We start from the raw sequence: 282,024 nt of genomic DNA, 5'->3' as shown, positions 1-282,024 counted from the left end.
GCTTCTGATTATAGCTAAAAACTATTTGAGAAGATAAAAGGCTGAAGAGAGCCTATTTCAGTTTAATTTCAGCAGACTGACTCACTGGGAGCCGAACGCGATCCTGCGCTCTCCGAGCCGCCCGGCTCCCTTACACCCTTCGAGGAGGCAGCCGGGAGCTTCCCCAGGGGCTGCCCTTGGGATTTATGGAGTATGCTGCAACACCCCGCTGCTCCGCCTCCATTCCATGGAGAAATAGAGTGCCTTTTACCCTCTGCCACTTTAACTGCAGTCGATCGTTCAATCAGATGTAATAAATCCGGACGGAGCAGCAATGGAGCAAATTGCAAGCGACTGTGACTGCCCTCCCTGGCAGCGTCCCCCGGTGAGAGCGGGCACGGGGCGAGCAGTCCCGCTCTCCCTCCTGCGCTGCTCAGCAAACGGATCAAAAATCGGCAAGGCGGCAGGTTTGGGGTGTGACGGTCGCTCTGCCATCCGCTTGTCTGCGGGGGCTGGAGCTGGAGCTGATCTCCCAGCGCATCGGCGGACAATCCGGGGGGCAGGCAGTGACCCACAGTCACGTCGGTCATTGCGTGAGCTGGCTCAGACCGCACGGCAGCGCCCGTCCCCAGCTCTGCTAACGGCACCGGGTTTCTACCCAGCGTGATAAATCCACGGGGAGGCCGTTCCCCTCCGGTTCCCCCGTGTGCTGGGGAAGCTTTGCCATCGGGTCTGAGAAACACAGAGGAACCAGATGCTTCTTCCCCGGGAAAAACACCTGCAACGGTCTGCTCCCTGCTCCCGGGACGGGAGAAGGCGTCAAAACCCGGGGCTCTCCCGCCAGCTGGAGATGAAACGTGTTTGTGCTCCCTGCCAGGACAGGGCAGACACGGGGGAACACAGGGACACCAATTCCTGATGCACTGGACGTTGAGATTTCTCTTTAAAACCTGCAGTACACAAATCTATCTAACTCCTGGTTATGCCTGATACACAGCGATTTTCACCCCTTTCCCCCCAAAACGCTGTTCCTCTCGCCGTGCCCAGGCGCGGTGCCTGTCCAACGCCCATCGCGGGCAAAAGGCTGGAGGGGGAGCGTGTGCCGTGGGGAAAGCAACGCTCCTGGCTCGTCAATGCATTTGACGTTGCTGTTGGGCTCTGTTCCCCGCAGCCAGGAGGGTCTCAAACCCCTGTGCTGCTTATTTAGGGTTTGGGGGTTTTCTGGGGGGTTGCCCTGCAGAGGAGGATGACCTGCAGAGCCGGCACGCCTGGGGAATGAGAGTGCCAAGGGGGAGCCAAGGAATAGTTTTTAAAATTAAATGCAACCTGATGCAGATACACAGTGGGTTTTAAACGTCGTTTTGAACCTGCTCTTTGTCTCCCAGGTGGTGCCTGCTTGCTGTGGGTAGAGGAACGAAGGGAGGGCGGGCTGCTCCTCCGTCCCGTGAGGGCTGCGGGGTGCCGGCTCCCTTTCTGGCTTATTCCAAGGAAACGAAAACAGCAGGGAATGCCTGACCTGCCGTACGGAGTTTTTCAGAGAGCTTGCCTATCTGTGGAAGCACACTGAAACGGCCCGTTTGGGACCCCTCCCCTGGCGCTCGGAGATGCCAATATTTGCCGCGGCACGCTTCCGGCGGTTGAGGATCGTGAGGACGGATCAGGAGAGCAGCTCGGGGGTCCCTTGGGCTTTCTTCGCGGGTGCTGCGGGGAAGCAGGTTTGCTGAGGATGCCCGTGCGTCTCCTGCCCAGCCCTGCCTGCACTGCCTCCTGCCCGGAGCAGGCAGCAGGTGCTGCCTACGGGCTTCTGCGCCCGGAGCCGGGCAGAAAGCGGGCAGCGGTCCAGGGCGTGAGGCCGGTGGCTGCTGGTCGGCCGAGCAGCACAGGAGGGAGCGAAGGCTCTCCCCTCATCCCACTGTGCATAAGTCACTACATCTAAATGCTGTCAGAGCAGGGTGAACCACTTAAAAGCAATTAAGTACCTTAATGAATCTTTCCCTGATGGGGTTTCAATTACCTTAAGTAGAAGACGGTATGGAGCAGGAGTGCCGATAGCCTGAAGGCTATCGCTTAGACTCTCGCTAATTGGATCGCGCGTTTAAAAATTACTGCGCTCCTATGGGATGAAATCTATATGTTTACTTAGATATCAGTTACAGATATTTTCCAACTCAGTCTGTACCTGTGGAAGGCTCGCGGTTTTCTGCTTAAAAACCTCTAAATAGGACCTGCCAGGTTTTTAACTGCTGCTGATTTATCCTGCTTGAGATGAGCTGTATCTGTGTACGCAAAGAGATTTTAAATCTGTGTATCTACAGCTGAAAAGATTTGGGGAACACTTCCTAAGAGGCTAGCGTGGAATCTGAAAAGCTAGGGTGGATTTTAAGATCATTTTAAAAGAGGATGAATTTTAAATGAGTTTTAGTAGAATTGCTGGATGAGAATTTGCATCCTGCGTTCCTTTAGCTTGGAATGAGGCAAAGTAAATTTATCGTGAAGGACAGGATTTCCTCGTGTAAAGTTGTGAGGCAGCTGTTGACCAGCACACAGATTAACTGAAATGCACATCCTGATCGAAAAGTGCTTACGAGATTTTTAAAAAAAACTTTAAAAATGCAAACTGTGTGAAGTTTACTAATTCATCATGGGAACCTAATGCTTTTCTGAGCAGAAAACATCTACTGGAGGTTTTTGGAAATGTTTCTCTTATTCACATCTGAAGAATACAAGGTTTGAGTGTCTGAGCCAGAGGAAAATGGATTAAACCCACGTTCCGATCCTGGAGGTGGCGAGGCTGGGTATTACGGGAACGTTCTGCTTGAGAACTGGTGTCACGAACAGCATCGTCTGGGTTTTTTAACGGTCCTTCTGTCCCTCTGCACCTCTTGCTGTTGCTGTAACCTCCCTTCGTTCCAGGCAGCTCGGGATTGTGCATTTAATACAGATAAGTGCAGGGCATTACGCCCGGCAGCGGAGAGATTAAAACCCACCCGCGTGGGCTGGGGCGGCCAGGGACCCGGTGGGTCACTGCAGGGAGGGAGGGGGGGCTGGTTGGGGATCATCACTGCCCCTCGCCTGGGAATTAACATGGGGCTGGCTGGTCTTGCTCTAACAGTACTGACGAGCGGGACGATGGGCTGTTGGTGCCCAAGCGGGAGAAGGTTCCCGGTGCTGCGGAGGGCTGGGTGATGCTCGTGGAGCAGAGGGCTCGTCCCCGCGGGGAGCCGGGCTGGACGCCCGTGCTGCTCCGGCACGGCGTGGGGTCACCCTCGCCCGACGAGCTGCCGAGGGAGCCGAGCGGTTCAGTACGGCCGCAGAAACGCGGTATCAATATTTAAAGCCAGCTGGCTAGCTTTGCTTTCAGGAAAGCAATCTTTCTGCATTTTTTATAAGGTGAGCCAGGGTCTCCTTACCTGCCGGAATATATAATCATCCAAGAAACCACATCTGATAGCGTCGCCTACCTAAACGAGACATCGCGGGAACATCTCCCCTCACAATAGCCTGCCGTACCGCCAACAATGCTCCATTGAGAGAGGAACAAATTGTCAGCGTCTGCTTTTAGTTTAGTTTAGGTTTAAGGTGACTGATACCTTCTGAGGTCTTTGGGAACAAGCGGGTGTTTCTGTGGTGAAGGAAACGATAAACGCGGAAGGCTGAGGAAGCACAATGTGCCTTTTACGCAACTTTATTTTGCTTTTGTTAGCCAACTCCCAAGCGAAAGAACTTGAAGAATCTTATAAGCCTTGAAACTTATGTGTCTGTGCAATAAGTATGTCTTAGTTCAGCTGCTCAGGGTTGATTTAAAGGCTCCCGGAGCTGCTGGAAACCTTTTCCTTTTCGGGAAGTGCTAGAAAGCTTAATGACAAATGAGGTAACGTTTTAGAACAGGCACAGAACTAGAATTTGTTACCAGCTCAAATTTTGAGTCATTCTTCTAGAGCTTTGCAGAACTTGCAGAGAACGTTTTAGTGCCATCTCTGCTAAACAGGTCAGACAACACCAGTTCCTGTGGAAGGTAAATTTTATCAGACTCCTTCCAGAAGGGAATGGAACTGCTTTCTTAAAAAGCACCTAAAAAGGGCACTTTAAATTTATTTTTTTTTTTTTTTATTGTGGGCACATCCCGAAACACGGTGAGCCAGCAGAGTGCCGGCGCTGGGAGCAGGACGATCCCCACGCCAGGCTCCTCGGGGCGAGCATGGCCAGCGGACCTGACCCAGGACCGTGTCTGGCTCGGGGGGGGGACCCGGCGGAGCGGGGCCGGAGGTGGCCAGGGGCCGGAGGTGGCCAGGGTGCAGGAGGGGTGGCGAGAGCCAGGCTGGTCCCGGGTTGCCGAGAGGGGACCCAGCAGCAGTCGGGAAGTGCCTGGAGGAGGCAGAGGAAGGTGATGGATCCAACCGCTCCTGGGGAGTGGGGGGGTAAGGCGGGGGGTAAGGCAGCTTTTGGAGCCTGGGAGCTTCAGGAGGGACCTGGGGAAAAGCTTTTTCAGGCCCAGAGGGCTGGGGGAGTCTCGAGCCTTGGGGTCTGCAAGGCTCGGGTGGGAAAACTTATCTAGGGCTGGTGACAGACCCGCTGGGAGTGGGAGATGGGGCTAGAGACCTCCAGCTCCTGGGCCAGCCCCGCCAGCCCTCTGCGGCTGCCGGTCGCCTTTCGCTGCGAGACGCACGCATCCCCCGCGCAGGGCTCGGCTGGGCGATTACTCTTCAGTGCAACGGCTTTAAAATCCCACTTATCTTTAGAGGGCTTTTTTTCCTCTTTGCCTGCCTCCCTTTCAAAACAAGGGTACGTTTGTGCTCCTAAAGTGGCTGCTGCGATTAGTGCTGTAATCTCTGTATCAGCTTTTGCATTTCAAACCAGAGAGGGGAAATTAATTCAGTTCTAGTATCTGTTCCTTCCATATATTTTCCCAAAGCACCGTTTGCTCAGCAAGCAAACGAATCAGGAAAAATCATAACTTTGTTCTTATCTTAAGGGTGATCAAATCCCGGAATTTGTACGGATCCTTTGGAGAAAGGAAGTTCCTGCTGGATGGGGCGATGCGCGGAGCTGGAGCACTGCCCGTGGGGGGAGGAGGAGGAGGAGGGATGGAGCGGCCGGCTCAGCTCTAACACAGCCGGGTCGGTGAAGACACCGATGCTCCGAGGCCGCATCCAGCAGGAACCACGCTGCGATTTGCCCGGGCGAGCCCACGTGGCTGCGGGTTTGCCGTGGAGGCGAGCACACGCGTGATTTCACCTACACCGGCCGGAGCCCTGCGACGTTTACAGCTTTAGTGAGCTGCACCTCTTTTCTCTGCTACTACCCACTACTTGCTTTGTACAAGTCCGGTTTAGGTGCGCTGCTTTGCGCATGGTTGTACGCTGATTTTTAAGCCCTGTCCTTAGCTGTTGCCAAACGAAGCCCGCTGGCAAGCGGGAAGCTGCTACTGATGTTTCCATGAGAAGGTCGCAGCTCTTCTTTCTGGTTAAGCTCCGCAGACACATATCTAATTACAGCTCTGCGGCCGGCATACGGTTATAGAGGGAGGAAAGCGCGTGCTGAAAATCAGTTTAAATGATTTGAGGGCAGCGACTTAGCGCCGGGGGTGCTGCCTTCGTGCCGAGGCGGGACGCAAAATGCTGGCAGCACGCACGGGGACCGTGGGGAATAAAAATGCCGAGGAAGCCCTGAAGCTGAGGAAGCAGTCGGTGCTTTCCCTGGGGAGCAGGGACAGAGCCCTGAAGAACTCCTCGGAAAGCGGGAAGGAGGGCCGGGCGCGGGCCAGCCAGCCGCAGCAACGTGCCCGGCGCCTGGCTCTGCTGCGGGAGCTGGAGATGAACTGGTACCTGCGGGTCTGCGAGCTCTCCCATGAGTACACCATCGCCTACACCACCGGGATGCCCCACAGGTACGTGCCACGCTTGCTCTTCAGGTGGTAGCAACTCACGCTCCAGTAACAATAATAATAATAAGAAGAATAGTAATAGTAATAATAATAATCATCATCATCATCATCATCATCTATTTGGCTTTATAAGTCTGACTTCTCTGATTATTTGGGGTTTTTCCCTGCATTGTGGTGGATGCACATTACAGAGCTGAAGATTCTGCAAACTTGCTTCTTAGTTCCCCTAACTTCTTCGGCACAAACTGCACATGCCTATTCAGCCTTATTTCTCACGAGCTGTTTTGTCCAAGTGACCGTAGTTTCGTTTGAGTTTAGTTGAAAAGTTGCTGCTGTTGCGCAGGGCAGGAGGAGATGGCAGGAAATGGCAGAAAGCGGCAGAAAATGGCAGAAAGCGGCAGCAAGTGGCAGCCTTTGCCGGGGGTCTCCCCTTTCCCTCCCCGGCAGCGGCGGGGGGTCACCCTGGGAACGAGCCGCTCGGGAGGGGAAACCTGCGGCTGCTGCATTTCTCATTCCATCAACCTTAAACGTTGCAGCCTCCAGATTCTGATCTTGCTGCTTTAAAAAAATATAAGGGGATCTTGGTATCACTGGAAATTAGACGTGCGACTCTCTAATCCCCTGGGCTGAGTAAAACCCCTAATGAAACAGGAACCCAAATACGAGCTGCCTGGCGTCGCTGGCTCAGTCCCACCGGCCCCGACAGCAGCATCGCGGCCGCGGCGGCTCAGGGCGGTTTCGGGGACTGGCGGAGGGAGGACGGGGGCTTCGTTCACCTCGAGGGACGGGGCTGCTGCCAAAGGGGCTTCCCAGCGGTTCGCCCAGCGGTGCACCGCGGCACCGGTACCAGCGGGGCTTTCGGCTGAGAACTCGGGTGCAATCTTCCCTAATCCTGGAGGGAAGGGGGATGCCTGAAGTGCCTGGCACAAACGGAGATCTTGCAGACACGCTGGGATTAGAAATTAATAAAAATGTCATTGGAGTAAAAACTAGAAACAGGATAACTGAAAGGAAAACAGGATAAAACCGTGCGAGGTGGAGCAAGTAGTGACTGAATGCAGAAATGTCTAACGAGCCCAGCGAAGGGCGGACGAGTGGGTGTGCAGGCTGAGCCTGAGCGGTTTCTCGGGCACCTGTGGTGCAAGCAAGGCACCGGGGAATAACTTTTGGGAAAACTAGGTTTCTAACGATGCTGATCTAGACAAGCCCCTAAAACTCCAAGCCAGTGAAACTCATATCTAAAAAAATTCAGAAGAGCTTGTGGAAACATTTCTTTGCCATTGGTTCACCTTGTATTATAGATGAGGAGAGAGCTGGATCTGACAGGAGGTAACGCAAAAGGGGGATTTATTTTAGTGAATAAAGGGAGAAGTTGAGTCCCAGCCGGACAAGCTGTGCTCACATAAAGCCGCAGACAGACCGGTCCGTGTTGCCGCAGACCGGTCCGTGTTGCTGCAAGGCAGCTGCAGGAGAGGTGACAGCTACAGCCTTGGGTGGTGGTGCACCGCTGGGAGGAAAACACGCGGCTCCTACGGGCAGGCATGGCTGCAGTCACAGCACGTTTCCCACCGTCGAGTGTACCCGTGTTGCAAAGAGCAGAGCTTGAAAGCATCGCCTGCGTCCCACCGTTGATGGTTCGACTCGGTCAGCGCCGTGAGAACAGGGCCCCCCATCTTCGGGCAGCAGCGTGTCGGGGTACCACGGGGCTGGGGGCGGCGGGGCAGGACCCCTCCCACCGCCCCAGCCTGGGAGATGGGGGCATTGAGGTCCATTAGTGCCCTCAGGGCCCTGACACGACAGTTGCAGAGAAAGAATAACCGGGTAATCCAAATGTCCATGCCAAACTCCCCTCTGTGACATTGAATTATAATCTTTTAAAATATGTTCTGGGTTTGGGATCAGTCTTTGTTTATCTGCTTGGAAAGATTTACGGATTAGTTGAGTTCATGATACATCCATCACTTGATTATTTAACTTATTTTTCCAATGTATTTGGGATTGAAATGACAGTCAGAAAATGGGTCGAGATTTTAAAATAGAAGAGCCTCAGAAATCTGCCTCCACGGTGTGTATCGGGCACTGCCATGATTTGTTCGCTGTGGGCTGGTGCTGGCCAGAAAAGGTTACTGGATGTTATCTTGACCCACGAAACCAGTGTTGCTTCTCCCATCACCCCTCGGGGATGAAGACCCCGAGAACCAGAGGCATCTCGTTTGCTGTTTAGCAGTGGTGCAATACCTGCACGCTGGTTTGGAACACTGATTATTAGGCAAAGAGCTCAAACGTGTGCCTGCTGCCCCACGCCGAGAGGGGGGCATTCTGAGGAGCTGGAGGTTTTGCAGTGGCTGGTGGCATCTCAGGGGCTTTGTCAGCTCCTGTTCCGCAGCCCCTCTCCATCCACACACAGGCTCCTGCAGGGACACGCAGCCTCCCGAAAGCTGGTGCTTGTTCCCTGCCCTGGCTCCGATGCCCGTAGCTCGTTGCTTTCTCAAGTATCTCCCTTGTCTGGTTGGTCTTAGGTTATTTTTTCTTCTTGGTGTTTGACTGCTCCGTAGCTTTTGTTTACTTATTAACTGCCAAAGCCCCAGGAGGCTGCAGATGCTGGGGAAGTTTACAGACTGTGTAGCCTGAGCTGTGAGAGTTCACAATGGACTATGAGGAAACAAAGTGGTTTAAAGCCTTGCATAGGAGATGCTTGCAGCATTCATCTGTCCAGCCCGAGGCCTGAAATCAACCCTGTGAGAATATTTGGTTTACATTTATCGGCCTTGGATTCAATCCCAAACAAATATTTCTCATTATCTAAATATAAGACCTGGGAAACAGGGTTGGTGCTCTATTCCCACTGGCAGTCCTTATCCCTTGGACAACTTGACCATTCTAGGTTTCAGCAGATGAACAAGATTGCTGATCCTGGCCAGAATCCATCCTGGGCATCAGTTAAAACGAGCCAGTTGCAATATAAAGAATGGCTGGGAGAAAATACCGCTCCGTAGTCCCGTGGTCGTCTTGGGCAGCACAACCCAGCTCATCCCCTCTCGAACTGGCGGGAGGGTGATGGCACTGGGCTCTCCTCTCAGCAGACCGTAGGGTGGAAGCCCCCCAGGACCCCACACTCCAGCATCTGCTGGGCATTGCGGGTATCTCTTTGCAGCTCCACGCGTGGACCATGCATTTGTACAAGCCCCCCTGCGCGGATATCCCACCCCACAAGCCAAGCCTGCAGAAGCCGAGCGAAGCGCTCCTGAAAGGCAAAAGGCAAAGCGCGGTGCCCAGAGCCTGCCCTCCTGCCGCGGGCTGGCCGGGGAAGCTGAGCCGGGCCGCCGAGCTGAAGCAGCTGGAGAAGTTCCTGCACCTGCACGGGCTGTCGCTGCAAGAGACCGTGCGAGCCGAGACGGGAATGAAGTACAGGTACTTCTGCATGGTCCTTGCTGGGGGACGTGGTGGCTGGCTGTTTGGCGGCAAACAGCTTAGAACAAGGGGAAACTCGACCGAGCAACCGTCTGACGCTGTGGTCGGTCTGTGCCCGTCGGTCTGTGCACGCCTTCAGGCAGGCTTACAAAATCTGCAGACGTTCTCTGGTTTAGTAGCTTTTCTTCTCTAAGCTTTCTGAGCGCTGTAAGAATTAGCACGACTTTGAGCAATGGTAGATGCGTGTGACCAAGTCTCTTAAAACTTTGATTTTTCTCTTCTAACATTAGTTGTTTGTGTCCGTCTACTGAACTGCCTCTTTCAAACTGGGCTAGAAGTATTTACTCTTTCTGATGTTTTAATGAAAACTCATTTATATGCATTAAAAGGATAACGGCTGAACAGCAAAACAGAGAACACGGAGAACAGAGGTGTTCTGACTGCGGCTGGTGCTTCCATGTAACGTCTGTCCCCGCTCTGCCGTAAAACTGGAGCAATGGGACCGAAAGCCCGAGAACCGCGGCGTGGCTGGGCTCAGGCTGTGAAATACGTGGCTCGGGTGTTAGAGCACCTAAGGGACAGTGCCGCCTCCGTGCAGGGAGCTGGGACAGCAAAGAGGGGGACGACGGGGTAAGATGACATCCGTGTGCTTTGTCTGTTGGTTGTCATTTTGTTTTGTTTCAAAAGTGATTCATTTAAAAGGATGTCATCCAGGATGGAAAGTAGATACTTTCTCTGTGCTTCTAATAACAGAAAATTTTCTTCAACACGTTTGCTCTCCCCAGAGATTGACTTTTGCCCACGGCAGGTCTGAGCTTAAAATTGAAATAAGACAACACGTTTAGTATTTTTATGGAAAGAGCACAGTTGTGTCACAGCTTTAGCTGCCGGCCAGGGAAATTTGTTGTTGTTTGGAGACACTGTGCAGGGAGGACCGGGTGTGCGAAAGAATTGCTCTGGAGCCAGCGTGAGAAGGAACGGCAAAGGGCTTTGTGCTTCTGCTCTGCCCACGCCGACTGGGAATCCTCGGAGCAAACTGGGGTTACGCAGCCTTGAAAGCCGATGTAAATAAGTAGAGAACTGAGCCCGCGGTGTTCGAGTGGTGAGAAGGGAAAATGTCCGAAGGCAGTGGAACGGCATCCCAGGGCTGCCGTGCTCCGAGTGCAGCTATGAGAGAAGGCATCCCTGGCGTCACTCGGGGTTAGCAGGAGCGACGCTGTCCCCGAGCGAGGGACGATGATTAACTGGGGGGCTGGATCTGGAAGCTTGCCTCCCTTCTAATGAGAAATTCTTTTGCTCCCCTTCTGATGATGCTAATTCCATGTGGCAGTTGTGTTTGAAGCGGTTGGCGTTAGTACACACGCAAAAATTCCCATTTATCTTATTTCTCTGCTAATCCTGCGCTTTCTGTTGGTCAACTCCAGACACAGTTTAACACTTACCGTGCCCTCACCAAGAAGCACAGGTAATGTCGTAGTCCTGTCCCACAGTGATCCCATAAAGCAGTTACCATCCGGTGTATTAAGTTTCCTCCGCAGGAGATCATCCTGCAAACCTCCCAGGTACTGAACCTGGCTGCTACCGAGTCACAAACGCATTGGGCAAACCTGGACGGCAACGGGCATCTCTACGTGCTGCTGCACATGAAACCTGCCCAGCCCGGAGGAGAAAACCTGCAAGGAGGTTGGGGGGGGGGAATTTGTGTAGGGATGGATACCCAATCCCCCAAACCGCTGGAGACTGAGGATTTAAGTCACAGAAAAACGTAATTAATGGGATATTCTGGGACCACCTTTGCTCCAGGGGTAGTTGGTGTTGGCCTGGAGGCTTTACCCCGTGCCAAGGGCTGTGGCTGCACACTCAGCGCTAGCACGGGCGCCGTGCAAACAGCTTCATACACCTCTCTGTTTCTCGGCGTATAAAAATGGAGCGGTCTTCATTCATCAGCGCCTTAATTCATGGTAAAATAAAGCATACGCTTAATTTCTGTTGAAGCTGAAGGATTCAAGCATACTCTTAACGTTAAGTACACGCGTTTTTCATAGTTGACAGAAACAGCTATAACGCATTGCGCTTCACATAGATCACATCCAGGAGAAAGACGACGTCTGCAGGAGAGGGGGCTGTGCAGAGGGCTCTGCCGCGGGGCGAGGGGTTTTCCAGCACTCATCGCTGGCTGCTCTCTGTAGGTTTTGTGCTCCTCCAGCTTTGGAAGTGCAGCGGCTCTTCTAGTCTTACTGTGAGCTGGAACGTTTTCTTTCCCAGCATGGCTTGGTTTGCCTTCCAGACATTTCTTCAGATATCCATACGTCTAGTCGAAAGACAGCACAATAAAAACCCCTTTTTTATTAGGAGCTATTTAATTATGTGTGGAAAGCAATTAATTATTAACAAGAAACATTTACTAAATACTCATAAGCTGCTTTATCTATAGGCTGATTAGTTCTTTTTCCTTTCATTGCTTTAGCAAACGCAGCTCAGTTCAGCCTATTACTGAATAACCAAAGTGCGCGCGCTTAGTTTGTTTCTGACGACAACGGTATTTCTCTCAGATGAAAAGCCATTTCCAGACCCAATTTGGTGCCTTGGTACCCAATGGGGTGTTCATCGCACGGCTTCCTTCCACGCACGCGTTGCTGGGGTCTGAGCTCTTAAAGGCCGAACTGTGTGGGCTGGGTCTGTCCTCCCGCCTGGGAAGCTGCGACTGTAAAACTTCTCCACGTTCTGCTCTTGTATGGTTAAAATAGCATCTCTGCGCTTGGGCAGCTGCAGTTTGCGGGCCCGGAGGTGAAATGTTATATGTGTATGTCTGCAAAAGCACCCAGGCAACTTTTTCAAAACACGCTGCTGGCAAATGTTATACGTGGAAAGTATTTATGGAGGTCGTGGACTCCCGAGGCGCTGCTGGATTAACCCACGCAGCAGCCTTCGGAGCTGGGGACGTAGGTTTCTATTTGTATTTTATCTATTTTATATTTAGTTGAGGTTTTGTTCAGGGAGGGTGAATTCTTCCCGCAGCACGCAAGGCCCGGGGAAACTCGCTTCGTTTGGAGTGACCCCCCCGGGCTGTCCTGCACGAAACCCTCAGGAGTTCCCGCACCCTGAGAAAGCGCCTGGATGCTCTGCCCAGCTTACGTTGCTTTTCCTGGTTAAGCTAATTAAAAACTTGAAATTTAGGATTGTCCTGCTGAAGGTGGTGTACGAAGAGTGGCCGGCAGGCAGCCCTTTGCAGGGCGTTGCCTTTTTCTCTTCTGATTGCAAGGGATAACGTCACCGTCGCAGCCGGTGCAGCAAGGAGCCGGGCACGGTGACCGCGGGGAGGAGAAGGCACCTGCAAATCATCAGAGACGAACTGACCGTAAAACTCACCCTCACGCGGGTCTTTTTCTTCTACCTGAGTCGCTTGCGGTCTCGTTTGATACGTGAGGAGGAGGCTCATGCTGGTGATAAAAATAGTGCCGTGACCGGGTAGCCGATATCTCTTAATTCTGAAAAATGGAAGTACTTAACTGGGGCTAAATACAGCCAAGGGCAATACCAGAGAGCTCTAGGGACAGACTGATGGCAAAAGGGCTGCGATCTGCACGTCTGGTTTGGTGTGCGCCTTGCGCTGGTACAAGTCTGTGCCAGGAGAAGCGGTAAGGGGTGAAACACGCGGGCTGCAGCGCCGGAGGGAATGCCGTTTGTCAACTGCGTCGTCACTTACTTTCCGAGTATTGCTAGGGGTCAAACGCGCCAAACTCGCTGGAGAGGCTCTCCCGTCTGGTAACCTCAGCAAGACAATTACGGCACTTGGGTAACGCCATCAAATCCCGGAACAGCAAAAGGCTTTTGGGGAGTACCAGGATTTTGGGGTGACCACCGAAGGCAATGACCAGCATGGGCAAAAAGATAAAACACTCCTCCAGAAGAGCTATTGCTGAGAAGTTCCCCCCGTCCCTGAGTCATGTAGACAAAAAGGCAAACACCATTTTAGAAAAATATAACATGCAGAGCAGTAAAATAGTGTTTGCTTTTATACATTTCTGGGAGCTGACACTGGAAATCCTGCCGCCGGTGCTGGCCATCCCATTCCAGACGGATACGGTACGCTGGGCTATAGAAAGCAGAGGGCTCTGAGTGATGGGATTTCCCTGCACCGGGTGATTAAACAGGCTTTTAGCTTAGGAAGAAGATGATTGACAGGGATTACAGCAGATGTGTTTAAAATCAGGAACAGCCCGTAGCAAGTAACTCCCTGTGTCCCGTAAGGCAGGAGCCGGGGGGGGACGCAGATGAAATTTCTGCACAACGGGTTTAAAACACGGGGAACCGTGCGGCTGCTCCCCAGGGATGCTTCGCTCCGCGCCGGTACGGCTGGGCTCACGCTGTGCAATAGGAGACTCGTCCCCTCTTCTGGGGCTGTGTTTGTACCGCCCAGGGCTTCTGCAGAGAGGGGAATTTGGGAACGATGGCTTTGCCATAGCTGCTTTTCCAGGCTCCCTTCGTCAGGCTCGTTTCATGCATCCAAGTTTTAAAATATCTAATCTTTAGATGGCAAAATATATGAGAGTGCTGGATGTGGTCCTATAATCCCGCACTGTAATCCTGTCCTAATCTGCTCAGTTCAGAGCACAGTTGCATTATATTTATTGGGATATAGCTTACCGCGTTAACACTTTCCCCGTTTCCTGCGCAGACTGATCTGTAGAGCTGCCTCCAGCTCCGCCCTTTTTCCAACAGCCAGCGTAAATTTTCATAAGTTTGGTGGGTTTTTTCCAGTCTATTCAAGCTATAGCACCTGCTATCTAGTGCAGTGGTGGCGGCAGATATTCCCATGTCTATCCTTTTCCCGAACGATTTCAGTTTCCCCTTGCTCCTTGGTTTTTGTGTTATTTTTGCAGGGTTCCTGCCCATACCATGCACTAACGGGGGAGGAGGGAATGAAAGCGGGGGAGCGGGTCAGGGTGCGAAGAGGCTATCCTCACGTGCGTACGGTGTTTGTAGCGTGGTTGTTTCCTCCTTGCAGTAAGAAATCCCATCGTACTCCTTCGGCAGAGCGGTGCACGCGGGCTGAGCCCCATCTCCCCGCCCGGGTTTCAGCAGGAGGAGCTCTTTAGCTGCTCCCACCACGCTGGCTCCCTGATCCCGCTGCTTTCTGGATGCTGTCATCGCCAGCGATAAACACATGTGTGCGTGCCTGCACGCACGTGTACGCACGCACACGTGCACACATGCTTCCTTTTGCAGTATAGAAGAGCAGTGACAAAGCCGGGTAAAAGCTCAGGTCCACGCCGCCGGCACTTCCAGGGTTACTCACACCTTTCGGTAGGAAGCTCCCCGCGCTGTAGGTGGAAGACAAAGCAAATTTTGTTCTCCCGGTTCACCGCCCCGGCAATAAATCCCAGCTAACCCTTAGCTGCGTGCAGAGCAGCAGCTCCTGCCGGTGCCGAGCAGGGATTTGCACGCTCGCTGCTGCTTTTCATGCACCTTCTGCTCCTGTCAAACTGCAGCCTGAAAGCCTGCGCTGGCAGCTGCTGAATAAATCACGGGCTCCGTGGGCAGGGTGCTGCCTGCTGAGCCTGCTCTCCGCTCCCTGCCGCGGCATCGGCGGTGCAGAGCGTAGCCAGCATCTCTCCGGGGGGCTGACTCGAAAGTTTGGGCTATTTATGGGTATATTTATAGACAGGTTTGAAGTCTGCGGTGTGCGTGCCTGCCCTGGGATGAAACTCAGTCCATGCGGTTTTGGTTAAAACAGGTTTTATCCGGGAGTCTCTGGGCTGACTTTGGGACCTGCTGAGATTGGGATCTCGCCGCGTGTCGCGCTGACACAGGCTGCTGAACGGTGGATCGCTGCGGGGCTGGGTTTAGGAAAATCCCGGCTAAACCTCCTCTAGCAGCTGTCGGGTTGCTGGCTGGTTTCAGGGCTCCATCCTTTAGGAAACGATGGTGAACCCAGGCTCTGGCACGGCTGTGAAGAGGTTAGCGTCGCTGCCAGGCTGAGCGCCGGTCTCTGTATCGCTGACCGCAGCGTGTGCTCCAGCAGTGCTGACTCTGCGCTTCTCATCGCAGATGGCCGCGGTTCAGGTGGAGGAAAAAAAAAAAATGGATTTTGGTCTTCAATACAAAGCCAATGCTGATGCAATCACAGCTCTTTTGCTTTGCTTAATTGACATAAATAACCAAATGCGATGGCAGGTGCTCTTCCAGCATCCTCCTCCCTCCCTGCAGTTGCTGCTCCTGCCCCATTGCCATCCCTCCCACGGCAGGTCCCCCCGTACGAGCAGAAAATGCCCCTCTTCAGCCCTGGCAGCCCAGCTCTATGGCCCAGCCTGTGCTTAGAGACTCCCCTTGCTTTTTCTCTCTTGGTTATTAATCCTAGTTTGTACACTAGTGATTACTAATAGTGAGTTTTCATTGCATGCAGGATCCGCAGGTCATGCAAGCCTGGGGTAACGTAAAGAGGAAACTCGAATGGAAGTGTGATACGTTCTCCAGCCCAGCAGATTCCAAAGGCAAAACGTTCAGGGTAAAAAGTGCCCTTCTGAGACCTGGGGATATCGGGAAGAATTTGGCAGAAGCAAAGAGGAAGTTTCTGAGAGGAGGCGAAGCCGCAAAGTGATTCCAATCAAGCTTAATTTTGAGAGCGAGCTGTCGGGCACAGGGACTCCTCATCCCCAGGTTGCAGTTCTCTCCTCTTCCTCAGGGTTACTCCAGCGCGGGGAAACAGCTGCCAGGTCAGGGAAGTGGATGGGGATTTAGGGTATTTAGGGTGCGTTTGAGGCCAGCCCTGCAGGAGGGGTGCCAGCTCCCGGGGAGCCGCTGTGGGGCTGCCCCACGGCACGGCCCCAGCCCCAGCCCGCGGCCGCTTCCCGTAACCTGGGAGTAACAAATCTAACGGGGACAGAGCTGGAGCACGTGCCCCGCCGTGCTGCTGGGATGGGCGGTCTCCGGGGGATTCTGCTCTTGGTACGTCTAGACACACTTTCCAGCGCTGTCTGCTGTGAAACACTAGGTGTAACTACAGTGTTTCAGGATGCTCCTTCGATCTACGACTCTCCCTGCTCTGGGCAGTCTGTCCCGCTGGTGCAAGAACAAATGGGTTACGTGTGCTCCGGGAGTACCGGCATCACGATGGAGCTCAGTGGGGCGATTCTTTGCACCGGTCTTTGAACCAGAACTTGCTTTTTTTACCGTTTAAGCAAGCCAACATGATCAGCTGAAATGTATTTTAATTATTTTGTGTTTTTTCCCCATGCTGAGGTGACCGCCTTTCTATTTGTGCGTCTCCCCGTCGGGCGGAGGCTCCGGTGGGTGCGCTGGTGGGTCTGAGCCAGCCGGGCTCCCCCGTGTGCTGCCGCCCAGGGAGGCTGATGTGAAAGGCAGCTCTGGCCCTGGCTGCCCTGCCTGCCGCTGCCTGATAAGCTGCCGCTGCGTCTTGGTGGTGGTGTTTTCAGCGCGTATCCTCATGGCTGCTTGGCTTCATCCCCATGCCGGAAAGACTTCCGAGGACAGCACAGCATTTCTGTAACTGCAGCAGCACGGTGGCTGGTTCTCCCTGGGGTGTTTGTGACGTACACGGGGGTCCTTACTGTGTCCAGATGGGGATGGAGGGGGGTCAGGGGGGGCTGCTCCCCCCCCAGCTGTGCAGCCGCAGGCTGGGTGAGCAGCTCCCCCCCGCCCCTCCCCGAGCCCTGGGGTGCCCGTCCCAGCCGGGTGAGGAAATGGGTGTTTTTCACTGCACAAAAAGCCACCCCATAGATTGCAAGAGTCATTCTTCTTTTCCCCTGAGGACCTAATGAGCGGTTATGTATTTGGCAATAAGCAATGACCCTCTTGCAAATGCTTTTGTTAATTAAATGGGCGCCATTCCAGTATGAAAGTGGTTGTTCCATACCCTTTGGGATGCGCTCGGAGATCAGGGACTACTTGCCTGGCCGGCACCGGCCCTGGGAAGGACAGCGAATCCTTGGCTTGGAAGTGCTTGGCAGTGCTTGGAGATCATCTGAAGACTTGAGAGCGCCTTGCGTTTAATTTACTAAAATGACATCGTGCTGCTCTGACGTACGTTGTGCTCCTGCCTTGGGGTTAAAAAAAAAAAAAAAAGTTAAAAAATCTTTGCAGAGGGCTCTGGAGGTGAAAAGAGCAATATTTTTCCCCTTGGTCCAAAGGGAGTGGAGGGAAAATTAGGGACCCAAAGAGTTTCCACAGTCCCTGGCTTTTGCCCGGCAGCAGAGCGCTCTGCCTGCGCCCCTGGGCAAACACAGAACAGTCCCAACGCCTGCTCCGGCAAGACCTCCCGACGGGAGAAGTCATCCTGTTCAGGTAAAAAGCAGCTTCCAGAAGTCCTGAAGTGATGGTTTTTAGCTAGTGCTGTAGGCTAGCAGCTAAGTGGCAGAGGAAGCGCCGACGCAACGGCCTTTGCTGTGTCCCGCTCCCCGAAGAGGCGCCTGCCAATGTGAAAAGGCAACGATAAAATTAATTGGGCTGAAGATCATTTCTTAGTAATCTGCTGCGTTTCAGCAAATGACATTGTTCTGGGTGATGTGATAATTCTCCTCAATGACTAATTCCAACAGATGCCTCTCATTATTTTGGGAGCGCTGGTCAACGTGAAGGGGTTTCTCTCGGATGCAGGGAGGTCTTGGGCCGGTTTTGCTGGTGGGATTCTTACCCTGTGCCACTCACTTTAATAATCAGAAATGTTGTTGCAGCTGAAAGAGAGAATCTCAGGAGGAGAATTAAAATTCTTTTTTAAAATAATACTATTTTGGAAGGTGATATTTTAATACTGCTTATTATTCAGTATTGCTTTATATAAGATAATCACTGGTGGAGACACTCGGCTTTCATGTAGTTTGCTCACAAAAGGGTGCAGGTCCCTGCGCCGGCCGGAGAAGGATGCAGCTCAAGAGAAAGCCGAGGGTTCCGGTGGGGGGTGGGCCATTTGCCCACGGGGGTATCCGCTGGAAGAAAATTTTGCAAACGGCGCCGTCTCCTGCAGCTTGTCGTTATTCTGACCCTCTGCCAGCTCATCTCAAAGAATCAGAAGTTATTGCATGCTAATTAGTCATCCATCTGGTATAGCGCATCCCGGAAAAGGGCAGAATGGAGTTGTGTATTATTCAGCATCCAAGACCGAGACATATTTCTGCATATAAGTTAATTTAGAGTTTTAAGCGGTTACAAGTAATGCTTGCGTGATATTTGACGTGTATGGATAAGAGAGATAAATATATACAGGTATACATAATCGCCTAAAATCTACTGTTCACTAAGCACAGACAAGTTGGAGGAGCATAGCTTGGGCTGAGTTTTATTTGGAATGCATTTATCAATCGAGTTTTGCACAGCACCTGGGAAAAAATCTTCATTTTCTGTATGCACGGTCTAGAATATGAGTACGGCAAAATGGAAACCCACTTGTTTGCCATAAGCTGCCAACCTCAGGGCATTTCTCTACCTCTTCGCCTTCCTTTAGCTATTTTATATAGTTATCTACCCACTAGGAAACCCAGTCGCGATCGAACGTGTGTCGCTGCTGTTTCGCACCCCCTGCAGCCGTTAGGGCCGCCATCCGACGTCGTTCCTTCGGTGCCGCGGGAGCAGGCTGCGCCCCGCCGTGCTGCGCGGGCGGAGGATGGGGGGGGCCTGACGCTGCTGCCCTCGACACCCCCTGAATTACAACAGAGGTGAGAGAAGCGTTGAGCAACCTGCAGCCACGTGCTGTCTGGCGACCCGCAGCCTGGCACAGCAACCCAAACGCCCAGGGACGTCGCTGGGCTCCCCGGGACCCCGCCGCTGCCGCCGGGGATGCTCCTCTCCTCTGCGCCCGGGGTGGATTGCTCAATAGCTGGGATACCCGTGCCAGGGCCTCCAGCCTTGCCTGGGGCAGGGGGAAAAACCCAAAAAACCCCCTCTTGTCCTGTGCAAGGGAGCTTCGCGCAGCTCTAAGTGTTTTAATCGTGTTTAATCACGATCGGTGTATTACAATACGCCAATATAACGGTCATTTCTCGAAGCCGTCTGGTCAGCCACTGGCTTTCAGTCATCTGAGACATGAAGTAGCTAACACGGAGAAATGAAATTACCTGCTCGGGCGTGGGGGTGGTGCCGCTGACAGGGCACGGGCATGCTGGTGGATGTTTTCTACCCGCAGGGATGGGGCATTGATTAATTGAATTGGGGGACCGATTAATTGGATTGGGGGACTGATTAATTGAGTTGGGCGCCCGGTAGGTCACATCCTCTTTGCAAGGCACAGAAAGCTCTGGCTCTCAGTTTCGGTGTCAATTCTTTCATATTATATTAAGCAATGATTTATTTAGCAGTGCGTAGAGCTGGCTAACTATTGCAAAGCTCTTGGGTAGCAGGCGGCTCCCTGGGTGCCGGGGGGGCTGTCGGCTCTTGGTGGGTGCTCCCGGTGCCCAGCGCGGGGCTGGTGAGCGGGTGCCTTGGGCACCCGGGGGGATTGAAAATTAGATGGGAGTTTGTTCATGAATTCCTCATGAGTGGATCTCTATATGATGTATGGATTGTAAAGAAAAATAAAAGAAAAGAAAAAGTGGGGGGAGTGAGCTCTGAAACTGGGTGGGTTTAGGAAGTTGTTTGGAAAAGGTGAATTTGCTCCTTTGGTGCTGTTTACTTAAACCCCCCATTTCTGCAGGGCGACCTGGCGCAGCCGTGGCACGGCCGCAGCTGGGGGTGTCTGTTCTGGGGGCTCCGCTCCCCCCGGGCAGTCCTGGGGGACTATCCCCGGGGACGGGCAGGGCAGCACCCACAGTTTTGCACAGCGTGCCCCCCCCGGGGCCGGGGCGGTGCTGCCGTATTGATACCCTGGCCGTAACTCGTGCGCCCGCGTTGCCCCGTGCCGTTACGCTCCCGGTTGCGGTCCCTCCTGGGAGGCTGGAGCCCTCGGAGCCCGGCTGTCGAGCACACGCTGGAGCTGATAACAGATCTTGTGTGCTATCAGAGGCAGCCCGAGCTGGAAACCTGCCCGAATGACGCATTTTAACTAAAAGAACCATTTAATGGGAATTTTGATCAGTCTTCCTCAAGCACAATTACAAATGCAAATTAAGTTTTTCATGTGAAACCAGTGAAAATATGACTGTTTGCTAGATAAGCGCAGTGCTTTTGTTCCGCAGCGCGTTTCCTTGCCAAGTTTCCAGCGCCGTTACGAAAAATAAACGTTCCTCGCGGGTTTAGATACGCCCTGAAAGAGCTACAAATTGCTGCGGGGTTCGTTGCCGCTGCTTCAGACGGGACCGCTCCTCAGCTGACGGGGTGAGCATCCCGCTGCAGCGGGGCCTCGGCTGGTAATTGAAATTAATACCAGGGAAGCCCGTTTGGGAGATGCAGCCTGATGCCAGCTCCCCCCCCCGGGCTCTTCTCCCCGCTCTCCTGGGTGGCCGTGCTCGTTATCTCGCCAGGGTCCATATCAGCCTGATTTACGGAGATGTAACGGAGCTGCTGCAATCGTTAAGTAATTAGCCCAGCAGAAAACCTGTTTCCAAACAGCTATTGAGATGGAGTGAAACGGCTGCGAGATGGGCACCGTATTTCTAATTGGAGCTTTTATGGCCTGGTGAAACTTTTATTGGGACGTAACACAGAATTTCCCTGAGTGCGTCCTGCTGTGCTGCAGAAGAATTATCATCTGGAAGTCTGAAAATCAAGGATTTGTGACAGCGTATTAGGATCATTCTCGTGAAGGCCAGTCTTGGAGGCTGCTGCCTACAACGTCTGCGCTGGATTTTGGAAAGGCAGCAGTGGACAGACTGCGGTGGCTGTAGCGAGCTCTGGTCGGTTAGATAAAATAAAGGAGGACATTTTTCAGGTGGAAAAGCTTCAAGGGCAGAACTCTGCACTCCCCAGGCCCCGTTTCTGGAGCAGGATCCTGCCGTCACAGCGCTGCCAGCTGCATTTTTAGTGCTTCCATGCAGCTTTCTGAAGTTTGGCTGATCCAGTTACATTGCATGCAAAGTCCCGCTGAGCACCTGTCAAAATGTCCAGCGCGGTTAAAACTCTATCATGAACACTGAAATCATATTTTTAATGTGCCTCTAGCCTGGAAGCGGTGACTTTTTCCATCCTACTGCATCTCACCGGTCCCCGGTGCTGCTCTGGCCACGGGTGCGGAGGGCTGGGACGTAAGGGCTGTGCTGCGTTCCGCACCCGAGAGCCGGGGCGGTGCTGGGTTTGCCGGTGTGCAGGGTGCTGGTGGGGTGTCCTCTGCAGACACCCGGCTCTTGTTCCGTCAGGCAGCGCAGAGAGCTGCTGGCAGCCTGGCCCGGGCGGCCGCTGGCGAGGAGATGCTGCTTCTGCAGCAGCGGGAAACTGGTTCAGACTTTGCATTTAATAATGCATGTAAAAAAAAAAATAAATAAAATCATTTGCACTGCCATAGTGAGCAAGGGTAACCGTCACCTTCTGCTTGTGCGTAGCGTTGCGGTGGTATTGGCAACAAAAGCGGTTTGAGCTGTGTCCCCCTCCAAGAGGTTCACGTGCCGAGCACCTCGCTCTGTGGCGCCCGCTGTGCCCAGCTCGCAGAGGTCCCCAACACCCATCGGGGACACCAGCCCACCCACGGGGCTCGGCAAAGCCCCCCCACGAGCCCTGGGAGAGGCTTGCGGCTGCACAACTGTAACCCGGTGTGAGCACCGGTGTGCTCAGCGCAGCCCCCGAGTGCACTGGAAAGCACTGTTATCCGTGCCCCCACCATGGGATGCACTTGCAGATGCAACTTAAACAAAAAATAGCTGAAAATACTTTTCTGCATTGCTAAAAAGGAAGCCTTCTAGCAAAGAAACGTCGCCGAGGGGTTCGTCTGACATTGGCGCTGACGGGTGCTGCGTTTGCTGCTGTATTAACTCTTCTCTCGATGTTGAAGAATTTCAGTTAAAGAGCTCGAACCGGCTGAGATGACATCAGTACCGGTGCCCTGGATCGCTGGTCAGCGCGCAGGGCCGGGGGTTTACGTAACCGGCTGCGCGTGCTTGGCATCCAGCTCTGCTCCGTATCGCAACCTGCCGCTGAACGCCACGGCACGTCTTCCCCCTCGGACTCAAACGAGGTGAAAACGTACCCTAGTTACATTGGGATTCACCGAGGTCCCTGGGTCGCTGCCCGGCTCGCAGATGCACCAATCCCGCCTCCCTTACCAAGGGGAAAAGGGGTGATTTGGATTAAACGGGAGCTGGTGCGAGGTCCCTGCAGCGGTCGGGGTGGTGCAGCCTTCTGGGCACCCACCCGCTCGGGCACGGAGCCGCCGCACCTCGTCCCGGGGACGTAGCTGGGGTGGATTTGTTTTATCGGCTCTCCAGGTTCATTTTAGCAGCGCTCAAGATGTAAAAGACGATTTTGTGAGAAATTAAGGTTAAGACTCAGAAATACTCAGCTTATCTGTGTAAAAGATGACATCTTGTATAGACCGATGAAGGTTTCTGCTTTATGTTCTTAGGCAGAAACATGAACTTTGTAGCCCGGTGGTGAAAAAAGGCATTTTCTTTTATAAAAGAAAAACTAGGAAGCACTGAAGGGTTTTACTTGGTAAAGGAAGGACGGCACAGGGAGGGAGGCAGAGGCGATCTGCTCTACCTTTGCCCCCTGCTCACCAGCCGGCTTGGCCTCGTTGCCTGGGCGGCGCGTGTTGTTTAATTAACGTAGGTGGCTACACAAGCACGGCCCACTGCCGAGCTCTGAGCACAAGAAGGGCGTGAAATTCAGACCTGCCGTCTTAAAGGATTGACAGAGCCTGACAAAATTCATATACGGCATATTGGTATTACCGCAAATACAGGTTTAGCTGGCAATCAGCCTAAATTTAATGAAATGAATCGGATGCTAATTGGTATTTGTCCAGTGAGATGCTCTGCTTTGGTAGAACGGCACGGCAGAGTAATTAGTGTAAATAGCCTACGACTGCAGCCGCCAAGAAGCAAAGTCTCAAGCCAGATTTGGCATAATGTCTCAAAGTTGCTTCACTAGAAGGTGAAATTAAAAAACCAAAAAGCAGCAAGCAGTGCATTCAGCTTGCGCCGTGCCAGGGTGTGCACAGCTCGAAATGTTTCATCCAACCCGGGCCGAAGGTCCTCATTTCGTTTTTACACTTTGGGCTGCACAAGCATCTTTCTCCCCGCTCGTTACAGCAAGAGCCGCGCGGCTCCACGGCCCCTCGGTGCCTCTGCAGGGACCAGACCCGCTCTGAATAAAGTATTTTTTTTCTTTTTTTCTTGGAGGTTTCCATTCTGTTCACCGCTGCGATGCTTGTCATCCCACCCCTGCAAGGTCCTGGGCAAAGAAACACGCTGTCCGGGGCACTGAAACGTGTATTCCTGTAGCGGCAAAACATCTCCCGGCTTCTGTGCTCACCCGGAGCATCCTGCTTGTCTGTGCTTGGCTCTTGCCTTGATTTTGAACCCTGGGATGGATGGCCCGGCCCCTGGGTCGGGGGATAGCGGGGATCACGGGAAAGGCAAAGCCAGCGTGGTCATGAGCATCTGTGTTAACACAGATTTGCTTGATGAAGCATTTTGAGCAAGTCGTTTAACGAGCAATTGTCGTCTTCCTCAGGGGGGAAATGCATACGTAGGTCTTGGCAGATAGCCGCATCTGTAGCGGTTTGGTGGCGCTGGAGCAGCACGGAGAGCCTGGCCGGAGGCTGGTGGCTGAGCCTGGGCTGCCACCGCACCCCAGCACCGTCCCCTGCCGAGGCTGTCACGTCCCTCTTGTTTTATAAGCTCAGGATTTTCATGATACAAAATTATGTTACTCTAACGTTTTAGTCTAGAAGTGATTATCTTGTTCAGGGAAATGAAATAAATCCTGTACTTAAATACATATTTCTTTGGCAGAGCCTGCAACCCCTCCAAAGCTAAGCGGCTTGAGTTAATATGCTCTGCGGGATGGGCCGGTGCAGAATGTGACCGTCCCTTTCCGTCCCCTCCCTGGCACCCGAGGGCACGGGCAGTGGTGGCAGTGGGGCCGGTGACCGGGACCTGGTGATGGTGCCCGGGCACGTCCCCAGGACCAAGTCCCACCGCTCGGCAGCGCCGGCAGAGCCAGCCACTGACTGCAACAGGAACTCTCCAGACGTGTATGGAGCAAGATGCGAAAATACGTCTTATTTCTTGAAATATCCACGCTCAGCATGAGCCTGGTGTACGTCCATCAGAGAGAGATGTAATCCCGGGTTTGTCGATCTGGCTTATGTCTCTGAAAGGCAAAGCCGGGCTCCGAAAGCCGAGCGGGTGCTTAGCGTGCGTTGGGCTGCCAGGGCAGAGCCCCGTGGGTGCCACCACCAACGCTCCCGCCACATCCCTGTCCCGTGGAGACGTGGAGTGTGTCCTGGATGAGGTCCTGCCACGGGGCACCCCGGTGCCAGCGGCCCCATGGCTTGTGCCCCCAGACGACACACTTTCCTGGGCATTTAACAGCATTTATTTGTGATCTGCAATACAGGGCGGGGAGTTTGTGAGCCTGCTGTACGACTCCCTGGTCATCATCTTCTGGAAAACGTCATGCAGTGACTTTCTTCACTCTGATGTAATGCTTTCCGCCCTCAGAGAACTGTGCTGTGTAAATGATAACGAGCCATTAGATAAACGAACCACAGAGAGATCTTTGGAAGCTCTTCACCCTGTCACCTTGGGCGGCGGGTGGCCTCGGCCACGGCTGCCCACCCAGCCGCTCTCGCACTCCTCCTCCTCAGCAGGACGGCTGAAGTGGGGGGGACCGTGGTGTGCCCCCGCCGCGGGGGAGGAAACCAAAGGTTTGCCATCCGGAGTTCAAAGCGAGTCCTCGTCGCCACGCCAGCACCTCCAGCTTCTCCTTGCCACCGCTCCTGCTCCACCTGCCCGTGGGAGAGCCTGGCAGGTCAGCGGAGGGGCTGGGGGATCCCAACTCGGGGATACTCGTGCCCCGACGGGACGGGGTCCTGCGGGGCTCCGGCCCTCCTGGCAGCCTGAGGGCAGCGTTAGGAGTGGGGTGCGGGGAGCCCCCACGGACCGTTGCCCGCCGGCCTGTGCGGGGCTGGGGAGGGGACGGCGGGTGGCCGCAGCTCCAGCCCTCGCCCGCCCTCCTGCTCCGTGCTGCCACCCGTGCACACCCCATGGGCACCCTCTCCAGTGGGCCTGCACCCGGGGGGTGCCCAAACCGCTGCTCACCGCCCATCCTCGCCCGGGGGCTGGGTGGCAGCGACGGGCAGGGGTCTGGGGGTGACTCCAAACCGCCCCCCCCACCGCTCCGGTGAGCAGCTCAGCAGCCCCGAGGTCCCCGGGCCGCCCCTTCCCTCAGCACCCAAAGCCAGCGCCCCGGGAGAGGCGGCACACGGCGGTGGGCACGGGCGAGCTGCCGGCTTGGAGCCGGGCTCCCTGCTTCGACTGCAGCCCCGACTGCAGCAAGGGACGGGGATGGTTTGCTTCAAAGTCTTTGCGCTGCGGCTGATTCGGCTGGCGACGCTGGGGGAGAAGGGATTAACCCCGGCACTGCTGCGAGCACGGGTCTGCAGGCGGCGGCTCCGGGTGCCAGAAACGCGGGATTAACGTGTTAACTCCCTGGCACGCTGTAGCAGAGCGGTTTTTCTCCCCCTCCCCCTTTTTTCTTTTTTTTTTTTTTTTTTTTTTTTTCCCTTCCCACAATTAACCCATTTTAACATCGAATTGTTCCCCGCTGCAAGAGGTCCTCTCCTTGCCTAGCGATGCCGGCAGCTATTTTTACGGGAGGCATCTGCCTGGCGTGCCTGCCTTCCCCCTGAGCACAAAGGAGGCCCGTCCCCATGCTCCCCGCAGGCTCCTGACGGGGCCACCCCAGGAACCACTGCAGAGCCCGGCCGGGCTGCGACGGGTGGGATGTAGCGGACTGCTGCGCCCGGGTGAGGGAGAGCCGATGGATGGTGCTGGTCCTTAGAGGCTGGCTGGCGAGCCGAAGGTCTTTCAGCCGGCGAGGCTGCCTGTTCAGCAGTTCGTGGTCCAGCGGGCGCCGGAGCCAGCGCTTGCAGCATGCCTGCATCGATTTAAAACCGGCAACCAGGAGCAAGCCTGCATCAAGACAGAGCGGCGGCTGCTGCTGACGGCTCATCATGAAGGAACAGCTTTATGTTTCTGAAAGCACCTGACTGGATGGATGCTTTTGTCTAAGCAGCAGCAGATATTGCGAGGAGAGAGCTGAGAGCGAGCTGAAATCCGCTCTTGCGATTGCTTTGTCAAGTTCGGGGCATCTCTCCTCCTGGCGTCGCAGGGACGCAGCCCGGCTCTCCCGGAGACCCCTGCTGCCTCGGCCAGTCCTGCGAGTTCAAGGTCGGCGGGTTTCCTGGGCAGCGTTTGGGACCGAGCCCCGCGCTGCTGGGCAGCCTGCAGCCCGCGTCGGGGCGGCTGGGGGCTCTGGCTGCGACCTGGACGGTGACTAACGGCGTACCGAGGGCGCGATGCAAGTGTCCATCGCCTGCACAGAGCACAACTTGAAGAGTCGAAATGGTGAAGACAGACTCATCAGCAAGCAGAACACCACTACCCCAAACGTAGTGAATGCAGCCCGGGCAAAATTTCGGACAGTGGCTATTATTGCTCGCAGTTTGGGGACATTTACCCCTCAGCACCACATTTCATTAAAAGAATCCACCGCAAAGCAAACGGGCATGAAATATAGGTATGGTCGTGGTCTCGTTCTTTGTTACGTTGCAGTGTAATAGCTCTTTACTTTGCCTCTAAAGAATTGCCTGCCTGGATGCGTGTGGGTTTGCAGAGGAGCTCGCTATTGAGGTTATTAATAGGTTTTTGAACTTGGGCATGACTGGATAGCGTTCGGGTATTGATGTTTCTGCAGGCATATGTATTTGTGATTTTATACAAAAGCCACTTGCCTGGTTGAATTGTAGGAAACGTTGCGAATTTACAACAGTGGCGTTAAGATGGTTTCTGCTAAGTGCTTGATATAACTTATATTGGTACTAATTAGCAGGAGAATCAATTAGCAAGGCATTTTCGAGGCTGGCCACTGAAAGTTTATTTGCAGCATGTTGTATGGAGCAAAAAGAAGCGTCTGTCTTGGGTACCATTTCATCGCGGTGATTGCTTGCTGACTTTTCACCTGGTTCACTTAGTGCAAGATGAGATCAAAGCCAATTTTAAGCGAAATGCAGAACTAGCCTTATAAAATGCCTCATGCATCTTACAGATCTGTATTCCTAGGCAGGAAAAACGATGAACGGCTGCGACTTCAGCCTGAAGTGCTCAGTGCGGGAAGCCGATAAGCTTCTCCGTCATGCCTCCAGCTGAAAACGAGGAGGGTTTCTGTGCCTTTGGCGGTCGGCTTTCGCTTGTTCAGGATGCCTCTTTTAGCCGCTGACGGGTGACGTTATCGGGAGCGGGAGAGGGGAGCAGCCTGGGGATGCTCTGCCCACCTTGCCCGCCCCCGGGAGCGGTCCTGTGCAGCGCAGCGCAGCAGCCGGCGCGAGGGGGGTCTCCACGGGAAGGGCGTGGGGAGGGCGGCAAGGGGCGCGGGGCTCTGGGCAACTTTAGCCGTGCTTGTTCCCAACCCGCCAAATAACGGCCGAGGCTCCTGCGTAGCCAGCCGTACCCGCTCTGGGGTGAGGATGCGGATTTGCGGTTACGCTGGTTTTACGGTCATTGGGACTGACGCGAAGCCAAGGTGGCTTCGGCACCGCTACGTGAAATTCAGGCGTGCCTGCGGCTCAGCACAGGGCTTGGCTTGGGCAGTTCTGGAGTTCCGACAATGCCCATCTTAACTCTCCGCGAACCGCACGGACAGGGCGTGTGGAAGCGGAGTGAATTGGATGCTCGGATGTAATTTGCTGTGAGTTGTTTGAAGGGCTGATAAACCACACGGAGGCTTTGCCCGAGGGGAAGCCTGGCCTTTCCCACTGCTTGTTCCCGTCCTTCGGCCATGACCAACTTTTCGCAGGAGCGTTGGGCACTCCCGCCACTTGCTCCCCGGCGTGGAGTCGGCGGCACAAGCGGTCCGGGCGGTGGTCCCATAGCGAGCCCATGGCGAGAGCAGAGATGCTGATGAATATCTCCCGGAGCCAGCTCCCAGCCAGCCAGGGGGCTGGGGGGTGGCGTGGCGGGGCAGGCTGGGGGCTCCAGGGGGGTCTGGGGGGGCGGTGGCGGCAACCCCGGCTCCTGGGTGCTGCTGCTGGCCCCTGCTGCGGGGAGGGCAGCATTTGGGGGATGGCGGTGGGTCCTGCCCGAAGAGAGGCACCTCTCAAAATCCATAGAACTTGTCCTTTAGTCAGATGCCCGCAGCCTCCCAGCGCAGGGGGGGCCGGCGGAGCGGTGCCAGCCGGGAGGTCCCTGTGACACCTTTCCCCTCCTGCAGCCCTGCGCGAGCCGTTGCGCCTCCCTGCCTCAGTTTCCCCTGTAAGCACATCTGTGGGAGACGTGTCTTTGATCATGTCATTCAGAGACACGCTCTGTTACCAAGCCGTGGCTTCTGCTCGTTAGGCTTACGGACACCGTGTACTAATTGTCAGCAGTTATCTCTGCTGACTTCCCACAGGCTCCCGGCGCTATCAGTGCGCCGACACGCCGGGTAATTGCAATTCTTTGCTGCCCACATGACACGAACGCTCCGGCAGCCTCCTCCAAAGTTGGGCCTTTGGAAACCCTCCCTGGCCGGGTTCTCGATGAGGTTCCAGGTCGGAGGGCCGAGCTCCCCCGCTGGTGTTCAGCACAGCCCTGCCGGCCCCCCCGACTTTGGCTGCCCGAGGCCCGGGGAGTTGCACCAGGAATAGCATCTCGTCAGTGACAAGGCTGATGTTTTATCTTTATGACTAATCCCTGTTTCTGCTCCCAGATCTCTCCGTATCTGGAGCTGATTTCTCCCCCGAGAGAAGCAGCGAAGGGGAATTTGGAGGAAGAGCTGACTCAACCTCCAGGCTCAGCCGCAAAGCTGCTGAATTCAGATAACCTTTAGTTAGGGAAGACGTCTACCAACGGTGATGGAGCTGATATTTCATGTTCATCCCTAGGCCTGGTTCCTCAGTCTGAGGGAAATCCAGCACCTGGAGAAGCCAAAGGCTTTTCCCAATGGCTGCAACAACAATCCCGTATAGTCCTCAGCTCCATTGCTTTTGAAGCTGAAGTCATTCCCGATTCGTTTTCTGCTTGAATTACGCCCCTGATGCTAAGCTATACAGTGTGTGGTGCTTAAAATGACATGCTAGCTAAGCTGCCCCTTGCTTCACACTAAAAATACCGATAGCCGCTCCCCCCCGTAGACCCAGAGCAACGCTGCCGCCCCCCTGGCAGGGCTGCCCCGCGGCTCCCGCACCGCTCCCGGGATGCTTCCCGACCCCGGCTCTGCCTCCCCCAGCTGCCAGGCGCTCCTGATGCCAGTGGGATTATGTAAAAGGGAGAGACAGCGACTCCGCCTGCGACAGGGGTGGGGGCGGGAGAGGAGCCAGCTCGGGGGCTTTTCATCAAACGACATGTTTCTGAACCCGTTCCAGCTCACAGACCGAACTGGAATACAAAAGGCAAAGTTTACGGGAATAAATACGTTCATCGGGGAACGTCTGCAAATATTAGGACTCAGGTGCGTTCCCGCAGCGTTCGCCTGAGCAAAACTCTGCTTTGCATTCTCTAAATCGCATTTCGCTGCCTCCCCGTCGGATTGTGGCATCAGCTGGACGGGACCTCCCTAGACATCACCTCTGCTGTCACCGTCAGGGACGGCCTCAGCTGCCTCCTGCGTGCAAAAGGCGAACGGGCAGCGGGGCTCTTCCCTTTCATCTTTTTTAATGCTCCAGTTCAGTCCCACTGGTGAGCTTGTCCAGATGCTTGGGGAGAATATTTGGGATCAAGTCTTTCCTTGAAAATAGTGTAGTTGCAGTGCTTGGCTTGGAGAATTGCAACCTGCCGCACCGCTGCTGAAAACAAAGGATGTATTTTTGCATCCTTCCGATGCGCGGCATGGGAGGAGGGCTGGCAGGCTGGGTCTTCACCTGCTTTGGACCATCAGAAGGTCACAGCCCGGGTTCTTCTCCCTCCTAGTTTGCCATATTTTTTTTAAATTTATTGTCAGCCCAGTTGAAGCTGCCAGTAAAGGGAATCCAGCCCTGATCCCGGTGTGCCGGGCTGTTTGGGATGTGCCCTGGCTACCACAGAGAACAACTTCTCAACCTGTGACTTGTACCAGGCTTGCCGTGCCCATACCGGCAGCCTTGCCACCACGCACGCAGCAGGGCGAAGCCTTGCCCCGGAGCATCCCGGCTCCCACGAGCCCGGTCCCTGCCCACGACACGGCAGGGAGCTCAGCAGCACGGGGCTGGGGGCTCAGCTCCGGCTCCGTCCGTTGTGCTGCAGATTTGGGGCCGTCAGCAGTTCAAAAATAGCCCTTTGTGCGAGCTCTGCCTGCGTGTGGGGACCCAATTTACGGAGCTCAACTATCTATTTGTGTTCATAAATAATTGACGGCGGCAGCTTCGACCATTAACTCCAGCGTGAGCCTAAACGAAAGGTTTTTAACTGCAAAGGCAAGCTGGGGGAGTCGATAGCCCGTGCTCACCCTGCCGCCAGCGCAGAGCCTGGGGCGAGGCGCGGAGACACCGGGCACAATCCCCGGAGGGGAAACCCATCCCCATCCCTCCCGCCCGCGGTGGGCTGCCCAGCCCCATCACGAGCCACTCACGGCCACCGTGCCCGTGCCACCGCAGCGCTGGGGGTCCTGCCCGTGCCGCGGGGGGTCTCAGGACGGGCGTTAGTAATGGCCGGCAGAGCCGTAAGGAGGCAGAGGTGATCGCAGCCCGTGCGGGAAACCCAGCCTGGGAACCTCGTCCCGGCTTGGTCGGGTCTGCCCGGGGACCTGCCCTGCTGCTGCCGGCGCCGCAGGGGCAACGGTGGTTGAACGCTGGTCGGGCAAGCATTGCGCGTTGCATTTTGCAAGGTCTGGAGCAGTTTTAGCAACCAAAGACCTTTCCCGGCCACCCAGGAGGTGCCGAGCTCTCCCCAGTGCCGGTGCCACGGTGCTCAGCTACCTGCTCAGCACCGGCCGCAGCTTGGGAGGGCAAAGCACCGGTGGGAACTGAATGCGCACGGAGGGTCTGGAGGAGAGCAGGCTGGCAGGACGCACGGGAGCCTGTCCGCTCCCTTCTGCTGGAGCAAGGCTCTCCAACGCCTGGGTGCCTGCCCTCGTGCTCATGCCCAGTGCAGGGTGGCCTGGCCGATCCTTTTCTTACTTGGCATTTTTTCTGGCTCGCTGCCTGGGCGCTGCTGCTTGCCGGGCTGCGGGCTGGGGCACCTTCCAGCATCGCCGGCGGCACGGAGGCAGCGCCCTGGCCGCTTTCCAGCGGAGGTCATCACATCCTGCCGGCTAAAAATTCCTCTGCAGTTTGAAGGCATTTTTCTTCCCTGAGTGCCTGAAATTGTGGGTTATTGTTGAAGCGCATTAATAAAGAGTTGCTAATGCATTGCATCGCAGCGGTGGGTGCGTTTCGCCGGTGGCTCCAGTGGGATGTCTCCCTTCCCCTTCCCGGAAAGGCGGTCGCAGGTTTGACTTAGCCAGGGTCAGAGCAGCGCTCCATTGGCTCTGCACACCAATTACGGACATTAAAAGGCACGATAAAAATACTCCTTTGAACATACCCGGGGTGACCCGTGGGCAAAAAAATTGCAATGCTTTTATTAAAGTGCAAATCCCCTGTGTAGAAGCGTGGTATTATGAACGTAGAGTTGCATGGTAATGCATGCTTTGTGTGCGGATGCGGTGCGGCACGCCTGGCCGTACAGCCGGTGTCAGCGTGGGCTTAGAGGAGCCACAGGCAACCTTCCAGCCTGCCAGGTTTGCAAAAACACACCGGTCGGTTTGGGCTGCAAAAGTAGTTTGGAAATGAAAGATAAAGCCCTTGTGCTTTTTGAGGGGTGGAAGTCAGAGCAGGTATTTCTTAGCAGCGTTTCAGGACTTCAGTCTTCTTTTCCCTTGAATCGTACTACAAGCATTAACCATAGTAACTACCTCATATCTTTAGGAATTCATGGTTTATTTAAGTTTTTGCTGCGATTACAAGTAGTTTTAAGCACTCACGTGCAAATGGCGCAATTGTTTTGATATAAAATTAAGTATTATTTCAGTAGCTCTCCATGTCAGGTTGATTTTTATGGGTTATCATCTGATCTTCATACTATTGCTGTAAATTAAGACCAATCCAGTGAACAGAATGGATTTACACCCAATTCACAATGCATTTCCCCCAGGACTGTAGCTTATAATGGCTACGAAGAAGGGAGGAATAACTCAAAGAAGGAGAAAAAGGAACCGGTTGAGTAAACAAAATCTGTGCTGCTCTCAAATTCCTAATGGCTCTCCAGGAGTTTGGAGCATCTAAGAAAGGCTGTGGGCTCGGTGCGGTCTGGATTTTTCTCATCTCATTACGTGGATGCAAAAGCCACGTTTAACACTGCAATGTTAAAGCCAGCGTAGGCAAAGCAAGCTTCAGATTTGAATACGCATCTACTCACCGCGTAAACTCCCAAGATATGGCAGTGCACGGAGTTAGTCAACGGGGCAGTCGCTCCCTGGCTTTCACGTCTTCGGTAAATGAAGACTTTGCAGATGTCTCGCTGAGGATGTATCTATCTCCTCTTCCAGATTTCAGATAGAGCAAAGTCAGCTGTTTTCTTTAAAGCAGCCTGCCCGAGCGGTGCCCGCCTGGCCGAGCACGGCTGCTTCCCAGCTCCCCGCGCACGGCTTTGCTGTCGGAGGAGCGATGCCCGGCGCTGCCGTGCCTGCAGGCTCAGCACCACTCTCCGCTTCCCTGGATGCAGCAAAGGGATTTCTTCTGCTCAGGGTTTCTCCTTCCTTCTCCCCTCTGTCCCCTGGAGACCCAGCCAGGCCAGGAACCTCCGACATCAACGTTAGGTAATTGAAAAATGGATTTTAGTGTTATTTCAAAGTGTTGTAATATTCTTCATTAAACCGTTTCTAACTTCTCAGGCACTTTGGAAACGTCTGTCCCCCGGGTGAATTACCCATCTCCTCGGGTGAGGTTTAGCTCAGGGAGAAACACACACTCGGTCGGGGCAGCGCTGGCTCGGGACGTTAGCGCAGAGCGGGGACTGTTGCACAGGGGACGGGTGTCACCATCTGACGTCATCTCTGCCCAGCTATGTCATGATAGTCCCCACTTCCCCGGCGAGGGTGGCGTGCAAGCTGTTTCTCATCCCCCCGGCATGGTGTCCTCTGCTCCCCATGGAGCAAGGTCCGGGGACATCGGATCGCCTGTCCTGGTGTCTGTGTCCTGCTGGGGACAGGAACGCTGTCCTGTGGTGCTGGGGGCACTGGGGGCACTGGGGGGGGCACAGCACAAGCCAGGGCTTGGTCTGCCGTCAATTCCCCCCCCCCGTGTTAATCCCGACAGAGAACAATGAGCTAAGAAGAACAAGATTGAATTCAAGGACAAATGGTGTGTTAAAGAGCATGCCTTTCAGGTTGGGTTTTGTTAAGCAGAAGAAAAATGATGATAGTTTAAGGAAGCTTTTCAATGATGCAATCGTATTCTGGCGATGAGCCGTGCAGCCTCTTGGAGCTTGGCAGCGGCCGTGGGGCGATGCTGGGCACGGGGTGGTGGTGCAAGGACGCAGGAGCAGCCTGGGCGGCTGTCCCTGTCACCGGTGGGTGGCTGTCACGGCACTGCTGCTCCCTGTGCCACCCGGACCTGGGGTCCTCTCTCACGGGGCGGCGGTGGCCGTGACCGTCCCCCTGGCAGGAGGCAGCTCCCCGGCTCGCGGCGGTGGCTGAAGCAGGTTCCTGACCGACCGGCTGCTCAAACTCACCCTGCTCCGCTCTGCTTGTCCCGAACCGCTCCCCACAGCGTGATACTTTCCATTTAAAATCTGCATGACAACGTTAATCTAATGCTTAAATGGATGGAAGGAAAGATGTAATGCAGAAACACTGCTAATTTAATTACTTGTGAAGTGCACAGTTTAATATATTTAAAATGTATTATTTTAGCATGGCTGCTTTGGCAAAATCCAATTTGAATTTTGAGCACGCTTATTTTTATTTTAGACTAACGTTATAAAATGCCATCTGTAGAACATGTTGTTGAGAAATTAATTCTCAGTAAGGAAAAGAAAACGCTCCATATGAGACTCGGTGCGAGGCCAGGGGTTAAAGCTGGGGTGACGTTCTCCCTCCTACAAGTCAGCGGACATCTCCCCTTTGCCTGGGGTTCAGCGCGGCTGACACCGTGGCGGGAGAAGGACGGCTCCGTGGAGCTGCTTCTACAGGAAATGTTCCACGTGTCTCAGCAGTTGGAAAATTTCCATCAAACCAAGGTCTGGTGGTGCGTGGTGGTGGGTAGATACCTGATGTAGAGTCAGTGGATGGATCTTGCTACTGCAAAGAGGGATTTGGCTACCGTGTCCCTTATCCCACCCCTGTTCTTCGGGGTGGTCCAGGTGATGCTTCCCATCACTCTGCAGGAGTGAGAGCAGCGGTTGGTGGGAGCCTCTGCGGGGGTTCCATGGTGTTTGCTCCTGAGCAAGCCCGCTGTAGAAGTTGATCAGAAGCAGCTCTCTGTCCGTGTCCCCTGCTGTTGTGCTCACTGTGGACCCCTCCGGAGGAAGGAATAGAGCAGCCCCTGCGAGACCGTGGTGGCCCTGGGCGTGTAGGAGGGATCGCAGCCTTTTTGGGGGCAGGCTGTGCCCTGTCTGTCACCTCCTGGGCCACTCGGGGTGGCTGGTGGGACACACAGCGCCGCAGTCCCCCAGCGATGCCCTCCCACTACTCCCCAGCACGTTGCGGCCACAGCAGCATCCCCCGTGGGAGATGCAGCATCGTCCCCTCCGCAAACCGAGACTTGCTCCTCGTGGTAGCCGAATGTATTAGAAATGTTCCTCAAGGTATTTTTGTAGCACTATAAAACCTCCTGGCAGGCAGGTGGGAGTGGGGAGCAGCAGCCGGTGCCCGAGATGCCTTGCCCGGGGTGGCCGGGCGCTTGGTCAGGGCTCTGCAGGCACCACGTAAAAGAGTTTTGGGAGCTCTTGTCTGGCCCAGCTCTGCTGGGAGAACAAACAGAAATAACCGGTGGGACATAGGCTTTGAGAAGCAGAAGCAGCATGTTAAAAATAAGGTCCTGAAGCTCCTGGAAGCCCTCTGAGCGTGGCACTCCAACAAGGTCCTGGAGCCTTGCCTCTAGCACAGAGGAAAGCTCGTGCGTGTTTGGTGCCTGGTTGTTGCTTAGAGCGTGCAACAGCAGGGTGGGAGTCCCTTGCAGGGCCGCCGGCAGCTTAAATTCACCTGGATGCAATGCATCCGGAGAACCTCAGAATCCATAAATGAGATGGCCTCCTTGCACAGAAAGGGCACGAGAGGGGCGAGAGCTGGCCCGAGGCTGCTAGGATTGCCTGCGCGTGCGCCCAGCTTGCACGCTGCTTGTGGAGGCGGTGTGGAAGCCAGCATAAGAAGCGTGCCCCGTATGTTAACCAGCTGCTTTAGAAATACTTTGGACATGAAGTGATACAACTTTTACGGCCTACCCGTATTGTCCCGTTGGCATTAGGTTTGCCAGAAAACCCCAGCACTGCCTGGCCAGCCGCCGCAGCTCTGAAACTGCCGCGACCGATTCCAGAAGTACTTAAAACCTGTCAAAAATGCCCTTCGTCTCTGAAGGAGTGAAAGTCCCTCACGGCAATTAAAACAAAAATCCAGATATTTTTCACAGTGCTCGCCCTGCCTCAGCCTGCTTATTTTTAGAATAGCTCATGCAAACAGCTTTTACCTAAATATTTATGCAAGAATGGATTGCCCCTCCAGAGCAAAGGGCTCCCTTCCCGGGCCGACCCCGCTGCGGATGCTCAGACCTGCTTACGGCGGTGCTCAGCGCCCGCCGTTTGTCCAGGGCCGCTCAGATTCCTTCCCGTCCGTCAGTCTTGTGATTTGGTCAGAATTAGCCTCTCCTGCCTGGGGAGAAAATACGTGTTTTCCAGTGTCAGCTTATTCAATCACTTCAGCTTAGTGACTAATACGTTCCAAGGCGGGTCAATGGATGGGAAAGGAAATATCAGCGACGGGGTTTTAAATTTATCGGTTTGCCTCTTTCAGTCTGAAGTAGTACCGAAATGAGAGAGAATGGCATCTATTATTTACGACCCTATGATGGGATGCGTTGACTCACGACGGCACAGGCAGCACCCTACGCATAGGTATGATTTGCTTCCCAATTCCCTACAGGAATAAAGCGGAATCGGGCTGGGCGTTGCAGCAGGGTTGGGCACGTGTGCCAGGGCAGCCGGCTCTTGGCCGGGTCGGAGATTTGCAGCACCACGGGGTCAGGTACCCCTGAAGGGTGATGGGGAAGCTGTGGATTAACCCATCACCGGTGTGATGGAGATCTCCCTGATCCTCTCTTATTTCTGGAAATAACTTGATTCATTCAAATCCTTTAAGAACCACAAGATTATTATTTTTTTTAACAAGGATAATGTAACTCCCTCAGACATTTGAAATTCTGCACTTTAAAGCATCACTGTAGGATGACAAGTACTTTTTCTTTTCCTCTCTTTCATCCTTGGGTCCCACAGCTGACGAAACGCGGTGGGGGCAGGAGAGCCGTGGGCTGTGCACCGTTCCAGGATGCGGTTGCTGGAATCGGGGCCCTTCTCCCCCCCCAGCAGAGCTATTCCCATGGGAATGCCAGTGCCAGCGCTGCCCCCGCTCCAGCATCCCCACCCCGCGCTCCTCACCGCGGCAGCTCTGGGAATAGAGATGCACAGCCGCCGCTGTCGCAGCAAACTCTCCGCAACCATTTCTGTCGCGGCTGCGGGCACGAGGCCGCCCAGGCAACGTGTGTCCCTGGGGACCAAATGCAGCCCGGGGTGGCGACGGCTCCGCTCCGGTGCCAGCACCCAGCAGATTGCCGCTTGTCCGGGCTGGCCGGGAGCTTGGGCAGGAGGGAAGGAGTGGGCAGGGGAGTCGCATGCGGGAGCCTCATTCATGGCACGGATCCCGTGCGGGGAGGCTGAGCACGCCGGCACGTCTGCCAGAGCCATGCGCGGCAGCCCCTGCGCTTGGCTACGGCCCATCTATTTTGCCTTATCTACATTTTAATGCGTCATCTGCAACTTTTCAGAGGATGCAGCCAAAAAAATTTCTGGGGAATTTCAGCTGAAGCAACCACCTACGCACCCGGTGGCCCTACGAGTACGGGAGATGAGTTGGAAAGTGTGAAGAGAGCCGAGAAACGGGGGCCAGATGCCATTTAGGCACCTGCTTGTCCCCTCGCACCGTCTGCCCCTGGGCTGGCTGCCCCTCGTGCCGCCGAGCCGGGGTTCCCGTTGCCCACGACCCACCTCCTGGCTTCGCTGCGATGGCTTTTCACCTGATCAATACTGTTCTGTTTTGCCTCTGCAGCTATTCCACTAGTAACGGGGTTTTTTTTTTTTCCCCATTTTGTATCGTTAACCTCACTGCTGCAACGGTGGGGACAGTGACCAAGTCCCCCAAACCCCATTTTGCTGCAGCGGTGACCACAGGGCAGCCACCGCCTGCCACAGCGCTGCAGAAACCCTGACGGGAAGGAAGATGCTCAGAAGAGCATCTGGGACTGTGTCATCCATCCAGTTCCATGCTGAAATAGCTTAGAAACGCAGCGTTGCTCCAGGTGCACCTTCACCACGCTACTGCGGATGCACATGATTAAAACCAAATTCTATTTTATTTCTATAACATCTTAGGTAGAAGAGATTACAAAGCAGTTTGCAAAGCAGCAAACATAAGCACAGTCAAACACTGCAAGCGTAGGACTGAATGTTAGAGCAAATTGAAGAATGCACGTGCTCAACCGAGGCAATAAATCTGTGTTTTCAGCTTGCTCATGTATCTGTTGGGCCATCTACGCCAGTCCAGCTTCTTCTACAGCTTTGCATCTTCATCCATGCTTCCTGTCATTTGAAATTAGAGTTAAAAATTCCCGGAGATTTGATGCTTTGCATACATGTCAGCACTTCAGCAGAGCCAGGATTATCTCCATCTTTGACGCAGCTTTACGGCGTGAAGCTGTCTCTGACCTCTGCCCGCAGATGGAGCCTCTGCTCGGATGCAGTGCCTTAGTCTGAGCAGCCCAAGGTCCCACGGGCACGGCCGGGTGCAGGCACTGCGGGTCCATCCTGCCGGGTGCTGGGCGAAAGCACCCGTGTCTGGCCTGCCCCGGCTGCGGGGCTCAGCTGGCCCCAGCCTGCCTGGCGCTGCACAAGGTGGTTGTTTTCCCAGAGGAACCCCCAAATCCAGCCCTGACGCTGCACAAGGTGGTTGTTTTCCCAGAGGAACCCCCAAATCCAGCCCTGGCACTGCAAAAGGTGGTTGTTTTCCCAGAGGAACCCCCAAGTCCAACCTGGTCCCCCTTGGCCGCCGTCGGGATGCACAAGTGCTGCCAGGAGCCTCCGTGCTGCTCCGACGTGCTCCGTGGGGTGGCTGGGGTGGGCTTGCTGCTCGTATTAGGCTGCGACAATTTCCGTTCAGAAGCGAGGAATATTTCCGAGGGACAAAGAGGAAGGCAGTTTGTATCAGAGTAAGGACGGATCCCGGGCAGGACTCCGGTTAAAACCCACCGTCCCTGCTTTCCAGGGACTAAGGTTTTAAACCCCATCCTGCAATAAACCACTGTCTGGGTAGAATGGGATGCTGACTTGGAAGGTGGTTGAAAGCATCGACAGAAAGCAGCGACCGCAGCTGGTGAGGCGCTGCGCCCATTTTTGTAGCATCGCCCCGAAGGAAGGGGGGTACAGTGACCCGTGTGCCGAGGGGGTGCGGGTGTCCCAGCGGCACACAGACCTTCTTCGCTTCCTTAGCTCTGCACAAGTAAACGGGTTTAAAATACATAAAACCAGTGGAAAGCTGCGGTCCTGCATCACCGCAATTACTGCGGTAATTACGGGCGGTAATTTAGTGGAAACCGCTGTGCGTGTTGTGAAGCGTTTTGTTCGCAAAATGGGAGACAGAAACCATTATTTTTCTCCCTTCCCACCCACACCACTTAGAGACAACCTCTTGCCACCGCGGCTCGCTAGAGGGGCAGCTCCTCATTGTCTAAAATCTGCAGGTCTTTCTGAGCTGATGAGGCAGAATGAAATCCAGCCTTAAAAGCGGGAAACCACCCAAGTTAATTAAAGAAGGGAATTAACACCTCCATGGTGCCTCACCCTCGGTTCCCAGCAAGACTAAGCGGCGCTGGGGGCTGTTGGAGCCCGACGAATCGTGACAAACAGCACTTGCGTGGCTCTGAGACGTTGGGAGGAGCCGAGCACCCTTCGGTGAAGCAGTTTGTGGGGAGGCAGGGAGCTCCGGAGCCCGAGCAGACGCTGACAGGTCACCCGCGAAACTCGTGAGGAGGCCAGGAGGTCATGCGTCTTCCCAGAGCGCCCCGAAATACAGACCCGGTTTGGCATCGCCAGGCTGAGGAGATGCCCGCGCGGGTGTCTCGGGAGAAGTTCGGAGGAGCAAAAGCCCTGCAGATGTGGGCGGTGCGGGACGTGCAGGTCTCTCTGTCGTCACAGCCCTGGGAGGGCCCGGGAGAGGTGTCACCCCAAACTTCCGACGGTTTTGTACTGGGAAGGCTGGGGAAAGGCTCAGTGACGGAGAGGGGTGGGAGGGGGACGGCCCCTTCCCCTCCCCGCCACCTCGCACTGCTTTGCACGGGGCACCCCGTGTCCTGGGGACCCCGCAGATGTTCTCCATGGGGCAGGGGTGGGGGGTCCCACTGGGGGTCCCACCCCCCCCTCGCTGGGTACCGCCGGCGGCTGCCCCTCCTTGCCCATCGTGATGCAGGGGATGGGGGCTGCGGGCGCCAGTGGCTCCCTTTGCTCGGGGGGTGCAGGGCAGCTCGCTCCGGCGTTTGAAGGTGCGGAGAAGCGGGGTGTGATAACGAGGGTTCATTAACGTGGGAAACGGCTGAACCGGTGAGGGGGTTGCGTGGTACGAAGCAAGCAGAAGCGCTGAGGCCAAGCGCAGCTCCGAAGCCCGGGATTGTATTGTGGTGTTCCCCGCTCCGCAGGTCACAGGCGAAGGACGGCGGATGTGCTGCAGCGGGAGGGGGCAAGTGGAAAGGGTCTCTACTTTCGTCAGGTTTTTGTTGTTATTTGAAACAGCTTCCTTTTTTCAGGGAACAAATTACATATTTTATTCATTTTCTGTGCAGAAAGGAACAGTTCTGGAGCACTAATGGGGATGTTTCTAAGCAACGTTGTTTTCCCACCGCTGGCTTTGGGAACAGTGACTTTTTTTTTTTTTTTTTACATTTTTTTGTAGCAATAAGTCAAACTGTCTGCAGTTTATATGCAGAAAAAGCTTCTCATGGTTTCCCTAGTTTTGTGTAACCGGAGGGATGGGGGGCTGTATCACCCCACGCCCGTGAGGGTGCGTGCAGGCGTGCGAGGAGGGCTGCGGCGTGCTCAGCGTGCCCCAACCCCTCCTGTCTGGTGGCGGAAGTGGAGGACGTCCATGAAGACGCCCGCGTGCAGGTCTCTGCACCTGAAGATGCTGATGCCTCTCCCAGGGGCTGGCTTTGTGCCCGTCCCAATTCCCTCTGCTCTGCTCAAAGCCCCTCTCTCCTCCCGCCTCCTTCCCCCATCTATTGCTCTCTGCGTGTTTTTTTTGCACGCTGGAATACTTAGAAGTGCCCGGAGGGGGCTGGGGTTTGCCTCCTCTGCACGCCTCCCTCGCGCCGAGGCCGTCAGCGTGGCCGTGGGCACCGTGGCGTGGGTGGCAGGAGCCGGCGGTGCCCCGCACGGGGGCGAGCGACGCCACGGACCCGGGACCCCCACCCACCATCCCTCCCTGGCACCCCCCGGGGGCTTGTGAAATGGGGTCCTGGGGGTCACCTGTCGCCGGGGCTCCTTCATTAGGACCGACCCGCGTAGGATCCGTCTCCTCGGGTTTGTATTTCTGGTAGAAGTTGGCTTCTGTGGGCAAAAACACCGACACAGAGCGATGAAACTGGGGTTGGAACAAGCAAAAACCAGCATTATCTGATTTCTGTTGAGCTCTTCTAAGCCTGATGATTCTTCTGTGGGTGTGGAGTCGAAAATGTTTTAGTCATTGTATGTGTTATTGCAGAGATTTTATTTAAAACTTATGTTTTTCCTTAGGAAAACCTCTCACTCTCCCATTCCTGATGGATAGGTAGCTGGATGGGTAGCTGGATGGACAGACAGGCAGATGGGTGGATAGATAGATGGATGGATAAACGGGCAGATAGGTAGATGGACAGGGAGATGGAAGGGTGGATAGACAGGCAGGTGGGATGGTTATCCTGATCCCGTTGTACAGATGGGAATTCTGGAAGTGGACAAGCTTAAAGCAGGGTTTGCTTAGCACACCTCAGACTGAAGCAAAGATGCCCACCAGCTTTGTCTTCCAAGCAGCCCATCCGTCACTTACTGCTTTAAAATCGTAAACTCTTTGTCTTTAGCCTCCACCAAACCCGAGGCTGCTCTGGAGATATTTCCAGGCTGGCTGGATGCAGGATGGGGGGAACTGTCAGCACCCAGCGCTGATCCCTGCTGGGATCCCGGCTGGGACCAGCTTTGGTTTCGCTAAAGCTCGATGCAGCAGGTAAGCTCAGCCTGGTGTCAGATGCTGCGCAAAGCTTACCCCCTCTGTGGAGGCAGAAGGTTTGGGATTGAAGAGGAGCCACGTCCCCTCAGCGGGGACTCGGTGGGGTTAGAGAAGCAGAGGCCGGTGCCGGGTCAGACCCCTGACGGTGCGGCAGCCCTGCCTGGCACCGGGAAGGGAGACAGGCTGATTTGGGGGTGCGTTAATGGAAACGACCCGACCCAACCTCCCCTCTGTCCGAATAACGAAGGGCAGCAGTGAAGCAAATCTCCCACCTGGGTAACCAGGATGTATTTTCTTATGATTGCTTTGTCCCTTCACAACAGGAGGAACGACTTGTAGGTTAACGAGTTCATTAAGCAGCACAGGTGGCTCAGACCATAAATCCCTGCCGGGAGGGTGCTGGGTGCTGGCTGTGCTCCCTTGCAGGGGGGCTGTGGTGGGTCTCAAGCTCTTCTAGCCGTGTGTGATGGGAAGCGTCTGGTACCCAGGTGATGCTGTGTGTGCTGTGGTGGGGCTGGAAGGTTGATGGTGAAGGTTGTCTTAAAGGAGGGAGTTGCTCTTCCCTGCTGCTTGTTGCAGTAGAAGGGGAAATGGGTTTGCTCTGCAGCAGGGCTGGGTGCTGGGGTAGGTGCTTGCTCCTGTCAGGGTACCTGGGTCTGTGTGGTTTTGGGCCCCCCCCTTGCTGGATGTGGCTCTGGAGGGATGGGGAAAGCACCTGCCAGTGGTGACTGAGGGGTGCTGAGTGCCGCCTGGGTGTGGGGACTGAGCTCGGTGGCTGCTTGTGGTTCCTGCAGCCCAGTGCTACGGCTGTCCCCAGTGCTGAAGTGTTTGCTGCCACCGATGGGCTCTCTTACTGATTCCCCTACATTAGAATTAATTAAAAGCGAATAATTACAATTGCTTTCTGCCCTGTGCCACAGGAGACAAATACCATCCCTGCCATATGGCACGGGCTGCTTTGTAGATGTGTTTTCTCCCCCGCCTTCTCCCCCTTTTCCTTTAATTAAAGAGACTGTCAGCTCTGAAAGTCCCCCAGACCCGACTGGGTGCCGGTGTGCCATGCCGCTGCCCGCACGGTGCCGGCGGCAGACCTGCCTGCGGCGATGCTTTGCCGCTGGGGACGGGAGCCCTGCCAGCGCGGTGGGAGGACGTGGGGGGTGTCTCTGCATGGTTTTGGGAGGCCCCAAAGCCTGTGGGAGGTACGCAGCACCCAGGCGAATGTGGGGCTTCCAGTGCAGGAGCTGAGGAGACACTTAATTAAAGCCCTGTCCTGCAGCCGCCCGGGTGCATGGAGCTGGGGTGCTCGGCCATAAATTGGGGACCTTCCCCCCTTCCTGAAGGGGCGTGAGGTCTGGGGGTGCCGTGAGGGGCGCAGGGCTGCGTTGTGATGGTTTGCTGTGTCAGTGGCTAGTTAGAAAAACGTCACCGTGGTGTTTTTTCCCAAATCCTACCCCGGATGCCTTTGGCCAGAGCCAAGCCTTGTCCCCCGGCGCAGGAAAGCAGGCAGGAAGGTGCGGGCAGGGCTGCGCGGCTGCTCGGGCTCTCACAGGCTTGCTCGGGTCTTGCTGCCCGTGAGGTATAGCCATAAAAATTATATATTCCTTTTGGTCTTGTTCAGCTGACTGCGCTGTCAGCGCTTTCTCTTCCGAGAAAATAATTGAACTAAAAGTTACCATAAAAGCGGTTAAGGAGGCACTGGGTGAGCGCAAGAGGCAAAACGTGGACCTGGGAGTTTTTTAGGTCTTTAGCGATCCTCGCCGCTGTACCCGGGCTAACTGGGGTTTAGGCGGGGGCTAGGCAGCACCGCTGGCTTAAGGCAAGGGCTGTGAGCTTCTCACCTCCGCGCAATCTCACCCGAAAAGGTTTTTCTCAGCTTGGGTGAGGTGAGCCCTTAAGGACCATGGGATTAGAATTGGCCACCCCCAAGTACCCCGCGAGTTAATTGGGGCAGCAGCGTCACAGGGAAAGACCGTTTTTTCAGCAAGAAATGGTTTAGTGTTGCTTAAAAAGCTGGCTTAAGCAGAGATCCTCTGGAAGAGGCTTGCAAATAGCTGTCGCAGTGAAAAAGCTTTCCTAGTGGTGTAACGGAGTGGAATTGGGGAAATAAAAAGCTTTGGTTCAATGCTGCAGGAACTTCCGAACAGGGAGAAACAGCGGAGCGTGTCCCAAGGGAGGAGCTGGCGGCTCCGGTGAGCGGGGATCGCTGCAGGCAGCCGGAGAGGGCTGTCCCGGCGGCACCCAAACCTCTGCCGGCTTGGGCTGTGCGAGATTGGTGATGGTGAAGTGACAGCCACGCGTGCTCTGGGGTGCTGCCGCCGCATGGGGCGGTCAGCGAGGTTGCGGGGTCGATTGAATAAAGCTTTTAAAAGCCAAACTGGCAACGAGGGGAAAACTTTCCAACCCATTTGTGAGTCGTCTTTCTTTGTCATCTGAAGAGTGATTTCAGACCCGCAGGTAGCCGGCAATGCTCGAGGATGTTATTCCCATCAAACGTCCTTCCTGAGAAGGAGCTAAATGGGTTTAGAATTGCTGCACAGTCCAATTATTCTCACTTCTCATTGCCAAACATTTGTCTCCGTCTTAAACCTTGGGTTCTTGTCTTTTTAACTAAAATTAATGTTTCAGACACAATCTAATCTCCTACATGGCCACGTTCCCCTGGGAATGGATTTCTCCCTCCTTTGCTCCTGAGACTCTTGAAAAACTGTAATTTTTTCCCCTGCCTTTTTACCGTCAGGCTTTATCCCAGACGCCTCTCGTTGTTCTCATCACCCTTCTCTGGTTCTGCCAGACGCAGTAGTCCCCTCTCTTCCCTTTGTGCTGCCTTTTGGCTTCCTGATGCTGAGCCAAAGAGCTCTTGGAAGCCAAAAGTTGCTCCTTGGCCTTTCTCGTGCACGTCAGACCCTGGCCCCTCAGACAGGTAACGAGCTCTTCTTGCCCATCATTCAAAATTAATTCATCTCTCTAGTGTTTTCCTTGGGTTTGCTCGTAACTTTGCTCACAGCAAAATGGCTAACAAGCAAAATGCTTCATTTTTTTCTCCCCCGCCCCGGCTTTGGGGAGCCGCAGGGCTCTGCGGCCCCGTGCGCAGGGCTGGGTGCAGGCTGTGCTCGTGGCGGCCGGTCCGCGCAGCCCTGCGTCACTGGTGTCAGCCCGTAAGCACCGTCTCGTTTAACCGCTTCTTTCTGGCAAAATGATTAATTTATTCAGCGTTAGGTCCAGAACCAAAGTATCTTTTCTGAGTAGAGTTTCTCTCATGCTTAAAAACTGAGGTGTGTGGTGGGGTTTGGTTGTGGGGTTTTTTCTCTTCGTTTACAAATGAGCAGCTGTGATGGGACACGGGGAGCCAGGCTTGGTCCGGGGCTGGAGCTGCAGATAAGGAGTGGTGCAGCTGCTGGAAACGAGGGAGATGGGAATTGCTCACCAAAGCAAATCTGCGAGTGCTCCGTGCCCTCGGGTCACAGGGACCCCGTAATCGCTGCCCAGGCAGAGGCTCCGCTCTCTGCTGCGGGCTGGGAAGGGGCGCGAGCAGTTGAGCACAAATTTTCCAGGTCTCTGTGCAGCTGCAATAACCCCTTCACCTGCGGACCTGACGCCCGCTCAGCTGGGCGCTGCCTGCCAGACCACCGGGCAAAAAACCCGAGCTCATCCCGGGCAAAATCCCTGCGGTGCTGGGGACCGGCTCTGAACCGGAGGCTGATGATGATGATGATGGAGGAGGCTGATGATGATGATGGAGGAGGCACGGTGTATGTGCAACCCTTTCCACTAGCAAGAGCCCTCGGCAGGCCCTCAGCAAGCAGGGTGAGGCGGCAGAGGGACTGGTAACCAGCCCTGCGGCTGTGCTGCCCGCTTGGCTCCCGCTGCTCGAGTCACTCCTTGCCGGCGGGAAGGTGCCGATCCCTACCGGCCGTGGGCTCCCGGCCCCGGGGCAGCGCTGGGCTAACGCCTCCTTCCAGCCTTTTCCCCGCCGGGGCCGTTAGCACGCGCTGCCCGGTTGTTTGCGCGGAGCTGGCTGGCGTTCAGCAGCAGCTGCCGGTACGCGGATGCTGCCACGGATGCCGGCGTCTCGGGGCATCTCCCCCATCGCTGCCCGCCAAACCCGGCCAAGGACCCGCGCTTCCCCGGGGGTGGATGTGCCCTCTGCTTGGAACAGCCTAGTCGAGGGAGACGTCGTCCCTCCCTGCATGCTGTTTTGGTACCTCGGTGTATTTTTAACAGCATCCCTGAGTGGCAAGCTGTGTTTTCAATGAATCAGGCGTTCATCTCCCGTGCTCGTTAACCCAGTGCAATCTGGCAAAGCCGCCGGTGCTGCGGGGACGGGTGTGTTAGCTCAAACTCCTGGCTGCGCGGGCAGGGAAAATGTCACCCCTGGCTTGTGCCAGGAAAGACGAGCGATGTTAAACAGCGTGTGAGGCTGGGCTCTCGGGGGCTTGGTGCCCCCTCTCCCTGCCCCATCCCATGCCCCGGGAGATTTCTCCAGCGGCCAGGCTTGCCTGCCTCGGGCTCTGCCGTAGCCTAGGCTGGGGCAGCATGCCGGCACGGGAGCATTCGGCTTCGGGCTTTGGTTCTAAAAGAATTCAGGGGCGAGGTGTCAAATACCTTCTGGTCTTGCTCGTGGTGCAAGTTTGGGATAAAGAAAACGAAGCTGGTTTCAGATTGGCAACAAGAAGCAGTTTGGAAGGTGCCACAGCAGGCTGCAGCCAGAGGGATGGGGTCCTGGATCGGGACGGGGTCCTGGATCAGGCCATGCCGAGCGGTGCAGCAGGATGCCCAGGCAGCCGGGTACGGCAGCAGATAAAACTCTTGGTGCTTCCCTGTGCACGGCGGGGTTGGGCAGTGATTTGGGGGGAGCGGTGCAATTGCTCCAGTTCTGCAAAGTGCAAGGGAAGCTGAATATCGGTGAGAGGAGAAGCAAGATAGCTGTGCTAATGAAAAAAAAAAAAAAACATGTATAAGAGAGCTGATTTTTAATCAGCTGCTTCTAGGTTAGGCAAAGCGATCCTGAGAGACTGGAGGCTCCTGCAATCCTCCTTCAGCCCTCAGCAGCGCTGACTTCCAATTTGAAAAGAGCTTTTTTTTTTTTTTTTCCTCCTGAAAGAGCGATTAAATCGCGGCAGCGCGAGCCCCCAGGAGCGGCGGCAGTGCCCGGTATCTGGGAGGTGGGCTGGGCCGGCTGCCTGCTCGGGGCTCAGATGGGATGGCACGCTCAGGACTCGAACAGCAGCAAATAGCGGTGTGGCAGGTACCCCCACTCGCGGCTGTCCGCGGGGGGACCCATCTCGCCCCCCCCCGGCATTAGCAAGTGCCCAACGGAGACAGTTGGCCAGGGCAATAACGCCGATGCACTGACCCATAATTACTAAGGAAAAGCTGCATGAGAACATCATCTTCCCCCCTCCTCCTGGAGCCAGGCGCTGCCGGTGGGACGTGGCTTTGCCCAGCCACCGCGTCCCGTGCGGTGAAGCCCATGGTGCGTGCAGAGAGCATCGCTGGATCCGGCCCGGGCCGTGGGTTGCGGGGCAGTGGCTGCTGTGCAGCAGGGGCCGGGTGCTCCAGCGCCGCAGGGAAAGCATGCAATGTCAGCTTGGCAACCACCGAGTGCCGACCCATGCGATTCCTTCGTGTAAAAAGATCATTTCTGGCGTTGAAAATACTGCTGAGACCTCCCACCGCTGGCCCAGAGAAACCCAAGCTGTCCACAACCCCTTGGGAGGGCAAGGGCAGAACCCCCCACGCTCTCCGGACTGATCCCCCCACCCCACGCCGGAGCCCCCACACCCTGCACGGTGGGAGGGAACCACGGCCGTTCGGCAGAGCCCTGTTCGGCAGCACGGGCGCTCCCCGTGCCCAGGGACGGTGCTCAGCCCGTGCACGGCCAGAGCTGCCGATGCCGACTGGGCTTCCTCAGCGTCGGGGTTTGCTCGTCTTGCCATCCCGGTCGCTACCCCAGCCACCGCTCCCACGGAGCCGTCCTCGGTGGTGTGCGCGGGCTGCTGCCGGTTCAGCTCCGGGCACGGAGCTGGTTCGTTGTGTCAGGCTTGGGAAACAGCGCAACGGAAGCACAAAGGGCTTTTACTGTCCGGTTACGTCAAAAACGACCATTGATTTTCCTTGGCAATTTTGCAGCTTTGGGGCACGTGTGTCTGTGTGTGTGTATATACATACACGTGTGTGTAATGGGAGCTGCAAACCAGATGTAAATGTATACATAAGTATATTTTTGCTTGGTGTTTTTAGGGGAGGTTTTGGGGGGGGTTTTAGGGGGGTAGAGGAGAACCAGGTCTCAAGAACTGCTGCTCTTTCAGACAAATCACTGCTCTGCTGTGGGACCAGTAACCAAACCAGCGGCTGCGCGCTTTCCCGCAGCACCAGGTCGGCACTGGGAGGCGAGCCACCCCGAGCGGGCTGAGTTTTTAGCGGGTTTTGTGGCTCCGTGTGTTGGTGTGGCCGCTTTGCTTTCAGGCTGCTCGCCCGTTAATTAGAGCGTGCAGTTGAGCGAAGCGCTCGCAGGCAGAGGAGGGCTGGAAACAACGGGAGTCGCTGGGGGCTGCAGCCTGGCGATGTTCCCCAGGCTGGACCACGGGCTCAGGAAACCTCTTCCCAAGCTGCCGAGCGGCTTCTGAGCTCGTTTTGCGCGAGGGATCTTGCACTGCAAAGACTTGACATTTTCAGTGTCTGCTTTTGACTATAGACATAAAATTTCCCAAGTACCCGGGTCACGTGCGCTAAGTAAATGGCAGAGACGGCTTTGGAAATTCAAACGCAGTATTTCTGTCCAGAAATGTTAGTGGACCAGACTCTACAAAGAGCTGGTTGTGGCTTTCCGGAGCAAAGCCCGGCTCACGCGTGTGCGTGCTGTACCCCCAGGCGCCCGGCGTGCGGGGGGACGAGCCCCGGTGTGGCTTCGCGGCACTGGGGGGATGGAGCACAGGACCGCCAGCCCGTGCCTGGGCTGAGACCCTGAGACAGACCCCGCTGCTGGGGGGGTGCTCTACCCTGTAAATGCATGCAAGCACCACGCTCTACGTGGATATAGGTATGCATATATACATGCCTACATATATAAAGGGTATATGTGGGTGTATATATTTATATCTACGTAGAGAGAGGGGTGCAGCTCCCTGCCCTCGCAGCCCTGTGCCTGTGCAGAGCCCCGGCCAGATTTGGGAAGGCAACAAATAGCTCGGTGAGAAATAGGACTCCACAAAAACTCTCCTGCAAAATAGATGTAAACCGTCTGGAAATGCACGGTAGCGCTTGACTTCTCCAAAGAGCATTATGCAGCGGGTGGGCTGTCTCCAGAAGTAACGCAGAGATCCCCATCCCGTGAGCCCAGGCTCCTCTTTCCTGCCAGAGGTGTTGCAGCTCTGTCTGGAGCGTGCAGGCGGCGCCGGGCGTTTTGCCTTTTAACTCTGAGGGTTATGCTTTGTGCTGGTGAGCAGGGGAAGTTTGGCATCGTTTGCGCTATTCTGTGCACGGATGGGTTTTGTTATGGAGGGGTCCGGCTGTGCTTTCACTCAAAAAATAATAAAAAAGAAGAAAAAAATCAAAAAGGGGGAAAAAAAAAATCAGGTCAGCGCCTGACCCAAGCGTGCTGTGAGCCTGCGCGCTTGTGGTGCTGGAAATGCAGCTGCAGCATTTCAAATAGCTGCTCGAGGACAAATCCCTGTCTCTCCCAAAATTTTAAATACCCATCAGCAGCGCTAAATTTTGGGCGCAGCAGCGGCGTTAGGGGTCCCTGGGACGGGGCGGGAGGGTGGGCACCCCTGCCCCAAGGGCTGCCTGCCGCGGTCGGGCTGGCTCCCCTGCCTTCCCCAGGGATGCCTCTGGTCGCTCTCCCGTGCGGGAAATTGTGCCATATGAGCAAATACCTGAAATGGCCACAAAATCAAGCGTGTAAAAAGAGAAAGAGCTGAAATAGCAGGGCACGACCTCTGTTTTGTCCAACCCCTTTCAGTGTGGGTGAACAAGGCCCTTTTTTTTAATTATTACTATTTGGCTTTAAATAATTCATTAGGAATAGAAAAAAGTGCAGTGATTGTTCACAGCACTCTGCAGTGGAAGGTACATAGATGGTCCCCAAATTATACCTTGATCAAAAAAATAGCACAGGAGCGGCTGTAACGTAAAGGTTAGAGCAGGAGGGTATAATTAAAAGGGGATTTTGTACCGCAGCAGTAGGTTTAAGTTAGGGTAGGGTTCAATGCATGGCACATCTCATGCTCTCAGGGGTGATTATCTTGTCTCCGGGGAGCTGGGGAGGAGGGTAATAACTTTATCTCACTTATGTTGAAAAGCCGCTTCCTCCCCTCGGGCGGGGAAATTGCGGGGGGAATCCACGAATTGGGGAGCCCCAGTGGTAACCAGAGCGGGGGTCTTCTGCGATGGATGCTGTTGCATCTGACAAGCCTGAGGGTGAATAAAAACACATGAAGCTGAATAAGGCAAATGCTTACGTATGATGTTGCGGTGTTACTACGACGAATGCTAACCGACGTCGATAGGCCAAGGAAATTCTTCACGGGACCCCAAGCCCCCGTGAGTTACGTCTGAGTGATTTGGGTTTACTCCCAGTTACGTCCCTGCCCGCATCCCACCTCTCCCCACGACCCTCAGAGCTTTTCCCGCGGCGAGGCAAAGGCTGGGTGCCGTGCGGTCGCCCTTCCCCGAACCGGGCAGCCCACGTCCCGCCTGGGGGGCTGCCCCGCCGGAGGAAAACGGACGATTTGGGCAAAAGCAGGGGCTCGCCTCCGGCTGCCGACTTCCTGTGGGGTTATTGAAGTTGTGTGTCCCTTCAGGGCTTAACGATATTTTTCTAATTATTTTTTTTCTTTCTAGAAACCTTGGAAAATCCGGACTGAGAGTCTCGTGCCTTGGGCTGGGTGAGTACCCTCCGCGTTGGCTGCAGCCGCAGGCCGCCCCGGCGTGACGGTGGCCGCTCTGGTAGCGCGGTAGAAGCAGCGTGCTCTCGGGGCCAGCCCGCGGATCGCTCGCGGGAGAAGCCCTCGCGTGTGTTAATGACGGCGCTGGGCATCAGCCGAGGCGCTCGCCCACGGCGCGAGGCGATGCTTTCCATCCGCGGCACCCGAGTGGAACCGTACGGAGGTTTATGGCACAAAATCCTTCTAACGCACCCCGATCCCCGCGAGGGACAGCCCGCAGAGACCACTTTGGAGATGTCTCCGAATGCCCCCGAGAGCTTTAAGTGTCAGAGCTCCAGTCTCGGGGGACAGCAATCTGCCTGGGCTGTGGGCAGATCTTTATTTTATTTTATCCAGTGCGTCTACCTTGTTATTTCTGTTCCGTGCTGACTTGAAAACTAAAGAATCTCTTATCAATATTTTATCAAGAAGGGCATCTATAAGCACTGCGGCACCTACGTGCTGGCCCTGCAGGTCCTGGAGCGATGCTGCGGTTCCTGCAGCCTTGAGTAAGAGTGTGTGCGATGCTCTGGCTGGCTCCTGATGGCTTTACTCATGCGAATAATTTCTTTGATGGCAGCTGACCGCTCACATGAAGAATTCTGAAAAGTGTGTGTGTGTATATATATATATAAACCCCCTCCAAACCCTGTAGAAAGGAGGAGGCTGTTTTTCTCACTGCAAGCACATTCTCACGGCGCAAGGCTGGGGCATCAGGAGTGAGACCCCCCCCCCCAGGGATGCTCAGAGACCCCCCCCAGGGATGGCCGCTCAGCCCTGCGTTCAAGGGTGGTCCTTGCTCCCCGGGGTCAGAAGTGCCGGCGTGCCTTTAGGAAAGCGGTTGGGTGTGCTGCATCCCGTGCTGCTGCCTCGGGGCGATGGGTGAAGGCAGGAGCAGGCAAGGACCCGGACCCTGCCTGCACTTGGTGCCTGCTGTGGCTATGGGCTCCCCTGCTCCGGCCCCAGCTGGTGCCGGCTGCGCGCGTGGGGCGGGTGCCCGAGGGGTTAGCTCATTTTTTCCAACATCCTTTGAGGTTCGATTTTAAAATAGAGCAAAATGTGAAATTCACCCCGTATCCCAAGTCGTATCAATAGGGCCTATTCTGCCAAGAGCTCTTCTGTTTAAAATAGATCCAGGCTTTGAAAGGAGTTGTCGTCTTATCTGCCGCAGAGATTTTATTTATCCTTAGAGTTCACCACGAGCTAATGTTGTAGCGGTGGAGAAAAGCGATGGGAAGGAAGTAGCAGCAGGAAAAAACATTTTGCAGAGCTTTTCTTTGATTTCAAGCATGTGGAACTGCAGCAGCATCTAAATATATTGAGCCTTTGTGAGCGCAGCTGCACGGGACAAGAGGGGGCTGAGGATGGAGCAAGCGGCTGCCGCGCTGCTCTGGGCAAGGGCAGGGCTGGGGAGATCTGGGAGCCGGGCGTCTCAGCCAGGAGCAGTGACCCCCCCCCCCCCAGCCCTTGGGGTGTGAGCAGGACCTGGGGAGAGGAGAGCTGGAAAGCCTGAAATGCCGTTGTCCTCCTCTCCTGAGCGCACGGGTATCGCTTCTGCAGCGCAGCTCGTCCTCCCCTCCCACCGCAGATCCGTCAGGTGTCTGCTGTGAGGGCTGGCTCGTATGGCCGTTCTAAATAGCTTCTCTTTTTGCAGCTCCCTGAAGGATAAATGTCTTTTTTTCTAACCTTTCTGCGGCATGAAAATCTAATTTAAGGTTTACTAAAGTTTCTGAAGACTCAGCAATCTTCCTTAAAAGCCTTCCGAAATCTTAGCAAGGTGGGAGTGTGCTTCGTCCTGTAGTACGAAAAAAGTAAGTGGAGAAGAAAGTGAAGCGGGACAGAAATCAAAGGCAGGCAGTGCTAAGGGAACGCGTACCCCTTAATTACGTCCTGCTTCTCCCAGCTCACCCTCTAATTAATGCATTTGCTGGGCGCAGCTCGCAGCGTGAGAAGTGTCGAGTGAGCGCGTGAGGTCAGAGGTGTCAGCAGCGTGTTTCACAAGCAAAGACGTTTGGGAAGGGCTGAGCATCGCTCCTGGGTTGCTGAATCTCCCCCCTGTCCCGCTGGGCTGAGCATCGCGGTGCTGAGCCCTGTGCCCGGCTGGGCTCTCGCCCCTCCTCGGTGAGCCCGGGCGGACGCGTGGGCTGGCGTGAAGCCTTTTCTGTGACGCTGGCTCCGAAACGCGATTGCGATGCGGGGGAAAAATAAGGTCACGTTTTTCTTGTGGTTAATTCAGAGCCGATTCTGCCTGTAGAGGCTGCCTGTTGATTTTTAGCAAATGTTGAGACAGCCTCCAACAAGGCGATGAGCCCTGACTCCAAGGAAACCAGCAGCAGGGTGAGAGCAGCCAGCCCAAACCCCAAAATCCAATTCAACGTACAAAAGCACAGAAGAATCCTTCCAAAACGAGCGGCTCCTGCAGCCACCAGCGGGATACCCCGCGCTCACGATCGGCTACAAAAATAGACATTTTCTGCCGTTGCCTCTCGGTCCCTTTGTTCTGGGGAAAAGCTTTTGCAAACCCGGCGTGGAAGAGAAGCCCAACCCCAAAGGTCTGCTGGCCCGGGACCGTGCCGGAGGGTCCGACGTGCGCCCCGGTACGCACAGCGCGCAGGGCTGAGCATTTGCCGGTGGCTGGAGTGCCAGACCAGACCCACGTGCCAGATCTCCACGTGGCATCGCCCTCGCCGGGAGCAAGCCAGGGATAAAATTGTACTGGCAGGAGGCGAAGCGCTGGCTTCCAGCCAGGAACTTTTTTTTCCTTTTTTTTCTTTCTTTCTTTCTTTCTTTCCCCCCGCAGAGGTGACACATCTGCTGGCAATGACATTATCGAGTGGTGAATTTTGCATCAGCAAATAACCCGCTAATAATCACACCTTGCTAGGCTCTGGGATGCGAGGGAAATGGAGCCAAATCCAGTTTTAATACAGAAATTCCTCCATCAAAGGTGAGGATATCCAGCTGGGAAACTGCTTTCCAAGGTGAGGGAGCAATGGGATGGGCAAGGGGCAGGAGCGGGAGCTCTGTCTGCCACCGCCAGGCTGAGTTGGGGCGGGGGCGAGTTTATAGACAGCGAATTGGGATAGACAGGAGAAAGATGATGGCTTGGTAAGGGGAAAAGTAATAATTAAAAAAAAAAATAATAATTCTTTCTCTAGTACATCTTTCTTCCAAAACTGTCCCCTTGGCTGAGATTGTGAATTATCCTCCGTCGTTGTTTGAAATGCCAAGCGCACCTTGTGCTTTCTGGAGCATTTTGGGGTTTTTTGCTGTTTGTCTGGTTTTTCTAATCGGAGTTGAGCATCTCGCTTTCCTGACTGCATCTGACAACTTGGAGATCACTTTGCTGGGCAAAACCTCACCTCCCTGCTTGCTTTTTTTGCAATTACCAAGAAAAACCCCTCCATTCCCCAAGGCCTCCCCACCCATGTGATCCCAAGGATGGTCGCGGTCCTGGGCCCCTCGGGTCCCCCCCACCGGGGTCTGGGAGCACGGAGTGGGGCACAGGCAGATCCAGGGCAGGTACGCCCGTATTCCATCGATTTACTACTTATATTTAATAAGAGCTAAAGTGCTCGTTATTCTACGCGGGCCGTCGCCAGCTCTCGTGCTGCTCCCCACATGCCCAGGCGCGGGAGCGGTTTACCCCTCCGTTCCGCTTTGCCGCTCGGCGGGGCACGGGTCGCGTTGGGGGTTTGTAGCCGCGTAAGGTCGAGAGGGAGGATGTGCAAGCCACGAGGTCTATAAACAATTCCTTTTCTTCTCACCTGCGCTGGGACCGTATGCGTATTTAAACAAAAAAACCCGTGTTGGCATAAACAGGCTCAGCACTTCTTTTCCGTAGAAATGCATTTTAATAAATTCCTATGAAAATAACGCTTTGGAAGCTTTAGCATGGAAATCGGGCTTCGTTTGGATTTTTTTCATCTGCATAAAGCAGCTTAATGATAAACTGAAACCTGTGTTTGTTTTTATCTTTACTGTGCAGGAGCAGAGCATTTTACTCCAACGATAAGAGAACGTACCTTCCCTGAGGTCTACAACCAGCAAGGCGTAGCAGGAGGGGGGGAAAAAAATCCCATTTTCCTTAAATTTGGTGCAGGGGGGGGGAGGATCTAAAGAATGGAGAACGCAGCACAGGGGTGCAGAGGCTGGCTAAGCCCAACCTGGGTGCTCAGCCCTGGCCCCCCCAAGCCCAGCCCAACACGTAGGAAAAAGAAGGTGGTTGCACCGGGCGAGGGCTGGGGGGGCTGCCCGCTGCGGGGGCTTTGGGCTCGGCCGCTGCTGCTGTCGCTGGATTGTTGCCCTTGGAGCAAAGGAAATGCAAATTTAGTTAGGAATATGTGTGCTCTTTGCTCTTTTTTTCTTTTTCCTTTTTTTTTTTTTAATTTCCGTAGCATTAGCTGTGTTTAGGCATTTCTGAATGTGAAACTTTTGCTTTTCCAGTGCTCCGGCTTTTCTGCAGGAAATCAAGTGTTTCAGTTTAAATACACAGCAAGCACGCATCTTTAAAAATAACTTTCTTTATACATCAGGGTTTTCTGAGTGCAAAAAAAAAAAAAAAAAATTCAGATTGACCCTTTTTTGAGGGGGAGAGAGCAAGATCCTGCTATGGGAGGTGACTCTTGTTGCGTTTGTAAGCAGGGACTGATCAAAGCAGCCCGAGCGCTCGCAGCAGGCACGCTTTTTGCTTTCTGACTCCTGCTCAAGGTTCATCTTCCACGCTCGCGGTGAGCAATGAGCTAACGATACATTTTTTATGAAGATGTGGGAGCGCTTACGTATCTATTGCACCAGGCTCTCAAGCAGGCAGCATTGAATTTTTTTTTTTCCCCCCCTTTAGCAGCATCAGAGCCCGCCACCTCCCCGGCATGGCGATCTTTCCTCCGTCTTACCCAAATCGCATCGAATTTTCCAGCTCCGCGCCTCAACCCCTCTGGCCTCCTTATGGAGGGACAACATAAGGCAGAATTTTAAATTCTGGAGGGTTTTGCGTGAGCCACGCGGGCTTTGACCCATCCATTAAATGAGTAACGCGTAATTTTATACGTAGCTGGCGTGTAGGTCTCCAAGTTGCGCTGTAGATCGCAGCGACGTCGTGACGAGCTGGCGAAAGGCGCGGGTCGTGTCGCGGCCTCTCGTGTCTCGGCGTCGCTTTCCGTGGGGCGCGTTGTAAGGTCGGGGAAGTAGGGGAGAAGCGATGTCTGTTGGGTGAGCACGTGCTGTCTGACCCGTGTCCCGTATGGACCTGGCACTTCCCCACCTCGCTGCCTTCTCTTGCTTCCGGGAGCTTAGGAATTATGTATTCCCAATAGATTGAATGTGTATATAGGAAATAATATCCCCATAGCTGACGAATATCCAGTTCAATCCACACGCTGTTTCCACCATAGGAATTTTTTTTTTTGAAGCAGTGGTGATAAAGAAATAACGCCCCAAGTTTTTTCCTAATAATAAACCCGAGTCTGCTGCTGAGTCTAAACTGCAGCTGCTTTGTGAGCCAGCTAGCGAGAGTGCCGCTCATCAGCTGCGCTGGTGTTGGACACGGGCTTTACGGAAACGTTCTTGGGGAAAAGTCACCTTGGGTTTTAAATACCTCACGTCAATAGAAATACTTCTAGTTGTGGTTTGAGTTTGTTTTTTGTTGGGTGGTTTTTGGGTGTTTCCCCCCCCCCCCTCTAATTTTGACGTGTATGATGCTAAATGCTGAAGCACAAATTTAGGAAGAGTTTCATTCCCCAAATGACACGTTTCAGCAGCATCATAAATTTTTTCCAATTTGTCAAATTGAAGCTTTGGAAAACGAACTCAGTTTCGTGAAGAGCTTCAGATTTCAATAAAACTGTGTATTTTGGCAGCACAGGCTCTGACCGGCTCTTCCCTGAGCGGGTTCGTGTGCTGGTCCCGGGTCTGCCCGCCCCAGCCCCGCTGTTGTCCCCCCCCCCCGGAGAGGGGGCTCCGGCGCCTGCCCTGTCCTGCGCACCTGGGGCCACAGCAGCCTCTGAGCTGCTTAAACCCCATTTTAAACCCGTTTAATCCCAAGGAGCCTGAATTTTGGTAGAGCAAATTAGTGTTGGCAAAATCCTCTCGTAGTAACGGATTATTTTGTCCTTTCTAGGGACGTGGGTCACTTTTGGAGGTCAGATCTCAGACGAGGTAAGTAATGCTCGGTGTAAGTATGATGCATGAAGTAAAAACCGATCCGAGATATTTTTGAATGAAACCATGGCTACCGAAATCAGAGGAGCCCGTTTCTGCACGAGGGGATGGCAGAGGGTTACTCCGCAAAGCAATGCGAAGCTTGCGCTTCGGCTACAGAAAACCTTAACCAATCTGACATTTCCAGAGATCAACTGCAATAAACCCCCCCATCCATCCCTTAACGTGGTCCTCTCTTCCACGCCGTTTGGAGCGATGTTTCCTCCATATTGGCAGCGGCGCCGTTCCTGGAGCAGAAATTGAAAACTATTTTTGCATCACGTATGTAATCAGCAACAGTCATAAATACAGGCAGGGGCTCGGCTTCCAAGGAGCTGCCTGATGATTTATTTTTTACATAATAAGATGAAACAAATGAAAACGAGCTTGGGTTTCCTACACACTCTTGTCCGTACCAGATGGCTCTTAATCTCGGTTAATAATCCTCCCGCGTGCTGGGTAGCACGTGGGTTTTCCCCTGTCTCAGGTACGCTGCAGATGCTGGCCATGAAAAGGAGAGCAACCCCCGGCTGCCTTCCCTCTAGGACATGGCAGAAACCCCAAAATAATGTGGGCAGAAGGAAAACAGCCCAGGAGTCTGAACTCAAAGGGGTGTGGGTTGTTTGTTTTTTTTTTTTCTTTTTAATTCACTTGATCTTTGGTGGTATTTCTTCTGCTGACGGCGGATCGCTGAGGTCGTTCCTGTTCCTCGGTGCCGCAGGCTGAAGCGAGACGACTCGTTTCAATTATAAATTTGCTGCCTGGCCCTCCTGCCCTCCTTGCTTAGAATAAGTCAATGCAAAGTGTTTGTGCATGGAAAAAGGACTGAAACGCAGCCCCGTCCCTGCGGGACGCCCACCCTAAGGACGTTGGCCATGCGTGGGTGCTCTGGCCGGGCACCCACCCCCCCGGAGCTGCCAGCCCCCTCTGGGTGCAGGATCCCCCCAGGGAGCAGCGGGATTCCCAGGGCTTTAACAGGGATCACACAAAATGACCTTCAACCGTTTAAATACCGCATAAAGTCTGCTGGAGAGCTGCAGGACAGCCTGTCAGGTAGCCAAAAAAAAAAAATTAAACTCTTACCATGGAAATCTCCTTTCTGTATTAAACTCCACAGATTTGCAGAGTATCTTCTACAACCCCATTAAATTCTTGGCCGCTTTCCCATTAGAAAGCCCAAGGCTCTCCTATGAGAAGAGATTAATAATTCCTCCCAGGATGAGTCAAAGGGAAGTTGATGTAAATCCATGTTTTGGTGCTTCTTGGGCCAGCGCAGGAACCCCTGGGTGCCCTGCCGAGGGGTCTCACACCCCCCCCCCCCCCGAGCAGGGGATGCTAACAGCCCTCCTGGCCCCGCTGAAACCCCTTTGCTGCATCCTCAGGGGCTTCTTGCGCGTGGGATGCGGTCTGCCACCCCTCACCTCTCTGTCTCTGCTTCCCCGAGGTGGCCGAGCAGCTGATGACCATCGCCTACGAGAGCGGCGTCAACCTGTTCGACACGGCCGAGGTGTATGCGGCCGGCAAGTGAGTGCCCGGTGTCCCGCTCCGCTTCCCTGGGGTCCCTCCGCCCGGCTCCACTCCTCCCTTTGTCACGGTCGCTCCTGATGGACGGGGCTCTGGTGGTGCTTGGAAAGCCCCCTTCTCCCTGAGGAGGGGACAGAAAAAGCTCTATATTTGGAACACTCTTTAAAACAAACAAACAAAAAAACCAAACCCACAAAACAAACCAAAAAGACCCCCCCAAAACCCCCAAAAAACCAACCAAACAACGAAAACCCCAGCAAAAAAATTAACCTGGAGTCTCTTGTACCCAGCTGAAGCTGAAATGTATCGCTCGTGCCACTGGCTCTTGGCACAGGGAGAAAAATGTCCTGAATAAATGAAAAGTCGGTGCGCATCTTAATGGGGATGCACGGCCCGTGACAGCTCCTGCTGCGGGGAACCGCTCTGGCTGCAGCAGAGCTAATGCTCTTAGTGTCACCCCGGGACTGGGGAAAAAAAATATCTGTCCATAATATATTTGGCTTTGGCTGATTTATACGGCTTTGCATTTAGCGTAAAAGGTGGCCTGGGACATCGTGCCCCTGGTGCGGGGACGAAGCGGCTCTGCCTTCCCAGGCATAGGGCAAGGGGGTGCGGGTCTGTCCCTGCGGGAACGGGTGACGGAGATGCTCCGTACCCGTGGGGGGACCTGTCCCCATCCCAGCCGGTGCTGGGTCGCCGTCACACATGGAGGGGAGGGAAGGGGAGAGCTGCGCAGCCGAGAGCCGTGCCTCAGGCTGGTGTCTGGGTGGCACCGCGCGGGGAGCTGGGGGAGGGGGTTTCCTGGCGCTGAGCATCCTCCTGTCTCCCCTCACCGGGGCTCGCTCTCTCTCTCGCGCAGGGCTGAGGTCATCCTGGGGAACATCCTGAAGAAGAAGGGCTGGAGGTACTGTACCGAGCGGCACCCCGGGCACCTGAGAATCCTTCCGGGTTTTAAACACGCTGTGCGTTAGGTGATGCACAAGGGCCGTGCACGGAGCGGCCGGCCGGGGCTCCCGCGGCAGCCGGACCTTCCCGGTGCCAGATAAAACCCCTCTCCTCGTCCTTCGGGACTGCGCACCGGCTTCACGAGGCTGCGATCGTCAGCCCGCGGTGCTGCCCCGACTCTTGCACGAGACCGCTGTCTCTGCACGCAGCGCAGCCGACTTCTGCGCGTATCCGTCGTCTTTTCCGCGCACGGTGCATCGAGACGGATGATTTGTGCATCGGCATCCTTATCGGCGTACGTAAGACTGCGCATTAGGAATGCAAAGCTGTGATGGGCCTTCATCCTGAGTAGCCTGGTAGGAGATGATACCTAATTTAAATGATGCACATTAGCATATGTTGTGTAGTTTTGAGAGCATTTACGTAATCTCTAAAGACCTCCCGTGTGTGTCGTGTTCAGCCTTCAACTGAAAAATGGGTGCTAGCGGTGCTCTCTCCAAAATCAGTATCCCCTGCGTTAGGGGGATGGTTATTCAGTAAGAAATATTCTGGATGCTGTGGAAGAAAAAAAAGTTAAGTCTAGCCAAGGCTGGGGAAGTTACGTGTTTTACACGTACGGTTATGCAGCAGGGCGGTTTGTGAATGATGAATCTTTGATTTAATATCACATGGCAATTTATAGATTAATTCAGTGAATGTATCACTCCTGGAGTTTTAATAACTCTGGGAATACCGCACGGTAATGCAAAGCCCTGGACTCGGGTGCCAGGAGGGAACGGTGCTGCAGCTCTAGGTTAAGGGCTCCGGAGATTGCTTGCTCCATAATTAAAAATGGAGTAAGTACCTTTTTTTTTTTTTTTGGTCATTTGAATCGGCTTTGGTTTCCGGACACCAGCCTATGGTGACTCCCCGGACCCGAGCGCGGGAGGAGAAGTGGTGTGTTGTAAAAGGATTACAGGGATGTGCAAACAGCCACTCCGAGCCCAGGGCTGTGACGCCAGGAAAGCGGGAAGCCGGAGCGCCGCCGCTTGTCGACGGGCAGCATCCTGCTCCCTTGCTTAGACTAGAAACATTTCAACAATACTATTTTTTCTGTTCTGTTTGCAGGAGATCCAGTCTGGTCATAACGACAAAACTCTACTGGGGTGGAAAGTAAGTGTCGCAGTTACTCGTAGCGGCGTTTGCCGCGGCGTGCTTTTCCCTTGTACGGCCGGGTGGAGATGATGGCACCTGGGGAGGGTGGTTTGGTGCTGCCCCTTTCTTTCCCCTCATTTTGCCAAGTCTTTTAAGGCATCGGAGCCTGGCCGAGCAGCAGCCCCAGCAGAGGCCAGCGTGCCGTGCGTGCCCCAGCACCCCAGCAGGATGAGTGCCGCCTTGCTCCCAGACTGCAGCCGATGTCTGCGAAGCCTCAGCGGTGCGCAGCCCCCTCCCGCACCCCCCGCTGCCCTGCCAGCACCCTTACCCCCCCTTAGACGCATCAGGCAGCAGCGTTACAGTCAGGCACCGTTGCTCCTCCCGGGTGCCGTTGTCTTTGGAACCCCCGTGAGGTTCGGGCTCTCTCTGTGGTGTGAGTTGCAGCTCTGTTTTGGGGAAGTTTAAGCCAGAGTACCAAATTAGCGCTCCCCGGTCGTTAGCACCTCGGATCTCTAACAGCTCCATACCTGGTTTTGCTTTGCAGAGCTGAAACGGAGAGAGGGCTTTCGAGAAAGCACATCATTGAAGGTACGTGTTGCGCGGGGCGGGGGTCTGGGTGGGCACGGAGGGGTGCAGCCAGCCGGACCCCGGGGCGAATGCCCCCCCAGGAGCCAGGTCTGCCCGGCCCGGCCCCGGGCTGCACGGGGAGGTTCCCAGGCGTCGCTGGGAAGGGCCCGAAACGCACTGAAGGATTATCCTGTTTTTTCTCAACGAGTGTGAGCAAACGCATTGCACACAAAGAGTCTTCTCTACCGCGCCTCTGTGCAGCAAAAAACCAAAACCACCTTTGGGGGTTTTGCTGTAATAAGGAAGGGCCTTGTCCTTGGCCGCTGCGTGCGCAGCGCTTGCAGATTTATCGCTGATCTGCGGCAACCGGGGTTTGCCACGCCGGGGTTTCATCGCCCGCCGCCTTGCACCGCTGTCCTCAAGATCGGCCCCCGTCCTGACTGTCGCGAGGCGACGGGGCGCAGGAAGGCTGGGTGGCTGCTCTGCTGACCCCTCCTCGGCTCGTTCCCCGAGGGGCCGGGGCGGTCGGCGGCAGCACGTGGTCAGCGGCCGTGGCCACGTGGGCTCCCTTGGTGGAGCAGGGAGCGGTGATGACACGGGGCATGATGTCAGTCGACAGAAATAGCCTCTGGAGAGGTGCCGGGGGCCCGTGTGCCGAGCAGCCGGCTGGGGAGGGCTGTGGTTTGCTCTCCGTGCGGTTTCTCCTGAGGCGCTCGGTTTTCCTGCACGTTCCCTTGCCCAGCCCTTGCGCCCAGTCCCGCATCCCGCTGAGCGATGCCGTGTGCCACCTCGCTCATCCGTCGGGATTTGTTCACCCAGGTCTCCGCTGGGTCTAAGGTGCGCTCCCCATCTGCCCTTGCGTTGCTTTTCGCGTCCTCTCGGATACGTTCCTGTGGCAGAGTCAGTGAGAGCACGCGCGTTTTTCTGTACGGACGAGCGTGTTTCGGCCAGCCTGGCCCTTCCTGGAGGGCTGTCGGGTGTCGCGTCAGGCGCCCAGGCGCAGTGACCACAGGCGCGGTTATAGCTGGAACGGGGCTTTACGTGCAGCACCCATAAAAAGACACATTTCTGTCGTATGAAGGATCAGCCATAACCTCGTCGCAGCAAGAGGTCCCTGCCTGGGCTGGCTCCCGACGGGGGCTGGAGCAGACCCCGGGGCCGAATAACCCCGTGCGGGTCCCACACCCAAAAAGGCGGCCAGCAGCGTGGGGGCCTGGCTCTGTCTTCCACGTAAATCCCAGGTAAAAATAGCGTGGGTTTGGAGAAAAGCTGCGTAAAGCCGTGGAGGGGAGCATCAGGCTGGGTACCTGCGCGTCAGAGCTCCGAGGGGCATCCGCGCCGTCTGACCCGGTTCTGGCTGCCGCCGCGGAGGGACGGGCAAAGCGTGTTCTTTGGGCTCCTGGGAAATGAGATGCTCTGTGCCCAGGGGGAGCTGCTCCTCCTCGCCGGGCGATGCTGACGCCAGCCGGGGTGTCCCGGGGCTGAAGTCCCAGGGGAGCAGCACCCTCCGTAAAGCGACACGCCGCGACGGCCGCAGCACCGAGAAGTGATTCTCTTTATTGCGCTGCCTATTGCTGGAGTAATTAGCCACCTCTTTGATTGATGAGATAAAGCCTAATTGTTTACAGTGGTGGTTGGTTAAGCTAATGTTTGCTGCCACGGCAAATTAGAAAAGAAAAATTCAGGCTCATTTATATTACTAGTGTGCCGCGGTGTCGGTAGTCGGATGGCGCGGGGGGAAGCAGCCTGCTCACGGTTCACACTGCAGGGCAGGCAGAGGTACGCTTTGATCTCTGCTTATCAGCAGATAGCATCCGTCTGCAAAAAATGGGGTTTGCCCGCCAGAAACGGCGGCTTTAACTTACGTTTGGCCATTTGCATGTTTTATCACCAGAATCTGCAACGGCCCATTTGTCACGGCTTTCAACAGCCAGGACTTGTTCTGCGTACGTTATAATGTGAGATTATAGGGAAAATGTTACGACTACGCTCACATTATCTACCCCTCGCCTGGGATGTCGCTGCCACCCGTGTCACACCCCGTCCAACGCGGGCATCGGCGAACGGGGCGAGCAGAGCAGCCTCCTCCCCGGGGCGCGGGTTCCGGCATCTTCCATCTGAAAGGGGCCGTTTCCCAGCGATACGGAGCATCACCCGAGCACGCTCGGTTTTGCCTCGTAGTAACCAGTTTGTATGTCTGGGATTGTCCTGGAAAGTTTTTCATTATTTAGTATTTGCAGAACTCAGCTACGTTAGGATGTGGCTTTCATATTTTTGCTGGAGAAAGGTGTGGTTTTTTTTTTTTTTTTAGCAACATTTTATTGAACTTTCATTTGAATACCCCCTCCCTGTGAGGTGGTGTCCCGGCTGCCGGTGGCACCGGACCCGGAGGTGCTCGGTCAGGGAGGTTGCAGCCATGGCACAGGCGGGCTAAACCCATCTGTTTGCCACTTCTTGTGGAGCTACTTCATTAAATGATAGAAAAATACTGGCAGCACTTGAAATAACTTCACAGAAAATATAGCAAATAACGTTAAGGTCAACGTTAGCTATTTTCTATAAATACATTTGGCAAAACTGGCCGTTTTTTCATCTCAAAATTCAGAGAACACTTTCAAATTGCTCTATTTTGGCTCATTCTTCATGAACATTCATAAAAACATTTTGTTCCTGGGAAGATTCATAGAAAATAAGTGTTAGAAATGCTCTTCTCTCTCTCTCTCACGTACATATATATATATACGTAGGCTTTTGATGCCATTTCCCGTCAGATCCTCACCGAGAAGCTGTCGAAGCCTGGGCAGTCCTGAACCGGAGCTGCAATACGGTGCTCGGTCTTGCTCTGCAGCCCTGCACGACGCATCGACGGGCACAGCGTGCTTACCCTGCAGAGCGGGGAAAGCCCTCCGGGGTGCTTTAGCCGCTCGTCACAGCGCACCTAAGCGAGTGCCACCAGCCTCCCATCCGGGCGGGTGTTCCTGGCAGGTCCCCCTGGGGCAGGACAGGACCCAGGCGACGTGCCCTGGGCTCGCACGGAAAGGCTCCGCGCTATGGTGTGGATTAAATTCACTCCGAACGGGAGCGGAGCGCCGGAGTCGGACCCTGGCAGCTGCCATGGCTGGCCATGGACACGCTGGTGACCGGTGTCTGTTCCGCTCCACATCTCAGCCTGATTAAAAGATAAAACAAATTCTTGTTGAAGGGAGGGAACTCTGCGTGCGGCCAGACTGGTGTTTTCATAATCTGGCTGCACAGATGTGGGGCAACATCCTGTCTGGTTGTGTGGGGAGTATATACGTATAGAAATCCAACGAGCTCTGTTTTTCCCCGTACGGTTTCGTACCGGTCAGCTCTGCGCCGCCGCACGCCTGCCTTGCTCTGACCCTGCAGGTTTAGTCTCTGCTTTGCCGTTCCAGGGCTAAAGGCTTCTCTCCAGAGGCTGCAGCTGGAGTACGTGGACGTCGTCTTCGCCAACCGGCCAGACAATAATACCCCCATGGAAGGTTAGTGGAAGCTTGACTTAAAGGTTTTAACGTGACTGAGCCAGGCTTACAGGCTTAGATCTATGATGGTAGGAAATGAAAAACGATTTTTTTATTAAATATGAAATACGCCATTCGTGATATCCTGGAGCCCTATATATTTACACTCCAATGAAATGAATTTGTACCTTTTGGAAGGAAATTCAAGTTTCCTTTATGTCCCAGTAGTGCCTTTAACATTGTTTGGGGTTTTTATTTCCTTTCCCTGATTCTTTCAGATAAAGTGAATTTGTGTCTGCATTTGAGGCAGGTCTCTGTCAGACGAAACCCGTGTATCCCCACCCCGGTGCAGGCAGCCGCTGTCCCCGTGCTTGTGCACGTCCCCTGGGCTGCGCAGAGAGCACGTGCCTCGCAGCGCTGAACCCGGGGCCGCGATCCACCGCGTGGGCAGAAACAAGGAATAATTGGCAAACTCAGGGCGCGCTGCCCCAAGTGCATGAGCTGTGCAAGCTGAGATGTAGCGTCTCCGGTGGGCTCAGCTGAGGGGCCGCACGAGGACGCAACCCCCCAGGCACAGCGGGGTCCCCCCCGAGTGTGGAGACCAGCGATGCTCTGCCCAGGGCTGGGCTCAGCCTCGGTGCCGCAGCCGCCCACCCGTCGGGGATGGTCCCGGTCAGATGCAGCGAGGGGGCAACAGATTTAGGGACGTGCAAGACCCGGGAATATCTGTGCGCTTTAATTCTGTTTTGTTGCTGATGAAGCCGTTCCTGTTTGGTACCTGGCCCTGTAGCCCAGTTACCCAGGAACCCTCATCAATACGTTTCGGGGTCAGCGCCCTGTTTAATGGGCACCGGTTCCCATCCCTTCCCTTTTCCCATCGGAGTTAACACGACCATTCACACTGCAGCAGCAGATTAGCTTCACAGCTAAATAAAAAATAGCAAGAAGAAAGATTTGCGGGCTGCAGAAGCTGTGATGGGTGAGTACCTGGAAATCAAACAAACCTGGAGCCTGGCTGGCCCCTCGGAAGCTCGTGGCTCGTGACTTCCAGCGGTCACGACACCTATTTTCTGAACGACTGCGGGGCTGGATGGCAGCGCTGCTGCCCCAGCCGACCAGCGCTCTGGGAACTGGCCTGGGATTTCAGGACCAGCGCAGATTGTGTCGTAGCTGATGAGGTCAGGGAACATGACGTGTTGTATCTTGGGGGGAGAAACGACCTCTCTGCTCAGTCAGTTGTCATCTCACGAGGCACTGCAGAATATATTCCCCATGGCTGCGCGGCGCAGCTGATCTCAGGCGTTTACGGCTTTTAAGATGCTACAGATACTGCCAGCGGCGCTGGGGCTTGGCAGTAAGATATAAACCGTGGTGCTTGGTGAGATTTTGAGCAGGGTGAAAAAAGGGACATTTTTATTATGAATGGTGTGGTGTTGATTCTTCCTATGTACTTCATGCTTTTTTTATGGTTCACCCACTAAGCCACTTCTATCCCAGAGCATCTGTTGAACCATCTGTCAGTTCTGCACTATCTGGCACGCACAATAAGTGCTGAGCTACCTCCACAAGCCGTACGATCCCCGCTCCGTCTCCTAACGTGCCTGTGCTTTTCCCAGGAGCAAGTAGCCGCTTCCAATGGAGAGCGATTTGTAGGTAACCTTAAAACGTTCCCCGCTTGTGCGACTCGTGCCGACACGCGAGGGTCCCGCTCCAGCAAATAAAGCGGTTGTGTGCGGTAAGGTACAACCGAATAAATCAAAGGACGAGCTCTGGATGTTCATTTGGTTTTCTCACTTGCTGCCTGCAGGCAGGGGAGGTTTCTCTGTTGGCACTCGGGGTCCTCCGTCTGCCGTGACGTGTCTGTGGGCATCAGCAGGCGAGGCATCAGCAAGTTAGGAATGCTCAGCCGGTCTGCCCCAGCCAGAGCAGAATTGCTTCCCACTCCCCCAGGCTGGCGCTGGCCCGGCTCAGGCTGCCCGAGGAGGCGTGCGTAACGGAGAGCTAATAAGATGAAACGAGTTTAATGCAGATTGCTTTATTGTAGGTGACCCTGGTCCCCAAAGTGGCAGGCAAAGCTTGCTTAATCTAAAAATCTGAAACGTATTTACCTTTCTCAAAGGTCTCAGAGCAAATTAAAAAAGCTTTTCATCATACAAGCCGTGCAACGTTCGCTTCGGGGAACACCTGGAGACGAGTACCCCGCACAAAGCTCTTCACGTAACCCCGCCGTCGGGTCCGGCAGGTCCCTGGCCAGGACAGCCGCATCCCTCCTCGCCCCTGCCCGGTCTCGGCTCTGCCAGAGCAGGCAGGATGAGGCCATCCGTGGGGCCGTCCTGCCCCCGGGCCGCTCTGCCGTGGCACGGTCCCCCCCGAGCGGGGACCTCGGGAGCTGGGGGATGGGAAGGATCCCTGTTGCTCTCCCGGATTCCTGCGAGTTTCACGTCTCACGAGGCGGGCTGGAGGGCCGATCCCCCACCCGCACTAGCAGATGCTTTTTTCATCCCGAGTGGCTTTTCCAGCAGACGAGCTCCAGCTGCGGGGAAGGAGGGTCCCCAGGCGAGACCCCCGCTGTCACTGTGTGGGGGACCGGCCACCGCTGCACCGGCAGGCCCCAGCCCTGGCAAGCAGGTGGGGAAGGTGACACGGTTCCTATCGGGGAACTTTAAGCTACTTCAAAATTATTATTTTTATGCTGCTGGAGGCTGTTTTCCGGGTTTTGAAACATTCATTTCTATTTTAAAAAAATCTGCCCTTCTTAAGTGATGCCATTTGTGCCATCCAGCTGGCAGCCCAGGCGTGTGCTCTTCACAAACCACCCCATCGCCATGCCCATGGGAGCAGTCTCTGGTAAACAAGAAGATAGAGAGAGAGAGAGAGATATATTTTCTGAGTTGACTTCAGTTTTTCTTGAAAGGAGTAGAGGTGGGAGAAATGAAAACAACCACGGACCAAAATGTGTAAGAGGCGCATGATGAAATGCTTATCAAAGTTCCTCAGCGGTAGTGCGGCAAGAATAGAAAACTAAAGCGAGTGAGAAGCCGGCGCTGCCGGGGAGGGAGGGATTGCCGTACAGCACCCCGTCGCACCCAGCACGCCTGCGGGTACCAGGGTGGCTGCTTGATAACGGGGCATTTTGTTGGACTAGTACCTGCCCGAGAATAAATTGCTTAGACATAGAGAAAAGTATGGCTTTGGCCAAAACAAAGAAAAAAACCCAACCCCAAACAAGCCAATATCTGGCATTTGAACTCTTCATCGGGGAAAAGGCTCCTCAAGGCGACGTTTCCCTGGCGAGGAAATCTCCCTTTTCGGGGGGAAGGCAGGAGCCTGGCGCCAGAGGCACGGCGCCTCTTGTACAGCCCCGCGAGGTTCTAAATGGAGCCTTCATCATCTTGAGCTCCTTGTCGCTGCCTGCAGAAGAGATCTCACAATAATGGCAAGATTGGCAGTGTAATCTCCCCTCTGCCAAGCTCTTTTTTTTTTTTTTTTTTTCCTTTCCGTAAATAGGATGAGGATCCTCATGATATAACAGGCAGCTCAGCTCGATCTCGAGACAGCGATGCCCGGAGTCAGTGTCCAAGCGACAGCAGACACGCCAAGGGATGCAATGAACACACAGGGCTTCTCCGCGCAGCCCTGCGGCCCACCAGAGTCCTTTCGCCGTAGTTTGACGGGTCAGAAATTCGAGGTGTAGACGTAGAGTGTCGGCGCTTGCTGCTTTCCCACGGGAAGAGCACAGGGAGATCCAGCAGCACGGCGAGGTGCCTCCTGCGGCGCTGGGAGCGGTCACTAAGGACCGTTCTCTCTCGCTTCTCGGAGTGCGTTTAGCCCGGTTTTGCCCGTTTCGGTGACGAGCTGTTAGCGGGCAGGGTAGTGCCAGCGCCCTGGCCACTGCTGCTTGGCTCCGGAGGGCAGGGGGTGCTGAAGCTCAGCGAGAAAAGGGGATGTATTGCTGCGGCTGGTGCAGTCGTTTCTGCTCTCACGGCTGCTGCAGACCCCGCCGGTGCCCAGACCCTCCCACCCTGGGGACCCCGCTCGGTCCCGGGGACCCCGCTCTGCCCCCGGCTCCTCTGCAGCAACGATGCGACGGGCCCCCGCAACGCCAGTACCCAGCAGGCTGCTCCCAGGGAGAAATCAGGCTTAAAAATGAGTTGCAAACAGTAAGCAGGAGCTATTTTCTTCATACCGGTAGAGAGGTGTCGTGCCAGGCTCTGCAACCTCCTGGCAACCGTGAGGGACAGACGATTCTTTCTCCTTTTCTTGCAAACTAAAGTTTACGACGGGTTGTTCCCCCCACAAGTAGGCAGCGCTGCTCAGCAGAGGCCTGAGGGATGGAAATGAAAGATCCCGTCCCGGCACGCGTGGCCTTGCAGGCTTCCCTCGTCCCCAAGGAAAGCGAGGGCGCTGGCACCGCTGCGCTCAGGAGCTGCGCCCGGTTTGGCAGAGGCGCTGCCCGCTCCTCCCGCGGGCGGCAGGGCGCCCGGCCGAGCGGGGTGCAGTCGTCCGGGTTTGTAACTTTATCACTACCACCCTAACGTTGCTAGCAAAAAGAAGCAGGACCAAATGTATGCTTTTAGTAAACGAATTTAAAAATAAATGTAATCTATCTTTTAGTTTATTTTTCGACTGTGCTGCCCTCTTGTGTTAAATTTTAGAAGAAATATTGTCATAAGGCGGTGGTAGGCAATAGCCAGTTGGTAAAAGCAGTATTTCAACAACTGCGGGTCAGGAGTCTTTACATTCGCACCGTCAATGCTTTTCTCATCCGTGCTGGAGCAAGAGAACGCAGCGGCAGGCGCGTTTGATGCAAAGCTGCTCAGGCTTGTCGGCGTACTTGGTGTTTATCAGTGTCTTTGGGAGGATTTGGTGCTGGAAAATTGACCTCTGTGCAGTTCTCATATTTTATTTTTTTTTTCCCTCCCCTCCTTTAGAAATTGTCCGAGCGATGACACACGTAATAAATCAAGGCATGGCGATGTACTGGGGAACGTCGCGCTGGAGCGCTATGGAGATCATGGTAAAGTCGAATTTTAGGAAAGCGTTGACACTTGGTCATTCTGCTTCCAGGCTGCAAAGTCTGCTGAAAGCCACGCCGGGGGCTGAACCGCACGCCTGGGCCCGGGCTGGGGATGTTTGTGGTTTACTCCATCCGGCATCTTTTCACCTACAATAACTTTAAAACCTGTTCCAGAGTAAGCCCAATGTTAATTAGGAGAAGATGGGCTGATCTAGTGGGTTTGGGTGTCTCGGCTCGTTTAATTGGGGGTTGTTTCATTTTGGTTTTATTTGGCTAGATTCGAGACTTTTGGTAAAGCGCCGGTTTGATGTCCATGCCCATGGCATGTTTAAGACGTGGCTCCTGGCAGCAGCTCCGTGACCCACGGGGCCATCAGAGCTGCTGCTGCGGTGGGAACAGTCCCCGCACGGGGGAGAAGCCCCCGCGGGCAGCACTGCTCTGTCCGTGTCGCGTCCGGAGGTGCAGATGGGAAATCTCCCTGCTTGGCCGCAGAGACCTCCTAATTGGCTTTACCTGAAAGACGCTAGACATGGGGAACCCGTGTCCTGGTCGTCCCTAATGCTTTGTCAGAAGCATTTGCTGTTGCCCAGAGAAGGTGGTAGATGCCCCATCCCTGGAAACATTCAAGATCAGGTTGGACGGGGCTCTGAGCGACCTGATCTCGTTGGAGATGTCCCTGCTCATTGCAGGGGGGTTGGACTAGATGACCTTGAAAGGTCCCTTCCAACCCAAACCCTTCTGGGATTCTAAGAGACGCCAGGATGGTCCTGCTGGTCCCTGCTTTTTGCAGTGGGGTCAAAACACAATAAACAAGCTCAGCACCATCACCATCCATCCCAGCTGGGAAGTTTGGCTTGCCACCGCGCTGGTGCCGAAGCAGCTTTGGGCTGGAGGAGGCAGAAGGTGGGCACCTTGCTGAGGGACAGTGACGCTTGAGTTCCTTGGCTCCTGTGCGCTCGAGGAGCATTGGCCGGTAGGTTACGTTTTACTCCATGAAGTACTTTATCTACTGATTTCTTTTCTCCAGGAAGCCTACTCCGTAGCCAGGCAGTTTAACATGATACCACCCGTGTGTGAACAAGCTGAATACCATCTTTTCCAAAGAGAGAAAGTGGAGGTTCAGCTGCCAGAATTATATCACAAAATTGGTGAGTCTGAGGCTGCTGAGCCTTTCGGCTATTTCATTTGCAAAAAGAAATACAGAGCAGGCTGACCCACAGCTCCAGATGGGATCAGCGCTCTCCTCCCCTGGATCGGAAGGGGACAGACAAATATCTATCTAACAACCTCAAAGAAAAACCGGCTTACCATGCCGGTGTTAATTGCCACGGCTGCTTCTTACTCTTTGAGACTAAAGGCAGCGTGGATGTAGGAGATACCCGGGCTGAGAAGTAGGAGTTTCAGGTACTTTGCTGCAGCAGGAGCCAGGATGGGGCTGGAGGCTCTTGCAGTAAGGTTTTGGATGAATAACCCAGTCGGTGTCTCCCAGGAAGAAGCCGCTGATGCCCTTGAGGGGCATCAGCGGCTTCTTCCTGGGAGACACCGACTAAAAATCACTGCCAGCGGCAATAGAAACAAGCAACAATTGTTTTGCTTTTATTTTTTGAACCGAAAGTCCTATTTTTCTGATTTCTCCCGGTCCCCTAAAATCTCCTTCTATGTTTTTTCTGCAGGGGTCGGGGCAATGACGTGGTCTCCACTAGCCTGTGGGATCATCTCAGGGAAATACGGCAACGGGGTCCCTGAAAGCTCAAGGGCTGCACTAAAGGTATTTGTTGTTGTTGTTGTTGCATATTTGAGCAAAGTAGGCGTGCTGGTTTTGTGAGGGCAGGGAAATAACAAAGGGAAAACAGATCCCTCATGAGAAGGCTGGCCTGTATTGATAGATCAGCTCGGTTTCTCTGGCAACCACGCTCCAAAGTGCAGGAGAATCTGGGTTATAAAGATGCTGCAGGTTCCCCACCGCAGCGAGACGATGGCTGCGAGCTGGTTGTGGGGCAGCACACGACTGGATGGGGAGCTGCAGAAGGATGCTGCCACCACCCTTACCTTGACCGGACATCGTCAAGGAGAAGGCGCAAGCCCAGGGTTTCTGTCGTGCTTGATGGTCCCGATGTTGTTAATCGATACAGCTGTGACTTCAGAACCTCTTAACCACCCGCAGCGGGTAAAACAGACTCGGGCTGTGGGTCCTGGGTGGTCCTGCCCTTTGCTGGGCAAGGCAGCAGCATCTCCAACAGGTTTAGCATTGCAGTGTCACCACAGTGCTCGGCTTCTCCCATGATTTTCCTGATTTTATTCTTCTTGGGGGTTATGAGATCTCCTTCCATATTGTGCCTGTGGCAGGCATGTTATTTAATGGCTTGAAAAACGGCAGAGCATTAAAATGTCATGGATTTGGGAAAAAACCCAACCAAAATGGTACTTGAGGCTGTGTATCAACTGATGGGCAAAAGCCAACGCCGCCTGACGCGTGCCAGCATACTGATGTACATCCCCGTGCTGGTTTTTGCTCAGCTTGGTGCTTTTTAAGGGAAGATGCGGTCTACACTGACTTGCTTACAAAGGGCAGCATTTTCAAATGTGGCATTTCATTGCATTTGGGATTCCTTTCCAAAATAAAATATATTCTTAACATTTGGTAAAAGCTAGCTAAGAAGGCAGCATTGCAGAAAGGATCCAAGTTAAATTGATGAGAGTGAAGCAGAATCAAGTTTCAAGTCTGCGGCTGGGAGAACCAAAATCTCAGCTCTGTTTAATTAATTTTTTAATCTTGAACAGTCATAGTAAAGCTTGAACAATATCAGGTGTTCTCAATTTTTTTTGGGGGGGCAGTGGGGTTTCAAAATCTTTTCAAGTGGACTAGTAATATGAAGTTCAGCAAGGCCAAGTGCAAGGTCCTGCACGTGGGTCGGGGCAATCCCAAGCGCAACTACAGGCTGGGTGGAGAATGGATGGAGAGCAGCCCTGAGGAGAAGGACTTGGGGTGTTGGGGGATGAGAAGCTCAACATGAGCTGGCAGTGTGCGCTGGCAGCCCAGAAAGCCACCTGTGTCCTGGGCTGCATCAAAAGAGGTGTGACCAGCAGGCAGTGTTCACAAGGGGAATGGCCTGAAGCTGCAGGAGGGGAGATGGAGATGGGATGTGAGGCAGAAATCCTTCCCTGTGAGGGTACTGAGGCCCTGGCACAGGGTGCCCAGAGAAGCTGTGGCTGCCCCTGGCTCCCTGGCAGTGTTCAAGGCCAGGTTGGATGGGGCTTTGGGCAAGCTGGGCTAGTGGAGGGTGTCCCTGCCCATGGCAGGGGTGGCACTGGGTGGGCTGTGGGGTCCCTGCCCACCCAAACCAGGCTGGGGTTCTATGAATATTTCACTTTTTTCCACTCTGTGATGGGATTCAGTGGTCCAAAAATAAAACTGAGAAGGTTCCAGACTGAGTCCATCAGTTGCATAAAGCCAGAGAGACACAGACGTAGGCTCTCACAGGAGACATCCTGATCCTGCCGTAATTGCTTTGGGCAGCAAAGCATCCTGCTATGCAGCCTCAATTACCTCCTGGGTTGGATATGGCTTTTTAAGAGCTGTTAATAATTGCCTTAAGGTTTCCATTGTAGAAGATTAAAGCTAACGGTCGATTGCAATGTAATTCATCTCCAGTGCTACCAGTGGCTGAAAGAGAAAATCATAAGCGAGGAAGGCAGAAAGCAGCAGGTGAAGCTGAAAGACCTGTCGCCCATCGCCGAGCGCCTGGGCTGCACGCTGCCTCAGCTGGCCGTCGGTAGGTGACGGGACGGGGACGGACGTCACTGCGCCTTCGCCTGTTGCTGTTGTCACAAATGCATCACCTAGCGCGCATCCTCGTAGCGCAAAGGGCGACGCTCTGAGGTGCAGACAGAAAGTTTGTGCCTTGTGGGTTGTTAAGAGACGAGCGCAGGAGAAACCTTGTACAAACCCCGAAAGCTGCAGGTACTCTGTCAGCGCTCCCATCGTTTCACCATCAGAGACAGTTAGGTAAATGGTAACACAGAAAAAGACGTGTTGGCTTTCAAATAGGACAAAGGATGGCTTTGTCTTTGCAGTAGCTGTAGATCTAGTTTTTATTTAAAATATTTAAATGAGTATTTACTACCAGGAGTTATGGAACAAAATGCCAGAAACACGGTAAGACTGGAGATGAGCAATGCAATGCCTCCTTAGGAGAAGGCTAACGCATTTCAAGGAACACAGTAAAAGACCAAAACAAAACTCGCTGTAGGATATTAAAATGCCATGTATTGCTGCTGACCTAACCCCTGGTCCCTCAGCCTCACACAAAATAACTTTTTTTTTTTTTGACCAGTACAGTTAAAAATTACTTAAAATAAGATTGTTTCCAGCATCATCATCAGGCTTTGACTGACAAGAGGGCTGGTGTATCCTGGGGCATCCATGCGGGTCCAAGCCTGACCTACCCGTTTCTCTGAACGGTCCTTTCCTGGGTGGAAGCCATCAGTTGTTCAGCACGCTGGGCTGAGGGACACCAGAGAATGCTACTTTTTAAGAACAGAGGGTTCAGGGCTCGTTTGTTGTTTTTTTTAAAGAATTATCTTTGCACGGCTGAGAGCCAACGCTAAAAAAATACCACACGCCTATTAGAAAAATGATCCCCGGTTCAAAAGCCAAGAGGTGAATCCCTGTGATTCATGATAGGGAAAAACCAAACCCCACAACTAAGACAACTGCTGGGATATCTGCTGTATGGTTTGTTATCTGACCTGCGCATCTTCTTCCTGGCAGTGCCAGAGGAGTAAAGCGAAGGTTGAGACAAAGAATGTTGTCGTTACTTTTCTACTATAAAAGCTCTGACAAACACTAGGATCTGGAGTAATGCCGTGTCACGAAGCCTATGTTCCTGACCATCTTGTGACTTTATTCCCAGCATGGTGTCTGAGAAACGAGGGGGTGAGCTCTGTTCTTCTAGGATCTTCCAACCCAGAGCAGCTGATAGAGAACCTCGGAGCCATACAGGCAAGTGCAGGTGGTGGTGGCATCTCAAGAGGCGTGGGGTTAGCTGCTGCCCGGCTTCCTTTGGGGGTAACACCAGCACATCTCGAGGCTAGCACCCACCTTCTCTTAATATAGTGTTAATACTTTGTATTTTGTTTCAAGCATCTTCCAGTTCTAGTTATGCACGTTAATTAAGCAAAGCTATAGTGCGTCACCATAACTTACAACCGTTTGTGGTAGCGAGAGCTGGATCCAGCAACAAGAGGGTGGCATCAGCAGGTTCAGGGTACCTGAAAAAGCAGGTGACCTGATTCCAGGACACACTGATATATTCTGCGCTAAGGCTCCCGCAGGGCACGTGCCGCTTGCACCCACCTTAATTATTCTCTGTCGCTTTTCACAAGAGCGGCTTCCTCTGATGTTCTTGCCACCAGCTCACTCTCCACTGCGGCTGAGCAATATCGCACATATGAAGTTCAGGAGCACTTCTATGATGCTCTCACAGGATAAAGCTACTACAGTAGTTTTTCCTTTAGGGGTGAAAGGTATTAGATGACTGTTTAAGTATCTGTCACACAAAAAGCCAGAGGAAACCTTATTTGATAAAATCTAGATTAAAACTTGGGAAAACCTTTAATAGAAGCCTGATTAAACATCAGTTTTCTTCTACCCCTAGGTCCTTCCAAAGATGACATCTCATATTGTAAATGAAATAGATAATATTCTGGGAAATAAGCCCTACAGCAAGAAGGACTACAGATCATAATGCAATGCATGAATTCCCTGGACTGCATGGTTTAACAAAGTGCTCTGTACAGAAGTACAGCCCCGAATTAATATCCGGTCATGAGAATCATTCAGCAGCTTGCTGCTCGGTGTCTACTGTCACGGGATCCTTCGAGATGTGTGCTGTTGCTACTAATCTGCAGTGAAATTTAAAAGCACAGTTGATCTCTCTTCTAACCAGGAATAATCTTATTTTCTTACTTTTGACTGAATTCATTAATTTTTACTTTACTCTTAGCACCTCATGCTTGTGCTGTGAAAAACACTTGTAAAGCAAAAAATAATTTATAACCTTCAGGTACTTGGTAATTAAAGAAGGATGTACAGATCTATTTTTTCAATGAAGAAAAGCCAGCTACAACTTAAGGTTTTAATAAAATCACATTTGGGAAATCTCAACTATAAAGTTTCTTCAGGTTAACAGATAGAAGGGGCAAGCTCAAATTTTCCGTTTCCTTTTTTTATGCTGAATATACGCTTTAGATTTCGTTTGTAGTTGAATAAAGAATGTAAGACAGAGAATTAGTTAGAAATTAGATAGCTCAACTCCTAACTATACAACTATTTCAGCTGTGGAGTGCTCCTGGGAAGTATTTCTGAACACAAGCCAGAAGAGCACAGTTAGGAAACCCAAACACGCATGTCGGGTTAATAAAAACAACGGCTGTTTGTAAAATTCCAATTCTACATAAACCTGAAACCAAGAAAGCCATGATAAAATATTGGGGTTTGCATCTATAGAAACCTGCCTCTACTTCTGCCTGCTTGTAGACATAGCTACTGCAAATTTCAATATTCATGAGCTTTTAAGGATATAGATACTTATATATAATATATAGCTGCTGAAAAATACCAGAAAAAATCAGGTACGTACTTTGGGGGAAGGTCACATTTGCTTTAACTTGTTCTGGAATCGGGCATAAGTAATTGCATAGTATTTTTAAGACACATTTTAAACAGGTGGGGTTTTTCGTGAGCATTTCATCCCTCTACAGGAGTTGATCGTAAGCACTTAGATATTAATTTGCCCATCTCAAGAAACACATGATGTTTTATCATGAGTTTGCTTTGTGAAATGCACCTATGATTTCAGTACATACTCCTCACTCGTATTGAATCGCGTACTTTGGGCACATACTTCCTAGGGGTACAGCTATGTACAGTATTTGTAGGACCCTTGTATTCTAGTCCCTTAACTCCAGGTTATCTGCAGAGCGTGTGCAGCGTTCGGTGGGCCACGTGAACAGATACCGACGATACCCGAGTTGTCTTCTCCTGTATTTAATCCATGAGCTGTGGTATGTGTAAATGAACTTAGCTGCTGTATAGCCAGAAATGCAATCTGACTTTGACTTCTGCTTGGACACAATAAAAGCATTTTGTGCATCTAATTCTATATGTAGAGACCTGTTACTAACAGCGAGACTGGTTTTGATCCCGCAATGGTTTACGTTGGAAACAGGTATGTATGGTTCCACAGGGAACCACTGCTCTTGTACCTCGGTCTCCAAGGACAATGACCTCAGGCCGGAGGAGCGGGTAAGGCTGGGGAGCGAAGGGCTGCTCTGGCTGCGCATCTCAGAGTTGGTCTCCTACGGCAGAACGCAGTCGTATACAACATTTTGGCCTGAAAAAAACCACAATGTGAATGTCCTCCCAACACTTCACTGAAATCCTGCTGCGGTTCAGTCACTGGGCTCTCCAAAATGACGCTCTCACTCACAGCTGACCCAGGTGGAGACCACTGCCCTGGTATTACCCCACTGCTCTGGGCCATGTCCCCCAGCTTTGCGGTATTAGCTGTGAAAATTAACTGTTTAAGTACTTTAAAATCTGTGTCAGGGCAGCACAAAGGCTTCGGCTATTACACAGTTAACAGCTTTATTATTTTAACAGTATAATTATTTTCCTGGTAGCAGACTAGCTCCTTTTCTTACCTCTGGAGGTACAATTTAATGTTCACTCTTCCTCTTCTCAGATACATGGGAATCCAACAATGTATTAAAAATATATTAATTCCCAACTTTTTTTTTTTCCAATTGAAAACAAGATGGCATTATCCCTTACTTAAGAGTAAAAGCTTAAAAGTCGGCTTGCCTAATACTGAGGGCAATGGGATGCCAAGCAGTAGCCTAGCTTTAGGCTAACCTTTGGCATTTCCCTTGTAGTGGGGATTGCAACGGAAAAAAAAAAAACCAAAACCCAAAAACCCCAACCAACAAAATTGAAAACCAAACAAAAATCCAAACAGCAACAACCACCCCCCCCCCCCCAGTACTGTGAAGGAGGCCACAGAAAAAGATTCAGCTTTCTGTAGAAAACCAGCCCACCCACCCACCCGCTCTTTTCGGGTTGTCAGTGCTGCAAAGTTCTCTCTCCAGAAAAATTCTGACACATACTAAGCTCCAAGCCAAGAAACTAAGGTAAGATAAAAAGCTGTTAATAAAAGACTGAGCAAACTGACAGTAATAGCAGCAGAAAGCACCACTTCCAATCTCTTTTCTCTAGACAGCAGACTTTGTGGGAAATACAGCCGCCACCCTCTAAAATGCCGACAGGGCAGTCTTACCTCTATCAACGCCGACAGGTAAAATCACGTAAGTACGGTACTGCGTACTTTTGGTGGGAGCCGCGCATATCACCAGTGACCAGCAAAACAGCAACATTCAATCCCCGCTGCTTACAGAGTGCTTGACTCAGCCTCATGTTTGATTCTGACCATTTACAAAAGCTTGCTAGAATTTTGCTAAAATGCTAAATACTTAGACAAAAATACATATAAATTATATCCTTGATAATAAGTGATAGGCCGAGGAAAGTAAAATTATGCAAGGCAGGCACTGGCAATATGGACAGTCCCTTTTCAGTAGCCAATAAACAGGTAGAAGCAATAAAGATCCACCTATTTTGAGGGAAAACAATCACATTAATGTGAAGAATATTAAATGACCAACCAGAAAAGTAACTTCAGTGGGAGTGCTAAAGTGCACCAAAACCACTGGAATTTTCATGATGTAGCACGAGTAGTACTATCTTTACTGGGAAGCAAAGTAAATTACACAGTAGAGAGCTGAGACTGAAGACCTCATCCAACCCCTGATCCCAAAAGATGCTGAGAAGTATTAGAACCGTCAGCAGGCACAGGGTAATTAGGTCATCGTTTGTGAGACTGTCCTGGCTGCATCTGTCAGAAACAGAGACATTCCAAGCTCAGCATACTCCAAGGCAAGCCAGATACACTGTCTCCTGCACTTCAGAATCTTCATTTTACATAAATACAAATTGTATTGAAGTAAAGATTAGCAATGTAATTGTTATGTTAAATCTGATTATAAGCTTTCTCCCCCATTTCAGATTCCAAGTCTGTAACAGCAGTGTCTGTAACTTTCACAACAGAATTCCATTAATAGTAGTAGAGTTTAGCATTTAACATAACAGCTGCTTTACTGAGAGCATGAAAAAAAGGGAAAGGATTGTCTGATAAACCCATTATAAACAGCCAGCTAAAGCATTTTTGTTAAGCTGTGCCAGGAAAACTGGCAGGTTTTTTATTTATTTACGACTTTAGAGCTGAATGAATAATTTAAAAAAAGTAGATTCAAACCACTTCAAAAGCATTTTTCTTGGAGGTTTAGGTTTTGTCCTGACTCCAAGTAACTTAAAAATGAGGAGTATTTCCAATGAAAACAGTACATATGTTAACTTGCAGAAGACCCCTCTCTTCCAGAAGCAGAAAGAGTTGACAAACCTACACATGCTGCTTGCCCATGAAAATAGCCATTTGGAAAAAAAAAAAAAATTAAGAATGGAAATACAAGGAATTAAATGACAAAAAAGCTTCCTTTTTATTAAAACTTTTCAAGTTACAACAATAAATGGTGGATTGTCACTTTTTATCATTAGTGAGTTTGGACTCTCATACCAGTCACCAAACTTCCATGGGGATTCTGTTACAGGTTGTAAGTACAACCGTTTGTGCCGCTGTGTAGCGGTCCACGCAGTATACTTGTCTAACAGTCTGCAGTACCATCACACCCACGCAGTGCTGCACAAGGTTATGTTTGGCAACTGCTCACACACCCATTTCTTTGCATCACTAAGTAAAAAACCTGATGAATTCAGTTATTGAATAATACATTTACTTCTGGTATCTTCACATGGTAATTCACTTGTTTTGGATTCAAACCCTCCCCCCCATACCCTCAAGCAGTCACACTATAAAAAAAAATTTATTCCTACACCAGCTTTATACTTTTGTATGGCAGCTGAACCCTCTCACAGAAATAAATTGGTGTGGGTTGTTGGGTTTTTTTGTCTACTTGGATCCTGTAGATAGCAGAGCAATCAGTCCAGATGAGGCACTTATAGAGAGAATATAGTTTCTGTATGGAAAAGGTTAAGGACATATACTTGTCAAGGTACTGCTTCTTTTGTACAGAACATTTAGTAGAAATTTTATGAAAAACAAGGGATTTAAATGGTCTTTCCCTGTAGGAGCTTTAGAATTGCGACATGGTAAGCTGAAGTGCAGCTTACAATCAAGGCTGTTAGCAGGATGCTGAAATGTACTTAACTTCAAAATTAAGACACCGATACTGATACATACTGCAGATCTTTAATGAACACATGTGGCCCTGATCTGCAGTACTTATTTACTCAAGTAACAAAAAATTTTACTTGTGAAGTTACTGAAACTGAACAATCCTGTAGCATAAGAGCACCTGGCAACTAACACCAACGCGGTGTTTCTGTAAGAATATGAGCTGCCTCCTCATTCCACAATGACAATTGAAACGGCAAAGCCCTAAGAATTTCTGTATGTTGTCCAAGTGACACCCTTAAAACCTCTCACTTCAGATGTTAAACTTTTATGTGATTGGGACTTTTTTTGTGGTATTCTCTATTTTTATGTTCCAGTGTTTCTAAGCTGAGGTACTACAATGAACTGCACATATCAACAGAGTAATCTCACTGCCCACATGACAAACAGAGCTACTAACTACAACACATAGGACAGGACTCTGGTTGTTTCACGCATGGTAATAAAGGATACACAGTGGGGTTGAAGTTCTTCAGCACAAAAAACGAAGCAATGATGACCAAGACCAGAAAGAGAGTATTGTTGTAGAAGATGGAAAAAGTTGTTGCTTCGTAGTCTGCCACTTCATTTTTCTTCCACAGAATTCTAGGAACAAGTAGAGACATTATTCATATCCTGGCACACCACCATTATGAACCCTGCATACGTATGTACTTGTACCCTTCAGTGACTTGTTTGTTTTCCTACCAGGCACATCAAACCTCACCCTTCATAAATAACATTTTTTGTGAATTTGTAGCTGTTAGATGCTACCAGTGTGCCCAGCAATTAGAAGGGAAGATACCGCTTTTTTCCAGTGATTAGCAGTGCAGTCCAGCAGTGTACAGAAACGCGACTCTGACGGAACTTGCATGCCACTCTGCAGAATACGTCCCACTAGCCTGTCCTTAAGAAAAGGAGCTTTTTCTTATTCCTGAAGACAGCCGTGATGCTTACTCCTCAGAGAGTTATTAGAAGGCCTGTACAATAAGTTGTTTTGCTTCACAGCTCAAGGGATGAGAGGTTGCCTTATAGGACCTTATTGATAAAGGTTGCAACGTTTGAGACCCTTCATCGGTAACTCACCTCAAAAAGTCTTTACAGATGAACAAAGAGCTGACAGTACAGCTTCTACTTACCAGAACACATAAAAAAACAATGGCCAAGCAACAGTCTCTGATATCCTACCCAGAGCCTTCAAGATACCAGGCAGCAGAGAATGAAGAGAACAAAGAGGATTACCTTTCATCCTTCTCCTTACGAGACATCTTCCTATTGTCTGCCTCGGACAGCTTGCGAGTAACTTCTTTGGAAACGGCGTCTTCTCTTTTCTGTGCTACTCTGTAAGAAACACCATTGAAGTTGAAAAATGAGAATAAAAACCCCCAGGGTTATAGGAAGTTGTATTTATAGCAAAGAAAAATACCTCACCAAGACACTGAACAGTTTTGTCAAGTTGAAGGGACAAGTAATAATCAAATTAGTAAAAGCATCAGTCAAATATAGTTTGTGGCAATAAGCACCGAGAATGAAGGTAGGTTTGCTGTTTCATTGTACGCTTACCCGACAAGGCTAGTCTATTCCATAATTACAAGAGAGATGACAGAAACCAATTAGGTGACAATTCTGTGTAAAATAGTTTTTGGAGTAACATTTAAGACATTCTTATTCATAAAAAAATGCTGTAAATGCTGGTTTTGTTAAATTATTTAATAATAAGTTCTACTTCAAATAGCCACCAAACTCACTTGTGTTTGAGAACAAATTTGACGTTCTTGTACGCAAAAGCTACCAGGTAGGTACTGATGAGGGTCATTACACTATACAGGACTGCGGACTGAACGAGATCCATATGCCATATCCTCCAATAAAGCCCTTAAAAGAAAGAAAAACAGACTTTTTGAGTGGTTTCTCTCTCCAAGAAAAATGCCCCCACGGGAGCCCTACGCAGCTTACTAGCTCTGCAATTCGGCGCTAGCTCTGCCAGACCAAAGCCAGTACCTGCAAAATCACTTGGGGGATCTTTGAACCGTGTTGAAAAAATACTTTTGAACAGAGAAATCCGCTGTGCTTTTGGCTGAAAGGGGCCTTATAAGAGCACGTCAAACCCGGCTGAGAAGCAGCCCAGTGCAGCCAGCCTGCCAGCTCCAGGCAGCGCCGATGCTGACACGTCAGTGTTCCATCACCGCCTCGTCCATCTTTACACACCACAGAACCACCACCCTGCCCGCTGTTCCAAGCGGGACCGGCTTCGAAGCTGGCTCTAACGGGCCACGGAGACAGCCAAGACAGCTCCGCCTGGGGTCGGGCTCAAAGCCAGCCAGGCCCGGGGCAAGGCGAGCCCCAGCAGCCCGGAGACCCGCACTCGGCGGCGGGCCAGGAGCCCGAGGCGGGCTGTGGGGAGTCCCTGCTCCCCATCGGGGCCTACCGCCCGCCCGCCCTCAGGGCCTGCCGTGCCCCCCCCACCCGCCCCAGGGCCTGCGGCCGTCCCCCTCCCCCAGGGTCTGCCGCCGCCCACCCGCCGCCCCCGGGGCCTCCCCGTGGCTCACAGATGGGGATGGCGGAGACGATAAAGGCGTTGCCGAAGAAGAGCGCGGAGGACTTGGCGGAGAGGTTACGGCTGAAGTCCTGCAGCAGCAGGTCCTCCTCCGACTGCTGCCGCCCGCCGGGGCCGCCCTTGGGAGCCATGACGGGACGCGGGCCCTGCCACACTCACTCACCGCCCCACGGCCGCTTCCGGGTCAGGCCGCCAGCGGGGCGGGGGTGGGCCCTGCTCACAGCCCTTCCGGGGGACTGCGGCGGGAAGGCGCCGCCTCTCTCGGGCCCGAGGCCGTTGCGGCCGTCACCCCCCTCACCCCCCTCACCCCCCTCACCCCACCGGTCTCTCCGGTCCCTCGCCCGCCCCGATGCGGCTCCGCGCAGCCCGCCCGCAGCCCGCCCCGGGGGTATCCCGGGAGGCCGGCCGCCGGGCTGCGGGAGCGCGGGCCCCGGTGGTTGAGGCAAGTGAGTAGCTGTGGGGACGCCGGAGGACGCGCTCCCTGCTGGGGCTGCCGGTGGCGGCCGAAGCTGTAGCGGTTTAAGCGGGGGAAGGAGTGAGGCGCCGCAGGGAATCAGTCGGCGTGTTTCCCCTTCGGTCCTTCTCCCCTGGAAACCCCCAACCTCCAGCTCCCACAGAAGGGGTGCGATTGTTGGCACGTGCTTCTCTTGTTCTGTGAAACAATCAGGCCTAGTTATGCTTTTAAAAAGCATTTCCGTGTTGTTTTAACTTGTAGAAGTGTTCCTGAACCTCCCTGACGCACACCAGCTGGGGAAGCCCTGTGCAGGGGCCCGCACAGCGTTTTTTAAGGGTCCCTCTGCAGTTTGTGGTAACAGCGTGGGGGGGCCCACGGAAGTTTGGGGCATCAACAGCCGTGTCTCGCTCGGAAGCGCGGAGGGCTTGCCGATGCGGTAACACCTTTAGGGATGTTCTCCTGGTGGCCTGGGGTGACTGTAGTGCTCCTTGTCTCTTGGGACAGCACTTTTTCCTTAACATTTGTAGCCATTTTAAGGAAACTTTATTTAACAAAGTGTGTGCCATTTAAAAATTTAATTAAAGTCATCCTTCTTGTGTATTTCCCCCAGTTACTAATATTCTTTGCAAGAAAAGTTACGAGGTGCACGCAACGAGGAAATGCTAGCTGGAAATGAAGTTTAACTGATGCGATCAAAAATCATAATTCATTAGGATAGAGATTGATGAAACATTTAGGTGCAGTAGGACTCTGCTGTTTGACCTTGTAATAAATTTTCAAGACCAAACTGAGAGTGGATTTTCATGATTCAAAGCGTATTGAACGTAGCGTGCTAACAATGATATCGCTGCTGTTGTATCATCCACAGGCAACTATGGGAGCTATGCTTCTGCTAGCGAGACCTTCCTGGGCTCGGACATACGCCTGCAGCCTGGATTCCCAGGCTGGGTTAGCCGACACATCAGATGGAGCGCGGGAGCTCTGAGTACCAGCAGAAAGGCCCGTGAGTACCAATGGCAGCCGTGCCTGTGCGCGGGAAGTGGGGCTGCAGCTCCCTGCCTGCTGCAGCCGGGGATCCAGCCTTCCCCCCGTGCCCACCCCCCGTCCTCGTCTCGTGGGCAGCCGTACCTGCCCCTGGTCAGGGGTAATGCCGCAGGTCGGGACCAGTTGTGGGTGTTCCATTGCTGGGAAACGAGGGGCCTGTGGGATTCGTAATCGGCAGGTGGTGTGTGTTTCTCTGTAGCTCCAGTTAACTGGCATATGTGGCTTTCCTCTGCCTACGTGCTAACTTTAGAGATCCTTCGTAGATGCTTCTAATGCCATTGAGCGGGTGGTGATGGCTCCCACACCTAATTGGATTATAATATTATTGAGCTGTGTATTCTTCATTTCTAAATATTTCTGTGGCTGCCTTAAAATGGAAAAGTTATGATTTCTTTTATTTAACCATGAATTCTGAATTTTAAATCAAAACTTATTTTCTCTGTGAAAATTGTTGAAGTAGTCAGCAATGTTTTAGTGAATTGTTACTTCAAGGTCTTTAAGCACCGAAAGATGCATGTGTGTGTTTCACTGGACTTGCAAACGTTGACCTTCACTGATTTATTTCTTTTTGATGAGTATCTGTTACATGAAACATGTGGATACCTGTTCCTTCTGATGTCTCTGTTCCTTACACCCTGCATCTCTGGGTGTTATGAACCTGTTCTGAAATGGCTTCAGCTGTTTCTGGCTTTCACTGGCGGGAAATGCTGTTTGCCCATCAGATGGCATTCTAAAATCTGTACTGAGGATGGTGCTCCCAGGAGAGTGGGGATCAGTCTGGGTTTCTTTGTAAAACACGTTAAAACTAAATGTGGAGTAGGTAACATCACTATTTGATCCATGTTACCAGTCATAAGAATTTTCTTATTAAAGAACATTGTTAGAGTTGTATAAAATAGTTGGAAATCATGGGAAAGATTAAGTTTAAGACTGTTTCAAGATTCAGATGTAATCATTGACTCTGTTCTTGCACAGATTTCTTCCTTCCACTCATCTGGGTAAACTTGTTTTGTGTTGTGGTGGAATGAAATTAAGTCTAACTTTTTATTCTTGGTTTGGGTTTACATGGGAAGGATTTGGAACAAAATCTGCCTGGTGACCATCTGTCTCTCCATTGAGATGAAGTATGAGATTGTTTTAGGCAGTGAAATGATGAAAGATTTTCTTGAAAAAATAAATGAGCACTTTGCTTTTTTAAAAATCCTGGCACTGGCAAACTGTAGCTTTAAGCAGAACACTGCATACAACAAAACTGTTGCTGAAGTTTCATACTCACTTTAAGTATGTCATAGTTGCTTCCCCAAGAGTAAATGGGCCCCCCAATTTCTGTCAAAACAATTCAAGTTTTTGTTTAAGTGCCTAAATCTGCATTGTGCTGGCTGCATCTTGTCTGAGTCCTCATTCAGAAGCCATGGGGAACATAAGGCATCAAAATCAGAGGAACAACGGCTCTGTGACCCAAAAGCAAAAGTGCTCCTGATAATAGAAATATTAATGCTGTTATTTTGTAATTATGCAGTATGTTTCTTACCAAATTTCTTTCTAAAACACAGACACTGTCATAAACATTCTAGAAATACAAGGATTACCTTTACTGCTCTCGCTTTTTCTCTAAATCTCTAAGCTGGACCAAACTTAAAGTTTTAAATGAGGACAGTGGTATTTCCCAGCAGGATTTGTTTTGTCTGTTTTATTGTTGCCATTTATCTGTGTGAAGTATAGACTCCAAAACACAGTTGTGTCAGATTGAAAAACAGAATCCCCAAAGTAGGTGATTAACAGTAAATTTTTGCTCTTCAGCAAAGTTTTATTTGTCATCTTCTGTGCTAATATGAATCTTAGTGTGCCAGGGTCTAAGAATGGTTTTCATTAATATGACTATCTTACAAACAAAAAACACCTCTAATGATTCCAAAACTTATTACTAAGGTTTTTTCAGTTGGTTAATTTGTGCCATCTCTTCCTTTAGGTGTCGAAATCCTAAAAGAATCCCTAATGTGCAGAAGGGGAAATTCCTGTAAGACAGCAGAGACAGGGAGCAACCTCAGATGGGTTGAGAACAGAACCATAAAGCTGTTGTGGTGGCTGTTTCTGTCACCATAACAGTGCCAGGAGTAGGTGCCTGAGGACTGAAGCCTTTGTAGCTCTGGTAGCAAACAGCAGTACAGTGATGCGGAGTTGTTCTGACCAGATCACGGTTCCTTTTCTCCTATGTGTCTGCATCCAGCAGGTCAGTGCAGGAATACCTGGATGTAACTGATGTCGGGACTGCGTGTGGTGGGAGGAGTTGGGCATTCCGAAGGCAGATGCCAGCGATTATGTAGCTGTACTTACGTAGCCAACAGTCTTCAACATCTTGATTGTTATTGGCCATTGATCAGTAACTTTCTGAACATCTGTTTATTTCTCTCTCTCCCTCTTTTTATTTACACATTCCAGCGAATTAATACATTACAGAATCTTGCATAGCAGCTCTTTCAAACTACATTTGCTGTGTAAAGTGACCTTTCTGTCAGACTCTGATTAGACTTGCCCAGCTATGCCTACCTAAACCCTTGGGAACACACAGAGATCGTTTCTGTGAGGAAGACTTCTCAACTGTATTGAAAATTCTATATCACTTTGAGCTGCGGTTCTTTCTTGGCATAGCTTTGCTGAAAAGATTGCAAGGTCTTAGAGCTTGATGGTTTATATCGTCCTTCTAATATTGATAACTGTTTTTTAGCTTGCAAAACCTATGGAAAAAACTCCCCTGAGATTAATATATTATTTGTGAACAGACCAGATAGGACCATTTTTGCTGTTACCCGGTGTTAATATTAGGACATCCCAGTATTTCTTACGGCTAAGTGAATTGCTCTGTCGTTAGTTACCGTGGTAGCTGGCATCTTGTTTAACAGAAGAATTCTTAAACACTTTCAGACAGAAAGTGTCTCTTTCAGGATAGTGATCGTTATCACATTCCAACAGTAACAGCTGTATCAAAAAGAAATACTGACTGGCAAGAATCCTTTCTCAATCCCACAGAAAATAATATTTGTGATTAAAATACATGTCACCCCAGTGGTGATTGTAGCTGATCTTTGTGGTGGTGTACAATTCGTGTTCATAAAAGTAACCCAGAACATTGTGTGCTGTGTGGAATTACAGTGCACACCCTTAATCTCTCTATAGCAAAACAAATGTTCTCAACATGGACTTTGATACACCCTCTCCGTTGTTTGCTTTTATAACATTAGTTTGTCAGAGTAAATCTTCAGAGATACGTTTAAGAGATACCTGATATTTTAAAGTTGTTTTTTTCAGCCAGTTATAGAATGTAAGACAGCAGTGAGTCCAGCTGTCCTTCAGTAAAGGAGAATCTCGTTCCTTTGATGTTGTCTCCAGATGCTTGCACATGTTTTTCTTCAATAGTACCAGTGGTGTATATTCTGTTATACTTGGGGGGTGTGTTTTCCTCTTTTTAAGTTAGTCTAAAAACGATATTGTGCCTTCGGCCTTGAGTCAGTGTTTACTCGGGATTTGATGTTCTGCTGTGGAGTTGAAGCATCTGTGTAGTCTCTTGCATCTTTTTCAGTTCATTTTCTATATGCTAGGACTATATAGATTTTAGTTTAAATCATAGCACAGCCAGAGGAATGATCCCACTCATATGAAAATATCTTTGTATTTTCCATATGCAACTACATTGTGAACCTACATCCAAAGTTAACGCATAAACATATCTGACCTTGGAGCCATTCATTTTGCTGTCTGCTTACCAACCAATCTGGTTTTGTTTGCTTCTCTAAGAGGGGTTTTGTTAAGCACAGAAGCAATATCCATTATTTGCTTTCAGTAACTTTCACTTCCAAGTCCTCCGGGGGTGACCGCTTCCTTTTGCATTTGTTTAATTGTTCTAGCTGAACCATTTCACTTCACATTTCTGGAACACCTCTGTCTACTCTGTTGTCTTAGCTCAGTAATTCACTGAAATGGAGAACATTTTCAAGCAGTGTAGATACAGCCTAAAAAGTTTGTGACTAAGACTTAATCTTGCAGCTGTCTATTGCAGTTCTCGGGTAAAATTGTCTATTCTCCTCATTCTGGCTAGAAGAAATCTAGGCAGATTTCTTTCCATGTTTCCTCTTACTCCCCTCCCCTCAACACTTAGTTGGGAAATAAATTCCATAGTCTTGAAAAATGCTAGGTTTTCACATTCACATCTAAATCTAAATTCAAACTCACTTTCTCAATGGCATTTGTTCCAGAGTCAGTGGACTAAACTATGTCCAAGAACTAAATTACAGCAGAGCAAAAGCTTCACTACAGTTAAGATTGAAAAACCCCTCTTTGTTCAAAATTGGCATCTTCTAATATTCTGAAATCCCTGTGTTTACTTGGATGTATTGAAATTTGTCATGCAGCAAGGGATTAGTGTTCTGAGTTTTGGGTCAGCTGATTGGGGATTGTTGCAATACAAAAGAAAAACCTCCTTTGAATAAACATGCATGACGCTCATAAACTGAGTGACTTCTACTATCTTTGTGTGAACTAGGTGGATGAGCAGCTTTCCAATTCTTCTCTGTGTGCTGTGCTTTTTTTGAAGCCTTCTGTGGTGTCTGAGGTTTAAAATTGGAGATGTGATCTGGCTGTATTTTTCAGCCAAATCAGTTCCTCAATGTGATTTAGAATGTAGTCCTCAAAAGAGCACAGCTGGCACAGCTGGAGGGGCAGTCTGGGGGTTGGTAAGGAATGGCACTGTCTTGAACCAGCGTTGTTTCCAGCCAGTTTTGAGAGGATAGCTTTCTTATCTGGACATGAATTAGGGAAGAATCTGTGACTCTAAGGGGAAGAGAATGTCCCTGGGTTAGGAAAAAGGAAGATAGTTGCAATAACAATTGATGTGAACAAAGTACATTATCCGGCTCTGTTGCTTCATGAGCTGTTCTGTTTTACCTTCTGAGAACACTGCATTGAAATAATGGATTGCTACGCTCACCTTTAATTTCTAAAAGCTGAGGCTTGCTGGATTTCTGTGACACTTGCCATATCTGAAAGGAGCTCAGTGTAGCATATGTGACCCATTTTGGTGCCTTGAAATGGTCTCATCTGCTCCAGTTTCCTCCTTTAGCATTTTTTAAGCTTTGGTTGTTAGGTTCTTCCGTGTATAGACCAAATGAATGAAATAATGTCTGTAAATAGATTCTCAGGGGGCTGGCTTGCTCAGCATTTATCCCAGATAGAGCATGGAACTGACCATGCTTTTTAAAAGCAATATCAAATGCAATAGTTGGAAAATAACTAAACTCTACAGGTAGGTATGAACCTAATATTCAATATTTGGGACATCTGTTTGTCAAACATCAAGGTCTGGTTCCCATGTGGTTTTGAGATCTGCAGGTGCATCCCACAGATAATCCAAATAAAAGCTTCTGAAAGCAGGAAATGCAAAATTTCGGTGCTTTATTTCATCCTTTTGCATCTCTTTCACTTTTTATTCTGGTCAAGCACAAAATCCTCTGGTTTGGGTCCTGTGGAGGTTTGTGCAGACTGACACTGCAGCCAGATGTGATCCGAGGATGGCCGTCAAGCCGTTTGTTGTGTGGAGGCCACAGGGGAACTGTAACTTTCGCCTGCTCAGGAGGACTCTTCTAGACACGCAGCTTTGGGTGTGCCACCTAACCTGGAGGTGCTGTAAGCTTTCTTACAGGTTGCACTGGCCTTTTGTGACGTGGTGGAGAAATACAGGGTGAAAGTAAGCCTGGGAGCTGCCTCATTAATGCTTCAGCACAAGGAGACTGAGGAAGTTGAATGAACAAGCCTTTAATGTAAGCAGACCTACCAAATTGTGTTTTGTGGGTGGAAGACATTTGGTAGGCAGTGGGATGGCAAAAGGAGCTGAGGGTGTGACTTGGGGCAGTGAAGCACTGGTCTAGGGCCCAGGTTTGTTGCTGCCTGTTGGGCCCATCTATTTAGTTGCTGCCTGTGATTATATATTCAGGCACAAAGGATGCCAGGCAATCAGAAATGATCATTGAAATGTGGGATAGTCAGCTTGTGGCTCTTTAACAGCAAGCAGATTATAAGCAGTTCCCATGTGGTCCCCTCACCAGGGATATGTCAGGTGATCTGCAGTGGGATTATGCCAGTCCAGTTCAGCAGTCTGAATCCCTGTTAGCGGGAGGAAGTCAGCCAGATGGGATTTCTGAATCTGAAATGTGTCATTCTGGCACCCACCCACCCGCTACTGCTCCATCCTTTAGCAGGGTAGGAGGATCTCACGGTAGTTGGGGTCGCTTTCCACCTGTGAATTATCTCTGGGGTTTCCCATTCCTGCAGCCTTGAGTTTGGCAAAAGTCTTCTGGTTCTTAGCCATAGGAAAATTTTAGCCTATAATGCATAGTCCGAAGAGTTGGCCCTCTGTGTGCTGATGGTTCCTAAAATGCTAAAGTAAGAAGGATGAACTAGAAACTGAAGTATCATGTGAAGAATGTTTGGATGAGTGAATAAAAGGGGGTATTTCTGACTGCTTTATCTTTTGAATGGTTATTTGTAATCATATGTAACACAGACTAACCTTGCACATCACAAACATTTGAACTCATCGTGGTAATACCCATTTCACTGTGACGGTCTGTACAAAATGAAGTAGACAGGAATCCTATCCAGCCAGCTTTGGAACTGTAGGTAATGGTTGAGCTCAGGTATAGTTAATAAAAAGCCTGGAGATAAGAAGAAATCCAATTAATACTAATAGTGAGGATTCTGTAAGACTCAGGCTGGGTGTAGCAGTGCTAGCACTGAGAAGGGCATTGCTTCCTAGCTGGGACAGAAAGCTCTCACAGGATACCTGTTGCAAGGAAGCAAGGTCCAGGTATGCGCAGGTGTACTCTGCAGTGGCAGTGCTGGATCCAGGGAGTCTGCTGTGGACCTGGACCTCACAAGTAGGACATGAGCCAGGCTAACTATGGACAGCCACTCTGGTGTCGCAGTGGTCTAGTTCTTCTCCAGGTTGTATCTACTGAGCTTAATGTAAAGCCTGTGTTAAGGGAAAGCAGTTCCAAACTTCTGTGGCACAGCTGTACAGAAGCGGTAGAGCTACACACCTGTGGTGATCTTGAGCATGGTGCAGATTTGACGTAGCTCTGGATGAAATTGATTCAGGTTCATTTATTTCATGCCATATTGGTTTAGATTGGAGATTAATCCATCCACAGAAAACAGAATTAGCTTTGCGTGTTCTAGCTTGCCATCATGGCTAGACTCAACCCGGACCTATACGTTAGAGGAAATTCTTCCAAGTTATGTTTTTTTCCTAATTTAAAAAATCTTAGGAAATATAAAAGAAAAAAATCTTCATGAACAATATTAATATAGCAAGGCAGTATCTGGAATGCTGAATTTGGCGACACATAGTTTGCTCAATTCTGGTAATAAAGCATTTAGAGTGTATTCCCACACAATAATTCTTCTGTAAAGAAGTAAACTTTCAAATTCTAAAACGTAGAGCAGAGCATCTCTCCTGCTTGGTCACTTAAGGCTATTTCAGACAAAGAACATCTGCTGAATATAGCAATCATTTTGCTGTTTTCTGCATGATATTATCTAATGCTGTGGCTTTATTTATTTATGTGTTCTGCAGACGGTATCCATCACAGCAGGGAGGCTTTGGGAGTCAAACTGGAGACAAACTGTATGCCCTGCAGTGCTGAAGGAAGACACGCAGGATTTCTAAAGCAATGTGTGTGTTTCTTCGAGTTGGTTGCTTACATATGTATTAGGCAAAATGAAGGACTCACCCCATTTTCTTCCAGATGGTTTTGTATCATTATTCGGGGTTAGAATTTTACTGTGTTGCTTGCTACAGCTGATCTGGAACTATGCCTAGCCCATCGGGTGCATGTGATATGTTTGTGAATATTTTCCATTATTATTGCCATTTTCAGGAGGCACGGTTAAGTTTGAGGATTTGAACATTAACAGTATTTTCTGAGCTTCAGATTTTTGTTCTTCATCTTGTGCATCTGAGAAGAAAAATGTTTTGTTGAATTTAGTGTTAATTTCTTCCATTCACTTATTTTATTTTTAATTTAAGATGTGAATGCTGCTGTTTTCCTCCTTGCTGTTTGAATCATGCAGAGCTTGGGAGAAAGGGCAGTCAGATTTATAATACCTCTCCTTTTTTTGTTGTAAGGATTGACCTTTTCAAGGGATGTCTACAGGGATCTTCATTCACACCTTCAACTTTCCAAGGGTATTGCAGGTCTTTGTAGAATTAGTGTTTTACTGGGTAGCTAAAGCCCTAATGAAGTTTTGCTATAGTGAGCAGCTCTTTGCTGTTCTGTCAGATCTAAAATACTATGGTACCATAACCTTCCAGGTGTCCCTTTATAATTTGTTGGGATTTTTGGTTGAGGAATGGACATTGCACGTAGATAGTAAACTACCTGTCTGTTAGATAGAACTAGCTGTTAATTTTACAGCTGTTTAAATTTTAGTTGGCCAACACTGCATTATAAAGGAACATTCCCATTCTGTTCAGTTTAAATAGGATTCATCCTAAAGAAGGAACAAAGCACTGCCATCCACACATGACTACTTACTTGTGGCAGGATCCACGTGTTCCACAATCATCAGCATTTTAGAATTAACCTTCAAAAAACCTCAGAAGTTACATGGTATTATATGAATCAGTTTGTATTGCTCGTGTTAGGGATGCATGGTAAGTGTTGCCTTGGCCTTAACTAAATCCACATGGCTTACGCTCACCTAAGAGACTTCCACAAGAGGGTGCACCAGTTCAACAAAAATCCCATGTAAACCAAACGTGTCTCCTTTGTGGGCATATTTTCTGTCATTTTGTGTATTAACTCAGGTACCTAAATCAACCTCAAAATTGGATGGATGCTTGAATTGGTGTAATGTCACAGAGCCTCTCTCTGGTCTGTGACATACACGAATGGATACATGGTACTTTGCAGGGAAGCAAGTCAGGAAATTTAATTTTGAAGAAGAGGCACTGTTTCCAGGAATCCTGTTCACACTGATGAAAGGCTGTCTTCAGACTCCAGTCACAAAATGGTGTTTAGACTTTTGGGGTTTTTTAGTGTATTGAAACATGTTACCTGTTCCTAATTTACGCCTGATGCCCTGCAAGTGCTCACAACATGCATTTTAAGAATAAGATCTTGGGATATTTATTTATTTATTTATAAGCATCATTAATTTCTCTCTCAAACTGGTACAACACTGGATAGTACAGTTGCAGAAGAAAACATGTAGAAAGATGACTTCTTGAGAGAATGCTGACTTGAGCATGATACATTTTTTTTCTGTTTCTATTTTGTGATAAAATTATTTCTTGTTTCATAAGATAGACAGGAACTGTTAGTAACGCTTCAGCGTAAGTTGCATAATGTTACTGTACTGATATGCTAAAAGCATTGAAGTGTTCGGCTGCACGTGTAGGCCAAAGTTCTAGGTTCATTCCTCTAAGACTGCAGTCCTAGGGCAGTAAGCTATCTCTGGAGAAATGATTAACTCTAACAAATTTTCCAGGAAAAGGGCCTGCTTCTGGATCATGAATTCCCTGTCCAAATACATGATTCATAAATCACTTACAGAGATAAGATTATCTGATAGTCAGCAATATAACTAGAAGTGTGGTGATATTCATATGTGTAATATATCTGGGGTTTTTTTCCTGTGAAATGCTGTTTTCACCAAACTTTCAGGTTTTATTTAGTAAGAGAAACAGAATGGTATGCTTTTAAAATTTTTAATTACTAGTACAAGATATTAAAAGAAAGTGAATTTGAGGCCAAGGAAATTACTGGTTTTTTTGTTACTGCTAGCTCCAAATGTAAGAATTGGGTCTGGATTCAAAAGGTTTAATTTACTAATGTTGATGAATTGGAACTACTCTAGTTTTGATACTTTTCTTTTGAGTAGTGTAAAAGAGAAGAATATGAGGCTTTACTAAAAACTCACCACCACACAGTATGTCATTTAACTAGGAAGAACATTTTTATTTTAAAGACTAAACTAGCTACCTTCTTGCATTTACACCAGTTCTAGATTATCATGCGTAAGCAGATGAGGTTTGGATTTTTACTTGCTTGTGGATAGTACCAGAAGAATAATCTGTATTTAATTTTTTCTTAAAAACACTGTGGTTTTAGCTCATTGCTGTCCAAAGAGCCAAATGCATTTACCAGTCAGATACGCAACACTGCTCAGTTATCTAAGATTCCTGGCTGTATCTGATAGCAATAGAGCACAAGAAGGAATAGTAATTACTATAGTTGTTTACTTACTGATCATCTTGCTCTGAATCTAATGACATTTTCAGAAGCTGTTCTTCCTTCTGGCAGTGTCTAGAAGTCAGCCACTTTTAAAAACACAGATAGACAGCACACGTCCCCCAGCAAAGTAGGGGCCCAGCTTCTTTTCTAGGCTATGGCATGAAGCGTTCGCTGCTCCCTGGAGGTTCTCCTGACCCGAAGTTACATCTACCAGCCTGGACTAAATGTGGTCAATGTTGAGCATTTCCATTGGAGGAAGACTTTAATTAAATAAAAAATTTCATCCGGCATGTTTGGACCTTGAAATTTCTGTCCTCCTAATCTTCAGGATGGACCAAAGCGAGATGTAGCCCACTAGGTGTCACTCCCGAAAAGGCTACCGGAATACAGGTGTTGAGGAAACCTCTGCTGCCCTCCTCTCTCTTCATTAGTGAAAACTGGCTTGCATTATTTCACCTTCATATAAACACAGCAAGTGCTTTTTTAACTTCTTAAAGAAAAAAAAAAAAGAAGCAATTACCTGTCTCAATATTAAGAGGGAAGGTAAAAATATGCATGGAGAATAAAAATTATAAATATTTTATTTATGCAACTTGTAAGAGAGAAAAAAAATACCTATAATAGGCTGAGTCTGTTGACATATCATATGATGAAAAATGGACTATTGCAAAAGTCCAATAGGTATGGAAGAGTTAGCACATCTTGATAACAGAGTGCACTGACCAGAGATTCTCTTTTCCCATCTGTTAACTTTTAAAAAAATGTCTGCACCATTGACATTTCTTTTCCCTTGGGACTTACATAATCTGACTTGCTGGCGTGTGGCCATGTCAGAACAAGGGTAGGGATGGAACTTTATTTGAAGGTGATTAGCATTTATCATCAAGCATTGGTATGGAAAAGAACCATATATTTGGTTAATGTTAAAGGGTTACAGTAAAAATTAGCTACCTAGATGAATTCCTGGGTTTCATATTGATTTCCTTAATATACATCTTTTGTTCAGTACTGTAAAACATTAATAGATTGCTTGTTTTTCCACTGTGAAATCAAAGTCAGAAGTTTAGTATTTTAACTGAAGGTGGTATGACTTTGTAGTCTGTTTCCTACTGCAAATAATGATAATGGTTCAACTTTTCTTTCCTTTTTGTTATTTTCAGTGTTCATATCTGCTGCTACATAGCAAAGAAAGAGACATGTATATTTGTATCTTCCCTTTGAAGAGAGAGTCAAGGCACCTGTGTCCTCTTTTAGTTACCACTGACTTGTTGCTTAACCTTGGATGTATATCATTTTGTATTTTTGCTTAATTGTTATAGCAGACAAGATGAAGAAAATATTAATTACATAATATTAAGAGAAGAAAAAAGCCTGGACCTGTAGATGTAAGTATTTTATGTAGTAATAGTATGTACTGATTTCTTTATTTGTACATGGTGGAAAATCCAGTGCTGTACAGTGATTAAAAAAAAAAAAAAAGTAAAATGTCTAGTGATTGACTAAATTGGAGAAATGATAGAGAAGTTCTTGAAGGAGACTGATACCACTGAAGTCAACTTCATCCTCTTGATTTACTGTGTAAAGTGAGGTGCATTGCTTATACTCTCTAAAATACACTGGGGACACTAGCACTGAGATTCCTCACGAGGAATTTTTTTGACGCCTGGAAATTAGTGACGACCACCTAAGCACAGTATTGTAAGTTACCTTCCAACTTACGTAACTGCCTGTAAGCAGGACTTTCAGTCATGCAACTTCTGTGTTGAGTAGCAAGATCTTGGAATGATAGCAGTGGTTTTGTGATTATCATACTATCAAGTAAATGAATTATGGTACTATCAATGAGAAGTAGTCTTGCAGTACTGATGGTTTTGCACGATGACTTTGAATCACTTTTTCTGGAAAGGCTGCCTTAGATACTAAGGTGTGTGCCACATAATACCACGTAACATCCTGCCTTTTCTTTGCACGAGTTTCAATGTTCACCTGCTCCATAATTGAGAAGATGAAAATGTAAGCATAAGTTTTGAGACGGTTGACTGAACTAGATAATGTGGTTTAGAAAGACATCCTGAAGGCAGGGAAGTATTTTTAGCTTCATGAACGTCTCTTCCTGTTTACAAAGAATCTGGAGGGAAAAGGTTTTAAAACATGTTGGTCTTAATATGGCATTGTTTTTCCTCCCCAAAATGTCAACCCACAACATCCCCAAAACTGCACCTGCAGGGATTCTTAATCTTTAATGAGAGGGCTCCCCCACACCACTGCTAGCCACTGCCAACAGGTTTTTCCCTCTGCTTTGATGGCAGAAGATCAGTTAACATAGCTCAGGTTTACCTTTCTGTGAGAGCCATAGCTTTTTCCCTACATGTTACTGCAAGTGGGCACATGTAGCATCACCATGGCCCGCTGTTTTAACTTTCCTTCAGGAATCTTTACTTTCCACTTGGAAAGGAAGTTGACAGTTTTCTATTGTTTCTTCCACAATGTGTACCTTAAAGGGAGTGGTCCATTAGAGCAGCCTGACAAAGGTGGTGAAGAGGCAGTTTGCAAGGTAAAGGCATCCTGAGAACATGTGAAATACAACTACGGAAAAGGTTAGACTTTGATTTCTGGGTCTCTATATTAATTGGGTTATCCTGGAACCTTCTTACCATTGGTCATATACCACTCTTAAACAAGAAGTTGTGGGAGACAGAGAATGTGGAGTCTGACAGCTCTCTTTGCTGCTGCATTATCTGGCAAAAATACACCAAGCTAAAATAAGAGCTTGTGGCAGTGACTGTTCCTCTCCCTTCTGCTGAAAATGCAGAGAGCAAGAGTCTGTGCAGGATGGACTTGGGATGTAATGGCTTCAGAGGAACGGGGAAGATGCAGCACACCTTTTGTGTGCCCCCTTGGTCTGCAGCATCTTCCCGTTCCCGCCAGCATTTCTTGATGTCACTCCATATAAAACATCAGAAAAGGACGGTTAACCTCCCTATGCTGGGATGTATTTTAAGAAGTTAGGAATGTTCATTGTGCAAGAATTGAGGTAGAAAAGGAGGTCTCGTTTCTGAGAGAAAATGTGTTGGAGCCTGAGAACACTTTTTTTTTTAGCATGGACATTTAAGTCTAAGACATTTCCCTTCTTTCATCAGCATGTGAAGTGTGCAAGCTGATTATTCCATTATTTGCAAGTCAGAATTGCAAATTACTGCATTCACTCTGATGCAGTTTACCATCCAAAAGAAATAATTAAAGCTTTCTTTCTCTTGCTTAAGATTTAAACATGTATTTAAAAATGAGATCATACTTGCATGGTGATCATAGTTTCTTTATATATTTGTGTGGGGCAGCCTTAGAAATGGGTGTATGATCTGCTGGTGTGCCATGATGTATTTCCTTTAATTATACATTTGTTTTGAGCAAGATGGTTATTCCAGGCCTCCTCCTTTCCTCGGTGACATCCTCACATTCCCGCTGCAGTGGGAGTTGTGCGTACCTTAGTGTGTAGTTCAGCCATATGTGCTACTTATTTATATCTCATGCATGAAATAAGCTATTCCAAACAGATAATTTCAGTTCTGGTAATAGAAGATAAATGCAAGTGTGTCTGCAGTTCTTTCTCAGTAAATGAGGATATGACACATTGCCAGTCACCGTGCTTGGTACAGCTCTTGTTTTGTCGAGTCCAGACAGAGTGCGAGGCTGTGCCTGTCTGAGCTTTCAGACGCTCAAGACTTCAGTTAATTTACAGATGATTATTTGTTTTCAGCTCCTGTAGATACAGATGCCTTCTTTACTCAGTCTGGAGTATGTCATTCGATAAGAAGTCAGCTCCAACTGCATGAAGCTCAATTTTTGTAATTTGTTTGTAGAAATGGCATGTTCCCCCTGCATTATAAACGCAGCTGTGCAGCATTTTCAAGATGCATGGTACAGCTTGTGCCATCTTAAAATGACAGTTTCTTTCCAGATGCCTGTATTTTCTGTGTATATAATTTCATAAAATCACTGAACATAAGGAATGAAAGACTGGCTTTGTTTAAAAAGAAAACAATAACACATAAATAGGTGTCCCATCAACATAAATTCTAGCTTTGGAAGTTATTTACCTCTTTGTAAGTTATTTTATCTGGCCAAGTTAGCAATGCAGATGCGCTTGGAGTCCGTGTGAATTGATGGACGTGTCCTATTGAAATTTCCTACAGCAGTACAAGGGTGTGATTCACCAGGGAAGCATCCCCGGCCGTCACACCAGCAACTGAACTAATCCACCGTGCTCTCTCACACGCACAGTGTGCAGCCAAAAGATGACAGCATGCTGATGGCTTTTGGAGAAAAGAAAGTTAACTGTGCTCTTAACGAATTCCACCTATAAAATACGCTGTGTACATACATAGGAACTTACTGTAATTCATTCTACTTGCTGAACTTGATGCTTTCTTTTTCAGAGTGTGTCAGGCAGTAATGAGTACAGGCCCGAACCCCGGCAGCCCCGTGCGAGAAGGAGCTGAGCTCATGCCGTGTAGGTACAGAAAGTGAGTCATGGTGAGACTGTTCCAGGATGGGCTTCTGGTTTGCTTCTTAGTCATTAATTAGTGTTCTTTGAGTAACATACGCTGTGAAATTCAGTAACGTTTGGAAGTTGCGAGTGCTATCTTTGGCTGTAGTGAGGACTGTTTATTCCAACGTGCTGCGTGACTTTTAAGCTGCAAGGGCTGACAAACTTGCGTGTTCTCGGAAGCGGCTCCCTCCTGGCGTGCAAGCTCACACGCACGCACGCCTGTGTGTTGTCAGCGGCCTATTACTAGTTATTTTTTGCCTGAGGAAATCCTCCTTATGGCCCCGGGTGGGTGAGGCGCTGGGGCTCGCAAGGTTTAGAGGTGAAACGAAATCAAACGCAAAGCAATTTCTTGTCCCCTGACTGTTGGGAATGATCTAGTCACCGCGCTTTCGGTTTCCTCTGGTGTCGCCAGTGAGGTGCGGGTTCAGTACGGGGCCTTTAGACACGGGAAGGGACACGAATGGCCGTCACGCGTGTGGGAGCGGGTCACGCTTCAGCCCGGTCGGCTTTGCCTTTTCGTTTCGGAGCGGCAGGGGCCAGGGCCGGGGCAGGCTGCCGGCGGGGGGAGGCTGCCGGGGCGGCGCGGCGCGGAGGGGGCGGGCGGAGGGGAGCTGCTGCGCCACCGCCGTGGAGCTCCTCCCCGGGCCGCGCAGCTGCCTGCCGGGCGCTCTCGGGAAGCGATATTTAAAACAGCGAGGAGAACATGTGAGGAGTAGAGGGAGCTCCGGGGCGGGCAGGGCGGCGTGCCACCTACCGCTGGGCGGGCAGGGCGGCGGTGAGCCCCGCTGCCGCTCCCCGCAGCGCCGGGGCTCGGTCCGGCCGCTCCCGGCCTGCCTCCCCTCTTGCCTCCCCTCCCCGCCGTCTCTTGGTAACCCCGGAGGCAACTGGAGAAACAGCTCGGGACGTGCGACTTGAGACGCAGGCGTTTGGGCATTTTTAAGGTGGAAATACTGGCGTGCGAGTGCCTGGCTGGAGTAGTCACTGAATGTATTTTTTTTTTTTTTTCTTCCCCACCAGAAAGCTAATCTGGTTTTGAAGGTGGCCTTAAATTGGGTCAAATCGCAGGAATCTCGCTGGAGGGGAGCAAAAGCCGGTAGGTTTCAGCGGGGGGAACCTGCCTGCTCGGACGCGTCTTCAACCCTGCGGAAAGTTGCGAGGCAGTCTGTCCGTCTGGGTTTGCTTCCTCTTGTTGTTGTGTTAGGTTTTGTCTTCGGGCTGTTGCTTTTATTTTATTTTGCTAATTTATTTTAAGACCACTAGACTTCCTTTCTTCAGCAAAGGAGAAGGAGGTGTGGTTCGCGTGAGATGGTTAGTACTTAGGGACTGAAATCCCCTCCCGAGAGATCTTCCTGTGTTGAAATTGTGCAAATACAGCATTGCTCTTGGTGATTGTTAGTGGTGTTTCTAAAAAAACAGTGACTGATTTGGTATGTTAAAATGCTGAAATAGAAATGCCAACAAATTCTGATCATCTTAATTTCCACTGCTTTCTATGTTGAGAGTTGTCAGGAGACTCGACTCCATATGGTACTTTAAAAATAGCAGCAAAACTTAAATGATAATCAAGCGAGCAATAACGATATTGAAATAGCATTAAAGATACCGCTCAAAATGACCAGAAGTCACTGACTTAGCTCCTCGGCACAGCAGGACCCCTCGAACCCTGGGAGATCCTCTTGCATATCGCAGGGGCTCCTAAACCTGGGTATGATGAAGCGAAGCATCCCTTTTGGAGTTGAGGATTCTTAAATCTTTGAAGTTACTTGAAGTTTTAAGTACCCTTGGTGGTTTAGAAAGAGAATTGCCTGGTATGTCTGTGGAAGAATAACAGAGACAGCAATAATTTTGCAGTTTGTTTTAACTGGCAAACAGATATACTGGTTGTTTTATATTTAATCTAAAAGTGGGAAATCAGAGAGGTACAACTTATTTTCTTTTTCCTGACGCGCTGTTTCCCAGGGTAATGCAAGAGCCTTGTAAATGAATGTTCCAAAATAAGGAAGACTCAGTGAGAAATTTTCTAGAGCAAATCGCCAGTAGTAAGAAATTACTGCCAAATTTTATCTGTTTTCTGGGATTTGGCTTTGTAATGAGAAGTTACTTTGCTTGGAATGCATTTATCCAGGAAATAATCCTTTATGTGCTCCACTCTAAGCTTTGAGGCTACGTGCGAGGAGACTGAAGAGGGTTTAATTAAATGTAATCAAATATTACAAGATTCCTGATTAAAAGGTGTAGAGCTGGCTTTCTGGTGACGTACAAGACATTATTTTTTTGTACTTTAGAAAAAAAATATTTTTCATCTTACAAATAATTGTTGTTGGTTTTTTCCCCTGTTCCTGAATAACTAGCACCCCTTTGTTTTCTTCGCTGCCAGGTTTTAACTCTTGTTGACTAGCCTAGCAAGAGACAAATGAGCTTGGTGTGTCACCGCAGGGTGAGGGAGTGCAGCCTGTGCATCTGAGTCAGTGTGAGAGTGTGTGGGCTTGTGCGAACGCCTGTGTGTGAAGGGGGAGTGTCTGGGCATGTATGAGACTGTCAGTGTCAGATGCGTAGCAGGAGGAACAGGGTGTAAGCACTTGAATTCCTGTGTCTAAAAAAACCCACGCATTAAGTCCTGGCCCCTGTTGAAGTCAGCATGAAGTTCGCCGTTTGTTTAAGCGAAGCCAGCGGATCTCTGATGATGCTGCTGGGCGGCTGCGTGAGATCATAGAAGGGAAGATATGTCTGAATGGAATGGGAATGTGTACATCTGCCCACTTATCTGGTGGAAGAAGAAGTGGTGTGTGAATGTTTAAAGCGTGGTGGGAACATTCAGGGCTGTACGTCTGCTAATACTTCTGTTCTCAGGTCTGTGTGTGAGGGAGGCATAAAAATGAACGATGCGGTGTTCGCTTTTGTGGAATATAATGAACTGAAGTGTTGTTTAATAATAAACATCATCAAAAGGAGGAGGGCATCAGACCATCCTCCTTTCCTGCCCCCCCTCTGGGGACTGTGTGTGCGTGCCTGAGTGTCTCTGAGATTTCATGTGCGAGAAGACGATGAGTGTGTGTTTGGGATTAATTAGCTTGAGTTTAGCTGGTTTCATACTTTACGTGCCTAGGGGCTACCCACAGTCACAGAGAGGGGAGGAGTTTGGTGTTGCTGGCTCGAAATCCTCTCCAGGGGTGATCTTGTTCGTGTCAACCATGAGCAATTAGAGAGATTAACTGTCTTGTTTTCCTTTCTGCCCTAGATTGATTCTTGTGAGGCTCTGGGACATTTGAAAGTGATTTGGAGAGAGCAAAGTCTGTGTCTGATGGACACCGAACCAAAGCCAGCGTGTGTTGTGCAGCAGGCTCACTGCCCAGGAATGAAGTGCCCTCCTTCAGAGGACTTTCCTCCTCAGATAAGACTGTCTGAAAAGATACCACCAGTGAAGCCTTGCTTCAAGAAGAAGCAGCAAGTGCAGAAGAGATTGGACACAGAAACTCTCCGGGCTTTGCGGCCAATCTTTACCAGTTTGCTGGGAGCTGGGACCTTGGATAGGGTCTTCGTGCCCCGAGGCCAAGGTGGCGGTCATAGTGATTTATGTGAACCTGCTGTGAAAAAGACCCTGGAACTCGGTACTTCTTGCTCCCAACCAGAAAGTAACGTGACTGCATTGATGCCAACAGCTCCAGATGTGCAGGGTCAATTGCCAGTAGCTGCTTCTGGACATCCTGAGCAGGATGTCCAGTCAGGAGAGCAAGGCTTCTCACCAGAAACTACTCCTGGAACTGCTGCTGCTAACAGTAATGATTCATTCCAGGATCATCCTTTGCACCCAGCTTCTAGTGATGGTGCAGTTTGTCCTTTGTTCCCAGACAAGATTCTGGAAAACTACACATCTGGCTTATTCCAAGAGAATAGCTGTCCAATGCAATACAATTTGAACATAAGCAATAAATTCAGTGCTGGGATATTCCAGGATAAAAGTGAAGAAGCTTCTCTTGATCTGGTATTTGAGCTCTTGAACCAGCTGCAATATCACACCCATCAGGAAGACGGAAGAGAAATCTGTGTGGATTTTCTCCAGGGCACTTGTGTTTATGGCAGGGATTGTCGCAAACATCACACGGTCTTGCCTTATCATTGGCAAGTGAGAAGGACAGCAACCCAGAGCTGGCAAAGTGTGACCAATGATTCCCAGGAGCATCTGGAGAGACTCTACTGCAACCCTGACAATGATAGGATCAAAGTGAAATATCGGTAGGTAACTGCATTTACTCCCTCACTAGCAAGGGTGCTTAACTGAGCAGCGGTGCAGAAATATAACAGAATATGCATTCTTTTTTCCTGATGTTTTGTATACAAGTGTTTTGCAAACCCTGTGATGATGTTACCTAACAAGTTTGCCACAAAAGAAAATTCTCGCACACCTATTAAAACTGCTATTTATTGACTGGAAAGTATTCTTTGAAGCTGAAGGACTTTGAAGTGTGTAAAATAAGAAAACTTCAGTTCTGTAGAAATTGAGAGTTGACAGAGACTGTTGAGTAACGTTTTACTTGTTCTTGACATTCCTAATTAGTCTTTTCTCTGTATTAGAAAAAGTGGCAGCATGAATGAGGCCTTACCGTGATTGAAACAGGAACGATACAGCTGTTGCTTTCTGTCACTGTGAATCTAGGTTGACCGTATGCACTCCACACACAGTTTTCATGATTACACTGTACGGAACAAAAATCAGATAGGTGCTCTGTTAAGTCTCCTGACTGGAAATTTCATTTGGTGATAATACGGGGTGATGTTTCAGGCTAATTCACTATGACCAACCTGAACAATACGTTCAGAAATGCTGATCATCTATTTAAGTTGTCATCTAAAAATGTTAAACCATTTACTAGAAGTTATTGTTTCCTCTACACATAGTAGCGTTTAGCTACTCATTTTCTGAAATTAGAAATCAGCTTCGAAGTTCCCCCGGTTATGTTATCAATTTAGGCTCGGTCCGGCACCCTGAGATTTAAAACAAAACTTCTTCAACTTTTGTAAGGCAGGTTCCATTTTGAATAGTAGTGGGGAGTGCTGCTGTTTACAAGTTCATCAGATCTATATAGTCCGTGTTCTTATGAGTGCAGGGTGTAGACTGCTCTTTTGTTTTGGAGGAAGCATACAGTGCAAATTTCTCATATCTTATCTGCTCTGCCATAATCTGTAAACCTGGTGCAACTCATTCCAGTCCTAGTCAGTTCAAAGCGATGCCTCTATAGTTGTGTAGTAAAAACTTCACGCTGCATTTGCCACCTGGTTCCTCGTGGATTTGTTCTCACTGCCTCTTCTTCCTTCCACTTCCTGAAAAAAGCATATCCCTTCTTCTGTAATGTTTTAATTTTCATTTACTATGCTGAGATTTCTCATCAGGCACCAGAGACCCAATCTAACGCTTGAAGTCAGTGTGAGTCTTTCCTTTCGCCTAACTGGATGTTGGATTAGGCACTAAAACTCAGGCTCAGCCAACAGATTCATCCTTTTTACTGAAGACAATACCAGAATATAGATACCCCACACTAAAAATGAAAGTGAAGTAGGAAATAAGAATTATATGTAATAGGGAATAATCATATTTTATAGAATTGCTTTGAAAAAATAGGCCAGTTTGTTTAAAAAAAAAATCTTGTAACTGCATAGCAGATAAAATGTACTGTATTTTACAACAGAGAAGTATCCATTTTCCCAAGTATTTTAAATGATTTCTGAAAATAAAACAGCAAATGTAGAAATAAGACAAGTCCATGCAAATAATTTAAATTGGAGCTCTGTGCAAATGAGCAAAAAGTTTTCTTTTTGAAGCCTGTATCACAGAATCCATCACTACACACCTGATCTACATGTTCTAAATGATGGAGTTAAGAATGATTAATTTTAAAAGAAACAACACTCCATAACTGCTTAGTCATCTCCAGCCTGTAGAGTTGGCTGAACAGCGTTGTCTGCCTTTACCCTTACTTTGCAGGTTTCCAGTCTGGTGGGTATTTTGGTCTCTCAGTACACAGAGTTTCTGTCTGTCTGAACCAGTTGGGAAGAAACTTCTGGGGTGTGTTGGCAGACACATGACGTTCTGTTCCCATGCGTGAAGTCAGAGCAGCAACGTGCTCTCGGAAAACCCAGGTGTGCTGGGTCAGAGCTCTGCCAGTTGTTCTGCAGTCAGCCTGAAACTGCTGTCGAAGTAGAGGCAGATTCTTTCAATACAAACTAGACTTCATCTCACTGACTTGAACTGGCTACCCAGTGAGTGTCTGCCTAATGTTTTCTTCAGGTAAAAGTAGTCTACTGAGACTAAAATTATTTTAAACACCCGTATTTTCTAACTAAATTCTGTTTCAAGTTGCTACTTCTATAGTCTGTACTCTTCTTCCTTCTCTTAAAAGACACTGTGAAGATCTTTTCGTCAGTCAGTGCCTCAAAGTCATGCCTCAGTGCAAGGCTGGATGACTGTTGTAACTTTATAATATCCGCTTACCATGGAATGGCAAATTGGCAAGTTCTGTAACTCTTGTATGTGTTTCATCCCTTGGAAAAACTTCATGTTTGTGGATAAGTATCAGTGAGAACCTAAGAGTGAAACGTTTTTTTAAGACTAGAGCTTCTGATTTCAAACACTGAATCTGATACACATTAAAACTTAGACTTAACATGGTTTTGAATTAGGTTTTGAAGTGTGTAGTAAATGTTTTACTATGTATTGTCGCCAGTTTCTTCTTATGCAACATCATCTTGTATCAGAAGAACCTGCTAAACCTCTTGATGTGGATTGCTTGGACTCTGTGTGACTCTTGGAGTTCACTGGTGGTCACTGCAACCTGGCTTCCCTTATGTTCCTGGGCGATGTTGTGTCTCCTGGCAACAAGATGCAGATAGCAGCCTGTTGAACCTTGCTGAGAGGCTTGCAAACATGCTAGAACAGCTCATCGTTCGCATGGTTACCGCATTATTTGGCTAAAGCTATTAATCTCTTGTGGTCAGACTAGCTTTACAGGCCTATCTATACAGATTGCATACAACAGTGAAATGTCTGTTCAGCAGTTTGCATGTCCAAGAAAGGCCATGCAGAAGCCAGCATGACAACCAGTGGGTGGTAGTTGTTTATTCTTCTTTGTTTTAAACACAGTTGATAGGGCATAGTAAGTAATCATTTCTGTCTGCATGCATAATATTGGCGTTATGTGCTGCTCCAAGAAAGTTGGGCTGTTCAAGAAAGTGTTGGGCTATTGACTCAATTAGAGACTAAGCTCTAAATTCAAATACAATATTTTTCAAGTAGCTATTTATATAAATCTCTCTTCATCTCAATAACATTGACATGAGTGATGTAAAACATGCATTCAGTTGTCTTTCACCTAAGGGAACGTGATCTTAAATTAGGAGAAGTGGTAAACCTTGTTTAGTTACTACTTTGTAATACAGCTGCCTCAGGTACTCATTGCAGGTTGGCCTCAATCTGAATATAAAACTTTATCAGAAATTGTTTATATTTTTGCTTTCTCAAGTCTATCAAGTATTTAGAGCCAAATACCAAGGTCTTTAAACAAATGGGGAATACGAACTTAAGCAGGTTTAAATACTTAGAAGCACTTGGTTTTCTTCATACATGTGAGGAGAGGCCCTGGAGAAGTTCCAGCTTGCAGCTAAGTACTGGAGAGAACAAAGCCAAGTACTGCTTTCCAGCATGAGAGTACCCACGCTGGGATATTTTAAGGTGCTCTTTAGTAAGGGGAAATACTTGGCTGCAGAACTGAGCAGGTTTTCCCCACACACCCCCGTCCAATCATGCATATGTTGCTTTTCAAAATAAGCAACATCATTACTGATTACACCAGGATTTGTTTAAAACAACTCTGCAGTTCCTGACCCGTCAGTTCCCCCGCTTTGGCTGAAAATTCCCCCCTTCTCTTGGCAAAGAGACATGCCAGTGTGCCATGGGAACTGCAGCGTCTGTTCAACTACGGGTACCCTGGCATCTCCCAACTCAACATGAAACAACACCTTCTCATAGTTGCTTTGATTTCTTTCTTTTTTTTCTTTTTTTCTTTTTTTTTTCTGTAATTTCTGTAAGTTTTAAGAAATGGCTCCTTCTAGCTAGAAGAGAAAGGCCAAAAGGAAATGGCTCCAGTCAGGGAAAAGCAGGTGGATCTCCAGTGGTACAGACTGTGCCTGGGAGCATGTAACTAATTACTCAGTATACATGCATGGGTCTTGGATGAAGTCAAAGGAGATGCTGTGTGTTCCCCAATGGGGTTGTCAATGGGCATATGGAGGCACCTGGGAAGGAAAGGCAAGGACAAAAATAAATGTGAAGGAAATTAGTTGTTGTTGTGTTCATGGGGTAACTTGTTTCTCTGATGCTGTTAAAATATGCTTATGTCATTTTAAAATCATCTAGAGCACAGTGGAAGCAATTCAGTCGTTCAGGGACTTCTGTGTGTCGTCTGACCAATTGAATAGTTAAATTTAGGAAGTTATCTTTCTGATCTGCACAGCTGCCCTAGTGTGTGAGATAACTCCTGTGTTATTGATAACGCCAGAGATGAGAAAACAGCTGAAATTCACTGTGCCTGACGATTTTGTGTGTGGTGTTTGTTGAACGTACACAGCTGAATGGTTTTGAACTTCTTTTGATTCCTTGCTAGAAGGAATGCAAGACAGAGACTCCAAATAAAAAGCATGTGAAGTGATTTTAGAAGTGCTTGCCTTGTGCTGTATAATAGTATGCTTCAATGAATTCCTACTTGCTCCACTTCATAGTATCATTTACATACAAAATAAACCTAACTGGCTTGTAGCTATACAAATCTAGGGAAGTTACAAGTGTTATACTGAGCTGCTGTAGGAATTGGCAATCACTCACATATCCCTTTTCTTGTTTCATGTCAATAAACAGATTACAGTTTTGGAAACAGCTGTCACCTGGCTTCAGGTTGAGGTCAGTCTGTTCCCTGTGTACTTACGGTAATAAAACAGTCCTTTCTGAAACAAAGATTTATAATTGGTGAAACAGATTGCTCAGAAGAGTCGCTTACAGGTAATCCAGCAGGCACGATGTTGTAGCGTTGTCTGCCTGCCTGTTTCGGTAAGGATGAGGAACAGAAAGAGTCTGTTACAATTATTTGCTTAGCAAGAGCAACGATCGTGAAGTTCCTTCCTAGCTGGTACATATATTTGTTGAAATCAGTAGGGATTTGAGCTAAGTAATAATTGCAAAATTCAGTACTTCTAGTCAAATGTACAAAGGAGTCCTTTTTTGGGAAGCTGGATGCGGAGGGTGTGACATGAAACATGGGATGGAACATTCAGAAACTGAAACATCCAGAATTGGTGGTCACTAGTCAATGTTAGACTTGTATATGATCATCTCACGTAAAGCATTGATAAAATTGATGCAGTTTCATTATTTATCATAAATCTCAGAGGTATTTTAAGTCCTGAGATTGGATAGAATTCTAAAAAAAAAAAAAGGCCTGTCTGTGCAGAACACTTGAAAAATGGGTCTTTGAAAATGGGGTCCATCTAAGTGCTGTGGAAAGTGTTCATATTGCGGCTCTGTGAAAGCATCTGTCCCTCGTGAGAGACAGCCCTGTCCTATATCAGCTCTGTTGCCACTCGGAGCTGCACTTGTGCTGTCTCTAAAACATCTACCGATACAAAAATTAAAGCTAACAAACAAAACTCTCTGCAAAACGTATCCTCATCCGGTGTGGGTAGGAGACCTTTGAAACCAGCAATCTACCTCAGACAAGGACATCCATGTTTATCCTCTACTGCAAATAGAAGATGTAATTTGGATTTGAATTATGAAATATGGTACATGCAATAATCCTTGGAAGATCTGAATGTGTTTGACATCCTCATTGCTACAGATTTGTAGAACTTAACAGTCCTTCACACAAAGGACCACTTTAACCCAGCACCTCCTGTTCAAAAGTGGCCAACAGTGGGTTTCCTGGGAAGAGCAGAACAGAACAAACATACTTCTCGGTACAGGCTCTTATCTTCCAGCAGTCATGCCTCAATGACTTCCTGATCCAGAGATGGTATCTTTGTGTGCGAAACAGCTTGATAGATTTTATAATTTTTTTTTTTTTTCCTGCCAGAAGTCTGGGGTCAGACTTTCATCTCAACTCTATTTTATATCTGGACCAGTATCCCAGTAGTTGTTTCAGGTTCACGAAGATGCAAGTCAGGCTAGAGCCTCTCGCTGTGAAAATTAGAGAAGATTGCTTTTTCAAGCACCCCAAGTCACCAATTGTAAAGGCAGGAAAACTTGCCTTTCCAACTTTTTAAAAAATATGTATAGGAAAAGCAGTAAAGCTACTACTATATTGATAATTTGTTTTTTTCTCTGATGATGGAGCCTTTTAAGTGGAGAGGTAAATATTTCTGTAGCACCTCTCTCTTTTCTTAGTCTTTCTCACTGTACACCTCCTGCATGGCTTACAGTCACAGCAGAGAGCAGCAGCGTGACATGAGGAGGGAACAAATTAAGTAAAATATGAAACTAATTTCCTGCCCTGTCACCTTCTGCCCCTCTCTTCAGTTTAAGAATGATGAGATACTGATAAGATCAAGACTGTGGGTTTGTGTTTACCAGCTTGTTTTTGTTCTTGCCCTGATGCAAAGTATTGCTTCTGTGAGGGAAGGTTCCTGTTTTCCTTTCACACTCCTTACAGCAGCTAACTAGGGTTTGTCTGCATTTTTATTGCCATGTCGTGAAGAGCTGTTTGAAGAATGTGCCTTCATGAGTGTTACCTGGGCCCTGGCTTACGGTTACTGTCTACGGAATCGGTATTGGTTTCAATGGGAGCAAATTCTGGCTGCTGTCGTCTCAGATCTGATGTTCCTATTTCCAACTGCCAGTACCTCTGCTTAAAAAAAAAAATCTCATTACGGGGCTGTACTTCAAGTGAAGTTTAGTTTCTACCCATGGTCCCTCACCAAAGCTGGACCACATACAGCCTGCCACTCCAAACAACTGTTTGCTACATCTAAGATGAAATATTGCCGATTTGGGTCACCAGAAAGTGTAAACGCCTGACTTAAATCTCCAGCAGTTGCTAGTTCGATTTGACTAATCCTTCAACCTTAAGTACAGAAGGTTTTCATACCTGTTTGGATCTTTTAAGCTCATTTGTTCCCCTGAGCGGCTTTCAGGTTGTTGCTATTGCAGAGAGGAACTGGTTTAGTCATAGAGTGAAAATCAACAGTTTCATCATCTAAGTGGTGTTTAACTCTCAGTCTTGCTTTGTATCACAGCTGTTCTGATGGGAACCGAGTTTCATTTCCTGTACAGACCTTTGTTGATCGCTAGGTTTCTTTATTTTCTGAACCCTGTTTGCGGTAAGGCTCATGACATATAACTGAACTTAGGAGAAGGGTTTGAAACCACATGCATTTTCATAGCACTTACAAAAAATATTTCTCCTAGTCATCTATTCGTGCATAACATCTAGCAAACACTTGTCTTACGGAATGGAAAGAGCACAGAAGATTCACTCAGCGGACTGAAGTTCTTCAGAAGAATGCAAGGAAGAGTGAGCCCAAATATCCTTATTTTGGCAGGCTACATTCATCTCGCAAAAGACTTCAATGTTGTAACTTGCTAGTAGAGGTACCTACTCAGTTCAGTGTCCCAAAGAGATTATGTCTTTATGTTATTTCTTACAGTTAGGGTACAGAGAAAATGTAACTTATTCAAGGAACCAGGTTCTGCTATTGAGAGCACTTGTGGAATTTTATTTTCGGTTGTGTGCTGTGTTTGGTTATTTTATATTTGGTTGTGTGCTGTGTTCTTAAGAGAGTTCTATATGCTTATTCTTTCAGTGCAAATAATTCCATTGAACTGCTTTATTTTATAAATAGAGACCTTTATTTGGTTAGTTGGTGAAGAGAAGTTCTTAAGAAATCTCTGTTCCTACCTCTGTCACAGATTCTCTGTGGGCCTTTGGAGAAGTTACTTTAGTCTCTCTCTGCATCTGTCTTTCCCAGGGAAAAATGGGGACAGTAATTTTCTATCTCAGAAGCAAGATGAGGCAGAGTGTTTTGGTGTTTGCAGAGAGGTTTAATAAATTTTTCTGTAGAAAAAGCATTGTTTTTATTACTGGTTTCAAGATGTACTGAAGGCTGTTCCTCAGAAGCAGTGGGAGTAGCACTTTGCCCCACCAAGGTATTTGAATACATTTTCTGCTTTCCCAAACGTCTGGCAAACTGTAGCCTTCATCATCTCCTTCCTGCTCTTCTCCAGATGGGTATTTCCAGATAGAGACTTCAAAGTCCATGAGGAACAACACTAGATTATTTTTTTTTAATCACGTTAGCTACAAAATTCTCCTTTTCCTTAACACAAACTGCCCAACAAAAGTATAAAGAGCGATGGACCCCATTCATGGAGCTCGTCTTTTGGAGTCGGTGCAGAGGAAGTGTTGGGAGGGACCCGCTTCACCTCCGCACAGAGGACAGCATTTTAATTGTTGGTTTTGTGTGTGAGTGTGTTCTGCCCCTGTCACCATCGTAGTACCTGAGTGTTTTGTCGCTGTTGCACGCGAGCATCTCCCAGAGGTGCAGTTAGTGCAGTCACGTGCCCATGATGAGTTACGTGTTGTCTCATGCTCCCTTCAGGGCACAAAACAAGGCAATGTGTGCCTTGCTGGTTTATTGTTGGTTTTTCCCTCTCCTAATCTATATGTTATCCGTAATCTATATGTTATGGAGGACACCCTTGACTTCAGATAGTGTACGCTGTATCTCAGAAGTAGTAAATCATTATACTGTGTGAAGATAAAGTGGTATTATGCTAAAGAACATACCAGATGGAACCTTGAGCATCTCACATTCTTACTGTTCTTGAACCATAAATTTGGGGTCTTTTGCCTATATTCAGGCCTCCGGCAGTGGAGAGGTACAGTTGTCGCATTTGCTTTCATCACTGGTGTCTTAAAGCCAAAGCCAGGAATGTAATCACGCAATCACTTGCTGTAATCGCAATTCATTTTTTTTCATGGCTTTGCATTACGTAAGCTCGTAATAGGCTTTTTAATATACAGAGGAAGTGCTTTAACTGAAGAGCTATTATTAAACAACTTTGCTAAATATATTTTAGGATTTCAGAGCTTAAACGCCAGTAAATTTTATAATTTGAAAAAGTTTATACTTGTAAATAGAGAAATACACTGTTAAAGAATGTAAATGAGCATTGGAGAGATATATATTTTATGTGAATCAAGATTTTTTGTGAAAGAGTATCTTTCCTTATTCCCAATGTTATAATTAGGAAAAAGATCAGGTAGGCTCTTGGGCACAGTCTGTTTTTCAGATACAAGCACTTAAATAAATACATTTGTCTAAAATGTTCAGCTGTATAAAATAATGCAGTGTTATTCCAAATAATTTATTGTTAGGTAGAAAATGTATGTGGGATTTAAAAAAACTTAAAGTATTCAGGGAAAAATAAAACACTGTTGTGTAGATTTTCTGGTGTTTAGATATTTTGGTCACTTTCTGTTAAAATTAATACGAAGTAGCATTCTAAACACTTTACCAACTTGACAAATAAGAATACCATTTTTAAAGCATCCCTAATTTAACAGAAGCTTGAGTTTCAGGAAAATTCTGCTATGTTATATCCTGAAACTGCTGAACCTTTCCCTCTTCACAGCTAAGGGAACTGGATAGAGGATACCGTACCAAGAAATATCTCGACCACATTTTTTCTTCAAGAAATAGTTAGCGCTTTTTTGGGTTCTGAGCTGTGGCTCTTACCCTGAGAGAAACTTTAAGTAAACCCAGGTGGCAACTGCCTGGAGCCAGTGTCCCCATCTTTAATCGAAGAGCAAAGGATTTGTATTAAACAAGCTGAAAGCTGGCGGGAGGTGCGCGGGAGCCTGGATTGCTGAGCTCTGCTCGCTGCGTCGCAGCCATGCGCCGAAAGGTGGGTCGCTCAGAAATGCTCTGACCTTTGCAGTCAGACAGACTGAGCAGTTCCATTTAGGAATGGGAAAACAAGAACGATTCATGTGTTGTATCGTACGTAGGCTTTCGAGAGGAATGTTCGAAGGGGTGGTAATCAGCTTGATGGCTGGGTTCTCGTTGCAGCAAATTGTCGATGTAAGTCGACGAGCGACGGCCATCCTGTCCTCCTCAGTTGGCTTACAGGGGAGGGAATCTGATACAGAAGAGGCAGAAACAGCTACAAAAATGTAAAAAATTCCAAACAATAGACAATCATTACATTTCTCGGTACTGAGAAATAATTTGGCACGTTCTATACAGGTTTTGCAGGAAAATGTTTAGCTTTCAGAGAAGCTCTTTTCACCGTAAGCTGTCATTAGCTCTCAGACTTATAAATCTCAGAGTCGTATGAGAGATGTAGATGCACACTTAGCTGTACACAGATTTTGTTTGTTGTAGGAAAAAACCACAATTTGTTTTACTGGAATTGCATGTTGTTATAGCACTACTAGAAGAAAGCAGTATAAAAAGCCGTTTTCTCCAGGAAAGCTGGAGAGGGACTCTTTGTCAGGGAGCATAATGATAGGATAAGGGGGAATGGCCTGAAGCTGCAGGAGGGGAGATGGAGATGGGATGTGAGGCAGAAATCCTTCCCTGTGAGGGTGCTGAGGCCCTGGCACAGGGTGCCCAGAGAAGCTGTGGCTGCCCCTGGCTCCCTGGCAGTGTTCAAGGCCAGGTTGGATGGGGCTTTGGGCAACCTGGGCTAGTGGAGGGTGTCCCTGCCCGTGGCAGGGGTGGCACTGGATGGGCTGGGAGGTCCCTGCCCACCCAAACCAGGCTGGGATTAAAAACCCTACAGTTCCCCAGCCATTGGCAGTTAGAACATGTCGGCACACAAATACCCTTTTTTGCATATGCGCTGTCAACCCGGAGTTTTAGGAGTTCATCCCCAAGATCTGCTTGCTCTGCAGTACAGGCAGGAGGAAAAGCAGTCTCGTGCTGTGTGCATCTCAAAATGTTTTTCCTTCCGGAGGGTCCCTCCCATTGCATGACTTTGATTCTCCTTGCTTTGCTGCAGAGCTGTGTGCACCTGCTGGAGACTCTATTTGAACACAGTTAAGCCCGTGTTAGAAATACGCAAGTCATGCATCAGAAGCCAGCCGTGTTTCAAGTGCCTGTGGAATTTGTTTTCCAGTCTTCAGAATTTTACAGACCTTTAACTTGTTAGGATAAAAGAGTTCAGCACGCTAGTGGATAACCTTTAGTGTGTTTAGAGTGTATGTTGATTTTCAGATTCTCTTCCCTTTGCACTGCATTAGCGTGGAGCTACTGCAAACATTTTTTCATTATCAGTTTTCACTATAACACATGCAGCATACAAAATTACAATAAAATTAAATAATCCTCTGGGTTTTACTACCTTTAAAGTAATTTACTCCTAAAGAAAAGGTTTTCCATTTCTTGGAGGTCACAGATCTTTGATGTAGGGAGAACCCTGTTACTCTATTTGACTTGAAAAGAGATTGAAGTGAGAATGAATGTTCGAATTGTGAGGTTTTGTATTGAGAAATAGCTTTTTGGGTATTTGTTTCATACAGTATGCAGCACAGAATCAGGGGGTCTCGATTCAGGACTTGGCTTTGTAGGTGCAGCATAACCCCAAAACAGTGAGTCCAACTCTTCGCTCCAAAAGGACAATGTAAACAATATCAATTGCTAAACACGCTTTTCTCAAAAATGACAGCTTTATCGGGCACTGAAATTCAGAATTTTAAGACTACATTTTGCTAAGAAAAAGCAAATGTCCCTAAAGCAGCATTAAAAATGTATTCATGAAGAAATTCACTCAAAAAATGGTGCTTATGGTGTTGCCTGCAAATACTATAAATAATAACACAGCTTGGTATTTCAGAGAGATGGTTTCCTCATGATTTCACACATTGTTTTCAAATAAAGTAGATTGTAGCTGTTTGTTATGGAACAAAATGACTGCATACCAGGAAGGTGGGGTGATCTGTTGTTAGTTTTTTCATTCCAGAAAGTGTGTGTATTTTTTTAAGCCCTACATTTAATTTCAGTCCCTTTGTACTGGTCATTTATTTCAGTTAGTGCCAGTTTTCCTTCTGACTAGATCTGCCTTGCATCGCTTGTGTCTGACATTTATCTTGTCGTGCTGTTGTTAGATGCGTTTTCTTGAGTCGCGGGGGTGCCCATGCACTGGCCACTGATGCAGGTCAGCTTTAATTACTGGATCCAACTTCTTGCGGTGGGCTGCAGCTTGGGTGGGAAGACACGGGTTATTAAAGTACACCTCCTACGCAGAATAGCTGTCTTCCTCCTGTACTCATATTCTAACCGTAATGATTTTGTGTGCCGTTGACGCAAGTAGGGAACACACTGTTAAACCTTCTATGGATTTTGTGTGATAAAGTGTCGTCTTGACAAAATTTTCATCTTAATTAGCATGGTTCTATGACAGTTTTTAGAAAACCATGTGCAGGGAACTGGCAAGATGTTCCTTTTAGGCAGGACGTTCTCGACGTAAAGGGAAGCAAGCTGGCTGGGGCCGTTCCTGCTGCAGGCAGCTCTGCTGTGGCAGGGACAGACGTCTGTCCCTGAAGAGAGTCGGCCAAAGCTCTGGTTGGGGCATGGGCTGCTGGGGGAGTTGCAAAAAGGATGATTTTTGTGTCCAAGGAAATTTTAAAGTAGCTCATAGAGTTGCATTTTTAAGACATTTGATTTGACTTTTGGGACTGTTCTATCTCTTTTCTTTAAGCCTGTATGAAAGCTTATGGAAAACAAAGAGAGCGATCTAACTTCACCCAAACAGCAGGGACCAGATCCCCTGATTGTGAGCCCGTGGGAAAGGACACATTGTCTTTTTGTCTGCGCCGGAAAGCGCTTAATACTTCAAAATGTGCTTAGCACTTCACGGGCCCAAATGCAATTAATTGATGATAATGATGACAAACAGCTATGTGCCTGTACCTCCTGTTGGAGAAATGAAGGATCATTCCAGCTGATCATCATTTTTTAAAGTGGGAACTCTTCAGTAGTTTTCTGTGAAAGTGGTATAATAAAACTAAAATAAAACACAGTTTTAAAAATAAACTGTAGATTTCAAGTATCAGCTTGATTTGTGTTTACTGTTAAGAATTCAAAGAAAATATTTTATGTAGTCTCAAAAGCTGCATTTCCAGTTGCCAAAGAGTAGTAACTGTTAATGAGTAACAGTAAGCTGACGACTTGTAAAGAGATTATAAAATTGGAAAACAAATTATGTAAACAGCATTATTTTGGAAATATCTTAATCCCAGTTCAAAAAAAAATACTTTTGTAGGGAATGAACACTACTGTCATTTCTTTCAATCTCCGTGAATTTCTTAAGTTCTTGATTGCTAATAAAGCAGTGATTGTCTGTTGATCGGCAGGGCTTTAGAACTCCATGCTTCCCTTGAGAATGTTCTTTAATTTGATGTCTCTCTCTTAGTATGGACTAATGAAACAGTGTTAGAAACTCTTTGCGGAGGCATTCCACAGTCACTCTTAAATATGACTTTGCAACGTGTAGAGGAGATGCACTTTTATTTTCCCCTTTAGCTAAAGGGTATACTCTGGTTCGTAATCTGCAGCCCTCTGTTGTTGTTAGGGACTTTTGCAAGTGCCAGTAACTCTATGTGAAGTTGCGTATTAGCGTTGATTTTTGTAGCAGCAATATAGCTACTCTAAAACCGCCAGTATTCCTCAGTGTAGGCTCCAAAATTGTGAAATCACGTTTCCTTTTCATATTATGCTAGTTCTCTTCTGCTGCATGTGATGAAAGATACTCGAACTCTCTGGTGGATTGGCAGCAGATGCTTCTCATCTGGAGCCATTTACATTTTCTTTTCTTCCCTGAAGCACTAACTTTCACAAGAATAACCTTTTGAATAGTATGTGGCTGCTTCATCAAATATGGTTGTGTGCTGTATTTACTTAGTATGCTCAAAATGTCAAGGATATGCATATTGATTTTTGTACTAGTCAGGCATACTGAATAAATACCACTGGACTAGGAAGACTGTTGGGTTTGGGGTTTTGTCCTTCTGTGCTGAAGACCATGGTTTTTCCACCGTTGCCCACGGAAACTCTTGAAGAGTTACTTTGCCCTCACAGCTCTTTGGTGTCCTGCTCCACGCACTTCTCTCTCTGTTGTGCCCACTTCAAGCTCATGGTCATGGGGGTTGTGTGACATGCGCATGGCCAGACCAAGGGTGTGTCTGAAGAGGACCGTGCTGGCTGTAGTTCTGCCTGTCTGTTTTGTTAGCTCTGAACGATCTTTTTAATGGATTACCAAAGGTGAGAATTCTTTGTTTTTCTTGTTCTTTCCAGGGGACACGAGTTTTGGGTGGATTTGAATGTTATGAAAGTGTATGAAACTGTTGAGTTTGACCAAATGCGGCGGCTGTCCACACCTTCCTGCCCCAGCTCCAGCTCCAACTACTACACGGTCTGGAAATACTTCTGCAGGGACCACTTTGGCTGGAGAGAATACTCTGAGGTATTTAACACGTGCCAGAATCCTGCTTTCAGGTTGTAACCCAAACCACTGTGTACAGTATATACTATAAACTATATATATATATACACACTTTTAGTCTGTTTTGTCTTCAAACATTCAGGAAAATTACTTAGTGTTGTTGTTACTGAGGCAGATAATCAAGAAGTTCAGTGTTGAAGTGAAAAAGCAGTAAAAGGAGAACTCTGCTCTGCTGGATTGCACCGTGAATTATCCCTGGAAACGTCAGAGGCACAGAGGCTGAGCAAATTGTCAAACCTGAGAGCAAACTGGCCCATGTCAGTACCAAGAAAGTCCTTTCTAATCCTTAGAAATCTGGTTCTAGGACAGAGGGGACAGCTTTCTGCAGCCTTAACACCCCTGGCATTTAGCTTTCCAGTTTCTAGTTGATTTACCTGTCCCCAAAGATAGCGCAACGTGGGCCGTGAGATCCAGCCCTTCGCTGTCTTGTAGGCTGCACTGTCCCTGCTCCAGATGGATGGTCCCACAGCTGCCAGCCCCTGCTCCTTAGGGACCATTTCCTAAATGGCTAGTTTCAATCTATTCAGCGATGGTTTATGCACACTCGTTCTAGTGTCACTGCTGCCCTTTGGTCTTTAACAGCCACGGTTTTCCATATCAGGTTTTAAATAGGCCTTCTCTTCGTCCAACTCTGTAACCCCGATCATAGGCACAGAAGTCACATCCACTGTCAAACAGTATTGTGCTAGACAAAACCAAAACCAAACCAGAATGCTTCTATTCACTTAATCCAAGTAAGCTTTTTGGTAAGCCTTTGCAATACCTGTGGTAGTTAAAAGCTTGTCTTTGGTTGACTGGAGCTGTACATAATATTTTGAATAACGCCTCATCAGTGTCTTACAATTTTGGCAGTACCAGAAATACCTCCACCAGTGTAAACTAGATCACGTTCACCTTTTCCATGTGTCACGCTGCCTTTGTGAGCGTGTAGGAAGCCGAAGGCAGAGCACTGTATGCAGTCTGTATACAGTTTGGAGCTTTGCAAATTAAAAAAAAACAAAGCAAGAACTGGGGAGAGTTTGGAAGAAAGCACCACAAATTACAAGAAGTTTAGGATGTTTGACCTGCGAGGAGAAGTTAAAAGAATTAGGTTTCCCTACTGTAGAAAAGAAAAAAAAAGGTGAGAATATATTAATATATAAAAGATTGTTCTACAGCAGACTTCTGCTTTTCACATTCTCAGCGAGCAAAGACAAAAAGTAAGTGATTTGTGTCAAGGGAGTTTTTGGTTAGATATTGGGAATAACATTTGACTTGTGAAAATATGATAGCACCAGCACCAATTACGCAGGAAAGTTGTGAAACCTGCCTCGGTGGCAGATCTTACAAACAGGTAACGGAACATTTTTCACTGGTCTAAGTGTACTTGTGCCTCAGCGCAGGGGAAGGGAGTAGAGAGAGGGATTCTTTGAGGTCTCTGGCAAAAATACTGATCTTTAAGCATGTAATTTTTCATGTGTATGTTTTTGGTTTAATTTTCTTGAAACAGCCTGTTGTAAGATTGATAGAAGAAGCCAGCTGTCGGGGGCTGAAGGAGGTTCGGTTTGTTACCTGGCATAATCAGTATATCTTAAACATCAAAGATGGATTCCAGCAAAACGCGTGTTTCAGAAGAGAAATCAAGAGGAGACCCCTTCTTCGCTCATGCATCGTGCTGATGCCGTTTTTACAGTATGTATCGCAGCAAAACGGAAACCTTGCATTTGCTCATCACGTTGTTCCGTCGGCGAGAATTGTTTCCCTTAAGATGTGGCAAGGAATTAGGCATCACTGGGTAGAAAAATCAGAAGAAATAATAAGTCTCTGTCATATTGGCAGCTCTCACCATTTTTCAAGATAAATATTATCTGAGGAACTCCTTACTGCTTTATTCTGTTTGTTATTTAAAGGTTATAATGTACCTTCTGGATCTCGGAACATCGAAAGCGCAGATGTACTTCAAGTTTGCCAAAGTATTGTCCATCTTTCAGTGTCTCACTGGCTGTGGTGATTGCCAGGCTGTTGGTTCTAGGTCCTATAAAAATGAGTGTTCAAAAACTTTTTATCATCACAATTAAAGCATGCCTTGTTTTTATTGTCATCTCAACTGGGGGTGAATACGCTTGCCCATCAAAGGCAGAGTGAGGAAAGTGTTGCACTGTAGTCATTTTTGATTACAACCCATAAAAATGCCATTTCTGTGATCTCACCAGCACAGCTGGAAATATTATTGTCAGAGTTCAGTAGTTAGGAACATATTGTCCTGTTAGCAAAGGGGTGGAAGTCATTAGTCTGACTGGCAGCTTGGCATGCTGGGCCAATCAAAGGAGCTTTAAGTAGGGCTAGAATGCTCGTTAGCTTGCAGAGTCATTACCGCATCTAATTGCCAGGTGAACATGAATTTGGTCAGAGCCTCAACACACGTGGTTGTTAGAAACATTTTTAGATAGGGTTTTACAGGAAGGAAACCCCAAATTATTAAAGAGATGCTGGGAGGATGCAGGTAAAAAGACCAAGCGTGGACTTTCTGGTTGTAGCAATTCTGATTCTCATCTTAATGCGAAACAAGGATTTCAGGTATTCTGATGTTTTGCTACCAGTGACTAGTTTACTGCAGCGTAAGTCTATAATTTTGAGAAACGCTAAAAATTATGCAGTTCCCACAAATGTTAGTGGACCCTTGAGGGTTCTACACTCATGAGGTCTTGACTGTAACTATTCGTGCCATTTACCAAATCTATAAACTGAGCTCTGAAATTTCTGTTGTTCTGCAGTAAACCTCATTCTTATTTTCTTTATCTAAAGACCTTGTAATGCTTACTTAAAAATCTAGCAATTCTTAGTAGAGAACAAAAGAGTATTTTAAATATTTATGGGAGTTATCCTTAAGATGTCGGTATTTGGCTCCACTTATCACACGGGGCTACCTGAGATTTTTTTATTTCCCTCCCCTCCCACCTGCGTAAATCTGTTATAAAATTGGGAAAGAGTCCTTGAATAGAAACTGTGGGAAGTGGGTGATACTGGTTGACAACTGTTGACTTTTTAATGGCTTCCCTTCTATAACAAATGTTTACAAATAATTTACACTAGTCAGAAGAAATGAACAAAGTACACCAAAGGATTGCAGTATTTTTTATTGTGTTTGATGTCTTATTAATCCATAACTTATTGTTAATCTGTGCTTGGTTTTCCAGTCCAAGTGTGAGTGAACGAGGTTCTGCATAATATTTTTTACTCATTGACTTTAGGATGAAAAAAAAAATACATGCACACTGCAATATTGTAGACTGCTATTTTAATAATAATTCTTAGAAAAATCCATCTTCTGGGTTTCTGTTAAACTATTAATAAACAGCAAGAAGAATTTTGAGTTGAGTCAAAGCCATGCAAATAAAGTGAGGTCTCTTTTTAGCTTTGAACAGCAGGTGAAAGCCACGTGAACACTTTTTTTAAAGCCTATGTCTGCTCTGAAGAGTGTGAGTGCTGTTACAGTTTACTGTCTCTCTGATCCAAATCAAATGTATCAATTTAAAAATAGACCTTTTTTTCCCCCCAACTTTTTTCTGAGACCTGAAAAGCTCAACCTGCAATCAGAAAATCACATTAAATTATTTCTGGGTCACAGAAAAAATCATGCACGGTTCTTTCAGGCTCATATATCACTAGCATTAAATACTCTGAAAGGCAAACTTAATTGACATTTCTGTAGGTAAGATGTGAATAGCAGTAGAATTCTTATTTATCGAGATAATTATGTTGGCTCTGCAGAGCAGAGCATGCTAACGAGCAAGGACAATCAGAAGTTGCTCTGTGATTGTGTTTTGGTGTACCTTGAGGAGAGATTGGCTGGGTGCAGAAGTCACGGCTGTGTGGCTTTTCAGGCAGCATCCTGCCCGAACAAAGGAAGATTGATTCCTGAAGAGCCACTCTGGAGAAAATGGCTTTGCCTTTAGCAAAGCTTTGAGAGTTTGTTTGTTCTCCAGGAAACTTTCTTTTCACAAAGACGGCATAGGGAATCGAGTTTCCCTGCCTCTCCTGTGTGCAAAATCCAATTGCGTATATGCAGGGAGGCAGGATTTGGCCTTGGATGTTGGCAAACCCCAGCTTGCCCACAGGATTCACTTTCCCCATTTCCTCCTAGTCAGAACAGGGTTTCTGCTCCTGCTTTGGCAGTGATGTCTTATCAGGACACAAGTGACCTGAGAAACATCATGAACTTTAATGTTCATTAAACTTTAATTTAACAGAATGTAATTTAAGGTCATCTGTGGGGTTTAGAGACAAGATTCACCTTGTGTCTTTCCACCAGCCAGTGGGTACCTCTGACTTCGTAGTCTTTCCTGACAAGAGCTGCTGCCTACCTCTGAGCGTGCCTTACCCGTTTGCGTTCACTGTGGGCTGGTCCTGGAGCCAGCAGCAGCTTTTCCTATAAAAATACTTTGGTAAAATACTCATCTGGGGAAATTTTTAGATAGTTCTACATGTTCTTGCAACTGAAAGGGAACGAGCTGAGGAGCTGTGTACTTAAAGTGTGAAAAACAGAGCCTGAACTTGCAAGCTTTACATATTCAAAGTATTTTCATTGACGTAAGTGGGAGAACTCCGGTAAGTAAGGATTATTCAGCTGAGTAAGGCTTGCTTGCTCAGATCATAATCAGGTGAACATAAGCCACAAATGCCACACTCTTTATCTAAATTTAGCAGCTTCGACTGTGAAAAATTCCACAGAGGTGCAGGTGTTTATTAAGAACAAAATCTTGCCACACCACAGTCAGTGTCCTTAACTGGATTTTACTAGTGTCCTTTTTCTGGCATCCGTGCTGCTTTTCTGCCGCGGCTATGAGAGGCAGGAGCTCCCCTCCTTCACCCCTTCCCACCCCCTGACCTGGCAGCATTCCCAAGAGGAGGGGCAGGGCTGGCCCATGGAAATAAGCAACTGCAAATGCAAATCTACATCTGGGCTCTGCGCATGAAAATGAGAGCGCCTTCCTCCTCACGGTACTGGGTAGTAGCAAAAACGGAGCATCTCCTCTTCTACAGGATGCAGTGAAACAGCTGCAAGTTTTGCCTATAAAATGTTACTAGTTGGGGTTTTCTGTTATTCATACTGTACAAGAAGGTATCTGTTTCTACTCCTGCTGTTGTATTCTAAGGAAATTAGGTCAAATGTTGCCACGTTATTAACTTTTTTTTATTCTGTGCGTCCCATTTGCTGTGTTAAAATCACTACTCCTTTATAGCTAACATACAAAGCAATTGTGTCTGGTGGCGTTCTGCCGGCCTGCAGTTTATAACCCCACCCCAGAGTGCGAGTAATGCTGATCGTAGGCTTTTAAACACCACCAAGCAGTAAGAGTTCCCTCCGTGGAACAGCATCCCTGAGCAGCAACGTTTTGTCGTTAGTTTGTGTGGATGGAGGAGTTATTAAAATAGCAGAAATGGCTGGCATGTTTATTTTAAACAAGCATGAAAGAGACATAAATTGTTACAGAACTGAAGAGCGGCAGTTGCTTAAGATACGCTGGTGATGAAACAAATGTGATTAGAAGCTCTTCTGTTTGTGAATGTTTAAGCACAATCTTTTTCTCCTTCCCTAACTAGGACCTTAGGTGGCAACCCTCCGGTGCCCTCTCCATCAGCTGAACCAGCTCCCTCACAGGTCTTATCTCCAACTGCTGTTACCTCTCCAAACTTCTATCCTGAAACCTGGATTAGTATGGATCCATCTCAGGACTTCATCCAAGTGCCTGTTGTGAAGGAAGATAAAAGCTATAGAACCATTTATAACCTGTTTCACAAGACTGTGCCAGAGACCAAATATAAAATTTTGAAAATTCTGAGAGTGCAAAATCAGTTTCTTTGGGAGAAATACAAAAGGTAAGATAATGCTAATACTGTTCTTTTACAGTAGTGGAAAAATGCCTTAGAATACGTACTTTGGGCTGCAAAATAGAAATTGATCATTAAGTAGAATACATAAACTCCAGATTTTCTGAAGAAAAGGAGCATCTTCAGTTGACCAACTTTATCTGAAAAACATCTTACCCTGAAATTTCCTGTGTAAGAGGTTTAACAAACTGTCTGCTGATAACTTCTGTAAAATGTATCTTCACAGAAACTTAAAAATAAATCCAGGATATCTAGTTGAAAAATCTTTCCGTTCACTTTCAAGCCAAACTAGGGGGAATTGCTTTCATCAAACAATTCTATATTGAAGATAGCCATCAGTGCCCTGGTTCCCCAGAACGTGGCGGCCCAGGGTCTTACAGTGGTCTCGCAAAGCCAAAATCCTATGTCAGTCAGGCCCATTCAAACCGAAGATGCTGTGTCTGAAAGTTACTGTCCGTGACCACTTCGTACTGCCATGAAATGAGATCTGTGGATTCTCTCTCCTGTGTCAGGAAATGCAGAATCTCAGGAGAAGTCGAGGGATGGGCTGTGGGAGCAGAGAGTGACTTTCTTGCAGTGTTCATGCTGGTCTAGAGCATCTTTACCCACCCTGTCTCTCAGTAATTCCTCTCTGTGGCCTCTTCTGAAGCTAGAGTGGGATTTCACTTTTGCATTAATTTTGTTTCGGCTCTGAGGAAGATTTCCTTCTGCATCTAAGGTGAAATGCAGGCAAAGAGAAGCAGGCACTACTCGAGCTGCTTTGCCTTTGCTGCTGTGCAGGTGAGAGCGCTCTGCCTCCAGCAGTGTCAGCTCAGGTCCCTTCCGAAATACTTACTTCACACACGAGCTCTACTGGACAGTGGAAGACCCACTCTGCTATCCATACAGAAATGTTTTCATGTCTCCTCTTACAGTTGTACTATTGCAGAGGATAATACTGGTACTTTAAGAGCTGTAGTGAAAAGTGCTTTTCCCTTGCAGCTCTGCAATGAATATTCATCTTCACTTTCCATTTTCTATTCCAGGAAAAAGGAATATATGTCAAAAAAAATGACTGGGCTTGACAGGATAATGAACGAAAGGCATTTGTTCCATGGCACCTCCCAGGACGTGGTGGACGGAATCTGCAAGCACAACTTCGACCCGCGCGTCTGTGGGAAGCATGCCACCATGTTTGGACAGGGCAGTTACTTTGCCAGGAAGGCAAGCTATTCCCATAACTTTTCCAAAAGGTCACCCAAAGGAGTTCATTACATGTTCCTGGCGAAGGTGCTGACAGGGAGGTACACGGTGGGTAACCACACCATGAGGAGACCTCCGCCAGTGAACCCCGGCAGCATTACCAGCGACCTCTACGACTCCTGCGTGGACAATTACTTTGAGCCACAGATTTTTGTCATTTTTAATGATGATCAGAGCTACCCTTATTTTATTATCCAATATGAAGAAGTTAGCAACACTGTCGCCATTTGAAAACTTGTGCTGCTAAATTATTAATTTTAATAAACTCTCTTATCTGGCATTTGTAGCAGTTTTTGTGGAGAAAAAAAAAAAAGGACGTTGTAGAACTGATTAAATTACTCATTTGGAAGGAAGTAAATCTCAAAAGATAGAAAGGAAGATCTGAAGTGACCAATTGTGCACTTGCTGTTTGATTATGTATGTGCAAATTGTAAATATTTTTCCATTGTTTATAGTTGAAAATCTGTGCCTTTTGTTATAAAACACTGTTTATTTATGTTAGTAAATATTCATGTTTAAAAACGTGTGTGTGTGTGTGTGTGTATAATTTCAGTTGCGCTCTGTGTGTATTAGAGCAGCTAGAAAATTTCTTATGGCCTGATCTTGAAATCTTAAGTATGGCCATTTCCAGATTATCAGAACCAGATAATTTTCCTCTTGAGTGTATTTAATCAGAGATCCTCCCAACCACTATTTTTTCTTACTATATTTCAGAAAGATTGGGAGAGATTACAAAACTAACATCCTGTTCATACTTGGGATTATTTAACAGGACCACACAAATAAAAATCATTTTCTAAACACAGTAAAGTAAAATGAGGAAGAGGCTAGCGTGGCACGCAGTCCGCGAGGGCTTAGAGCAGCGCACGGGACGCCGTGGGGGGGTGGGAAGGGCGAGAGCCGGGTCTGTGCCATCGAACCTGCCCGCAGCCGGCCACGCGCTGCCGGTCCCCGTCCCTGTCGGGCACCCCCAGGTACAGGGGTAGCTCTGGGGAACGGATTTCTTGGAAAAGAACGTTGGTGTTAAGCTTGCTTAATGAGGCTGACATGAAATGAATTTTTAAATGATCGATACATTAAAATAGTTGTCAACACATAATCCTGATTTAATCAGGGTATTTTTTGTGGTTTCCAGGCAGCTGTGCTTGGCTCGCTGCTCTTCAGTACCTTTGGCAGTGAGACGGAAAAAGAATCAGAAGTGAGCGATGCTTGCAGCCGAGCTGGGCAGCTGGGGAACGCGGTGGCACGGGCGGGCAGGTCCGTCCCCGCTCCTGCAGCGCTCTGCGAACAGCGCCCGCTGTAACGGGGCAGGTTGGCGCATCTGCACCTCGAAGGGGGGAAGGGGGCAGCGCGTCGTGTGGAATGACAGAGCAGAAACTTGTACTTCAGTGGAACAGCTGAAATCACAGCTAGAGTAAAAAACCTAGAGCAATGCTTTATGAAAAAACCAGTCTCTAAAGTGGGATCAGAATCATTTCAGAGCCGATTTAAAATACAAGAGGAGTTCAGCAAACAATAACCACCTCCGTTCCAAACCTTGCTGTATTTTGTTTTTCCCCGAGTCGTCTCTGGAGCACCACGGCACGGCAGAGCCCGGGGCACGTCAGGAGCCAGCTCGCCCACCGACTGCGGCCTGGGCTCCCTCCGCCGCAGCCCCGAGGAGCTGGGCCCAGGCCTGCTCAGCCCTGCTCCTTCCTGGAGCTGGCGCAGGCTGCCCGCGTTACCACAGTTTGGTTATACGGCCAGTGACGCAGTTTGTAGCTCACCATAATTAACTTTGATGCTTTATAATTGTTCCCCTCAAGCAGCCTGGGATGCCCTGTCCTCATTAGGATCGTTACAAAGCGTTAGGGATCTCATTACAGAGGTTAACGCTGCTTCATGAGCAGAGGTGCGGCTGGGCGCGCTGGGCTGGTGCTCAGGGAGGCCGGTGGCCACGGTAGCCCAGCCTGGTGGGTCTCTGGGCGGGCAGGGAGCCTCAGGCTCGGCTCTGCAGCTCAGCAGCAAACCTTCAGCTGAGCCTGGAGCTGCTTTTCTGAGAACCTGCTTGGTGTCCACATTCCCTCTGGGCCGTGTTTTGCGGTGGGAGAGAAGGATTTACCCCCCCAGCACTCCTTGTCTCTGTCGCACCGGGTGACTCCTGGTTACCTGGTGCAGACCAAACCAGCTGGCAGGTGGGCGGAGGGGAAGGTGCAAGCAGCTGGTTCCAGTTAACTCCCAGTCTGCTGGGGAGAGCTCCCATTTGAGGGGGTTCGGCGTGGGGGAGGAGACTTGCGCTGGCTTGGTGGGATGGAGCTGCTGGCAGGGATGTGCGATGCCAGGGAGCTGCTCTGGCCGTAGCGTCCCTCCCCGCGGGATGGCTTTGGAAAGGTAAGGTGGTTGGAGGAGGAAGGGGCTGTGGCTGATGGTGAAGTAAAACCGAGGTTGTCTCCTTTTAAAAGCTGCTAAATCTTCTGGCTTGCCTTCCCTTCCTCCCGATGGTAGTCGGGCTTTCCTGCGGTAGTGAACGCAGCGGCTGGGGTGCTGCGGGGGGTGGTGTGCTCTGGTGCGTGTCTGGCCCGGCTGTGGTGCAACTGGGGGAGGAAGGCGAAGCCGTCTCTGACCGCTCCTGCGCCTGGCAGACGCCTCGCTGGGGAGCATGGTGGGGCTGCGGGCAGCCCGGGGTGCCCATCCCTGTCCCTGCCCTCCCTGGGAGCGGGGGGCAGCACCGTGGGGGGTAACGGGGCCGGGAGCTGCTCAGGCAGCACGAGCCGATGTCACGTTACAGCTGTATCTACACGTGTGTGTTTTACAAGTGTCTTTACGTCGGGATCTGAAGTTACTTCAGAACTGAGATTTAAGAGACAAAGACTGTGAATAAGGGCTGATGTTGTGGTTTTTGTGTTCTGTAGTTCCCCCATCAAAGGCGTCTGGCCCGTTTGGGGCTCGGATGAACAGGATCAGTGTGGGAGGTGGGACTGTGGGGAGACGCGTCTGTCGGGGACGGGTGCGTGGGGGCTACAAGGGCTCAGGCTGGGGATCAGGGGCTCCCCTCCATTCTCAAGCCACCATCGGGGAGATCGGTTGTATTTTTGGTCTTCTGGGCCCTTCTCCTCCACTTTCCCAGCTTGCCGCCGGCCACCCGCTCCAGCTGGAGGGGTGCTCCCACGCTCGCTGCCCGCTGGTGCTCCCGGTGGGTTTTCCAAACCTTCACCTTTCTAGACTTTTCACGAGCAGTTTGAAGCAGCTGTGGGGATCGGTGACAACCAGCTCTGGTGACACGCTGCTGACAACGTATTGAAAATATTTATGTTGTTTCCATGCCAACCTGTTCCAAGTGTATAAACTGGCCCTGTAGCTCCTGTTGCTGCTGCGGCTGGGAGCCCAGCCGGTCACGGGGATGTACTGGTTGAAATTCGGCGCAGCTGGTCCGCAGCAGCGGAGGACAGGCAGAGGCGTGCTGCGTCACCGCGTGCTGCCGATGCACGGCAAGGTGAACATCGATGACCCTCCGGTGTCTGTCCGTAGGCGTCCTGGGGCTAGCAGAGGATCACTGTTGGCTTCCAGGCTCCCTGCAGGGCAGGAGCGACAGGGCTGTGTGGGTGTCGGGGCAGAGCCCGGCAGGAACAGCCGTGCCCCTAATCACCGCGTTGGCTGTTAATTGCCTCCTACGAGCGTGGTCCCAGCGCCTTCTGCAGCAGCAGTTGCTCAAGGGGCGTCTCGGCAGAGAGAAACTGGCTGCGACCAAATCCTGCCAAGGAACACGGGGAGAGGACGGGCCTGATCCCAGCCTCGCTGGCGGGAGTGCTCCCGCTCGCCTCGCGGGCTGCTGCAGTTCTCCCTCTGTGGCTGGCTATATACATACAGCTATACGTAACTAGAACTGAAGGGAAACCCTCGCATCTGGTGAGTGAAATGCCTGTCGCCAGACGGCCCACCCCCTCCCCCTTACTGCCTGTCACCAAACTCTGCTTTTGCCTGTGTCCCCGCGCAAGGTTTCCGGGGCAGGATCGGTCCCCGTCTGCGGATGCGCAGCACCCTGCGCAGGGCTGCACCGTGCCATGCCTGGGGGTTTGCTCCGGTACCGACAAATAATAGGGTTTTCTTGCCCAGGTTTTGGTGGTGTCACTTGTCAAGAATTCGAGGACGAAACTAGGTGAAAATGAGTATTTGTGATAAAGATCTCACTGTGTCATTACAGAAACTGTAGGTGACGACACGTGGTTTGGGCAAAGCCATGTCATCATGGAAAGCCGATTGGTGTAACCCGTGGCTGCGTGGGGATGGCAGCGGCGATCGCGTGTGCCGAGAGGGACCTTCTGGGCTGTGCTGGGTGGTTCCAGACCCGTGGGAAATGATGCGGTGCGGACCCTGGGGGGTCTGCATCCCGGGTGGGCTCCGCGTGCTCGTGGGGACCCTGCCAGGTCAGCACCCCCAGCTGCTGGCAGCACCAGTTCAAGCGCTGACTTAGGTGACAGTGAAAGATGAGGTCACATCTGCTGGGCACGGCGGGCTTTGTCATGAAACAAACTGTTCTGGACAGCGTGATAAAGGCGTCTCAGTGACCAGAGGAAGGAACAGCTCGAGCACCTGCTGACTTGGAAGCTGGGCAGAGGTTAAGAGGCTGCTCCTCGAGGAGACGTTGAAGGGCCAGCTGCCTGAGAGGCTGCGTGAGGACGGCCGTTGTGATTCCCGTCCACTCTTCCTATGCGTGCAGGCACACTGCTCGCTGATAGCAACCGCTCTCCCAACTGAGGCCTTGGCCTGGTTGGGCTGTAAAACTCCCTGGCAGGGACCTCAGTGTTGCATCTGCTTTGGCCTCTGTATCTCCTACAACTGATGTTTGGGGCTGTTGTGCTTCTATACTTCTCCAGAGAAGAATAATCGCAGAACCCCAGACTGGTTTGGGTGGGCAGGGACCTCCCAGCCCACGCAGTGCCACCCCTGCCATGGGCAGGGACACCCTCCACTAGCCCAGCTTGCCCAAAGCCCCATCCAACCTGGCCTTGAACACTGCCAGGGAGCCAGGGGCAGCCACAGCTTCTCTGGGCACCCTGTGCCAGGGCCTCAGCACCCTCACAGGGAAGGATTTCTGCCTCACATCCCATCTCCATCTCCCCTCCTGCAGCTTAATCTTAGAGTGGGAGATGGTCCCTGTCTCCCCCCCTTACAGGTGCTTGGAGACCACTGTGCAGACCTTGCACCTCTGGGCACAGCAGGTGTTGGGGCAGCTCTGTGGGAGGTGTTTGGGGAAGTGGTCTGAAGAAACGTGGTAGCAGTGGGTGATTGTAGTGGGAAGGTTCCTCAGTCCTTCAAGTGGGAAGCAACCTCAGGAGGTGTCTAGTCCTACTTTCTGCTCAAAGCAGGGTCAGATCTGAGGTCAGACCAGGTAGTTTAGGGCTTCATCAAGCCTGCTCTTGAAAGCCTGCAAGCGTGGAGGCTGCCTAGCTTCTTGGGCAACCTGCTCCACCACCCACAACGTCCTCCTTATGGGGTAAAAAACCCTCCTTTTGCCCAGGACTACACTGCCCCATGATCACATGCTTCGGCTTCTGGTGTCCATGCATTGCAATCACTTTATATGATTTCCCAACTTGTTGCAGGGGAGTTTAGAAGTGGTAGTGTGGAAGAGTGTGTGGAGCACTCCTCCAGGACTGCCTTCTTGGGCATATGCAGTGTTATGTCTGCTGTCTTCCTGGAGAAGGAGGGGTGATGGGTATGAGAAGAACATACTCATTAACCAGAAGCAGATTGGAGCTCATCCCAATCTCAGGGCGGTGTAAACCCAACGCGTTACGGCACGGAGCTGCTCTCTGGCAGCTTGCTCAGGCCTTTCAGGCTTCTTCAGCCCTGGAAAAATCTCTTTCCTCAACTTTGCTGGGAAAGGCAGAGCAAGACAAGGCCAGGAGAACATTTTGCTGTCAGGGTCACAACAGGGTGGTTGTGGTCTGGCCCAGGGTTCCCTTCTGCCAGAGGGGAATTCAGCACTGCTGGCTCCGAGGGCTCCGAGACCTTACGCAATGGGCTACTGAAAACCAGGCTTTGAGTCATGAGGCTGTGACAAAGCATAACGCACCATGAGTCTGTCTGCCTCCTGGTCTCAAACCCCCTGGCAGTGCACACAGCTTGGGGTTTGAGATTTATTTCTTCTTCGTGTGGAAATCGGAGGTCCTCGCACAGTAGTGAGAATTGGGTTACAGAAGTAGGGAGCGTCTCCGGCTGCCACTGGGGTTTGTCCATCACTGGCAGCACACGGTGTCATCGCCACACTAACATCACGGCAACCAAACGCATCCTCTCCATCAATGTTTTCTTTTCTTACGGTTACAAACTCTGTTTTTATGAGAATATTTTCCCATAGACTGGACAGCAAATGTCAGGTTGACCTAAGGATTGTTCTTTCCTCCATTTCCTTCAGGTTCCCTTTTCTCCAGCTAGCTGGGTACAAGTCGTTTCAAGCGTAATTAGACCATTACAAATCACCTTCTGTTTTTTACCCACATGGAGCACATTCCCAGGCATTGATACATGCTCGGGTTTGTTTTGTCTGTCAGACTTTGTGCAATCCTCATACCAGCACAGGAGTGTTTCCCAAACCTCACCACGAAGGAATCTGCAATCTCTCTCGCAGTGGTGCTGTGAAGAGGAATCAATCGTACGGCCAGATATCACAGGTGCCTGGACCTGCAGTGCTCCGTCATGGGTTTGTGGTAGGACACGGGTTTGGGTTAGTGGAGATGGACCTACTGCTGCCCACATGGACAGGGGATGGACCTGTTGGCTCTGAGATCAAGTCATGGATCAGCTTTGAGAGTAAACTTCTCTTTTTTTGCCCATCCTGGTCAACAGTGGGGAAATTCCTAACCGTTTTCACTTCCACGGTGCAGCATGCCAGGGCTGTATCTCCATGCCATGGTGGCTTCTCAAGGGACTCTCTGCTGGGTTCTCCCACCACTGCCCAGGCAGGTGGATGGGAAAGCAGCTCTCCTCTGCCCAAGCAGACGTGGGGCACCAAAGCAGGCTCAGCAGCGCAGACGTGCCCTCGTGCTCCCGCCGGCATGGTGTTAAATACAGGACCTCTTCAGTAACTCCACCCTGACCCCCGATGAAGGGAATGGGTTGAAAGAGAGAGAGGACAGGTCCGAACTGAAAACGTGCCCAGGACCTTCTGGATAGCGGCGAGGAAGATGCTGTCTGATTCCTTGCACGTGGACTCAGCCAGGCGATGCCATCTCGGTGGATGAAAGGGACAGGTCGCAGCCAACAGAGCCCACGACAGAGCCAGCGCTCGTGGGGAGCACCGAGGAGACGACAAACAAGTGGGAAGGGAAGGGGGAAGTGAGTTTGAGAAAAGTGAGAATCGGTTTCTTGGGAGGAGGAGGAAGAGGAAGGGGGGCGAAAGGAGCAGGAGCAGAAATGGGGAAGGGATGACACGAAGCACTCAAGGAAATGTCCGGCAGGAAAAAAACCACAAGTAGAAAGCGAGAGGGGACCTGAGGAGATGGAAATGGAGGTGCCGATGGCAGGACACCCCCAGCAGTCAGCAAGCCTGCGGAACTCCAGCCCCCAGGTGTGGTTACGGTGCGGGATGAGCAGTGGGGGCCGGATACGGCGTGCGGGGGTCTCGTGGGGGCCGGGCTGCCCCTTGTGCTCCTGCCGGGGGTCAGACAGTTGTTTTGTTCTTCTTGCATCCTCTAGTAAGTGTTTAATTGCTCTGCTGAGTGTTTCGCAGTCAGAACCTGCTCGGTGTCCCCTCCTGGGGGTCTGGCCGCTGGCAGGACCTGCTGCCCCACGGCTCTTCTGGTGACCAGGGAGCGATGGGCAGGAGGGCAGGGCTCTCAAAAGGGTGGGTAATTAATTTATTTATTTTAAGTTTCCACTTAACTTTTGGTGTCGTGTTGGAGGATGCAAATATGCCCTCAGCCCCTGAACGTGGCAGCAGCTGCTCAAACCGTTCACGTGGGCAGCTTCTGATGTGACCGCTGGCCTTCATGGTCTTCTAACGAACAGATGGCTGCGTGCTCGGAAAGGCTGGGCAGGAATTGGCGGGCATGCCATAAAGCATTTGTTGGTTTTCCTTAGTGTTTTGGGGGGGGGCTTCTGAAAACTCTTGGGGTTGAGCTTGGATTTAAAAGCTAATTAAGTTAAATTATAGGCACTCTACCTGGCTAAAGCCCCGCTCTCGTTACCAAACCCTCTGTGAAAGCCAGTGCCTGCGGACCGGCCCTTCCGCGCGCCGCAGCATTCAGTGGAAGGATGGTCCTGGTCCTGGCCCCATCCACCGGCCAACTGCTGAGCGCTCCCATGCCAGAAGCTTCTTGAAACGGTGACTAAGCCCCTAGGAGAGCGCTGGGTGACAGATTAACACTTTATGGGTTTATTGCTGCCACGCACTCCGGGTGGAAATTTTGCACGTACCCACCTTCCGCTCTTTGCTCCCAACGCCGAGCGGTTACCGGGGCTGTTAGGTGCTTTTCCCACATCAGGCTCACCAGCTACGTCCCTGTCCTCGGGAGCTGAGCCACATCAACGTGGTGATGAGGGAGCGACCGCCAGCACGAGCTGACTGACCGCGGAGATCTGCCCGGCTGTATTTACCAAACGCAGCTCGGTAAAGCCGGGAGTCCAGCACCCGAGTCGTGGCCAGTTGCTTCGTGCGGTCAGAGCTGATCGCTCCCGTTGTTTTTCTGTGAAACAGAAATGTAAGTGGTCGTTTCAGAAAAGTTCTGTATTTCCTGTTACTGGGAAAATAAGCCTAAAAAAAAAACCTCACTAGTGATGAGTACGTGATCTGAGCACCAAGCCTGACCGGCTGAGCCTCGAACGAAGCCCTTGCCTGCGGGCTGGGTGCGATTGATTCCTAACGAATAAAATATCAGCGGGTTTGTAGCAGAAACAAAACCAGGCTGGGGTGGCACTTTCTCCGTGCCACAGCTGTCCAGGGCGCTCAGGGCTCCCCTTTCATTAATGTCCATCCTAAACAAAGGCTCTCACGGGCCACACTTGCCTTGGGGCTGGTTTTGGAGGGGTGGCTCCTTCTCCCCTTCCTGCCAGCAGTGAGGCTCCCCGTGGGGTGCCATGGGGTGCCCTCTGCCAGCGCCGGGCTGCTGCACTCCCAACGGGCTTCCCGGTGCCCCCGTGAGCAAAGGGGAGGCAGGAGAAGTCTCATTAGGGTGCCTTTTGCTTTATTGTCTTCATTTATCTCTCCCTCCTAGCTGATCCCATAAAATAACACAGAAGTATAAAAACTGAGGCTGTAACTTTTCCAAAAGCAGTCGCTAACTTCCTCTGTGCATCCTCTGCTGCTTTTACAACACCCACTTGGTGCAAAACACCAGCCCTCCTTCCTGCGTCGAACGGGACGCGCTGAAAAGCGTCTAAAACCACCACGAAAACACGCACCAGGTTTGCAAAAGCAGTGGGATGAAGGAATTGTTCAGCTCTCTGCGGTGCCCAGGCGGAGTGGGGAGCGCGTACCCGGGTTGCGCATCGATCGCGCGTCGTGCCGCGCTGGCAGGAGCTGCAGACCTGTGCTTGGGGTTGGTGGGAGCAGGGCGAGGGGCAGGAAGGAGCCCTCGTGTCCGGGGAGCGCCAGCTCCACTGAGGATCCGAGGTCTCTGCTGCAGCCCAGCCAGGCTGGGACAGGGACCCACAACCCGGCAAGGGGCAGATCTGGATGTGGGATATGCAGATATCTCCGTTCCTGCCTTTTTTTTTTTTTTTTTTTTTTTTTTTGGAAGGCAGGGACTCCTGTGAGAGGAAATGGAAATAGTGAACCACTGCCCAGAGTGGTTCCTGCTAATATTTTTCCATAGAGTGAAACTGGAAATTACTATTTTAGAAAAATATAGGGTAATTCATCAGAGTATTTCTGTTCTGCAAAAATACTTCATTGTAATCAACAGCATCCTTGCTAGGGAACAAAAATAAGTGCATTGCTAAGGATGAGCTGATGTTTATTCCTCCTTGCATAGCAATAGAAAGCTGACTGGGTTCCAGTTACTGGCACTGCACAAATCCAGAGGATTTTGTTGGTGCTACTACGAGTGTCTTTTGCTTAGCAGAACACTACAGGTAAAATGAGTAAAGGAAAGGTACGGGCTGGGTGCTGCTTAACCAGGAATGTTTGCTTGCAGTAGTGCTGAGAGGCGTGATCCGAGGGCTGGAGCACCTCTGCTGTGGAGACCTCAGGCTGAGAGAGTTGGGGTGGTTCAGCCTGGAGAAGAGAAGGCTGCGGGGAGACCTTAGAGCCCCTTCCAGTCCCTGCAGGGGCTCCAGGAAAGCTGGAGAGGGGCTGGTGCCAAGGGCAGGGAGTGACAGGCCAAGGGGAATGGCCTGAAGCTGCAGGAGGGGAGATGGAGATGGGATGTGAGGCAGAAATCCTTCCCTGTGAGGGTGGTGAGGCCCTGGCACAGGGTGCCCAGAGAAGCTGTGGCTGCCCCTGGCTCCCTGGCAGGGTTCAAGGCCAGGCTGGATGGGGCTTTGGGCAAGCTGGGCTAGTGGAGGGTGTCCCTGCCCATGGCAGGGGTGGCACTGGATGGGCTGTGGGGTCCCTGCCCACCCAAACCAGGCTGGGATGGTGGTTTGATGGCCGGGGAGCACCGCTCGGCTGATACCCAGAGCAGCCTTGAGCAGTCTCATTAATTTAAGATTATTCTCTCTCCCGCCTTACCTGGAAGATGGCTTCAGGCTTGTACCAAGCCTTCACCATGAGCACTTGGCAGCGTGCTGTCTGGGTCACAGCTCTGCCCTGCTCAGGAGAAGACCGTGCGTCACGTGCCATGAACAGACCTCTCTGGCTGTCCTGAGGCAGGGTTCACTTCTGAATTCACCCTGATTAAAGTCAGTCCAGGATATTTCTGAAATCCTTCAGAGCTGGGACACGCAGAAGCCTCCTGAGCGCCCAAGCTGAGCTTGCCTTTGCTGCAAGGTGACCCTGGTGTTAGACTTCCCGCCCAGGCGGTCTGGGCCTGTCCCTCTGCAGCAGCTTCTTACAGACTTGGCGATGCTTGCCTGCTGCAGCCGAAACACCCCGGTGCTCGGGGGGCTCCCCCCGGCCGTGCTCCCCCCCCTGCCGTGGCTCCTCCTGCCTTGCCCCAAACCGGGCTCTGCCTTCGGTCGCAGCCGGTGCCCCGAGCGGGGCCCGCGGGGCTGGCAGCGGGGCTACTGCAGAGATCCTTCAGCAATGCTGGTACAAAACAAAGTTGGTATTCGCTGTTTTGGGGTGTGGGTGGTATTTTTTTGTTTGTTTGGTTTGGTTTTTTTGCAAGAGCTGCCATTATCGACTTGCTTGCGCAGGAACGGCTTCTCCAGCGAGCAGCCGGTTCCCTGGCACCCGCAGTGCCGGGGCTCTGCCGGGGGACGGGGTGGGCTCGGGTGCACGGGCAGTTCAGGAGGGCACGTGCTCATCCGGAGCCGTGCTTAAAATGCATGCTGAATTTAAATTTAATAAGCATCTTTATTAATTAAATATCGCCAGGTTATTAAAACAGCTTTATTGGAGATGAGCAGCTGAAAAGGAGTGACGTCCCCATTTAAATAAACTGGGGCTGCTTGGGTTGGGGGGGTTTGCGTGTGTTTGTGGTTTGGGGTTTTTTTAAGCTTGGAAAGCATGTGAAAGCCACTTCTTTGGCTCGTACAGGCTCTGCTAAAGCCCTCGGGGGTTTGCCTTTTTCTTGCTCGTCCCCGCGCTGTTGCCCAGGGCGGGCAGAGCGCAGCGGTGGAAGGACGGCGTGTCTCCCCTGGACCCCCGCCCCGCTCGCCCCTGGGCAGCCCCTGCGTCCCATCCATCGCTCTCCAGTTAAACCTGACGTCCAGGAAAGGGCCGGAGAGGATGCGCTGAGGGTGCTGCCAGCCCTGCGCACCCCCTGCTCCATCACCCTCCCTCCGTCCCAACCTCAGCCAGGGTCCAGCGATGCAACGCGCACAGACGGCACCGGAGCGGCCCCCGCGGCTGGCCACCTTCTGCGGGCGGCTCTGCAGGAGTCGGCCATCGCTCGGGAGCAAGGGCCCTGCTTTGGCAGCTGCTCGCGGGGAGTGAAGGCACCTCCTGGCTCTCGCAGTCGGTTTGGGGTGTGAGGAGGGGATGCACAGCCCGGGTTTGGGGTGTGAGGAGGGGATGCACAGCCCGTGCCTCCCACCTGGGGCACAAACACCCCGGGGGGTCCTTCCCCTGCCCCGGGTCTGCGTTCCAACCCCATCCCCAAACGGGCTCTGCAGTAGATCGGCACCGGTTTAATCCACTGCGGTGGGACGAGAGCCCCAGCCAGCCCCGGCGAAGCGCTCTGCGCCATAATCGCTCTCCTGCAGGTTGCACCCGGCGCCCTGTTTATTCCTCTATAAATAGCTCCGGTTGAGCAGCGTGCTCAGAGCAAAGCACAAACGGGCTGTTACCAAAGAGCTGTCAAAACAGCTCGCACAGTGACATTCATGTAAATGAAGTAGTTCTGCTGCCTGTCCCCTTAAATTACAGCTTCCACACCTGCAATTTTTGGTAAATATTCCAATGCATTTCTTTGCACACGGGCACTAGAGCAGCAAAACCTGCCTTAGCACTACGTACAGACGTCTTGTTCTGCTCTTGGTTTGCACATCCCAAGCAGTCCCCGGGCTCGGCACCCGCCGCCTCGTCCGAAGGGCTGTGCCGGATCGTGGCGGGGGTGCGGCTGGTGCTGTGTTCTGCCCCTGCTAGCAGATGCTGGGAGGAAGGTAGAACACGGAAGAGTATATTCTCGAGGCAGATCATGTTCGGTGAAAGACCTCTGTGCTCTTTTACGGCTCGTCCTCCCGCGGGCTCGACAGCGGCCACGAGGGCTGCGTGCCTTCGCTGCCAACAGAAAGCAGGGCAGTGCTGTTTTTTTCTCACCGGCCTTTGAGCATCTTCTCTCCATGCAGGCGCAGGTGGCCGAAGTACAGCGGGCTTTGACACCGTGCACCTCGCTTCTCCCCTGCTGCTCTCTTTTTTTTGTGAATGATGCAGTTTTGCCCTGAGTTTCCTCATGGAAAGCCATGGGAAGCAGCGTGCTAGCAGGCAGGCTCCATTGATTTCCTGCAGAGCCCTGTCAAATCCTCTCTGCAGGGATTTCTCCTCTCGGCTTCGCGTCAGATACGCTGGGCTATATGCTTCTGTGCACATTTCCACCTCTCTCCTCCATCTTCACAGTTTCCCAGCTTTTGCAGTATCTCAACTATGGGAAAGAAAAGGCTGCCTGTCTTATTCGATTGAAATAAATTGATTCTGGATTTTTCAGATGGCTGAATACCCAGAACCTGTGGCCGTGCCTCCCCCTCCTACGGACCACTGATTCAGCCACAGACAAACCTTTTGCAGTAACTTGCCTGTGGATCAGCTTATTCAAAAGAGTCGGTGCGAGCGGCCCGGGGGATCTGCAGTGTCCTCCTACGCACAACTCTCCTCCTTCAAAGGAACGCTTGCAGGAAAAAGGGGAGATTTTGAACTGGGAGGGTGACTGCGATGGGGCCAGATTTCACTTGCCGTGTTCATGCGAGTAGCTGCAATGAAACTGGAGTGCCGTGACGCGTGCGATGGATAGATGATTTTGGATTAGTTGGAGGGGTTGGGGAGTTGGTACGCAGTATTTAAAGCCGCGAGAGTTTACAGCCTCCCAAACGCTCCAGCTGAGCAGCCACACAAAATCTTGAGAAACACGCCGGCAGGTTTACAGGATCCCTGGAGGCAACCCCTGAGTCGTTAACAGGGCTGTCATTAGGCTTGGCAGCCACTCCAAAGCGCAGAAACAATCTTAAGCGCCGATTCTCATGGCTGGAGAAGTAAGAAACGTGAACTCGGGCCAGAGAGCAGGGAGCTCATCCCCTGCTGCCACGCTCTGCCCTTGGCCGGAGCACGGCAGAGCCGGCGTGCACCGTGGCGGCAGGGGTGAGCTCTCTGCTGAGATATCCGTGCGGAAGCTGGGCTGGGAGCTCTTTATCTTTGCTCTGCAGGGTGCTGGCTGTTCCCTGCGTGACGGGCGTGCTGCTGCTGACGTGCGGTTTTTTCTCTGCCCGAGTTCCTGGGACTGCGCTGCCCGGCAAGGGGCTGCTCTCCGTGCGGCTTTGCTGGTCCTCCTTGTTCTGGCCAGAAGCGGCCCGAGAGAGGGAAGAGACGGGGCTGGAAAAGGAGCTGAGAGCAAAGCTGCCTTGACACGAGCCCAGCTTGCGGGGTGGGACGTGAGCTCCCCAGGGCTGACCCGGGCAGCCAGGACGTGCCCTGCAAACGTCCTTATCGCTAGCTCTTCTCTTTCTGCTCCAAAGATCATTCTTCGTGTTGAAAGGCCTTTCCCGATGCCCGGCTTTTGCAAAGACACTGCATCCCTCCCAGCTCTGCCCACGTGGGCGTTGCGCGGGGCGGGGGGGTCTCCCAGTCCCGCTCGCTGCGGCTCTGCCGGGGCGGGTCAGACGTGCCTGCAAGGAGGCTTACGCGTACCTGTGACCTCGTTCATCTAAATGCAATGCAACCCTGTGGTGCCACTAACCTTTAGTAGCAAATCCTCCTCTTTAATGGTCCTCCCAGTAGGCACAGCACAACGCGGGGGAGCTGCGCTCTCATTTGCAAGATTATTCTTACCAGAGCTGCTTGCCAGCTCTCTGCTTCCAGCCTCTGGGCTCTCCTGGCCTGCCTTGTGTCCATCAGGTGTTCATTTTGTACCTCACGCCTTCCGTTTGTACATCACACGTCTGTTTTGTACATCCGCTAAGTTATTTCTGCCCGTGGTAAATACGGCATGTCTCCAACCACCAGACTATGGCAAACCCCTCAAACCTCGCTGTGTCCAAGGTGCAGCAGATCTGGTAAGGAAGATGGAAAACAGAGGTCCAGAGAGCATAAATAGCTTCTTACATGATGATACGTATTTTTTGGCCAGTACTAGAGATCAAACTCCATTTCTAAACTAGTGTCCTCATCAGGGAACTGTCCCGCCCTCTCTGGGGCTGCGGATGCTCAGTACTTAGCAGAATTCAACCCCAAGTGTTTAGATCTGCAAGAGAAATATGTGAAAATAGTCCCCCGTCAGAGATGGCTGTTGTGACACCATTCTAGGCTAAAGTTTTGTGATCTGCTCCTTATTTTCCTTTTGGTTGTTGGGGCAACTTCTTCATGGACCCGTGCAAAGGGGACTCTCCTTCCCCGTCCCCTCTATAGGCGATTCCTGTTTGGAAAACGTTAGTATGTGACCCCAGAAAAGGCTCTGGGGTAGGAACTAATGGTCTGGAGCTCTTGTATTGCCAATGTCAAAGTCCAGTCAAGCTTTCACTGAACTTGCAGCTCTGCTCGTTGCCCATCAGTGAAATTCTTGCCTCTTCCCTTTTAGAAAGAGCAGTCGTCTTGTCCGGCTGCACAGATGTCCAAGGAGCACCACAAATTTACTCCCTGATGGATGATATTTATTTGCCTTCCATCCAAATGGTAAAAAAAACCCCAAACCCTGGTGCTTCAGAGAGGGAGCAGTGCCAACACCTCCATAAAGAGCCAGTCTGGAGCTGCTGCCCATTCGTATGAACTTGTCTGTGTAGTAAAATTTCCCAGGAAAGCAGCCTGGAGGAAGGGTATTTGGGCTTGTGGTACCTAAACAGGAGAGCATAGTACAGTCTCATGTCAGAAAACAGGTAATCTGACATACCGACACTACTGATAGCAAGATGGATTCACACCCGCCAACAATAACTTCATCAAGCTAAAGTGACTGTAAAATGAGCATGAATAATTGTATACCTTCGCAGAGCTTGTGTGCTCATCCGTGCGAATAGCAGGAAAGAAGGCTTTGTCGTAAACACCGGGGAAGAGCTCTTGGCCAGACTGTTGCACAATATCATTCTTTGGCGCTCGTAACCTGCCGCTTCGGTTATGACCGATCCTCTCACGGCCATAAAGAAGCAGCAGCGGCAATTTTATCAGCACTAAGAAAGGGCATCTCCCAGGGAGCACGGAGAGGACACGCATACCCCTAGACATCCAGATTTAGCCTCAAAACCTGTAGCATTCACTAAATTTGGGATCTTCAGTTCATGTTTTGTATGGGGATAGGCTGGACTACCTTCTGTCATTTTGTTTTAGGAGCTGGGACGCAGGGCAAGAATTGAAACAGCTGGGATAATGTTGTGGATCATGACTAGGTTTGTAAGGCGTTTTATCTTCTTCCCTTCATGGAAAAAGTAAAGCCTGATATTTAAATGCAATGATATTTCAATGCTATAGACTTACAGGATTTCTTTTGTTTTGCATTGCCAAGACAAACCATGTACAGATGTGTAAGAACCAGGATCTCCTTCAGAAAAATCCTAAACGACTAAGTTTTCTGCAAGAGTTCGTATTGTCGCCCACCAGGACAGGTTTTTATTGAAAATGCCGTCACAGAACGCCTGTCGTGCCAGGTTGCACGAAGGACTGGGTAAGGAAATTTTGCAGTAAATACCACTATGGAATCAAATTGCTGTTTATTTCCCATGAACTCAATATTTACGTAGTCAGACCAAATGGCTTTAATTTTCACTCGGATGTAACGATGAGGCTGACACACCAACTGATGCCTTTTCCAGATAATCTCTGGCTGTGATCTGCTGAAGTCAGAAGACTCCTGCTGATGGAGGAGACCTTTCAGGTGCTTTCTCTCTCGTTTTCCATACCCAGAGCATTAAGCATGTGAAGCAGATTTTAGAAACGGTCGATAAAACCGCAGAAGTGTTTATAGGATTCTACATTTTTTTACCACATGCCGGAGGCCATAATAATACATAAAAATGAATAATTATTGCTAGCAGCATACCGGTTAAATGACGACTATTGTTTTGCATTTAAAGCACACCATGTGTCCTAGCCCGGCTTGCTGGCCGGTTCCTAGCATCAGTTGGCCATGACAAGGTGTTCAACACCAGCAACGGTCAGAAGAGCAGCACTTTGGCAACGTGCCTCCGTAATGGTGACCAGCTGTACCTACCAACCGCGGCTGCTCGGTTTTCATCACCTCCATCTTCAGCATAAGCCCTTAAAAATGCTGAGGCAGCCGAATACACAGCGAGCCGTGGACTGAACTCCACTTAACCTTCCTCGGTCGCTCGCCGCCACGTCTGACCTCCGCGCTGGCGATGCTCCAGAGGGAGATGGTGAATTCTTCCCATCGCCCCGCTCTCGTACAGGGCTTCCTTGTGAACGAGCTCCTGGGGCGGGGGGGAGGCAGGTTTAATTTACTGCTCGAGTTGTGAAATTTTCTTTAGAAGTATTGGAGATTTCTTGTTCTTGCCAAGTGGTAGTTATGCAGCTTGATACAATTTCTCGAGCGTGCAAGAGGTACGTGCTGGGACACCGAGGGTTGCACGGGGCAGGTGTTAATTACCAGCACTGTCAGGTCCTGCACCCAAAGAGCTGACTGAAGGGAAAAGACGCCCAAAGACACGTGGTTGATGTTCTTTCCTAAGCTGTGGGGAACTAGCTGTTCCCCTGGTACCTCCTGCCCGGGCAGGTGCGGGATGGCAGCAGGTCCCGCCCGGGGGGCCGCAGCCCCGACTCCCTCCCCGTGCTCAGCAGAGGGGTCTGCAGGCGCTGCTGTGCTGCCAGCGCTCGGCCGGGGCTGCGGAGCTGTGAAACGGAGGTCACCGGTGCTTTATCTCTTGTTTCTGAGAGGGGATGAATCTGGGCCTGAAACACAGGCGGTGGAAACGCCTCTCAGCCACGGCAGTGGCTTTACGTGAACAAAAGCTGAGCCCACCTAGCGCTGCCGCGTCCCAGCTGCTAGGGCTGCCGTAGGTGAGCCCTGCGCACCTCGACGTGCGTGTAAAGGAGAGGATTGCCGGCTTTTCCCCTTGCACGTGCACCCTCCCAAGCCCCTAACTGCTCTCGCTGCCTTTCTTTGAGCACCTTTTGGTTTGGGTTGCCCTCAGAGAAGCGGCTGGATCCAGCTGCAGACCCCTTTTGGAAGGCGCGGGGCCGGGTGCCCCTCTGCCCAGGCTGCTGGTGACGGGGTGCAGGACGTGGGTGGTGGTGGGTGCCCCAGCCCAGGGTCTCCAGGCAGTTGCACATCACGCGGGGAGCAGCTGCCTGCTGAGAGCAGCCGTGGGGAGGTGCTTCTGTTTGGGCAGACGTTTCTGTTCGGACAGATGCTCATGCCAAGGGAGAATGAAGTAGCAATAGACTTAGCCAAAACCAGAAGCACCAAAAAGGCTCCTTCAGGTTCCCGTCCTCCTGTTTGCCTCCCCTGGTTGTAAGGAACAGACGCTCGAACCTTTCTCTTGAGCTGGTGCTAAAAATCCAACCTGAAGGAAGACTGAAACTGTTGCTGGCTGCACCCAGGCAAGGGTTTTCTGTAATCCCAGTGCTGCTACGGACCTGCTGCTAATTGTGTCTCAATATCCAGCGGGCCCAGCTCATGTGTGCATCGAATGGAGCTACCTGGAGGAGGAACGTGTCCCCGAGCATCCTCGCTGTTGGGGCCAGAATGCAAATGAACTTCACAGCTGGTGGCAGCGAGGGGCTGCAGGAGCCAGAGCCGTGGCTCTCGCTTCAGGCTCGCCTGACGCCGCGCAGAGTTCATCTGCCCTCCCCAGACCTCTCTATTTCTGCTCGCGGAGGTTGTTACAACACCAGAACTCGGCGTGCGAGCTGTTCAGATTGTTCCTTCTGATACGCTGGGTCTTGCCTGTGCCTTCCCCACTGGCCTATTGCTCAATGAGCTACGCTGCTACAGCTCTGCCAAGCTCTTGCCGAATCGCTGGTGGTGCAGGCAGACTTTGCTGCCGAGCTCTTCACTTCATCTTCTAGGCTGAGCGTTAAGAGAAGTGCGAGGAAACGCTGTCGCTAGGCTGGCTGCTCTTTCCAGGGTGGCGCAGGGCTGGGTCTCTTTCTCTTCCCCTCTCTCCGTCACGCACGCAGCACTTCTTCATTTCTTTGGCAGCCAGACTTCACCTCTCCGCTGCAGCCTGCGTGCTTTGCTGAGAGCTGCTCACAAGGGGCTGTATCAAAAGCTGCAAGTGCTCTCAATAAATGACTTTTCACTGGTAACACTTCAAAAGTGTGGTAACAGCTGAAGTAAGCACGACTACGTTTAACAAATACCGCAATAGGTTGCTCTTATCCATTAACTGCTCTTCACTAGAAATGCTGCCTGCTGTCCGGAGCGTACGCTGGCCGACAGACTCGGGCAGGATTACAACCAACGCTGAATGCAGACCCTGGGGAGAACAGCAGTAAGGTACAAGCGAGGGCTGGCAAAGCCGAGCTCCCCTGCAGAGCCCAGGACCGCAAAGCTCAGCTTGCTCTGGCGTCTCAGCCGAGGGGCAGGGAGCATGGCGAGGCGCAGGGGAGCACGGCTGCATCCGGAACACACCTCGATGCCTCTAACGACGGAAATTTTCATCACCGCCAATCTCTCCCTGCAATGGGCAACTCCAGGATGCAAATATGGAAAACGCAGTAGTACATCTGCCTGACTGGAAGGGATGCGGCATCAAAATACCACGCTCCCACTTCGGCTACAAGACGCAGCATCAAAATACCATGCTCCTGCTTCAGCTACAAGCTCGGCAGCTTCTCCCGCCTGGCTTGGAAGCGCAACGCGAGCATCAACTTCTCCCGTGAGCTCTGTGTTCCTTAGGTTTGTGTTGCAAACATCTGGCAGGCTTTTGTTTGGTTGGTTTTCCACACTTGCACACATTTTAGTCATTTCTGCCATGCTCTGAACACGCTGCTCTGGCTGGGGAAGCCACGGCACTCTGCAGGAAGTGAGTCTAGCCAGTGCAAATCTGTGCTTGCTTTGGGAGGGAAGTCGGGAAGAACGAATATTTGCCCTGTGGCATCAATTTCCTGTACAGCATTCTCCAAAAAAGCAGCTGGAAAACGCCCAGGAACACAGATGTGGATATGTGGGCCTGGCACCCTCCTGGCAGCGGGGAGAAGGAAAGCCTTCTGTCTTACCCGCTGCTTGCCACAGACCTTCTTCCCCAGCCCCAGCCGCTGTCCCCCTCCAAAATTCCCAGAACCATCACTTTGCCGGGGAGCTCCTCTCCTCCAGAAATACCAATTCATTTACCAATTTAATGTACCATATGGGCCCATGTGGAAAAACGCAGATTCTGCCTCAGGAGACCGAGTGATGCAATCGACTGGGTCAGCAAGATGTGTGCGAGGGAGGCTTGCTGCACGAGAGCTCCCGGGCCTGCCGCGCAGCCAGCAGCTCCTCTGCCCGTGCTTGGAAAGCCTCGCTCAGCTCCTCAGGACTCCTCTGATCTACTTGACCTTTTTAACGATAGTGAGTTTTAACGATTTCCTTTACGAGTCTGACGCGTGGTAATTCAACGCCATGTCCAGCGCTGACATCCTTCGGTAGGAGTTGGTGGGATTAGAGGACGGAGGAATGTAATTCATTAGTCGTAAGGAATTGCCTCTCCTTGCTGTGTAGTTTCAATAACGGCAACAACAACAAACCCCACCACCCCAAAACTGATTAATTTTAAATGTGCCTTACGTAAGAATGAAATTTTGTTGTGGATTTCACGTAAATGGCTTTTAATGCTCAAGTTCCGCATGTGTCATGAGTACGGGTTTGCTTGAGCGTGAACTGCTTTAGCAGGCAGCTGCAGCGTCGGGCGCAGCGAGCGCAGACCTGGTGCCTCGTGCACGGCGTCCGAGGACCCGTCCGTGCTCTGCTGACCCGGGATGCTCACAGCACGTGCTGATCCACCCTCCCGATGGGTTACAGCCACGCAATTTACCGTTTCAATAGGTAGCATCTGAATCCTATTCTATTAAGCGACGCCTCTCACGCACGAGGTTTCTAATGCAACGCTGCGCTGCCTTGGCCCTTGCAGGTCAAAGAGGTGTTGGCCCCTTCCCAGGCATTTCTCATGCCCCTCTGACGGTGCGGGGCAGAAGGACGTTGTCTCTCTCTGCTCCTTCCCACGCGGGCAGACGTCAGCTAACGAAAGTTGGCTTCTTAATCTGACCCGAAACAAAACTTCTCAGTCCATCTTCTCACTTTCCTTCTCGTGAAACTCATTCACTTTGTCACTTCACAAACTATTTGCAGTCGTTGGTTCTGGTTATGGAAATACTTTATTTGAATAGTTACGGAAACAAATTTCAGCCTACGGGTTGGTTCAGCTCCACTCACCTCCTAGCAGCACTGATGCTGCTCGGGCCGGGTCTGGAGGCACTGGGTAGATCTCCTCCAGTGCTGAAGAAAGAGGTGAAAACCAGTAACTTCCTGGGACCTGGCCCTTTTGAGAAAGGGAAAGGGGGGCTGCGGGGACGTGCGAAGGCTCCAGGTTCCCCCAGCAGTAAGGACTCGGCTGCTGTTCAGTCCTACGGCCACGCACACAGCGTCACTGCTGCCACGTTTGCGTGAAGGGGCTACGACCGCGGCATGGCAGCAGTTCTTCTGGAGGAGGAAGGCAGGACAGACTACACAGCTTGTCTTGGGAAGGAATGACAAGCAACGAGAGTTGTGTTACGGTAACAGCCAGGGGACGGCGAGCCCGTGGTGGAAGGCAGCGTGCAAACCAGTAAGATGATCTTTGCCCTAAGAAGCTCAGAGTCCAGCTGAGGGCAGCTGGCGCGGAGGGAAAAGCGCTCGGCAGACGTGAGCACAGGGCAGGATTAGCTGGGTAACGGCAGCAGATTGCCCAGATTAGCTACGCTGGCGGCACAAGGCTGTGGGGGCAGCGGCGGGGGAGTGCCACGTCCGCGATGAGCCTTTCCGATAGCTCTTGTCATCGCTCTGCCTCCTCTCCTGCCCTGGAGCAACCCTGACTGGAGCTGGCCATCTTGGCCCGCACGCAAAGCAATGGGTGCCAAGACTGCGAGACTCCCAACACCCTCCAGCATCTTGCATCATTAGCTGAGATTTTTTTTCTGATTTCATCAGTCGTGTAGGTCCGAGTCAGAAATGTACTTAAATCTTATCTACAGTTCCAATACATGCTGAAAGTTAAGCGGACGCTGAGCGCTCCCCTGATACAGGGTGCTAGTAGTGGCTTTGGGTTTTAGTTTTCTTTTTGTATGAAATCGTGCGCTGTTATAGCGTACATAACGTGACTGAATTTATTCGGCAATCTTTTCATCTGCAACCTATCATCTCGTGGCTTTTGAGGGGAGGTAAACCAAAATAGCTATAGCTGTTGTACTAAATAAGACTGTCACCAACCCCAGCTGTGGAACAGGGGTTCATTACCTGTCTGGGCAAATAAGTAGATTTTTCTGTCTTCCAGGGTACATTTTCCTTTTGCTGTGCCTCCGTAAGGCCAATTAACATTAATTGGAGTTGTATATACACACCCAGCAGAGAACAGACCTTACAGGACCTCATTAGCTCTTTCTCACTGTGGCTTTCATTCTGAGTTGCTAAATTTTATGGATTAGCAAGAATGCTAAAAAATATGGAAAAGCAATCCTGGATATCGCCATACCAAAGCACTTAGTTAATGAATTTTAACAAGTCGGTTTTGAGAATGAATTGGTGGGTCCATGTATAACTAGACCTCTGGAAAAACTATACAAAGGCAATCTGATCAGCCAGCTGTATAAATATCCCACTGCACGGTCCTGACCTCTTCCACTCAGACAGTATAATTCCCTGAGAAACTCTGTTTCCAAGAGAAAAACACCAGAAATTCTCATAAACTTTGCTTTTTCAACCTGCCAGAGAAGAGGCCTTTGCAAAGGGAGTCATGCATAGGAGGACGCCCAGAGGATCTCCTTGGGAGAGCGATGCTGCAAGGATTGCTCGTCTCCTGGGACAACGCTGCGAGTCCCAGTCATCCTCCATCCTGGAGCAAAACCGAGCTGGTATTTTTAAGGACACTGTGTATTTAAGACAACTATGAGAAATCTGCAGCCTCTGACATCATTTCTCTGGCCTAGGGATGGCTGGTTTTTCCCACGTTGTGGTGGGATAACATTAGATGTGTCTTCATGTGTGGGTTCCCAATGGTATTTGAAGGGCCCTCAGCAAGGAAAGATTCTTCCCTGTTTCTTGTTCTCCCCGTGGGTCTGAGGGAATGTAATTGCAAGAGGAAGGCAGGTTCCGCGGTGAGGCTGTTTCTCATCCCTATCTGACCATACGCACCCTGGACTGAGGGGCCTGGGTTGGATCGGGACAAACACTACGTATTTGCCGGTCAAACAGCGAAGCACGTGAATTCAACGCGTATCAATGTGGATTAATTATCAGGATCATGGTAAAAATGAAGACAGTGGAAAAGGAATGACGATACCTTTATAAAGCACACGGAGAAATCACCCTCCTTTTTAAAGAAGCGCGTTTTGAAAATCTTAAACAAATGTAAGATTTACATAGAAAAATGTCCCCGTGCAGTAGCGGTCGTTTCATCCAGCTGGAATCCCACCACACGTTCTGCCTCCTGTTGCTGTTCTCCAGTGCACCACGTGCAATCTTCTGCTACGTGATGCCTTCCTATTCTTTTCTGCTCCTCCGTGGAATATTTTTTCATTCTTAAAGTGATGATTTGTCCTTTATGATGTTTCTGTGTGAGGATTTACATGTCCTCCAATGAGGCACATCAACAAAAAGCTGAATTCTGGAAGCCACGCAGCCTGGATCATGCATTTCTGAATTGCCGTGATTTTTCTCCCGACCGCTCACCCTGAGCGTCCGCTTATCTCCACCTGCATCTCTGCTCTGCACCAGACAGGTCTCGCTGAACCAGGCTCACCGCCAGACCAGACCTAATTCATTGTGCTCCTCCAGACAAGGCACGGACTAACCACCAGCTCTGGGGAAACTGCACCGACTTCACTAATTTGCTTCTGAAACGCAGTTACCTTAAATTGCGCCGTGCCCTGGTTGGGGCTGCCTTGTATTTGCATCGCTGATGTAGCTCAGAAAAAGCTCTAATCAGTGTGTCGGCTGGTTCAAAGTGTAAGGGCTGAGTGCAGGGAGGTGGGAGACAGGGAAGCCTCCGAATACACGTGGGTGTAGAGGAAGGGGAGAGGTAGACGTCTCTCCAGGGGAAACTCGGAGTAGGAGGACAGGAAGATCCACGAGAAAACCGAGCGAAGAAGGGACCTGGGGTGTCGCCTTTATCCGCAGACTGTCACGGCCCCTCAGTCCTCTCCCTGCCTGTCCTCACGTCCCAAGGCAGGGGAGAGCGGCCTCGGTTACGTCGTCTACCTCGCCGTTCGCCAGGGACGGGACTGCAGCACAAACCGTGCCAAGCGGGGAGAAGAGGCTCCTGCAGCCGTCCCACACAAGCACCTGGATATTTTGATATTGTCCTCTCGCCTCTCATGCCCTGTCATTTTGAAATTAGCGCTTGGGGTTGAATTTAGCATTCTTACTGTCAAAAAAGCACAAACAAAAAGACAAGGTTTTTTCATTTTTTTATTGTTGTTTCCAGTCCAGCTCATTCATGCTATTTTTAGAATCCTGTGTTTTAATGCTGTGGCATGAATTGCTGGGATTTCCCTTCGCTAACATAAAATAGATGATCTGCACTTTGGTATTAGCAGTCAGCCAGGAAATCCTTGCCTGGTGCCAAAAACGGGCCTTCTTTCATAAATCTGTATTTGTTTTAATTTCCTTTTGCAGCAGTGACACACCAGATCAGCTGCCTTGGTTTCTTGACATATTACGGAGTGCCATACAACATGACAGCCTTAACTGGAAATGAGAGACCAGATTTGTCTTTATTCGATTCACTGATGATACACACAGCTGGGAAACGCTGGTTTGCAAGAAATCAGGGAAGGGACGATTTTCTCATCCCTATAAAGAAGAACTGGCAGAAGGCAGTCATTCTGTAGGGAGCTTTAAATGTTTGAAAACATAAATGATGAATCCTGTATGTCTAATTGCCTTTAATACCATGACAGAACTAGCTTTTACTGATCGGACTTTTATTACAAGGAATCAAGTAGGCTGAAATCAACTGAAGGATCCAGAGATCCGGATCCTCTTCCAGCTCTGCCGCTGTCTGAGCAACCTGCCGCTGTTTTGCTGTGAAATGGGAATCATTCTGTTGATCCACTTTTTGTGCAGCCCATGAAGGAAAAAAAGCTCTGTATAAATAACTTGTAATTATGCTTCTCTCTGGATCAGAGTTAATTTCCAAAACACTCATGTCCTGTTGCTAGTGTGGCCGGTCTCTTCTTCCCAGTCAGGAAGGTATTACGTGGTAAGGATTACGTGAAGCAAGTTCTTAACTTCTATTTTTAAGAGTTCTGAAAGGCGATACCTAAAAGTTAGTCATCGCCATCCTTAAACGCAACAACATGGCAGCTCCAGGCTCTCTGACGTTCATGGTTACAGGAACACACACCGTGCGGGGAACGCAGAGCAGCAGCGTGGCATCGCTCTGTACAGCTCGCTTTCAGCCGGGGAAAGGTTCCCGGTGCCTCGTACCAGCTCTCTGGCACCGTCCCCTCAGGGTGCCTCACAGAAACACAGCTGTGCAGATGTGGTCCAGCAAGGGCTGTGACAGCCAGCTCCTGGAACAGGGGTCGAAAGGGCTGCAGTTTATCTCAGCGGGATGAATGCCCTTCTCAGGGACACAACGTCTGGCAGAGCTGTTCAGAGCAGCCCCCTGCTCTGTGCGCGGTGGGAAGAGCTCACCGGTCACCCAGCAAGCGCTGCTCCGGGGGAGCGGGGATCTCTGGGGTCACTGGTTAAAACACACCGGCAAATCAAGCCCGACGATCTGTGTGCCACCGGCAACGCACGCAGAGTGTGAGGCAGCAGCCTGTGAACGGATTATTAGAGACCTGAACTGATCACGCAAGCAGAGCCCTGGAGGCTAACGGAGTCCCAGTGAACACGCTGGCACAACTGCCCGCGCGCTCCTCGCTGCACCGTGCTGCAGCCTCGTAACCTGCAGGGACGTGCATGCCAGTACGCAGGTCGTGGGAAGCGGCAGCAGAAAGAAAGGCAGAAATGCGGCCGTAGCAGCAGGTATTGTACTTGGTTTACTCCTCTGCAGCTTGGCCCGCAGCGATGCGCTGCATCTGGCTCCGTACCTTCGAGCTGTGCCCCGTGCCCCGCCTGAGGATCTGCCCCAGCGTGCTGTGAGCCACAAGTCACGCTGCCGGTGAAGGTGAGCTCCGTCTCGCTTGCTTTGCTGGGCTAAAGCTGACCAGTTCAGGCACAGCAGGCACCATGGGGGGCAAGTGCTTGGAGCTGCTAGAGGAAGACATTCAGTATCTTCCAGACGTGGATGAAGATGATGGTTAGGGGCAGTTACACACATTCTTGGAGTGCTGAGTACTAGACCTTATTTACTCACAAGGCTGTGTTTCCACAGGCAGGCTTGTACTTGGATGCAAGTCCTGTTGATGCCAGTGCCGTCCCAGCCAGCAAGAGGTCCAGATGCCACCCCTGCACTTCCCTGCAAGGTCACCTCCTTCCACGATGTCCTCTGCAGGCAATGCCGGGCTGCCCTGACCAGAAACTGCTGCTCTCACCCGACCCCCAGCCCTGGGCTTAGTCACTTCCAGCCACTGGTGCTGCTTCCTGCCCTGGTGCTGCCAAGGCCTCTTCTAATTGTGAAACCAGTGGTTACCATCGTGCGCAGCGGTGAGCAAGCACGCCCATCCCGCCCGCCTGAGGCTGGCTTGCCTCCTTGGCTGTGTTAATGCCTGCAACACGCCTGGGCGAAGCAGCAATATTTGATAGCTAAGGAGTTGCACAAGAAAGAAGCAGAGTCACTTGCCCGGGACGTCTGAGGAATAGAAATTGAATGTGGACCTCCGGCGGCCAAGGTCTGGGCTTCCACCTACCAGAAATCCTCTTCTTGTGATGGGGAAAAGGTTGTTCCATGAGAAGAGGTACTTCTCGATGCAGAAAGCATCCCCTGTGCGGTACGGTTTGTTTTTTCCCCATCCTGCCCACGTCAGGACTGGTGCATCTTGCAGAAGTCAGGCATTTTTGGCAGAGGGTCCTCATCTGTAAACCAAACAGGAACGCAGCATTAAAACAAAGCCTCCGCCCTTCAGTACCACTGATAACTCAACTGGTCTTTCCGCAAGCAGGAGGTTTATGAAACAGGCACGGCAGGACAGCTCAGGCGAACAGCCACCAACCACCCTGGGGCAGTGGGTAAGCCTGAGCTGGGGCCGCATTCTTTTGGGCAGGGTCTGGCTCTTATCATAAGATTTTAGAGCACCAAGTACTGTGGACCTTAATCCTGATGGGGCCTCTAGGCGTGACAGCTATATAAATATTTAATGTGCCTTTAATCTTGGGGTGGGGAATGTGACTTGTATCCCCAGTAGGAAGTGCTGATCCTCCGTTTGTGTGACTGTGTCATTGTTGTACTCAAAGATACTATGCTGAGTATCTACTACAGTATCAACTAAGATACTGTAAAGTGTACTCAAAGGGATATTGCACAAAGAGCAAGCAGCAGCATGGGAACGCTTTTATTCTGCAGGCGCTAATCCCAGCTCAGCAAGCAAAACACTGCCCAGCTCCCGAAATCACCGAGTCTGTGAGCCGTATCCAGCCTGGAGCCTAGCAATGGGGGGTTCTGCTGTTCAGCACGGTGCCCTCCCGCAGAGGAACAGTGAGAAGGAAGAGTGCAAGGACGGCGGGACACGTTCTGTCCGGGTGAGCTGCCAGGCACCTCCAGCCCGGCTGGGGAAGTGGCCTTCACCCATTTGCCAACAGCTGGCTGGCTTGGCGGGAGAAGGCTTTCTGCACACCGTGCGGAACGACACCACAGCCTTTCCTCTCACGTTTGGAAAGAAAGGCCATCAGGTAAAGGTCAGGAAGCTTACGTTTTTGTGTAATTTTGTATTCTGTAGGGAAGAAAAACACTGACTGCGAAAGGAGCCTGTAAACCGTAGGATGTGCGACTCGTTCTTCTCAGCAGCTTTCCTGTGGCTGAGGACGTGACTAATGCTCGGTGACAGCCCCGTGCTCGCAGCCTGCTGCTCTTACTGCTGCAGCGGGGGACTCCCGCCGCTTTTCACCATCACAATGTGAAATGAAAACTCTTTTGCAATGAAATGGTTTCTGCAATGCAATGGAGGATCACTAAAGCACTCGCCACAACCGCTGGGAATAAATTAATCTTTATTTTACTCACAGTATTGTGAATAAATTGTGAATGACATACTGCGAATGTCCCGTGCGGTGTGATGTGGGTGTGTATAGTGCTGAATGAAGTGTGAATACCTTTGGGTTTAAGCCATGAGCTACTGCACTTTACGGCGGACCCCGAAAGTGTGGCAGCACCCTCTTAGTCACTCTGGTGGAACCCCAGTTCCAGCCTGACTTCCCAGTGAGGTTCAGCCTCGCGCACATACCCATGAAATGTAGGTTGTGCCTTGCCATTCCGGATTCCCTGCGCAGCAATTTCATATCTGGGCAACCTTCCAGTCTGCCCTCACTTGTCGCTCAGCGGCTGCAGCCTCAGTGGGCTCGCAGCAGAGGCGGCCACGGCAACATCTCCTCTCAGCCCAGCGCGACGCAGCCTCCCGCGCCGCAGCATCCCGCAGCGAGCCCAGGCTCAGCGCAGCCAGCCCCGCGCCTGCCGGGGAGCCTCTGGATTTCAGACCACAAAGAAGCTCGGGCAAGTTTTATCACCATGGCGTGTCAATGTGGCTCGAAAATTGTGGCTGTAGTTCACCAGAGATGGGTGCAAAGCTGCTGGTGAAATGTAACGTAAACAGGAAGAAAATATGCCTGTTCCCTTAGTGACTCCATAGTGACAGGGAAATGCCGTCCGATTTCACCGTCATCTCCTTCTTCTCATGGGTCAAGTTCGCCGTCTCTCCCGACTAGGCCTCCTGCTGTCGGGTGAGTAAGACGAGCTGGATTCAGCCCTCAGCAGCACTTTGCTCCGCGTGCCACGCCACGTCCCTGCCTCTGGAGTGCCGACCTCCCGCTTCTCCCTAGGGACGTGCTGCTCGGCAGCTACAACGTACACCATAGGCGCCAAGCTCTGGTGAACAGCTGGACGTTAACCTGTCGTGAACCTTACAGGAATCAGCAGAACTAAGGTTGCTCCACATGCTGAGCCTCTCCTGGAGCCTCGCAAAGGGCACGTTGCTGCTGCTGCCGCAGCCCAAGCCCCACTGGCACTGGAACTATGAACACCTCTGTGCGTGCACCTCTGATAACACACTGTAGTCACTGCTTGTGCTCCCAAACATCTCAATAGCTTTTTCCAGGAGAAATGACAAAGAAACCTAGAGCTTATCAAGTGTTTTACCTAAAATTTCCCTTCTTAAACCATTTAGGGTAATTACCAGTAGCAAACAGATTATGTAAATCGTGACTTGCTGACAGAGACAGAGCTAAATTAATGCAATGAATTGTGGTGCTGAGCAGGTCATCGTGCTCTTCCTCTGTGCCACAGAAGACCTGAAGCAACCACCTTGTAACTTCTGCTGATTTCTATTCCAGGCCTCTCATAAATCAGCTCGCACGATGACAGCGATGCCTGCCAGAGTTGATTTAACTACACGAGCTCTCACGAGACGCCAGCCTGGCCAGCATCAGAGCGGCACCATGACGCGGGTCACCTTCGGTGGCCACAGGCCACGACTGCTGAGCTCACGTTTGCTTCGTGCATTTGCTGATGGCAGAGCAGTTGGTCGTAACGGTGCACGGAGGTCAGGGAGCAGAATCGAGTGAAACTCGTTTGGCCGCCATCTACCCCCAGCTTTAGATCCCGGAAATAACCATTTTTGCACTTCCGTAAATGTAAAACAGGTTTCTAGAACAGAGCAAGAAAAACCTGGTTCTATCTTATTTTCATCCGAGTTCCACACACCATGGCATAAGGATATGACTGTATTTTAACAACGCGGTTGTAGCAACAGCATGCAATCAACATACACACGGTGTTATCTCTTTGCAGGAGATAAATTTAAATTGTCAGGCCATGCCATGGAAATGCAACATTTGCATTTTCCTATCAGGATGTGCCAGGACATTACACTGCAATTGCAAATCATGAGGTAATAACGAGGAGGCAGGAGTAGCAAAGTATTATATGCTGTTACTTAGTATTTTAAAAGGGTGCCCGTAGCATCAGGAGATGGAACAGAGCCCGAGAAAAGCTCCAGAACTGTTTCAACAGTAGCTATGATAATACCATTTCAGGGCTTGCACACCCAGACTCTCCCCAGTATTCCTTATTCACGTGGACAATCCCATTGCCTTCACTGTAGGCTGGGAGATGGATGCGTTGGTTTTGCATGCTGGATCTCAGAATGATGTAGACGTACTCATCTTGCCTCCTACATTCAAGTCACCTCACCATCCTCCTTGGTGTTCTCTGTCCTCTGAACATCCAGGATTCCTTCAGTTGTTTTCTCTTTATCTTTTCCTATTTCACAATGACTCCATAGTTCCTTCATCATTGCCTGGTATTTCTTCCAGTAGCTCACTAAAACTCTAAGTAACATCTGTCTTGTTTCATCCATTCTCACCCTCTTTCAGCGGGGAGGGCTTTGTGTGCAGTTTCTATTTTGGCAGGATTTTCAGGTTTTGTGGCTGTTTCGTTGTTTGTTTGGGGTTTTTTTTAAGCAAACAGTATAAACGTTTTCCTCCCAACAGATTGTGTGTTTAAATTAGGAAAAAGCAGATCACTCTGCTCGTGGATGGGAGGAAGGGGAAAGATTTATGGGGTTTCTGAGTTCCCGTGGGAGTTTCCTAGCAGGCCCTGGGAAACTGCTGAGTCCTGCACAGATGAACCTCACCCTCATGGTAAAAGTTCTGTTTTGCCCGAGGATCCACCATCATCATCGTCATCGTCCCAGCGCATTAGGTGATCTTTTAGATATGCTGAGCCCAAGCCCATGAATGCCTTAAAGATAAAGAACGAAACCTTGAACCCTTTTGCACTGATCTCCCAGGGGTTCGGGCTTTTGCTTGGTCATTTCCTCCGCAGCTCATGTCCTGCTAGCTGGCCGTCCGTGCCCTCTTGCCCTTCGTGCCTGTTCCTAACCGCTCGACTGCTGGAGCTGCCCCTGCGCTCTGTATTCCTTTCTCGCTTCAGCCTCGTGCCTGTGGCGCTTTTCCTGGCACCCTTCCTGAGTCCTCTTGCTGCCAACTCGGACTCAGGACGAGCTTCTTATATTCCCTTTCAAATCCTTCCTATCGTGGCAAATAAACCCACTGTCCTCTACACATACACTCCTGATATTCGCCTTGACAGCTCTTCCCTTCTGGCACTCAGCTGCTGCTTAATCATACAGATTCCTTCTCTGATTCACTCTGTGCTCTCGCGGCCAAAAGCTTGACTTTGATTTGGCAATGTCACAGCAGGAGTACTGGGATCTCCTCCCTTACGATTGATTCCTGCCTCGCACGCCCCACTGTCATTAGCACGCTCCTGTTTCATGCTGCCTTCGGAGTCCGGTACCACCGCCTCACCTCTATCTTTCTGCACAACCACCAGTACCCTGCCCCGTGACGCTGTTCCCGATTTTATCATTTTCATGCTGCTTTGGAGAGTTTCTATCCTACTGCTGCCCCTTTGCACAGAACGACCCACCTGCCCTTGACTCCCAGGCAGCCCTTGCGTTCAGATCCCTCCTCCAAACATCCTTCCGCCGAGGCTGCTCTCCCACCATGGGCTCGTCCTTGTGACATTTGCAAAGGGTTGGGAGGGGAGGGCAGAGCAAACCAAACAGATCTAGCAAGCAATATAGCTTGAAAACAGGAACTAACGCAATGTGCATGCAGCACCAGAAATAACCTCGTTGCCATACTCCGTGCAAGCCCTGTCCTTCCCTTGACCCTTTCCTCTGCACGTCTCCTGCCATCTCTCCTCCGTGTGTCAGCCTCCACTGTGGGCCCCAGCACTGGGACCGCTCCTGCTCCTCTGCAGAGCCCCACGCACCTACCGCACGGCAGGTCTGAGCGATAAGCGCCTGAGCTCTGCTCTGCCCTAGCAAAACAAGTGGAACTGCCAGCAGCTTCCCAGAGGAGTTCTTTTCAGACAACGCTGCAAAAACGCTTCCCTGCACTGGTCTTTGTATTGAACAAATGAAAGGACGGCCTAAAACAAGAGGGCTGGGAGAAAAGCATGACTTTCACCCGGGAAATGTTTGCAGGCACGCACACCAGCTCACCCTCACGCACCCCCCCCCCCCCCCCCGCTGGTCTGGCTTTGTGTGAAGAGGGTGCTCGTGTTTATCAGCCTTTTCCCTAGGTGCCCACTGGCATGGACTTTGCTCCTCCGGGTTGGGATTTCTAAGCAGCGGGAGGCTTTCCACGTGTATTTGGGAAGGTACAAAGCCTGCCGGAAAACAATGGAAATAGCTGGCTTATGACTGCTGCGTGTCACGCACTCGTTTCTTGCCTGTTCGTTTGTCCTTGGAGTTGCTCGCGCCGCCTGGAACCTGATCCCGAGCGGTCCCGGTCATTCAGGCTGGCACGCACACTGGCCTGCCGCCACGCCACGTGGGCGAGACGCGGCCGGAGTCCGGCGCTGCCTCCCTGCCCTGCGGGAGCCGGAGCAGACAGACCCCTCAGCCTGCTGGAGTCCTGAGCCACCTCTGAAGTGCAGACCAGGGTGCAGAGGCCATGACAGAGTGGGGATTTGGGTGGGGGGCCGCTGCAGAGAGGAGTGTGGTGGGAGCAGCCTCTCCCGTGCTGTGCTTCCCCTCAGGGACCCTGCCTGCATGGCGCCTGCCGGGTTCTCCTCACCTCCAGGACAGGCTCTCCTCAGTCACAGAATCACAGAACGCTTTGGGTTGGAAGGGACCTCAGAGATCATCTCGTTCCAACCCCCACGTTTTTTACATGCTTGTATAAAACCCAAAACCCCTGTCCCTCCAGGACAGGACCTCCTCAGTCCCCCCTGGACTGGATCCCCTCACCACCACCCCCAGCACAGGTTCCCCTCAGCACCCCAGGGCAGACTCCCCGCAGCCCCTCAGCCCCGGCTGCCTCAGCACCCCGATACCCCCACCACAGCCTCCCCCCAGCCTCCCCCTCGCACAGACTCCCTCAGGGGGCGCAGCCGGGGTCGGGGAGGACGCAGCCACCGCTCCGCCGCCCTCCCTGCATCTCCCTGCCGCTGCGTGACGGCTGCCTTTCCTCCCCCCCCCCCCCGCAGCGCCGCGGTGATCCGCGCTGATCTCATCGCCGCTCCGCACGACACCCTTCCCCGGCACGTTAGGCGGCCATCGCGTGAGAGCCGCGGGGCGCCGTCCGTCCCCCCCCGCGCCGCCACCGCCGCCATCACGCAGGGGGAACATATGCCGGCAAGGCGCGGCCAAGCGCCCCCCCTCTCCTCCCGCCCCGATCAAAGGCGCTGCCGTCCCCGTCTCGTTGTTAATGCCGCTCTTAATTAAATACCTCCGCGGGGGGCGAGCCGCCCTTCACACGCAATCCCCCCTCACCCTCCCCCCCTCCGCCGGGGTGAGCCCCGCCGCCAGCCCGCAGGCACCGCGTGGGGGTGGGTGCAACGCGCTGCCCCCCCCCCCCGTACTTTATATTTCATTTATTTTTAATCCCCCCCAGCTCTTCATTCTGACCTTTGAGCGTATGCGATGGGCGAGTTAATGTTTGCGCTGCAGGGCGATGACTCGGGTGACATTCCCACGCACCCCCCCCTTTCCACGCGAGACACCCTATCTGCACACCCCACCCCCCCGTTATCCCCGACCTCGCGTTGGATCACGAAGAGGTTAAAGGAGGTGGGGGGGGGGGGGAAGCTGGGGCATGCGGCTCCGGTTGCTGCCAAACCGGGGATTAACGATGCAGCGCAGCACGGAGGTCGGCACGCAACGTGGAGCGGGTCACGCCGGCAACACACGCGAGGGCTGGGGGGGGGAGCCACCCGTGGGACCGCGCTGCAAAGCCGGGGGGGGGGAGGGGGGCGAGGGAGGGCACCGGGCGCCCGTTCGGGCGCCCGGTGCCCTCCCTCGCCCCCCCCCCCCCCCTTTACATCCCTCTATCACACCGAGCTACCCCAGAGACTGAACCTTTGCAGTTAAGAGCGAGTCATGCAGACATTAAATCAGGTTAACAAGGCCAGTGGAAAGTCATTCTTTCCAGTTTTTAGTGGCTGTCCCTAAATTATTTTATTTGGGGGAGGAGAGGTGTAGCTTTTTTTGTATAAGGCTTGTAGGTAATGCTTTGGGCACATAGGGATTGCTTTGGGCACATAGGGAATGCTTTGGGCACATAGGGATTGCTTTGGGCATATAGGGAATGCTTTGAGCATATAGGAATTGCTTTGGGCGTGTAGGGAATGCTTTGGGCACATAGGGAATGCTTTGGGCATATAGGGATTGCTTTGGGTGTATAGGAATTGCTTTGGGTGTATAGGAATTGCTTTAGGCATGTAGGGAATGCTTTGGGCATATAGGGAATGCTTTGGGCATATAGGGATTGCTTTGGGCATACAGGAGTTGCTTTGGGCATATAGGGAATGCTTTGAGCGCATAGGAATTGCTTTGGGCACATAGGGATTGCTTTGGGCACAGAGGGAATGCTTTGGGCAAGCTGGAAATCAGCTCTGGGAGGCGAGCAGCCCTGCTGAGCTCATGGCCCTCCATCCGGAGCATCACGCGCCTGCGCCAGGTTCAGGTGCAGAGGGATCCAGGCTGTGGGCTCCCTGGCAGGGGACTGTGGGGACGAAGCAGATGGCCGCTGCGGCACGGCTGATGGGATGCGATACAGCCGAGCCTCGACAGCAACTCGTTTTTCCGGCCCGTGTTGAAGGGGCCGCACAGCAAATAACCTGCCGTGAAAAGGAGAGAAGGGTTGAACGTGACGCAAATCCCACTGAAACGGGGTTACGCTGAAAGCTCCTGATTCCCACATCTTTTCCCGATTTATCTGTTTATTGCTTTGCTGTGAAGTGCAGCGGGTTTGTGGGGGGCTGCAGAGGGTTTGCGGGGGGTGCAGCGGGTTTGCGGGGGCTGCAGCGGGTTTGCGGGGGCTGCAGAGGGTTTGCGGGGGGTGCAGAGGGTTTGTGGGGGCTGCAACCCGAAGCGGTGCGCAGGCAGGCCGAGTCCCCGCCCCGCTCTGACACGGACCCGACCCGGGGGCCTGGCAGGGAAACTGGGTCACCGTTTTCGCCTTCCCCCCCCCCGCTGCAGAGCCAGCTCCAGCCCTGGCCGTGCCGCTCCTCCCGTTCCTAGCTGTCAGTGGGGCCGGTTCGTTGTGCCCCGCTGGGGGTGACACAGACACTCAGCCCCCCCCCCCGCCCCCGCCTTTGCGCGGGCCCAGGCCAAGGGCGGTCGCTCCGCCGCGGGTGCGCGCATCGGCCACGTGACGCGCACGCGCAGGGCTGTGCGCCGTTGCCGTGGTTACGGAGGAAGCCGCGGTAAGAAAATGGCCGCCCCGGCTGCCTTCCTTCATCCCTTCCCACACCGGGCCGGGGCCGCCTCCCACGGGAGGGTCCCGCGGCGGGTCGTCCCGTTCTTTCCCTCCCGTCCTATTCCCTCGCCGCTGTCGGCAGCCGCGGCCCGTCCCCGAGCAGGCGGTGCGGGTGTGGGGAGGCCGCGCGGGGCTGGCCTGGGCCGCGGGTGGCATGCGTTGCGCTTGCGTTTCCGTGCGTGGGCCAGAGGAGACGTGTGTCCCGTTGCTGACGGCAGGTTCGGAGCCTCCCCGTGACCCCTGGCAGCATCCCCCGCCCCGCCGCGGAGTCGGGAGGCCATGGAGCGGCACGTCCCCCTTCACGCCCTGCCCGAGGAGATTCGAAAGGTACGAAACAGTGGAAGTACACAAACCCCCAACGTTTGGAGACCAGGTCCTCCAGTAACTCAGGGATGTTTCATGGGCCTTTGAACACTGGCGTGTTATCTGGTACGTTTTGGGCCTGGTTTGAGATGGGGCGTGTTCTACGTTTTGTCAGTACACCTGAAGAGTAATTACGTGCTAGCGCTATAGGAACCCTGTAGAGGAACGTACTCATCCTGTCGTGTCACTGCGAGGTGCGTTTCAGCTCTTACCCCGTACAGCTTGTTTCGTTGCCGTAAGCTTGGAATGACTGCGGAGCATAGCGTGTAATTGTTCCCGAGGAGTGTCAATACAAACAGGAACAGAACATTCCCCTTCATCTTTTCTTGTATCTTCTTTTGGTGTGTGAGGCTGTTCTTCTGTTTGGGATTATTACCAAAGTGACGATGCTGCTGTTTATATGGGTGAACTTTTGGGGAGGCTTTTTATATGGGTTGACACAAGCGGAACATGAGTCACTCTTTGTAATACTAGGTTTTTACTTTGGCAACAAAACACCCTGCTGTCCTCATTTTTTGGTATGCGCTTAATAATTCACAAGTAATTTAGAAGTTTTATGTGCTTAGGCTAGCATAGCCTGGAGAAAGTCTCCCTGGAATAGTCCAGGAAACTGTGGAGACTATTTGTGAGCCATCATTGATGATTTCTGAGAATTCAAGGATGGCTAAGATAGCCAAAGAAGGAAGGGAAGAGGGATACTTGCCCTTAAAGAAGGGGAGGGGAAGAGCCTGGGAAATGTACAGACTCATTAGCAGATGTTTTGGTAGCAGGGAAGATACCAGATATGTTTGTTTATTTAGAAATTAGTTTGCAAGCATCAACAGGATAACGTGGTTAGCAAAAATCAGTGCAAGTTTCTCAGGAAAACAGTTGTGCCAAATTGTTAACTGAAGTACATCAGGGAATCGTTCTGAATCTAGTACTGCTCAATGTTTCTAGTAATGACTTCAGGCTGTAGTTCGGTGGCACTTCAGCTGCCCGCCTTTCATTTGGATCAGCTCCCGATCTGGTTCCTGCTCTGTGTGCTACGCGTACGCTAGCACAAGGAGGAGGCAGGTGTGAGTGCAGGCACCAGCTGGGAACAGAAAAGGGGCGACTTTATTTCTTTCAGTAGGACTGCCGGTGTTTGCTGGCTTTCATCGAGCTAGGATCTTGGATTACGATAAGGAAGACAGTGATGCCAGTCTGGGAGGGGTTGTGAGCACTCTGGCAACAGCATTAAATTTTACATTCTTAGTAAAAATAAGGCGCATATAAAATACATAGTAACTGATTAAGCTTCCTTGTCGCTTGCTGGATCTAACACTGAGGTCTATGATCAGGCCACAAGCAGAATAATATTAACAAAGTGATGTTACAAAGAAAGCAAGTATTAAATGTATTAGTATAGGAATGGCATGTGAAACTCGAGCCTTTGTTATTCCTCGTTTCAGGGCTGTTGAGGTATCGGTTCTGAGCTGCAGGCTTTAAGAAAAATAACGTGACTGATGGAAATCTAGAAAAATGCAAAAATGGTAAAGTGCTTAAAAATCCTGTTGTTCTGGGAAATGGTAATAGAACTGGGTTTACTTATTCCAGAAAATACACAAGGGCACAGTAACAGCATTTACATATGTAGGAAGATCGTGGTTGTCCTTCAGCTCCAGCTGCAAATTAATCTTCTCCTCACCTTTCTGGACTTGCTTTGGTTGAATGTTCTGGAACTCCAGGTGCAGGGGTAGCTGAGCGCTGGAGCAGCTCACCCAGGGGAGCTGTGGAATTCCTCCGGTGGTACTGCAGGGGATGAGTAAGGCAAGCAAGCTTTTGCTTTGGAGTGGAGCAGTGGGCAGCAATCTCAAAAGATCCCTTTCACTTCTGCAGTACACCTTTAGCAAAAAGATCTATATGCGGAAGGCGCGTCAGTACTTTTAGATATGTCCATGAATAGGCTTATGTTCCCGTCCCGTCTGACCCTGTCACCTCAATGTGAGGTATGTGAGCTCTAAGGCAACAACAGCCCAGGATTTTGGGATCAGTTACGTGTCGGGGTTTTACATATCCTTTGCTGCTGCTCATCTCTTCACTCAGCTGACTTGCATTGTAGTTGCAGTATAGTTACAAGATACAGAGCTTGATTACAAGTCATTCTCACAATTTCCTGTCCTTGTATTTTCTACCTTTTATGTACACGTGTTCTTATTCCCTTCACACTCTCTGCTTGGATTTTATAGCATCTCCTTTGGAATCTTTCTTCTAGATTGCTCCTAATATAAGCGGAACTTGTGCCAGCTGTAGATTGCTCTGCCATACCAAGCACACGCTCTCAACATGCAGCTTGCAGACCAAAGGAACATGTCTGTGTCTGGAGGGAGCATGTTAAGCAGTGTGATTTCAGCTGCAGAAGGAAGAATATTCCCTTGCTAGGTGCCTCTTTGAGTTGGCTTGCTGGAGGTTGGGTGGCAGTGCTGACAACAGATCAAGCAGTCTCAAAAGAAGGGATGCAGACCAGAGCTGTCGTCATTCCTCTCCTCTGGGCTCCTAGCAGATGGAGCTTCACAAGATGTTAATCGATACTTGGAGCGGTGACATTGCTGCCTCCAAAGCTGCACTCTTCTAGAGGATGGTATGGAAAGGGAAGGCAGCATTTTCTATCAACCTGGAACAGCCTATTCTGCAAGCTGTTCTACTGCCAAAGTCTGCCAGAGGGGAAGACCTGTCCGAGTAAAGCTATGGATGTCACGGCAGAAGTTCTATCAGTTGACCATTTGCACACTGGGTCCAGTAGGTGTTGCCCACTATGTTTATTAAAAATTCCTTTGAAATTTAATCTAGAGGGGAAGAGATTTCTTGGTATTTTGTTAATGAAATGATAGATATGAGGGGACTTAGATTCTTCAGGTTTTGATCAACTTAGAAAAGTCATGAAAGAATTGTACACAGTCCTGCTTCTTTTTCTCTCTCTCATTCCTTCTACTGCCTTCATACTTCTTTCACACAATATGCATTGCAAGATGGCTGCTAAATGAAAAAAACCCAACAGGTAAATAAGCATCCACGTGTCAGTTATTAACACTTATATTTTTGTATTCACAGTTGCATACTTCTTAGAAACTAAATACTAGTAGAGATCTAAATCATGGCTTGTTTCTAAAGAAAATTACACACACAGACACACACCCCCCACTACCACCCCCCCCAGTTATGACTTTGCCTGTTAGCAGTTTGGTTAGCTCACCGAGCAACGTTTGTCAGTGTAAGAAGGCAGCAGGAGCCTGCAGGTTTCGAAGGAAGCTATGCAACACAGCGTGGGGGTGACGGTGAATGCAGAGAATGCGGAGAACAGCTGCTGTGGTTTTGGCAGCAGACACAGGAGAATTGGTAACTTCCCGGGAGGGAAATCACCCAACGGCAAAGTCCAAGCCGTACCTTCTGTTCTCTTCTGTGATGGTTTTTGGGGAGGGTGTTCTCTACCTCTTAGCCTTGTTTTAGGGATGCTTGTCTACTTCTGGGAAGTGATGCTTGCAGATACGGTGTGCCACTTAGTAGGTGCTTTAGGTAATTGAGTACCACTACGTTTTCTCTAACTGTATTGTTGCAGGACTGTAGAAAGAACTTTGCAGAGATCACTGGCTTGTAATGCCTACTTTTTCATGTATTTACATGTCTTAAGATTTATGCCATCAAACTCAAGTCTGAGAGGTATCATAGAGCACAGGATCATAAAAAAGAAGTTAAGTGTTTCCTTTACTCCAGCATTATGGATGTGTAGTTTTATTGGTTGAGATCTTTTGGGGTTGGTTTGTTTTGGTTTTTTTTCCCCTCAAGAGAAAAGACAAATATCATATTGCACCTTGCTAGTTGACTGTTGGTAGTGGTAGAGAAGTCTCTCATATGCTTGTGAACTTACTGAAGTTCTGTTTTTCACCATTGTTGTTGTCTGTTCTTGCATTGTAAGTAGATGGAAAGATGCGGTTTTACCCTGAAGATCTTACTGAAGTGGGAAGCAAAACAGCAGTAAAATGACCCCAAGTCCTCAAAGTACCAAACAAAAAGTTATATTGAATTTTATATTTTATTTGGCAAATAAATAACCTTTGCTTAAGATAAATCATAAAATTAATTGTGCACAAGATGCCCTTACAGTGGCAAGAGAACTACTACAGTAGTAATTCTCTCACCCTAGAAGCTTAAGAAAGCAAGCAGAACAGGAACTTTGAAGCTGTGTTATACATCTGTACAGAACGTTCTGTGGTATCTGACTATCCACAAAACATCACGTATGTTACTAGTAGCAAGTGGTTACTTAATAGATTTGCCACATGCTCTATAGATTTGGCACATTATGATATCTTTATGAGCTTATTATGTTACCTTTAATTTTTCTTGCTGTCTTTGAACCTGGAGTTACTTTCTTAATAGGTTCTTACATTGTTCCAGTTGCGTTAATTGGCTAAAGAATCTGTCCCATCCACCAAGACTAGCTTTGTAGAAGTGAACAACATGGCTATGTACCTAGTACTTACAATATGGATATCAATGTGGATTCAGAAGCAGCAGTATTTCCATTCGTGCCCTCCAGCTGAACGTGGTAGCATTGACATGCAGAATGGCAGGAGGTCTTGTCAGAGTCCTGTTGTTGTGTACCTTACGAATGCTTCTTAAGATGATGTTCACTGAGATTTTCAGTATTTGGCTATAGACTAGGTGGAAAGCTCTCAACGGTGACCTGGTTAGCCATGGACCCATGGTTGATTTGGGAAAACCAGCTCCCAGATCGTAAAGGCAACCTGCTTTGTTACCACTGTGTATTGCAGTATCAGAGGATTTGCGAAAGTAGATCTTTGGAACTCGGATAACGTTCTTTTGTCCTTAATGTGAGAATTCTAGGGTCACTGGTGGTCCCCTAGGGTAGCAAAGCATTTTCATCTCTTGCTGTACTCATAAGGCTAGGGCTGTATTCACTGTATTCAAGCTTTTCTACCCTTTCTGCAACCAGTGTCCAACTACGTTGCTAGGAATTGGAGGGATTGCAGTCTCTCTTGCATCACAAGTTGGATAGTAGCTAGGAGGGGCTTCCCAACAGTTGCAACTACAGATGCAAAGAGTCAGTATTTGTCAGGCAAAGATATGGCTAATAGCGGGCTAAATTATCTTTTGTCTGCACAGGCATCACATTGTGTCGCAACGTACTGGGGTTCAGTTTGTAAGAACTCTGTGCTTTGTATTGCGCTGGAGAGCCGGAGTGTGCCGTAACACATCCTGAGCGAGCTTACGAGTGCCAGTAAGGTCTGCGCAGCCTGTTGGACACGTGTTAGATATTTGCAGGGCTTGTATGAGTGTGTGCAGTTACTAGCCTTACAGCACAGTCTTTTATGATTCATTAGTCTGCTTTACTCACAGGCAGGAAAAAATTAAAGCTACCTGAAATCTGAGTATTATTTCCTGTCGTCACAAACTGATTATTTCAGGGCATGCTTTGAATGAAACTTTTGAGAGCAGGACATTCTCTTTTTTACTACAAGCCTATTTCTACACTATTCATATGTATTCAAAACAAGTACTGTGATTTTTATTTTGCAACTGCTATTTTATGGAAGTGGAGCAAATAATTATGTATGCAGCATGGCTTAGCATTGCAATCTATTACTTTCTGACTAGATGCTGACTGAAAACTTGACTCACAATAATTTTTTTTTAAAGAAGTGAAGTTTCTACTGAGACTCTTAAAAATCTTTCTTTGAAAAAAAAGAATTTCAATTGAATAACTGTTCAGTTTTGCATGTACAGCTGAAGACTCCACTTTCTTCCTAGAATATCAACTGTGTGGTTTGAGTAATGGTTTCTCTTTGTGTGACAGGGATTAGCTAGTTTGTCAGGAGAGGGACAAACATCATGAGAAAAATGAAAGTGGTATGGCAGAGGAGTAAAACAAAGTAGATAAGGCAGAATCAAGTAGAGGTAGAATAAAACAACACACAGATGTAATTTAAGAGCACCTAGCTGCAGCATAATGATTTATTTATGTTTTATGTTCTGGAATGTTATGTATTGTTCTGCTATGAGTATACTTTGGACAAATAGTTGTTGTTTGGCCAGTCCTTGCTAAAGCAGTCTCAGTCCTGACAGAGAACTGGGGAGGGAGCAAGAGCTGTTACTACTGCGTTACGTGCCTGAGCAGCACCGGGTGATGCAAGGAGGATGGCGAGTGCTGCAGTTCCCTTAGGCTCTCCCTCCCCTACGCTGTAAAATTAATGTGCAAGGAATACATCTGTGCTCATGGCTCTATGTTTTTATTTCAGCATTGCACAGAAACATATTCAAAGCTTTTTAAAAGAATCTCATTAATTGAGGACTTCAGTTCTGCCTTTTAAGAGTCATGGTTATTTATTAGCTGCTTGTAATGGGTTATTTCTAGCATAAGTGATCCATATGCTGGATGTTGTAATACCAAGGTGCTGCTAAGTGAGAAAGTAGACTATGTTGCTTTTAACAAGAATTTAGCTCTATCATGGTAACTTTTGCGGGTGGAATCCGAAACATCAGAGGAGAATAGCAGTGTGCAAGCTGATGCCCCCTGTAGTTATTCGATCAAGTCGAAAGGATGTGAATTCCTGTCTTGTCATTCAAAAGGCTAAAAATGGTCCAGACCACCAAAGTAATTTTTTTAATTTTTTTTTCTTATGACTTATGCTCTACAAATGCTTTCAGTACGGAGTGAGGCAGATGTAATTTGAGTGACTATCCATCTTGGCTCACTTTTCCACTTGCCCTTGGTAGCTAAAGAAATCTATATAACCGTGGAATAATATTAGTTCTTCCAAACCCGAATGCAGCTCCGAGTTGAAGCTACTCCCACAGGTCCTGTAGTGGAACAGCAGCTGGAATATCACAGCTACAAGCGCTACCTTGTGATACGGTTTGTTCTGGACATAGCTCTTGTCCTTTCTTTATGGCATATGGTGTTATGTGTATCAGAACTGCAGCTCAAAGTCTTACGGATCAGATGTATTCCTAGTTCCAGCACTTTGTCCTCACTGAGTTTGTTTCTCTTTATGTTGTTATGGTGCGCACAGTACTGTTGTGCTAACTCAAAGAGCAGGGATCCTTAGTATCCCTCTGTTACCTTTTCAAGTCCTGTTTGCCCTGAGTTTTCTTGTCCAGGCTGACCCAAACCGCAATACTAAAATAACCTTCCATTTTTGAGTTTGGTTTTTTTTTAATTCCTAATTGATTTTTTTTTCCATTTGCTGCTTATTCTCACTGCTAAGGACGTACACAGTCCCCTTTCTAGTTAGAGCTCTGATAGTTTCCTTTTATAGTCCTTCCAAACTCTGCTTTTCCCCTGATTTTTTCCTGCTTTGCATTTGAGAAGATGACAACAGTCTTTTGATCAAACATAAATAGTGAAATATGGAATCTGAAAACATAAATCATTGTGTCTGTAATACACATTCTTAGTGGTTACTCAGGGATAATATAATTTCAGAAAAAGTAGCTTTATAAGCATAAAAACTAATGAAACTTTACTTCCCACAGACTTTTGTGTAATGGTTGATCAACTCTGGTGTCTAAGATACAAGGTCTAACGGACTCTTTTCTCCTGGACAGACCATTCATAAGGCTCTCTCCTATATGGATTATCTGATAAGGACTGTGCTCACGCTTGCAGAGTTGTCTACAGCAGGGAATTTAGGAAGTCTTTATTGCCTACCTGGAAGTCTCAAACTTAAATATTTCTGCCCTCAGTGTCAGAATTGGTTATAAATGACCAAACATTCTGGTTCACAAATTATTGAAGGGTGACAACAGAGAAGTACACACATAGAGTAATGTTATTTCTCTCGGAAACTGTGCAAAACCTCAAAACATTTTGTAAGTAGTCTTCAAAGCTATAAAATGCTTTCTGGCTCTGACCTTTAAATTGGTGTAGCCCTTAGATAGCTTTGTCATTATTTGGCTGAACGAAATCAGCATCCACAGCTTGACAGCATTTCTCTGTGTGAAGCTTCAGTAGCTTCTGAAAAATGTCCAACTTGCTCAGGAATTTTGGGGCATCTTTTAAGTATTAGTGAGGAGAACTTGGGTTGTGATGTTGACAATGCAAGAGAAGGGGAAAGACAAAAAGAAAGAAAAAGGAAAGAAAAAAAAAAAAAAGTCCTGCTTGTGCTTTGACCACTATGGGCATGAGAGAGGAAGCTTGAATTCAGGATGAGAATTTAGATTAGCGCACCCGTTATTCTGTCCAGTCCTGGCTTTGCTCTTTGGAGCTATTCACTGCCAGCTGGATCCTGTTAATTTTCTAGGCATATTGGGCATACATATGCTGGATTTAAATTAGTTAGCTTGCTTATTGATGTTGGCCTACTGCAGCATGCAATTTAGTTTGGGCTAGCTTGCCTGTTGAGCACCACTCAACCCGTGCCACATTCATTACTGGTACTAAGAAGCTGCTCCTTATACTACAGATAGATATTTCCAAACTAGTTCATGCCTATAGACAGTATATTGCAGTGGTTGTAGGATAACTGCGAGTGTACAGAAGCAAGGTTCTGTTTAAAAGACAGACCTTTCTTCCCTTTCTGCAGTAATATAAAGCCATTAGGTTTTCCTGTGCTTTTTGACTGTGTAGCAAATACTTTAAAAATCCAACCTGATCTGAAATCCTTTCAAGTTTTTACCTCACCTGAGGAATGGACATGAAGAAGAACAGGACCCATTTCCGACTAAGTCCAGATGGATAATGTTTATTGTTCTATGACAATTTATTTTTAAGTTCAGTAACAAAATTGAATTTGAAAATGGAAAAGTTTTAGTACTTGCATAAAACATTTTCAGTTCAGGACCCCAATTGTTGTATTTGTTTTTAATCCTGGTACCCAGCGAAGTTGCTCTAACTGTTTATTTAAAAGACAGCAGTGGTGGTGCTGCAAGAGAGCACAATGTTCTTTTGGGATAAGAGCCCCCCTCCTGTGCTCCTTAAAACAGCTCATTTTGTCCTTTTGCAATACAGTAATTTTAGTGCTTTGGAACTTTATGGTAGTTATCCTGAATAACAGTTTCATATTTCCAAGCACATTTTGCAGCTGCCAGGAAAAATAAACTTGTGTTTTCAGCTCATTCAGAGCAACTGTAACTAGGGGTATTTTAAACTGGGGCAAAACTAAGAAATCGGAAAATAAAGCTTGGCCTGGTAATTCCAAGGCATCCTGAAATATCATTTTTATCAAGCTATGTTTAAAGTGCTAGAGATTATTGTATCATGGGATAATGAGTCTTCAGTTTATAATTTTTGAAAGCTTTTTTCTTTCATCTGATTTCTTTCAATTTATCCCAATGTCTCTAAATGCCTTTTTTTTTCTTTTTCTGTAAAACAAGGGATTCTTACATTCTTTGACTTAAACTGTTTGCAGTTTTCCAGCTTCCTCATTTTCATAAGTCATTGTGTTAAAATCTGTATAACAGTTGATAATTGCGAGAAGGATGAAAGCGTGTCTTAAGCTCTCGGTACGCAAACGCACATCTGCTCTTCCAGCTACCGCCTGTTTTCTGTCTTTCATGTCTCCAAACCTACCAATATCTTTTTATATTTGGTGCTTTGAGGTTGTTTCTTTAGCTGTATGGTCAGCGTCCTGTGGTCTAGTCTTAATTCTAACCATCTCCCCTCAAATGCATTGATGCTGTGACCTAAGAGCAGGGTAAAGCCTGTCGTGTTCGGGGATCTCGGATCCGTGCTGGTACGCAGACACTCACATGTCCCCTACTGACATGTTGGACCTTCTGGGCTTGGTCTGGCTGATTTATTTACTTGATATCTGTTTCTTGTGCAGGTTCAGTTCTGCGTTACTTGTAAACTGAGCTTTTTTTTCTTTCTTTCGTTTTTTTTTTTCCTGGAGGTGAAAATGGTTAAAATACCCAGGATTAACTAATATACTGAGTAGGAAGTACAAATCAAAGTCAGAGCACATCTATCTGCTCATATTTATGAAGCCTTGCTTACTGCAAAGCTTAATAATTTAATCACCTAGTAAAGTATGCTTCTCAATTTAAGAAAGGGTCTTTCAATTAGTTGTGCATTATGTACTCTGTTGTTTGGGGTTTTTTTTAATCAGTGATGAATGCTTCATACCTAGTAAAAGGATTACATTTTCCACAACACTCAAGTGCCATGAATGCTACATCATAATAATTAGTCCCTTACTCATTTGAATTATTTTTGTAAAGATTGCTGGATTACATCATTCTATTTGCTTTCCCTTTTTCATCTTGACTACTTCAATTGTATATGAGTGGCCAAAAACCCACAGTAAATAACACTTTTCTGGCTCAGGCGATCACAAGTTCATTAAGGAGATAACTTTGTAAAACACAGCCTTTTATTTTAGATTATTACATCAAACATAATTCAGAGGTTCTTCAGTTTACAGTTCCAGCGGGAGATTCCACATAGTAAATGGCATAGTAAGCAAAGGTACTGCTATAACTTGATTTCATTTTCCTAATGTAGAATTTTGTCTTTATTATTTGCTAAAGCAATAACATCATCTGATCATAAATGCTCCAGAGCAGTAAATGGTTTAAAGTATTCAGATTTGTTGTTGTTATTATTTAGTGTCATTCAAGGTTTTTCTAGTTCAACTTGTTTCTTGCCAACAATCTTACAATTTTATCTTTTTCTAGATGTCCCGGGATGAGACAGTGTGTAAATACTGTGGAGTCAGCTATCTGATACTTCATGAATTTAAAGTGATGGAAGAAAAAGTAAAAGCAATGGAAAAGGAGATTAAATTTTATGAAGGAAGTATAGAACGGGAAAAAGGACTTCAAGCAGAATTGCAGTCTCTTTACCAAGACCTCGAACGCTATCGAGCTGACAGTGAATCAAAAACAGAAAGGTCAGAGCATATTATCTAGTCTGATGTTTATTCTCGTGTATGTGTATTAGGTAATTTCATTCCAAAGAAGTTTAAAATACAAATAAGATTTGTCTGTCTTCTGTCAGATTTAACACACATATTGTAATACTTAAAGCATCTTTCATAGTATTGTCTGGAAGCAAGTTTTAAATTCCTTAATAGTTTAGAAGCAGTCAATATATTTAAAGTGAAAGAAAGGGCAGAAGATGTTTCAGAGGTGTTTCCCCTGCACACACTCCCAAAGGGAAATGATCAAATATTTAATCTTATCGCTTTGTAAAAATATTTAGAATATTTTAAATTAAATTCCACAGTATTGGGAGTTTTACAGTTCTGAAATTTTTACTTATTGCCTCATTGTGAGGTGGTAAGGAATTATCAGCGTTCCTACCCTGAGTAGCTTACAGTTCACTCTTGGAAGGGTTGATACAGAATGCTAAAGCAACGGTGAAAATCTCGGTACTGCTTGTGGTGGTGTTCCTCAGAAACAGGAGGTTGGAAATGCTCGCTGGCAGGTGTGTGAAGGTCCCGATTAAAGGGGGAGCTCCGTACTCTGAAGAACTCCGTAGTTAACAGTAGGCCTCAGACCAACATTTATATTTTAGGGCACAATGATCAGAACCTTGAAGTGTGTTCTCTTTCAGCTCCTAGTTACACGCTTTTGTTGTGTTCTACTTCTTTATTGCATCACGATAACTTAGAACAGGAAGTCGTACTTCAAAAATATTTGTCCTTTTGATGGGCCTACGGCACAGCTTTGGTTCCCAAACCTTCAGATTGGTACACCAAATGTAAAAGTTAATGTTGGGGTAGACGTGAGGAAACAAAACATAAAAGGAAAGTTTCAAAGATGTTTTTTTTCCCCTCTGCCCTTCCTTCAATCATCGTTTCGCTGTGAGCGGCGTTCTGGAGGCAGTTCGCAGCAGGAGTGTCTGCAGAACCTGGTGTCCGCGTGTCAGGTTTGGTGCCACCATAAGTAGAGTGCCATCGGGTTCTCGGCCGTGAACTACAGGCTACCTTGCTAGCTTTGACTTGTCCATCCTCGGTGGCTACGTATAGTGGACAAAGAACTTGGACTGAGAGGGAGATTGTGGTAGTCCGTATGAACTTTTTATGGTATAATTAGCTTTATGGGTGGGGTTTTAGTCTTATTTTTGCTGTAGAATTTCTGGACTGATATATTTCTGGTTCCTAATTAACCTTCTGTTGCTTTTATGCTGTTTTACCACACCGTAACAGTGTAACAAATTTCGTAATAACAAATTGCATCTCTTCTGCACTGTTCTGTGAAAGAAATCCAAGAATTTTGGCCTCTTCCAGACCTGAAGAACTGCCCTCCCTTTTTTCACTCTGGTCTTCTACTCTTCGTAGTCAAATTTAACATGGATACTCTGTGCTGGTTTTCTGTACCCTAATTTTATATCACGATATTTTGGAATCTATTGGTATATTCCACTGATTGTTTACAGTAGGACTATAAACATTTACAGCTGGCTAATAACAGATACTTGCTAAAAATGCAGGTGCTGAAGTTGACTGATAGAACCATGTGGTATAAACAGGGACATCGGAAGCTTCCTGGCAATTTCTTGCTCATCTGAATCAAACTGTCAGAAGCTTTTTGTAAGGATGAGATTATAATTTTAATTGTCAGCTCAGTCATTTTGCTTCTGAAGACCCCCAACGGGGGTGTTTCATGTATGACTGACTCATGCCTAGGAGCAGGTGATCTAAAACTGATACCCCGGGGCATTTTGAGTGTTAAGGTGCTCTCAAGAGACTGGACTGGAATGCTTTGGAAACACTACAGAAGAAACCACTACAGCTTGTCTACAGATGAAGCACTCAAATCCTTTTTTTTTTTTTTTTTTTTTTTTTTTTTTTTTTTGTGAATCACTCAAATACTGTTAAGAATTTAACGTTACTACTAATGGATTTAGTTAGGCTTGTGTTTGGTAATATTACTAGTAAAAGATTCATTTTAAACCACACAAGTTCACACAAAGTTGACCAAAACACATATATTGTGTTGATCACACTACTCCTATTGTCTCTTGCAACTTTTTTTTACATTTGAACTGAACATTCTCCACCCCCCAATATTCAATGTTTTGTTTGGTTTAACATCGTTTTTTTTGAAGAATGCATTTGCTCCTTGTTCCTTTAATGGCTCGGTGTGGCAGTACTCAGTGTGTTAGCAAATGCAGTGACAGCACGTTGTTCTTGTTGAGGATCATTTGCCAGAGGTACACTTAAAATTTTCATTTAGCTGACTTTTTGTAGTAAAGCTGGAAGAGTTAATAAAATTTTCATCTCTGCAGTTTTTTTCTTCCCTAAGTCTTGATTTGATTTAAAACCCGCTGAAATGAAGTGGAATACTTTCAGTAAGCTTTCATTCAGGCCATAAATCAACTATTGTGCCTTGTTAAGTAACTTGACTAAATATTCCTTATCTCCTCTTTACTATCCTGGGCCTCTCGTTACTTTGTGCTGTTGGCATAAACTAGCTGTTCAACATACTATCTTCTGGCCTTGCAGGGTTGACAAATCATTTCCTCCCATATGGCAAACGTGTATCAGAAGCCAAACGTGCCTTTTTTTTTTTTTTTTTTTTTTTAAAAAAATCTCTGGTAGACCAAGAGATTTAATCTGTCTTGTTAGGTGCAGACTGTTTCATTTTTATATTCCTTTTAGGTTAAAGTATTGCTATTGTTTGTACCTGTGGTTAACCTTGAAAGCCACCTGGGAACCTGAGCTTTTGCAGAAATTGGTTACCTACCCTTTGGGATTTCGTCAGAAGAAGGGGAACTAACCATCACACAGTTAACTACACTGATTCACTTTAGCTATTCAAGTCTTATTCCTCTTAACTTGTTAATAAACTCAGGAATTTCTCTGGCAGTGCCTTTTGACATATGTGACACTGCATGAGGGGTACACTGTATTTGTGGTCTGAATTTGGAAAATTCTCGCAATATTCAATATAAGAAATATAAATAGATTTAAATACTAAAGGTATAGTGGTACTGAATGTCATGAGTGTGACAAGGAACAAAAATTTTTACGATGTTTAGACATGTGAAGAGGTATACAGGTATTATGTAGCAAGTCTTATGTCTAAGATCCCTTGTAAATAGATTCCTGAAAATGTTTTTACAAATCTAGCAGGAGGAGTTACTTGTTGGTTACTACCATGAGACTTATGCTCCAGACTCATGCATGTAGATGTTGAAAAATTCATCCATAAATAATAAAATATTACAGATAATGTAAACCTCACATTTTAACTTATGGAACCTGTATTTTTCCATATTTGTGCTTTTTCGTGTGTGCCTTCTTGAGTTTGTTAGTTCCTGCCACAATGGCAAAACTTAATACCATGGAAAATGCTTTGTTGTTGAATTCGCCTAAAATAAATCTTCCTTTTTGCAACATGATTTCTTAGGAAAGCCACAGCAACTACCTGACTTGATAAAGTCTAAACTTGTAATAAACCCCTATAGTGACTGGGCAGTGCTAAGGGCATGCTGCTCTACCCTTAGCTACAAACCTACACAGCAATTTGGTAGAAATGACGTGTGATTTCTTGTCCTAGGAGACTGAAAATGCTGGAAATGGGGAGTGGTACATGCTTTAAGAACTCTGTCACCATTTTAAAAATAGGTTTTGAAGGGAAAGAACACAAGGCAAAAGGTCACTTTAACGGATTTATTTTTTTATGTGTCTGTTTCTGTTGAATATGTAGTGATAAGGTGGGGTTGAGTTGGTGTAAAAATCACCGAGAGCCAAATCTGGATGAAATAAAGAGGTAAAGAACTAACCTCTTCTTTTCTGTATGTGCTTATGGGCAAACAGTCCGTTATTCTAATTATATACCATCGTATGTGGGTAACCTGGGAGACTGCACATCTTCTGACTGCTCTAGGAAGCATGACTAATGAGCGAGACATTATAACCAGTGTGGAACTGTGATGTATTTTCAGAATGATATTGGTGTGTCATCTAACTCATAAGAAGAAATCGGTTCACACAGTGGTAAATGAGTGTTTTTCATCACGCTGCAGATGTTCTGAGCGAATCTCAGGTGTGTGCTCCTTCAGCGGCTGCTTGGCGGAGACAAATAAATATAACAAGCTGCCGAGAGGTATCAGCTGGGCATGGGATTCAGTGAGTCCCTGGGCTTCCCACTCATCATTTCCTAGCAAAAGGAAATCGTAGTGGTTTTCACTGTAGGGAGAATGTAGAGCACGCAATAAGTGCTGGAATTTTTCTGTCTCTTTATGCATTTAATGCTACTTCTAGGTAGCTCAAGTTGCAGTGTTAAGAAGTGCACAAGAGCTGGTCTGTGCTTGGAAGTGCCGTGTGTGAGTGCTCTGAAAAGAAGATATGAAGTTCACTAGGAAATAGCGTCTTCAACTTTTTTTATTGAATCCGTTTTATAAATGATAACTTTAAGGTGTACTTATTAACCAGGAAAAATCAGAATTTTGTATAATGCCCCAGTGGTTTAATATGTTCTTTTTAATACTTGTAAACCGATCTCTATATTCTGCCCTGATGGTGGCATCATGATGACTTGGATATGGCTCAGGCTTGTGCGGAGAGCCAGCAAAAGGGCTAATGGTGTTTAGGTGAGACCCTGGTACTGTGTTCATCCTCTGTACAGCAGTGAACTGGAGAAAAAAAAAAAAGTCACAGACAAGTCTTGTCACAGTCTCAGAAAGCCTTGGGGAAGTAATCTCTCCCTGTTAGATTCTTACGTAAAGGATGTTGAAGCCAGTGTCTTCCCAATAGGATACGTACTCTTTGCTACTGACTACTGATAGCTCAGTCCCACTCTTGATGTGTTAAAATTCTGGTGGTTCCAGTTTTGACAAGGGTTTATCTATTAACATGATGAAGTGCCAAGATTGGTTATTAATACACTTGACAAATTTGTTCACAGAGATAACTATCTTCTGAACTCAGAAGAGTGATTTGTGAGGTGCAAAACTCTGCAGTAATGCTCAACCTTTTCCCAAATTCCTGATAAAATGAACTTTCTTTTGGTGAGACAAAATTCCTTATCTGGAAGAGGCTGAAACAGCAGTCAGTGGAAAGTGCAAAAGACAACACGAAAACTGCAATTTTGCTTTCATGCGTACTTTTCATGTATATTTCATTAAAAATATTTTCATATTTAATAGGTAAAATTAAAATTTAAAGTTACATTTAAAAAGTTATCATCACAGTTTTTACCATCTGAGAATCGTGCCGCGTAATGCAAAAACGGCCTTGAGAGAAGTTTACTGACTAGAAAGCTCCAGCAGCAATTCCACATCGGTTTAGGCGTGCCTCCATGAATGGCTGACTTCGGAAAGTAAAAGTAGTTCATCTCCCTCGGTGCGGGTTTTTGGGCAAGGTATGTGTCTTCGGTTCTTTCTCTGCTTATTGTTGGGACAGTTTATATGCTGCGGTTCTTGAGGTTTTCCATTTCGGTGCTCACAACCATCTGCAATTACGGGACTAGTCCCTCTGTTGTGCCCTGGCTGGTTCCAACGCCGAGTCCCTGCTCAGCATCACGTACAATGGCAAAGGCCGGATTTACCCGTTTACTGGGGGGAGAGTTGAACAGGTCATTGTATAACTGAACTCATCGCGGACAGCACGATCGCGTATGAGGGGCTGATGTAACGCTTAGGTTTTATTTTATTGTAACCTGGTTATGGTATTCGGAAATTGTCAGAGAATTGAATTTGTGTTTAATATCCTGTATTGCACAGTAGATGTCAGAAAATGGTGTGCTGCACACTTGTTTAAGTTTTTCTTTCCTCTAACGGGTGGTTGCTTATTTCTTCGCACTCTAAGCTCGAGTTAAAACTTCCAATTGCTTGGGTATAGAGAGTTACTCTCTGTTTTGTGACCGCTGGTTAAAAGCAAGAATGCAAGAACAAACCCATCAAGAAGTTTTTAATAAAATAACTTTTTATGCCTCCGTTTACCTCCACTTTATAATTTAATGTGAGATTTGTAAGCTTGATCCACGGTTGTAAAATAATTCTGAGCGCAACTGTGAAGCCTTAAACAGTTTCTTTCAGTCCATACACAGACAGAATGTCTTGCTGAAATCTGTAGGGGTTCTGCTTTATTATCTTTCAAAGTCAAATTTGAAAGTTTTGTGGTTATTTACCGAAGAAGGTTAATATATTGTGTGCACGTGTGTACAGGACAAGGCGTTCCGGAGTTCTCTATGGCCACATAGCGATGACACTTGGGTCGGACCAGGGGATGAACTCAGGCTAATCCTTGAATACGGAGACACCTATTTTCTCTTCTGTTCTTGACTGCCTCTTGCACTTGACTCTGCTTTTAAGACTGCAAAACGGGAAAGTGGCTACCCTGAGAAAAATCTGGGGTAAGCGTGTTTGACCATGGCTGCGTTCTGAAGGATTCTCTGGTAAAGGGAAGAGGTGAGTATGGGATGGATGAGGGTGGCTTGCTGCTCTAGATCACTGGGCTCTGTGGATTTGAAGGCTGGGGAGCTCCTCATCAGAGGGAAGATACGGAAAAGAGATTTCATGTTTGGCAAGAAGGAAGTAGTGAAAAGATGGGTTTACTCGGATTGTGATTGTTTTAGAATTCAGAGGAACAATTTAGTTTCCGTTTGCATTCAAAGATGTAATAATGTATGTAACAGAGTTGGCTTCATCAGCAAGATACTTGTCTAGTTTGAAAAAAAAAAAAATCCAAACACAGGCAGTGAAATATATTTGTATTATGTTAGGGAAACGCAACATGTTGTCTTACTTCGTGTAATTATATGGTCTCTATTGTACCTGCAAAGTCTTGAAACCAAGAAAATTTCTGTTTGGGAAGTATACTCAAACATACACCTTGGGAAACTTCTATATGAATTTGGTGGTGCAAATTTGTAGTATAAGTAAAAAGTCACCTATAAATTTGCCTTGGCATCATTTCTTTTTTATGCACTTATCAAATTACTCCTAACCTCATTTTTTTTTAACTGAATCAGTATAACTCTGCTGACTTCTGAGAAGTTATTCCTGAGTTACGCTGCTCTGACAGTACCAAGTATGACGGCTCTGACTGAGATTATGTAAACTGTAATTACTGTAAATGAAATTAGTAGCTGGATTGGTAGCTCTGGGAAATGGAATCTTGGGTTTCTTCAAAGACAAGTTTTGAAGCGCGTGTGACAAGGCAGTCATCTTTCCATTGTTGTTTTTCAGACCTGTTTCAGAGATTTACCTTTGCCGGAGCAAAAATTATCCAAGCTGCCTTCATAATACATCTTATATTTCTGCTGAGATAACAAAGATAGGTAACAATTAATGCAAGATTTGAAATGACTGTCAGCCTACATGAGCCTTGATAGAGACCTTCACAAAGAACCTCTTGACTGGTTGTCAGAGATCGTTTTCCTTTGCTGTCACGTTGGGCTGTATGCCAGCCTGCAGTCCGGAGGTGAATGATTCTGTAGCGACACGTGAAAACTATTAAATAGTCTTGTCTGAACTTGAATAGTCTATGCCGAACAGAATATAAAATGATAATTATGAAGAAGTTTGTGGATGATATGATGTGCAGTGAGTTTGACTGTGCATTTTGTACGTATTCCATGCCAAATTTATGAATGAATACTCAACTTCTTCACAGGGATGCACGCTGACTTGCCTGTTGGAAGGAATGCAACATGCTGAAACGAAAACAAGCAACTGTTGGCTCTGAGCAGGTCCTAGAGTTTCATGGAGCTGAAAATACTGAAGTGAAACCTTTTCATCGACAGTATGTTCCAGCCTTCTCTGGGCATACTGTCCCTGCTGACTCCGGGCAACCAGGGATGCAATTGCTCACTCAAGCTTAAACGGGTCCTACCGGGACTCGTGGAGGGGCTGTGTAGCATATGGCCTGCAAAGGTTGAGTTATTTCTTCTGATCTTAGCTTCTGTGAAACGCAACGGTGTAAACTTGAACAACCATGGTCATTGCTCTTAGGACAATGAGTATATTTTTTTTGCTGGCAAGAATCCCTTGCAAGATCTGCTTTATTTTCTCATACTATTCTTTTCGTTGCCAGCACTAGTAGTTAGCCCGTTATAATTCAACTCCCACTCTGGGCAGGCTTCCTCCTGTGTTCACTAAGAAAGCATGCTGGCTGCAAGGATAGGATGTTCATTTTCACAGTTCATGTGAACTGTAGGACAGAGGACGAGATCGCAATGTTCTCACGATTCTCTCTTAATGCCAGCATTTAATGATCCATTGCACTTTTTTCCTTTGTGCTAAATACCACCAAAATAACATGTTTATTTTTCTTCCTTCTTATGATGATGAGAGTAGACAGAGTGCAACTGTCTTGTCTTCTCCACCTGTTCTTTTGTGCGTGAATGACCAGAACATACTGATAATGTCCCTTTGCGCTCCGAGGCTGCAGTTCTCTACTAACCTTGTTATATCAGATCTCGGGAATGGAAAGAGGAAGAAAATGTGTCTGTACTTCTGTGCAAGCTTCTTTTTTTAAACCGAAAGATCTTCAAATACTGCCCATTTGGGAAAGAATAAGAATAGAAAATGAGCATCCAGTTTTCCATGGATCCCAAAGTTTTGATTTGTTCCTGTTTGATAAATTGTCACTTTTTTTCCCTCAAGGTGTAGTTAACAGAATATATCACCTGCAAAACCAGATTTGAATTTATGTAACTTAAGGGGATGGACTTTTCCTTGCTAGTCGGTGACAGCGATCTGATTCCGCTCCCAAATGCGATCAGACAGATTTTATTCTCTCCCCTCCTGCCCTCCACCTCCAGGACATTTACAGGTGGGCATGGGTAAACTTTCCTAGCGAGGTAATGCCAGAAATGTCTTCAGGGTTTTTATAAGTTTTATCCTTTTTTTAGTGATCATAGTTGAGCCCAAACAACTTGCTTTTTAACTACCAGATGTTCAGTGTTGGTTTTGGCAGAGCTCTACAGACCCAGGTTTCTTTATCAGGACTAATATTTTCTTGAATTTGCATTTTGATGCAAATGTGTTGTAGATGATCTATCTGATAACAGTAACTAATGCACACTAATATTATGGCTTAATTTTTATTTTTTTTTTTACTATAAATCATTCTGATTTGCTTTTTAAAATTGAAGCAAAGGCTGATGTAATGCTTCTGCCATCCTTTGGTTTTGTAAAATATTTTTTGATTCAAGTATTATTTATTTACTCATGACAATGAGTCACCAGTAGACAAATAGATCATTTACTCTGCTTGCAGTAGGTTAACAGTAAGTGTTGAAAACTGACAAAGGGACTTGTTTTTAACAGTTTCGTATCATTGTAGTTGTACTTTTGAGGATGGAAGACTATAGTAGCTTGGCTATCTAAGCTAACAGAAAAGAAGAAGGTTGTACTGTAAGCTGATGTTCTATGTGGCATTCCTTCTGCACGTGTAACAGGGAGGGAATTGGATTCAACTGTCTGTTATTTCTGGATGGTTCCACTTGTTTCATTACAATTGTGGGAATAAGTCCCGTGTTGTTGAAAGAACAGTGTTTAAAATGTATTTATTTACACTATGATAGCTGCGCTTGAAAAATAAACAGGTCAGAAACACTGCTATAATGAAAAAGTTCAAAAGGTAAATTTTAGAGGCGCAGAAAAACTTGGAGGTTAGCTGTCTGCCCCTTTGACCTGGGCGGCTGTGCTCGCCGTGGCTCACACCAAACATGTGGTGTGGGTCGTATCCAGAGCAGCGCGTGCAGCTGTGCACAGCTGTGCAGTGGGGGAAAGCTCCCTGTGCCCAGGGGCACCCTCCTCCTCCTCTCCTGGGAGCAGGCAGCGGTGGTGAAGGAAACGCTGCGTCGGTTCTCCTGAGCATTATCACGGGGCTGTGTTTTGGTTTGGTTTTTTGTTGTTGTTTGGTTGGGGTTTTTTTTTCCAAAACACACATACAAAACTTGAAGCAGTTAAGATGAGAAGGTTGTTCAGACGTTAGCAGGTGCTCTGAACACCACCCTGAGCAGGTGGTGTCTCTGCGCTTCCAGGTGACTGCAGGAATCGTGCCCGACCGCAGCCTCCGCTACAGCCCATGTGGGACCAGGCTGAGCCGGCGGTGGAGCAGTCTGGCTGCCAACTGCGAGAGCAAGGCTCTGAGGGTGGGGAATCCCATAATGGGGGAAAGCCCCCGCCGGGTCAGCTTGGTCGGATGAGGTCTGGTTTCGTTCCCCCTTTTTCTGGGTGGGACAGAGCGAAGCCCCTGCGAGCGGCGGTGCCCCTTCACCCTGGCTGTGGGACGCTGCTGTGCGGCCGAGGCAGGGGCTGGTTCAGCAGCGCTGATGCTGGCTGTGAAAGAAGCTCTTTGTCCGCAGTGGTGGGAAAATGGGGGGGGTCCCCACTTTATACTTATACTTCTTGAGTTCAATACTCTTGTACATAACCATGAGCACGTATCATCTGTTGCTGTTCACTTTTCCCCTTAGCCCAGATATTCTACTCATGCAGGGTCATAATCTCATTTAAATAAGCATAATTGAAGCGCAGATGTGACAAATGTTAATTTGCATTTTTAATGGGAGGGAGGGCACACAATATATTTGTGAGTCCTGATAACAGTAAGCTTTTCTTTCCCAGTCCCAGATTTAGGATCTCTTGGTGTCAGGTTTGAAATAAAACGCTGAAAGTTGTCGCTCGCACTGTAATTTCAAAATGCGTTATGTGCTGTCGTGATGAGGCACCCTGGAAGACCAACGAGGAGGAAGCATGACTAGAGTCTGCAGTCTGGTCAAGGCAAATCCTTACGGAGGGTGTTGGGACAGCGTTTCCTTCGATTCTCCTCTGTAAGACCATCGCTTGCAGGCGTCCCAAGGAGCGGGAGGGGAACCTGAGCAGAGCCACCAAATCACGTCCTTCCCACTCTGTCTTGTGGTCAGCAGTGTTCTGGGCCCACAATCTGTTGGGTGGGGGGGGGTTGCTGAAAGGAAAGGGGGAAGTAAGGAAAATAAATGCATGTTTTCTCTGGCATATTGTGGGTCAAGCTGGGAACATGGAAGCCTAGCGCTAGTCCACAACTTCTTTCTGTCTCCTTAAGTCTTCCTTAAGAAAAATATAGGAAAATAATCTTGCTGGCTTGACATTTTTGATCATTTTGATGCAAATGTCATTGCCTGAGTACATAGAAGTAGCATCTGGTGGAAATGTTTTTTTGTGAAGTTTCTCTTTAGTTCTTTCAAATGCCATTGTCAATCAACAGGGGCCTAAATTCCAGTTGGTGTAAAAATAATGGACAGGAATATATTTTACATGTGTATTTTTTATTATTTGCTCAGCACCATTAATTAATTTAGTGTTGCAGAAGTACAGTTCCATGAACATGAGTGTGAAACTCGGGGCAAAGGGAAACGAGCGTAGCTAATTGGGATTCACCTTTTGCAAATATCTGAAATGAAGAAATAGATAAACAATCTAAATGGAAAAAATTATGGTAAGAGTAACCAAATATTTAGTATTTGCTGTTGGTTGACTTCAGAGAATTTCCCCTTCTGCTTAGGTGAGCTCTCCCTTGCCCTTTCCCACGCGTCCTTGCAGTTGTGCGTAGTGCCCGCGCAGCTCGCCGTGCACCCTGTGGCACCCCACAGGGACAGGGTGCCTGCCTTTTCGGTCTTGTAGCCCCTAAGCTGGGTGTCCCAATGGAACCTTAAACTGAGATTTTCACGGCGACATATGTTTTTTGGAGGATGAATTGAGTTCTGTGTTGCATCTGTGAATGAACACTGGATTCTTAAGATGTTTATGTAGCATTGCATGTGAGCTGATATTGGACACACACGTTTCCACACTATTTTATGAATGTTTTATGAGTATTATTTTGAAAGAGTTGCTCAAGTGGCTTATACAGTGGCCGGGAGATTAAATTCTTTCCATTTGAACATCTGATATGTCAGTCTGAAAAATGTGATCATCATCTTTGAAAAGACTTCCAGCACGTTTTTAATTTAAAGCTGAAACGAAGAGGTTGCTTAGTAGTGCAAATAACACTTTCTGATTATTTTATTTACATCTCTAGAATAAAAACCCTAACAATGGAACTTAAAAACAAACAAGATGAATTAAAAAATGTGAAAGAAGATTTGCGGTATTTCCAAGAAGAAAAGGAAGCTGCCTATAAGCAATCACAAGTGCTCAGGTAAGAACCCGTAAAGGAACGCTGATGCTGTGCCTCCTGCGAGCGTGTCCGGTGAGTTGAGAGGGTTCGGTGGAAGTGCGGGCGCAGGCAGGGAGGAGACCCTGAGTGAGAAGAGTGTGTGTAACCGTCCTGGCGTTTCGTGCTTTTCCTGAACGCAGCGAGATGCTGTAGCGTTAGCAAATGTAACCAGAAAATATCACTGCTGATTGCTGATGTTGTTAGCGACAGGGTAAGTTCTTTACAAATTTAAAAGCATGAATTAACAGTTAAAAGCAAGTGTGTAGCGCTTGCTTGTAATGCATTGGAAAGAGTATTTCTTATGTGTATTGTTTATGAAGAGTCAGCATAAGCTTGGACATAATCATTTAAACGTGATTAATGTGATTTCTCAATAAAAAGCATTTGTACAATTGTCTGTACGGTTTTCTTCATTTATACATAAAAGTTCTAAATTGACATTTAGAGGGGAGAAACTTAATATATATTCAATATACAGCATATTTCATACGCTAAATTATTGTAACCCAATATAGAATAAGTTGTCATATAACAGAAAAGTAGTTATCAAGTTTACTTTAGTTCCCAAGTTTACTGATACTATTTTGTCATTTTAAAAATGTATGTCTAGTATTATTTTTCTGTCTTGCAGAAATACATTGGAGCACCATTGCTCAACTCTCAACAAGGCTGTCTCACTGTTTCCTTTTATTAGAAGTGAACTGGACAGTATTAAAGAAGTCATCTCCAGTAACCTGGAGAACTGGGCTGCCGTGAAAGAAGAAATTTTTCTACAAATAAAAACCGTAAGCAAAGAAGCTTTGACAGGTAAATCAACTTGCAATAATTTTGGGCAAGATAAAATATTTTTTGGTAGTTGAGTGTAACACAGTAAATTAGAAGGTAAAATGAATTAGATAATTTCTACTTCTGATATAAACTTGTCCAGATCCAAAGCATTAGAAGACCCTATCTACTGCTGGGGCACCATGCGAACTGAGTTGAACTCAGACCAGTTCCTGTCGGATTAGTGCTCAGTTAGCCAAGTCAGACTGAAATGGAAGTAATATAAATACTTACCATGACTTGAAACATAAATAGTATACTTACTATGATTCTATGATACGATTGCAACACAAAGACTTGGAGATGTTTTACTTTGCATTGTGTCTGCTATTGCCAGTTTGCCGCACGTGCTGACGTGCGTTCACGATACCATGCGGCAATGATATACTATCCTTCTGTGGAGCTGCTCGAGGGTCCTGCAGCGCTGCCTCCCCGTTGCATGGGCAGGCTGCGCCTCTTCCCTTGACCAACCTACTGGTGTACACCTTGGGTTGCTTGAATACGAGCAAACCTGCGCCCAACGTGTAGCAACTGCTCCCTCCTTCCGTTTCTGAATGGGAACAAGTAATACCCAAATACAGCTGTCTTTATCTGAGGGGTCTTTGGGATTGAAAGGGGCATGGAGCAGCCCATGGGACTGAGAATAATTCACTTGGCCCACAGCCCACTTCCTGCTCAAACAAGGGCAGCCTTCAGGAAAAGAGGAGCTGGGAGCAAGGTCACAACCGATGGCTTGTTCGTGAAGGTCGTGCTCAGCCCTCGGGCTGGCGGTTGGACTTGAAAACTCAGATTTATTCAAGGATACCATTTTTGCTCTGCCTCAGCTAAGAGATTAGCTTTGCTGAAGAAAGTGTGCAGTAGTGTAATTACAGACTGTAACTTCCAGAGCACCCAAACAGGCCCTGTGCTGACTTTTGCAACTTTAATAGTCTTTGGACATAATTTTCATATATGTATTCCTTTCCTTATAGTTTTTCAGTGTGCTCTGTGTGTAGGAGCTGAGCTGCTCTTGACCCTGGAGGTTAGCTTTATCAGGGTTATAAGGTAGCGAAGAAGTAGGTGAGCTGATGTCACACTTTCTGTCCTTGTGAGAAGGAATATAAGGGCGATGTGCGTCTCCCAAATAGCTCTGCTGGTGACACCGCGTGAACTCCAGTGCAAATGCACAGCTTAAGTGAAACCTGCGTGCGCGGGGGATTGCAGAAAATATATAGCTTCATTGTAAGTAATAGTTCCCCAGTATCCTATGCTTCCTGTGAAATCAGAAGTAATTTTTAATGTTTTCAATGATTGCTTTGTCCGGACTGGGAAGAAATAAGTGGGGCAGCTGTGCCGCAGGAGCGAGTAGGCACGCATCCCGCTGGGACAGCGCCTGGGTCCAGACAGGGAGTTCAAGGGGGTCCGGAGCCTGGGCAGCAGAGAGCCCAGAAGGGAGGAGAGCTCTTGCCTGCTGAAGATGAGCGTGACTGAAAAAATCGCTCTTTAATATCCAGTTTTTGTAAGAACAATTAATTTAAATGTCAGTGTTACTATTGCACATTTTGATTCATGACTTCATCTCCTAATTGGACCGACTGTTGTACGTCCCTGAAGATTCCTCTCTTCCTGTGCTCATTCTCTGCCTACTTCTAGCTAACACAGGGAATATGAGCATGAGTTTCTGCAGACATCTTCAGGTTCAAAGTGATTCATAACATTAGTAAGACTTCTTTTCTGGAGTATCCCTTGTTTTATTTGCTATAATACTGCAAATATGGAGGCTATCTGTATGGAAACAGTAGTGCAGCCGTTCACGTTCTTTTAATGATTATATGTACCATTATACATGCTACCTATCCCCGACTGCATTCAATATATCCCACTGAGAACAGTGCCGCACGGTGAATGTTACATACATCCTTAAGTCTGGCTTTCTAAATCAAACCAATTTAGTCGCACATAACTTTTTTTTTTTTTGTCTGTGAGTGCCATTCAGAAGCTTTAGTGTTCTGCTTTATGAGTTGTTCATTGTTAACATATGGTAACATATATAGTAATTCTTTTGTTTTACCGTACTGTTTTTGCAACAAGATTTTCAGAACTCGTTTTTCGTTCAGATTTTGAGAAGAAAAATGTTATGTGAGGTGCTACTCTTTATGCCTAGACCAGTTTGCTTGGATAGTTTGGAAAGAGCTTATAGAAGCCCTTGTGTTATTTAGCCTTGGTTAATTAATGGCAAGTAAGAAGTATGAGAACTTGAAGTCTTTTGGTATTTACATCATTTAGTCTAACGATAAATTGATTTAAGCATGGACTAGCTGGGAAAGATTGTAGATAATGTAAATTTTAAATTCTTTCTGTGGTGTAAATGTTTTTATGTAGGCAGCATATAAATCATATACGTGTATTTTAATTTGATTTTGAGATCTTAGAGGAGATACATATTATTGCTTAGAATAAAATTGGTATTATTTGTCAGTAATATGTGTTTGACTAAGTACAAGTTATCTGTGTAAGGAGGTATTGCACGAAGTGCTGCTTTTGGCCCGCTATGTTCTCAGCAGAAGTATTGCTAATGTACGTGGCTTACGCTGATCCATACCCCAACTAGGGTTACAGAACGCTGAACTCCTGCAGTTGTAAATCAGGTGTAATACTTTTTAGTGAAGAAGGTAACTTTGACAACAATCTATATGATTTTTTTAAAAATTTTTTTTCCTCCTCAGAAATACCAAAATTGAATCAAAGATTAGCAAAATCTCAGAGAGAGAATGAGAGCCTCCAAGAAAAGGTAAAACATCTGACGCTGGTGGCTGACACGGTTGAGCTGAAAACTCAACAGCTTCAAACGTCTCTTCAGCAAGGGAACGAGCTACAAAGTAGGTGCCGTGAACTACAAAAGGAAACATTAGGTAAGAGAATTTTGACATTTCAAGCAAACTTCCAAGGAAAACGAAATGCAAAAAAAATTTTCTTAAAGCCCCTACGTTGTGGCTGTTACTGTGAGAGCACTCAACAGCTCAACTCAGGCCCAAATAAAACGCGGGTGTTGTGCAGTCAGGAAGACCGTACGTCATTCTGAGGAGTCTGTCACCCTGCGGGGAACACGAGTCAGCTGGGAGGGGGGACGGAAATTAAGGAAGGGAGGCAAACAATGAAGACGGTGGTAATACAATTATGCTGTTCCTTGTCAATCTTATGTAAAACATCAGGGAGAAGGCTCTGAGATTAAAAGCAGAGCTCTCATTTTGACTGGAAGGCCAGGCAGGATTTTTGGTTATCAGCAACAGAACTGAAAAGGAGGTCAGGCTAAGCCAGTCTCTTTTCTCCTAAATTCATTAAACTTGAGTCTGCCTAATGATTTGCTCTTGATAATTTGTCTCAAGACTCTAGAGAGTCCTCTTGAAAACTGTAAGAGCAGTGATAGCACTTGAAATGATAATATCTTGTGAGCTTTGTTGAGACAATAACACATTACAGACAGATTATTTATATTCATATCTCTTGAATCTCTTTTCCTTTCAAAGCAGCACTGTGTTCATAGTGCTGCCTCAGAGACTTTTTAAGACCTTCAGTGTGTCTAGAGGTGGTGCTGTTCTGGGCACGGCTTTGAGTCATCAAATCGGCGCAGCAATTACCGTGCTGCCTTATGCACAGTATGTAACATCAAAGTTAAAGCAGTTGCATGCAGTGCTAGTCATAATGAAGGAATTTCACTGATCCTTCAATACCAGTGATAATATCAAATGTGAGACTGCAAAGGAGAAGACCGCAGGTACCGTCCAATGAGTTACCAACCCATGTTGCTGAGGGCAGTCTTTATTTTTGTCACTGTATAACAGTATTGTTAGGAAAGCTCCAGCAGTGATGTCTTTGAAAGGCAGAAACGAGCGGATAACTCTACAGCATTTTCCAGACAGTGTCAGTATAAGAAATAGACTTAATATGTCTGTCTTCTTGTGGTATTTATTAAAAACACTAATTTTAAATGAATGCAAAATCAGTTAGATTTTGCTTTGACAAGGTTCTTCTGTGGACTGTTCACAGCATCCACTTCTGGTTTTTGGGGGGTTTTTTTGTTGTTGGTTGGTTGGGTGTTTTTGTTTTTTTCCTTGGGGAACTACTAACTGTTTGACTATCTCAAAAAAACTTGCCCATGACATTTTTCAGTAGGTTCATTGTCTAATTGTAGCTATCACTTGTTACTTAGTCCTCTGGTCAGAGTAAACTCTGGCCGGCAAGGTTTGGGGGGAGAGTTGCCTTAGAAGAGTTTAGTTGTCAGTCATTAGCCACAGTATCTCATTTGGAAGACCTGAGTGAATGGAGAGAAATGCATTAATTCTATTTAAATTTCCTTTTTCAAGACAATCTTGACCACACTGTTAGTGTGAAAATTTATACCTTTGTTTGGCTTGCATGTAAAGTCACTGGGAGAGATTTTTTTTTTTTTAGGAGACATGAAATAAAATGCTGGTAGAACATAAATGGTATCTGCTGTGTTGACTTTTTGCGAGAAAAATGAACGATCTCAATATTACATGTACATTACATATATATAATATGTATTATAGGTCTCTGATAAGTGCCTGGGTAAAAAAATAATAATAAAAAAGCCAAAACTCCAAATAAGCTCAAGATAAAGTCACTAGAAAAGACAAAACTGAAGGAATTAACTAGTTGCACTGGTTAACTAAATCACATTGCTTCTCCCAAGAGCAGGAGGTCACCTGTGACTCCTCATGTTTTACTTGAAACTTGTTTGGAAAAGACCCTAAAAACACATTCGTGTCTTTTGAAAAGACAGGTGTGTTTCTCCTCCTTTAAGAGATTCATGTTTTATCCAAATAATCCGTGTACGTGTACAGCTGCCAGGTTTGACTATTACGATGCCGCAGTCAAAAATTTGGAAATTAAAATATTCTATGTGGTTTATTTCTTAAAGTATATAATGTTCACTTTCTGTCTTTACTTATGCCGAAGTAACCCTGGAGATTGAGCTGAGAGGCTCTTACTGTACTAGAAATCGCTCAAGCGGCTGGTATCGCTCAAAAGAAGATAGCCAAGGTGACTGGCTCAAAACCAGCATGAGTGTCGTGGATAAAACCGACAGCAACGCTCTATTGCAGTTGATTAGGCTTTCCTTTTCTGCCAGTAGAGAAGCACTCATGGAAAGAAAGTTTGGTCTTCAGTGTGGTCCTGTGCCATGCAAAGAAACTCTCAGAAACTTTGTTCATACAGCAACGGGCGTATTCTGCTAGAAGTGCTGATAATTGCCACGATCTGTGTGTCCCTTTGGGGATGATTGTCTCATGCTCCGTTCAGAACCCATGCACCAGTGTTTCGGTACGTGCTTATGTAGTGTCATGTTTTGGCCACGCTGTTACAGTCCTTAGGAAGCAGTGGACATAAAAAACTTGTTTTGCCCCAATACTTGGCTTTCTTCTGGGTTCGAGAGAAGTGGAAAACTTATTTTCACTTTCTTTGTAAGAATATCTTATCTTCTGTCCTTGTATAAATACACGCAAGTAGTGAGTGATGTCATAAGCAGTTAGATCATTTATTATTTACCTTTCTCTAGAAATCTGAGTTTCTACAATTTTCAGAATGGATCTACTACTTGGCTGCCTTGAGGAAAACATGATTACCTTTGATGTGCATGTTTTAGATGGAAAAAATAATCAAAATACAACAATCCCAATGCATAAATAGCTCCTTCTCAAGTATACTTTGGCATTTCACTTATGTTGAAAAGTGATTTAATTGTTTTATACAAACTAAAAAAAAAAAAACTTGCAAGGCATGAGTTGTCTGCCGATGTGCAGGCTGTTGTAGTTCCTTCCTTAGTGTAAGCACCAAGAACAGTCCTTCAAACAATTTCCAGAACTAGATTTTCCTTTTTATAAGGTGCCATGTTCAATATAGCTCAGATAACTTTGCACATTACTGAGTTAATTTTTTCTGGTGAAGTGGCTGTACGTGGGCATGTGAATTCAGCGGTAGTTCACATGCATTCTTGGGAACTGGAATGTTGGCACTCGCTGCGGTTGTAGAAAGTCTAAAGTCCGTTTAATTCAGTGTCCTGCCCTCACTGCTGAAAAACATGGTATGGTTCAAAGGAAGGAGCAGGAACTCTAAAATAGCAATTGCAGGATAATCTGCCTTCCTTACATGTCTTGTCTTGACCTAAGAGGTCCTTGAGCCTAATAAGGCAATCTTTTCAGCTTTGAAATAGGCGGTTTAATACCGGTACATAAGGTATCTGTATCGTTACATTTATGCTGCTGTGAAAACTACCCTTCGTTAGCGTTCAGTTCCCTTTTTGGTTTTGTAAAGCTGTTTACTTCAGAGGTTCCTGTAAATAATGAGTTCATAGTTTGTTCTCGTGCGTTGCAAAAATACACTTTCAGTTTCCCCACCTTTTAACTGCATGGGGAATTGCCTTGGTCTTATGTTAGAAGACCAGAGAAAGATGCTTGCAGTTGGTTGTTGCTATTATTTTAAGATTATTTGGTGTGTTAGATGTTTTTGTGATGCTTGCATGGCTTTGTGGCCTATCTTCTCAAAATCTGAACTTACTTCCTTAAGTCGACGTGTTGCATCAGACCATCACGTCCAGCAGTTAGTTATGTTTAGGTTCTCATGTCTAATCGATAAGCATAACTTCGGGCAATAGCCGTAGTGTACATACATGTGTACCACATCATGAGCAGGTTCAGGCTAGCTCACAAAGGGCATCTCCACTCTTTGTGCTGAAAAACCTGAGCTTACAAAGAAAGTGCCTGTTCTAGAGGCCCTTTTCCACTCTGTGGATCATCTTGCCTTTTTTTTTTTTTTTTTAAAGTATTGCTGTATTGCTGCATAAGAAAACCAAGATTGCTCAGCATTTCCTATCAGATGATCACTATTTTCAGTGGCTTAGGATATTTCTGAACTTAACTAATCAATGATTTTTGGATATTAATTGCAGTAAAGATGTTCATAGCTTTCACAAGGGTGGGATGGCTGGAGAAGTTGTTGGATTTTACATTTAAATCTTACACTGTAAAAGGTTTGTTGAAAACCCCATGAAACTTCTGTTCTCTGAAAAAGGACTCTGAGAGGGGAGGTTTGACAATTTTCTTGACATAGAGAACCAAGTTAAACTGGCTTCTAAGCCTTTGAAAACAGCGAATAGACGTTTGTTGGTGGGGTGGCTAAGCTCTCGGTGGTTTATGGCTCTCCAGAATACACGGGCTGGGCAGCCCTTTCCCAAGCCTTGCTCGCTCCGTGTGTCACGAGGAGATTGTCTCTGCTGCACGCCCCTGCCCGGTGGCCCCGGGGAAGGGAAAAGCCGGGATGGGGCAGAGCCCAGGGCGGGAGCGCGGAGGTTAGGGCCTCGTGACGGGGGTATCCGGGAGCTTGGCTTGCCGGCTGGAGCACAGACCGAGCGGTGAAATGCCAGTCCCGAATAGCTGGAGTTCCTTCGTCCTGTGTGGCGACAGACGCAGGAATCCTGTGGGGAAACAAACAGTATGAGATTATATCCTGAACGAGTATTTTGTAATGCACAGTAAAGGCATGAAGAAGCAGCTGATATTTTTACAGGTTTCACTGTGGCTCACTAATGCAGTTTGAGCGTTGCACGGTATGTACCTTATCCCGCGTCCTAGCCTGCACACCGTCGTTCTTCAGTGAGCAGCATGGGTAGAGCCGGTTCCTTTTTGGTTTGAGACCCAAAGTCTCCTGTCCCATTCTCGTTTTGAATCATCCCCCAAATCCATGGTCACTGCGGGGTGTTCAGGAACAGCGTTCAGAGAAGGAAACGGGAGGGATGCACCGAAAGAAATAACTCGATTGGGTCAGATAGTTGTGCTGTGTGGTGGCTGGGAAGAGGGTGCTCTCGGCAGTGCGTGCCGAGAAAGAGCTCATGAGCGCGTGCCTGGAGTCAGTGTCCTTCATCTCTCGTGTGGCTTTCTCCAGGCTTTCTGCAGTGCAAGGAGAAGACGACTACAAAATGCCGTATGGTAAAGCACAGCCGGTACAGAAGGAAAAACAACAGAGCTTTTCCTTTTTCCCCTCTGGCCTGGTTCCAGATGCATTTTAAGATTAACAATGGTTTGTTGTGCTGCGTGTCCTCAGCTGAGCAACAGCCCCCATGTCCTTCCCAGGCACTTCGGTTCTAGTTTCTATTCTTCTGTTGCCAGTGAATCGAGGGAGGGAGCGTACAGACCGTGCTTTCGACGGTGGCTAGCGTTTCACTGGAGCAGATCAGAGGTGGTCCCTAGCAATGGGACTGCAAACTGCCCTCTCCCCATGCTGTCCTGGCGTCTCAGTCTCAGGCGCACCACGGCTCACTCTCACCTCTGTGCGTCACCAGGAGCTCATAATGTTTTTACCAAGAGAAAAGTTGGTGAAAATGTCCCCTTCACCTGCTTCTGATGAAAATTTTACTCTGTGCCCATAAATCTTGTGGATTTATATCTGTATCGGCACTGCTGGTAGATTTTTGTTTCTACGCTTTTGCATTTTCTGTTCCATATTTATGGTTGAAGAAGCTGTACGTTGTAGTTTCTGTAGTGATGGGGTCAAAGCCCCCTCTGATGGCTGGGCAATGAGTCCCACTGGTACCATGTACCACGTTTTGGGCATGTGTCCTTGTGCCCGTATTTCTTCCACCCTGCCTTGGGCGCCTCTGGGCGCGAAGAGCGGCCACTGACTCTTCTTCCAAATGGCACTAACAAGACTTGCCTATCATCTAGTAAGCTTGTTGACCTCTGTAGGAAATTGCAAAGTAAAGACATATTAATCAGTAATCCAGGTGGTGAGTATCACACCTCTAATGGTAAACTTACCATTAACTCTCCAAAATTACTCCTTTCATCCAAAATCCTTCTCCGAGGTGATTTGGTTCAGCTCTCACCAGTTATGCCGCTCTTGGAATTCAGCGTTAATGTGAGCAACTATTGAGCTCAGGTTTCGATGAGAGAAAAAACTCAGGATTTATTGAACTAAATCATTATTTTTCACTTTGTGACATAGCTGAAAGTGAAGGCATGACTCTTGAAAGAAACCTAAAATGTGAGTATATTCTGAAAAAGTTTTATCCATGCTTACATATTTTTTTTTTTCCACTGCTAGCATTGATAGGAGACCTAGCCAAGAGCTACCATCGATGGTTTTGTCTTTTTCTTATTTTTCCCTGCCCACTTCAGAGGAATATTTTGGAAGCTGCTTGTTTATGTTTATAAAGAGATTTGAAAATTTATAGTGCTCTACCACATTCTCTCCTGCTCACTCGCCCTTTTAAAATATGATTCCAGAGAAGAGGCTTTTAAAAAAAAAAAAAACAAAAAAACCAACCGTATGTAATGGGTTCACCGAAAGTTATCTCAGTGGTTAGTGTGACTGTGTGGATTCTCAGGCATCTCGGCAGTGTAATACTTGAGCAGAAGGGTCACTGTGACCGCCGCTCATCGTGCTCTGCTGTTTGACTCACTATTTACTTATTTTGCACGTCAGGTTTCTTTTTTAAACTGCGTATAATAAAAACTTGAAATAGCAGGCATTTTGTGGAGAACACACAAATAAAACATCGTATGTGGAATTAATACAGAATATTAGGACCCTGCAAAATCTTAATGAATAGCTAAAATATCAGCTAAGCAGGCTGATGTTTTATGGGAGGCATTTTAAAAATAATTTTTATGAATAGAAAAATATAGCAATTACTTCATAATAAATCGGTTATTAAGAAACAGTAAAATGTTTGATGTGGATATCCAGAAGGAGATTTCAAGGCAGAAAGACTGCTGGCTCAGACATTTTTATTCTGCCCCTCCTGAACAGATCAGTAAAACACAAATCCATCCGCGTTTGAAGAGGTCTGTCTATATGGAACTCATTGCTGAATTGGGGTAATAAAGCCAGCTAATGCAGTGATGATAAAAATGTTCTCTTTGAAATACAAAACATTCTTTTCTTCATGAAACAAACATCAAATATTATGTGAGTTTGCCATTGTATTAAAATAAATTAGTGGGAACAAACAACACTTTTTTTTTTAATTGCCTCATTTGATCTTAGTGAAAAATCAATTCCAATTAGTGGATTTACACCATCTAACATCAGTGTGTAGGAAATCAGCCAGATCTACTGTGTCCATGATTTGAGGGGGTTTTGGGTTTTTTTGGTTTAGGTTTTTTGTTTGTTTTTCCCCCCCACAAACTACTTTGAAGCTAATATCCCTCTTTGGTACTGAAATAGTTCAGTGCTCCAGGAAAAAAACCACCTACCAGGATTTGTGACTGATTTGTTTTGAAAGGGCTTTCCTTTCTGCAGCCAATATTTTGATTCTTGTTTTGTGTATTTATCACAGAATTGTAAATTACTGAATATTTCATATGATAGCAGTCACTTGCAAGAACTGAACCTGAGTGTTAGTTTCTGCTATTGTTTCTTGGTTGTTGTGCTTCTCATGACTTTCTGAAAATATATCTACTCTACTCCGCTCTGGTGAGCCCCCCTGCAGTGCTGCGTCCAGCTCTGGGGTCCTCAGGACAAGAAGGACATGGAGCTGTTGGAGCCAGGCCAGAGGAGGCCACGGAGATGATGCGAGGGCTGGAGCACCTCTGCTCTGGAGACCTCAGGCTGAGAGAGTTGGGGTGGTTCAGCCTGGAGAAGAGAAGGCCTCTGGGGAGACCTTAGAGCCCCTTCCAGTCCCTGCAGGGGCTCCAGGAAAGCTGGAGAGGGGCTGGTGCCAAGGGCAGGGAGTGACAGGCCAAGGGGAATGGCCTGAAGCTGCAGGAGGGGAGATGGAGATGGGATGTGAGGCAGAAATCCTTCCCTGTGAGGGTGCTGAGGCCCTGGCACAGGGTGCCCAGAGAAGCTGTGGCTGCCCCTGGCTCCCTGGCAGTGTTCAAGGCCAGGTTGGATGGGGCTTTGGGCAACCTGGGCTAGTGGAGGGTGTCCCTGCCCATGGCAGGGGTGGCACTGGGTGGGCTGGGAGGTCCCTGCCCACCCAAACCAGGCTGGGGTTTTGTGATCTTTGAGTTAAGTTTTGCCACAGAGGTGAATTTGCTGGTTTCGTACCACTTTTCAGACTCGCGATGCATCATCCAGTTAGCTAGAGATGACAGTTCTGGAAAAATGCTCAACGCAGGGTAAGGTCTGGTGAGTAATTGTCTAATCAAATAGACTCACAAAAAAGATAATAATAATGCCGTGTGAGAGTGTCTTTGTATTTTTAGGGTCGGGAGCAGCAGAAGAGCTGCAATAACACGTGCTCCTAAAAGAAAGGAGCTGATACCTGTGCTTTCATTTTATTACCAGCCAACTCATTCCCTCCACTTAATCACAGATATAGAATAATCTTTCTTCACAAAGTCATTGTGGTTTTTCTTTAGCCCATGTATAGTTACAGGTTTACCTCTGTATGGGTGTAAATTGCTGGCTACGCACATGAAATCTGTCTTTTAAATCTTTTGATGCTACTGCTTCATAGGCTGCTTAAGTTACTAAGTATAAACTTAGCAGTGGTCTGCTGACATAATAAGACTAATGAGAGATGATTGAAAAATGCGGCAGCTGTAGGAGTAGCTGGGTTGTTTGAGTGGGGAATGTTAGCACTCTTCATGGAAAGAAGGAGCAGTATTTTCATCTACATGAAGTGTCTTTAATGACACTTTAAAGACCGCTTTGAAGAGCTTTGAAAATCCAAAGAGGGAATAGTTTCCTGTAGTTTTAGGTAGGCTGCAGTTCAAATATCCACTATTCATACTACAAGTACTGTTGAAATATTTTTTTTTATTAATTCCAGCTGCGGTACTAAGAATTTGAAGGGTGAGAGCTGGGGAATGCAGTGTTGGTGTTTGAACAGAATGTGACAAATGGGTTAGACGAAGCAATGGCTCATTAGCGCTTTTCAGCAGTCTCTGAAAGTGGAAGAGGAAACAGATGAGTACAATGGGAAGAACAGCGTCCTAGTTCTCTTCAAGTAGGTGTTGGGATAATGCTGCGTCTGAGTGTGATTTAGTTACAGAAGGGCCCCTCTTTGCTGCTTGAGGAAAAGCAGGAATCCATGTTAAAGGAAATACTTTTAGTATATTTTGTTTCATCTGCTTGGCCTAAGCACTAAGGAAAAAAAATAAATCTGTCTTCAAGGAAAATTAAGGTCAGAAGCTCCATTTTTTCACCTTTAGTTTTCCCAGCCAATAGGTAAGTGACAGTTTTTCACATCAATTTTAATATGTGGGAGAAGTAGGTCCGTAGGAACGATTCTGGCATATCTCAATTAGCTTGAGTTCAAAAAAGCAGAACGTATGCCGAAAATTCAGCTCTAAGGACCAAATCCTTTGATGCTGGAGTGTGAGCCCTGGCCGTGGCTGAGCAAAGACCATGTAAGCAATCCCTCTGACCACAGAAGTGCTTGTAATGTACAACTCGTGCAGTCGGTGAGTAGGAGGAGAGAGAGGGGAGCGGGGTTTGCTGAGATAGCGTTGTTTCGCTAATTAAGCACTTCAGAAGGTCTTGGAAAAGATTGCCGTCATGTTTGCATGGTGTATGCAGTTGCTGGCTTATTCTTTTGGGGTCATTGAGGTTGTTCTAGATTTGTACCACTCAAAACTATTTAGAATCTGGTCCTTTCTCTTGCTCTTTCTATGCTTGGTTTATATGCAAACATGAAAGAACTAACATACCAGTTCAGATGTCCAGAAAGCCCAGTCCTGGCGGTGGTCAGCACCATGTGCCGGGGGAGATAAGAAACAGGCACTCCTTTTTCTGGCACGTCCTCCCAGCTCCTGGCAGCTTTTAGTGATTTAGAGGCTTCCTGGTGGCACTGCTCAGATCTCCAGAAAGGATGTAAATCTGTACGGCTGGAGTCCATCCCTGGGCTCCTTCCAGACGGGCTTGTGCTTGTGGGTCTCAAATAAAAAGCAGTACTTTCCTGCGTATACAAAAAATAATTTCTTAGATAACATAGTACACAAAATATTATAAATAAAAATAAGCTGTCTGCTCTGTGCGTGCAAGGATTTTGAGTATTTAGTTCACTTTTTTGGTCTCCTTAGATACAGTGAGGCAAATTATTCCTACTCTGACGCAGTAATTTTTCATGTATGTATTTCATATTTCTCACAGCTTCTCTACTATGCTTTTTAAATAAATGTACTTAAAAGTATCTATGTGAAGTGTACATCCAAAGTTGGTCTAGCATTAATGTTCTAAGAAAAATGAAGTATTTTTACCCCTTTTGACAGAGCTCATCAGCCAATATTCAGGCCCTCGTAGGTTGCTCCCTACCAGGGGTAGTTACTGAGCAGGCTTTAGAGAATGCCTACAACCTCCTGTTTCTCAGAATACCAGAGAAATTTAGCAATGGGAGCCGCGTTCCTGTCTGTCTTGGCCGGGGATCTGTGCGCTCCCTCCATTTCCATCTCCTGACCATCATCCCAGTTCAAGCTACCCGTGTTTTCCCGAGCCCTTGGCTTCTCGGTTTCTTTCTGCCCGTCCCCGTGAAGCTGCTGGGCTGCCTCTGCCCCGCTCCCCCTCTGCCTCAGTTCCCTTCCAGCAACATCGTGGCTCCTGCCTTTGAGTTTCTGTTCTCGCCAGTCCCTTCTGTGCCCGAAAGAGCTTAGCTGCTGCTCGCCATTCCCCGAAGGAAGGACGCTTCTCACACCCGCCAGCCTCGGGAGGTTTCCTTCTGTCCGTCAGCGTGGCCAACATTATCTTGGTCTGAGGGAATACAGGGAGTACCGTGATACTTGTATGTGTGGACTCAGTCTCTGAAAAAAAGATTAAATGTGATTAATTGGACAAAGGGAACCGTACCGTGGCGAGAGCCAGGCTGGTCCCGGGTTGCCGAGAGGGGACCCAGCAGCAGTCGGGAAGTGCCTGGAGGAGGCAGAGGAAGGTGATGGATCCAACCGCTCCTGGGGAGTGGGGGGGTAAGGCGGGGGGTAAGGCAGCTTTTGGAGCCTGGGAGCTTCAGGAGGGACCTGGGGAAAAGCTTTTTCAGGCCCAGAGGGCTGTAGACACCCCAGCCTTGGGGTCCACAAGGCTCAGCTGAGTAAAACCACGGGTAACCTAGTCTGGTCTTGTCAGCAGTGCTGCTCTGGGCAGGGGTTGAACTGCGCAACCCTCGGAGGTACCTTCAGCCAGCCTCTGTCAGTCTGAACCCGGCTGAATCATGACGGGTATTTCATAAAGTTTGATAAAATAAAAAAAAAACCAAAAACCAAAACAACTTGTGATTCTTCTGCAAGTAATCATCTGCTGCTGGCACAGATGGGCTGAGGCTGCATGCTGCTAGTCAGCAGGACTGGAGGGCAGCACGTGCAGCCTACGCAGCCTCTCCGCTTCTCGGTGAGGGCGTGAACGGGACTGCCCCAGCAGCCCTTTCTCATCAGTGACCGGTGCGATGAGTCAGAGCTCGTCTTATAAACCAAACTATCTGCCAGTTGTTCCCCAAACTATGCTTAAATATGGGGAAAATGAAACGACTGTCTCCCTGTGCAGTTTTCTATGTGCTGTAGTGTGCTGATGTGGTTAGAAGTAGCAAATCCCCTTGTCTGTGATCCCCAGCCGGGTAGTGAGAGATGGGCTGTATTTCTGAAATTGGAAGTGGATGAGCTTAGTAGACGCGCATTTATTATTAGGTCGGCACAGTCATTTTAGACCAGAGACTTAGCGATGCAGAAGGGAGTCATACCATGAACTGACCTAAGGAGAGCTGTGCTGTTGGGTTTCTGTCCCCCAGCAGCCGAGCTGCGAAGGCAAAAGGCTCTCGAGAGCTGACTGGGGTCTGCGTGCCTTCCGTGGCGGTATCGGAGCTGTGCGTGTTAACCTCTCCACAAAGCCTTAACTGCTGGCAAATAGTCTTCCTCTTCTTACAGGTGTATGAAACACTGAGCTTCTATTTAGCTGAGACCAAAATTTTCAGAAAGTAGCTTGGATTTTTGTGTAGGTTTTGCAGGAAGAGTAGAAAATGACACGGTTCAGTCACGTGTGCTTCTGAACTGATATCACTGTGACTCTGCTATGAATTAGCTGCCATATCGATGGCTTCCAGAGCGGCAGCTCACCCAATGTGAATGCAGTTCACAGTGCTGCACTTTTTTTTTTTTTTTTTTTTTTTTCCCCCCCTTCACTGAAAACTTTACCGGTTGTTGCTATTTTCTAAGCAGGAACTGGAGCCCTCGTTCAGCACCGTGCCCTTGGCCGGAGCATGCAAACTGGGTGGCTAAATTCCCAAAACCCATTTCTGGGCAGACTCTGATGGTTTGCAGCTGCATCTATGGGAATTTGCCCAAATAAGAGGAACCAGTCACAAACTTTGGTGGCGGTTCTTTGGTTCTTTACACCTTCTTGTGCGTGTTCTGAGCTGTGCCCCCTTGATCTCTGTCCTTTTCACAACAGCGTCTCGCTTTCTGCAGAATGTGATCCTGCGCGCAGAGGTGTAGGGGAGGCGGTCTCGCCCTTACCCGCCTTTCCCCGCTGTTTGAAGGCAGGGCCGAGCGCGTGCGCTGCCCGAAAGGTTGCTGTTGGCCGTTTATGACTACGGTAAGATCCACTGTGAATCACAAAGATGAGTAAAATTAAGCTTGAGCAATATTGAGATGGCTTTGGACTGAAGATTCTTTAAAACGTGGTGGTACTTAAAGCTTTAAAATGAGTATCAGTATTACAAAGTATTTTTGTTGGCTTTGCGTGTTTTGTAGAAAGCTTTATTTTCATTACTGGAGAACATTTTTGTATAAGTATTTGAGTATAATGTTTTTCTTCATTCAGTGAGTCTTCAGCATAAGTTTCCATTTGTATTACCACTCTCCTTATTAGTTTCCTCGTTTTTCCTGTTTTTTAAACTTGATTGAGATCTGCATTGTTTCGTTTCTGTGGCTGGGAGTCTGATCCCTCAGACTTTCTGCTAACCAGCTCCCGTTGACTTTGATGAGAACTCTCTCTAGAGAAGACTTGCAGAAACCAGCCGTATAATTGAATCCATCCACTCCCTCATGAAAAACTCCTGTCCAATGCTCAGTCATTATGAAAACTTCTCAAAACAAATTGAGTAAAGGAAGAAACAGAGCCAAAAGACCACCCAAAGTCCTAGAACCAAAATAAGCATTATTCCTCTCCTTTTCCTTTGTTCCACAACTTGTGTCCATACTCCCGCATCTAGGAAGAGGAAAAAAAGACCACATTTATTAATAATTCCCAGACATCTTCTATAATAACAATTAAACAACAACAAAAATGTCAAAAAGGGACGTTTGTGAAAAGCTGCACTGTAGCAGCCATCCCTGCGTGAAGAAAGGCAAAGGGCTCTCCTTTCTCTGTTGTTGATCTGCAGCAATTTGGTCTTAATCTGTTTTAACGAAGCAGTCACATTGCAGTAGAACTTGCTGTTGTCAGTGTTAGATTGTTCCCACATGTTCTGTGCAACATCTGCTTGGTGCGTGAAGCCGATGTTTCCCCTATTTATGCAGGCATTCGGAGCCATTTACTTCACAAGGCAATGTCAGGATGAATGACAGGAAATTAAAGTTGAATTATTTAGCTTTGGAAAAGTGTACAGAACAATACCTTACAGAAGAATGCCCAGTTGAAGAAACTAAAGTAAACGAAAGTAACTGCAGGTGGTCTGATCTGTCCTTTGTGTATTTGGCCACGACTTCCCGTTTGTAGAGGCGGCGAAGATGCCAGCTCTGAGCAGCTTGGTCCGGTGTCTATCGTGCGGTTCTTTGGTGCAGATAACAGGACTTGGATAACAAAGGGACTGCGTGGCTTTGATTGCGATGGGAGTTTGTCAGAGAAGTCCTTAAAACAGCTGAGAGGAAGTTTTGGCAAGAACACTGTCACACAAACACCGTTTTTAAATAGTTGTTGGTGATTTATCTCTATGGGTTCTGTTCACAGCAAGCGTGGATGCTCAGTGGCTTTTTCTTAGGGAACCGAGGGGATACGTGGTTGGCTTTCCAGGCACAAAACTGAAACAGTGAGAGGCTACCGAAAGGTTATAACTCACTGGTTCCCACTGGTTTGGACTCTTACCGTTTATTGGGGCCATGCACCCCTACCATCAAACTTCGGGCAATGTGGAAAACAGCCCTGTGGAAGAGTTTCAGACCAGCGTCCATCAGTTTGAGGAGCACAGTCAAACCAAAGCACCCGAGGACTTGGTATCGCAGGAATGGCAGGGCCAAATGGGGGTGCATGCAGGCTACCAGCGATTTAGTAAATATTGTTCCAGGTGTAGTCAGCATCTGGTGCATCAGAACAGGGGTGCAGCCAGGAATATCGGGGTATGTCCCCTAGTCTGAGTAGGAAAAGAGAAGGTACCAGTCTCCATCTTTTTCCTCCAGGAGTCAAGGTCAGCAGTCTTCAATCTTTTTTTACTGCTGAATGCTAGTCCTTGGTGATACTCAGTTTAGAAGGGGCACTGTGAGGAATACCGAAAAAACTGTAGAATCTGAAACAATTAGATTTCTTTTTTTCAGGAGATTTCCTTTCTAATGTCTGCAAAGCCACTGATGGCTTAACTCATCGCAGAAGAAAACATGCAGTCGTGTGGGGTAAGGAGAGTGCAGATGACAAAGCCAAACCAAGTTTTAGCTGAAGAGTTTGCAGCAAAGTTGTGTGCTGTTAAATAGGATTCCTGCCGCTGAGCGGTGGTCGGGGAGGCGACGCTTGGAGCAATGCCTCTTTGAAGAGGTGACTGCCTGTTTCTTCTGCACCTCAAGCCTCTCCCAGCTCAGCTGTTGCTGCGCCGCACCGTGCGGTATGGTGGGAACGTATTCCGTGTCCGCTGCTGCGGAGACCGGTGGTTTTGATAGCATCGGTACGGGCTTCCCGAGGGGTCTTAGCTCTCCCCCAGCCGCCTGCGTGCCCGTAGAAGTGGAGCTGGACAAACCCTCGCTGTTCCTCTGACTGTCTCTGTACAGAACCTGCTCTTCGCTTCTGGGGAAACGGGGCAGGGACGGGTCTGCGGAGGTAACAAATGCCGCTTGGAACCCAGCGTGAAGGATGTGTAACTTAACTTTTGCCAGCCGTAGCTTGATTTATGTGCGAGGCTTAATTTAACCATTGCCAGACCTTTTCACTTTCCATTTCTTTCAATATTGTCATGGGAAAACAGCCCTCGCCACCAAGCTAGAAGTATGCCCTTCCTATATGATGAAGAGGGTCAGTCCCTATGGATTTCTGAGACTGCTTTTGTCGACGTGCCAACATACGGTGCTCTCAGGTAGAACCGTGTCTAATTGTTCCTTTTAATTAAGTTTCTGAAAGTCTGATGTAGATGGTAAGTATTCTCTACTAACTGAATATAGATAGCAGTTAATTATTAGTAGTAGGTAACAGTAAATATGGGTGAATTATTATCTATACTTATGATGTCCTTCTCCTTTAATGTATGCAATTTCTAGAATGCCCACAATGTCAGCTGTGTGTGCGTGAATTTGTAGTTCATTGTGCTTTGAAGTTTTGTGGACTGCTTCCCTCTTGAAAAATTAAAATATAGCATGGCGGTATTCCATAATAGACAATTTCTGGAATATACTGGAGCATTAGTTTACACCGATTTAGCTACATTTATTTAGTTTTTGCATGAATTCATTCATATCTTCAAAGGCAAGATTGAGGCCTATATATATATACACATATATATATGTAACCTTAAGCTGTGAATTCTAGTTTTTCATAATTATAAGAGGTTTTTTTTTAGTTGCATCACTGTTGTATCAATTCCTTTAAACAAATTGATCAGTAAGTTTAAAAATGTTTATATATCATCATTTCCTTCTTTTTCTAAACCATTCATTGCTGAGAAACTCTGGGGAATGGAAAACAGGCATGAGAGTTCATGGGTTTTTACGTTCTGCAAATAACGTCAGGTGTAGGAATGCTTGCAAATCTCTTGTCATCACACTGTACGAAAAAGTGAGAGCGCTGGTTGCAGACTGCCCGGCTTCACGTAATTCATTCTACAACTAAAACAGTTGTCATGAAAATCTACATTATACAGAGAAAAACAAAAGGTATTGGTGTATATATCTATTTTTAAGTGCTTCAGCGCAGAACTATCAGGACTAGTCTCTTCTTTCTTCCCGCGCTGGATCCTCGGCAAGAGGCACGAGTGCTCAGGGGTAGATACAGCCGGGTTCCTGGGCAAGCTCCAGCTTTCCTGGTGCGAGCCGAGACGCGGACAGCCCGGCAGCGCCCGGTCCGTACTGCGGCTCCCTCTTCCTCCGCCCGCATTAGCAGCGCTGTGTGAAAAATAACAATTACGGAATCGTAAAATCATTTTAGAGATGATACCGCTGTGCTGCTACAACAGGAATTTTTGTTTTCTAAGGGTCTTTTTTTTTTTTTTTTTAAAGAGTCCTCCAAGAAATGATCTTAGTGTCGTTTGTGTATTCACTTCTTCAGTAGCATCAGTGAGAGGAGTTTGGGGGTTTGCGGCGTTCTGTTGCTTGTTGCAGAAGTGCTGGTGCATCCATACAATGGGGGAAAAATAAAAGTGAGCTTGTGGTTTTGTCTGGCCAGTGATTAAGGACATATTTTTATTTAAATAGTGTGCTTTCCTGATTCTGGTATTTATTTTTTTTTTTTAGGACAGCTGGTCACCCAGCGATAGGTAAAGTTCTTAAATAGGGACTAAAAATCCCGTACTCTTTAGGGGAAAAGCAATTGGAGCGAACTTACATTACGCTTTCAAAATGAAGTGAATTTTTGCGTACATTTGGCTGCTCCGTTCACTGCTGGGTTCCTTCGCCATAGCGGTGACTTCTTTATAAAGCGTCACCTGCTGTACTTTGGGGTAAGAGAGACAGATAATTTGGTTGATTAAAAAGTTGATGATGCTGGAGACCTGGAAAGCAACACGAGAAAATAGACTACTTCAGATATAATAGCCCCTGAAATGGAAAAAAGAGTACAGAACGCAAACGATGAAGCAGAGCCTTTGAGGGGAAAAAAGGAAAAATCTGCTCTCGTGGCCCTGGCCGTGCTGAAAGGGGCTGCTCTTCCCATAGGAAGGTATTTCAGTCTGACTTGTTCTCTCAGAGCTTTCACCTCCGTTTCCAGATGAGATAAATTACTTGCAGGGTCTCAAGAATACTGGTTTGGTGGTTGGTTTTTTGGGTTTGGGTTTTGTTTGGGGTTTTTTTTTGGGGGGGGGGGGGGTTGGTTTTTGGTTTGTTGTGGGGGTTTTTTTTTTGGTTTTTTTTTTTTTTTTTTTAAGAACAGCATATCATTATGGACTCTTGGATTTCCAAATCTAGGACAGGAAAAATTCCATGCGAATTGTCATTTTTCAATATAATTTGACGATGTTAACATTTTATGAGTTAATACCCTGCGGAAGCCTTGGAAAAAAGAAGAATCATGACTGGAAGTAAATAATTTTAGACCTTCCCTCTAATTGTCGGTTCTCATGGAACACTGTTGATTTCTTACTATATGTATAATTTTAAGTGTGTGTGTGTGTATATATATATATATATACACGGACACTGTTTTTCAGCGCAATACAGATATAAACTCTACGTGGTGATTAAACATGCTCTTTACGTTTTCCCAGCAATTCTGTTCTTTTCACCCTGTTCAAAAATTGCGTTTCTGTGATGTCCCATGTTCTGCGGAGTAGGTTGAACTGTTTCAAGGGGACAAAACCTGGACTGGGATGACACCAGTCCGAGCAGCTCGCTACGTGCACGGCAAAGAGCGCTGTCAGCATTCCCTGCGTGCTAAAACCAGGAGCAGATTAACTCCGGGAGGATCTATAACATCCAGGGCCATTTGCTTCTGTCAACCAGGGCCTGTAATGAATCCGTTCTCATTTATTAAAAGGCTTTTTTCCTTGAATATCTGCTTACACTCTTCTGTTTGCTCATTCAATTATGTGGACTCTGACTGATGTGAATCCGAGTAGAAGCTGTTTCAGTGTTCAAAGATTAGTGACGTGGCGATGTCCGCTAACAACTGCCAGAACGAACGCAGGGCTGCATTAGGATTTTTGTGTCTGAAATGTATAAACGCAGTGGCAATGATATATTAGACAAAAAATATATTTTGTTTTATCGTCTTTGGCAGGTGGTATAGAAGGTGCTTCTATAATTAACTTCCACTGACTTTTGCGAGAAATTTTCACTCTCTCTTTAAAAAATCTCTTTGTAAATGCCGAGAGTTTGGGAATGTGTCTGACAGGTAGCGTGTACTTCACCCTATCTGACTCTCTCCCTGATTTTTTTGTTGTAGTCTGAGATAACGAACAGTTTTCCTTTTCCCTTTGTTGAAAATTCAGGACTCCGTCATGGAGCGGGATTTAGCAAGATAAGGTCTGACGTGGGGGATCGCTGGCAGGAAATCCCACGCTGGGATTATCCATCATCATGGCAGGTGCTGGAAATGACTGAAATAGGCACGGAGGAAAAGTTACAAAAATTCAGTGAATTCTGATGTCAGAAATAATAAATTAAGGACAGGAATCACAGTTAGATTTGGCTGCTTGGAGGATATATCGTAGAGCTTTGAAGATGGAGAAGTTGGGCTCTCTTTGTAGCTGTTGACCTTCAGAGAAGTCAGCTCATCTAGTCTGCTGTTGCACATTGAAGGAAAACTTTGTTTTTTCTTCCACTTCTAGATTTGTTGCAATCTTCTATCGTACGGGTTTTTTTTCCCCTCTAGTTTCAGGTGCTGCCTTTTGTGTAGAAGCAACTTTGATTTCAGGTCATTCTTACGTTTTCGTGAGCGCCAGCTCTCCTTGTTGGCGAGCATATGTAGACAGGGTCATTAGGATGAGAATGAGGTGAAGGTACGTGCTGTTACATCAGTTTATAAGGCTTCAAATCTTGACATTATGACTATGCTTGGGATTATTTTTTTAATGGGTAACGTTATGCCACACACAAAACTCCAGATGAGATTTCTTTGATATATAACTGTTTGAGAAGGTTGAGAAGTTTGAATTATTTATTATGCTCTTTGAGACAAAGAGGTCTAATACATGTCCCTGAGGGATTTTACGTAAACTTTTAAAATTAGTTTGCCCCCGTAAGCAAACAGATTTAGGTGCAAAGGTAAGAATGTTTGTTCTGTTCTCAGCAGCGTGGGTTTTTTGTGCAGCGTGCGCTCCTTACCTGCGTGCAGCACACCGCTTGGCTCCTGTGCTGCAGCGCACACGGACGGCCGTCTGTCCTGCAAGGCGTCTTTGGGGAGACCCGGCTTGCTCGGGGGCTGAAAGCTAATAAATCAAAAGCGTGACGTGGCCTGCTGGAGTAAATTTGTCACGTTTTCATTTACATGAGGCTGTGCAGAAGGAGTGATATTTAACAGTACTTTTATCTTTGCCCAATATTTTCTGTGGAAGTTTTATTTTTTTCCGAATTGGAAAAAAAAAAAGATAATTAAATTTAATTGTAGAGATGAAAAGAACTGGGATGTATACCGGAAAAGAGACACTGGCTGATTCAAACTGATAGATGATGTGTTCTGGAAGATAACACTCAGCTAAGAGAGCCCAAGACAGAATATATAGTACCATTAAGTCACTGTCGATGTTTGATATGAAATAGCATTAGCAGGTTATTTCAGGTCTGCCTTCCTGCATGCTTTTGCACGAGCTGTATGATGTAAAGCATTTCATATTTACATGCAGTTGAATTTGATTTTTCATCCTCCCAGGAAACTCCCCAAACAAACAAACCCAGCATCTTTCTGTAGAGCCGGGCTCTGCTAGTGTACAGATAGAAATTGGGCGGCTGTTCTGAACTGTACAGCGTGCGGCAGCGTTCCAGCCTGCGCAAGGAAAGTAATTTGTTATTCTTAAGAAAACACAGACAACAGGCTTATACGGTTTGTAAGCAGAGCGAAATGAATTCAAATCTTACAGGTCAAACCCGTACTTCTCACGGATGGCCGTTGTGCCTGGGTCAGAGGCAGCGCTGTGACGTGCTGCTTTGCCTGGTTGAGGTGGGAGCGAGGAGCTGCATGTCTGAGCTGCAAATAAACCACAAGATGTATAAAAGTGAATTATTTTAGTATAAATACAGCCATGAAACCCATGTTTTTGTTTTCAGATTTAACAAATCAAGTAGAGACAATTGGACTGAAGCTGCAGAAAGTAACAGCTGAGATGGACCACTACAAAAAGCTGTTGATGTAAGGCTGCTCTTTGCTTGGTTGTTTGCCACCGTGCATAAAGCTGTAGCAGACCACTTTGTTTTTTGTTTTTTGTTTTTTGTTTTTTTTTTTTTTTCTGGAGACTGCTGCTTGCCATGACGATTTGAGAAGGTTATGACCAACAGAGAAAGTATTTTAGCTTCATATTAAACGGTCCATCTTCCTAACCTGACTGAGCACATCTCACGTGGAAGCAGGGCTTCCTTCCTCCAGCTGTGTTTGGTGATACAGCAAAGAGGAGGCTTAGGTCAGCTCAGTCCGACCCTTCGTTTAGCACACAAGCGTGAGATAAATTTTGTGAAATCCACGTAACCTCTGGACTAAAAACGTATGTGGAAATTGGTATTTCACAGTGTAGGTTTGGATGGAGGGAAGAGTGCAATAAAACTAATCAGGAACTTTTGTGTTTAATCAGTGACTATGATTTATTGGGTTTATTTGCCCCTCCCAAATGTAAATTTGCTGTGACTTTTCCCCATGCACCAGTGTGTTATCGCGGTTGGTAATTTTACTGTGCTGTGCCTGTGGTTTCAAGTAAGAGTATGCAAAACCTAAATTAATAGAGCAAAAATAGAATGTCACCAAAGACGTGTCGGAGCTAGCTGAAGCGCTGGCTGAGAAGAGAGCCCTCGCACGGAGCGAGTACCTCGGCTTGCTCCATCTCCAGCCCCCCCGAAAGGAGCCGTGCCTGCCCACGGGTGGAGGGGAGAGCAGCAGCGAGTCCTCACGCAAAACTTGAGGAAATAAGAAAAAAAAAAAACCCCAATGCACCTCTTCTTAAATCTTGTTGTGCGCCCTGTTCTCCTGGGTTAATGTTTTAATTAAACGTTAAAAGCTGCAGGATCCAGGATCTGGATTCTTTCTTGTATTTAAAATCCGCATTGCTTGCGTAGAGCATAGAAAATCATTCAGAAACAGCGTCAGCCTTTATAATTCGCTAATGAAAATAAACTCAAACAATAAGCTCAAGAGTAATGAACTAGTGCTGCCAATCTCAAGACCAGCTATCATCAGTCTTTTTGTGTGTTTTCCTGAAATTTAAACAAGGCTTCATTCTTTTATGATGTGTACTTTCTGGTTTCGGTTCCTATATTCGGAGGGTCTGATCCTAATGAAGCTGCAAATATTTGGAATGCTTAGCAACAAAGTGTTTTAATGATAATACAAGTATTGAGTACGAAAAAAAAAATTATGAACGCAGTTAAATAAACAGTAAAGGGTTTCCAAATGTAATATTAAAATTGCAGTGTAATATGGGTACAATTTAATAAAATAACATGTTCTGTATCTGTTTAAATATAAATATGAAGCTTAACCATGGTTATTAATTGGTGAAATGATGACATAAAGACAGGAAACCTGCAGAGTTTCCAGCCCTCTTACCTACTAAATGGTTATTTGTTCCTTTTTATTCATATCTCACTTGAAACGTTCATCAGCGTTGCAAGATCTCACTTTCTTGTTTGCAACATTACACTTGTTGTGACCCGAGGTTAGGCCGAGATGACATTGGAAGCGTAGCTTCCAATTAATTAGAAATGTTAGCTGGAACCAATAGAACTTTTTGTTTGTTTGTCTGCCTTTTAACTAAAATAGAAAATGCAAGCTAGGTAATACGGCAATACGTGACGTTCGGGTTACTGCATGAGAAAGGGCTATAATTTCTTCGGACAAATGCACTTTTTTTTTTTTTAATGTTTTCTTAGGGTGAAATCAACAGAACTTGATGTCTGTCAAAACGAACTGAAAAAAATGAAATACGAAAATGGAATGTCTGAGTCAAGGTAAATGCTGAAATATTTCATAACATACGCTTCTGAGCAGCGAGAGCAAAAATTTTATGACTTTAATGTGACTTTTATACAGTAAGTTTTGTTTTCTATTTTCAGTTTCTGGTTTTGCGCTCAAGTCACTAGATTTAACTTCATAAAGAATACATAGGTTTTCGTCTAATATTTTCACTTCCAGATACAAATCACTTCTATTTAGTTTAATCTTAAATAAGAATATAGAAACTACGATGCTGATACCTTTTCATTTCATCTGTAGACTTACGAAAGAGCTCAAGGAAAAGGAGGAATCCCTTCTAATTTGCCAACAAGTATGCAAACATTTACAGGAAGAAGTGGCTGAGAGCGAAAAGAAAGAAGAAGATCTAAAGAGAAGAACCGGTCGATGGGAAAGCGAGCTGGAAGCACACAAAGCTCTCCTTAGCCAAGCGGAGGAAGAGGTGGCGATGCTGAAACAAGAAAGGTAACGGAGCCGAGTCGCCCCGGGTGATGGCCCTGCCTGGGCTGTCTTTTGGGGATCCGTTACCCTCAAACATTCCTCCTCCGCCAGATCCTCAACCTCTCTCTCTTACCGAAAGGACAAAGGGGTTCTGTAACGCACCCGAGGTGGCTCATGCCGCTCGGGATGCGGGAGGAGCGTGGCTATGAGCAGACTGGGAGAGACCCGCTGGTCCCAGCTCTGGGTTCTGGAGTCGCTGCCTCGCCTGGGTGCTCAGGACAGTCCTGCCCTGCGGCTGACCTCTCGTCTCCTAGGGCTAAAGTCTAAAAGCCTTGGCAGCCCTGAGCTCCTATCCTGAAATTCTGGAATTCGTTGGATGGATTTTTAAAATTATTACAATATAGACAAGACTTGGATGAAAAAGGAAAAAAAAAAAGGAAAAAAGCCTATTAAAAAAAAAAGGATTTTAAAAAAAAAAACCCCACCTTGCTTTGCAGTCCAGGGCTTCAGCTCAAGCTTAATCAAAACACCCATTTATTGCAGTTGTTGTAGCTGCTATTTGTTATGTGGGGCTCGTAGACCCAAAGCCCTGGAGACTTTAAATTCTTGTAACTTATGTTATTAGCAACTTGCAAACAGTAACAAAGCTGTAAATATTACAGTATGCCAAGTTACTGGATATGGTCTAATATTTGGTGAAGCGTATGGACAACTTCCCGCCAGTAAATTTTCAGTTACTGATAAATTAGCTTGTCTTTTATTGGCAGAGCAGAAAGTGCCGTCCCCTCCTTAAGTCATGGCAGTGCGTTATTGGGTTGCTTTGTGCACGATGGAAAATGTATTCAGAGAAGCGGCTTTTGGAGAACATAAGCATTTTTTGAGAGTGATGTACACCAAGAGGCATGAAGCTATTTTCATATTTAAAGGGTTTGAATATTCCCTGTACTTTAGTACTTGCATGAAAAGATATTACATCTTAATTTAAGAATATTTCCCTTCTACTTAAACCCCAGATACACGACTTGTTCCAGGTGTTACATTGCTAATAATCTAAGTTACGAGAATTTGAACTCTCCAGGGCTTTTGCTCTACAAGCCTCACATAACAAACAGTAACTCTAACAATAGAAAGCACTTGGTGGTTTTAATTCAAAATCTATTACAATTTTTTAATTAATGGTAGTAATATTCTGAGTTCGTTCTGGATTGAATATTATAACAGTTTTTCAGTGTTCTTCAAAGTTTGACTTGAGAACTATTAAAAATACTTGAGGCTTAACTCTGTGTGTGGAAGAAAGATCAACTGTAGTATTTTCTTTAAAACATAGAATTCATAAAGCGTGTGATGGCGTTATGCAGATACTAAGTGGTGATTACTGCTGTGCCTCCGGGCTCCAGGCAGGATTGCTGGGCTTATTGCACAGAATGCTAAACAAAGAGGAAAAGACGAGCCTTTGCCACAAAGGACTTAATTGCAAGAAAATGGCATACCCCCAATCTGGGCAGAGCACATATTTACATACGAGTTTTTGTGGTTTCTAGGGAGTTAATGCTGATTTCTCATCAGAACAGAACAGAGCAGCTGCAGGAAACATTAAGACAGAAGATGCGGAATGAAGATAACTGGAGGGAGAAGGTAATACTGGATGTGCAGTTGGCACCCTTTCCATTTCTTCTTGAGTTTCTTTTTTCAGTTGTAGTCAGCTGTCACGAATGAGTACGGCGAGCCAGATACCTATCTCCTCAAGTGCAAACATGTCGATAGTATTCTTTGTGCAAGAGGTTTTAATGGGCGATCTCTCTACACGGGTTGGAACTGAATGCAAAAGGTATTCAGTATGGGTGTTCACAGGCTTGGCAGATGGTCAGGTTTGATCCAGACTTCCCAGGCTTCAGGGTATTTGCAAAGTGCCCGTGTCAGGAGCGCAGCCCCTGAAAGGAGCAGGACTGAGCCCCCCGAACCTGGGAGCTTCCAGGCTCCGTGCTTTCCCTTGTGCTCTGCGGGAGGGGGCGCAGCAGGAGAAGCCCGCTCCCACGGGCCGTGGTCCTGCACCAGCTCCAAGGAGGTGAACGTACCGAGCCCACCCTCTTCCGTGTGCAGCAGTCCAGGCTGTGAGCCCCAAACTTCCGCGTGGGGGAGCCCATCAGTGCCTGGGTTTGGTTCCTGACACATCTGCCAGAGAAGCATAGGAAAGCGTATATTTAATATTGAAGTAATTTCCCAGTAGAAACAAGGTTGGGCACTGTTGACAAGAGGGAGAGGTTGCAGGTTGGGTGAACTGAAACTGAGATTGCTATTTGTAAAACAAATCTATTCAACAAATAATAAGCAGATGAGCAAAAACGTCCTTTCCTTAGAAGACAGGTATTTGCAAACCAAAGCAGAGCTGAACGAACGAGCCGCTGTAGCATAGCGATTTTGGAGCTATCGGGAGTTGTCGAGTAGCCAAAGGCAGCGGAGCCGTTAGCCGTACAGCTGACGAGGAAGGCGAGAGGTTGTGGGTACCCTGCCTGGTACTTAGAGCAGCTGTGGATGAGGATACGTGTTCGTGCCGTCCCTGGGACGATTCTGTCCTCGTGGCAATAGGCAAGCGAAGAAGTAACGTGACAGCTTTAGCCTTGCAGGTCGCCCGTGAACATGACGGTTGTTGTTCTGGTATGAACCCGTAGTTCCTGCTGGTGCCAGGACAAGTCCCCACGTGAACGCAGAGGAAAATGCCACCCCCCAAAAATTAGCAGCGTCATCTAGCTCAGGAGCTGAAGTACGTGGAACAAGCATTGACTGCAGCCTGGGGGTGCAGGGAAGCTTGTGCAGCCTGGCGTTCGGGGTCGTGTGCCCCCCAGGCAGAAGGTAGGTAGCGCTGGCTGTCCGCTGCAGCGGGGCGCTGGGGACGGGGCCGAGCAGCACGGTGGGCAGGTGGAGGAGCGTGGTTAGACCCGGGAATTGGGAAGGGAGACGAGGTGGCAGAAGGCAGGCATGTGGCTCGTCCAGTCACTGGAGCTGGGCGTCCTCGCAGTGAGCTAAAGGAGTTGCACGGTGAAAGTCCCGGAGCTAGAATGGACCTCTGAGGTGCGAAAGGCTCCTGCTCCTTCTGCTGAGCTCGAGCGTCACCAGTTCCTTCCAGGCAGTCGCATCTCTGCCAAAGAGGCTCCTGCTGATGACTCTGCCGGGTGTTTTACTCGCCTTCCCTTCAAATCAGAGCAGTGTGAAAATAAAGACTTCGGTGAAATTTACTGTGAAAATACCTCTCTTTCGTTTGAAGAGACTCGACACTCCTACCACTTGGCTGCTCTGTGGAATGGCCCGTCCTTTGTTACTTTATTCTCTGCATACAAAAGCCTGCAAAGCCCCGTTGCTACGCCTTCCCGCCTCCGCTCTGCGGGTAGTTGGGCGAAGGTTCCTTTCGCAGCGAGGAGGAAGAGGAAGGTGGGAGGGAGAACGATACACCTCCCGTATATGCACGCCCCTTTATACGTGCCCATTTTTCCTTTATTTGATGGAGCGAAAGGGAAGAAGAAATGAAGTAAAGGCTACAGATGAGAGGGATGGTTAAAATACAGCCAGGTTGTAAATTGTTAGTTGTCTTTTAGTATGTACTTGGGTTTGGGGTCTTCTGTGGAAAAATATTTCCAGCTGCCTTAAAAAATAAATGTCTATGCCCGCTGTATGTGCTGATTGGTTTCCTAGCTAATTGCCCAGCTGGTTGGAACGTGGCGATGCTGCAGCTCCTCGTCTGTACTGGGCTTGAGCAGCGTCGCCGCGTAACGGCGGCGGTGCTGGGAATCGGGATCTTTGGCTCCGCGCTGCGGGACAGGTCGCTTTTTCTTGGAGTTTTGGGTCACGCGGTGAAGTTCCGAGCTGGGATCGGAGCATCCAGCTGCCAGTCTTTTCCAGTGGGATTTGGAAAGCCGGTTGTCATATAAACGACTGTGAGCGTGTCAACTTCCTTTTAATCTGCAACTTTGTCCTGTGAGACAAAAAACCCCCAAAACAAAATAAAAAACACTCAAAACCAAAACACTCAAACTGAATATAAGAAATTAAAAAAAAAAATCTGAAAGGAAAAACTGAAAATGGTGTTGAACAATAATTCCGAGTTTTCTGATTTAAGCCTTATGTAATTGGTGACTAAAACTAGTGTCTTTTTTTGTTCAGTACGTGCTAAGTGTCTGAAAGCTTTATTTAGTCTCAGGAAAATTTTTGGACTACTAGCAATTAAGATCAGTTACATTTCTTTTAAAACTCCGTAACCTTCTGTCGCAGGATATAATTTTAGAATGAGGTCATGCTGTCTGCATAATGGCAGCGTATTGTTCCACCTGACATTAAAGCAAGATAATGACCGCTACTAGAAAGAGCGAGCAATCACAGCTTTGGTATCGCAGCCGTTAAAATGCAGTGAACGTCAAGTGCTCTAAAAATGTTCTCATCAGACAAAAGAATCAGAAATGTGACAAAGTGACAGAGTTATCTTTTTCTTGGGCCAGTGTGTATCGCATAAGTATAAAATGTTCCAGGGTTTTTTATTTAAAAACTGGAAAACAATGAAATATTTTCCTATTTAAAATACAGATAAATCTTCAGTTGTTTTAATGGAACAACAACAAACCCTTTAAAAAATTTTTAAGACTGATGTAAACATTTTTTAATGGCATTTTTTTAACATTAATGAATGGGGGGGCATCTAAGGGGTTTTAAAGCAATTAGTAGCCATTATGCTTTCTTTGAAAATCAACTGCCATTTTATTTCCTGTTCTAGTTATCAGCTATATTAGCTTCAAGTGTTAAATGTGAAAAATTCTTGTATCATCTTCAAAACAAGCTCAGGTTTTTCCTACTGCTGTTATTTTTTTTAGGCTTTGTAATCAAGCAGCCTCCAACATATGATCTATTTATATAATAATATGTACTTCTATAGTAAATATGGCTTTCTACAATTAGAATCCTAACTCCCATATCTAATAATAGAGAAGATATATCTCTACTAATAATAGTAATAATAATGATGATGGTCTACTTTGAGGATCAGTACCGGTTTTAAGCTAAACCTCAGTGGGGAATTTGTGCCTGTTCCATGCCCAGAAATGGGTATATTTTCATTTAAAAAATAATGAAAGTATTTCCAGTTTATCTTTTCCCCAAAAAGAGTTAGGGGGATTTGTTATGCTTTTGCTCATAATTAGTGTATGACATTAGATAATTGTAATTAAGCTCATTCCAGGCTTTTCTGCTTTTAATAATTTTAAGCAATTAGGCTAGCGTTGTGCATGTTTAATGTGCCTTTCATGTTCTTTTCAGTGTGCTACAATTAAGTCCATTAGAATTCAGCCTGCAGAAATATAATATTAGCATATTGGTTTAGGAAAAATATTTTTTCAAAATGCAGCCTTCAGTAGTTCCTCCAGAACCCAGGCTTTTATTTTCAGGAAATTATGGCTGAACTTTCAAATTTGAATTTATATGGAGTATGTGTCATCCGAGTGTGGTCCCCGGGAGCAAACAAACATTTTATATGGTAAGTGGCTATTCACTGACAAGGCTGAGTGGCAGAGCATGAGTAAAAATGATTTTATAAGAAAGAGTTAACATTATTATAGTTTAATATTGAGCTTATGGCCTATTTTTAGCACAGTAGATGCCATTTGCTGTGATTTGTATCATTTTGCTGCATTTGAAAATAATAACGAGCTGAGTTTTACCTCCGGAGCAAACGCTTCCAGCGAAAAACCCATCTGTTTTAGGAACCGGCTAAGGATTTTGTAATTTAGCTTTTTCATAGTGATTTAGCTTGAAGTTCAACTGCTTAAGCTCAGGCATCTTAGCACCACCTGAGACATGATGGGGCTGGTGAGACATCTTCCCGGGGCTGTGGCCGAGACCCAGCCCTGGCGCTCAGCGGAGCGGGAACCGTCCACGCCGCTGTGCGCCAGCGGGAAGCGGCAGCTTTCCCTCGGATCATCGCTCGGATGAGTTTGGGCACCCGACATCTCAGGCTGCCCAATTTCACATCGCTTCATTTATGGCAGCGTGGAATGTGAAAAATAAGTGAAGTTGAGTTGGGACAGATCGTTAAATCCCCCTTGCTCCCTAGATGGAAATTGATCTGGCCAAAGGCGAAGCGCGACACAAAGAAGCAATTCTAAAAGTCAAGGAGGAAGCGAGAGTGGAACTAGACCTTGAAAGACAAAAACAGCAGGAACTAATCACAAAATATCAGAGAGATCACGAAGAGCTCCAGAAGAAGGTGTGTAGCACTCAAGGGAAAAGTTTTGTGGCAGGAGATAGTGTAAACCTCTAAGAGCTAGTACGTGAAGGAGTAGAACCTTCTTCATGTGTAGTCCTGTATCTGGATCACACAACATTTCTTCCCAGTCTTATTATATGGCATAAGTTTATTTTTTTAATGAACAGGCCAAAAAGTACCTATTTGGGTTAAATGGTGTGGAAGTTCTTTTTCTCCCATTTTCTCTACCCAGAGTTCATCAGTGGCCATAGACTGTCATGGTCAATTATTTTTAAACCGACATCATCGTATTTTAAAAGCTTTGGACCGTTTCAGGCTATGACAAGTTGTCACAAACCCATCCACGTTGGTGGTTTGTTTTTTTTTTTCCCCCCCAATGAATTCAGCACCGATGGGGTAAGGTCCAGCGGCCAGTTAACTGCTTCCCTTGTCTGTACTGGTGGTTGCACCACACACAGTCGGCTATTCCCAGCTACCCAGACCTACGGGTTTTGAAGTGTTAGATAGAAATGGCAAATTGTACCTATCCCCTTAGTTTTCAAAAGATTTTGACACATTTCTTGAGAATTCTGGAAAAAAATCAAATTAATTTGATGAAATTATATTGTTATTTAAAATTCGTTACATTACACGGAGTTTTAAAGAGCTGAAAATAACAGTTTGGCTTAGTTCGCTGTACAAATATTTGGCTATGATTTTTTAAAACCCTGAAGAAATACTGGCTGCAGTAAAGAAGTTAAGTTTTCCCATTTTTTCCTCTATTTCTCTGTTTGATCTTGGACATACTAATTAATCTCTCTGTTGTGAGTGAGTTTTGACTAATTTACAGCTCTCTGATGTCCTTTGAGGGTATTATGTAAATTCAAAGCCTCTTGTTGTTGTTGTTGTTGTTTTCTCTGAGGATATGTATGCTTGCATTTGTATTTTTTTTTTTCCCTGAAGTCAACATTTGTCTGATACTTAATTCTACATATCTAAAGATATCCACTGATTGTAGACTAATGCAACTTTTGTCTAATCTAATGCAGATACCAGGTTTAATATCCAGTGCCACCAATAGCTTAAGGATGGAGACAGAAATTCTTGAAAAGAAGCTGCAAGATGCCCAGATCAAACTTGCGGAGAAAGATGAAGATAAGGAAAAAGAAATTCAGAGCCTTAAAAGACTAATAACTGAACTTGAATTTCAGCTGACGATGGAAAAGAACAATAATGAATCATTTCTGGATAATATGAGGAAAGAAATTAAACACAAGTCAGATGAACTGGAAAAATTAACCCAGGAGAGGACACAGCTGATTCACAATTTGAGTCAAGTTCAAGAGGAGGTAGGAACATGACCGAGGAAATGCCTTGCTATTTTTACTTTGACACGTGATTTCTAAAATCATTCAAAGCATCTGTATTTCAGACCCTGTTATGTCCTGGTTTAAAAAAAAAAATTTTTTTGAAATTAAAATATTTATAAAACAAGTACATCATATTTTCAGAAATACACTATATCACAAAATATGTGAAATTTTTAATTCATCAAGCACTTAAACTAGTATTTTATTTAAAAAAAAAATCAGGTGCTGCAAGACACTTATTTCTTAGACTCTAGCTTCACGTCATGCTGTCTAAACATGAGTAAAAAATAAAGCATTCTTCTTGTGTTTAAAGCAGAAGGCAGGGACATTTCTCATTCTTTGAACCGGACAGCAGCAATCCTCCCAGCAATCTTGCTTGTTTTGGAAACCAATCGTAAGAAAAACCTTCGTACTGTCAATAGGAACGAGAGCGGACACGGTCCTGTTCTGAATCAAATGGGAAGAGAAATTTGCCTGATGGCTATTCTTATGACAAGCATTTGCTGAATGTTTGGAATATAATGGGAAGGGAGGAGAGAGCCCTGTAAGGCTGGGAGAAATGTGAAAATGGTGAAGGCAGGGACTGTAGATAAGATTAGACTGGAAAGTCCAAAGTAATTACGTGGCAGAAAGACAATTGATAAACAGTGAAAATAAAACTCTTCAAAGTGAATTAGGGCTTGGGTTGATATTTATTTCTGCCTTGCACAAGGTTCAGAAACACTGTGTAAGTGAAGTTAGAATGCTGTTGGCAGCCGTTCTGTCCTGTACCTATGGAAAAGGCTCCTGGAAAGACGCGCACCCTTCGAGGTTTGGTCAGGAACTTCAGCAGAGGAAGGGACACACTGTTCTCCTCAACCGTGAGATTCCACCGGCTCTGCTTATGTTCTTAGTTTTCCCCACTCCGAAGCAGAGCTCCTCCTCTAATATAATCACATTAGGAACTGGGGAGATAAGAGGGGTTGAAAATTGAAACTAGTTTTAAGATAAACTTTACACCAGGGTACTAACTCAGATTTGCAGGTTAACGCTTCCCAAATCATTTCATGGACTATCAGTGACCGTCTGAGTGGCAGGGAAAGTAACGTCTGCCTTTCTTTCATGAAGTTGTGTGCAGCATCACGTATTTAGAGAATAAGTTATTTTGGATATTCACATCTCTCCCGCTTCTGCCTCTGCATGTAGTTGTGTTCCTTCTCCAACAGCTCCTTCGCTCGCCCTTGCACAGGGGTTAGACAGCCTGAGCAGAACTTCGGTGCTTCCACTCTACATCCACTACAGATGCTCTGACCAAAGTAAAATTTTAAAATCTTAAAAAAAACCCATGGGTCAACAAAGGACTTTTAATTTCTCCACAATTTTTCAAGTTTTGACAGGAACACAGATGCAAAAATTTAATAGTTTTAGTAATCTCTTCTGGGCTAAACAGAGCGTACCACCTTCCACTTCAGTGGGAACACACTTCTGTGCTCTGACCTTACTGACACCAGTATTCGCTCTTCAAAAGGTCACACAAGTGCTCTTGAGATTCTTTCTTACACATTTTTTTCCCCGCGTACACCCACGGTCATAATCACGTAGAGAATTTTTAAATACGACTGCTTGTCCTCGCTTTGCGGTGATGCGTGACCTGGCCCGGCGTACAGCTCATACTGGTTTCCACAGAGGGGGCTGTGTGCGGGCAGTCAGGCTGTGCACGACCGCGGGAGGGTGTTCTCCGTTTGACTTGAGCATCGCTCTCCGTGTTGGAGACTGCCGTGGGGGTGGCTTCCCTTCCCTTCTCGTGGACCTCCTGGTGCCAGCAGCCCTTGCTTGCTTAGAAGAACAAAGAAGTGGATGTTTTCTGCTCGTATTAGTACTTCCAGTAGCTCTGACTTTTATGACTCAATTTAGTGTTGTCCCTTGTGTTTTATTTACTTTTTGTTTCAGCTGGAAACCAGGAAAATTAGCATTGCAAATAAGTTCCCCATACTGCACCAGCTCGGGGACTTCTGTAATGCTGGCACGGTTTCAGTTGTCTGCTCAGGGTATGGGTAATCACAGCGCAACGTTGGGGAAAAGCGCTAGACTGAAAATCATTTATCCCAATTATTTGGGAAATAATAATCAATAATGAATGCCATCACAAAAAAAATCAGTGCATAATTATTTAAACTGCAGAGGAGGATAACTTCTTGAACATCTTATTGTCATGAAGTGGCGCAGTAAGACTCAACCTCTGTCCGCTGCTTTTTCCTTTCCGAGAGCAGCGTTCCCAGTTCCCCCCTAGCTGGAGGACGGGCTGGAGATCAGAAGGAACTTCTGATAACTTACCTCATATTTTCCACCGTGTCCTGAGGGAATGAAGGGTGTGTAAATGCTGATGTATGTCCTCTGAGTGACTTTCAGAGAACCCAAAACAGGGGGAAGCACGGAAGGGTTTGTACGCACCGGGACCCTCCAGCCACCCCTGCCTCAAGGCTGAGGAGCTGAGCAGGGGCAGGTTGTGACTAACGGCGTTTTGAAAACCCAGTGTTTGTTTCTGTTTGCAGAACGCTCTTCTCCAGGAAACAGTGCGCAGAGAGTGTGAGGAACGCTATGAGCTGACTGCAGCTTTGACTCAGGCCAGGGAACAAGTACTGGAACTAAAAAAGCTCAGTGGAAACTTCCCGTTATCGCCGTGTTCCCTGACTCAGGGCAGCCTAACCTCCTCTGCTGCCCTGCTCGCCGATTACGGACACAAGAGCCGCACGAGCCCCAGAGCTGGGAAGGAAATCAATCTTTCTGGACAGTTCGGTATTTCGAGAGCAGCCAGGGCACCCCCCTCCAGTAAGCGTAACAGCAGCGGCAGCGTGGGCTTGCCGGCTCTAACCCCACCGCATCCTCCCAGAGGAAGGGCGGCTTCGCTGAACGAGCCCAGGAGCAGGATCGCTGCTGTTATAAGACGACAACTGAGTCAGCTCTGACAGCCACGCGCACGTACGTGGCACGTGGGAGACCATGCCACTGTGTCAAATGACCATTTGCTTGTGGGCCCTGGAGCCAAACCTTAGCCGGTGCAATGCATGCATTTCTACAACTTAAAATTAACTTAAACTTTTATATATTTTTTTCGAAGAAATAATGTTTCTTTGCCCATTGCATAGCAGTGTAATTAAATGCTATCTACATTTCAAGATGACTAAAGTGAAAAAGAAAAAATATTGTCTCTTCAAGAGGAGCACACCTTCAATAGCTGTAATTAAAATAATTGCCAATTTCAAATAGCGTTTTCCTTAACCACTTTGCTGGAATTTTTGTGTGTTCTTCCATGTAACTTAATTGCTGGTTTCTGGCGTAGAGATGTGATTTGTTTGGTTAGAATCAGATTTTTGCCATTATTTAATTGAGTAGTGTTATGTTTGCAAATAATTGTGCTGAGGCCAGTGAGACTCGCTGGTTGTGCAGTATATATCACTCAGCGTGAAAACGCGGCCAATGCGTGCGCTCAGTTGACTAGCCGTTGGCAGGGCCATAGCTTCCTCTGTGTGCGAGTCTTCAAGCTGTGCTAATTAACAAGGAGTTGAAGACTTAATACATTTTGTCCAAAAGATGGTTGCCTCTTGAATTTCATCAGAAAAACGTCTTTATATTTAAGCACGATTTTTAGCTTCAAAGTAGACGTGCTGGAGTTCTCTGTAAAATTGTTACACTGGAGGATCAATATTTTTATTTTACTGCTTGATACGTGGAGCTGTGGTTTGTTCTGGAGCATGGCGAGCCCAGACAAGTCCTGGTTGTCTTTGCTGGTGTGCAGGCGCTGCAGAAGTACCCGCTCTTCAAATGAGGCAGCTCCGCTCTCGGGGTAGTTGGTCAACGTGGAGCACGGGGTGGGCAAAGCTCCCGGGCTGGTGGGAGCACCGGGCAGTTCAGACCTGCTGGTGCCCCCAGTGCCCCAGGTCACTCCCTGAAAGAACTGCTGCCCGCTGCCTTCTGAGACCATCACCTCTGACTGGGACAGAAACTTCATGGGAGGTAAGTTGGAGGGGAACGTTTTGGAGACTCTCGGAGCACGTGTAGGAACAGCTGGATGACTGAAATTGTCGGCTCCTGTTTAAGTTTTGGGACTGGGCTTGCTCTTCTCTGAGTCACGGCGTTGGTTCTTCACAGGACGCTTTAGAGGTAAATCCAAATACATTTATAATCGCACCATGAACCTTGACCTTCTTGTTATTTCTGAGCGATGAGATAGTCCTATATGTGACAAAATGACAGCGGTAGACCGCGTCTTCAATGCTGGAGAAAATTAGAAAAGCTTCGTTGAATCCAATGGTGTAACAAGGAATGAATTTTAGTCAAAGCAGTGGAAGAAACAGCCACTGTAGATTTAGGAGCTGGGGCTAGATTTGAAAACGCATTTTGTCTTAGTCAACTTCTGTTTGCACTGAAATCACCAGTAAGCCTTGTCCAAAGGCTCAAAAATTCTCTATTCACAAATTCCAAACGCAACCAAAAAAAAAAAATCAGTGTTATAAAAGTTACTCTGGTAGCTCTGCTGCACAGAGGTGGCGTAGGTACTCTGCGGTCACCTGGCAGATTGAATGGGCCCGAACTTGAGTCTCTTAAGCGCTGACCTCAAAGAAACTGTTAACAAAAATCAGCTGATTGGGACGCGTTAGAATCAAACACAAATGCTGTCCCCAGGCGAGTATAGCCTCTGCGTGGTGGAGGTCTGAGTCTGAAAATCCACCTTTTCCTCAGCCTTGCCTCAACAGGTGGCACGGGGGCTACTGTGAATTTGGCCAGCTTGCCTTCCCCCATGCGCAGAGCCCGGCCGTAGCTTCCAGCCCAAGCACGTGCCGATAGACTCTGTCCTCCCGGTGCTTGTGGAGGCTGGTCTGGTTTCGTAAAGCAGGATTATGCTCAATACCAACTGACTAATTAATTGGCCAATGGCAACAGTGAGTCTTAAACACAACCAAGAACCTGGGAAACAGCGGGAACTGTCTACGGGACCTGCTGACTTTGCTCAGATATCTGTGTTTTTCTTAAGACTGTTGAAAATTGGAAGAGTCAAAGATGTGAAAGCAATTCCACTGAACCGCAAGCCTCAGGAAATTATTTTTTCAGCAATTCCGCCACTGCAGAAAGAAGGGATGGGGAGCGCTCCCCAAAGCCTTTTTGGAGGGTGGCCGGATGGTCCCCTCCTCTGGTCAGCGGTGATGCTGAGTTTTCTTTAGAAAAGATCCTGACTTCTTTGAGCTTGAAAATCGTTATTCCGCTGTCCATCCACGACCTTCCTGTGCTGAAGGAATAGGTTTTCATTGAGGCTGTTCTTAAAATTATGAACTCCAGAGCTCTGTTATGTAGATTTTTCCTAAAATTTTTAGATGAACTTTGGTTGTATTTTACAGTCTTGTGAGAATTTTTAAATAATGTAAATCCAGTAAATGCCATGACATAACTTTACGCCCTTGTACAGCTATGGAACAGCTGTCACAGCGAACCCTGCGGTAGCTGATGTCATCATCTGGAGTTTAATAGCGGGACGGTTGCCTGTGGACCGTTCTGCTGGCTGGAGATCACCGCTGCGCAGCGACGTCGCTATGCTTAAAGCAAAGCTGGAGCACGGACGTGGAAAGCGTCCTGTCCCCGTGCAAGGTGGTGCGTTCGGTAACGATTCCGTGTCCTACCAGCCATCCCTCCCTTGTGCTGCTGGACTGTGAAATGGGTCGGATTTAAAATCTGGGCTGCTCTCTGCTGCTTCGGTGCTTGTGTCCTGTAGCAGCAGCAGCAGCAAACAATGACTGTGTGTCATAAATTGTAAAGAGAGGAATAGCACGTAAAATAATGAGAGCGGCCACAGAAATAATATTTCCAGCACCGAGGGCGTGTATAAATCATGGATCCCAACCAAGTCAAGAACAAATATTTCCTTTATTTCCCCTCCCTCCCAGAAACCCAGAATGCCTGCTGCTAAGCAATAAGCAAAATATATAAATGTCAGGAAACCTTTTTTACCAGCTTTTAAAAAGAAATTAATTTCACATAGTCAGGGAAAGTTTACAGAGTATTTCTCGTAATGGGATGAAACGCACCAGCAGAAAGTACCACGGAGGATGTAGACACCTAATTATATCACCGCATTTTCAGGAAATAAAACTTCCTGGAGACAATGCATCTTGTAGAAGCAGTGTCATTTATGAATGGGTTTTTCGTATGCTGGACCTTGCACTCTAGCACTCATGGCACAAGGGAATACTAAAAAAATTTCCAGGCTTGAAACAAATCTGCCTCTGTGGGATCCTGACCCGCTGGCTGTAGGCAGTGAGCCATCCTTTCGCTTCTCAAGGTTACAAGAAAACATCCCATGGCAACGGGTCGCCTTGTTCTTGCCTAATGCAAAGGCTTCTGTTTTCCTCCTTGACAGAGCTGATATTGTTGCCTGATCGAGAATAGGAGCTTGTACAGTCCCAAATCTTTCCATAAAGTATTAATGCCGCTAGCAGGCTGCCAGTTTGCACCCTGGGCCAGCGTCCCAGTCTGCGTTATTACCAAAGCTATCCACGTGCTTTTATCCAGAGCAGTTCCAAATATTTAGTGTCCGACTATCAACCGGAGACAGTCTACGCGCAGCGGCTGAGCGCAGATGTGAGTGCTGGGAGGAAGCAGAAGTGCCCAGGCAGAAGTTGTGAGGGGACTGCCGTCACACGCGTTTGGGGACGGGAAAAGGAGCCTGTGGGCAGGTCGGTGCCCTGCGAGGCTGAGCTGGGTGTCGTTGGCCGGGCCAGCCAGCGCTGCCCAGTGCTTGCCCTCTCCAGCCTGCCCACCGGGCCCAGCCTGATCCCTCTGGGCATGATGATGAGTCGGTAACGTTGGTCTGATGCTTTAGAGAAGGCTTCACGTGAGCATCAAACGTCATTTGTCATTTGGCCAGCTGTCTCTTTTTGAGTGCAAAAGCATCATCACTGATGGGGAAAGCACATATATCTGTGCCTGATGGGAGGGGAGGTACAGGGCACCAGCCAAAGCTGAGGTGGGACAGGGTGAGTGGAGCCATCACAGCGTTTCTGGCATACGAGGCAACGGCAGAGTCCATTTGAGATGCCTCAAACTTCTGCACGTGCTTCCTGAGTGCTCGCTTTCAGCTGCTGTCCCAGAGAGCCATTCCGTGTTCACCCAGGATCGCTCCCCAGCCTCAGGCCAGGCCTTTGCTCTGCCCCGTCCCTGCAGAAGGTGTAGATGAGATAAGCTGAAGATGGAGCTTCTGGCTTGCAGGCCTTACAGAAGCAGTGTGTATCCGCAGCGACGCTTGGCTGCCGTAGCAGAAGGAGCAAGCCGCTCTTAGACAACTGCAGTGTTGGGGTTGTCCTCTTCCTGCTGAAGGCTTGCATCCCAGGAGGTAAAACCAGACGGACGTGGCCAATGTAGTCTAGGGGGGAAAACTTTGAACAGGGGCCACCCTGCAGGACAGGACCTCTGCTGGGGTGCTCAGAGCTGTGCCTTGGTTTCGTCTTAGAAGGAACTTGCTGGTTCACTCTGAAAGAGGAGCAGAAACGAGCAGGAAAGACTGATCAAGTACCTACGGCTAGCCTAGACCTGCAGGAGATTGGGACCCGCAGCAGGTCAGGGAGCTGAGTTCTCGGCCAGCGTGGGCACATCCAGCATGTAGACTCCATGGGCTGCCTTCGAAAGCCAAGCCTAACGCTCGCGTCGATGAGCGTCAGAGCCCGCGGTACGTACAGCAAGAGCCAGGCACGTTACTTCACACGCATCACAAATGCAAATCGACGGCTCTTGGACGAGAAATGACGTGGATCCAGCCCACGGGAAGCTCGGGCGGGAGAGCCGGGCCTTTCCCCCAGACCTGTCCCAGGACACTCGCTGGAGTAGCGATCGAATGTAAAGCAGTCTATACCTCATCGTGGGTTATCACTTTTCCACTAAAAGTTGCCCAAAATGTCTGTGTTTTCCACAGATAATAGCGCAGAAAGAGTCAAATCCGCGTCTGGTGACATGGACCTGACTTGCTCGTTTGACAGGAGATGAAATTATTGCTCACCATACATATCAGAGCCATATGTATCGTAGCTATAAGACCTTGCCATATGTATCAAACTTTTATTCCTAATACAATATTACAATATAAAGCCGTGATGTGCCTCGTACTAAAAATGATAAACAGATCGCTAACTGAGCTGGTGTGCATGATCCCTGCCTGGGGCTTGCATGTGGAGCTTTTCCACAAAGGAAGAAATCAGACTTCAGAATAAAAAAAAGGATCTTAGTATCTTAGCAGCATTAAAAGTATATGAAAATAGAAACTGGTGCCAGACCCAATGCCATATGTCATTCAACTGTATTAATCAGAAAAAAAGCTAGTATGTCTTTCTTTTCACTTAAAGAAACAGTTGTGCTGCGAGATATTCTTTGCTTTAAATTATTGATTTGGCTCCCAGCATTTTATGACTGGTTTCCTTTAAAGCCTGCAGTACGCTGCAGAATCACCGTACGTTTTTAATACAAAAGAAAGAGCAGAAGAAAATGAAATTGGGGAAATTTCTCAGATAAAAGCCACACATCTTTATTTTTGGTTATGTAAAATGGGGACTTATTTAGATAATGAAAATTTGATCTTAGATTTCGCCTTTAATTGTTATAGGTGGTTAAGTGTATTCTGCTGAAGAAAGAATAAACTCCATATGCAATTGTAATGGTGTGAAACAATATAACCAAATATGCTTAGCACTGATGTGGGGGTTTTTCATCCTCAAAGCATAGTACAAAATTAATTTTGATAGGATAATAAAAAGGATACTGCAAAAGATTAACGTTGAAGAGATTTTTTTTTTTTAACACCGGAAATATAATTTGTGTGATGGAAAATATGAGCATCTGGCATTGCGCTGTGAACCGTTCCCAGATAATGAAAAAAAAATCTTCCAAGCAAGCATGGCCAGTTCCCGCAGATTATTTTTGCTTGTCTCTCCAGAGATGCCCTCTATCCTCTGAAACGCCCGCGCGACAAGCATTCCCTCCTTGTGGTTTTCCATCTGGAGCCTTGAATGCTTGCTGAATTAAGGGCAGTGCCAGGATGTGACCGCATTTCTTCCCGGTAAGCCACAGGACGATCGCTGAGCAGCCTACCAAGGTAATACCGTCTGTTCTACCCAAGCAGACCCCGTTGTGTTATAGCCCTGTGCTGAAAACAAGTGCAATTCCACCAGCGCTTCACTGGCCAAAGCACGACTTGCCTTGAAGTTAACTGGGCGACGTGGATCACGCCAGCCTGTTACGATTTGCTTTACACCAGTTTCTGTGGACAGCCCTTCGCAGTGTGCTTCCCGTGGAAAAGTCCATAAAAGAATATTTAGAACCTTAAAAAAAAAAAAAAAAAATCTGCTTTTAAAAAGTATTAAGATAAAAAATGTCTACAACGTGTATTATACCTTATCCCCATACCTTTTGTCAGACAGAAAGCCCTTCTGGTGTGCTCCACAGCTCTTGTCCACTGCTGAAGTAGGCTTCAGCGACTCGTTTGCTACAAAGGCAGTTTCACGTCTCTCTGAAGAAAGCTTTAAAGAGCCTTCTTGACGTAAATTGCTGTGTCCAAGAAGTGAGTCCCAGCTGCCGGGCTCCATGGCGGGGAGCGTGAGCTGCCTTTGATACCTGGCAGCACTGCGCAGGGACGCGAGGGTTTGCTCTGGGGCAGCAAACTTGTTGGGGCTTGGCACAATGAGGGTAGAGAATCAAAGGGGAAATGGGGGGCAGGTGGGAGCGGAGGCAGGGAGTGAAGGCTGAGCTGGAGTAAAGGCTCAGGTGTCCATGAGAGTCACAGAATCCCAGACCGGTGGGGGCTGGAAGGGACCTCTGGAGATCACCTAGTCCAACCCCCCCTGCTAGAGTAGGATCACCCAGAGCAGGTTGCACAGGATCGTGTCCAGGCAGGTTCTGAATCTCTCCAGAGAAGGAGACTCCACAACCTCTCTGGGCAGCCTGTCCCAGGGCTCGGTCACCCTCAGGGTGAAGAAGTTTTTCCTCATGTTGAGATGGAACCTCCTGTGTTCCAGTTTGTGCCCGTTGCCCCTTGTCCTGTCGCTGGGCACCACTGAGAAGAGTCTGGCCCCTTGCTCTTGACACCCACCCTTTAGATATTGATAAGCATCGATCAGATCCCCTCTCAGCCTTCTCTTCTCCAGGCTAACCAGCCCCAGCTCTCTCAGCCTTCCCTCGTACCAGACATGCTCCAGGCCCCTCATCATCCTCGCAGCCCTCCGCTGGACTCTCCCCAGTAGTTCCCTGTCTGTCTTGAACTGGGGAGCCCAGACCTGGACACACAACTCCAGATGTGGCCTCACCAGGGCAGAGCAGAGCAGAGGGGGAGGAGAACCTCCCTCGACCTGCTGGCCACGCTCTTCTCCATGCACCCCAGGACACCATTGGCCTTCTTGGCCATGAGGGCACGCTGCTGGTCATGGAGAGCTTGTTGTCCCCCAGGACTCCCAGGTCCTTCTCTGCAGCGCAAGCGGAGAAGGCCTCGGAGGGAGCACCGTGCTGTGGTGGGACGAGCCCCCCGGCATGCCTCCCCTCCCTGGCCACGCGCGGGCTGTGCCTGCGGCTCTGGGTACGTCCCTCCGTACACATGTACCAAAACCGAAAGCAGAGCAGAAACAACTGTCGTTAGCAGGCTTGGATGTTATCAGGGTGTGCATTGCACCGTGCGCCTTGCCTTCGTTCTTTGCCCTTTCGCTGTGGGTTCATACGCGTCCACCCTCTGCGTAGTCCCTTTGCCGTGGGTGTCACGCTGCCGGCCCCCCACCCCACGGAACGGCTGTGTACTCGCCTTGCTCGTCGTACCGCGGGTCCTAAATGATGGTTTGACGCACTCTGCGTGCGGGCAGCTCTGACACACGGCACATGGAGAGGGACGAAAGTGGTTCCCTGCCGCCCTGTCTGCTCGTAGGACGTCAGCACATCCCCATTGCCGCGGGTCGTGAACCGACAGATATTCTGCCTGGATTTCTGTTCATCCTCTGTTTGCTGTCACACACTAAACAAAATTGGGAACAACGTGGATGTGCTATGCAGAAGCCGTTTCGGTCGTGAAGCTTGTCTCATTACAGCGGAAAACGTCACTGCCCCGGGTCTGAGCACCGCACCAGCCTCTGCAAAGCTCCGGTTTAACTATGACCTGTTCGTGTGAGTCGTAACCCAACACACGAGCGGAGAAAAGAGCAATCCCGAATCAGGCTGCGGGTGCCACCCTTACCTGCGCTTGTTCACTTACTGGGCTGTGGAGTGATGCTGGCTGCGCTGAAAGCTGCGCAGAGTTCTACATCTCCTGAAGATCCCTCGATTTCTAAATGTCAGGAACACACAAGCGATGACACAGAGCCATTTTACCCCACAAAACCTGCGTTTGCTGGTTCCTCAAACCCACAAATTTACAGGAAATGGTTTGTTTTGGGAAGCCTCCTATTTCCAAAAAAAAGACATTTAATGTTTTTTCAAGTTGATAGAATACCCTGTTTTGACACTACTGAATGCTAAAATTTTATTTTAAATTTGTATTTTATTCCGTTTGGAAAAAAAGTACAGAATTCAGTTAGTGACTTATGACAAAACCAAAAGGCATTCGAATTCAAACCGACAGTCAAACCAAACAGGATTTCACTTCAGCAAACCCAGAAAGTTTCACTTTTTGTTTTCCTATTTGTGGAAATCTTAAACTCTGCCGGGGCAGGAAAACGCTGTCGTGCGTGTGCCTCAGCGCTGAAACCCGTGCTGGCCATCGCGCAAGGCGCAGCGCGTTGCACGTGGTCGGCGCGGTGAGGCCGGATGACGCGGATGGAGCCTTGCTCGGGCGTGTGCCCTCCTGTCGACGCTGCCACTGGAAATGCTTCAAAGCTTCGGAATTCATTGATGTGAGAGTTAAAGAACAGTTGTGTACAAACACGAAGCTGATATTGCCGTGCACACGACGAAAGCCAGCTGCGGCCAGCAGCGTGTAAAAGGTCTTTAATGATGCAAACAACTTTTTACAAAGTACAAAAGAAGATAATGAAGCGGCTAGGTCAAAAAGCACGGCAGGCGTACGTTTGTAAGAGGTCCCTTCGTGGGCTCTGGTGGAAGCAACAAACACAAACGTGTAGACAACTTGAGGGCCGGCTCTTTCTCAGACACGGTATAAAACCAAAACCAAACTAAAAATGGGAATAAAGGGGTTATTGGTACTGGGGGTGGTGCTTGCTCTTGCTTAGGCTGTACTTCGGCCAGGGTGCCCCGCTAACAGCCCTGGCGATTTTCAGTTCAGACGCGGTGAGAAGCCCAGGCGATGGGAGCTGCGGGCTTCAAAGGGAACTTGGAGGTTAGCGATCAGCTTGGACAGGGCTGGTCCTCGATGTCATTTACAGCGAAACCCGGCGTCCTGCCCCAGCCGGGGGCAGTTCTCCTCCAGTGGCACCTCAGCACGAAGCTTTGCTTTGCAGAGTTACTGCTCACAAGGCCGCGGCTGAGGGGGGTGACGAGAACTGATGCCTCCTTTACAACCGTACGGCGTTTCATCAGCGCAGCCCGATGATTTAAGAGTCCGAAGAGGAGAAGCAGCCGGGAGCTCGGGGTGACCTTGCTCAGCAGCGATGCCTGTGGAAGCCGCTTTGTTCCAGGGTTCCTTCACGAGCGGCAGGTGTGAGCACCCTGTGCACGAGGGAGGCTGAGCCGCCACGCAACGCAGGGACGAGCCCGTCGCGCTCCCCCAGCCCAGCAGCCGGTACCCTGAAGGCATTTCTCTGGGGTTCAGCCCTGCTCACGTCATCTCGGCATCCCTGAGTGGTCACTAGCAGACTGCTGTTGAAATTAATCCTCTGCAAGTCTCGGGACGGTGGGGGGGAAAAAATACATCCCTTACCAGAGCCTTCACTGCCTCCGTGTAAATGAGAGTGTCCGAGTGATTTGTGCTGCCAGTGGGAGAGTACCCTGGAGGTACCTGCGTTCTTCACTTCGCTTCTGTGCTTCACCGTCGTGCCTGACCTTGTCACGGGCAGTTTGGTGACTTCAGGCAGTTGCTCAGCAGTCATTTCCAAAGTCGACGCAATTAGCATTAGTTAATTATTATCTTTAGCAATGGCTTTCATCTGCAAAACGTTATTTCTCGCGGCCTGATCTCTAAACGGTGGGTGTCTGTCCCGTACCCGTCACGTTTGTTGCGTGCGCAGTCACGCGGCGTGCACTGAAACTGCAGAGTCTCCGTTCTGCAATTTTGCACACAGAAATGGCTTTGTCCTCCTCCTTCATGAGCTGAGCCAGGCCACCCGCTCCCCGAAAGCTGCACGGGGTGGGGGGGCGAGAGAAAAAACAGCCACGGGAACGCAGTGGCCCCTTCTCCCGCTCCCAGCAGTCCTGGCATTGCTTGTTCGTGGTAAAGCTAGGAAATGGTAAAGTCCTTCATGGCAAAGGTAAGAAAAGTCGGAGCCGTTGGGGTAGGGTGTTGCTGGAAAAGGTTTGGAAATATAATCAAAGTGCTCCTGCCACTTTTGGTTCCCGCTGCAGAAAGCAGGACCTTTGCGTAACCACGCAGAAATGTGCCAAGGACCGCGCCGCTCCTCACCAGTCACCCTTCTGGGAGAAGCAGCCAGCAAGGGGCAATTGTTAGAAATATTTTGACATGTGTAACAGCCGCTAGCTCTTACAAAACACAAACAAATCTTGTTTCGACAGGGAACGCCTGTAAGACAGAAAGCGCGGGTGCCAGAGCTGCCTGGGGTGCCAACAGGCAGACTCCGCTGATTTGGAAATGCCAGGCCGGCGCTGAGCCCAGTCCAGCACCCAGCTTGGCTCTCCCCAGCTAGCGCTTCCTCAGGTTTTGTGCCGGATTGGGGCCCCTCCTGGGTCATTCCCCACAGCTTCGTGTGCCGCAGCATCGCGGTGACGTTCGTGCTCAGGGTGGGGCCCCGTCCTTGGGCATCCCGGTTGTGGCTGGAGAAGGGCAGGGCCGGGCTGGCAGGCGTACACACTCCTAAGGGGCTACCATCTCCTTTCCTTTTTATCTTAAATATATGTGTGTCAAGTGAAACAAACCAAACCAAACCAGCTAGATTTAGCTCGGCGGCAGGCGTGCGTGGGAAGGAAAGCCTGGCCGCGTACACCGTGCCCCGTGGCAGAGTCGTGGCGGGAGTCGCTCGGCGCGTGTTGGGGTTCTGCCCAGCAGTGGTTGGTAGGACATCTCAGCGGCCCCGCTCGAGGCGTGGTTTCGTGGTGGCCCCTGGCTGGTCCAGGCCGACTGTGTCTGGGGTGGGGGGGGGAGCGGGCAGGGGCAGCCCCGATCCTGGCACCCGAGTGTCCGCCTTCCTCCCGTGGGGAGCGATGGAGGCTTGACCCGGGTTTTGGCATTCAGTGTTCTCCCCGTCCCGTCGCTGCGTCGGGAGGGAAATCCTCACTACGTCCGGCGCTGGCTGACCCTGGCTGGTGGGACCGCAGGCACGGTTTCGTGGTAGGTTAGCCTGTGGCAATACAGCCGCCCGCTTGTTCTTCTTTTTTTGAAAAAAAGTAAACTTGCAAATTGGGAACGAAAGGCTGAACACAACAACATCTGCCCCACGCTGAGGAGACCCCAAAGCAAAGCTTTGGAAAACGTGAGCATCGCTGATCAACTCCAACCTCGGTGGCAGCGTCCTCAGCTCACGGAAAGGGAGCTGCCTCGTCCCGTCTGTTTTGCCCAACATCTTGGTTGGTGCCGTGAACAAACGGGCTTTGGATGCCCATCGTCATTGCTCCGTGCCCTCAGCGAGGAAGAAATCAAGCTCGAGAGCACCGTTTGCTGACACGGGCATGTTGCGTCGCTATCCCACCTCGGGCTGTGCTGGGGGTGGCGTTGGGAAGGTCCGAGCGCTCCCGTCGCCCCGTTTGATCGGTGGGTCCCTCGTCCCAGCCCCGGGGCCAGCGGTGAGGGGGGGTGGAGGCTCCGCCAGCTCTGCTGCTGATGCTGAGAAGTTGTTGCAGTTGCGTTGCTTGTTGCAGCTATGGCTACGGGTAAATATTTTGCGTGGGGGCATCTCTGGTGTCGGGTAAGCAAAACGAATCCTAAGTAAGTGGTTAAATTGCCGTGGCAGGCCAGTTGGTTGCGTGCGTGGTGAGATAAGGAGATCTGCGAGGTGACGGGCTCCGGGTTATCCGGGGCTGAGCGCTGAAATTGGGCAGCTTGTGTCTTTTGCTGGCATTGTTTCTTCTTTCCTTTGTCTTCCAGCGTAGCGCGGACAGTGCGGTTGTAGAGGAAGGCGTTCGGAGGGTGTGATGGGGCTTTTGTAGCTGTGACTTCTCGCGGAAGATGAGAGGGCAATGGCCCTCATCCCATCACGCAGACGCTAACGAACAAACGTCGGTCGTTCCTCCAAGGCACATGCTATCAGTTCTGCTCTCCGCACTTTTTCAGACTCGCTGGACCCTGCTCGACCCCGTAACCACGCCGCGCTTTGGGTCAGGCTCCCCGCGAGGGCTCCGTTTCTGTGAAAAGAGCACGATGTTGTGCCAGAAGAAGGAATTTGAGGCCGAGTTTCTGATGTTTCCCGTGTAAAACCAGTTGTTCCTTCAGGGCCGTGCATCCAGCTGCTACGTGAGCGTCCAGTCTTTTTCACAGCATCCCGACCCACACCTTTGTTTTACAAAGACAAGGTTTTTCAAGTGAAGCCCACACATCTGCAGTTTAATTGGGGTGGGTAGCTGGAGGTAGGTGATGTGTGGTGACAGCTTCACTTCATTCACATACGACCAGGAAAAATGTCCCACGAGAGCCACCAGACTTCTAAGTGTGATGAAGACCATTCCCTCCGTTTCCTCATCAATTACAGCAGTTCAGGCTACTGGTTTTCTTTTTGCTAAATGTAGGCGGGTATCAAGAGTTTGAACTCTTCTGCAAAAGCCGGTCGCTTTAGTTTGTTAATTGAGAGGTTGTCTGGGTTTGTCTGCATGGGGCACGGGCTGAAGATGGTTTGCCCAAGGTGTCTTCGTGGCCACCTCTCCAAGCACCAGGCGCCACATGGCCGTCTTTTATCCTCGGCGGGATGTATCTGCAGATCAGAAGTATTCAGATGCTATGGCGATGGGCACAAAATAAGAACTGAGGGTGGTAAACATCAGCGAAAGGGTGGAATGATTCAGGGTGGTCCACAACGGGAGTCATGGGATGACATTTAGCGAATGAAAGTTTCGGTGCAGTACAGAGGAAAATGTCCTCACGTGGAGTTGTGCAAGCCATGGAAGATCTCTGGGGGGAGCGGTGGAGCCCCTGCGCTTGAGTCATTCAAAGTGGACAGGAAAAAAGCTATGGAAAATGTACTGTCAGGAGCAGCCCTGCCCTGGCAGGAGCTGATGAACCGTATGACCCAAACGGTATTTTCCATCTCCCAATCTATGTGACACGGAAAGTGATTTATTTTGGCCTACCACCACTTTACTACAATGAATAATGCCCAGCTGGCAAGTACCTGCTTTGAACTTTGGGTAAAGAGTCCTTGGAGAAATCTGGTGGTCGCAGAGGCAGGAGCGAGGAGCCTTGAGACGCACCGCAAGCGCAGCAGGTTTTCCTTTGCTGGTTTGAGGGTCGTGCTCGCTGTCCTGCCCAAACGTCCACTTACAGGTTCCTGAGAAATCAAACAACCGAAAGCATTAATAAAACAAGGGTTGCCCTCTCTTGACTTATGAGATCACATGTTTTCCATGTCCAGGTCAGCTGAGAAGCACTTCACCGGGCAGCAGAAAATGTAGATGAAACATCCCCCCAAGGCCGTATTTTGTAAATTCCTCCTATTACGCCAGTCTCGCACGTGATGCCGAGGGCGAGCGACAGGGTGACGGTGGGCAGAGTGGTGGTCAGGGCGGTGGAGTCTGTCTGTGGCAGAGGAAGCTCCTCAGGAACCCGAGGCTGACCCCGCTTGCTGAGCACCGGTTTTCATGAATCATTGGCTTTTATGGAAATCCGTTTCAGCCTCCATTTATCCAGCTGTTTCCTGTGTATGGGAAGCATTGTGCTAGCTGCAATATTTGTTTTAAGTTACCAGGACCGACTGGTCATTTTAATCATCGTAAAGTTCTGAACAAAGAACCACATGTGCGTTTTGGGAAAAGTACCCAGAAAAAGCTCATCAGCAACAGCTGAAAAGTGTCCAGAAAGAGGTCAGCTGTGGAGAACGATTTATGGGTGCTGTGGGGTCACCAAGTAGCAATATCGCCTCAGCGCTTGCATCGATCAGCAGTTGCCAACTTCATTATGTTTGCCGATGTCTTTTTTGGGTTTGGTTTTTGTAGATTCCTTCTAAAAATAACAATATCGCACCTCCTCCGAGGATGACGGGAGCGGTTACTAGAGCTGGAATGAAACAATAATTCATCTGCTAAAACTGGCCACGGGGAGCGTTTTGATTTTTCATTCTTGTGCTATAAAACAAAAGGATGAAAAGTTGCTTCTGAAGACCAGGCTTTTCCATGAATTGGTATGAGCAGAAACTCACAGAAATACTTTCCTCTGGCTGTCTTTGGTCAAGGATGTCACGAACCTTCTGCGCATCCATCTTACGAGGGACCGGCCCTTCGCCCGCAGGACTTGGGGCGAGAGAGGAGCCGTGTCGCTGGCTCCCGGGGCGCCGGGCTGTGCAATAGCTGCGGTAACGGGAGCCCGTGGACGGGGAGGGTCAGGCAGGAGGTCTGCAGAACGTCCCTCACCACAATCACAGCCCAATTCATTTTTTACGTAATAAGCATGAAAGAGCCCGAAAAGCTAGCTCCAGAAATTACAGGGGAGAGCAAATGCCTTGGCAGGCGCTGGAAGCAGAAGGGGTTGCGTTAAGGAGGAGGCGCAGAGTGCGAGAAACCAGACTACAGCACAGACCCCGAAAGGCAAAAGTCTGCAGTGATCCCTCTCGGCCTGACCCAGGGCAAGCGATGGCTGGACCTGAAACCTCACCGTGACCACAGCCCCGAGAGCGTGCGCGGGACGCGCTGGTTGTGGGCTGGTGCTCCTCACCCGGAGCCCTGAGCGCAACCTCAGCCTCTGGGCTGGGGACTTCATTTAAACTCACGTGTCTAGGGGCGAAACTTCATTTCTGGCCCCGTAGTGATCAACAAAAGCGTAATTAAGCAAGGTGTAAACCAATGCAGTTAGCAATGATCGCATCTCCTTCCCCACGCCCTCTCCTCCGTAGACAACCTGGACATGCAGAAGACTTTGGTCACATTTCTACCACCCTCCTCATTGCACAGCCCCTACCTTAAACCTTCCAGACTCCGTCTTAGGCCAATCTGTGCGACAAGCAGTGGGGTGGAGATCGCCTACTAACCCGCGTTAAAAAGGAATGTGACATCAGGCTGCTCTGCAAATCGGGCTCCCTGGAAGTTAGTGCGGCATCAAATAATTTTCATTTTCACCCAGTTCTCCTGCAATAGGGAGCGTGTTCAAACGTGAACGCACATCCTTGTTGGGTGGCCTGAATGCTATTTTATGCCATGTATTTTTTTATTGTCCTGGTAAAACCGAGGTCTCCCTCTGCGTGTGCTGCTGTGCTCTTTATCTCCGTCCGCTGCCAGGGGCTGAGCTGTGGGGCTCTGCCGTTACAAGGGCATCGCGCTATTCATTCATCTGCCATCTCTTTGGCTGGGCAGCCTCCAGGACATCGTGCAAAGAGAGCTCGTTTGCTGTAATTTTCATCAATTGCCTATGAGTTTTTCAGTCCCAGGGCTGGATGAATGTGAGTTTAATAAGATGAGTCTTGGCTGGGAAAAGAGCATGCCCCAGTTAGAATGAGGGGTCTGTTCTCCTCTTTCCACCTGACTTTCTCTTTGTGTCTAAGAAGTCTCTGCATGTGGAAGCAGAGCCTCTTGGCAGTATCTTGGCACCGTTTGCTAGCCTCCTAGTGCAATGTGGGGAGGAACGTACGAGAAAATGTGGTTGAAGCCGGAGAAGATGTAGTGAAACGGTTGTGATAGCCCTTGCGATCACGCGGCTCGCATGGATTGCTGCCTGGCGTAGTGCTGGTGCTTTTCCCCTGCGTTATCCCAGTGAACGCATAAATCTCTGAGCTCAGGAGGTGCTCGGAGCCTGCCACCTGGTTTTATAGCCTTGCCAGATGAAACCATTCCGTTCAAAGGCTGAGGCTCCACGTTACTTCCCCAGAAATGCAGGTGAGGATGAGGGACGAGGCGAGAAGTAGTCTGAAAGCATTTGAGCTGAAGAAAACAGTGTGTTTTTCAAGTAGCTCCCTTGGGGGCTCAGGAAAGGAGAGAGCTCCCGGAGAGATCGCCGGTCCTTAGAAGACTTTCCAAACTGGCTCGCTCCGCGCCCGCTCAGTTCCTACAGCTCAGGAGGGCGAGGAAATAGAAATTTCCACCTGAAAAGCTGGAAGCCCAAAAAATGTTTGGGTCTCGTTCCCAAAGCCAGAGTCCCAGGTCCTTGTTTAGGTACCTACATGGAAGTACTTGGTTTTCAGAAATATATTCACTACAGAGCTCAGCGAAATCACTGGAAGCTGCAGCTGCTCGGCTTCTCCGAATAGCGGGCTGCTTCGTTTCAGTATCTACACGTGGATTAAGCAGCCCCGACTGCAGCCAGCCAAGCCCAAAGGTCTGCCCGGGTCGTCGCGGCTCCCGCTTTCTCTTCAGACGCTCAAGTGCCACAGGCACGGTTCGGAATATGACTAATTGCGGTTCGTTCTCCAGCCCCTGCTCTGGGACCTAATCGTGCTCGTTTTAAGGCTGCGGCCGATCTCAAGGCGCATCCCATGGGTAATCCTGCCTGCGCAGCGCTGGGCATCGCCACCGTGTGTGGCCCCGCAAAGCCGGGGTGCTGGGGAACGCCGTGCTGCTGAAAGACAGCTGCAACGTGTGTGAAGTCACCTCTGGAGGGGGACATCCGCGTAGGAACCGAACTCCCACCCTTACCGACCAACGGGACTTAAATGCAAAGGAGTCCATCTCTTCTGGCCCCGATCCCGAGAGGTGTTTGGGTGCCCACCTCTTCCCGAAACACCCGCCATGCTATCGCCGCTCGGCAGATGCTGTAAAGCTCCCGAAGCAGCTAAAGCTGCGGACTGGCAGGCGCTGAGGCTGCTGAAAGCCCGATGCCCGGGGCCGGGGAGGAACCTGTGTCCGGCTGGCAGCAGCTCCCAGGCAGCTGCAAGTCCCTCCGGTCACCTCCCCGCCCTGCGGTACCCAACCCTTTTTTGGCCAATCTTTCGAAAAACCCAGCAGCTTCCTAAACTCTCTTGAAAAGGGGACCTCACGCGTCCGTCCTGCGTGCACGGGGTGTGCCGGGGCGAACCGCGGCCCCCGAGGACTTGCTCTGAGTTCGTCCCCGTGCGCGGCATCCCGCAGGAAGGAGCTGGGACGGAGGGGTCCGGCTGGGCATCGGGGGCTCTTAGCCCGGGAATCCCCCGGCACAGCTTAAAGGCTCTCAGGTCTGGGGGGCGGTTCGAAAGGGTGGGTGGGGATCGCATTCCCCGACACGGCCCGCTGGCCTGAGGAGCGCCGCAAAACGCAGTTGCGGGGTCAGCGCCTGCCGGCGTCTGCTGCTGGGGAGGTGCACAGGGCAGAGGGGAAGGGTGCTGGGTCCTGCCTTTGTGCTTGCAGCTCTGGTAGCCGCGTCGTTGGCTTTGCTGTTGCCAGGGGAACCCGTGAGTAGTTATAAAACAAAAAACAGCCCTGAGCCATATTGTGTCAATTAATGTAACCAGACATATTTCCTCAAATAAGAACCATATGTTAGAGATAACATCTTTGTTTGTTGCTTGCAGTTTCCTTGATGGCAAACTACTGTGCTATAATCCTTTACTGTCCGGCTTGTTTATAAAATTGCTGGGGATGAAAATATGAAATACCGAGAGTGCTTGCTTGGGGCCGGGCTCGCCCAGGGCTCGGAGCACCCAGAGAGGCGCCCGTGGGGGTGCGGGAGGATGCTCTTTGCCTGGAGAACGTGTATTTTGTGCTCTTGAAAGGGATAGCTGCGGCAGCTCTAGTCCTGTCCCCTCCAGTCTGTTCTCCTTTAGTTACCTATATCAGCCTCACGTGTGTTGCCAGGCCAGGTCTCAGCGTGGGAGGTGAATTCTGAAACATCGCCAGTTGGCGTAAGATTCTTAAGGGCTTTCTTTTTTTCAGAGGTGTGGTGGCGTATAAATGCCTGTAGGCTTTGGACAAAACTTCGGCTCCTAAATCGCTTGAAGACGGGACCTCAGCCTGGCTGTGAAAGGCACTGGGGTACCTAACGCCCAGTTAAACCGACGCAAACCTGAGGATCCGAAGTCACGCAGGTATTTTAGAAAGCTGCCCCGCTTCACTAAATGCATGTACGTGAACCTGCGCAAGCCCTCAAGTAGATTCACGTGGTTTAAGATCATTTTGCTACTGATTTCCTCCCTTGATTCCTTATCAGCAGAGGGCACGAGCCACTCGGCTGCCCAGGACCGGCCCTGCCTCAGCTGGATCGACTCCGGTTTGGCAGCCGGGCGCAGCCTCTGCCCCGCTCACGTGGACGTGTGCCGCAGCGGAGAAACCCTTTAGCAACGGGATTTGTAAGACCACAAAAATGCACAGGAGACAGGAGAACTTAATTATTCTTTACATGATTGGTTTTCACTCGGCTAGCACGGCTCTCAGAGGGGAACAGCAGGATCAGGCTAATAATTCTGCCGTGGTCAATCCCTTATGATATTTACCCAGCGGCTGTGCAATAGTTGGTGGGTAAATACCATTTCTTTGGTCAATGCTCGCCTACGGCACTTCGGAGCCGTTCCGCGCTGCTGTTTGAGGAAGGATGTGCAGGTCGGCATCCCCGCCACGCTGCTGCCCCCGTACCCTCGGCTCCCCCCGCGCGAGTGCGCTTGGGCTAATTGTCTCCCTCCAAGCCGGAGCACTTTCTTGGCTAAGTGAACAATTTTTACCTCGGGGGAAAAAGGCTCAAATTGCAGTTGTTTATGGTTGTATCCTACCAAATTAAAAGAAAAAAGTAGGCTGAACGCCAGGCATAGCTGAAGAGGCACAGTCTATCGAGCAGGCAGAGCCCTCGCAGGTTGTAGACCGTTCACACGGGTGTGAATTTTGCCTTCCAACTAGCTGACAAGTTCAGACCATTTGCCTTGCTCACCAATTGTTCGCGCTCCTGCAGATGCAGTTTGCTTTCACAAGTACTCGGCAAAGGGCACACGTACGACTTGTTTCTAACATCAAGGCGAAGGGACTCGCTCCTTGTGCTCTGCCGTCACTCCTCACGCTCCGTTGCCATCAGCTCACGCCCTTGTGTCCCCCCCAGACCCTCACCCTCACCTGGGCGTCAGGGGAGCAACATTTTGTCTGGGTGAGCAAGAGTTGTGCGCACAAACCCTGCGGCCGCGGAAAGGTTGGAGCCCCCGCCGCGCCACGGCACGGCACAGACGAGCTGAGCACAGCGATGGGACGTGTCTTGGCTAAAACGGTCGCTGTTTTCCTCAAATGTTTGGTACTAATATGTTAATCAGATCTCACACACAGCCTCTCATTGTATCGCTCGCTCCGTGTTTGCACAGCAATTAATTCTGACTGCAGCGGCTCCCTCAGCCTCCGGGATTGCTCTGTATGCGCCTGCGCTTGCGACGTGATTTTGGAGGCTGCCCAAATGAAGCAGCGATGTTTGCGGTGTGATTTCAAATTCAGACTTGACGACAAATTGATTATTGTGGAACGGAAGGAGCGTGGCGAGCACAGCCACACACAGCCCTGCGGCCCTCGTGCAGCCCCGTCCGAGGGTGAGGGGCTCCGGGAGGCTCTGAGTAGCCGCACCGAGCGCTGGCCAGCCGGGCCCTTTCTGGCCCTCTTCTTGCCAGAAGAACTAAAGGTGCAATTTGGTAAAGCCAACCTGAAACCCCTTCCCCCGAGGGGGTGTCTGCTGCGAGCACGGCACGCCTGTAATTCCCATCAGGCTTCATCTGCTGCATCCCGGGTGACCAGTGCTCTGCAACGTGCAGCCAGTGGAATCCCAATACATTCTTCACCCGTATAGGTTGCCATCGCATAACGCAAACATAAATCAGCCTGTGCTCTCGTCCAGCATTCGGAGGGCAGCGTGGCCGCATCCGGCCTGCTCCACCGTGAGCGTGTCAGTGTCGGTGTCGGGCGGGGGGGGCACACGTCGCTCACGCCTTGCTTCCCCCTTTACCGGCTGGCCGAGGCTGTCGGCATTTCCAGCACGAAACTTCGCTGAGTTCCCCCTCCGAGCAGCGCACGGTCGGAGCTCGGGTTTGCGGGGTCCCTGCAGAGCCTCCCGGGCGGCATTTCAGGGGCGGCCGTGGGGAGCAGCAGGCACCTGGCCGTGCTTTTGGCCGTGTGGTTTGTTAGGCGAAGTGCTGGAGGCGATTAAAAGCGTTCCCGAGAAACCCCTGCTTTCTCTGGCAGCGGCAGCAGGGCAGAGTGCAGGCAGCGGACTCGTCCTCCCGGCCCCGACCCTGCCGTCAGGCCAAGGTCCCAGCACGTCCCCTGAAAGCAGCTTTTGACCCCCCCGTCCCCGTGCCACCGTACCCCTTCCCGTGCAGTTTGCTCCACTGCGTGAAAGAGATTTAAAACCTGACTGCTACGGCGGTTCCACCGTGCAGCAGGCTTTGGGGGGACCTCCCTGGAAAGGGGGCAGCAGCTGCTGGGTGCGGGTCGGTGGTGACCGGGAGCACGACCCCCTGCTCTGTGGAGGGCGGCTGAAAATGCCCCTTCCCGGGACCCCGAAGAAAAGTCCCAGGGAGCACCCGGTGTGTTCGGGGCACGGCAGGAATGTCAGGCAGGAGCTGCCAGCCCCGTTGCCCATTTCTCTTTGGGGAGAGCCTGTGCCTACCCCCCCCCGAGGCATTAAACCTACACAAAGAACAATATTCTTCTTAAATCTGGTATTTTTATCTGGCTTTCTGTACTTTTTATTTAACTGCAAGGAGACTTTGCATGCGGGGAAAATGATTTCGCTCTGAGTAAACTCATTTTCATCAGCAAATGAAATTCTGCCCTTAAGTCCTGGGAGCAGCGCGGGCCTGTTGGGGTTTATCGGGCAGTAACGGCTTCTGATGCTACTGCGAGGTGACCCGCGAAGCTCCGCTGGTCCCCTTGGGAAGCCCGTGGCCCTGCTGTGACCGGCAGCTTTGAGACATCGTTTGGGAGTGGATATTTATATTATTTGTAAAAAAAAGGATTAGTTACCTACTAGTGTTTCTGAACTTTTCCTTCTGGGCTAAGACACACGGGGACGCCCGCGCGGCCCCGGGGAGCAGGTGGGTGCGGTGGGATCTGGGGGTTCCATTAGCTGAACAGAGCGATGATCGGGGGGACGTGCGGGGCAGCAAGACGTGCGAATCGCCTCTTGGGAGATAACGGACCTTGCCACGCTCAGGAAAACCACTCTGGGAATGGCAGCTGCGCAGGGCCACGAGGTACGGGGATGCCTTGGAGGCTCTTCTGTCTCCTGCAGACCTGGGACAGCTTTTAAATCAGCGTGGCTCAAAGCAACCTAAATCCATCGCCTCCTGCTTCAACCCACTTTAAATATCTATTTACCTGCGAGATGCCCACCAGCACAACTAAGTCCACGTTCATGAGCTTCACGTGGAGGTTTTCTCACGTACAGCAGCCTGCCCGAGCTTGGGCTGCAGCATGTAAACCCAATAGTTTTTTAAATCATCGACTCTCCGTGGCTGCGGCTGCAATTGGCCTTTCAGGGATAATTCAAGCTGGTCCACCTAAGCTGTTGCAGAGCTGCGCGCGGATGCTTTCACACCGATTGTAACCTGGTTGATCGCGCGTTATCTCACACGCCTGGCGGTGCCTGCCCTCCCTCACGGCTGCCCACCCGTCTCTGCTCCCAGCAGCCTGAAGTCGGGCGCTCGTCTGAGCGTTTGACCCCCCAACTGCAGGGCTGCTCTGCCCGCAGCGCTCAGCCGCCCCGGCCCCGGAGCGAGACACCCGCCTCCTCCTTTGCTTCTGAGCCGTTTCGGTGCCTTCAGCAGCGCCACGAGCCCGGCTCCAGCAGAGCCTGTGCGTGCGTGTGTGCATATGCGTGCGTGTATGCGTGCGTGAGCGTGTGCACACAGGGGTTGCTCGTGTCCGCTTTGCAATACTTCCACCTACAGAATAAAACCCAGTATGGCAGTGGGGAGCAGCCTGCAGCGGCCCTGGAGCCGATGGGTGCAGAGCACCCTGGGGGGCCCAGGCGGGCGGAGGATGCTTTGGGGGGCTGGGGCACACCAGAGGACATCTGCAGAGGTGTTTGTGAGCCCCGTGTCCTCTCCTACAAAACTGCAAAGAGGGATTCTATTTCCTGGGACAAAAATGGTAATTTTGGCAATTTTTTTCCTTCCACTGGAATATAAAGACCTATTTTTTCAGGCCAGCTTTTCTAATTTTAACACCTTTTTTCTTTTTTTTTTTTTTTTTCCCAAAATGCCCCGCTGGGCTGTGGCCAGGCAGGAGATGGGAATGGAAAGCTGTTTCCTTTACAGAAGTGTTTTTTCCTAAGTGGGGTGTAAGTGCCCGTGCTCTGCAGCAACAACACCCGAGCGCTGTGCGGACACACGGCCCCACCGCAGAGAGGAGCACGGGGTGGCTGTAGCAGGCTCGGTTCCTGCCCCAAAAAGCCTACAAGCACATGGCTTGTGCTTCGGAGGAGGGGAGCAGCCAGCAGCAGAGACAGGAGAGCGGTGAACTTGGCGGCTTGTGGATGGGGCTGATGAGAAATGGTGGATTTCATGAACATTTCCTGGCAGGAGCAATGACCAGGGAAGGATTTCCCGGAAAAGGGACCTCTATCGCTGTCATTAACAGCAGCACACAACGCACGCCCTGCTGCGCCCGCTGCCACTAACCTGTGGTTTTGGGGGCGGCTAAAGCCCTAATGAGTAATTGTTGGATCAGTTTCCGTCAGGAATATTCTTTGATTTTTCACTATTTTTTTTCTCCCCAAACCACCCAAAGCTTTTGGTCCATGTACATCCTTCCAACGCCGGTACAAAGCTGACAGTAAAGGACAGTCACAAGTTTGAATTTCCTCACTTGAAATATTTGCATAAGTTTGTTGAAAAATTAGTCAAAACATTTTAACAAAATCTTTTTTCTGAGGACAAGACCAACCTAGCCAAACCCCCGCCCCCCGAGGAGACCTGGAACACTTCCCCCCAGTTCCTGTGGGTCTCTCTAGGGCTCTTAGGTCTTCAAAGTTCAGTGGCAGCACCTTATTTCCATCACAGCGTTTCTAACAGCATCAGGCGATGCAGGAATACTCCGCATTTCCCAGGAAAGCGCAGCACACGGCAGCAGGGGCAGGCGCCGCGGGTGCCACGCTTGGTCCCAGGCGCTGGTAGGTGTCACCGTCCCCGAGCTCCTACCTGCCAAGCACCCGGCTTTGTTTAACAGCGGATCTCCCACGGTCTCCTTCCACTTTGGGCTGCAGACCAGACTGGGCGGCTCGAGGCTTTCACAGCCGCTTGCTGCTAGAGCAATTGTTTTCGGACACATCCAAGCCGCGGGGCTGTGGCTCGGGGCGATGTGTAGCTCCCGTCCCTGCTTCGCCATCTGCCACTTTGCCAGAACAGCCTCTGCTCTGTCGGCGTTCAGCAAACATTTGCCTGCGGCCATCTGGGTTCAGCGGTGCAGCCCGAGCGGCCTTCCCGCCTGCTGTGCTGGCGGCGGCAGGCTGCGTCCCGGAGACAGCATCGCTGAAAACACTGGAAAGATGAGGAGGAAGGACCAAAATCTCTTTCACTGCGCTTCATCTGCATGCTCCAGCGCTGGTTTCTTTGGCGTCTGGTACTACCATCAGTGCTGGTGAAAGAACGAGCATGGTGACTCAAACAGCGGGATGGGGCAGAGGGAAACGGGAGCCGTACTGCGGCACAGCCCGAGCCGGGAAAGCCATTGCAGTCCCGCCGGCACCTGGGCTCAGTCTGCAATCGCGTTGCAGTGGGGCATTACAGTCTGGTTTTACCATGAAAGCATTTCCACTCTGAACGTTTAAACAGCGTCATGTACTGCTGTGCAGAATAAAGCCCATACCAATGGCTACAAGCTCAGTCAGAAACAAAAGGTCAGTGCAGGGTGCTCAAAACCCCGGCTCGCTTCTCAGCTACGCCCGTCCGTTCTGCCCACTGCCCGGCACGGCTGCCGGGGGCTGCAGCAAGGGCAGAGCTGTGCAAAGCCACCCGCAGGGGATTCTACAAACGGATGTCAATGGTGGGTCAACAGAGCCACCACATCCTTCAGAGATATGTTTCAGCTGATGAAGCGTTCCCATTAGTGACTCAAGTACACAGAAGACACTGAAGAATTTAAAAATAACAAGCATTAAATACTTTTCAACTACTGAGATTCGTCAGTGTAGCCTCAAGTGACTCCTGGAGGTCAATATGGATGCTTCAAGGTCAAGCAGTGCTCTGAAACAATTAATTTTTGTGATTTAGAGTTTAATGAACGCATTGTGTCCTTATATGACACTTCAGTCTTGGGAAAGACACGTGAGATCTAGTTGTAAAAATAATACAGCACCTCCCTTAAAATAGGCTTTGGCTGATACTTCACGGTATCGACGGTTACTGCGCTGGAGCGTGACACAGCAGAGCCAGGCCCTGGTGACAGTCTGCTCCTGGCACATCACTCAGTTCCTCACATCACCTCCCAGCACGATCTGCATCACGTACGCGTGACTGCTATGAGCAAGCTGGCATGTTCACGCTGTCCCTGCTTTTGTCCCATCCCCCTCCCCCGTAACCAATGGCACAGTAAGTTTGGGGGAGCAACTTTCTTCCAGTCTCATCGAGCCAAAGTGACAGAGGAATTCCTGGGATAAAGCAGAGGAGGGGGAGCCCTCGCTCAGGCATGGCCCAGCCAGAGGCAGGACAGGTGCTGAGCGCTGCAGCTGTGCCCAGCAGGCAGGGCAGCTCCGCAGCCCCAGCAGTGTGTGCAGCTGGCTCCCAGGAACAGCCTGGTCACCAGATGTAACCCTACCGTCTTGCATTTAAGTATGAAACAGTTGCTTGCCCAGCAGCTTTCTTCTCGGCAAGTCCTCCAGGTAAGGGGACAGTACCAGGGCCACAGCCGTTATCCCACCCTGTCCCCTGCTCCCGCCACCTGCGGGGACCCAGCCAGCCCAACCACCAACTCGCTGTGTGCTTCTCACCCCCAGCACACCATCCCTTCTTTACAGCACTGACCAGGCATACTTGGGCTTTGAGAAAGGGCTGCTGCGTTTGTTTCAGTAACCAAAACCATTTATTTTATGGCCTGTCGTTGGCAAAGCCATCGCAGGGTTAAGGCCGGCACCCACAGCTGGCTGAAGAGATCTTTTTCCCCATGGAAGAACAAACACTGAACTCCTTGCTAGCTGACTGCAAGCTCACTGCGTAAGCAATCCGCAGCAGATGGTGTCTAGACGTTTAACATCACCAGATGTTCCAGCTTTGCATGGAAGTTAACTTCTCTTCAGCACCGGAGCGAGGGGCACTGGAAGCACAGAAGGGTAATTAGTGTGTAAGCATAAACACAAATAAGGCTGAGCTCTCTTCACGTTTCACTGCCATACACTAACTCAGCTTGAGCCAATTGTGCTGCTACTTCAAAACTGGGTTTTTATCACTGCCCTAGGTTATCTAAATACTGGTATCTAGGGGGAAAAGCTACCTTGATTTCCATAGCAACAAATAATTTTTCCTGAAAGCAAACACACACATGAAATACAGTTACTGCAGATTAAAAAATAACACAGAGGTAACCAAGAAACAGAAGACAACATGTATCTTTTCCCTCTCAACAAAAAATTCCCTTTTTGTATTTCTAGAGAACAGATGCAGATCAGGGCTGGCAGGATGCAGGGTAGCTGTTTACGAGAACGCACCAGTTCCAAAGAAGCTTTTGCTCAACCACATTTTTTTTTTTCCTTTCCCTTTCAAGGTCTGCAGAATTTGTGGCCAGAGCCTGGCACCTGCTCCTGCGGCAGCCCAGTACCAGCTTATTTGGCCTGTCTTTGCCCTCTGCCATGCTGCAGGTGAGTGCACCCACCCAGTCACTCACAGCCAGAGTGGTTAAATGGGGAGAACGAAGCTCTCTTTAGGCCTATGATTTTGCTACTACCTGAGCAGCAACTGAATCAAATCCAATCCCATTCTTCCTCACCCATTTCACTTCTTTACCTGCACCTCCACCCAGAGCTGTCCTGTGCCAGGTTACAGCTTTGGCAGCCCAGGGGTGAGCCTCCAGCAACGAACCCATCTGCATTTGGCACTGCTGCACACCCCGTGTGCTTGTGCCCAGGCTGAGTCGGTGCGACCCTTCCACCAGCTTCATCTCCCCAGGCATGTTATTTGTCCCCCTTCGTGCCTCTAGCACAACCAGGCCAAAGAGCAGCCGATGACAGGGACACACTGGCTTCTGCCAGAAGCAGCTCCAGGAGACAGTCAGGACAGGCACCCCCCCAGGGCAGCTGCCAGGGAAGGTGGGACTCGAGCCCAGCTGTGGCTTCTGAAGCACCTAGCAAGGACACCGACTCCTAAAGCTTTCCCAGCCTGTCACCTGCAATAGCAGCACATCAGTATCCCACGTCCCACTAATCTGCAACTGTCAAAGTGATGCCATTAAGAAAATTAAGTTTAGTTTCAATATATTTGACATCCAACAGGCAGTAAAAAAAAAGCTTTATATTTTATTTCTTGTAAAAATCTTTTTAACACATGCAGACTAAAACCAGTGTAAGAAAGTATCCACCATCCTTTAAACAAATAACTATACTTAAATATAAGTGTCTGCAATTGACTTGTATAAAAATAAGGTACATTTTCCTTTTTTACAGAAATCCATTCTCCAGTTCTCATATCGATAAACAATACACAACTCTAATACATACAATTTAACCTGATCGTTGTTTTCCACCAATTCGATACTGTTAAGGTATTATGTGCAAAAGTTGGTAACAGTTTCTTTCCCAAAAGAAAAAAATCTTCTACATGTTTTAGAAAATTAGATACCAGGTTTAAATTAATCAAATCCTAATCGGTTCCTTTGTTCTCAAATCAAGAGTCCATTTACTGTATTATATACAGACTAAACTAGAATCTGGTGCAGGTGCAAACCTCAGCGTCTGTGCCTGCTGTGTCCTGACCGGCCGCTGCTGTGGTGCTTGCCTTTATGAGACCTCTCGAAGGAGCGGGATCTCTCCCGCCTGTCTCTGTGGTGGCCCCGCTCGTGCCGGTGCTTCTTGGCAGCGTCAGAATGATCCCTGGATTTGCTCTGCGAACGTGAACGCGATTTTTTCCTTTTGTGACCATGTCTATTTGCACTCTTCAGCTCCTCCCTGCCGTGCTTGGTCTTCAGGTGTGGCGAGCCATGATTATGGTGTCGGCGAGGGCTGCCGCTGTGGCTGCGGGACCTGCTTCTTGATCTTGAGCTGTAGGTCCCAGACAGGCTCCGCCTATTATTGTAGCTTACAGAAAAGTGTTAAACATTTAAAACATGTCTTCCACACAGAAAAAAATAAAAAAAAAAATCAATCAATGCTTAGAAGTTCCTAAGTTATTGGAAGAAACCAGAGACTATTTCTCTGACAGGGATAACTGATGGATGATAGCGACTGTCCCAGAACACGCCTTTGAAAGCAAAAAGCCCAAACCAAACCCAAAATGCAGTGCCTTTCGTAATTGTTCAACCTTATCGAGAATCTTCCCCTCAACCCCAGTCTGCCAATTGGTTATTGCCTTTTTTCCTTCAGCGATTTTGATAGTCAGCAATGTTTAGGGGAACACTTTATTGAGATCCAAGCTGGCAGTTTCCACCTTAGATGTCAGTCTCAAGATTCTTTAAAAACACATACGTAATGCCAGCAGCTAGCACTGCATCAGCGTGCACAGTCCCTCCTCTTCCCCAGTCACAAGAGAGAGGCAGAGCTCTGAAGAGCCAGGCAGGACATCACGCAACACTGGCAGAAGACACACTCTCCCGTGCACATGTGAAGCCGGCTCCTGTGGCACTTTGCACTACTTCCAAGTGGACCGAGTTCCGAGAGACTGCTCTCATTTATGATGGATTCCTTGAGAAGGCCATCGAACAGGGTAAAACCACCTTACACCCCAACATACACTTAACGTGTACATGTGCAGGTAGGATAGTCTTAAGCTTCCACTTTACAGCAAAGCTTTTACAGTTTGAACTATTAACGGCACAGTTACCAAAGGAACTGCTTTGTGCCAAGAACTGAGAGCCTAAAGCCTTAACCCAAGTCTGACACCTTGGCTAATTATGACGAAAAAGACAACCTGCCCAAAAAGCCCAGCCCCTCTCTGCAACCCTCCACCAACCAACCAACATCCCACTACTTACTGCCGCCTAGGAGTGTGAGATCGAGACCTCGACTTTGTTCTTGACCGAGATCGACTAGCACTTCGGCTGCTTCTACTTCTCTTGCTTTCTTTTCTCATGCTGGGCGGGGGGGGGATATAAAATAATAGGGTTACACCTCTGAGGTACTCACTACTTCCATGAAGTACTTCAAATGTAATTCACTGTACTTCAGTTGAAGAAACATAGAATCATAGAATCACTTTTACAGAAGTCTTGTCTTCATCAGGAAGATTTTTACCTACCCATTGTAAGGGCTCTTTGAAGCTTGCTGCCTCTCTTCTGGCTCTTTTTTAATGGTTTTGGTATTCAGAGATACTGGACTCTTCTCTTCAGTTTTTACTTCTCTTGGGGAAGCTAAGAATTAAATTTAAATTCAAGATTAGGTATTTTATTCATGGCCTTTGTAATAAACATACTGTATCCTTTATACGTGGTTACTGGTATTTGCACAAAATGTAAATTTGAGCTCAATAGTAGCTATTTCATTCCATCTTTCCATTTATAGCACACTCCTAGATGAGAACATTGGAGCGAGATGCCTGCAGGGAGACGCACAGTAGTTTAAAGTCAGCTGCCGGCAGGGGGGAGAACACCACTGTGACCTTCGAGCCAAGCAGCAGGCTCATCTGAGATTTCATCCACCACAGCCCAAGTGGTACAAAATAAAAGCTACCCTTATGGCCCACAAATATGTAACTTCAATTGTTACCGTGACAGTTAATTTCCAATACTACAGAAAGAATTAAGACTGAACAGCAAAATTACAGATTTAATTTTTATATTAGTGGTACAAATATAGTAACAAAGAACTTATGCAGTTTAGAAGTCAGTCTTTCTCTACAGACAGCTGATATAGCCCAGAGATGGATTCACCTTTTCACAGAAGGACTACTATGCAAGAACAACACGTTCTGCATTATGACTTACACTGCAGTTTCCTCACTCAATAGGGACCAGAGGTTTCATGTAAAAAGGCAGAAAGAATTGTCAGAAGCTTTCCCTCGTAGTCAGCTGGTAAGAAGTCTTCCAAAACCCCACCAGAGATCCTGCTTTCACTTCAAACCCTTCTAACCTTGGCTCCCACTTCACCAAAATAAAGAAAAGCTTTCATCTTTCAGTGAGAAGTTTACACCTGCCAGCTCAAAGACCTCTGGAAATTCAGGTGTATTGTTCTTAAAGAGAAATAACTGCTACAAATATTGCTTTATCAGAATGTTTGAAGTTTCTGAAGAGGCCAGGTAACGAACAAGGGCCTGTGCCTTCTCCTTTACCCACCATCGTTGGACCAATGCTCATGACAGCCTTTACATTTTGTTGGCAGTTTACAGATCAATAGCAACATTTAGAGGTGAAAGCACCAAGACAAAACTGTCTGGGTTTTGTATCATTAGAGTTCAGACAGATTTACGGGTCGGTTCAAGATACACATTCCAACAATTTATTCACTTGAATGCCAGGACAGCACTGTGACCTTCCCTTCTCCATTTCCTGACCACAAGCTGTCTTCCTTCACTGCACTTGAAGAGTTGACAAGTACATTAAAAAAAGCAGAGAAAGCAATTTTGAGAGACACCTGCTGCAAAAGGAACCATGAAGGCTATTGTGACACCCCCCCAACAGATGAAATCCAGAATCTCTCCTCACAACACAGTAACATACAGCAAACTCCTGGGTCTAGACATTTTCATAATGTTATCCCAAGGGTGCATGTTATTAGCGTATCACTCTCCCATCTGTGCAAGTATTGAGTAAAGCATCCTGTCTCCCTCTGATCTGCTATTTCAAGCTATTGAAGTGGTTTTAAAATTTGTTTTTCAAAAAAAGAAATATTTGTCTTACTTCTTAGTTCTGTGAGAAAGTCTAAATTGTCTAACGGCTCAAGAAGCAAAACTACAATTTTTTTTTTTAACACTTTGGGACAGGGAGTTAGGAGACTTATCAATAGTATTATTCAAGTTTCTGTTCAGAAAACAAACTTACATGGTTTGGATGCAGGAGAAAAACCGCCCAGTGTTGAGAGTGCTGGAGTTCCATCTGGATTTAAACCTTTTGCCTTCAGTTTAGCTTCCTGTAGTGCCATTTTCCTCTTTTCTACTTCTTTATCCAGGAATTCATAATTGGGCTGTTAAAGTAACAGTGTGGTAAGAAGCTGAACTAATGCAATTCATATTTTCGTCTCATTTCTGAAAAATGTTATCTTTTAATCATCTGTCCAGTAATGTGACTACCTTCCATAATTTGTTCTCACACTCCCCTAAGAACATTGACTAGGATGAACAAACATGTCAAAGTTACCTTCTTTCTGGTATAGAGCTTAAGAGTTGTTAAGCATATCTCCTGAATCTCCTCTTCCGTGGTGCCAAAGAGCAAGAACCAGTGAGGACGGGTAGGTAATGGAATCTGAAAGTAAAACAACCAAAAGCTTAACAATAGAGATTACAGAGCAGGCTTTCATTTAAAATATTTTCATTCATTTTCTTGAAACCAAATTACTAGCAATAAAAGGCAAGGCTAACTAAAGACAGATGAACGCTCACCTGCAGAGCTCTAGCAGCAAGATAAATGCAAGCACAAGCTATAGTCTCTGGCTGAAAGCGAACAAACACATTTGTTCGAAGGCTGTCATTCATGTAATTCCTAAAAAAAATAATTATGAAAGGTTAGATCTCAGGTTTACATCTTTTTATTTAGAGGATAACAATACTGGAGACTCAATTGACTTTATTATTTTTTCTGTTATTATATTAAACACTTGGTTTCTTTCAAATTATTGTATTTGATGTTTACATTTGCTACTTCTGTAACAAAGTTTGCACCGTTGCCATTGTTTTGAAACTCCAGTGCAAGTAATAGTATGTAACAGCTACTTCCTAGGTAGGTATGTTAAGTTACACCATGAAGTGTCCATTGAGTTAACAATCTAAAAAGTACTTTTCATCTGTCCAGCTGTTTGCTTTAAACACCAATGTTCTTGTATGTAAAAATCAATATGCTTAAAACTCAAATGCAAGCATGAAAGCATGGTACAGTTTTAACCTACCATTTTCCAGAGGCTAGATGCAACCTATAAAGTTCATAAAACATTGCATTTAAATCCTATGTGTGCCTTCAGTCACATTAACTTCATCCAGAGAGAGAAGCATCCAATTTGCTGAGCGTTGGAAAAAGACCTGCAAGTTAGTAACGGGTCTCCCGCTTCACTAAGCTACTGTTCTTCCACCAGGGTGGCACTGCCAAGCAATACATGCCAAGAGATACATTTAAACAGCAGAGACCTCTATTGATTTCTAAGTTACTGAGCTACAGGAAAGAAACGAACAGCAGTCAGTAAGTATTGACTCTACAGAAAACCATGCCCAATATGGCTTCTAAGTGAACATGCTGCATGCACTGTAATTTTTCTTTTTCTTTTTTTTAAACTCAAGTTTAGCCAAATGCTAAATCAACTAAGTAAATGCTGGCAGAAAGTCTACCCCATGTGTCCTTTAAATACACTACAGTATACAGTAGCTAGGCAACAAATACATTTAGAAACATTTTTAACAGTTACTTCTAAAAGCAAATATACAAATCCTTTTGACACCCAGACAGAACTAGAAGATGCTGCCCGATGGATATGGACCACTTCAGTGAATCTCGGATGAGAGCTTGCACTGGGTTGGCTGGAGAGAAGGGCAGCCAAACAGGCCATCCCCAGGTCATGGGCTGAGGTGCAGAGGGCAGAGCTCTATGACTTACCATCATGGACTACCCTTTAATTAAAGAGTAGAAAAAAGAACAAAGTTAAATTGAGTTCTCCATTACTATAGTGGAATCAAGCCATGAAAATAGTAAGCAGAAACAAGCACTAAAGTATTTTAAAAGTATGCATTTGTGTAATAACTTACATCTCATTGATTTGCATATGGATCAGCAGGCTTGTTATTTCTGCTACTATTTTCCTGGCTAGGAAAAGAATGGAAAATAACAACTTACCAGGCTGTCTGTACCAGGGTTTGATTACGTTCACATTCTAAGACTTGTAAATACATAACAATGATCTGAGGAATAAGGGGGGGGAAAAAAAAAAGACAACTCAGTTTTAACATATAAAGCAACAGTAAGGAATAACTACATAGAGCCAAACAGTATTCCAAAACAATGGTATCTCCTCCTTTCCTAAGCACACACTGTAAGCTCACGTCATCCAATTGCGTTCAGACAACTCTTTACTGCTTTTCTATGATTTTCAAAACCAGCCACTTTTAACATTTCTCAAGGAAGCAATTTCTACCAAAGTCAGTATGACTACTTGCCCAAGCACTCTGGCAAAGCATTCACGATAACTACTAAGGAATAAAGAGAAGAAATCAGGTCATTTTTACACCCGTGTTTCTTGTCTCACAGCTCACAATGAAGCCATAAAGATGGAATAACATTTACAATTGTATTATTTTTGATAACTCACCTTATGTGGATGCTTGACATGAACACAAAATCCCAACTCCTTCAGTACCCTCCTTTCTGCTTTGATTACTTGATTTTTGGTGTTTATGTAGTTCTGATCAAGTATCAGGGGGCTTGGAGTCCTATAGTTTGCAAGAAATAAAATCAAAACTGTTTTGCATATCCAAAAATAGCGGCATCTCTGTTTTCCCTTCCAACCAACTAATGGCAACAGAAACCGGTTTTCAACTCCTGCAAGCAAGTTTAAGCATTAATCTTGTGCTGTCCAAGTTTATCTAAACTAGTTTAGTTTCTGCTTTTGACTAGCTACAGATTAGATGGCTAAGGTAAAAAAAAAAATCTTCTGCTACTGTGTATGCAAACTACACTGGTCCAGCTGCTGGAGCGAAAGCCAACTTTACAGTGAAGATCTCAACCTTTCTTTACACTTCGTGACAGAGGAGGGGGAAGGAGTGAGATACAACTACCTTTGCCAGGTAGGACTTCAAAAGTAAGCTAGAACAGACTTTTTTTTTCTTCTGATATTAAAGTAGCAAGCTTGTGCTTTATAAATTGCGGTTTCCTATACACTGGAAGACAAGATTATTCAGATTTTCAGAGAAGAAGACAGCCCTGCTACTGTGATATACAAAAGGCCTAGTAAAGCAAAGAATTTAACCTCTGCCTGTGATTCTGAACACTGGACCCGCTAATCAGCACATAGCATGTCACTTCTACTATTTGCATTTGCAAAATGAGCTCATTTCACAAAAAAATATTCCTAAGTCTAGCACTATCAAGTCCTAATTCCTTCCAAATCCAACATCTGAACTCTCCAAAACATTTGATTTTAACATAACTTGCTGTATGCTTTATGCACAAGCGTCATAGTCCATTTTGTATCCTTTTCTTTGTCCATGCTTAGACTTGATCTTTCAACATTGTGCATTTTAAGCCACTTCCTCCTAAAGACAGACCAGCTTTTTCCCTGTTGGCAATATGCCTCACATATTCCACACGCTTTCCAATGCAGAAGAATGTTTTTGCATCTAGTTACACCCTGATAAACCAGTCTGTTTACATGATAAACCTAGTACACCCCAAGCACAGGTAACAAATTTATTTTACATCCAAAAGAAAAAAAAAGTAATACAAAATGGATTCAAAATACAGCTTCTGTTTAATCACTACTAACTGGTCTTTTTTGAGTCCATGCAAGTTCCACACTTCCTTGATAGGTCAGAGAGTAGAAAAACACTCAAAACACCCAGGTTCCCACCCCAGGGAGAAAGGGTCAATTTAATTACAAGGTTAGCTGAAGGGCTTCCCAACTTCAATAATGCACAATTTATGCTAAGACTTCTGCAGTCACATGGAAGGACGCTTATTACCATTGGTCAAAGGACACAGCAAGCCACTTCACTAATAAAAGCATCATGCTGTATAACCATGCACTTGAGGCATGAGCTCCCCTGCTCTTCCCAAGGGGCTGAGAAGCAGCCCTCAGGTTTGAAATGAACTACTGCAGCTTCTTGGTGTCAGGAAGGACCTACAATTTAAGTACAAGCCTTACTGCTTCTGTCTCCTAAAAAAAAAAAACGCACAATGTTTTCCATACTTTTACATAAAAGTAACCTCTCTGTTACTCTCACTCATTAGGGCAAGTTTACAAAGTTTGTGATTTCAGCTACTCTAAATATAACCCAGAATATGGATTTCTGCCCCCCCCAAGTTAACTGGGAAAAAAACCCACAACTTTTAAAGTTTCTTGAAGGTAACTACTTCAGTAGCAAGATTATGACTTTATCTAACACTCGAGCACTACAAAGGCTATCTGAACACAATGTTCTGGAGTGGGACACTGGAAGAACCAAGTTGCAGTTCTTCAAATCAGTGAAACTGTTTCACTTCCAATTGATTTCAACTAACTATAGTGGCATTTATAGTAACATTTCTTCCAATATTGCTTTCTGCAATTTTATCTAGAAATCACTGGCATTAGCAGGATCTCCAAGTCATCATTCAGAGCAAGTTTAGGTGTCCAGGCTCAGCTGATCTTGTTAGCAGAACACTTCAGAGGTGACAGATCTTGGATGACCAACACTTAGGGCAGCTATGACTTCAAGACTAAAAAAAACCAACAGTGGGACAACACGACTCCACAGGATCATCCAACAACCTGCCATAGGATTGTTATAGTCCATATGTCTCTGCATTCTCTGAAAGCTATGTAAGGAAGTCAATATTATGAAACCACAGTAAGGTAGCTAGAAGTGCAACAGGAAAGACTGTGAGCCTTACTACATTTTAAGTTTTCACTGTCCTTCTACAGGGCTATAGGATCAGCACAAACAGTTCATACTCTGGTTGTACATGTTCACCAGCAAAGAGATAGGAAACTCAAAGTTAAGACACTCTGAAATAGCGTTTTACTCTGTTGTCCCACGTTACTCTGGTCACTTACGACACATGAGTTCTAGAGATCTATAGATCTAAGGAAGCCATGAAAAACATCAGTTTATCCAGAGTGTTTCCAGAAATAGAAAGACAAATGCAGTCTTAGGCAAAAATAAAAATCTGCAGACTTTACTGTACCTTATTAGTGGCAAAAGTCAGGTTCCCCACTGTATTAAGATGTACCAATTTAGTACTTTTGCCATAAATTCCATAAACTGTTGGTATGCAAAATTATTTAGAAGTTGGAAACTTCAGAGATCTCCCTTTGGAAAACTTCTTAGCTTTCCTTACTGAGAAAACTTTGCTACTACATTTGCTGCACTTAATTCTCAGACCAAGAAGTAACCATTTTAGGTCCAAGTAATAAACCAAAGAAAAATAATTTATAAGCTTATATATATAAAATACAAGCTTCAAGCCCTATACAGCTAAGTAGTATTACCAATTCTTACTCTGCATCTGTTCTTACAGATCAGCACTAGAGCTCCAGGCAAGACTACAGACCTAAGAACAGAGCATGCACAGTGCCCATTCTGGTAAGCAGGCCCAACACTTAGTCGCAAAGCTTCAGTGGGATTTAGAGATTGTGTAACAACCCAAAAGATTAACACACACTAATGTGTTTGTCACAATAAATAAATTACGAATATCCTTTTTAAAATCCCCTCTGACAAATGAAACCTAAGTTCTTGACACAGCTACAGCTTCATTTGATGCAATATTAAAATCTGATGTCTTTGGAATGTCTAATACTTTGGAGGAACAGTGCCCTGCACGTAGTTTTGTTCATAATGCAGAAAGTACTTCTGACAAGTACAGTATAACATCAGCATCTCATTTCAAAGACCAGATCTCCCTTAGGCCAGTCAATACGGGAGAAGAAAGCAAGTTCTACGTTTGTCTCCAACATGGTAAATACAGGCATCATAGTTATAGAACAGTTTGAAGAACACTAAGTAGTGTGTATGATTAACACAGGCCACTTCCAGCACAACTGCATGAACCTGTTTGCTGCAACAGAAGTAAAGAACAGCTCACTGAGCATCTCAAACCAACATTTGTGAGATTACACAATGACAGGAGTCACACTTGGTTCCAGTCTCATAAGGACTTTCTGCAGCTTTCAGGCACATTCAAGATAAATAAAATCAACTTCAAACTACATTCTACATGTTAAACAATAGTTGCACTTCGCTCAGAACACGTTTTGGCACACAATTTTTTTAAAAAAGCACTATTTTCATAATACGAGCTTTTCTCCATGCACACAAACATTTTTACATGCAGTACTACATGACATACGCTCGTGAAGGATCCAAAAGAAAATATGCTTGTCCAAGACACTTTTTTAGCTTTTTCTTACTTCTCAGTATTAGAAATACCACCTAGCAGCAACTCAGTTGACTACAGGTCTTACAAAAAGAAAATTCCAATGCAATTCCCAGTTCTGCAAACAGGTACACATAAGGGACTGCTTACATAGCAATTTATATAAATAGCTTTACAAATTCAAGACTTCCGCATCCTTGTAAAGGCATATTTTACTATCAATTCAAACTGCAATTATACAGAGCCAGAAAGTGGAACTAAGAACCCAAAACTGTTTAAGAGAGAAAGCAAGCCTACTCAAACTACTCAAACTTTATGTGCAGGTTAAGAGCTTCAGTTAACAGAAATACTAGACTAAAGGCGAAAAGAAAGTACAGCAGCCTAACTGACGGTTTCAGTTCTGGGTTGTGTGTGAGAAACTAACTACAGCCTAAGTGTTAGCTTCAGATATTAAAAAAAAAGATTAAGCTAGTATTCTAAAAACCTGGACAGCAAAGAAAAAAGCTTATAACAAGATACAGGAGTTCTTCCAAATGGTTCACCAGCGGCCAACCTGTTAGTCCCCCGATTCCAGTGACCTATTCTCAGAGCACTGGCTTCTCCTTGGGGATTTTCGATACTTCACTCACTGTTGCCATGACGACAGCTTCATCTTTATGTACCACTCCACATCACCCAGGCTTTGGTAAATGTAGCTGGTCGCTGTATAGTCGGTTGCAAGGGAAAAAAGAGTTGAAGTTAATAACGTGTACAGATTATGTAATTGTAATCTTGTAAAAAGTACAGAAAAATGTTTACATCCTGCTTGTTTAAAAAAAAAAAGCCAAGCCTGAATGTCAGACTTCAGCATTTTTAAGATTAATTTCATGCAGATTCACTCAGAATCTCAGAGCAGCAGTACCCATTTCTCCAGAAAATAACGGGTGGAAGTGCACGATTTCTTTTGACATGATGTATTTTAGACACCATGTAACATGCACAAGTGACATTCTGATTTGGAACAGGCTAGCTGGAAAGATTTAAGTTCACAGGTTAAGTTCAGTTTCTCTGATCCTTCGCACAGCACAAAGAAACAACTGATTTATATTCTCATTGCAGAGAAAAGCATTGCATATGATTAATTAACCTTCACTGTCTGGATCAAGGCCAAAACATGAAGAATCAATGAACCAGCTTCACTAATTCCAATAACCAGACTCCCTCATAACAACTGTGGTAAGAAACAATACCACCGAATTCACATTTGGCATAACTTCACAAAACTCTCTCAGGGCCAACAGGGATAACAACTTTAAAAAAAAAAGGAAACAAAGCTAAGTTCCAAAGTGTAACACTGAATCATTCTTCTATCAAAAACTAACTAGGAAAACACGAACACAAGACAGTAAAAGCAAAAGTTTTAGATGCAGCAGAAGCATAACCAGCATAAATACACTGGTTTCCCTAAGGGGTTTCTACTTCTCTTTTTCTCAGAAACATGTTACACAACACTCAAGTTTAAATTCCTGCTGTAAGCTGGTGATGCAAAGCAGAGAAATGAAAGAGTGAAATCTAGCCGAAAACAAAATCCTTTTGTAACTATGGATTACCTTACACTGTAAGCAATCGGTCACTAAAAGTAAAGCTACTTCAGCACAGCTGACGTCTCCAGTCTCACAGACTACAATACTGCTGCACAACAGATGTAAAGAAATTTCGCATTTAATAGCAACTTGGAAGACTCCTTCCCTTCAACCATTCCTTGCTCCTTCCAATACATCAAGTTAGTTTGCTTTACACATGAAAACACAGATCACTTTACACACAAAAAAGCAGCATTAGGCACTCACAACTGAGAACAGCTCTACAACTCGAGCAGACAATTATCCAGATCTGCACACAGATCAGGGAAGCTTACACTCCAACTTCACTGACACAAGCACACAGTACCATGAAAAACAGAAGTCTCACTTTTCACAATTAAAGGTGCCTTCAGCTTCCAAGACTCAATTACACATTCCTTATCGAAGTGGTATCATTACAGCTGCAAACACTGTAGGCCAAACCATACTTTTTCCCAGATATTTTCTAAAATTGTTTTTTCTAAAAGGCAGTACTATCATCACTGGGAGAGTTCAGCTTTCATATTTTGTTACATGATACCTTACTGGCACCATAACCACATTTGGATAGCTAAGTACTAACAAGACAAAAGCATTAAGACTACTGAACATGGTTAAAAGTCTGGAGAACATACAGCAACCCGCTAATTGCCTACTCATTACTAAGACTACCCTTCAAGAACTACCAGACAACAAAAAATCAGTTAGCAACAGACCTAAAACTATAACCATGGACCTACAACTAGAACCAATACTCATGACTTGTAGCTATATAAATAACAAAAACAGGTCTACCAAGTAAACAAGAGTAAGGGTGGAAGAAGTCAGCATTGAACTGTACTGCCTACACAGCAGCCAACGAGCACTCCCTTCTCAATTTTAGGTCGTTGAACTTAGCCTGGAAGAATACTGTGAATTGAAAACTGCAGTGTACATTAGTGACAACAGATGCTTATGCTCATAACGAAGCTAATCTTACCTTTTTGCTCTTAACTGACGCAAATGATGAAACACGTTGATCACATCCCTTATACGACGAGGCGCCTCTTCGATTTTCGATGCAAGATTGATGCACGCCATAGCAACAATCTGAAAGGAAGCCCCACTTCCATAAGAAAGTGATTTTAAATCCCGATAAGACTAGAATTACACAATTTAAAAAACCCCAAATCCTGCAGCCTAAAGGCTCGAAGAGAGCGGCCTGTTTGGCGTGCGGCTGCCCAAATTCACCGGTTGCCCAGAACAGCGCCCAGCGCCCAGCACACTCCCCTCCCCCCCCGCTCCCCGCCAGGCCGCGCCGCGCTCACCTCGAAGCTGTGCTTGACGAAGGACTTCGAATAGAAGAACCGATGAAACAGCACCTGCCCCGTCGCCATCGCCACCTATGAACGCAAAGGGAGGGAGGAGGAAGAGGGAGCGGGAGTCAGTCACCGGGCCCAGCCGCCGCCATTTTGTGTCAGGCACCAGCTGGCGCCGCCGCCCCCCCGCGCGGCCGCCTCACACGCCCTTCCCGCCGCGCCACAATGGCGGCTGCCCCCCCTCCCCGCCTCCGCCCCGGCCGCCCCGGGCCGCGCACCCACCTGCGGCAGGCGGAGGAGGATACCGGCCGCCTGGATGAGCTCGCAGCCCAGGATGCGCAGGTCGGTCTCGCACTGCAGGTCCAGGCCGTCCTGCATGGAGGGAGTGGGCGAGAGGCGCTCCTCGGGGATCAGCGAGTGGTCGATGGTGAGCGACACCTCCGAGTACAGCCGGTCGCCGATGAGGATGCCCGGGGCGGCGGGAGCCGGCGGGGCGGCAGCGGTGGTGGCGGCAGCGGCGGTGGTAGCGGCGGCGGCGCTGGTGGCGGCGGCAGGGGGAGCCGGGTGTGTGACGGCGGAAGCCATGATGGCGAAGCCCGTCCGCACCCGCAGCCGGCCACGCACAGACTAGCGCGGCCCGGCGCTGTGACGCAGCACACAGCGGCGCCTGCGCGCGGCACGCCGGGAAAAAAAAGTCCGGCGGCCCCGCCCCAGCCGCCAACGATCGCTGCCGCCGCCGCGGCGGAGCCCGGGACCGGCCGGGCTGCCCTCCCCCTCGCGTTGAGACGCGAACCACGCGGTGGCCGAGCCCGCCCCGTCCCCACCGCTCGGGCCCTCGGCAGGCGGGGGAGCGGGCCCGGCCCCGGCCGGCTGTCCCCAGGAGGGGACCTCGCCCGGGCGTCGGTGGCCGCCTGGGGTGAGCTGTCCCCCCGGCCGAAGAGCCCCTTGGGCAGGCAGGAAGGGCGTGAGGACACGCGTGTTCCCTTCCGTGGCGGGGGGGGACACGGCTGCACCGCAGCTTCCCCGGGTCTGACTGTGCTGCGGGTGGAGGGGGCAGCTGGCGCTACTCGCTGTTTTTACAGCATTTTCCGCTGCAAAAGGTTTTAAACAGTGAGGTACAACTAACTGCACCGTTCGCTACACTGCGGCAGAGGAGAAAGAAATTACACTGGTTAAACTGTGTTTCAAACACCATAGCGGTTACCTGGTTCATGCCCTGGATGCAAGCTCAGCCTAGAGCTGTGTTACAGCTTCTGGCGCTTGCAATATGTCACACTGGGGAAAAATTCATAAAATTGAGTAAGAAAATTAAAGGATGGCTGTGCAGCAATGCCCACAGAAGGTGGGCTCTGTGTTTCCAGGCTGGAAGCATACTCCAGAAAAAAAGTTACCTTCCATTTCATTTATTAATGAAACCCACCGCCCTCCCCATCCATCACATCACCCCGTGTTGGCCCTGTGTTACCGCAGGGACATTTGGATCCTCGGCCCCACAGAACGTGTCATCCAAGGTAACGGCTCGCGGAGCCAATTCCGGAGGTTTTTCCCTCATTTAGCTGCTCGTGGTGTAAACAGCCCATGGCAACGCGCAGAACTTGGGGCTTCGTGGGCCCTGATCTGCCCTCACTGAGTTTTACTTGCTAGAAATTGTTTTTTACGAGGTACCGCTTCTCAGTTACATGATGGAACGCCGTATGACTTATTTCCAGTAAGAGAGCGTGTGAGAACTGGAAACCGCCCCGCCAGTGGGCTGGGGCGTTGTTATTGTGGTTTAAGTGCTTCTATTGCAATCTTAGGCGCTGCCTGAGATTATCGTGACAAACGGCGATCATTCGGTTACAGTCCTGCACGCTGCGCGAATGCGGCACCAGGCTGTCCTAGCGCTCAGCCCCCGGGTTATCTGGGAGAACAGCTGTCAGCGTGCTCTGGCAGGGGCAGCTCGGCCGTCCTCCCTCCCGCGCACCGGCCGTCCCTCTTCCTGAGGGACACACCAACCGCCCGCCCCCGGGCTGAGGAGAACGGCGAGGCGGTACCGGCGTCCGGTAAAGGCGGTGCCTACCCAGCGACGGCCGGTGGGGCGGCCGCCATCACCTCAGCGCAGACCCGGGGGTGCGAGGGCCCTCCGACCGCCGGAGGCCCCACAGCGGGGCCCGCCAGCCCTGGCCCCGGCCCGCCCGGGTGTCGCAACCACCCCGGGACGCAACGACCGGGAAATTCCCGCCGCTTGCGTCACTTCTCGGAAGAGTCACATCACCTCTGCACAGGCCATATCCCTCCGCGGCCGCGCGTCCTGGCCGGGACTAAACTCCCCGCGGACGTAACCGCCCGCGAACTGAAAGGCAAATCCCGCCCCGGCGGACAGCTTCGGAATCTGATTGGCTCGCTCGGCCTGAGTGGCAGAGCGCGTGGTCGGCTCTGTCCGCCATGTCGTGTGGGGGGCCTGGGTGCTGTCCCCTCGCCCGCCCGTGTCCTGCGGGGTCCCCGCCGGGCGCAGCGCTGCCTGGCACGGTTGGGGCTCGGCGGCAGCCGCTCCCCTCAGCCGCGGGGCCCGGCTGGCTCTGTGGGCAGGCGAAGCCGGCCGGTACCGCACCGGCGGGCAGGACGGCGCTGGGGAGGGGGGGTGGTGTCCTGTGGAGATCCGGAGCCTCTTCCTGCCGGCACCGCCGCGCTGTCGCCGCTTTGGCAGGGCCCCTGTCTGGGGAGGGAGGTGAGGCTGGGCCGGCCTCCTCGAGGGTCCCTCCGAGCTCTCCTCCTCTACCCGGGTAGAGTCCGCTGGTTTCTACTCGTGCTCCCCCAGCTTAGAGGGGCCCAGTGCCCTGCACATTGACAGCAATGTATTGTAACCCTGTCACCAAAATTCGGGAATAAAGAAAACTCCTTAACACCAATTTAGCATTAAGAAGCAGGCATTTCCTTTTATTACTGGGTGTCAGGAGGGTAGTTCCTCTCATCAGGTACACCTAACGCTGGTTCTCTTGTCATATTTATACACAAATGTTACAAAGATTACAAAGTGGTGCACTCCCTGTTAACAATAATTGGTTCCTATTTCTTCGCCTGGTATGCAAACTAGAACACATGCTCAGTTCCTTTCTCCACCTCTGTCTTTTGAGTAGGTGGTATAATTTGGGTAGGGGGCTTATGGGTCGGTGGTGGTGGGGACCCTGGCCCAAATTACCTTTCCCCTAGTTTCTCGATACTTCCGTGTTGGTAATTGTTCGCTATATGCGTCAGGAAGATAAGGATGCTCCTGGAGGCAATTAAATGTCCTCCCTTTCTGCAAAGTATGTATATAAGGACCTTGAAGTGTCTTGTAGCTCCTTTTTATCATGACGTGTAGCAGGTGCTCATTCTAAGAATCGTTAGTCTTCTACCTAAAGTAATAATGAATAGTTTCTTATCACATATAAGTAGGCCTTTGTTACAGGCCTATTTTTTTTGCTACAACTCTCTCGTGAGCCAGCATGCCTGATGGCTGACTGGCCTGGTCCGCAATCCATCAGCAACTCCCCAAACAGCTGCAAATCAAGAAAAGAGACCGTGACTGTGCTGCGGCAAGGGCTATCTCAAAGAGGAAAGCTCAGGGCCCACAGGACCTGCTAGAGGGGACGTGCTCGCTCTTAGCCAGCCACGAGCATTTCATGCATGCGTGTGGGACGCCCGTCAGATGGGCTCGTCAGGGCAGGTTTGGCCTTGTGAGATAGGCCGAAAGGAGGGTAAAGTTGCAGGAAAGATTTGCTATTTTTTTCCATTGGTTGTTGAAGACGAGCACACCTGATCGGAGCAGAGGGCTCTCGGGGCCTAAGGTCACCTAACCCCGTGGAACGGGGCCAGGTTGCAGTATAATCATTAATGGAGCGAAGGGTCAGAGTCATTCACTGCCGCCAGGGTTTGTTGTGCTAAGAGAGCCTAAGATAAAAGTATTTGTAGAGAGATACAAAACCAAGATTTTTAATCAAGGACAAGAAAAATCGGTGCAGAAGCCTGGTCTGCCGGGCTTTCCCGGGAGCTGGCTGGCTGAAGGAGGCTGAGGGGCAGGTGGCCTGGTCTGCGCTTCCTCAGAGCGGCCAGCACAGGATGCGGAGCGCCTGGGTGCAGCACCTCAGTTTGTGTCACGCTTACAGGGATTAGTCAAACTTTCCTAGTCTTACAATCGAGTCTTTTAGAAAGATCACCAAGTCCACAGTACACGATGTTTGCTTTTTAGCCTTCCTTTCTGTTTATATTTTGGGGTTTGAGAGCCAGTCTGTAACTATCACTGAAACAGCGCTTTTTATAGAAATAGAGCATTGAATTGGGAGGTGCTGTACCTGCAGGTTCGTGACTCAGCAGGGATTCAAGTTAGTTGGAAGGGTTAGTGCACTCGCCCTATTTTCCTAGTCCTTTCACAAGCTCCCTCCCTTTAGCCACATGCTGTACAGTCACCGAGATCTTAAAAACAATTTTACATAGATTAAAAAAATCCCACCACCAACCCAGAACATCGCCGGCCTTTTAGAAACCTCCAGCAGTCTTCTGTGTTGCGTTACCGCAGCCAAGAAAAGTCCAGTGAACCTGCAATGCTAGCGCTAAGCTTCTCGTCAGCAGCAAAAGCCATTTACAATCCATTGAAAGTACTGAAGAGTAAAGAAATAGTAATCAAAAGGGGAGCTGGGGAAAAATTGCCATGGTTGGCTCTGCTCTCTAACCCTCAGATTATTCTGGAGGTGGAAACACCAGGTTCCTCGGGATTTGCAGAAGGCAAACAGCTCTTTCCGCTTTCATAGCAGTTAGCGATGTGTGCCAGATGGGCTGGAAAGAAGGAAACCCAAGAGTCGTGCAAGCAGGGGGTGCCACTCACTGCGGTGGGATTTGCACGCCTTTTTCTTTGCCGTGCGCACACCCATCGTGCGTTGGGTTTCATTTGCTCCAGTTTTCCAGGTTGCACATTGATGTTTTAAAAACCTGAAGAGAAGCGTATTTGCTTTCCTTAGGCGGCTCAACCTGCCCATACTGTTCTTACCAATTCTTGATGTTTTTCGTGTATATTTTTGAATCCAATAAAGTTGAGCAATGCGCTGTCCCCCCAGCTGTTAGGCAATCGGAAGTTTTAGCTAAGCCAGAAGGTTTCGCTGTAGCGTGTTTAAAAATAAAGATTGCAAACAGCCTGCAGTTGCCAGTTAGCTGGTACCTGATGTCTCCAAACTGGTAAACACGGAGTTACGTTAATGTTTCATTTTGCAATACAGCCCACAGGAGGTGCTGCCCACGTTTGATGGCCCCTTGCTGTAGAAGCGTATCCAGTAGACAACTTAAACCTGTTAACGAAGCCGTGTAATAAGTTCATGCTTTGTTGCCAGGACACAGTACACTGCTGGAAAACAATGGCAATCAATAATTGTTGATTGAGTCATGAGTGTGAGTGCATTAATGAGCCTAATTCTCTTGTGGCCTTTGGCCCGAAACTGTACAGTTCATGGAAGCTCTTTCTTTAAATCAATTGTACGCAGATAGCTACTGGCATGAAAATGGATACTAAAATACATGTGTCTGGGGTCACACGTTCACACATAACAGCCTACAGTCAGGTCCAGCATTTGCAACGGTGGTGTCCAAGTTGGCTTGGCATCAATGCCATGTTGCCTCCGACCTTTCATAATCATTCTTCCTCACTTCCCCTACAGCTGCTAATACTCCCACAGCGAGCCGTGCAGGGCTGCCAAGAGCACGAGCCCCACCACTGGCCCTCTGGGAGGGGACGATTCCCCAGCTCGTCCAAGCAAGCGAACGCAGTTGTGACAGGGATATAGCAGCGGACCACGTCTTCGAATCTTCCATGTCCTGCATCACCTGGCAATGCTGTTTCATTCTTCCAGGCTTCTGACTGCAGTTACAGACTCCAAAGCTGAGCAATAAACTGCATTGGCAGAGGATGGTTGAGCTCTAAAGAAGGTAGCACCAGCTTCCGAGCGAGCCTCGTGGGAAGGGAGTTTTAGAATATCCTAAAAGCTCTTTCCTAGTGGGTAATTAGACCACCTCAGTGCCTAATTGCCTTGAGGATTTTACAGGTTTGTCAGCAAATGTTTCACAAAAGATAAGACAAGAACAGGTTATTAACAAAGAACTGCAAATTGCAACATGCAATTACCTGAACAGAATAGAAAGGATTTGTTTGGACCAATAAGAATCTGTGACGATGGAAAAATCTAATTTCCTTAAACAATGATAGATGTCAGTATGTAAGAAAACAGCATAATAGGAATCATAGAAATTAGGGAGTAAAACACTTTGACATGAGCTGATATCTGAAAGTTTCTGCTGTCATATCAAGTACACCAGACTAAGAGAACAGAAACTATTGTTAAATCCATTTACTCATTGCATTAAAATAATTTTTTGCTTTGGAGGTTTTGGACAGTTGATTTTTTTAAATCAAATCTCTTAGGGAATTGACTTCAATTCTTCATGCTGAATCTGATAAATTAACCGAGAACCTAGAATTATTTGCCATCTCAGTGATAAAAATATACGTTATCAGCTCTGATAGGACTTCTGATTGCAAGTACGCTTCCAGTACGGGTCGAATATTGGGTTTGCATTGATATAAAAGAGTTTGGCGCCAAAAGACTTGGCAGTGAAATTTACTCAGGCTGGAGAAACGATGTTTTACTCTGTCAAATTATGACTTGGAGAGGAATTAGTTAGGTACTGCTATAAAAGATTTCTAGAGACTCCCATTTTGGACTCTAAATTAACAACTCAGAGGAACAATGAAGTTTATTTGAAATCATTCCCAGAGGGTGATTTCTTTAAACTCTTACTCACTGGTTTTGAAAGAGAAGGGAGGAATTCAGTAGCAGAAGTTACATCCTGCAGTTTTTACCATGAATAACTTGGTGTGAAACCAGAAGTGTAATTACGAATACAGCCTTTTATATAAGTGTTTCTCTGTTTCACCTTAACTGATTCCTTACCTGCCACTCCCTAAATCTCTCACTCTTGGTTTCAGTGGCATTCCTCCTGGCATTACTCATTTCTTGCTTATCCCAGTGAAAATACTGCTGGTGACTGGCTCAAAGTCTTTATCAAGAAAGATTAAAACATTGTTCCCATACGAAAGCAAACCTTTTTTCTTTCCAATGATGCAGTCATCTAGAATGTAAAAATATGCTGCTGAACTGGAATATTTGTGTTCTTCAAACCTCATACTCAAGATAGAATATTTCTTGCCTTTTGCTTTCTCAGTAAAGCTGCATTTCTGTAGAAATGTTGTACACATTTTTCAGAAGGCTCTAGTGCATTGGGGTGCTAATCGAAACCTGCATCTGTCTCTCTCATTTTTTGAGTTTATGGGACTTGGCGCTTCAGGTTTCCCATCACAATACACACTAATTGCTTAGGTGCAAGGCATTTGGAAAACAAGTACATAAGGAATGCTCACTGTCTATTAAAATTAGTAAGCTTTTCCTACGGGCTGATGTTCGCCAGCTCACCTATTCGCAAACAGTAGTTTGATGCATTTGCAAATTGAACATCATTGACAATTGGACTTGATGATCTTAGAGGTCTTTTCCAACCTTAAAGATTCTATGATTCTGTTATCATGCTTAAGGTGATTTTACTTCAAACCTAAATTTGAATTTGTTTTCTAGCACATTTAAAACTCGGACCTGTTTTTCTCACAGAGCCGCACTGGTATTAAAGAAAAAGCACGTGGAATTCGATTTATCAGACCTTATCATGGTCAGACGATGATGCGGCAGCAGAAGTCGTATTCAGATGCAGATCAGCGAGAGCACGTCATCTGCGCACAAGTAAACTGGTTTGAGAAATAAGGCTAGACCCCTGGGCGTCAGCGTCCTGCGAGGCTGGGTGCAAGCAGCTTAGCAGGCTTAGGTCTTCCACGAGTCACGTGTGACTGTGGCACGGACCTCATGTGGTCACGAGCAGCTGGAGTCGTGTAAAACACAGGCAGGCAGATCTGAGCGGGTCTAATGATTGCTTTGGACTGGTGTAGATAATTACCCAAAACGTGCGATGGCGATAAGATGGTGTCTCTGCTGTGAAGCGGTTCTGAGAAGCAGGCAGATTCTGCTATACCTCGTGCTTCACTTAGCACTGTTAGGTAATACCCAAAAACATGGAGGGGTGTTACGTGACAAACCAGGGTATATCCCATGCCCAAGGTGTGCTGCAGCCGGTGCTGCAGGAGCAGGCAGCAAGCTCTGCTCTCCCCATCCCTCGGGGCAGCCTGTCCCTGGAGGGCCAGCTTTGGGAACGGGGCGAACGCACAACCAGGCTTGATGTTGCCCCCACTGGCGGGTCACCGCGCACTCTGAAGCAGCGATATGCTCCGCGTGCATGCCTGTACAGACGTCTGCTCAGATCTGTCCCGGGGGCGTTGCTGTCGGTCTGATAGCATAGGAAAACAGCAAATGGGAGAGTATGACACAGCACAGGACGGGTTCCCCAAACTCACAGCAAAGCCCCTTCAGCGACAGGCTCTTGCACCCTGCATCATCGTGACGGTGCAAGACCCAAACTAGGAGCGCGCCTCAGTTTGTCCTTCACACGCAGTCCTCCAGTGTGTGCAGATGTGGTTCTCACAAATATCTCACAGCTGAACAGGCTGGTAGCTGCAGGCGTGTGAACAAGGAGGTACAGGGTCAAGGTGTGAACCCAGAATAAGGCACAGCAGAGCCGCTAGCACAGAGCGTGAACAGAAGCAAGCACCGACAGGATGGAAAAGAACAGGCTGTATCCCGAAAGGCACACATCAGAGACAGATTTAGCTCTGGTTCACACAGCAGGATATTTGTCACTACTGGAGAGGCCTGTATTATTTTTAGGGGTTGCATCATGAGTCTGCAGCTTTAAAGGACAAAAAAAGAAAGATGAGGGCAGCTTGTCTGGTGAGGGCTTACCGCACCGTCATGGAGCACAGTGATGCACACGCAGCCCTGGGAAGCCGCGGAGCGCATGTCGGTACACACAGGCCACCAAGCGCTGCTGCAAATGTGATGTCTAGTTTTATTCTTACTAGCTGTGACGCTCGTAAGCTGCAAACCCCAATCACACGTGCTGTCCTCGTCCTGGGCCATGCAAACAGCAGTATAACTAGCAGACTGTGCCCAAGTGAGCATTTCCTAGTCAAATCTGTTTAAGATTGAATGGCTTTACCCAGGAACTGCCTACCAGAGGCGTGCAGTGTAGGCTCAGAGCGTTGGGAGCCTTGTCTTGTCTTCTGCCCACCCAGATTGCATTAGCAGCCCTGGTCCAGCCGCAGCAAGATGCTCCGGCCCAACAGCCACCCTGCTCTGCAGCAGGAGGCAGAGGTGACTTTCCCAGCCCGGCTGCAGAGTTAAAAGGATGATGAGGGGCCTGGAGCATCTCTCGTGTGAGGGAAGGCTGAGAGAGCTGGGGCTGGTTAGCCTGGAGAAGAGAAGGCTGAGAGGGGATCTGATCGATGCTTATCAATATCTAAAGGGTGGGTGTCAAGAGCAAGGGGCCAGACTCTTCTCAGTGGTGCCCAGTGGTAAGACAAGGGGCAACGGGCACAAACTGGAACACAGGAGGTTCCATCTCAACATGAGGAAAAACTTCTTCACCCTGAGGGTGACCGAGCACTGGGACAGGCTGCCCGGAGAGGTTGTGGAGTCTCCTTCTCTGGAGAGATTCAGAACCTGCCTGGACACGATCCTGTGCAACCTGCTCTGGGTGATCCTACTCTAGCAGGGGGGTAGGACTAGGTGATCTCCAGAGGTCCCTTCCAGCCCCCACCGGTCTGGGATTCTGTTGCCATCAGCCCGGCTGGGCACGGCAAGGCTGTGGTGCATGTTTGCGAGTCTGAAAGAGGCTCCGTGCTACGGCAGCGAGCACGCCGAGGCCGCAGGACCACATCCTGCTGTGGGGGACGGGGTGGCCATCTCCTGAAACATTATCTGATAGACTGCAGGAGCAGCTGCACAGGCTAGAGAACACCGAGCTGCAGTCAGCCAGCAGTTTCACCAGGTGTTTCCCCTACAAAGATACCGTCGGTACAGAAATGCTTCATCTCACGTAAATATCAAGCAAATCTTTTGCCGCTTCATCCATTTGCATATTTGTATTTACTGAACTGCGGGTCAGCGCTAAATGAGTACAAGGCAGGGTTAGTGATCGCGCTATCTGCACGCCGTGCCTGGGGTGCACGCAGGAGTTACCAGAAAGGGCTCTTGGGCCGTTCAGAACTTCTCTGAAAGGGGCGCGAGCGTTACCTGAGGGGTTGCACGCGCTCTCCTGCTCTGCGGCTGCTTTTGTGCAGGCAAGAACTTCCACTGCTCCGTTAGCCTGAGGAGGAGCCCTTTGTGTATACCATATAAAACGCTGCTTTTAACATGGAACAAATTGTTATTACAGCTAGCGGCCAAGTGTTAAAATAATGGTTGGCGAACAGAGGAAGGCATAAAGCAGAGGCGCGGCAGTGCTGCGGGCAAGTTAAACGTGTCAGCTGGACTTCTTCCACTGTAGGAATTGCTGTAATGGCCTGCGAGCTGTTCAAGCACTTCTTCATGGTTTTGCAAGCTTTGTCTGCCTTTAAAGCATTTTCAAGTGTCTTATTAACCTCAAGATGTCTTTTATTCTATTTTTTTCCTCCCCAGAGAGTGATTCAAAGCAGAAAGATCGGGTCCATCAGGTCCTTGCCTCTTCATCTCTGCTCCTCTGTCAGGGACATTATTTCTGCTACAGCACCTAAGTGAAATCTCTACTGAGCTCTGAGTCAGTGGCAAATTTCCCACAGACTGGGGTAAAGCGTGAAATTCTGTCCTTATGGACAGACTAGGGCAGCGTAGACCAAAGAATAGCACAGGCTCTTATAAGGAGCTTATAGACACCACAATGCCACAAGTAACTCACTGCGTAAAGTGGAAACTTAATAGAAAGGCACCTTTAGCACTCCTGGCAGAAGGAGATGATGCTAAACGTGCCGCTGGTCGTTGTAGCTCATGATCTGAGCTACGTGAAAGCTCCTCTTGTAGCTCACAACCCCAGAATGTGCAAGAGGTTTTAATAATATATCTTGCTGGTGGTTATTGGACAAGCTTTACTATACTCTGAGGTTAACTCTAAGCAGAAATTTAATTCCTTTAGCTATTTACCAGCGGTGAGGGGGTTTTTTTGTTGTTGGCTTTTTTTTTTTTAACACTGGTTCTGTGGGCTTTTGTAAGTGGCTGTTTGCCATCTAGTGGGTTGATGCGATTTTGCAGAAAAGCTGCAAGTTCTTTTTGTGCCATCCCGGATCACACAGGGCAGGAGGAGCAAGGAAGGGATGCTGAGATACCAAGAGCCTCACTAGCAAAGGGAGAGGAAATTAAATTGCTAATATATGGGCAAGATTTTCCTCACTGATAGAGCCGACAGCAATATTAAACACACACAGCTATTGCCACCGATAGGCACAAGTCATTTGCAAATAAAAGAAATGGTAGTTCAAAATAATTATAGCTGTCATCAATGATCTCTGCATCCCCATAGTGCCAAGAGAAAACTGGCATATAAATATAGACAGAGCATACATTTGGGATACCAATATCCCAGAATATTTTCATTACCAGTTATTTAGAAACGAGCAGACTTGAAAATTCACCTTAGCAGGTCATTTTTTGTTCAACAATTGACATAAATAGGGATTGCTATCATTACAATCAAAGTTCCCTCATACCGTACAGCTCCATAAATTAGTCAGGTTTATGCTTAACATAATTGTCCTTTTAGTCAACATAAATGAATAATTTTGTCACTTATTTTTACAACAGATCACAGCCTGAACTAGGAGATTCAGTAAAATGCTCTCAGCCTTATCCAGGTTCTGTGAAGACCCACAATATCATTTGCTAGTATTTCCCAAAAATAATGAAAAAAAGCATTTGGCAAGTATATGTAATGGGATACTTGGGTAAACCCCTTCATCCCCCTCCCCCCCCCCCGCCCTTTTAAAGTTGAGTTTTTTAAAATATAGGCATGTTTTGATGTGGCAGGAGGAATTCTGGATGTGCTGTAAGGATCGCTGTGCAAGAGAGCCCGGAGAGGCCTCGGTGCTGCTCTGGGGGCCGGCACCCTCCAAGAGAACTGCAGCCCAGCGCCAGTCCCCAAAGCACCCGCAGAGCGTGGGAAGGGGGCGGTCAGGCCCCCCACGGCCGGGGCCAGCGGCACCCCCAGCGAGGGACGGCCACGGCCGGGTGCGGTGCCCTGCAGCCGGCCAGCAACAAGCCCTGGGCATACAGGGGAGTCCCTGGTCCCCTGCCTCTTCACAGCTGCCATGGAGCAGCCTCCCAGCCCAGACCCCCCCCAAACCCCCTCACACGGCCTTTCTTCCCCCAAGGCTCGCAGGGCTCGCTCTCCAGCGGGCACGCACCCAGGGGGGTTCGGGTACCCCTCTGGGACCCACCGCTGGAGAAGGTGCTCGGGACAGACTCCATTTCCTCTGGGACGGAGCTGCGCCAGAGGCAGTACGCCCGTACGCCAGGAGCCCGCTGCCGTGGCAGGGGCAGTTCAGCCCACTGGGTCTGAAGTACCCCCTCAGCAGGTGCACCGAGAACATCAGTCCTCAGCACCCCCTCCCCGTTACGAGCATTACACGGTTCCTAATGTGGACACGGGCATCGCTGGGCCAGAAAGGCTGGAGGGGGTGGGGAGCGGGGGGGCACCCCGCACTTGCTTCGACGCACATCTTGCACGCTCTGCAGTGCCCACCTCGGAAGCAGCTCGACACAGCGCTGCAGCAGGAAAAGCTGGCGTTCCCCGGTCCTTCCCCGAGGGGTTCCCCCTTCCACTCGCACCAAGCCGGGCACACACAAAGAGGTTTGGCCTGAACCGTAGCTTTTGTTACCCCAAGGGTAAGGCAGAACAGCAGCAGCCTGGCTCTCTACCCGCCCCGCGTAGGTGGCCCGCTGACAGCATCCCTGCCTTGAAACACCGGGCTATTTTCTTATGCAGCCCTCGCGTCCGCAGGCGGTTTGGTCCCTTCTGTGCTAGGCAGCTTGCAGAACAGATATCCTCTTTCGCTGCCAACAGAGCAACCTCTGCAAAGCCCTTTCCTAGACTCCAGGTGAAAGAAATATTTACAGTAAATTACTGAAGAAAGGCTTTATTATAGGGCCTTTTACCCAGCAGGAGGCAGCACTTTACTACAAAACCAACCAAAACTTAGGAACATTTGTGTTTGGCCTTAAAAACTAGATTTTGAAGTGAATTGAACTGAAAAAAAAATAATCAGAATAACATCCATCATCTTATGCCCGTCTCCGGTAGCATTGGTAGAGGTTTGTACAGAAGTTACAGGTGGATTCTGCAGCACTAATCCTCCACCTAAGCAGGGGAGAGGGGCAGAAGGTGCTGAGCCAGCTACATGGAGAAGGTGGGAACTCGAGATCATTAGAAGGGAAATTCCACATTTACCCTCCATTAGTTGCAAATAGGACCGTACTACTAATGGATTATGTCAGATTTCAAATGGGTTCATTTTGTGGCCCTTTTGCACCTGCAAGTATTACCAGCAGAGTTGGAAGAAAGACCTTTTGACTTTGTTTTGCAGCAGAACAAGACTTGCGCTGATTCTACAATATCTTGAAAGATGCCAGACATCTGCTGTGGTGTTGCAGTGTAACCCACAGAAGTGATCAGCGTAACTCAGTTGTTCCCTTTTAAGCCTACTTGCATATATCATTACCAAAAGAAAGTTCAGTTTACTATAATTATAATTTTTACTGCACTGGAGTTAATAGAAGACCTAAATGATTCAATCAGCTGAAAGCATCAGAATCTCAACCACTTACCTGGACGGTTCCAACTCCCCCATGCCCACACCACATCAAGACAATCAATACATGATGTCAGCTGAGAGGTGTTTCACAGGCTGTGCTCCCCCAAACATTCACCCCTTCCCTCTAGGGACTCTGGAGCAGAACAAGGCCTCCCCTAAAGGCCTTTGCTCCTTTGACACAACCCACCGTGCATTCCAAGCTCAATGCATAGCACGGCTAAAACCAGCTGCCACACACTCTCCTGCTTCCCCTGTGCAGCCAGAGCAACGCCTAGCGCTGGGCAGAGCATCTGCAGACACAGCCCCACAAGGAGATGGGGTCAGCCATGGTGTCACCTCTGTAACTCCAGGACAGCTGTACCAGATCAGAGCAAACATCCATGCTGCTCAGCATCCTGCTCCCAGCAGTGGTGGGACTATTCTCACAGAGACCAAGACCAAAGCAGACCACACAATGGCTTTCTTCAGATGATCATCCAGCTTCCAGCAAATCCAGGAGCTTCACAGACTAGAATCAATAACCTTGTATTTGTGGGTGGACTTTTCCTGCTGAACATTTCTGGTCTGTAAGCCTGCTTGAAATTTCACCATCCAGCATGTTGAGGAAGCCCAGAGCCACCACCTCATTCTCACACCAGCAAGCAAGCAAGCAAGCAAGCACAAGCAAGCAAGCACAAGCAAGCAAGCAAGCAAGCAAGCAAGCAAGCAAGCAAGCAAGCAAGCAAGCAACCAAGCAAGCAAGCAACCAAGCAAGCAACCAAGCAAGCAACCAAGCAAGCAACCAAGCAAGCAACCAAGCAAGCAACCAAGCAAGCAACCAAGCAAGCAACCAAGCAAGCAACCAAGCAAGCAACCAAGCAAGCAACCAAGCAAGCAACCAACCACAACCCCCCATGCCCCAGCTGCCACAGCCACCCATTTTGTAGCTCTCTGCTACCTGCAGCTGATTACCTAAACACCAGCAGCTGGTTCTCCAAGCTCTGTAAGCCCAGGCGCCCACCTTTATATACCCACCTCAAGCTCAGTTGCTCCTTAGGAGGTGAGAAAACCAGGGTTGCTCCATCAGTAATGGGAACTTTCCAGACAGTTTTGGCAAAGTCCAGCTGACCGCTTTGCAATGCCATTTTTCCCAAGGCATGTTTTGGGATGCAGCTATGATTAGCAGAGAGCGTGCTGTGTAAGTTCATGCATCAGGCCAAATAAATGAAAGACCTCTCCAATGGGCCATCTCGGGGCCCGTCAGATTTTAGCCTGTCTAAACAATCTGTGAACATTTAACAAGCTGCTGAAATCCACTGGTGAACAAAAGGGATTTCTGGCATTTTTGGCCTTCATGTCAAGCTGTATTTGTTAACCCAAAATGTAATGATCAAAACAATATGCATATATCTAGACCTTTCCTAAAATGACCAGCCCTGGCGGGAAATGCAGTGAATCCACAGCATTTGTTGACATTCTCTGCAGGAGGCAACTCGTTACACCAGCAGCCTCGGGTGCGTAGTAAATAACTTAGCAGTGCCTATGCCTCCTGGATGATTTACGACGTACACAGACACACACGCTCCATCTAGTCACATCCCGCTGAGACGTTGCTCATCGTTTTCTTATTCAGGATTACATGAAGGTCCATGAAACTTCTTCCTTCCCTCTTTTCTCTCTGTTATCTCACTCACTTCCCAGCACTTCATACCTGTGACCGTGCTGTTCTGGGGGACAGCTGAGATAGATAACCTGGGTCCTAGAAGCAGGCAACCTCTAGCATGGGGACACTTTATCCCATGGAGACTGTGAAGTTGGGAGAAAGGAGCTGGAAAATTCAAACCAATGTTAGAGCGGGAACTCCTTGCAGGCTGGTGGACCACACAAAGTGCCTTCAATGAAGATACCACACTGTGGACAAACGTGAACTTTGCTTATTGCTGGTGCCCTTGCAGTCATCTACTTGGTGGCACCTTCTGAAAAGCTACGTGGCAGCAGCTTGAGATCCTCCCTACCAAATAATCAGACAATGCCTGCGTGTAAATGGGCGTCTCTGCCAACGGGTTTGCTCTGGCAAGCCTGATCTTTCCTGAAACAAATGGGTGACTGGCTACACTGCCCTTTAATCCCACGTGTCCAAGTGCTCGCTGTCCCATTGCCTCCATTAATCACAATCCCATCTTTTAGAGGGAAAGGAGAGAGATGAACTTTTTCGAAGGAAAATGGAAAGAGGAGTGGACTAGAGAAAGTGACTGATACAGATGCAGAAGTGGAGAGAAAGGTCTTGCTGTACCGATACTAGAGCCATAGATTTAAAGAAAGGAAGATGGAAAGGAAGAGGCAAAATACAGCATGCGCGAAGCCCTCGAACGCTGCTCACAGCCGTTCATCTGGTCGAGGCTCTGGGTAAGGGCAGGTTTACAGGACCGGCAGCTGACAATATTTTAACTGAGATGGATGTGCACGGTGAATTCCTCAGGAGCTGTGAAAGTTTAGAAGGCCCATTAGCTGCTTTGGATGGAAAAAGACCTATTTTGCTCATATTTCAAAGGACTTGTGGTCTAGTTTGCTATTACGCTGGATGGTGCGAGACTGTGCCGCTCCCTCTGACTGAAAGGGTCGGAAGAAGTAAACAACGGAAAGGTCCTGCAGATCCTGTTGCATTTAAGTGCTCAGATACAACTTCAGATTCCAGATAAGCCTAATGATCTGGAGTCATCTTCCCTTCGACTCTTCTGCGGTGAGTCGAGGAGCCCACGCAGCAGCTCCCCTTGGCCTGCCACGCTTGCTGCGCGTGCCTCAAAAAGCTTTCCTAGCGCCTGCTGGGCTCGTGCGAGGAAAAGGAGGCAGGAAACCTCAGTGCCGGGCCACTGAATTACTTAGGTGCTCCCCAGGGCCTTCATGCTGCTGTTAGAAGATTTGCAGATGAGGCCATGGAAATGATCACACATAATTAAACAGCGGAACTCGTAGCCACAGGACGTTGTGGAGGCCAAGAGTACGGATGGCTTTAAAAAGGATTGGGCGAAATCCCGTTATTAAACGCCGTGATCGGGAAGAAGCATCTGGTGTTAGAGGTCCCTGAAGCGTCTGCTGGTGATAGCAAAGAGGATGGTGCAGAGAGGGGGTCACTCGACATTTGTCTTCTCCTACGTTCTCCTTAAGCATCTGCTACTGGTTGCTGTCAGAGGCAAGATGCGGGGCAGCTGGCTTTTGTCTGAGAGCATTGATCCGCCCCGTCGCAGCCTTCCCTGCAGCTAACAGCCTTATGGGCTTTATAGTTTAGTACCAATACTGATATTTTACACATGGGTTTTATTTCTCATTTCATAATAGTATGTACAACAGGCTGCTGATAAAATCGTAATGTTTTCCATCATCCTTCCCCACCCCCCTTGCATTGCCCCTGTCAAAGACAATCAGAGCGGCAGGAGGCTGCGAGGGAGAAAGTGAGCTGCTGTGAATGCGGAGAGTTAATAGATAGCAGAAAGGGAAGCCCAAAAGCAGAAATAAGCTTTCTGAAGAGGGCGACTGCTTTTCACGTGCATTCCCCTTAGTGCTTAAACGGACCGGGATACAGCCAGATGTGAAGCACTCAACAGAGCTGAAACAGTTTGCAAAAAATAGTTTTGAATACTCAGCTTCTCTTCAATTTGTTGCTTTTTGTATATCCACAAAAGTATCTGGAGGGCTGCGAGGTGTTTACCGAGCTGTTGATGAATTCTGGCTGGAGTGACTTTGCACAGGACAAATGTTTCTCCGTAGCCAACATTTACTATCTCCCCCCCGCCCTCATCTGTCGGCATCAGCCATTCCATCAAGAAGCAGAAACAACGGCAAGTGGCCAGTAGTACGTTCAGCAAAGTGAAGAGTTTCAAGTAATTTGCCCCCTATTATCCTGGAGACATATCGTGCTGGGTCCAGATCTGCAAGACACGTGGTGAAAACACAGCGACCCCGACACCGTACCACCTCCGCGGAGAGCCAGTGTAGCAGTCACAGTGCTGTACACACACGGGGTGTGTTTAGAAAGCGCCTTTGATTCTTTGTCGTTCGGGTTGTAGTCAATGTTTTAAAGACCTGGGTGTTAGTGGACAACGTGCTTCCACCGTTTCCCTGATGCTGGTCCTGATCACTTGCTGGTTGGGCAGTGGGATGCAGAGGGACGTCATCGAACCAGCGGCCACGGCAGGTGGGCTAAAGTGTGGCCAGAATGAAAGGGACCCTGGGGTTTTTTTTTGTTTCTCTCTGAATTTCTGAATTCCTGATCTATTTTAGATTCACTTCTTCCCTTCAAAAGAGAAGAGTGGCCATGCGGGACTGCCGAGGGGCGGCATGAGGACAGGACCCTCGCGCAGCCCTGCCTGTCCCCGCTGCGTGCGTAACTGCACGTCGGTAGCACCGGCATTCAGAGCACCGCGGGTCTTCGTCAAACTTAACGCGTCGAGGAAAATGAAGCAAGTGGATTCCTACACATCAAACCCAACGCAGAACCCTGAATGTTTCAGCAACGGGAACGAGACGTCACCAGGGTCTAACAAAGGTAAGAGAGCAGAATCGAGAGCACGTAGAGGGGAAAACATTGATGATCCATCAGATGGGAGCGCGGAGCCTGGCAGACCGTGCGAGTGCCTGGCCAGGCTCCGGCGCTGCCCTCGGCGTGGCGCTGCGCCATCCGAAACCCGGCGGTGGTTTCTCTGTGTCAGAACTGAGGCACAGTCATGGACAGCTGGAAAAACATACTCTGCTGTTGCCTAAACACCACCTGCATCGAAGCGAAGGATCGTCACGCTTGCGTTCTTCAAAGGAAAAACAACCCCACTTGCCACGAGCGTTTTCCCCCGGGCTGGGAGCCCCAAACCCCAACCAGGGAGGGACCTTTGGTTGCAGATCTGTTTTGCGCCTTGTGACACATGGCCTTCTGCTGCTGTTTACTGTTAAAGAGTCATTCCACCGAACACAGGTTTGTAGCCATTGACAAGAATGTTACGTGGTAATGCAAAGTTATCCTTTGCAAAAAATAAGTAAAAACAAAGGACCCTCTTACAGACACGCATGTTTTCCATGAATAGCTGCCAGTAACTAGAAAACAGGCTTTTTTGCTCCTAACCTGGAGGCGTTGCCATCCCTTCTGTGATCATGTTTTCTTAATCATCTTTAACCGCGCGCTGCTCAGCGAAATGGGGAAGAGGCAGCCGCTCAGCACCACGCGGGGGGGGGTGACCGTGGGCTGCAGTGCCACCACCCTGCACGAGCCATCTTCTCTGGGGCTCACTGCCAGCAAAGGCTCTGCCGGGTTTGTAAGGACCCCCTCAGATTCCAGTTTCCCCATGCTTTATCTGCAAGACAGACAGAAATCGCACGTCCAGGTTGATTTCCCTGTTGAGGAGGAGCCAGAAGAAGTGGAGGGCAGGGGTGGAGGGCAGAGACCAGCAGGCAAAACTTGGCTCTTAAACAATAGCTGTTGCTTAAACACATTGGTACTTCTGTCCTGAAGAAGCCAAGTGATGTCAGTGTGTGCTGGACGTTGCAGTTAATTAAATGCCAGGATTGCCTCTTGAATGCCTTATACCCACAGGACACGGACAGGGCAGTTACGTTTGAGTATCTGCATTTGGAGAAGTAAATACATCCAAACCTTTTGATGTCCTGAGGCTGTGTGAAACCTGTCAGGGCTCCCTGGGGCTGGGGGGATCCCCCGGCGGGGCCGGGACCGGGACGGGCTCCTACAGCATCGCTGGGGCAGGATGGAGGCGCTGGGCTGGGGTCCTGGGCAGGGGCAGGGGTGGGGGTCCTGGGTGGGCCTGGCCAGGGACATCCAGGTCCTGACACGACCAACCCCAACACAAATAAATTAGAAAGCTCCAGGTCATTTCAGTGAAGCAGTCAAATGAATCGAGTCTGATTTTGCTTCCTTCTTCACCTAATTAGACAACGGGGAGATTTATGGTATTGAGCCAACTCAATGTTGCTGTAATTTGACATCTAATTAATCAATGTCCTGTTCCTTCACAAGCGCAATATAAATACTTCCTAACCGGTGCAGGCATGTTTCTATGAAAAAAACCGTCATAACATTTGTTTATTTCCTGCTTCCTCCTACCCTTTCAGCGTGAAAAGCCGGCTGGAGTACCGTCACTGCCCCGAAGCACGAGAGGTGACGGCGCAGGGTGGCCACATCCCACGGGTCCCACGGGTCCCACGGGTCCCACGGGGCAGCCGCAGCGTGACGCAGCCCCGGTGCACGTCGCTCAAGCCACGGGCGACGCTCGATGCAGCTTGTCTCACCGAAATACTCCTCGCTGTACATCTGGTGCCTGAGGTTTGTCAGCGGGGAGGGAAGGGTTTGTGTTTCTGCAGCCGGACGGGTCTGGGGATGGTAGGAAGCTAGAAAGGTATCGCTACGGCGGGCAACGATGGGAGTAAAATTCTGGCCCTACTAGAGTTAACAGGAGTTTTGCCTTTGGCCTCAGTGGGGCCAAGGATTTTACCTGAGAAGCATCAGTCATCGGTATCAAGATAAATTAGACGACTTGTCCACAGGAAGCAGGCAAGGTTATTCCCATGGGCTGCGGAGCTCGGAATCGGAAAAGCTGGAAAAATAACGTGCAGCTTATTCCATGTATACCCACAATGCATGCGATGCCTGCGTGCAATACCTAAGCATTTATCGCCTGGTTTATTCTGTTCCTGTCAAACACGCTGGGGAATGCTTTGTTCGGGGAGGCGGGAGGGAATTGTAGGGTAAAATTTCCTTGGATAACTTCCCAGAACTGGGCTCAGCTCTCATAAACAAGCCCTGGGAAGGCAGTTTCGGTGTACAACCTATGGTTCATATTTCTAGGAAACACCGTCAAGCAGAGTTACTCCCAGCCCCATGAAAGCACACGTGGCTTGGAGAGCTTGCAGCCCGGCCAGCCCTGCTGGCACGCTCCCGCAGCGCTTCCTTGGAAATTGTTGCTCCGTTGGTTTTGAGAACGTGATCCTCTTGAGACTCAAGCAAACACAGCAAAAATGTCCAAAATTTTAATTTGAATTTTCAAGCACAGGCAGTTTAGCACCGGGGAGGAAACAACAATTTAATAAGGAGGTTTGTGGGAGACCGTGGAAATCGTCATCTGACTCCCGAAGGTCCGGTCCTGCCGTCCGGGCGCAGAAATACCCGTTTGGGCAGTAAAAGCTGACCAGCACAGCGTGGGTGTCAAGTGATCAGAAACAGCCATTTGCAAAAACTTCACAAGAAGGAATACAAGAATTTTCAGGGAATAATAGAACAAATATATTTGAAACAAAGAATGATTTGCTTGGGAGCGGTAGAATAACGGATTAAGTAGTTAAATTTGTTAGAGAAATCAATGATTATGTATCATTTGCCTGGTTAAATATCATTAATCTTCATCTTTATCTTACCAACCTTTTACCATGGAACTACCTCGTTCTTCACATTCCCCTGAGCTGTTGAACCCGGTGGTGTTACTCGTGATGCAACTCAGCCTGGGCAGCAGCCGTAAGCGCCAGAGTAAACTGCTCGTGCTTTACCCACGGTGCCGCCTGCTCTCCCCGACCACGGCTGGATGCGGCAGAGATGAGCCAGGAGAAACCAGTCCTCGCTGCTCCGCTGCCTACAGCCGCGGGCGGTCCAACCACGCAAGGCACGAGTGGGAAGTTGGGAGGTAACAAATGTATAACGTCTGTGTTCTGGAGAGAAGGAGAAGAGGGGAGCCAGCAGCAGAAGGGGTCCCACACTTTGCACGTCTCAGGTGCAGCTGCCGCCCCGAGCACCGCACGGCCGGCAAACGGGCGCCTGCGCGTCCCTGCTCCAGCCCAGGGTCACTCCTCGCCGTCAGGAGGGTGTCTCGGTGACGGGAGTCCTCCCGGGGGCACGGGTCTGCGTGGGAGAAACTCATCTCAGGCTTACGGCGATGCGAACAGCCGTCACCAAAACGAGCACAGGAAGACAGATGGGCACGAGAGCAGAGTTTCGAAGGAAGGACGAGGAAGAGACTTTCCCCGTGAGAAAGTTTTCCGCAGCAGCTCATCGCTAGCCACGCTGCTTACGGAGAAGCCTCCTCTTTGTTTGCTCTTTTAGCAGTCATCACCAGAGTCCAAACACGCGCAGCCGCACCCAGACAGCGCAGCAAGGCTCCGCGGTGCCGCGGTGTTGCTTCGCGCTTTGCCTTGGAGGAAGCTATGGTAGCTGCTGACGCGCTTTTCGCAATCCTCTTGCCCCGCTATAGTTCATAAAATAATTGATCTGGAAGGGACCTTGGGAGGTCATCCAGACCACCTCCCATCACAGCAGGGCTTTGGTCAGCAGATCCCCTGAGGATTACACCGGTCAGTGCTTCAACCAGCTGCAGGCCATTGCCATCGCACGTTGCCGCTGCACACAGCTGGAAGCCAGCTCATCCCGCCGCCGGACGCCCCGCTCTGCTCCGACTTCGCCAGCGGGAGGGTCGCTCCCCGCGTTGCGTTAGCCCGTGGACGGGGCCCGTGCTCCTGTCCTCTCCGTGGAAGTGCTACATGACGAGGCCGGCCCATGGCCCGCGAGGTGCGAGCCAGCTCTTCTGTGCCAAAACCGTCGGATTGCTCCCCTTTGTTGTCGTATCGCCAGGCGGGCGAAGAAGTGATGCTGAAGTGCCAGTTGTTCTTGAGTGTAATGTGAGGCCACGCACTCACCCGGACTTGGATTCCTCACAGATACATGTGATGTAGCGCAGAAATCACGGTGGACATCAAACTCTTCCAGGAAAATGTGGATTATTTTTCTTACATAAAAATGTTCGCAGAAGCTGGAGCCAATATTTTGAAGAATTAT

At 48.5% G+C, this 282,024-nt stretch overlaps 5 protein-coding genes and 3 long non-coding RNA genes across 26 annotated transcripts; 5 read left to right on the top strand and 3 right to left on the bottom strand.

Annotated features, from left to right (window-relative positions):
• Window positions 1-5,594: 5,594 nt before the first annotated feature.
• On the top strand, window positions 5,595-76,773 carry KCNAB1 (potassium voltage-gated channel subfamily A regulatory beta subunit 1). 3 transcript variants are annotated; one of them, XM_054835819.1, is made up of 14 exons: window positions 5,595-5,866; window positions 50,666-50,709; window positions 56,867-56,904; window positions 58,391-58,470; window positions 59,330-59,374; window positions 60,523-60,567; window positions 61,094-61,137; window positions 64,533-64,619; window positions 69,530-69,615; window positions 70,643-70,763; window positions 71,289-71,383; window positions 73,268-73,388; window positions 74,529-74,617; window positions 75,273-76,773. In XM_054835819.1, the coding sequence occupies exons 1-14, from the start codon at window positions 5,595-5,597 to the stop codon at window positions 75,360-75,362; spliced, it is 1,257 nt and encodes a 418-aa protein (XP_054691794.1). In that variant the 3' UTR covers window positions 75,363-76,773. The 3 variants fall into 3 exon arrangements, with proteins under 3 accessions (XP_054691794.1, XP_054691795.1, XP_054691796.1); XM_054835820.1 differs by lacking the exon at window positions 5,595-5,866 and adding an exon at window positions 8,876-9,274; XM_054835821.1 differs by lacking the exon at window positions 5,595-5,866 and adding an exon at window positions 25,696-26,899.
• Window positions 76,774-79,203: 2,430 nt separating this feature from the next.
• On the bottom strand, window positions 79,204-82,718 carry SSR3 (signal sequence receptor subunit 3). Its single transcript, XM_054834671.1, has 5 exons — window positions 82,511-82,718; window positions 81,710-81,836; window positions 81,204-81,302; window positions 80,436-80,567; window positions 79,204-79,764 (listed from the first exon to the last, which is right to left on the bottom strand). The coding sequence occupies exons 1-5, from the start codon at window positions 82,647-82,649 to the stop codon at window positions 79,698-79,700; spliced, it is 564 nt and encodes a 187-aa protein (XP_054690646.1). The 5' UTR covers window positions 82,650-82,718; the 3' UTR covers window positions 79,204-79,697.
• Window positions 82,719-82,771: 53 nt separating this feature from the next.
• On the top strand, window positions 82,772-125,030 carry TIPARP (TCDD inducible poly(ADP-ribose) polymerase). 6 transcript variants are annotated; one of them, XM_054834664.1, is made up of 9 exons: window positions 82,772-82,964; window positions 83,841-83,975; window positions 98,739-98,825; window positions 99,869-99,944; window positions 102,090-103,084; window positions 117,188-117,356; window positions 118,885-119,066; window positions 122,979-123,254; window positions 124,292-125,030. In XM_054834664.1, the coding sequence occupies exons 5-9, from the start codon at window positions 102,153-102,155 to the stop codon at window positions 124,737-124,739; spliced, it is 2,007 nt and encodes a 668-aa protein (XP_054690639.1). In that variant the 5' UTR covers window positions 82,772-82,964; window positions 83,841-83,975; window positions 98,739-98,825; window positions 99,869-99,944; window positions 102,090-102,152; the 3' UTR covers window positions 124,740-125,030. The 6 variants fall into 6 exon arrangements, with proteins under 6 accessions (XP_054690639.1, XP_054690643.1, XP_054690641.1 ...); XM_054834666.1 differs by lacking the exons at window positions 82,772-82,964; window positions 83,841-83,975 and having other exon boundaries at window positions 98,744-98,812; XM_054834670.1 differs by lacking the exons at window positions 82,772-82,964; window positions 83,841-83,975; window positions 98,739-98,825 and adding an exon at window positions 99,283-99,352.
• A 1,769-nt stretch (window positions 125,031-126,799) lies between these two features.
• LEKR1 (leucine, glutamate and lysine rich 1) lies at window positions 126,800-221,274 on the top strand. 7 transcript variants are annotated; one of them, XM_054835298.1, is made up of 13 exons: window positions 159,648-159,740; window positions 160,012-160,120; window positions 170,813-171,027; window positions 183,100-183,219; window positions 183,869-184,044; window positions 186,768-186,953; window positions 207,096-207,177; window positions 208,905-208,982; window positions 209,248-209,451; window positions 210,969-211,062; window positions 215,519-215,671; window positions 216,700-216,999; window positions 219,552-221,274. In XM_054835298.1, the coding sequence occupies exons 2-13, from the start codon at window positions 160,073-160,075 to the stop codon at window positions 219,963-219,965; spliced, it is 2,070 nt and encodes a 689-aa protein (XP_054691273.1). In that variant the 5' UTR covers window positions 159,648-159,740; window positions 160,012-160,072; the 3' UTR covers window positions 219,966-221,274. The 7 variants fall into 7 exon arrangements, with proteins under 7 accessions (XP_054691277.1, XP_054691273.1, XP_054691275.1 ...); XM_054835302.1 differs by lacking the exons at window positions 159,648-159,740; window positions 160,012-160,120 and adding an exon at window positions 126,800-126,878; XM_054835300.1 differs by lacking the exons at window positions 159,648-159,740; window positions 160,012-160,120 and adding an exon at window positions 161,623-161,670.
• On the bottom strand, window positions 149,001-158,070 carry LOC129209956 (uncharacterized). The gene is made up of 2 exons (XR_008578266.1): window positions 157,942-158,070; window positions 149,001-151,387 (listed from the first exon to the last, which is right to left on the bottom strand). It is a non-coding gene; the product is annotated as an uncharacterized LOC129209956 (long non-coding RNA).
• On the top strand, window positions 177,329-180,581 carry LOC129209957 (uncharacterized). The gene is made up of 2 exons (XR_008578267.1): window positions 177,329-177,497; window positions 178,278-180,581. It is a non-coding gene; the product is annotated as an uncharacterized LOC129209957 (long non-coding RNA).
• A 7,329-nt stretch (window positions 221,275-228,603) lies between the features above and the next one.
• Window positions 228,604-243,324, top strand: LOC129209800 (uncharacterized). The gene is made up of 2 exons (XR_008578222.1): window positions 228,604-230,432; window positions 238,114-243,324. It is a non-coding gene; the product is annotated as an uncharacterized LOC129209800 (long non-coding RNA).
• On the bottom strand, window positions 238,114-260,120 carry CCNL1 (cyclin L1). 6 transcript variants are annotated; one of them, XR_008578221.1, is made up of 13 exons: window positions 259,730-260,119; window positions 259,457-259,531; window positions 259,129-259,238; window positions 252,785-252,905; window positions 252,313-252,377; window positions 250,875-250,974; window positions 250,633-250,737; window positions 250,318-250,459; window positions 248,580-248,691; window positions 248,317-248,415; window positions 247,074-247,423; window positions 246,138-246,516; window positions 238,114-245,451 (listed from the first exon to the last, which is right to left on the bottom strand). XR_008578221.1 is itself a non-coding variant. In XM_054834766.1 (12 exons), the coding sequence occupies exons 1-12, from the start codon at window positions 260,030-260,032 to the stop codon at window positions 245,420-245,422; spliced, it is 1,563 nt and encodes a 520-aa protein (XP_054690741.1). In that variant the 5' UTR covers window positions 260,033-260,120; the 3' UTR covers window positions 238,114-245,419. The 6 variants fall into 6 exon arrangements, 3 of the variants coding, with proteins under 3 accessions (XP_054690741.1, XP_054690740.1, XP_054690739.1); XR_008578219.1 differs by lacking the exon at window positions 246,138-246,516 and having other exon boundaries at window positions 238,114-241,443; window positions 241,519-245,451; XR_008578220.1 differs by lacking the exon at window positions 246,138-246,516 and having other exon boundaries at window positions 238,114-242,970; window positions 243,188-245,451.
• Between the last annotated feature and the right edge of the window lie 21,904 nt (window positions 260,121-282,024).

Source organism: Grus americana, chromosome 9 (genome assembly GCF_028858705.1).
Source record: "Grus americana isolate bGruAme1 chromosome 9, bGruAme1.mat, whole genome shotgun sequence".
Taxonomy (NCBI): Eukaryota; Metazoa; Chordata; class Aves; order Gruiformes; family Gruidae; genus Grus; species Grus americana.
This window is presented reverse-complemented; position numbering and strand designations above follow the sequence as displayed.

What these genes read in the sequence shown, in the direction of transcription:
- KCNAB1 (XM_054835819.1), top strand. Translation starts at nt 5,595, where the DNA reads ATGCTGGCAGCACGCACGGGGACCGTGGGGAATAAAAATGCCGAGGAA. An exon ending in GAGGTGTATGCGGCCGGCAA is followed by an intron (nt 58,471 to 59,329) that starts GTGAGTGCCCGG and finishes TCTCTCGCGCAG; the next exon opens with GGCTGAGGTCATCCTGGGGA. An exon ending in GCTCAAGGGCTGCACTAAAG is followed by an intron (nt 71,384 to 73,267) that starts GTATTTGTTGTT and finishes ATTCATCTCCAG; the next exon opens with TGCTACCAGTGGCTGAAAGA.
- SSR3 (XM_054834671.1), bottom strand. Translation starts at nt 82,649, where the DNA reads ATGGCTCCCAAGGGCGGCCCCGGCGGGCGGCAGCAGTCGGAGGAGGAC. An exon ending in AAATTTGTTCTCAAACACAA is followed by an intron (nt 81,303 to 81,709) that starts GTGAGTTTGGTG and finishes TGTTTCTTACAG; the next exon opens with AGTAGCACAGAAAAGAGAAG. An exon ending in AAGAACTTCAACCCCACTGT is followed by an intron (nt 79,765 to 80,435) that starts GTATCCTTTATT and finishes TTTTCCATACAG; the next exon opens with AAACTATATTCTCTCTATAA.
- TIPARP (XM_054834664.1), top strand. Translation starts at nt 102,153, where the DNA reads ATGGACACCGAACCAAAGCCAGCGTGTGTTGTGCAGCAGGCTCACTGC. An exon ending in AGGATCAAAGTGAAATATCG is followed by an intron (nt 103,085 to 117,187) that starts GTAGGTAACTGC and finishes TGTTCTTTCCAG; the next exon opens with GGGACACGAGTTTTGGGTGG. An exon ending in CTTTGGGAGAAATACAAAAG is followed by an intron (nt 123,255 to 124,291) that starts GTAAGATAATGC and finishes TTTCTATTCCAG; the next exon opens with GAAAAAGGAATATATGTCAA.
- LEKR1 (XM_054835297.1), top strand. Translation starts at nt 163,457, where the DNA reads ATGCAGAGAATGCGGAGAACAGCTGCTGTGGTTTTGGCAGCAGACACA. An exon ending in AAGCAATCACAAGTGCTCAG is followed by an intron (nt 183,220 to 183,868) that starts GTAAGAACCCGT and finishes TCTGTCTTGCAG; the next exon opens with AAATACATTGGAGCACCATT. An exon ending in AAGCAAAGAAGCTTTGACAG is followed by an intron (nt 184,045 to 186,767) that starts GTAAATCAACTT and finishes TTTCCTCCTCAG; the next exon opens with AAATACCAAAATTGAATCAA.
- CCNL1 (XM_054834765.1), bottom strand. Translation starts at nt 260,032, where the DNA reads ATGGCTTCCGCCGTCACACACCCGGCTCCCCCTGCCGCCGCCACCAGC. An exon ending in TTGCTGCTAGAGCTCTGCAG is followed by an intron (nt 250,738 to 250,874) that starts GTGAGCGTTCAT and finishes TTTTACTTTCAG; the next exon opens with ATTCCATTACCTACCCGTCC. An exon ending in TCAAAGAGCCCTTACAATGG is followed by an intron (nt 248,416 to 248,579) that starts GTAGGTAAAAAT and finishes CCCCCCGCCCAG; the next exon opens with CATGAGAAAAGAAAGCAAGA.